This window comes from Lepisma saccharinum, chromosome 10, assembly GCF_977018435.1.
Source record: "Lepisma saccharinum chromosome 10, izLepSacc3.1, whole genome shotgun sequence".
In the NCBI taxonomy this organism is placed as follows: domain Eukaryota; kingdom Metazoa; phylum Arthropoda; class Insecta; order Zygentoma; family Lepismatidae; genus Lepisma; species Lepisma saccharinum.
Genome location: NC_139238.1, coordinates 10,152,776 through 10,425,594, shown reverse-complemented (window position 1 = coordinate 10,425,594; position 272,819 = coordinate 10,152,776). Strand labels below are relative to the sequence as shown.

The 272,819-nt window shown below is 38.5% G+C and overlaps 2 protein-coding genes across 3 annotated transcripts; one reads left to right on the top strand and one right to left on the bottom strand.

The window, feature by feature from the left end:
- Positions 1-31,191: 31,191 nt before the first annotated feature.
- Positions 31,192-129,869, top strand: LOC145993758 (nose resistant to fluoxetine protein 6-like). Of its 2 annotated transcripts, none has more exons than XM_083129522.1 (13): positions 31,192-31,746; positions 81,793-82,043; positions 88,564-88,772; positions 101,107-101,192; positions 105,127-105,320; positions 106,223-106,380; positions 108,883-109,051; positions 112,136-112,329; positions 119,209-119,341; positions 121,715-121,904; positions 123,603-123,745; positions 126,061-126,169; positions 128,516-129,869. In XM_083129522.1, exons 1-13 carry the CDS (start codon positions 31,308-31,310, stop codon positions 128,650-128,652), a joined length of 2,412 nt encoding a protein of 803 aa, XP_082985648.1. In that variant the 5' UTR covers positions 31,192-31,307; the 3' UTR covers positions 128,653-129,869. The 2 variants fall into 2 exon arrangements, with proteins under 2 accessions (XP_082985648.1, XP_082985649.1); XM_083129523.1 differs by lacking the exon at positions 31,192-31,746 and adding an exon at positions 77,534-77,576.
- A 2,877-nt stretch (positions 129,870-132,746) lies between these two features.
- On the bottom strand, positions 132,747-182,642 carry LOC145993759 (nose resistant to fluoxetine protein 6-like). The gene is made up of 13 exons (XM_083129524.1): positions 182,168-182,642; positions 167,886-168,127; positions 161,336-161,550; positions 156,587-156,672; positions 152,638-152,831; positions 151,295-151,455; positions 150,799-150,967; positions 147,494-147,687; positions 143,555-143,696; positions 141,825-142,014; positions 136,387-136,529; positions 134,967-135,075; positions 132,747-133,380 (listed from the first exon to the last, which is right to left on the bottom strand). The coding sequence occupies exons 1-13, from the start codon at positions 182,424-182,426 to the stop codon at positions 133,178-133,180; spliced, it is 2,307 nt and encodes a 768-aa protein (XP_082985650.1). The 5' UTR covers positions 182,427-182,642; the 3' UTR covers positions 132,747-133,177.
- Positions 182,643-272,819: the final 90,177 nt, after the last annotated feature.

Below are 272,819 nucleotides of genomic sequence, written 5' to 3'. Positions count from 1 at the left end.
AATGTTGTGTTATTATATGTAATATTGCACCCTGTTTGTAATGTATATCTTTTGTTTAATGTTTATTGTATTTTATGCTCGATTATGAGTAGTTTAATGTATCTTCATGGTTGCGAGAGTGCACTATGTGAATTTGTATTTCTAAACATGTGTAGATGTCAGTTTTGTTGATAGTATCCTTTTGTAGATAGTGAGTGATTCATCTGTACTTGAATCTGTGTTCTCGAAAATAGTATAAAAGCGAGGATATCACAGAGGATATCGCGTAAGAAAGAACACACTTTCGCCACGGATCGACGAAGCTTTTAAAACTTAAAAGGAACTCCTCGGTGTTGTGCATACATCTTGGTATGGTAGTTCGGGGCGCAAGCTAGGCCTATGTGATCATAGGCATGCCGATAGCCACGCATTGAGTTTATGCGTTTTAGTTGAGTCAATTCATCGACAAAGCGAATTCCTCGCCTTCGTCTCAAGTATATTTGCATTATAATTGCAATAAATAAAGAATAAAATCTTTCAGTTTATCTGCTGCAGTAATGTGGTTTTATTTTTCTGTGCTGTGAATATTGTCTTTGCCGAACACTATCCCTGTACCTGAGAGGAGTCTGTGTACTTCACCGAGTCTCATCGTTCACCGCTGAGTATTTTTAAGTTATTATTAATAAATATAATAATACGTTTAATAGATAAATAATACTTGAAATTAGTGTTGCCCACGAGACGAGACGGGACAGGCTTTTTAAAATTCGAGACGAGACGAGATTGACCATGTGTCATGAGACAAACGAATATTTTCGAGACGAGACAGCATTTCCACGAGACGAGACAGGCCAAAGTCTCGTCTCGTGGGCAACACTACTTGAAATACAGGCTATTGAACGTATCAACGTGTCTTGTTCTTATAACGACCGACTGAATTTATATTATTACTTTTTGAACACCCCTTGCACATTGTCCTTTCATCAATTTCATGTTATCACCTTCCATCTTCTTCCTCACGATTAGCTAAAAGTGGCAGAAAGGCGAAGTGAAATAAAACAGATTAATTAATTAAAACAGATGATACAGCCTATTATTTGGTATTCTTTATTTTACCTCACATTTCGATGTATCGAAATACAGATATGAACAAAGAAAGCTAAAATTTAATGTTTTTTGTTAGTACTATATTCTCTCAAGTCTGTATTTTGGGAGTACTTCTCTAGACACAAAGCATACATGATAGTGTACATATTGTACGGTGGCAAGTTAAGCTGTAATTATTTACTTTAAATATTTATATGTAGCGAGTAAGCAATTTCCTTCTTACCTTGTACAGAACAATATTAATTCTATTGAACAGATAGAAATGTCCATATTTATTTCTTTACATAACTGGTGACATCTCAATGTAAAATTTGAATTGCAGCGAAATATGTTTTCCTGTAGTCATGATACTGCATTTGCGTCTGCCGTGTGGGTGAGGGATGGCTCTAGCCCCCCTTCGGATATTATTAGACTGCCCGCTTATGTGTCCAAATAGATAACAAGTTAGATTTTTCAGATGCACATAAAGATAAAGAGAAATTGAAAACATTAAGACTTGAGAGCAGAAATTATGAAAGCTTGTAATGTAAGCGGAGGAAGGAATTAAGCGAGAATGACAAAGCAAGAAAGAAGGATAGATTTTCTTGTATGTACGCATTGGTTGCATTGTAGAATTATTTTCCTGTAGTTTACGGTTATTAATGAATTCAAAATGAGAAACTCTCTACCAGATGTGGAAACCACAGAAATATATAATATAAGTTGTTTATGTTCAAAGGATTATGTAGGACAAACAGCAAGGAAAATGGCAATAAGAAACATGAAAGAGAAATATGAAAGAAATATGAAAGAGAAAGGCAATCCAGAAGAAAAAGTGGAGAGAGAAAAATCGAAAAGTAGGAACAGAAGAGAATGAAAAATTGAGAAAGAGGAAGAAAATGAGGTATACAAGCAAGAAGAAAGAGAGGCAGATCCCTGCATTGGGGGAAATGCCACTCGATGGACAATTTCTGATTTCATTTCGGGGGTATGCAAATTTGTATATGCTACCAGTGAGAGAATAATCTATGGGGCAGGGATGAAAATATATCCATGGCAGCATAGGCGTAACTAGAACTATATATTTGGGTGTGCACAAAGAAAAAAAATTAGGTATCTGCCTTTTTAATAGCATATTTTGCAACACAATCACTTGGCTGTTTAACTGCACTGATGTTTGTAAAGGAATATAAATTCACTAAATGAAAGTGTTGAAAATTTCTGAATATATGTAGTAGAAAAAAATCAAATTGCATAGAAATTACACACACACAAAATGTTCATAAATGTTCCAAACAAATACATCAAAATACACGTTATCTATAACAAGAGACGTCTGTCAAAAGGTACAATGTTCTTAAACTCATCAATAACTTCATTTACATCAATAGACTAAGCTTTTTCCTGTTCCACAAATATCAAGAGCAGGGCTTCCAATCTATCCTGCTTCTGAGTTGCTCTTAATTTAGTTTTAACTTGGGTAAGTTTGGAGAAAGCTCTCTCTCACAGGTGCAGCTTGTGACAGGTATAGAAAAAGCGCTGCAGTACAAAGTAGAATGCAGTAAATATCTTCTTTCTCCAATGACATAAAAAAACCGAAAATCTATAGACACTCGTTTCATCAGCGATAATGCACACGTTTGTACCAAGTAATCACATTTTCAACTTCTTACAAACTGCCGCTTATTTTCTCTCTCATTGAAATATCTGTCTTTAATTCTCTTTGATAAAGCAGCCCATTAGGGCGTGCCTAGGCACACCCGGCACACCCCGTAGCTACGCCTATGCATGGCAGGGATGAAAATAATTTTCTTTTGCCGGGGATAAAATTCTTTGCGAGAAGGAAATCCCCGGTATCCGTTAATTCGCACACTGGGACGGAGAGAAAATCGAAAAGCAGCAGCTGATGAGAATGAAGAATTGAGAGAAAGACGAAGAGAATGATATGAAAGCAAGTTGAAAGACAGTCAGAGTTTAACTCGAGAAACAGGAATAGGAAAGAAAGAGAAGACGTGGGAATTGCAAGGTAAAGGGGAGCCAATGATCAAGAAAAAGGAACAGAAGAAAGTAATGAATGAAAGATTGAGAGGAAATTCGAGATAGGCAAGCCAGTAGATAAAAGGGGCAGAGAGATAGATTGAGAAAGAAGGTAAGAGTGAAAATCGAGAAACTGGAACAGGAGAAGGAAAGATTGAAAGAGAAATAATTTACGTACGTAGTTGATGACGTGGCCGCTATGTGGCGCATTGTAGCATTTTACTATAGAGACATCTAGTGGTTGTACAGTGAACTTTTATGAAGATTGGCAGTCAGTGGTGTCGGAACAAAAATAAAAGTCTCAAAGTTACAGGCTTGCAGCGCGCTAATTCGCTATGGTTCCCGAATTTCCTGTTTTTAAAGTGGGAATTGTGGACCAAGAGGGTTTGACCACCAAACTAACTCATGCAATAAGTACCTACTTTGAAAGTCATAAGTTCCTAAGCAAAGAAAGCTGAAACTAATTTGATTTTGTTCTGCCTTCTGCAAGTGACGAACAAAATGTCATAAATTCTTTCAAGTTTTGTCCAGGGATACGCGGGTCACGAAAATTTCGGACCAAGGACTGGAAAAAAATGTCCATATTAAGATTTTTTCGGAAAATTTATAATGACCTTTTATTAAAAATGCTTAATTCTCGACTTTTTTTTTGCATTACGATTAAAAAAAGTCTTTGAAATGTAAATTTCATTACAGAATTAATTCTTTAAGAAAGGAATACGATGTAGAATTCTATTATGTATTTTCATACATGCACACACGTGCGCACGCGCGACTATTACACATACATATATGCGTGCGCGTGAAAATTATTGCCTTGTCACCCCTTCCCCCCTCGGAAGGTTTTTGTGAATACGTCCTGGCAGTGGCCTAGCCTTCGTACCTAGACCCACCACATAAGGGGGGGGGGGGGGTCAGTAAAAGAGGCTCCCCGAATATTTTCTTCATTTTATAATTTTACTTCGTATCGTAATAAAGAAACCATTCCCCCACCTTTTTTATAATTAAGACAGGTTAGCACAGCGCGCTACGACACCAGGGGTTCCGGATTCGAATCCCAGCATGGGTGTTCTTTGTGAACTCCTCTCATGCCATCAATCACTCGTTTCTATCTTCGCGATTAGCCAGAAGTGGCAGAAAAACGAAGAAAATTGAAACAAATTAATCAATAATTAAAATATGTTTTTCAACTAATGGGGTTGGAGTTACGAAACCATAATGTATATTATAATTTAGGGATGTGACGAAGCTGAAAATTTACCGATGCCGATGTATTCACCGATAATTTTTGGAACCGATACCGATGCCGATATTTCACCGATTCCGATACATAAGATTATTAAACAAAAATGGGATGTTATTTTCAGCATGACAAAAATAAATTTGCTATGTACATTTCTATTGCATATGATATGTATACCGTGTGAGGCACCTAAAAGTACCACCTGAAATAGCGAAGAAACCAGAAACAGTAGCGATGTGAGGTTTGCGGGAAACAATAATATCAAATGGGGCTCGTAAATCGGAGGTATGGGGTGGGTCGAAAAATATCGACAAATGGGGCATCTGGAGCAAAGTCATATTTTTGTAAGTGGAACGATATACAATAACATGCATAATATAAAAGAGCACACGCAGAGAAACACAACGCCGTTGGTCTCGTGCATCTACTGCACATAGGAACGAAGATATGGCCATGTGAAAATATGTAAACAAACTAACAAGTGGCCCACTTGACCGTCAGTACCACAGCATGTAAGACTTCTCAGGTGCCTGACAGAACTGCCTTTACGCAGAGCAAGTGTTGATAGCAGGTCCACGAGATCGTGTTAGTTCATAGCAAGCAGTCGTAGTGGTAAGAGCGAAGATTATGGTGTTCACAAACATAGAAAAAGCGGACATGATCCTGATTTATGGGGAATGCCGAAAGAATGCCTCAGAAGCCTACCGTGTGTACGCAGAGAGATATCCGGACAGACGACAGCCATCTCGACGTCTGTTTGGTAAGTTACCGGAAGTGTAACACCACGAGCACGTGTGCGGAACAAGCCAACTACAGGTGAGGCAGGTGCAACAAATGTTCTCGCCGCTGTTGCTGTGAATCCGCACGTTAGCTCCCGTGAAATTGCCAGGGATGCTGGGATGAGTCAGCGAAGTGTATTGCGCATTCTGCACACACACAAGTTTCACCCATATCATATCTCCCTCCATCAGGAACTTCACGGGAATGATTTTGTGGACCGTGTTCGGTTTTGCACATGGATGTTACGACACGACACACCCGATTTGTCACGTATCCTCTTCACTGACGAAGCAACTTTTACCAATCATGGAAATGTCAACATAAGGAACATGCACTATTGGTCGGTGACAAATCCACATTGGCTTCGCCAAGTGGAACGCCAGCGCCCATGGACTGTGAACATGTTGTGTGGTATAGTGGGTGAACATCTCATTGGCCCTTTTTTTTATACAAGGGACACTGAATGCTGACCGATACATACAGTTTTTACAACATGAACTGCCTGTACTATTGGAGGACATACCACTTCAGACAAGGAGGGAAATGTGGTACCAACCTGACGGGTGCCCAACTCACAGTGCAAGACGCGCTACAGCATGTGTGGAAAATACATTTCCAAATCGTTGGATTGGACGTGGAGGGCCTGTCAAATGGCCGGCTCGTTCCCCAGATTTGTCATGGTCATTTTCATTATGCTGTAACACTGTCAAATACATGGTGCTGACGATGTCTACTGTATTTTTTTCTTCCTTTAACACGTTCTGTCTTCATCTTGTCCAATGGCTTCCGACATCTCATACTTGTACATGCCGTGGTACTGACGGTCAAGTGGGCCACTTGTTAGTTTGTTTACATATTTTCTCGTGGCCATATCTTCGTTCCTATGTGCAGTAGATGCATGAGACCAACGGCGTTGTGTTTCTCTGCGTGTGCTCTTTTATATTATGCATGTTATTGTATATCGTTCCATTTAAAAAAATATGACTTTGCTCCAGATGCCCCATTTGTCGATATTTTTCGACCCACCCCATACCTCCGATTTACGAGCCCAATTTGATATTATTGTTTCCCGCAAACCTCACATCGCTACTGTTTCTGGTTTCTTCGCTATTTCAGATGGTACTTTTAGGTGCCTCACGCGGTATACATATATATTCTCAAGAGATGCGAATGTACATTTGCATCTACGAATGGTAGTTATGTTAACCTTTAAGAACATGGATTCTCAAGAGATGATTTAACATTAGTACATAAGCAGTTCTTTGAAATGCAAAATTAATTCCTGTTCTTAATGTTGGCAATTTACTGCTGCCAGATTCAACTTCAGAAATACGAGATTTGGGAGCACTTCAGGAAGTAACCTACTTCTTCTCTTATCGTAAATCTGTTCAGCAACACTGAACGCTCAATCACTGAATGCTGATGTAGCAGGTATGTTCAAGTATTTTCTCAGCACTTGCTTCAGGTTTGAATATTCATTTTTGAATTTCCAATACAACAGCAGATTCTGGTTCAGCAACGTAAAGTTTTATTTCCGATTTTGAGTTAGGTTGATCCTCTGAATGAGAGTTTGCAATAATTTTATTACAAAAACTCTACAATAATGATGGATCATAACCTAATTTTCAATAAATCTTACAAAACTAAAATGTACAACTTATTAGAAGGTAAAACTCTAGTATAATCTGTAAGAGTTTAAATATCGGATTTTTGCCGATGCCGATTTGTCCATTTCTGCCGATTTTCATATCTCTGTACTCGGCTTCGGCACATCCCTAATTATAATGTGAAGGTCTACTAGCCTCCATAGCGTATTACCCATTCTGATTTGGAAAATCTATATATAAGGCCAGGGGCGGCTTCAGGGGCGCGTCAAACATTAGCACTTGAAGTATTTAAGAAACAACATACTGTATAGGGCTGGTCACAGAACTTACAGATGTGGCAACTACAGCTACGAATGCAATCACCGACGCTACTGACATCTAGTGAAAAGGGCACGTAATGAAGCAAAGCCTGCTACGAGCGGCTAGGGACAGCATTAGCACCTTGGGAAATACATGCTAACAGCACCAAACCTGATCTGCCTAACCTATCCACGTATGCATATATCTTAAATAAACAAAATATAACTTGCCAAAACTATTTACATGCTTATTTATGCAATTATATGCCTCGTAAGACTGCTGCTATTGACAACTGAAATACCGGAAAACACAGATAAGACAGGGCAAGGGTTAGGGAAACAGAACTGTTTCCGGGTGGCGGTTTCCACTTTGAAGTGCTCTACCGGTCAAATGCTGGGCCACGTGATTCCATCGGAGTCGAGTATCGTTTCCTTGGCAGGCAGTGAATTGAAGAGAACAAAAACAAACACCTGTCAGCTGCTCACACTTTCACTTTCTCCGCAATTTCGTGAACGCCCCCTCCCTCTTCCATTTGTTTCGATTCGGGCTGAGTATAATGTGAGCAGAAGTTAGTGTCCCTAAAGATTTGTTTTTTTGCTTCAACTGGAATTAAAGGAGTTCTGCAAACTCGTAAAAGCCGATCACATGAGGAAAGTACAGTGGAGCAACTTTCGATGTTTTATACTGTTGACCTTGTACTGTACTAAGATTTTATGTATCAATCCACTCGAGACCGACACTCAGCATCCCCGTGCCAGTCTCGCCCTAACCGCTGAGCTGTTCATATCAGAGACAGCGAGAAAATCTGCAGTATTGTAGCGGAACTATATTCTGCGCGTACGTTTGGGTCTATGTGTGCGAAAAGTTGCTGCAAAGTTAACCTGTCGCGGGGCTTAGTTAGATCTGAATCAAGATTGAAATGTGTTTTTCTTTTAAAATGTTTGGCTGGGGTGTAACCAAAAAGGGAGCAAAATTCACAGCAGTCCTCAGACAGAACTGGGGAGGGGAACTCGGGCACCCGCTCGGTTTATGTTTATAATGAGGTATAGGGCGCTAATGCTTCGAATTAAGCGACTAATTTGATATTCCTTGAATTCACGAAATGCTGACATACCTAGAAATATCCTAATGTACTGAGATCATATTCTAAACCAGAAATCTCCAACTTCCCGATAGATGGAGCAACTTTCTAAATTTGAAAATACATGACGAGCTACCAAGGTTAAATTGGATTTTTATAATAATTTATGACAGTTTCTTTTAATTATTTTTAACTTTTCAATAGAAAGACTATATGGGAACTTGAAATCATTTGTTCCGTGTTAAACTTCTATTTGTAAGATCTTAGCTTTAGAAACGTCTCGTATTTACATTTATTAGTTTATATTGTTCTTTCCAGTTTAACAATTATGTTAAATGTTGCGGTGACTGCGAGCTACTATTCTGTACAGTAAGTCCATTATTCCACAAAAATGTGTCTAGCTCTGGTAGTCACCGATACAGGGACGGCGACAGGGGTGGGCACGGGTGGGCAAGTGCCCACCCCAAAATTCCTGTGCCCACCCAATCAAATTCAACAAATACATATACTTGGGGATATATGAATGATTCAATAAATAAGTGTTTTCTGGTATTCATAACATGTATATTTTACTTCTGAATATTATCTATGCTAGAAATGTTCACATATTATCAACCAATTTTGTCATTAGAGAGTGAAAGTAATTACTAGAGCTATTGAAACAAAACTTGTGATCAAATGAATTATTCCATGATTAAAAGCAGCTTATGAGGTTCAAAATTATGCAGGGTTTGAACTTGAGGACTGCAGCTCCGGGCCTCCACATATGTATATAAATCCCGACTTGAGTATGGTTAAAATAATCTCCAAATAAAAAAAAATAAAAACCTCATCTTAGCGTTACTTCCTTCAGCAACACAATAAATTATTTCGACTTTTTAATTATTATTATAATAATTTAATCAAGAAGACTTATGGCCGTGTGCAAGAACGAAGAATAAATTTTAAACTCAGATCGGAAAAGGATCACCGGAAAATTCCATTGCACGAAAACGGTTAAACACTTGATCGCGATCTAGGAACATCAAAACGAGTTTATCTTCTGATCGGCCATTCGCGACCGTTTTGGTGTCTGATCCTGGTTCACGATACTGACGCTTCGACTGCAGGCAGTTGTTTTTGAATATAAAAAGAGCGGAAAGTGATATCGAGGGCGTGCAAACGCTAGAGATGTTGGATGTACAATGCTGATAATTCGAGAACTATGTAAACTAAAAAATACCAAAATAATAATAATTTGTAGTTCTGCGGTGCAAAGTCGTAATGTTTATAAATACTGTAATTTCTATCCCAGAACACAAAACATATATAAATGTCATATATTACGTGCAACGTAAATTAGAACAGAGCAATGTTTACGATATTGCTACATTGTGTTGGAGAAATATGATTGTATATATTTACGAAAATACATGTTACTGGCTATTTACACGACACGACAATATAAATATATAAGAATTAAGAAATGAAAAATTCAAATACTTACCACAGTACAGTAATAATAGAAATAATAATATATCTTTATTGAGCGGGCGAGGTTCAGCGTACGCTGTTCTCTCAAAATCGAATGTATTTCGTAAGGCATTAAAGTCCCGTAGAAGAAGGTTCCATGCTTTCTCCTCCTTTTGTGTTGTGCCGTCAGTTCTTTTTTAATATCATTATTTTTTTACACTCCACTGCATCCTTGTACATATTGACAAGGTTGATTAGTACATCTCTCAAATTCAGAGAAGTTTGCAGCCCGAATTATTTTCTTCTCCTACATGTTGATACTTTAACACATCACATTACAGAAGTGTCCCTTTTTATATTTCATTACAATTTTTATATAGCTACCTGTCATCTTCAATTATCAATATGGTATGCGAAATATCAACTTTATATTTGTTCTACTAATAAGAAGGTATCACAGTATTTGAATATGAATTTAAAATTTTGGGTGTGTCAGCACTTAGGCTATTTTGCACCCGTCACTTTATACGGAGCCCAATAATCACTACAATACCGAAGTGAAATTTTTTTAATAAACCACTTATGTATGAAAAAAGCTACAGAATAATTCAATTGCTAATGAGTGGTTTATCCTATTTAGAAATCCTCGTTCCACACATAAATTTTGCCACATGAATCAGCAGAAAATTTCAACAGAATCTGCAGATGCAGGTGAAGTAACAAAAGACAAGATCTGTCACGAAGTATCCAGAAGACGATTTTGTTAGTTCTTTTTTATTCCCACTTTTATACTCAGATAGGATAATCAGGACTAAACCTACAGTTTAACGTGTAGTCCGAACCAGTGTGCATTGTGCTTCCACCAGAGGAGGGGGGAGTCGAACACAGGACCTCATAATTATAATGCGACAGCGTTATGTCATTGAGGAAAAAATATACAGAAAGAACTCACACCAAACGTGTCATTTTATCACCACAGAAGATCCGTCCATTTTAAGAGGGTGATTGCCTGAGACAAAAATTTGAGACTTTCAGAAAACAACACCATTGTTCACTGAATTAGCTGCCTTGATCCACTAATGAAATGCTGTGCTATTGAAACTAACATCTCAACTTTCTAAGAGGTATGAACTAATGAAACTCCAATTTTGGAAGAGTAAGTTGTGGTTGATTTCTTTTATTTTAAGTCATGTTTCTGCTAATTTTGATAATGACCACGATAAGTTTCAATGGTGATTAGATGAATGTAACAAAGGGGCGAAAACAAACCCATGCTGACACTCAAAATACAAACTCGCATAAGTTATTACTTTGACAGTGGTTCCAGGCGCCAGGGACTCGTTGCCTGAAAGAATAAAGTTTCCAGGGTATGCTGCTCAGGATAGAGGTTGACATTCTAGTGTGTTGGAAATGGTCACGCCATACAACCCAAGTCATCTATGAAAAAGAGATGAATTATTACTGGTACGGTGATCAACTTCGATGAATTCCTTGTGTTGTGAGTCATTTCGTTACCTCATAAAATATGTTCGTGTAACCATACGTGTATTACTTTTCCCACATTAGTAACATAACAGTTCAGAAAACGAATAGCAACTTAGCTAATAATCTCTTCAATTCTGAACAAATTTTTCAATCTGACTTGTTTATTACTTATGAGGATATTTTGTAAAAATTGCCTTTCATTAGGCTAGGAATACGTCATGGACAATGAACAAAGAATTGGTTTTCCGTGTGTGTTTTAAATCATTCCTAATTAGACGTTCATTTTAATCCAAACATTCATGGCGGCGATTAGGAGGAGCGGGAAGTGGGGAATGCAGTTCTACCCCGTCACATTTTGCCAGTTTTTGCCCCTTCACTATGGTCTCTTTATGCTAAGCCTTTTCTACCAAGAAAAAATATAATGTCCTTGCCCCTCAAATGTTAACACCCAATCGTCGCTACTACAAACATTCAGATAGATTTGTCAGTTCTATAAACCTCGTAAATTAAGAAAAGTGACCCCCAAGGAGTAAGAAAACTCTTTCAGTCAAGAACTCATACGGCCTCCCCGATGGCGCAGTGGTAGCGTTCGATACCCGGTGGAGGCACAAGTGGTTCGGATCCCACTTTAAACTGTAGGTCCAGTCCCAATTATCTTTACTGTGCATAAAGTGGACTTAAAACAACAAATCAACCAACCAACCAATCAAAAACTCATACTCGAGAACATGCATTTAAATTACGAGAAACTTCACGATTAACTTCACGATTGTCTACCATCGCACTTTCTATCACTGTCGCACGATACATAGAATCAAGTATGTGCATTGTATTTGCAAACAAGCTTAAACCTAATTCACATTTATTTCACTGTATTAACATGCATGAAAGAATGCTGATTAGAATGGGTAAACACTTCCTTGAAATAATTGTGTCCATCAGAGACAAAGTGAAAGGAAATGGAACAAGATGCGAGAATAGATTAGAAAGGAAAAAAGAGGAAAACAAGGGAAGGAAAGGGAAAAGAAGTAAGAGGAAAATCGGGAGTGTACGTCTTACATACACATATATGGTCTTATATTTATACTGCCCACCCTAATCTCTCAATATGGAGCTTCTGCCCAACCGCTCGAAAATTTCTGGCGCCGCCCCTGCCGATATACCGATACTTGGCAAAAGTCTGACAAACATGGCTGATTCATAACGGGTACTTTGCTAATTACCTGTGGGGCCTCCCCCTTGGCAGTCATTGCCTTGTAATCAAGGGGTCCCGGGTTCGATACCCGGTGGAGGCACAAGTGGTTCGGATCCCACTTTAAACTGTAGGTCCAGTCCCGATTAGCCTTACTGTGCATAAAGTGGACTTAAAACACCAACTCAAACCAAACCAAGCTAATTACCTGTGTAGTTCTCGGCCCGAGTCCAGAAACGAATCAGTTTATTTTACTCCTCAATTACAGGGTGGCGCACGAAATGATCCACCAATTTGTTGTTGAATAAAAACTATATTATAAAGAATCTCTCAATGAAACATAAATGACACATAGGTTACACTTTGGAAAAACGTACTACTGCAATACATGCTCAATATGGCCATCGTTTTGACTTTTAACCTCAGTCAAGCGAACACTAATATTTCCAATTACCCTACGGCACATGGGTTCCGTAATTTCACTACAAGCCTGAACAATACGTCTTCGCAGTTCCATTAAATCTTGAGGATTTTTTTCGAAAATCTTGTCCTTCAAAAAACGCCAAAGAAAATAATCACAGGGGTTGAGATCTGGGCTATATGCGGGCCAGGATTGTCCACCAACGAAACGATCAGGAAATCTGTTTGAAATTACACGAAGATTGAAAATGTCGTGCAAAAAATCCAGCACAATATTTGCTGTGTGTGGCCTTGCACCGTCTTACATAAACCACTGCGTACTGAACAGTAAAGCTGTGGCAAGAAGCTGTGGAATAAAACAATTGCGGAGAATGGTCAAGTAACGTTCACTGTTTACTGTCTCCTCAAAGAAAAAGGGTCCGATCAGACCATGACTGGAGATAGCGGCCCAGACCGTAACCTTTGGTGCATGGCAAACTTTTTCATGAAGCACTCGTGGATTCTCAGCTGGCCAAAAGCGCACATTTTGTTTGTTAACCACACCATGCAAATGGAAGTGCGCCTCGTCAGAAAACCACACGTCGTACAGTGTTGCATTGTTACCCTCGGCCCAATTAGCGAAGGTCAATCTCTTCTGTTTCTGTTCATTTGTGAGTTTTTGCACCACGGTAATCTTGTACGGATACATGTGGAGATCACTTTTAAAAATCCTTTGAACAGAACGTCTTGATAGCCCAAGTTGTGTTGCTGCTTTTCTGGTCGATTTGCCAGGACTTCTCTGCACAGCGACGCGGACGGCTTCAATATTCCCAGGCGAACGCACGGATTTACGACGATCACGCTTTGATTCCAGTACTGTTCCTTCCACTAGAAACTTTTCATGCAGTTTGTGTATCGTTTTACTCGAGGGGGCCCACCGAGTTTGGAAATGTGCACGAAAGCGCCTCTGAGTCCCCACAATGCTCTTTGTTTCGGCGAAATAGCACAGTTGCTGATCGTAAGTCTTCCTTTGTCCGCCATGTTGTATACTCTAACCCCCTGGGGACAGGTGGATGCACTACGCTTCAGTTTTCATCACACGATATTTCCAATGACTACTGCAAATGCTGTTGGCACACATGACGTCATTCCTCATCTCAGATCTGAAAAAACAAAAAAACAAATGGTGGATCATATCGTGCGCCACCCTGTACATTAGAAACAAATATAAACAGTGTATAAATAACCATGCTGTCATTCTTAAGTCTGGGTAAGCGGTAAGATGCAAAGTACTTTTAATTTAGGGGGGATATAAATAACTTTTCTACTAAAGTTTCAAACGAGATATCTATCTCGAAGGCTCAATTTTAAAGTTGGTTTAGGTCTCTCCTTCAAATAAACCGAGATTTTGTCTGTTCTCAACTCAGCCTTATGTAATAAATTTTTAGTATAGTAAATATTGCTGTTTTGAAATAACTGTAGTACTGTTGGATATTCTGCGTAAATTTGGTTACAACATATTACACTAGTCATCGTCTGTGTTATGATTTGTGAAAATAATTCTGTAATATTTAATTTTAATTACTTGCCTATTTTCAGTGCCTAATGAAAGAATATTATCACAAAAGAGAAACATTGCTGACTCATATTTTAATTTTTTTCTGTTCCCATATTGCTGGTAGGCACGCTAAAGTTGGCATGTTTTCGAATCTTGTCATTAGGAGGGCTGAAACGAATAAACAGGTTTTATTATATTATGTGATTCCGTTAAAAGAAGGTAAAAATGGGCAGTGAGATATGTAATTTTGTATTGCTTATGTAAGCAAACTGAAGTTTAACCTAGTTGCAGGTCAACTGACACTGACAAGAAATGACGTCATGGCGAAGCATGTTGCCGATTGCCAGTTATGAATCCCCAGAGAAAAAGAAAATTTGCAAATTTCCTTGATAAACAAAAGGAGCAAAACAAACTAGATTTAAATCATGAATTCATGAAATAATTGTAAACAAAGAAGCAGTCAGTTTAATGGAAATATTTATCTTACTTTCGATCACACTGTTACAAGGTAATTGTCGCATTTAATGACTTGTGAATTACGTAAATCGGTTATGAAATAGCTACTATAGAGTTGCAGACACAGAATCTAATATTATCCGATACATGATTCAACACAACGGATGAACTTTTTCGTATACCCTAAATTTAAGCAATGTGATCATTGAAATAAATATTTTTATGCAACTTAATTACATACAAATATGGGGAGGGTATATTCAGAATCTTTTTTTTCTCAAATTTTTAGTAGCGTACTGAATTTTATATTAAAGCTTTAATATTCTACATGTTTCTTAAAGTAATAGAAAGTAATTTTGAAGCAAGTTTTTACTAAATTCTACAATAAACTTGCGACGAAAATCATGCAATTATAACATGGGGTAGGAAATCGCGAATTATTAGACTTCAGACTTAATATTAAATTTTCCTGATCATTTGGCTATATTATACATACGGATACTTGCTTATCCACTGAGACCCAGGAAGTTTGCCATTTGGTGGGGCAACTGTTTTTTTTAGTTTGTCATATATTTTTTATTTTTTTATATTTTTTGTACCCTACTTTTATTACAAAAAATATTATTTTTCGGAAGTTTTAATGGTATGTTATGTACTGCCCATACTTTACAATTACTATACCTTTCTTACTTCCAGAATGCTATTACGAAGATTTTCTGTTAAATCGTAATTATCTAATATTTGGTAAAATTTTTATTGAAACATGATTACGAATTTCTGGTCAATAGTTGTCATGTGCCTTACTTTTACTAAATTTCACGGCAATTTATTTTAACTATCGCGATAGTTAAATAATGCACAATAGTATTCTCTTATTTTTATTATTTTCCAGTTCAAGTAATCTCAAAGTATTATCATGGAGTGGTTTTCAGGGTGCACATGCTTCTTTGTTCTATGGGCCAGTACACATAAATTGCAAAACTGAGTTGGTGCCGATTTCTTACAATGTGTAATGTCTTAGTTTAGGAAAAGCTAACTTTCGTGGAGTTTCAATCCGCCCACCAGGGGCGCCACCGTCTCTATCTCCCCCTTTTGATTTTTTTCCTCTTTCGTACCTCGCCAGTCACCACAGGGCACGTCAAATCACATTCTGTAGATGAAGAGAAATTGTTTGTTCAAGACAAGAACCGCGGTAGTGCGTTGTGAAAATGGTTGTGTTTGCAAACTTGGAGTCCTGTGTATGTTTTGTCCTTTGCCTAAGGGGAAGGAAGGCTTTTGTTTATTGCATAACCCTTCAGGAAGTAAACAGTCCGGAGAAAAGAATGGAACCAGTCGGGGGACATGTTGTGTGTGTGTTTAACGACAACCCAGATTCTGACGGGTAATTCCTCACTTTTACCATCAAGACAAGTGTCTTATCAAGTGTTTTCAGGAATTACTTCCCTACGTTGAAATTTATTTCAAGGGGTGAAAGTGTTTAATGTATTAATTTGTTATTATTGTTGTTTATCATTCTGCTTGCTGTTTTCGTGGTTGAAAACTATCTGCGACATATAAAATCCACTAATTTGTACTGTAAAGGTAAAAAAAAAGGTAAAGTGCTCCCCTGTGCTTAGCACCACGTCATGAAGGCGTATAGGGGGTGTGGGGGTAACGCCCCATACTTTCTTGATCCGGTCATGACTGGGGGTGACGTGATCAGCATTACGCCCCTGTCCGCCTTTGCCCCCCAGGGTTTCCCCCAGGTACCCATGTTATTCGACGCTGGGCCCGCTTCCAACGTTAGAAAAGTTCCCGGATTTGAACCGGCCGGGGATCGAACCCGGGACCTTGAGCATGGTAGTCAGACGCGTTACCGACTTTTTTTTTTTTTATTCCTCAGATACATTTACAAGAAAAATCACTACAAAAATTGCATTGCTTTACACCATGCAATACAAATTATACATTGCTAGTATCACAAAGAACATCTTTATACAACAAATGCAATCACTCGCTCATATGCACATTTGTAAATACACTTCTATAAATTTTAATAGTAGACGTTACTATTGAATTGTGATGACTTTTGACACAAACTTTTCTCAAAATTACATTCTTATGCAACACAGTAATTTACCATTTTTTTTCATACAGTAATTTTACAGGTTTTGGATAACAATAGTTTTTTTTTGTTTTTTTTTAACATTCCATCAGCACCTTTAAAAAATGTGCAAATAATATTGTTCTTTTATCTTGCGACACTTTATGATATTCCTGTTTAACATATATTAAAAATTGATCATGGAAATCTATACCTTTATATATGCAGACAAACAATATATAATGTCCAACTAACCATTGTACACTACGCAATTTAGTACATGGAAAATACGAAAACGTAGGTAACATTATGTTATGCACAGTAAACGCATTGGGATGGGTGCGACAAATTTTTCCTAATAACACACATACATATTTCCATGTTTCACGTGTCCGTATGCATTCACTTAGCCAGTGTGAAATCGAACCATTTTGTTTACACCTACCACATAGTGGGTCTTGTAACAGTTTTAATTTATGTAATTTCTCTTCCGTCACCACTATATCCTGCACCACACAGTACCACGCAGATTTGACCAAGGGCGATAAATGTGGTGCGTGAACATTATTCCATATTTTGTGCCAGGGATGGGTTGGTCGATTAATCATTATCTTGCAGCTAGGCAATGTTGCCAAACAACGTGACTGGTAAAATTGAGATACTTTTGGTATTTCAAGAGGTTTCGCTGAAAGTAGTAGATACCAAATTTCTAGCACTGATTCTTGTAAGTATTTATACTGCGGTGGCACCGTTGTTATAGCGATCGGAGACTGCAATGGTATGGTGTCCAAAATCTGCTTAAGTATCACGCCCGTTAAACTGTCTGGGAAGTTTACTAACATTGACATATCTGCTTGTACTCGGAGAGCCCGGCTTTTTAAATCCACGTGAATCAAGCCAAGCCCTCCGCACCGTACCGGCAGACATACATTCTCGTGACTCACCCGCAACATTTGGTGTGCCCAAATAAACCAGTTTATCGCACTCCTTATCTGTACAAAATCCAATTTCCTCATCGGAAGCACTCGTGCCACAAACCAGAGCTTTGAACTCGCATAAATATTTACAAAAGCTACCCTGGCAACCAAGCTAAGGGCACGAAGTTTGTTTTGTTGAAGCACACTTTTCAGGCCAGCAATACATATTGAATAATTTTGAGCAATCATTTCTTGTAAAGAGTGGGTAAAAATTATTCCAAGTATTTTCAGTGCATTTACTTTTTGAATTTTATCATTTTGATACGAGTGGTTTGTAGCATCTAAGGGCATCCAATGAGTTTTATTATAGTTAATCTTTAGTCCAGCCACCGAGCTGTACTTTTCTATCCCATTTTCAAGTATTTCCGTATCTGTCGGCAAATTCACGAACACAGTGACATCATCAGCATAACCTAATAATTTTATCGTTGTTGAGTGAATATTTAACCCCTGCAATTGCATTTCAAGTACCTTTAAAAATGGCATTAACGCTACACAAAAACTTATCATAGACATGGGATCACCTTGTCTGACACCCCTTTGTATAGGAAATGTCTTAGTTAAAAAAACATTGATTTTTACACAGGATTTGGCATCAGTATATAAACTCTTAATCGCATTTACAAATTTTGGACTACAACCCATCCTTAAAAATACAGCATATACAAATTCGTGCTGTACAGTATCAAAAGCATTTTGAAAATCCAATGCCACTATACCATGGTGACCTTGTATGTTCGTATGTCTATAACTAGTTATGACATCACGAATTGTCTGTAAAACAGTAAAGATCGATCTATTATTACCATAACAGTATTGATGGACACCGATCATTCTTTCCATATAGGGAAAAAGACGACGAAGTAAACATCGTGCAAAAATTTTATAATCCGTGCACAACAAAGATATAGGTCTATAGTGCTTTACTATCGTAGGGTTAGGAACTTTGGGAACCAGGACGATTACACCTGTGTTGCTCGTCCTTCCCAAGCAGTGTTGATTAAATACTGCATTTATCCAGTCTGTCACAATATTACCTACCAGTGACCAAAATCTTTTATAAAATTCTATGGGAATACCATCTATTCCTGGCGATGAGTTATTCTTCATTCCCAGAATCGCTTCGTACACCTCAGCAGCTGTAAAGGTCTTTTCAATCCGCAAGTTGTCATTAACAGAAAGAATTTCCGGAACTTGTTGTAAAAATATTTGTTCCTGAGCTGGAACATAACTTGTTCCTTGAAATCTAGAGTGATAAGCGCGGTAAAAGATTTTCTTTATGTCAGTCACATTACTATGTTCAGAATTATCTTCGTCTATTATCTTATGAATCGTTTGGCGTTTTCCACGATTACGTTCATGTAGAACATGACTAATATTGGCCATTTCAAGAGGGTCAAAAGGTAAAAGTTTACTACGTATTTTGCACCCACTTCTTTTTTGCGCGTGTAATTGCAACAATATTGCCTGTACTTGTTTAATGTTCTGTTGCACTTTTCCCCCTCTTACCCCTTCATCAGTTAGCTCTCTCAACACTTTATAATAAAAATTGTATTTATTATTCCAATCCTGGTTCCTTTCCCTACTATATTGTCTACAAAATCGTGTGATAGCTGGCTTTAGATATTCATCCCACCACTTAATTATATTTATTTGTTTCGCCCTTAATCTTTCCCAATACTTCCATTTCCCTTGGAATTTGTCAGCAAAAAGTGGATCATCAAATAAAGATACATTCATTTTCCAATATCCATACCCATATTGTATATTTGGCAGTTGCATATTTACCGCCATTATAATTGCACTATGATCTGAGAAGCAAGTTGGCACCATATTAACATTAGTGATATTAGGGATAATTGATGGTGAAACATAAAATCTATCTAACCGTGAAGCACCCCCATCCTTTACATATGTGAAGCCTGCACTTGTTGGGTTCAAAGTGTCCCATGCATCTTTCCATTGAAACCCAGTTACCAACTGTTGCAGCGCATTGGATGTATTAAATCCAGGGCGCTGGTCTTTTGGCAACAAAACACAATTAAAGTCGCCTCCACAAATAATATGTTGCTTATTACCTTGAAGTTCCGTCGCTACTTCAGTTGAGAAAAATTCATTGCGTTGCTGCCTTTGATTACTACCAGAAGGCGCATACAGATTACATATCCACAGGTTTTCCACTTGTACAGTTGTAATTCTACCACTCGGATGGTATTCTACATTTGATACAGGTATATTGTCTCGAACTAATACAGCTGTTCCTTGCGCTGAATATGTGGAATTATTATAGACAATATAACTAGCGGGTAACTCATAATTAGTTATTGCTACTTCTTGAATGAGAGCAATATCTATAGCGGACTGAATTAGAAAGTCCCCCAATGCACTTTGTTTTGTTTTGTTTTGTAGTTTGTTTATGTTTATACTAGCAAGTCTAATGGTGGTAAGCATCACTATGGATATGTAAACACTTGCTTTTACAATACTGTTAAATATATACATTGTTTTACTGTTGTTAGGTCTACCTTACACACAAAGATTCTTAAAATATAACAACAAAAAAATAGCTATACTTTATACTCTGGCTATGTATGGAATATTTCACACCAATCACCTGATCAAACATCATATACTGAACTTTATTCATATTAATCGTGGCTAAATAAAATATTGTCTCTTGCGCCATATCGTTTATGGTATTCCAATCTAGGTTATTCGTGACAAGTAATATAAATACCCACCAAAAAGTACCCGTTACTAACATTTCTGTTAAATATATCTCTTAACTCAACCCGTAAACAAAACCTTCTCTTACACTCAATACCAACAAAAGGGGGCGAGAGAAGGGAACATGAACACTTCTAGTTAATAACACATCTTTTATGTCAAATGTTGGATAACAAAAGTACTTACAGACTTTCTGTAGAGCCATTCTTCATATGTTTATCATCAAGAGCAAGGGTTGTTTCCAGATTGTTGGGTACACTTTGGGACAGGTTATCCCTCACTTGCGAAGGGGAACGTTGTTCACTTGGTTTCTTTGCTGGAGGGCCATTGATCGATTCGACGCGACGATTCCTCCTCCGTCTCTGCCTCCCCACTGTAGGTGATGATGCGAGAGACTGGTCCCTGGTAGTCATCTGCAAGGTATTTTCATCTGTTGTCGGTGCATCTTCAAGTGTCTCCCTTGGTTCTCTTTCCTTAAAAGTGTTGGTGATCGGCAAACTGGGATCCTCGTCTTTGGTTGACACTGAACTCTCCATAAATTCTTCAGTACTTTCCTCATTTGACGCGATTTGTTCTTTTCTGGTCGACATTTGTGGAACACCCTGTATTGTCTCATCACTGACACATGCAGGTGGTTCGTTTTGTTTCTTGGTCGTTACACCCGAGAGTATTGTAGGCTCACTGGTGATCACTTCTTCTGTGCTGTTCAGGTTATACGGGATGGGTCGGACTTTTCCTGCATACGAATTGTCACCCACTCTTGCTGATGATCGCTGTCGATTGGGGCATTGATTGAAGAAGTGTTCCTGGGAATCGCACGCTGCACAAGTCTTAGCTTGACCATTATGTGTGACCCAATACCTCCCTCCACTTATAGACACGTAAGAAGGTGTTGAACGGGTCAAGGTCATCTTTACAATTTTTCTGCCCGTACGTACAGGATATATATGATCATCATTATACTTCTCATCTACTAATGTATGTATGGTTCCATATTGGTTCAACACTACTCGTATCGGGTCATCGTCTAATTCACTTGGGATCACATGAAGTCGAACTATTACTGTTGCACTGTCCGCCCATGTCATTAAAACCTCATGGGCACCTTCCGAATCATTATACACATAAGATCCATTCGATTGATTCAACAACCGTTCACACACAAGCTTCGAAACTAGCTTCAGATACAAACATTTTCTAAAGTGATCTAACTCGATACTCACGACCTGATCCGGTGTTAGTTTCAATGTGTCGTTTATCCATTGGTGTAATCCCGTCGACGTGGGTTTGTCTCTGATGTTGCTGAAATTAATTTTCAGTGTGTTGACCCTTTTAATCGCCATTTGACTCCTATGTATTAAACTTCCACAAGACACTTACGTAAAGCACTGGCTACGCGTACGCGTGATCGGGAGTTGTACAAGGGAGCGTTCGCACAACTTCCTTGTATCGCAGCTCTCGCCAGACTATATGTCTGAGCCACCGCGGCCACTAATTTGTAATGTGTGACTTATAATCATCTAGAAATAAATAAAAGATGACCTGTGATGATGTACCCGTTTCAATCTTCTCATGTACTTTCTGGAGTACTATAAGAGTAGATTCCATCTTAGATTGTCTTTTGTTCGATCTTCGTCTTTCAATCTATAGTATACATTGTGAAAGACAATTTTTATCTCCAAAACTGACCTTAAAAGCGAGATCCGAACTGGTGAAAGTGACTTAGCTAACAATTCATTCCGGGTGCTTTTCACGGTCGAATTGCCTGTGGAGCGGCGGCTGGCAGGCCGGGAAGTGAGAGCGCGTCTGCCGGCAAACTGGATGCAACATCCGCCTAACTGGAACCGCTATCTATGTAATGAATAAGAGCCCGGATTTATAAGCGAAATGCATATTCTTTTCCAGACTTCTAATGGTAAGACGAAAGGTTATACTTCGTATTACATACCTTCATGAACTATTTAACTAAGGTTGAAAGTGCGTATAAATGCTTATTTCTGCAGGAAACAGTTATGCTTGCTTATTTTATGATTTTGGTTTAAAATAGCATATTTTATCCAAATCTGTCATATTTCAATCCTATTTCAATCACACGACGGCATCGGGATGACGAGATCAATGCTTCTAAATAGCCGTACGAGAGAAACGGCATCCAAAGAAAGATACAGTACACCCATAATCATTTTTCTAAATTACTTGATATTATAACACAGTTGAAAGCTCGAACTAATACATTGCAACATTCGCTTTCTCTTATTGATGAAATTTTAGTAACGTTGTCTTCAAAAAGTCACGGTGTTGGTAAAATTCTGTCCGACAAGCTCAGTCAGGAATTACTTAAAATTCCCGGTTACAAAACACTGTCAAATTTATAAAAAAGATTTCTGGTGAAGAAACAGACATTGAAGAGGAATTCACCGAAGAAGAACTGTGGTGTTTTTCACATGCGCCTGTGATGTCATGCTACGTGCAAAGAACATTTTCACTGTACAAATCATTCTTCACTGACAGACGCATTAGCTTAACACAAGAAAATCACAGGATGACCTTCCTTACATACTGTAACAGCTTTGACTAAGGTAAGAGATCTAATAAACAAATATTTTTTCAGATTTTCCTGTATTTGTTTATGCTTATTTTGGTGCTTATTTTTTTATTTTTTTTGTGCTTATTAACTTGCTTATTTTACTGTTTGATTGTGCTTATAAATCCGGGCTCTAGTAATGAATAATATATAAAACACACAAATGATCTCGTACAAATACATCGACAGTTACAATTACAATTGGCACGTATCTTATTACAAGACGTGTTGGAAATGTTGTCCTCCTGCATCCACACATTTACAGCATATTTTTAGGAAATTTTCAATAACACGTATCATTCCTCTTCCGAAATTTCTTCAGTTTTTTTTCCCCTGATATTTTCATTCAGTCCTTATAATGTATGGCTTCAGTTTTAAAAGCTTGGTATTTCGCCGCGCAGCCGCCATGGAAATGTCCGTTTCTTGTACAATGCGCCGGAGAGATTTTTGAGGAGTTTGTTCCAATCGTGCTCCAACGTCGTCTAGGTTCTCCTCAGTAAGTACACGCCGTTTCGCCCTTCGCTTCTTAACAACTGACCCAGTTTCTCTAAATTTGTTCAAGTTTTGGAACATTATCTTTGTGTGGAACAGGAACATCTGGGATTTCTGCTGCAAGACTTCTAACTTCCCTACAAGAATTCGTAATGACGGAAGAGTTGTTCATAAAATTCGTTGTTTTAAATTGTACGGATAGCGTGGCATTATTAGACTGCAAAAAGGCACCAATAATGTGTAAACTAAAACAGAAAGGTAAAACTTTCGTTAAAAACTTAACACTTCACAAACACGTGCAAACTGGACACCACCTATCTGCATACTGAAGCACTGATGCGTCCTGTGCTAAGGTCAGCGTACAGCTGTGGGTCTAAATGCTGGCAGATGCGTTCATACTTCCCGGCACGCTAGCCACCGTTCCACGGGCGACTCGATCGTGAGACGCAGTGTATATTTCGTTAATCCACAACCTTGCGAGTGAAAGAACATACTCAGCTTTTGTGTTGGCCTCAGTTACACCCGCTAATAAATAGCTCTCAATCAATTGTCTAAACATTTTGTTATGGTTCGGAACGAGACTGTTTTTTGGTTCACTATTTTGTATTTGCAGATTTTAAGCAACTGGTGACCGATTTGAATCTTTTCACTACTACTACTGCGCTGGAGCTACCACAATAGTGAAAATTGTAGCGGAAAGCCGTGAAGCCATATAGAAAGTGACATTCGCGCATGCGCAGTGTGTTTTGTCACAAGCTGCTCCACGCGAGACCAAATTCCACGGACCTACGTTGTATTGTCGCAAACCGTCGCAAGGTGACTCGAGTCGAGTGTTTCATCCGGTGTGCGGCGGCCCACAAGAGCATATGTAAAAAAGCTTCCCTGAGATGGTTTGCGACAAGAATGACTCGTCGCGTCTTGTCGTGTCAGATCCGGTGTGCGGCTGGCCTAAGAGGTAGAGAGGAAATTAAAGAAATAAGTGAATGCGAGAAAAACAGAGTGAGGTAGAAACGAGGAAAAAGTAAAAGAGGTAGGAACGAGTATTTTATTAAAAACCGATACATTTACTTACCTAATAATTATTTTAGGATTCCAGGACAGAAAATTCTATTCTGGATCTAGCGACTTATACTCTGTCCCGTCTATCTGTGGAGCAAGGTCGCGCATAGCGGCAGAGAAGGAGTGGAGGGGGGATCGAGTAGACTAAGCAAAGCAGTACACGCTTCTGGGAAGGCTGGTAACTGCAGTCGCTTTCTCCCCTCCACGCATCCCGTTCCCTCTTACGTGTTCATTGGTGGAGCCGTCTCGCGTCACTACTTGCGCAGAGACTTGTTTTCCTTTGCTTGCTTCAGAGATAGTTGAGACAGGGTATAGTTTCGGAGGCGGGGAATATTAAGTGAAGAAATCATTGCAAAATGTACATGAACTTCTCGATCAGACTGCTGATGATACTGACTTTATTTATAATTTCGTTTCTAATTTCACGTCCTTTTTCTATTTATTTCAATACAAATATGATAATAAATTATGCATTTGATAAAGGGGTAAAAAAAATGACACACTGGCATATGCTGGGGCTTGAATCCTGGTCCTCAGTCTAACGTCAATATGTGTTGAGTATCAACATACTCGTTAAACGTTGTTTAGGTTGAATTATCGCGAATGGTAAAAAAACATATTTCAATTTTCGAACATCACCGAAGTTAATTGATTATATATATATATATATATGTATATATATATATATATATATATATATATATATATATATATACTTGGATATTTTGACACTTAGTATAAATTGCAAACGTAATATATGCAAACACACACACACGAACGTGCATCCCCAAGATATGTTCACATTATCATTCAAACTACTTGTGCCTTTTAAAAGCATGAGGAAGCATGAATTGCATAATTAGTGCATCATAATGCATAAATTCACAGAAAAGGAGACAAATGAAAGAATATTTAACGAACACAAAAGCATTTCATTTACCGACACACAGCCTTTGTTTCTCATGCATATATCACCTGATGTTAGCATAGTTTTGAAAAGCCGCATTCTAAAAAAAATCTCACTTTCCCTTTCACAAGTTTTTCACACAACAGTCTCGTTTACATCATAAGAAAATGCATGCGAATTCCATTTGTAACGAGATGCTTCAGTGGTTAACCCAGTGCTGCCAACTCGGATAATACAAAAACACCTATAGAAAAATCACGTGAAATGTTAAAAAGAAACTTAAAATATTTTACAAATGTGTGTTGCCCTTCAAATATTTATTCTGCCATTACTTCTGCGCCTTTTGAATATGATTTTCTATATTACGTACGTTGAAGCGTACACGCCTCCACATCTTGATGTACAGTTACCGGCAAGAAAATAGGACACCTAGATCCTGAAATGCTCGTTTCCCTGCCAGGCGTTTTGTGTGTTGCCTAACTCTACGGCAATGGTAGAAGTTCCAATAGAAAATTTGCTATTAAAATAAACTTATCGCCTTATACAGGGTGTTCAAAAAGTTACGCAACCTTATGGGGAAACCTTTCTTATTACATTTTTTACATTAAGTGCTGGAAGTGACACGACGGACCATGTTCTTGAAAACCATTTTCAATGTTATCTGTGAGATGTTACCAACGCAGCTACGAATATTGTCTTTTAAATCCGGAATCCTGTGCGGATGAGTAACGTGACGGAGTCCTTAAGATAACCCCACAAGAAGAAGTCTGGAGGCGATAAATCTGGAGATCGCGGTGGCCATAACCCCACTGACATCAGTCGTCCTGGGAAACACTCTTCCAAGTAACGCATCGTGTTCCCAGCTGTGTGGGCTGTGGCATTGTCCTGTTGAAACCATGTGCGTTCCAACTTCTCAGCTGACAACGTGTAACAAATTCTCTAACCATTGTCACATACCGTTCAGAGGGAACTGTCTGTTCAAAGAATGTAATGAACACGCGACTACGTGATATGGCACACCAAACGCCAATTTTATGTGAATTCAGAGGCAACTCCTTCATCATATGCGGGTTGTCACTGGCCCATACCCGAGAATTTTGGGCATTAATGTATCCATCCATGCCTCATCAGTACAGTACCAATCATAGAGTTCCTTTGCTTCTGGCGTTACAGAATCCATGAACCAACGACAATAGTCTTTTCGGGTATTCAGGTCTTCAGGCAGCAGTTGCTGGACCGCTCTAACTTTATAGGGGTACAATGTCAAAACACTTGCGCAACGCCGTGTGTTCACTGCCAATGGAGAGCCCGGACTGGCTTGAACGGCGTCGCATTGATTTATTTGGACTCGCAACATATGCAGCTCGCACATCGGTCAACTTTTTTTCTGTTAACAACCTTGATCGAGAGCTTCTCGGTGAGTCCACTACACCTCCCTTCACCTGGAACTTGTCGTGCAGCCGCTTGACGGAGGATTTGTTTCGAGCATCTGTTCCGTACTTCTCTGCGTAGGCCCTCTGGGTCAAAGCATAACTGCTGGTGCGGATGTACTCTGTCACAATGAACATACGCTGTTGCAATGTATAGCCCATGGCTGCTCAGTTATTCATCACCTATAACGAAACAAGAACAATTCATGAGATTTCCCACAAGGTTGCGTCAATTTTTGAACACGCTGTAGTTAGGCAACACGTATAATATCTTTCAGGGAGGCAAGTATTTCAGGATCTAGGTGTCCTAGTTTTATTGCTGTTGACTGTACATATTTTTCTCCGTTCAACGTTAGAACAAAAGAACGTGCCATTTGGTCAAATATTCAGCTTTTGCATAGATACGCAATAGTCATAAATTTATAAAATTAAGTTCAGCAACTACACTTTAGTAGTTTAGTTAAGCATCATTGTTTTCTTAAATGCACTATATTATTACAACCTGGAACAGCTGCTATAGGATTCAACTATTAAAATTTCTAGCAAATCACTAACTACGTTCTTGCAGTGCAAGAAGAATCTTTGATTGACACTTTGTTTTAGTTTATAATTGAGACAATATGTATAAACACACTTAAATAATTCTAATATTGTATGTTCGAGAACATAACTGCATTTAGAAGCTAGTTAAAAATAAATATATTGATATTTCTAATAAATTAAGTAAGGTATTTTTTATAATTTTTAGTAATAATATTTAAAATCGTTACTGAATTTGGGTAGTGCACTGTTCTGATCATTTATTTAATCTACTGACCTTCCATCTATGTAAACGTTTCCAAAGCAGATCTTTGTTCATTTAGATCCACAAGTATTGCTCAGTAAATTGAAGGTTGCCGTGTTTATTAGGAAAAGTTTTTTTTTTACGTGTGATGGTGTAGAGATTGTCAGTAGCTTGTTTGAAGTTTTGTTTCAATGCTTGAACCTCTCATTGCGTAAAACAAAGCGAATAAATATGGTGATGGACAATTTGCTTGGTAATACTTCTGCATTCCACTGGCACACAAGTTTTCCATTTTGATTTCTTTTTAAAAAAGAGAACAACATTTATTTTACTTCACAACGGAACAAGCGCAGTAACCAAATGAAGTTTTTCTTTCACCACTTGTTTTCCAGGATAGCAAAATGCCCCCCCCCCCTCCTACTTTTATGTTAACATTTTTACTAAAAAAGAGTTTCAAAAGAAGATGTGCATGAACTAGGAGAGTGGATGGGACGTTCGGGCTACAAATGACTCTTACATGACATTCAGAACGAGATCATTGATATATTAGGGAGATCTGTTTTGCGCTCCGTGGTAGCAGATATTAAAAGTCGGGAATATTTTGCTATTATGGTTGACGAAATGTGTGACATATCCATCCGTGAACAATTAACATTTTGCATTCGAACTGTAAATGAAAATGTTAATATTTTTGAGGAATTCATGGGCTTTTACGAGATTCCGATCACTGGGGCCAAAATTTAAAAAGGGAGGGAGTGAGTCATTCATTAATTTATTTCAGTGAACAGAGCCCCCCCCAATAATTTTGACAAGTCGGCGCCCCTGAGTGGGATCCATGAGTATTACCCTGCAAATTGTCCATCACCATGTTCGTGCACTTTATTTTACCCAAAAGAAAACTCAAAACAAACTATTGACAACTTCTGCACCAGCATACATAAAATTCCATCGGTTAAAAACACACAGGATGTAAGAGAAATTTTAATGACAATAGTCATGGACAATTTGCACGGTAATACTCATGGATCCCACTGTACTACATTTTATGCGGTGATTGAACTTTAATGAATCTGATCTGGGAAAATTTAGTGCATGATTGTTCTGGTAATAATGATAATTTGGAGTTTAGTTTGAACTCTTCCAAATGAGCAACTTCTCCACAGATTCATAAAAAAAGTTCCAAAAATAATTTTGCAGTAAATCTCCCTGGGTTTGCAAAGTGTTCACGAGTATGACCAATCGAATCGAACGTTACTCAAGGCACCTTAAAGGTAAAGTGCTCCCCTGTGCTTAGCACCACGCCATGAAGGCGTATAGGTGGTGTGGGGGTAACGCCCCACACTTTCTTCACACTTTCTTGATCCGGTCATGAGTGGGGAGATGTGATCAGCATCACGCCCCTGACCGCCTTTATCCCCCAGGGTTTCCCCCAGGTACCCATGTCATTCCACGCTGGGTGGGCGCCGGGGCCGCTTCCATTTGAACCGGCCGGGGATCGAACCCGGGACCTTGAGCATGGTAGTCAGACGCGTTACCGACTGAGCCACCGCGGCCACTCAAGGCACCTTAGTAATGAAAATCCACCTCCATAATGGTGTCCCCAGACTCGGGCTACCCAAATAGTGTGCATGTGAAATGTTTAGAGCAATTTATAGATCACACACTTGTCTCTTTAAAGAGCAGGGACTGCACTACATGGGGGCTGAAGCCCCCAAAACTGAGCTCAGCCTCCCCTTGTAGACCACCAGATTTTTTAATAGTACGGAAGATGCATTTCGACCGAAAATAAGAAAAATTAGAAGTTTCTTAACATAAAAAGGTAAAGTGCTCCCCTGTGCTTAGCACAACGCCATGAAGGCATATAGGGGGTGTGGGGATAACGCCCCACACTTTCTTGATCCGGTCGTGAGTGGGGGTGATGTGATCAGCATCACGCCCCTGACCGCCTTTACCCCCCAGGGTTTCCCCCAGGTACCCATGTTATTCGACGCTGGGTGGGCGCCGGGGCCGCTTCCATCGTTAGAAAAGTTCCCGGATTTGAACCTTCCGGGGATCGAACCCGGGACCTTAACATAATATTTTCCATTATAAAATTTCCATTGGAGCGAGGTCATTATAATGTTCAAGTGCATCTCTTAGTTTATTCAAATCACAGGGTTAGTTTATTACGATATGTTCTAAAGTCGTTAGTTGGGCAGCTGCAGATCTGTCTGGATCAACAAGGCCCACTGGTCATTTGATACTTTAATTGGCCAATCATATGTCGCCACACTTGCTACGAAGGCATGATACTCTGCTGTCTGAATGGTAGATGGATGTATTCAGTGGCTGCGAGATTGTTTCTTTGTTGGAGGTTCAAGTGGTGTCAAAGAATATATGCATACAAGGCTAAACGTGTACAATTATTATTAGTTTCTAAATCGTATCACTATTTTTAGGAATAGGTCTAACAGGTGTGAAAAATGAATTTTTATAAGTAGGAGGACGTTCGGTTCAACATCTAAAGAGCAGACAAATTTATTTTCTGTTTGTTAGTTCCTTATTCCAGTAGCGAGTGTTGATGATGTCTCGTCAGTTTCATCGTTATGTCTGTCCTTATATCTGCAAATATCCGAGAGCGAGAGAGAAATACGACGTTAAGGAATCAAAGAGTACATAAACTACCTAATTCTTAAATATTAAGAATTAGAAAGATCAAAATTGGGTCTCCCGTCTCCGTGGTCGAGTGGTAAGCGTAAGACTACTGCTTTGAACCATTAAGTCCTGGGTTCCATAGGCGTGCGCACGGGTGGGGGCAAGGGGCAGTTGCCCCCCCATAATACTGCCGATTAGAAATTTAGTGTAGAGGAATCTGTTAGAAATACAGAAAAGAGGGGCAGAAAAGAATGGATGACAGAAGTAGGGAAATTGAGAAAAGAGATGGAGAATTAGAAGGAAGGAAGAAAGGAAGAGGAGAGATAGAAGAGGATAAAGGGAGATTTCGAATGAATGAGAAATAGAGAGACACAGAAAGGAAGTGAGGGGAAAAAAGGATAAACACAGTTAAAGAAAGGCAAATGAAGAGGTAAGAGGGTAAAGAGATTGACAGCGTGTTTCACCCACCCTTGAGTCCACCCGAAATTCCCTGGTGACGTCACTGACTAGAGGGGAAACTTAAAAAAAGATGCCTTCATGCAGGAAGTGATCCGAACAAGATATCCATTTAGCAGATCCTATCTGACAATCTCTTCCTCCACACTCTCCTTACCTACAATTCTACTGTAAGAGAAAGAAAAAGAAACAAATGGGTCACAATGTGATGTAACAACATTACGTGTTCTTAGAGAAAAAATGGTCTTTAACGTGTGGGAAATTAATGCTGTTATGCGTGCACGGGTACGAAGCTGGCAGCCGGTTATTTCGGCAACTTTCTCGTCCCCCTTTCCCCCCATGAAACTCTGGTACTGTTCTCTGAAGGCAAAACCAACCAGCTCGGAAATCACTTTCACCTTCTTCGCCTCTGCCGTGTGGATCGCGAGCGTCGCTCCAGTCTATTCATAGCCACGGCATAGGATCTCTCTGGTGCAACGGGCGAGCCGGCCAAAGACATTACAGTTAGACTCGAAAACGATGCTTCTGCTGATTAGCGAGAAGGTGCTGCCGCGTCTAGCATGCATCGTATTCCTCTTTGGGCTCTTGGCCGTCGTGGGTGAAGAGGCATCGACGGACAATGCAGATCTGTGGAAGAGTTCTGCGACTTCGCAAACCCAGGAGTATATTTTGTTACCCCCGCCGGTAGCCTCGACGGGTGCCACGGAAGTAATGTCTTCGGAAGTGCGTGGGGATTTGTTTCCGCCGCCTAAGATTTCGGCAAGGACCGAACCGGCTCGTCCGATCGCACCTGCCGGTAGTTCAACGAACTTCTTCACTCCCGACCTGACTTCGAAGTTCTTGGAGTTTGTGACCTTGTTCGTTCCGGCGTCAGAGAAGATACAGAATGAAGTGTGCAGGAAGCACAGTCAGCTGTTCCTTCAAGAACTACAGAACTTCACCTTCTGGGCTGTTGAAAGTAAGTCTTTGTTACTCTTTTCTTTGCTTTTGCTACATGTCGTAAGAAATTAGGGAAGCATTTGTTTAGGGAAACACTAGCTAGGGAAGGTTCTTGCTTTAGGGATTATCTTCAGATTAAGTAGCTGCTTGATATGTGCTAAAAATATCAAAACATTATCTTAAAATGTAAAAATCCCGATAAAAGACAATTATGTGCACTAACCCTAAAATATGTCCTCCTCCGTGGCCGTGCGGTCTAAGGCGCTGTGCTTTGGACTTCGACTGCGGGACGGCATGGGTTCGAGTCCGCCTGGGTTCAGTCTCTGGGTTTTCGGCTTGTGTATAGGACCGGTGGCAACCCACCCATCGTGAGGCAGTTGGGGAGCTACGAGTAAGTAGCGTAATCCGGTCTCGGAAATCTTCTATAACGGCTGGGGGTTTGACGTGCTGACACACACGTCACCCCATTACCGGTTGAAGAACCCCACGTAGAATTGTGGGAGAGAGACTGGCAATCGGGAGATAGGCGAAGGCCCTTCCAGGGCTGTCCAGCCACGGGTTACTATTATTAATAGCTAACCCTAAAATATTCATTCACATTCGCTACAAAATTTCGGCACACTGAAATGAAATTATATTATTAGAGCTTATTAATTTTAACTGAAAAAGCATTTTTAAAAAATCTGCCCGATAAAGTTTAGAAAATTTTACTGCGCTTATAATTTGAATATTGGAGTTTTCAAGATGTACAGCGGGATGCATAAGTATTACCAAGCAAATTGTCCACCACCACGTTTATTCCATTTGTTTTACGCAACGATAACTTCAAAAATTGAAACTAAACTCAAAACAAGCAGTTGACAACCTCTGCACTAGCACACTCAAAACTCCATTCCTTAAAAACATGTAGGATGCAAGAGAAAAAACAATAGAAATAGTCGTGGACAATTTGCGGAGCAATACTTGTGCATCCCACTGTACTACCGATATATTACAATCGGCCACAGTCAGAAGTCACGGAACTGTTAACAATAGGAACAAGATGGAAATATGTTCACCTGCAGATGTCTGTACTCGGGATCCTTCAGCAACTGTGTCTTATGCATGCAATTGTACTTCATTGTGTGAACAGTAATACTGGTATCAAGATGAAGAGCAGTGTATCCATATCCAGTGAAAAGTTAATCACATTATGCATATTAACTATACGGCATCCACTCAAGCAAGGCAGAAAACCTGTTAGGTGAGTGGATAGGACAACAGAAGGTATTGGGTTCAAATCCAATCGCAGTCTACCCTCACTGAAGTTTCTATACTAACCGATAGGCCACATAAGTCGGCAGCTAAATTTGGTTAATAGTTTTGTGTGATTCTGGAGTGGAACAATTTCTTACGAGTGCCCGAAAACATAGCTATAATATGGCATTGTAGAACTGTCAACTGAGGTACTTTGGGGGTAAGAGTGATGGAGACTTGGTTGCATCGGAAAATTGTTTTGACGAGTTCAGGAAACTGCACGAACTTTGAAAATAATTTTTAAGAATTTAGTAAAAATGGCAGATATTTCAAATATAACATCTTGTCGTAAGTCAATTTACAAGTGCTACAGTTTTTGGCCCAAGTTTCTTCTGTTTTATTGCGATTTCATCATGCTACGAATGCAATTTTTACATGATTCGATTTCGATTTACGTCTGCTAACACACACTGCATAGTTTTAGCGATTACTTAAGATTTTGTTCAATATATGCTTTTGCGGTTAGGTTAGGCAGGTCAGGTTTGGTTCTCTTAGGATTAAAACAAGTCCCTAAATGCATTCTACTAAGGTTCCGATTTGCTTCTACATTCATTACCATCTACAATTCTTACTGTCGCGTGTCAACGGAGAATACCTTGTCCATGAGTAGTGTATATTAGGGGTTTCAAAATAGTACTTAGTAGGTATGGTCTTTTTTTACCAATTGAATATCACTTTTTGACATATTTTGACAATTTTTTGTCGATGTTTTAGCGTTTAGCGATGTTTTAGTACAAATTTTCACTATACTCATTTTTCCCCCACTCGTACTTGGTAGGTATATCATGATGTTACGTGATACAACTTAACCTATCATTTTTTTACGATTATTTAATTTTTTTATGATCCTAAGTGATATAACTTAACCTATCATTTTTTTTATTTAGGTACTGTTTGAACGTTATTATTTGAGGATCATATTTTGTTGGTATTTTTTTTATCAATCGAATATAAGTTTTTGACATATTTTGACAATTTTTTGTCGATGTTATAGCGTTTAGCGATGTTTTAGTACAAATTTTCACTGCACTTATTTTTTTTTCTATTTGTAGTTGGTAGGTATATCACGATGTTACGTGATATAACTTAACCTATCTTTTTTTTTACGATTTTTTAATTTCTTTTACGATCCTAAGTGATATAACTTAACCTATCATTTTTTTTATTTACGCACCGAACTAACCTACAAGGGGGACTCCGTTTGTTTTAATATTTCAGTATTATAAGGTTTTCACAAATTTTATATAACCTAAAATGTGTTGGATGTTGATTTTTAGTATGTGGCAATTTTTTATGAATTTAAAACTGCTCTGTGACCCTCTCGTTCTTCACGTCGTAGGCGAAGGACTTCTCTGCAATCAGGATGACACTGCATAGGGTATCCTCGGGCAAGGCATCGTGGAACTCGCAAACACCCACTCTACAAAAATTCTACTATATGATCTTTCACTGGCTAAGCTAACCTACAAATAGGAATTGGTAGCACTGACTTATAAACCCACTGGGTCTTCTTGGCATGTTTTTTCATGATGTGTTGCCAGGCTATTGCGCATCTTGGCGTATACAATGTATATATTTTGAGAGGGGGGTTATAGTTTTTTATGCTGTACGAATACTAAAAACTTGACAGTGACAACCAACAGAGTAAATAAACCTACATGCAGAAACTAAGAACACTAGTTTCTGACAGTGAATTTGAAATAAAATATTAAACAAAAATACATGAGTAAGCACTGTGATTACAAATAATACCAGTGTTATTACATATTCATTCTTATTTTTCGAAGTTGAATGGAAGCACGTGTTTTTTATGCTCTCGTAACACTGACCTTGCCCCAGTGATTTTAAATTGCTTCCATCCGGTCTTTTTTGTGTGCTATTTCCGCGCGCACGCAACATTCGCTTTCAATAGTTTAATGAAACACAGAAGGAGTATTAGTTTAGCAAGTTCCGAGTTTACAATTTATTAAATTAAACAATAATTTATTAAATTAAACAATAATTTATGTAAGAATATACTTGTACTTACCGAACACAAAATAATAAAAGCACATGTGAATATTTGCGTGCGTTCATGTTATATGACGACTGAGTAAAAAATAATGTTGACTCCCCGAAAGATAAAAGTTCCCGGTTCGACATCAGATGCATGCAAATTTTATGTTTTGCTCTCCAAAATCTTGATTTTTATGTTTGCGCTATTTGTCATACAGCAGAGGAGAAGAGGGGGGAGGGGGTACTATTAGCGCCATCTATTAGCAAACAATAGAAATAAAAAAGTAGCGTCAAACTTTTTCAACACCCAAAAATTTTAAACGTCCTCGTTTAGTAATACGATCAGCAGAAGACGTTTGAAAGAGTACTCTTAGTCGAGAAAGCTAATTGCTAGGGCCCATATATTGCTAAAATGTTCTTTAATTTACATATTTCTCATACCGCCATATGTTGTTCTAGTTGACTTCTTCCAAAAAAATGCTAATTAGCGAGAGTTAATTAAGCAAGGCAAGTAAAAGAAGCAAATAGGACAATATGTGGCGGCGTGGAAATATGTAAAAATTCGACTCGATTCGAATTAAAATTGGAGGATATTTTGCATTTTTTCCCTATAATGTACAAAATATTTACCGTACATAATCTTTTCTATTTACAACAGTATAAAATAAGAGAAATGTGTGACAATATCCATATTAATTAGGAAGGTGTGTTGTATGCTAGGTTAGCTAATTGCGTCTTCTACAGCTTCACTGTATAGAGGAAAAATGGAAAAAGAGAGCTCTACAAAAACTAACGCTCTTGACAATATTGTACGCCCCGTGAAAATTATATATAAATAAGGCATAAACGTATTATCTGCTTTCATGCCAGATTTTCCCGACCTGTGAGCTGTAGTGTTTAGGTAACAAGCGACGCGGTCAAATATGATACCGTTGACAATATTGTACGCCCCGTGAAAATTATATATAAATAAGGCATAAACGTATTATCTGCTTTCATGCCAGATTTTCCCGACCTGTGAGCTGTAGTGTTTAGGTGACAAGCGACGCGGTCAAATATGATACCGTTGACAATATTGTACGCCCCGTGAAAATTATATATAAATAAGGCATAAACGTATTGTCTACTTTCATGTCAGATTTTCCCGACCTGTGAGCTGTAGTGTTTAGGTGACAAGCGACGCGGTCAAATATGATACCGTTGACAATATTGTACGCCCCGTAAAAATTATATATAAATAAGACATAAACGTATTGTCTACTTTCATGTCAGATTTTCCCGACCTGTGAGCTGTAGTGTTTAGGTGACAAGCGACGCGGTCAAATATGATACCGTTGACAATATTGAACGCCCCGTGAAAATTATATATAAATAAGGCATAAACGTATTGTCTACTTTCATGTCAGATTTTCCCGACCTGTGAGCTGTAGTGTTTAGGTGACAAGCGACGCGCTCTAATATGATACCGTTGACAATATTGTACGCCCCCGTGAAAATTATATATAAATAAGGCATAAACGTATTGTCTACTTTCATGTCAGATTTTCCCGACCTGTGAGCTGTAGTGTTTAGGTGACAAGCGACGCGGTCAAATATGATACCGTTGACAATATTGTACGCCCCGTAAAAATTATATATAAATAAGGCATAAACGTATTGTCTACTTTCATGTCAGATTTTCCCGACCTGTGAGCTGTAGTGTTTAGGTGACAAGCGACGCGGTCAAATATGATACCGTTGACAATATTGAACGCCCCGTGAAAATTATATATAAATAAGGCATAAACGTATTGTCTACTTTCATGTCAGATTTTCCCGACCTGTGAGCTGTAGTGTTTAGGTGACAAGCGACGCGCTCTAATATGATACCGTTGACAATATTGTACGCCCCGTGAAAATTATATATAAATAAGGCATAAACGTATTATCTGCTTTCATGTCAGATTTTCCCGACCTGTGAGCTGTAGTGTTTAGGTGACAAGCGACGCGGTCAAATATGATACCGTTGACAATATTGTACGCCCCGTGAAAATTATATATAAATAAGGCATAAACGTATTGTCTACTTTCATGTCAGATTTTCCCGACCTGTGAGCTGTAGTGTTTAGGTGACAAGCGACGCGCTCTAATATGATACCGTTGACAATATTGAACGCCCCGTGAAAATTATATATAAATAAGGCATAAACGTATTGTCTACTTTCATGTCAGATTTTCCCGACCTGTGAGCTGTAGTGTTTAGGTGACAAGCGACGCGGTCAAATATGATACCGTTGACAATATTGAACGCCCCGTGAAAATTATATATAAATAAGGCATAAACGTATTGTCTGCTTTCATGTCAGATTTTCCCAACCTGTGAGCTGTAGTGTTTAGGTGACAAGCGACGCGGTCAAATATGATACCGTTGACAATATTGTACGCCCCGTGAAAATTATATATAAATAAGGCATAAACCTATTGTCTACTTTCATGTCAGATTTTCCCGACCTGTGAGCTGTAGTGTTTAGGTGACAAGCGACTCGCTCAAATATGATACCGTTGACAATATTGTACGCCCCGTAAAAATTATATATAAATAAGGCATAAACGTATTGTCTACTTTCATGTCAGATTTTCCCGACCTGTGAGCTGTAGTGTTTAGGTGACAAGCGACTCGCTCAAATATGATACCGTTGACAATATTGTACGCCCCGTGAAAATTATATATAAATAAGGCATAAACGTATTGTCTACTTTCATGTCAGATTTTCCCGACCTGTGAGCTGTAGTGTTTAGGTGACAAGCGACTCGCTCAAATATGATACCGTTGACAATATTGAACGCCCCGTGAAAATTATATATAAATAAGGCATAAACGTATTATCTGCTTTCATGTCAGATTTTCCCGACCTGTGAGCTGTAGTGTTTAGGTGACAAGCGACGCGGTCAAATATGATACCGTTGACAATATTGTACGCCCCGTGAAAATTATATATAAATAAGGCATAAACGTATTGTCTACTTTCATGTCAGATTTTCCCGACCTGTGAGCTGTAGTGTTTAGGTGACAAGTAACGCGGTCAAATATGATACCGTTGACAATATTGAACGCCCCGTGAAAATTATATATAAATAAGGCATAAACGTATTATCTGCTTTCATGTTAGATTTTCCCGACCTGTGAGCTGCAGTGTTTAGGTGACAAGCGACTCGCTCAAATATAATACTGTTGACAATATTGAACGCCCCGAGAAAATTCTATATAAAATAACATACCTGAAAATTATATTCACAGTAGATTTATTTTTTGAGTTTTGTAATTACCCCAAGAAATTCTATATAAAATAACATACCTGAAAATTGTATTTACAGTAGATTGAATTCTTGAGTTTTTGTATTCGCACACAAGAAATAACATACCTGAAATTCTATTTACAGTAGATTGAATTTTTGAGTTTTGTAATCACTCCAAGAAATTCTATATAAAATAACATACCTGAAAATTGTGTCGCTATATACTAGACTTTTTGATTTCTGTGATTTTGGAGAAAGCAATGGCATCCACCACCAGTTTCAATCGTAAAAATGATAAAACTGAATGTGTTACTTGTGGGAAGCTAATCTCAAGGAACAATTTATCGGTACACAGGGCAAGATGTAGCGAAACAGGTTCGAGAATTAATCGTTCCTTGCCTTCTAAGCCTTGTGCTCGATGCGGAAAGATGATTAGCATTACAAATTTAAGTAAACATCTCAAAATTTGCAAACCATCGACCGGACAAGCAACATCGAAAAGGAAAATCGATAATTCAGAAACGGAAGCTTCCACTTCCAAGCAAATTAAATTATCTAATGAATGCAAACCAATTAGATCTGCATTTAACGACCAACTACAGGATTTTTCAATTAAGTCAGAACCAGGTCGTGACATTCTTAGTTTCTTGGATGAAACGAAAACATCTGTAGTAAATATTTTAAAAGATAAACTTGAAAACAACTCTATAAAAGTATACGTTGTTCTGTTTTCTGAATACAAGAAAGTTGATGGCACAACGAGTATTTTTTATCATCGTACAAAAAACCAGACTCTTTATTTGGCGGACGTCGAAAATTTGGACAACTTCTATTATAAAGTTTCCAACGAGCTGGTTAAGAAACATGACGATTTCGAGGCTAAAGGGTCGGGATGGTCTCTATGTGGAAGTCCTCACACGTTAACTGTTTACGTGAACCAATTCTCGCCTCTTCGCGCTTCCAGCTACGTTCCTCTTCCACCGAACATTCAACACAAGAGGGCTGTGCTAAATATACAGAACAGCGATAAAAAGTGTTTTCTCTGGTGTGTGTTGGCTGCACTGCATCCTGTTCATTGGTCAAATAATCCAGAACAGGTTTCTCATTACAAACAATACGAGACCGACTTTCAAAGTGTAATGTCTGACATTGAATACCCGGTGACATTGTCGGATATAACAAAGTTCGAAAATCGTACAGGAAAACGCATCGCTATTAATGTGTATTCCTTCACGTCAGATAAATATCTCGTGCACCCTATCAGGATAAGCGATATCGACGATGACGATGCTCGTGTAATAAATCTCCTTCTAATTTCAAACGAGGATGTTCATCACTATACGCTAATTCGTTCACTATCACGTTTGGTCAGAAGTCAATCAACCAAGCATAAAAATTGCATCGAAGTTTGCCCGAGATGCCTAACCACGTTCGACGATCGTGACCGACGTGATCATCAAAATCTTCATAGTCGTCAAATTGCTCTGGAGAAACTTGCCGAACATAAAATTTACTGCGGTGACAACAGACCAACTTGCATGTTGATGCCGAAATCAAAAGAGGTCGAAGAATTTAGGATGCATAAGGCATTGTTCGAACATCCTGCAATCATCATTGCTGATTTTGAGTCTTTTCTCAAACCGTTGTCGTACTGCGAACCAGACCCCGAACTTTCATCCACAACACCGTATCAGTTGCACGAAGCCTCGAGTTTCGGATATGTTGTCGTGCGACAGGATAGGATAGATGAACCGTATGTTTACCGAGGACCAGACGTAATCAAACATTTTTTTGAAAAGATGGTTGAAGAGGTTGAGACCATTGGCAGCCTCTTACGCGAATCGAAACCAATGCTTCCATTATCCAGCGATGAACTTCAATCTCACAATAACATTGAAACGTGTCCGGTGTGCGATCAACGTTTCACCGACGAGAACCGGAAAGTATTTCACCACAATCACTTCACCGGAAACTACATCGGTGGAATCTGTAACACGTGTAATCTAAAAATCCAAAAACCTACGTTTGTCCCCATATACCTTCATAATGGCAGCGGTTACGACTTCCATATCTTAATTCGGAATCTTGGATATGATAGACAAAAGATAAATATTCTAGCAGAGAATGAAGAAAGGTACATCAGTATCAGCAAGCGAGTATTGATTCCGGGAACAAACGAAACTGTGGAGATGAGATTTTTAGATTCTTACAGATTTTTATCTGCGAGCTTGGACGCTCTTGCAAGCAAACTTTCGGCTGAACAATTTAGAATAACGAGAGCTAATTTTCCCACCGTAGACATAGAAATGATTAGACGTAAAGGGATTTATCCTTACGAATATGTTAGCGATAATTCTAAATTTAACGACGACACTCTTCCACCTCAAAAAGAATTTTACAGTCGACTCAAAGAGAAAGGAATCACGGATGATGAATACGAACACGCGCAACGGATGTGGGACAAATTAGGATGTAGGACACTCGGCGATTATCACGATGCCTACTTGAAACTGGACGTGACAATACTCGCGGATGTTTTTCAAGCATTCAGGAAAACGTCGGCGAATATTTACAAATTAGATCCTGCATATTTTTATGGTCTCTCGGGCTTAGCGTGGTCTGCCATGTTATTACAGACAAAAATAAAACTCGAATTGATACCGGACGTGGACATGTTATATTTTATCGAGAGGGGGATACGAGGTGGAATGGTGCAATGCGTACAGAGACATGCAAAAGCAAATAACGTTCACATGACAGAAGAATACGATCCTAACGAACAATCGAAATACATATTTTATGTGGATGCAAATAATTTATACGGACATGCTATGATACAAAAACTTCCTTACGGCGGGTTCGAATGGGTGGATACCACTTCCATTAACATTAATAATTTCAACGACTGTGAATTTGGCTTGTTTATAGAGGCAGACCTCGGATTCCCCGACCATCTACACGATTACTTCAAAGATCTACCTCCTGCACCCGAACTAAAATGTTCGCCTGATTCAAATCAACGTAAGCTTCTGTTAACATTGGATAGGAAAGAGAGATACGTTCTCCATTACAAAAATCTTCAATTCTTAATTGAGAAGGGAGTTCAAGTAATAAATGTGAGAAGAATAATGAAATTCAAACATTCCGAGTGGTTAAAACCTTACATTGAAAAAAATACGTATCATAGAACACGCGCCACGTCAGATTTAGATAAAGATTTTTTTAAACTCATGAATAATGCTGTTTACGGAAAAACAATGGAGAATGTCAGGAAGCACGTGGACGTGAGATTAGTTCCCGATTCAAATAAATGTAGAAAATTGATAGCATCGCCGACATTCAAATCACGAAATATATATGATGAAAACCTGGCCCTGTTTGTGATGGATAAAAAAATAATCAAGTTCAACAAACCAATCTACGTGGGGGCGACGGTTTTGGATTTATCTAAACTGCATATGTTTGAATTTCATTATAATGTCATGAAACCCTTCTATAACGAAAATATAACACTTTTGTACACGGACACGGACAGTTTTATTTATTCCGTACAGACATCTGACCTCTACAACAATTTGAAACAACCGAAAATGATTGATCATTTCGACACATCTTCCTTCCCTCAACCAAACAGATTTGATCTCCCTTCTCGCAATAAAAAAGTGCTTGGTAAAATGAAGGATGAATGCAACGGAGAAATCATTCTGGAGTTCGCCGGCTTACGTTCCAAAATGTATGTGGTGAAAACAGAAACCAGCATCACCAAAAAAGCCAAAGGTGTTGGTAAAAATACCGTGAAAAACAAGCTTGTGTTCGAGGATTACATCAATTGCCTCTATTCACAGTCGAGGATTCTACGTTTGGAGACAAGGATACAAAGCGTAGACCACGTGCTTACCACAAACAAAGTTAAGAAAATTGCGCTGGATCCGCATGACGATAAAAGATGTATTTTGTCTTGCGGAATCCACACGTTGCCTTGGGGGCACTGTCGTTTAGAAATTAGTAAAAATTGTAGGCAATGCAATTGAAAAAAAAAAAATAAACTTTAGCTGTCTCACATACACGATAAATAACTAGCAAAGGACAATGAATCTTTTTGGTTTCCGAAAGCAAACAATGGAGGCTGTACACCGCACGACGACAGATCATGAATTTCTACCTTCCGTGTTACCTAAACTCAACGGTCTGTTGATCATTCACCTCAACAGCATTTGGACGAAATTGGATGACGATGTGGGCAAGATGTTTTACGTCTTCAATAACAATTTACATTTCTACGAAATTCCGATCGACGGGAAACTTCAAATCACCGTGAATCCGGAAAACGCAGGCGAAATCAAAATTTCTACCGGCAAGAACATTTTTCGAATCAAGCACGACAAGATGCTTTCTAACATTACGTACGATGTGTCTGCAGGAGATTATCTTTACGTGGAACTCCTCGGAGACTACGACAAACTTATTCCTCTCTTCGTAGAATTACGAATCGTCTATCCTATTATAAATAACCATTAACAAAATGCCTAACGACATTTTCGGCAACACCAAGCGTGTAGACCACGCAGAAGAGATTCTCATGTTGGACATTCGAGTTAAGAAGTTGAGGACCGATTTGATCGCTTTGCAGGAGACCTTAAACAAAAGTTTAGAGTCGGAAATCGCTACGCTCCAAACGCAATGTCTCGACCCCATTCTGAAAATCGATTCCGAACTGAAAACGCTCATAAAAAATTATGTCGACGTACCTTCTTACGACAACGTTCAAAATATACAGTTGAGCGTGGATTCGCTTCAAAATGATTTGGCCAAATTACAGCAATTTCAATCGAAAAATGAAGATTTGGAAAAATTGAAACTCGAAATCGAAGAACGAACTTCCGCAATAGAAAAGAATTTCTCTGAACTTCAAACCGTCGTGAACGATATTGATGTAGAACGCTTGCATGTCGTCGTTTCCAAATTACAAGAAGAATTCACCAGCACGTTGGAAGAAATTAAATCCAAGTTGCAGACTTTGGAAGATACAATGACGAACCTACCATCGTCGGACGAACTGCAGGTCATCGGTAAAAGCGTCGCGAACATAAAAATTCAATTGGAGGCCTATCGAGATTTCGAACACATTCAAACCACCATCGCTACGCTTCAGGCGTCCTTGGAATTGATCAACGAAGAAATTAAAAATATTCACGCTGAAGCGAGAGCGTTGACGAGCATTCAAGACACGTTGAGCGCGGTTCAGCAGAAGATCGAATATTTAGAAAATTTGAACGTCGAAACGAATCTCGCTCATTTTCATCACGTACTCGACAACATACAGGGTGACTTGGAATCGTTACGGACGAGCGTGCCTTCGAGCGAAGATTTGGAAAAATTGAAAACGGCGGTGACGGCACTATCCGATTCGAGCGACATCAAAAGTTCATTGAGCGATCTCGAGAGTAAAGTGGCCAATCTCCCCACCTCCAAAGAATTGCACGCTTTGAAAAGAAACATATCTCGAATGCTGAAACGACTAGAAACGGAAACGGCGAACGTGGAACAGATTCGAGACGAAATTAGTTCGCTGGTGTCGACGCTGCCCACTTCGCAGAGCGTCGCCGACCTTCACATGCAGTTTACAGAGATGCGAAGCATCGTGAACGATCTTACCGAGAAGAGCTCGAAATTGAATCAAGTCGAGAACCTTCAGAACATCGTCGTCAACATCAGAGATCAAGTTGGAGTGCTGGAATCCACGCAGGAATCGACGCTGGCTTCTTTCGGTGCCAAGTTGCAAGAACTCAACGAAAACTACAAGCAGTTGAACGTGGAAGTGAAAATCAAACCGTCGTTTTCTGCCGTAACGGATACCATAGTCGAGCATTTGCTGCCCATCGAAAATAAACTCGGACAAGTTCACAGTAATCTGCTCGGCGTCGACACTAAATTCGCTAAACTGCATTCTCTGCAAGCCATCGAAATCAACAGCGTACCCAATCAACAAAGAATCTCCACGTTCGTCGAAGGTAACAAACTGTACATGTTACATCCTTATCATCCGTACTACAAGTTTCTCCTCGATGGCACGATTCAGATAAACGAATTTTCGTACTGGTCTCACGGTAGAAAAGCTAGCGTTCCCACCATGACTTTGATATCGAATCGTGGTGTCCAGAAAGCAGGAAACATTCCTCTGGCACGTTGGAACGAAACGCGCAACATATATGAAATACACGAAGACGAAGATCTCACCGTTTTCGACGTGAGCGCCGGCGATAAGCTGATTATTCAAAACACGAGCGAGGTGCCACCTTCTTTGAATCCCATCACGCTGGTGCTTCTCTTGAAACGTAATCTCTAAACAAAAAAATGTCTAGGCAAGCCATCGTCGAAGAATTGCATAAACCTGCACGCCGCAACTACGAACGTTTGGCTGTGGTAACCAAGGGCATCGACGACCTCTGGCAAAGCGACCTCGTGGAGATGAGTAGCGGCAATTTGAAAAACGTACATAAATTGAACAAGGGCAACAAGTACCTCCTCACCGTCATAGACACATTTTCGAAATTCGCATGGGCTCTACCTTTGAAGGCGAAAACGGGAACGTGCGTCAAGGAAGCATTCAAATTAATTTTTCGCGAAAGCGGCGGCAGACGACCACGGTTTCTGCAAACGGACAACGGTAAAGAATTTTACAACGCCGTATTCCAAAAGTTTATTCAAAAACACAAGATTCGACATTATTCGAGCTTCAGTCACGTCAAAGCCAGCATCGTGGAAAGATTCAATCGAACCTTGAAAACACACATGTGGAAACGATTCACGCTTCGGGGAAATTACAAATGGGTCGACATCCTGCCGGAACTCGTCGACACCTATAATGAAACGGTACACAGAACGATAGGCATGAAGCCAGCCGACGTTACCAAGTCCGACGAGCAGCGTTTAATTTCTACCGTTTACTGTCCAAAGTACACACCCACGACAAAAAAAGCTAAATACAAAATTGGAGACCAGGTGAGGATCAGCAAATTCAAACGCACCTTCGAGAAGGGCTTCACAAAAAATTGGAGCACGGAACTCTTTACGGTGGTTCGAGTTCTACCTGGAAACCGACACACGTATATAATAAAAGATAGTAGCGGCGAGATTTTGAAAGGAAGATTTTACGAAGAGGAACTCTCTAAAACAAAACACCCCGACACGTACCTCATCGAGAAAGTATTGCGTAGGAAAGGTGACAAACTTTTGGTCAAATGGCTGGGACTTCCGGAAAAGAGTTGGATCGACGCGAACGAAGTGATCTTGTGAGTACGTGGAACGTGGTGAAGCGTCTACCGGATCCGGAAAGTCAAACGAAGAAAAAGAACGGCGAGTTGCTTCCCGACAGCATCCGCTGTCTGATCGTAGGTCCTTCGGGGTGTGGGAAAACGACACTGCTCGTGGACAATTTTCTCCTCGCACCGAATTGGTTAGATTGGAAGAACAGGCACCTGTACGTGTTCTCGAAAAGTTTGGAGCAATCCAAATACCAGCAACTGATGAAACTGTACGATGGTCTGGACATTGCAACGTTTGCCTCGGAAATAAAACCACTCGACGATTGTCGTGAAAATTCAGTCGTTGTGTTCGACGACGCCATCCTGGAAAATCAAAATGAAATTCGCAACTTTTTCACGCAAGGTCGTCACAAAGGAATGGATTGTTTTTACCTAGCTCAAACGTTTTCCAAAATTCCAAAACAGTTAGTGCGCGACAACGCCAATTTCATATGTTTGTTTCGTCAAGATCACACCAACCTCAAGCACGCGTACGATGACTACGTAGGCGGAGACATGAACTACAATCAATTTTCGGAACGCTGCTGCTCTACTTGCTGGAACGGTGACGATTTCGGATTTGTGACGATCGACATGACGAGGAAACCCAACGACGGAAAATACAGAAACAAAATCAACGACTTTCTAAACGTTGCAACGTTGTGAGAAACGACGTATATAAATAACGTCATGACGAAACGAAAAATCGAAGACGAAAATCTCAAGTTGCGAAAATACCTCGCGAAACGCTTCAAAGGTTGGAAATCCGAGAATCGCGGATTCTACGAAGAGAAGAAACGTCAGGATCAACCCGTGATCGATGCCATCAGCAGTCTAGGTAAAGAAATTAAAAGTGTCACGGAACAAAATAAAAATTTGATCAACGAACTCGTACCGCTCGCAGCTAAAAGTTACGCCGTACCCACGCCTATTTCGAGCATTCCTTCGACGCCGTTCGAACTGAAGGATGCACCGGCACGACGTCGAGCTATTGGTAGCACGTCGTCGTCTTCGGATAAGATCGAGTTGGGACCTTTGGCACGAGACTACCTGAGCACGGGGAAATTCGACAAGGATGAAGTGTTCGGATTGTATCCCAGCATGGAAACCAGCGAAGGCGGCGGTGTGGTGTGGAAGATTGGGAAATCGAAGGTGACCTTCGAAGGCAACGACATTAAAGTCAATTTAGGCGACAAGGATAGTTGGAACAGGTATCCGGGTACGGTGGGACTGTGGGAACTCGTCGCCAAAAAGCAGCCGAAAGATTACACCGACGAAGATTACCAAAGTTACAAGGAAATTCTGATCATGACGGATGCCTTGTACCAGAACAACGACGCCTCGCAGAATAGGGTGAAATCGAGCAGCGGCGAGAAGTACAGGAATCTCATCAAACCGATTTGGAACCAGGTCAAAACGGGCAGCGGCGTCAAACGCTACAACACGTTACCCAAAGAATTCGTTTGGGTGGACGACGTTAGGAAGCTCGTGGACCGATTGTTGGTGATAGCCGGCGAAGAGAATGCAGGCAACCGTAATTTCTACAACGAGAAGGTTGGCATCGTGGACATGATCAGCACGAAACTTTCCAACTTCATCGTGAACGACGACAAGGGCATAGGTTACCTGATCAAAATCATCAACACGCTGCCTCCGAAATTTTGGAACGTGGCCGAAGGAAAGGGGCTCGTGAACGACATCATCAACAAGTTACCTTTCGAGATGCATCTACCTGGCTACCAGTACTGCGGACCGGGTACCAAACTCGAGAAAAGATTGGAGAGAGGAGACAAGGGTGTGAATCCGTTGGACGCCGCATGCAAAGATCACGACATCGCCTACAACACCACGCAGACGGATCTGGACGCACGTCACGAAGCAGACAGAAAGTTAGAGCACGCAGCTTTCGAAAGGTTCGTGAGCAGAGACGCATCGCTGGGTGAACGGGTCGCCGCACTGGGTACCACCATCGCCATGAACACGAAACAAAAATTGGGGTGGGGTATATAAATAACATACCGTAAAAAAAAACTTGATATATAAATAACACACATCGTAAAAAAATAATTTTCGGTATATATAAATAACACACATAGTGAAAAAAAGCAATTAAATTTCTCTCTAACACTTTGAAATTTTTCTTTGATATGACGACTGAAAAAATAAGTGATCTCCAAGCATTAAAACAAATGCTAAATTTGTCAGTCGAGTATGTAAAAATTCAGGAATTGGAAGTCGACAAACCTTACACGATAACTTCCGGTTCAATCGTTTCTACGCAGTATGGTCCCAAGGTACGCCTGTTGCTCAACGCACAATACAGTCTATTTTTACCAGATCGATACGCTAACATGTTATCCGACGAGAAGCTATCTATTTTAATCGAGAACAAAACTCGAATCGTATACAAGGGGACAAAGGAACTTCTTGGCAAGAAAACAAAGCACGTAATAGAATTTGTGTAACGACTGCGAGGCCTTGAAAATATATAAATAACATACCGTAAAAAATTACACAAAAAAAATCTCAGAATATATATATAAATAACATACCGTGAAAATAACACATAGAGCATCAACATGAAGCCCAAGGGTGTCGTGTACCAGATACCATACTCCAATCTTAAAAATCTAGGTGCCCTCGATGGGTTACTCACCAAGAAACAACGTGAGAAGAAACGTTCTTGCTTGTCGAAAGGACATGGAATGAAATTGCTGCTCAGCACACCTCAATTGAAAAGATTGCAGCGTTCGCGGAAACAGCAAAAAATCGGAGGTTTCATATTCAGCATCCCGGCCATCCTGGCAGCATTGGGGGCCGTTGGAAGTTTGGCCGGCGGAAGTGCCGCCATCGCGAAAACCGTCATCGACTCGAAGAAGAACAAGGCGGAATTGGAAGAACAGAAACGTCACAACCTGGCCATGGAGAAGAAGGGGAAGGGCATGATGAAGAAGTTTAAAAAAAAGAAACAGAAGCACTCACCAACCGAGACATTGAATCTCTGATCGAACCGTTACAAATCAAACACTTCAGAGGAGTTTTCATGTCCGACTCGTTACCTTCAAGCGTTAAAAAAAGAGAATGCGGTGTAGTCAACTTGGACGGTCAAGAAAATCCAGGCACGCATTGGATATGTTACCACAAAAATGATGATAAAGCATTCGTTTTCGATTCTTTCGGAGGTGTTCCACCTACAAATTTAATTCATTATCTGAAAACGAACAAAACCTCCATATACTACAACGACGAACGCATTCAAGATTTCGGAGACGTGAACTGCGGTCATCTCTGCCTCTCCGTGCTCGCGTTTCTCTCTAAAATAAATAACCCTACGATCGAGGATTTCCAGAAAGCATTGTGGAACCTCAAACAGCATCACTAGGATGGGCGTGTTCCATCTCACGAGCGAATCTTCAATCTTGAAACTCACGCTGCACGACGACATCGTCTATCCTAAATCCGTGGCTTTGCGTGCATTCTACAGCATGTACCTCATACCTAACGTCACGCAGCACAACAACAAAATTAGCGTCGGAAGCGAACACATCGTCGTCACGCCAGGACAATACAATCTTTCCACTTTGCAAGCTCAGTTACCCAAAGGCACATACCTTTCTCAAAATTCGGTGACGCACAGAGTGGAAATCCTATCCGCGACGGAGACCGTGGACCTGGGCACCATGGGAGAACTTTTAGGTTTCGAGAACGACACCAAACTCGAAGCTGGCATCAAGCACGTAGCAACCAACATTCCTAAATTCTTGGCCATAGAGACTCTGAACGTACACTGCAACGTGGCCGAAGGTATGATCACGAAATCTTCGGACGGATTGTTAGGAAGTCACAAGCAGACGGGAATCATAGCCACTTTCAAACCAAGTTCCGAGTTCATGGAACCGATCATCTACACGCCCTCTTCGCCGATCTATTTTCCAGTATGTCGCAACCGCATAGACGACATAGAGTTGGTGGTGACGAACGAGAAAGGAGACGTGGTGGATTTCGCAGGTGCCACTACGACGGCCATCGTGGAGATCAACGTATAATAAATAACCATACATGTAAAATGGAGCAAATCGAAAGTTACGAATTGCAATCTTTCCCTCCCAACCGTCGCACGTTCGCCAATCTGAACGAGGCGAACAGGGAGATCGAATACGACGTGGACGTAGGCGACGGGTTCATTCATCCTCACAGAGCGGACCTCTACCTTCAATTCGACGTGGTGAAGAAAGAAAGCGGAGACGCGTTTCCCGCAGCAGCAAACTTGATACTCGTGGACAACTTCGTGCCTCACCTGTTCTCGCAGGTGGAGGTGAGGAAACACAACACCGTCATCGACAGAATAGATTATCCAGGCATCACGTCGACGGCAGTGGGAACGTTGAAATTATCCAAAACGGACGCAGCGTACTACCAGGCCGGGGGATTCGAAGCCGGGACCAAAATATCGACGAAAAATCACACGGTGCTCTTTCCCATGCGTCTGCTGCCTGGTTTCTTCTCGGATTACAAGGAGATCATGTGGAAGGGAGGACTGAGGATCACGTTTCGAAGAGCGGCCAACGACAACGACGCACTGATGCGATACGCTACTTTGGGTCCGGACGGCACCACGCCGATAGCCAACACTTTACCCGAAGCGGCCAAGTGCGTCATCCAAAGCATGGAATTGAGAATGCCGGTGGTGGAATACGAAACGAACTACGCCCTCAAGTACAAAGCGGAGATCTTGAAAAGTCCGCAGGTGTCGATTCACTTTCACGGTTACCAGTGCGTGCAGAAGATGGCGTCGGGAAGTCACATGGAATTCGACGTGACGACGCAGTTCAACAACATACAGTTCGACATGCCAGATTTCGTCGTGGTGCTCTTTCAGACCGGGAGGGACAAGAATCAGGAGAAAGATTCCAGCAAGTTCGACGACTGCAAGATCAAGAACGTTTATCTGAAGAACGGCAGGAACGAAGTGTTCCCGCGCGAGAATTACAACCTCGACGTGACCAAAAACGATTATCTCAAACTTTACGAAGCGTTCTCGGCTTACAAACGCGTGACCGAGGGAAGCGTGGACATGTACTACACGCCCAGCGAATTCAAAGCCCGGAGACCCATGACCGTCATCAACACATCTAAGAGAAGGCAGGTGGTGGTCAACGATCGAACCAACATCAAGGTTGTCTGCGAGTTCCACGATGCCTTGCCCGAGGATACCCTATGCAGTGTCATCCTGATTGCAGAGAAGTCCTTCGTCCACGACGTGAAGAACGAGAGGGTGACGGAACAGTTTTAAATTCATAAAAAATTGCCACATACTAAAAATCAACATCCAACACATTTTAGGTTATATAAAATTTGTGAAAACCTTATAATACTGAAATATTAAAACAAACGGACTCCCCCTTGTAGGTTAGTTCGGTGCGTAAATAAAAAAAATGATAGGTTAAGTTATATCACTTAGGATCGTAAAAGAAATTAAAAAATCGTAAAAAAAAAGATAGGTTAAGTTATATCACGTAACATCGTGATATACCTACCAACTACAAATAGAAAAAAAAATAAGTGCAGTGAAAATTTGTACTAAAACATCGCTAAACGCTATAACATCGACAAAAAATTGTCAAAATATGTCAAAAACTTATATTCGATTGATAAAAAAAATACCAACAAAATATGATCCTCAAATAATAACGTTCAAACAGTACCTAAATAAAAAAAATAATAGGTTAAGTTATATCACTTAGGGTCGTAAAAAAATTAAATAATCGTAAAAAAATGATAGGTTAAGTTGTATCACGTAACATCATGATATACCTACCAAGTACGAGTGGGGGAAAAATGAGTATAGTGAAAATTTGTACTAAAACATCGCTAAACGCTAAAACATCGACAAAAAATTGTCAAAATATGTCAAAAAGTGATATTCAATTGGTAAAAAAAGACCATACCTACTAAGTACTATTTTGAAACCCCTAATATACACTACTTCCATGGGAAGCGCGCATGCTTGCATAAGGTAATTTTTAAGTTGTTTTTTCAACATAAATAACTTTTTCCGAATCCGAACAGTGCTCATTTCTTTAAAGAAAATTCAAATTTCGTGTGACACTGATTTCCAAATTATAAGATAATTAGTCTTTCTGCTAGGAGAATTTGAAAAATAATCGTAAAACAATCTGAACCATTACCCAGTTTTTAATCAGTACCTCGTGAAGTAATGCACATAAATATTAATGTCATATTATCGTGATAAAATAAAATTTATTACATAATTTTAGAACAACATCCAAAACCTAGCTTTCCAATGTGTTATTGAAATCTCTTAAATATGGTATTTTATAATATGTCATTGAAACTTAATTTAATAGTCATAAATTTGTATGGAAGAATGGCTTAATTTTTTTATTTCGAGGTTTAAAATTTGTGTAGTTAACAGTGATAAGAAATTACTGTATTATTGATGTAAATCTATTATTTTTAATTAAATTTTCTACAGTGGTTTGCATGAACTATTGGCGTTGACGTTTTTTACGGGGAGGGTGATAGAGATAAGCACATCTCACATAAATAATTTAGACTTCAAATGTTGAAGCAAATGTACATTTTGGAACTGGTTGAATATTTTAAATACAAAATACACTTTCTATGTATTTTGGATATAGTGATCAAAGAGGAAACAATACAATTTTAAAGGCCAAGATTTGAAAACCCTATTAGAAGCACGAACAGTGAATATTCGTAATTGCATACAAACTTATACACTAGCAAAACTCGAAATTTGACATTTTAAAGGTTTGATTTCTGTTTGTGAGAAAATAAAAACATTACTGTAAATTTTCAGCCTAATGTAGATATAGAAACATTTTCAGTGAATAGAGCTCATTCCTAAAGCACACTATGGACTTTCGTAATCTAATTATTATTATTTGTTTTACTCTTATCACAGATTTTTAAAATTTGCCACGTCTTATTTGGAGAAAGGGAGCCCCGCCCCGATTTCGCGACGAGACACATTTTAGCAATGACCTCTCAGTTTTGTGAATGAGGAAAGTACAACACTCCAGAAAGTACAACTTTCTTTCGGTCAGACAGGTCAAGCGACCCAACTTGACCTTTCCCTTCCCCTAACATTCTGCGAATGTGCGTACATGCATAGAATAATTTATCTTTTTCTGCACAACCGTTCTGTGAACACATTTTCGAAATTTCCCTTTCTGGACATGTGCTTTTTTTTGTGCATGAACAATGCAACTAGAAGAACGATTCTTTTGAACTGGACTCATTTAATGAACTAATTGGGCTCTTAAGGCAAATATCGTTTTTCTGCCACTTTTGACTAATCGCGACGATGAGGATGAGTGATATGAAATTGGTGAAGGGACACTCACAAAGAACATTCATGCCCAGGTCGGATTCGAGCCCGAGGCCCCTGGTGTTAAGGCAATGCTAGTAACAGATTTAAAGTGTTTACTTAAAATGGTGATTTATTAATATTAAGTATTTACAAAAATGAAGATATTAATCATTCACTGAATTTGGCAAGATTGGCATACTTTATCATTCTAAGTAACTTTGAATATACAACCTTTGTCATAAAAGTTCCAGGACTGAGCTCGTAAAAAATAATTTATTCAACTTAGGAACTAATGGTCCTAGGTTTTGTCAAAATAGTCCCCTCGGCTATCTATACACAGCTGCAACCGTTTCTGGAGGTCATGGAAGCAAGCAGGGAAAGCTTCATCTAGGATGCTTCTCAGCACATCAGTCACAGAACCGTTTTGATTGCTACCAATATCTTCATGACGCTTCCCTTTCAGCGGTGTTTGCACACGGGGAGACAAAAAATAATCACACGGTAACTGGTCGGGTAAATATGGGGGATGTGGTAGAGCAGAGATACGATGCTTGGCCAGATATTCCTGGACTGATAAAGTAGTATGTGGCCTTGCATTGTCGTGCAATAAGAACCACTGCCCAGATGCCCACAAATCAGGACGGCGCCGCAGAATTGCTTGACGCAAATGTTTCAGGACGTCAATATAAAGGATTTTGTTTATCGTTTGTCCTTCAGGCAGATATTCATGGTGCACCAAACCTTTAGCATGAAAAAATGAGATCAATATTGTCTTTGGATCATCTTGCACTGAATCTCTGCCCTTCCGAAACCTTTTGTGCCATTCAAAGATACGGCTCCTCGATAATGGCTTGTCAGCAAATGCTTGCTGTATCATATTCCATGTTTCAATAGGGGTTTCCCAGCTTAACCCAAAACTTAATGTTAACTCTCTGCTCGGAATTCACGTCCATCACGACACTTGTGTAACTTCCAACTAAAGCGCCAACAAGCCAAACGGTGGGCTGCTAAGCACAACCCTGCCACCTAGTGTGTTTACATGGAAACACTTCCAAGGCCATTTCTATTCAAACACATATCAGGTGACTAAATAACACCCATTTCTTGTGTTTCAATATCCCAGGTAAAGAATAAAGAAATCAGTCATAGAACTTTTCTGACAAAGGTTGTATATCAGAACTTTAGCGAAACACATTTAGCACAATACACTAAATAAATGGAAAATGCAATGATGTAGAGTAATTTTTAAATTAATTTGTATTAGTGTTGTTTTTTACTTCGTAAACTTGTTTACCTAGCCAAATTCGTTAGATATCCTCAGAAAAGATAAAAAATAACTTGTAAAAATTATTATTACGTAATTTGCAATAATTAATAATAATAATAGTGTTGATGCTGTAACCCTTATGGTTTTGACTTGATAACAAATCAAATTTGAGTTAGAAGACCTGTTCCCCGATGGTAGAAAGAAGAGTCGACCTCCGTGGTGGAATGGTTAGCACAGCGCTCTAGGATCCTGGGTTCGATTCCCGGCCTCGCTGTTATTTGTGAGTGTCCCTTCGTTAGTTTCATCATTTCATCACTCATTATCGTCGTCACCATTAGTCGAAAGTGGCTAAAGAGCGACGTTAAATTACAATAATGCAGATGGAAAGAGGATATCTCCAATTGGCACCCTTACAGTTAGGCAACCCAGGGTACACTGAAAATATAGCGGGTTGTATACCAATTAAGGATGGAAGATTGATATTGAATTTGAACGTAACTGGTTAGCATGGCGGAAGAATATGATGTAATTCTCTGAATGCTAGTGTCATTGGGCTTAACGCACCGATTTGTAGTAGAATCACAGGTATATCGTAGGTTCGATTCCCACCAGAGAAAGAAATTTGTTCACATGTAGACGAGAGAAGACACGCTCTCTCGAAACATAGTTTTAGAATATGCATAAGTAAAAGCACTAGAGCTAGACAATGGATAATGTACAATTAACATTGCATGCGAATTTCAGTGTCACTTTTCGTAACGGAAATGAGGTAGACCGCCTCGTTCTCTGTTCCGGAAAGTCACGGTTTGATCTCAAGTCACAAATTAGTGGGTACATAACAGGTATGTTTTTGTATATTGAATAGCATTTAACCTATATGCCCCCTCACCGCACTGGGTATGTCTGAATTAGTTGCACACTACACCACAGTTTATTTAGCTTGCTAAAATTTCTGATACAAGGCTCTCTGAGAAGTCAACTCTAGTCTCGATCGATTGATTGTTTGATTTGCTTTATTTTACTTCGCTTTTTCTGCCACTTTTGGCTAATTTGCGAAGATGGGGATGAGTGATGACATGATGAAATTGATTAATGGACACTCACAAACATCCATGCCTAGGCCAGGATTCGAACTCTGTACCCCTGGCGTCGTATCGCGATGTGCTAACCACTTCGCCACGGGGTGCGGCAACTCTCGTCTCGAGTCCTGGTGGTTCGGATCTCCCTTTAAACTCTAGGTCCAGTCCCGATTAGCATTTCTGTGCATCAAATGGACTTAAAACAACAAATCAAACAAACAAAAGAAAGAGTTCTGGTCTGGGCATTGGTGTTGCTTTGAGTTGCCAGTGCCCTCTTCAACAAATTCCATCCAGTCATAATTCATCCTCATCGTCGCGATTGCCCTATGTTGAAGAAAAGCGGCGTAAAATGAGACTACTACAAAATCAAATCGACATGTTTCGAAACGAAATTGGAGCTCATCACTTCAGTACCAGCTCTACTGGATCTCTGAATAGAGACTGAATCTCTTGTATAAAAAATCCATTCCCTTTGTGCTGTGCGGGCGAGACGAATTCTTAATATCACTTTTACTTTCATTTCCGTTGTTGCGATTAGCCTTGTGATACACACGTACGACTTTTTTTTCCTTCTCAGGAAGTAACGAAAGGAAAGAAAATCTACTTGCATTAAAGTTATGTGGAACGTTGTTTCCGCTTGGTTGCACATTCGTAATTACGACGTAACGATTTCGAATCCCTTCATCAATATACATTACATCATCTTCACAAAACCTCGCGTGCATTGAACCTATTGTAAAAGGTTCGTAACGAACAATAGAGCCTACAGAGAAGTGCAAGTATTTATATATGTATTCTATTCACTTTAAATTAAACAATTGATACAATTGTAGGTGTTGGGAATATATAGACGACGGTAGAATGCATCAACAGAGTGCCTTGAATATTGTAATACCTGAATAAAGTCAGATCAGAGTTGAAATGGGTTAGTAAGTGAAACATAGATTTGTTCCATTCATATAAAAGTAGATTTCAATACGATTAACATAATTGTATTTATCACTAGTATTCGTACAATATAGGGTAGAGTGGGGCACGTGAGACCCCTTAAGAAAAGAAAGGCCATACTGTGCACATTATTTATTTGAGAAGAAACAAACTTTTACCAGGCTACACGTAGAACAGTTATGAACATTTTTATCTAGTTCAAATACAAAAAAAGAATTATCTTCTCTGTGAAAAAATTGAAATAAATAAAGTCTCCATGTGGACGCACTTGCCCCGCCAGAAATTGAACAATAAAAACTTGTTGGCAAATAACTTTCACCAGACAAACGTTCTAAATCACTTAAATCATGTGTCCAGATTTATGGAATGTGCTGGGAAGTCCTTCAGATAGCAAAATTAACTGTCGAAAGGAATGAGTGGACATTCCCAAGAACGAAAAATTTAGCATGCACACTGCTCAATACACATGGGGGCATTGTTGTTAAAATTCAACTAATGGTAGTAACGCAACGAAAAATAACCTGCCAGTGAATCAATCAAACTTGGAACAAGTGCGACTGTCTTAAAATTCTAGGTGGACGCTCTTACCCCACCCCACATATTTTATTTACTTGACGCCTGTATGCGAGTCTAATAATGCTACATTCACCGGATGTCAGTATGAGGTTCATAAAGAGATATATTATGCAATAAATATATTACAAGTGTTAAAATGTATTGACGAAATGGAATGTAGACTTCTGTATACACCATAATCCTTATAAAATAACACCGTAAGTAAATATATAACTATAAAATCGTCAATTTCCAAGTGAGCGTACAACTTCTTCGCACACAGTCTCTCCAGCTTCCATGACACCAACTAGCTTCTCACGTTCCTATCATGATCTACAATTTAGCTAGGGTGGATGCACTTGCCCCACCCTTCCATAATATATACTTTTAGATTCTCAAATGTTTTTGATAGGTGCGTTCATAAATCCACATCAGAAAGTCAAGAGCTACAACCCGGGCCAACATTTCTATGAAGGGGACACTTCAAACATTCGTGAAAATGATTCGTAAAATAAGATCATATGGCACAACTCATCTTAACTAATTTGTTTACTTCCATTTCGTCTTTTATTAGTGGGTTAATATGTATAGATATCTCCTTATTCTCTCTCTCTACCCAAGCATTATTTAACATTTTCCTAATTTTCGCATTTGCTCAATATCTAAGTATTTTTCATATGTGCGAATGTTTTTCATAGCTTTCCCTCTGCATATAGATATTTTTCTCCTTCCTCTGCATGCAACTGTGTAAACTATTTTAAATGTCTTTCCCTCCGCATAGAAAAAAAATTTAAAATACTTCTGTATTCAAGCAGTTTTCAACAATATTTTCTCTGTACTCAATTATTTGTTCATCTCTATTTTTTTCTCCTTGAACACTCTTTTTCCTCGATGCAAAAGCATTCTTCAGTTTTTCCTTTACAATATAAGCATTTCAAAATTCCCTTTTCCTGTCTGTAGGTCCACAATCATTTGATTTACCTTATCCTTTCTTGTAATCCCTCCTCTCTTCTCCTTTTAACCGTGTACATCTTGTAGTTTTCACTTTCTCTGTGTACAACCACGTTTCTGCATCTTCATAAGTAAAGAATCAGTGGTGTCGGTCACTGGCGTATGCATGGAGGAGCTGATGGGGGTACAGCCCTTCCTGAAATTTCGAAAAAATATTTTTTTAAAATAGAAGCAGTAAAGAACTCGGGAAAAGGCAAAGTGGTAAATTCAGTCCTCCTTAAAATTACACAAGATTAACGTTTTAGTCTTTGAGTACAATTTTTATGGAGTGAAAAGCTCCAAATACACAAATTGTTGATAGAGAATCCATTCCATCCGCTCATCTTGAACGCAGATGTGCACTTGTCCACCTTTACAATTCCACCCCCCACCCCCAATGCGTACACCAGTAGGGTATCCATGAATCTGCTTTTTATATTTTTCTTACTCTATACAATCATTTTCACGGTGACCAAATTGCTCAAGAGAGGGAAGGAGATTTAGAGATTGCCCGCCCATGCACGTGAATTTCAAGTAAAAGAAAGACCACGTGTTCTCATACAGTCACGTGGGATATTGCCTTCCTCAGGCATCCGAGCTTTCTCCCCCCCCCCCCCGTACATTTTTCCTCCCCGGGAATGCCTCTGATTCAATGTCATGATTCAGGTTTTGCGAATTTCTCTGGCGAATGTGGACACGTGCGTTTCTGCGGGCAAGAGGAGTTGCAACCCTCGTCACAAAATACACCTCTACAATGAAGAAAAATCGAACCGAACCACCTGGCCCAATAGTGAAGACTGCAATTATGTTGACTTCCGAACTATAGTTTCCTAGGGGAAATGATGATTGTTAAAAACAAATTAAATAGGAAAAAAGATCACGTGTTTGGTGACTGTGGGTTCAGCCCCAGTACAAGAACTTTCAACGAGAAGAAAGTTTTTGTTTTTTTCCGCAACTTCCGCATTTGACTTTAGTCTAACAAAAAATCAACTAATGAAACTAGACGAGACTCAAGCATTTCTTTCGACAAGTGATTACTACGTACTATATATTTGCTTCTTCGTGTTGTCCAAGGACGTATTTAGGGGGGGGGTCCGGACCCCCCCGAAAGACCGACCAAGTATCAAAATTAAATAATCAAAATATAATTGCTCAGCATTGTATAATCATGGACGTCCGCAGGATTTTTTCCAGGGAGGGGCATAGAAGGTATTTTTTTCCGAGGGGGGCAAACGAAGGCAAAATTTCCTCCAAAATAGTGTTGTTTCCTAAAAAAACATTGCTTAAATTTGAATTTATGGTGTTCATGCAATAATTAACACATATTATTGTGGATAAAATGAAATTATATGTGTGAAATACATATTTTTTGGTTGAAATGTATTTCCGGACGCCCATGTGTATAATGTAATTATAGCATTATATAAATTATATATTATCATATATAATCGATGGTTATTTTCATCTGAACTTATTGGAAGGTAAGGAATTTCCCTAATACGGCTTTGAAGGACATTTCCAAAGATTTATGCACGCTATTACTTATGGTAATATGCATAAAGTATTATTTAGCAACTTCACTTTTCGTCAATTGGATCGCACTCCTTTTTCGTTGTTCAATAAATATTCAATTCTTTATCCATTTGATATTAATTTCTTAACTACATTTAAGCTAGATAATGAATACGTGCTGTTATATATCTATTCTTTTACCGTATTTTTAACAACTCGTGAAATAATACAATACCTTATTAATTAACTTACATATTTCATTAATATTATTTTAATTTCATTAAATATAATTTTTATAATTTTATTATTATTATTGAAACACTTCGTCGGACCCCCCCCCCCGAAATGTATTTCTATATACATGCCTGGTGTTGTCCTATCTCAATCGCGACGATGAGAATGACTTGCACGAGAGAACAAACACAAAGAAGTCTTGATTCTAACCTGCGCAGCACCAGTCTACTACCAAAAAACAAATAAAAAAAATCTTGACCTTTATAATTTCTTAACTTTTATTTATACGACCCCTACTTAGGTAAAATTGGAAATTAGGAATTAAGAAAATACAAATTTATTTACTGATAAACCCCTACCAAAAGGACAGTTAAGGTGAAAACGTAAGTTGTATTTAACAAGAGACTTAGACTTGCTTTATCTAGTCTATTAATGAATCCTGGACTGCATTTGGCAGGCTAGCGAGGCTCTAGCTTCTGGACTCGCACAGTCCATATAATCGTGTGTGTTGTCCTTATATGATTGTCCCTTCATCAATCATATCTTACCACCATTCATCATCTTCGCGATTAGCCAAAGGAGCAGAAAAGTAAAGTACAATAGACTAAATCAGTCATTGTTAGAGCAGAAATTCTTGACCAAAAGTATAATTTCTTGACTTCTTGACCTACTTGTTGATTTCTTTCCTTTTTCATGACTTCCTTGAATGGTAGACGCCCTGGTATATCAACAGGGCTTGCAGTGGGGGGAGGGGGGGTACGTGTACTTTTTCTTAGTAGTCAGTCCTCATTTTGTCGTCTTTTCGTGCCTTTGATGTTCTTTTTTTTATATAGGAATACGGGACCAAAGGGGAAATTATGACTAGTTTCCCTGGCTTTCGACGGAAAAATATTAAAAAAATAGAATTTTGAAGTTTATTCTTTCGCCTAACGGCCTTTTGTCGTTTGACTAATTTGAGTCGAACATCAGTCAATTACATTTTCCACTAATTTCAGTCGAAACCGAAGACGTCTCATTCCGATTTATGACAGCCCTCCTTTTGGCACTCCACTTACAGTGTCAAATAAGCAAAACTACACACACACACACACACAGTTTTATCTTCTAGCACAAAGTTCTTTGGCCCTTGCACATTGTCCCGAGGCAATTAGTAAAATGGCAATGCACCTTCAACCCGAATGCAACCTCAGCACTCATTTCGGATGATATAAATGTTGAAGTTGATTACCTGAATCATATTGTGTGGCTGGCTGTAAAGGATATTTATTGCACTAAGGTTCACTAGCTCTTGCACGTTACCGCCGACTGGTTCGTTGTGTTACATAATGGAAATAACTGGTTTCTCGGAGAAAGCTAAGCGTTACTGGTATTACAGTGTCTTTTGCGGTGTTCCCTGCGTCTGGCTTCCACAAAAACCTGTCTGCCGCTTCCGCGGAACTGCCCGAGGGCTCGGAAGTAACTTACGGTAGAAAGTTTTTGAGCTCTTCATTGCTGCAATCAATTTCTTCTTGGTAGGCTTATTTCCAGTGTTGTCAGTTCGTGAACGAAAAACAATCAGGATTATTGTGAATACAGATGGCGTGGGTGTGTTGCACGTGGAATTTCAACAGAATCTTACACTGGAGTAGATCAATGTTAAAACAATAATTGACAATATTTTAAGCATTTATACCTGATTTAAAAGGTGTACGTACTTTAATATTTATGGATTTATTCATTATTTACAATCTCTGGATTAAAGACTGTTGCAAAAATTGCTGAAGGAATTAATCACAAGTTTGCCTCGTCTCAAATGTCGAATAAGGTAGATCTATCGTAGATCTTTCGTACGGGACTGTTTGAAAAGTGTTACCGGCCATCAGTACAACAATTATTCTGCTAGACGTTATCATCTAACCCCCCCGCCCAGAAAACATGCCTTCGACCTAAATTTTTGTTCCTTTTTTCCCACTCAGTGATTTAGCCACAAACACTTCTAGCAAGAACTACCTACTCACGAAAGAGTTACTACGAAATCCCAATGAATAGTGGTCGAGCCTTGTCAATTTTTCACTTGTTTCTTTGCAAATGAGGTGGAAAAGGAAAGAAGAACGACACATTTCTCCTGCCAGATTGACGTTTGTGCGGTGAGCAGACGAGAGAATTCCGCTCCTCCAGCCAGTCAAATTGTGGAAGAGAACAACTTAGTATTTTGGAGCAAGGTTTGTCTAAATCAAGAATCGCACCAAGGAACTATATTTTCGTCTAGTACCTAACCGGTCTCACTTGTAGTTCAAGCCAGCCTTGGCTTTGCAGTCTAGCTCTAGTTGCTTCAGAGAAATAGTATCCCCATTTTAGGCGGGATTTAGCTCTTTTCTGCCTATCCTATGTGCCTACACTCGCATATGCCTGGGCCCCTGGACAGGCATATGAATAGCCCCGTAGCACCCTGTCCTAAGTCTTCCTTGGCATTGGCGTCCTCTCTCCTTACAAAAATGTACTCTGAAATATCTACTCGACGGCAACGCTCTTGGTTAATGTATTTAAATATTTTGTTATTTTTATTCAAAACAACTTTTTAATTCTTCACATTTTTCTGTTACCTGCGGCAATACCGGTTACATGCACGTCACGGCTCTGAGTGGTACGCATACTAAACTGCTATGTTGATGTACTGTTTTATTTTGAACGAGACAATTGTAATTTTAGGATTTGATATCTCATATAAGTTATTCTTTTTTATGTCATCTGTAATTTGATATATGCCATTTGTGTAAAGGTGGATTTTTACCGATTAGCCAAAACTGGCACACAAGGAAAGTAAAGATAAGTCAATCCATCAATGTGGATTTTGCCAGCAGCACGCATTGCACTTAATGACTTATTCTATTTATCATATCAACCAGAATCTAATTTCGAGAAAGGGGATGACTCTTATACAGTGGCGTGCCCAAGTGGGGTTTGGTGGCGGTCATATCTCCCCCCCCCCTCCTCTGGACCAGTATTCCTAAGAAAGGAACGTCAAAGGAAGAAAAAGATGATACAATGAGGACTGACTACTAAAAAAAAGTATACGTAACCCTCCTTTCGAAAATCCTGGGCACGTCACTGCTTTCATACGTTCTAATATTGAGACAACTCTCTTGAAATACATGCTTCTGTCCTGTATCTGGTAGACATAGGAAAGAGTGCCACCTAATTCAAAATAAAATTGACACTTTTGCAGTAACTTTTGGATAATGATCCCTCATGGAAAAGATAAAATTCCATAATGGCATATAAAAAAATATATCTTAACATGAATTTCTTCAATGTTGCCATATCAATATATCATTTACACATGGAAAGTTTTTTTTCCGTAATGGAGTGCGGAGCAAAGTGACAGTTTGTAGGTGAAATTCTGGGGATAAATGTGAAATTACCTGCGCTTTGAATTTTCCAGAAACTAGCGTTTGGAACGTGGGAACCCTTGAGCGTGAAATATGCTGTTCGACTTGTATGACCAGTCCCACGCTTTTGGTTATTTTGTCGCAGGTGGGAAGGAAGCCAAGACATGTGCAACAGTGACAGTGTATTGTGGCGATGAAAGATAATTGTGTGAAATAGGAAAAATTGAACAATAGAACACACTGCAACGAGGTAAAAGCAATTGTAGTAAGCAGTGCAATCTCTTTTACCGAAGCAATTCCTACAGAAGTTAAAGATCCATATTCTCGAAAGATAAGAACAGCAGCAGTATAAACGCCAGATAAACGATCGAGGAAACGGACTATTTGCTGGGGGAACATTCATATTTAATTTACCACAAAATGTTATACAAAAATTCATATTTTATCTGAAAGATCATTTGTTTATCTGCTTCCTAGGAGCGGATTGGTCGATTGGGAGTGCTTCAGCGCATGCAGCTAAGCTAAATAGGCCTACCCGTAAGGCTGTCGCCTTTGAGGAGCGAAGCAGTGCTGGTAGCTGCAGCCGCATTGCCCCCTCAATTCAATCCCTTTCCTCACTAGTCACCACGTACGCTGCGGACTTGTTTTCTTTCGCTTGCTCCACAGTCTTCTGGGACAGAGTATAAATCACCCGCCATAGCTGTGGAACATTATATGACATTCATGGGAATTTATATTTGGAAATAACTATTTAAAAATATATAGTGAAAATGATTGATTGATTTGGTGTTTCAAGTCCACTTTATGCACAGTAAGGCTAATCCGGACTGGACCTACAGTTTAAAGTGGAATCCGAACCACTATGTGCCTCCACCGGGAATAGTGAAGATGAGGTTTTGTTTTTTTAACGTATGTGTAATCAAGGGATTCCGGTTTCGATACCCGTTGAGGGGGGGGGGGTTACCAGATCCCACTTTAAACTGTAGGTCCACAGCCAATTTTCAGCCTCATCCTCCCCTGGTTCGACCCAGATTTTCGTGTCAATTAAACCTTCCAACCAACTCCCTCTTGGAAAAGTACTAATAGTTATAATTGTAAACAAGATTAAGACATGGCGTGGTGGTAACGTCGTCGCCTTGTAATCAAGGGGTCTCGGGTTCGATACCCGATGGAGGCACATGCACTTTAAACTGTAGGCCCAATCCCAATTAGCCTTTCTGTGCATAAGGTGGACAACAATTCAAAGATTAAGAGAATCGATTGTATATGTTGTTTCTAACTTTTTGTGATTTAAGTGGTAGTGAAAGTGGCAATAGTAAGTTTTTATGTAGACTTAAAAGCGCTTAAGGTTAAATATATGGGAAAATATGTACAAAGGCACATAGTGTTGAAGGGAAGGTAGGACTTCATACATTTTCTATTAACGCCATTCTACATCCCAGATATACACTGATGAGAGGCTGGGTGGTCCCAAGAGCTGCTTATGCATGGGGCGTTAAAGGAAAAAAAGTAAAGTTTTCCCTTGACTTTTCAACACGTAATAATTACGTATTTAAAAGAACTTGCAATATGCCTTCTGAATTTTACAATGAGATAACCTTCACACTTTATACCTCAATTCCAGTAGAGCTCTTTTTAGAATAAAAATTAAATTGCACACAATTTGCATCTTCATTAACATCGGAAGTGCAGTCAAAAAGAATCAAGCAGGATTCCACTAAACTCTGGTCTCCGCCGCGACGGTTTGTTTACCTTGTGCAAACAGTTATGATGGCAATGTTTGGCGAGCGCTGTCCATTTCGCCCGTGAAAGCGAAGTTTCGCACGCGATGCCTAATTGAGGTAAAGAAACCAGGAAACGGAACAAACAGAGGGTTTGCGGTTCTCTCAGTTAGCAACATTTAGAGCAAAGACATTTGTATAGAGAGGGAAGCGGTATAGAGGGGGACAGGAAGGATATAAGGGGTAAGAGAGAGGGAAACAGAGTAAGAGAACAATCTTAAAATACAAGGTAGAAAAAGCAGTGAGAGAGAGAGAGAGAGAGAGAGAGAGAGAGAGAGAGAGAGAGAGAGAGAGACAGACAGACAGACAAACTGGGTTGTGACAAGAATTTGAGAGTAAGTGTAAGGTGTGTTCTCATAGGCTTTCTTTTCTTCCTGGTCATTGTCTTGGAGAAGAATTTGCCTTCACCTAAACTTGAACTCCTTGGTAAACCAATAAGTATGAGATTTCAGTGATGTAGTTGAAAGTTAGGCAATACAGTGGTTTCCAAACCTTTTGTAACCATCTCACTATTGTTGCCATTCACGCAAAATCCTACACTTCATTTTCGAACCACAAGAAATACATAATAATAATAATAATAATAATAATAGACATTTTATCCGCTGGAAATAACTTTTTGCAATCTTATAAGTTTCACATTTTACATTTATTTTAAATTAATTTAAAAAATCATGCGGCAGCCTTGGTCCTAACTAAAGCCTGACCGGCCAAAGAATGGACTTGGAAATTTTATTTTTGCCTTTTCCGTCGAAAGCCAGGGTCACATGAACCGCTGAACCAATTGGCTTTGTCCAGTTGCCGTGGTGAGGTGAAGGGAAATTCTCGTGGTATTCTACGTTGCCAAATTTTTCGTGTCGACTCGTTTTCGAAACCAGTGGGACACCCAACAAGGTCAAGCACGGCGAAGTCTAATGGTTGCCGCCTCGTAGCAAGCGAATGGGTCTCCGATTTCCTGCCTCTCCCTGAAATGCGAGCGTAGGGGGCTTCTTCACAGGAAGAGGTGTCGCGTACGACTGGACAAAAAGCAGGCGTGTAACAACCGGTAGCAACACCGCTGTCCCCCCCTTGAACTGGAGGCGGAAAGTCTGGGTTTCCTCAAGTTCATTCTCCGGCCGGTCGGGCTTTAGATGTGTGATATGATCAACAGGACCTACCCACCGACTGCCGGCTTCACTCCTACCTGCCGAAGTGGGAGATCATTCAACCAGTTACGGGATGACGTGTGGTCAGCACGACGAACCACTACAGTTCCGCCGGGCCGGAAACCGGTGCGGATACCGCCTTTATGGCAGTGACCCTGTGTTGCCGCGTTTACTTGCGAAGGAACTCGCGGTCAAACAAGCCCACCGCTTTTGCAAGAGCCGACAACGTTAAAATTTCCAAGTAGGGAAAAAGCCAGTAGGGAAAAAGGATTTTGTCAAAATGTTCTGCGCTGTGATGTTGTTGTACGTTTCCATTACGCTACTCATTCGTAGCTCCCCAATTTCCTCACGATGGTAGAGGAAAAGGTCTAAATATGGGCCCCCCTTTTTATTCTCGGAGGAAAAAAAAATAATATATCAAGCACCTGCCTTTAAAATGCATATCTATGAAATATATACTTAAATGTAATAGCATGCTAAAGTATAGAAGGTCTCCATTTTTTTTTAAAGAAAAGCAATTTCCAAAAAATGGTAAAATGATGTATTTCAAAATTGTGGTCTAAATATGGGCTACTAGTGGCAATATCACAAAAAGCAATTAAAATTTAAAAAATAGTCATATATCGCTAAAACATTATAAAATTCATATTTATGAATAATCTGTTTTGAAAATCACGCTGAATGGGAAAAATCGAAAAACATCCAAATATTTGTTGAAAATGTGATCTCAACATTAGACCTCATGTCATAGCCCATATTTAGACCATCACGCTATTTTTCTTTTTCAATTTATTTTCGCTCTCTGTGGTACATATTTCACAAACAATTCATGGCATTATAAAAGCCCATATTTGTTTTATGTACCGCTAATATCATAACCTATACAAAGCAGATGAGAATTCTGAAAACGCTGAGTTAAAACATACCTGCAACAAGTTTTCGGAGGTCGCAAGGACGAAACTAACCACCACTTTCTCTTGCGAATTGGCGCCGCAACCTTTGACCTTGACAGATAACCAGTTCCCATACCCTCTGCCAGGCTGCAGCACTCGGTAGCGCTGATAACTCCAAAACCCATATTTAAACCTTCGCCCATATTTAGACCTCCTCTTCTAGTGGTCACCGGTCCCCCACACAGGCCGAAATCTCAGGGGAAAGATGTCACACTTTGCCCAGCAGACTCGAACCTGCGCGCGCCCCTCATCCGAGATCAAAGCACGACGCCTTACACCGCAAGACCACAGCGCATATCAGGCATAATAGGAGGGCGGGCGTGAAAATATGCTGTCTATCTCGTATAGTTGCAACTGGTTGTAAAATATGTATTTATTAAAATGGTACGGGACTATATGTGCAGCCTCTACTACTGATTATGCTTTTCAACATCTTAATTTCAAACTAGGTCGTCAATAACTATGTTCGTTCCCCCTTGCATAGATGGCATTGCGCCATTTCCGTTTAGAATTCGTGAGAGCTTTCCAAACACTAGAATTATGCAGTCGACAGCCGCTTGTTTCCTTGTTTACCTTTTCCTCGAGGAAATTGTTTATGGATGACATGAGTGTTCAGGGCATTCGGAACGATAAACAATAGTTAGTTTCAACTGATTTACATTGCAGTGGTTTTCTATGATGCTCCATTCACAAATGATATTCTCAATGTGCAAGTCACAAAGCACTTCTTTATACCAAGAGAGATCTGTTACGTAATTGGGTTAAATCGTCGAAAAAATTATTGTGACTGTCACAACCGTGAAGAAAATCTCGCGTATTCTCTCTCTCTCTCTCTCTATTTCTCTCTCTTCCTTCTGTTTTAGCTTCCATTCCTTTCTCTGCTTTTCACCTCTCCTTATCTCTTCACTTTCGTGTATATACAGAGCATTCCGTGACATTCGCTACGAGACTCGACGGCAAGCGGCCCGGCGCTGACCGCCACGCCGGGCCGCTTGCAGCCGAGTCTCGTAGCGAATGTCACGGAATGCTCTGTAGATTGTGTACTTCCTTTCTTGCTTGTTTAGTTTTACTAGCTAGATCTTTTCTTTTCATCGTTTCCTTCTCACCATGTGTGTGGCGAGGGGAAGAGGCTGAGTGTTTCCATTCTATTCAGCTATAGTTTTACACTTCTCGCACTTATTGTTCCACATGATTCCTGTCGCGTTCCGATTTCTTTTCATTCCTTTGCATTGGTGTTCTTCGTACTTACTCCGGCGTTATATTCGCTCCTTTTTTCTTGTGCAATATTCCTGTATTCGATCTTTAGCGATTATTTTAACATTTTTCATTTGGCAGTATTTTCGAATGTTGTGTTGTTGCCTTTGGATTTTTTATAATAGTTGCGCATTGAATGTTTAAGAAAAATTATTAGCCTAACCCATATTTTTTGTAAGTTGGAATGCCAACCACTGGCGTACTCAATTTCCTTTTCGGAGAGGGCTGAATTCTAGGGGTATAGCGGAGCCTCCCTGATGGCGTAGTGGTAACGTCGTCATCTTGTAATTAAGGGGTCCCGGGTTCGATACCTGGTGGATGCCCAGTGGTTCGGATCTCACTTTAAACTGTAGGCCCAGTCCTGATTAGCCTATCTGTGCATAAAGTGGACTTAAAACATCAATTCAAACAATTCTAGGGCTAGCGGGATACACAATAAATATTGTGTCGTAATTCCTATTTTTAACCTTCGATTTGCAATTGTTCAATAACAGAAATGATAATCAGGGGTCATTTTATGCAGTTAACACTTTGGTTTTTCCCCCAAGTTCTTCACTGCTTTTATTTGAAAATTTTGATTTCTCAAAATTTCGGCGGAGGCTGTAGTCCCATCAGCTCCCCCATTGCGTACGCCAATGATACTCTGTAACTTAGAAAATGCGACTCCAGCGCCACTAAACAAAAGTCATGAGCAGTGGCGGCGATTTTGTTCTAAAACTAGAGGGGCAAACTGCAAAAAGTTGAGGGGGGGGGGCAACTGCTCTCACTCGCGCCCCCCCTTTCCTAATCTCCGCCTCTGGTCACCAGGAAAGAATTAGATCTATGGCATAATCTTCCCTTGCAAGACAATAGTCTCGACTGTTGCTTTGCTTTCTATTTACATTAGCTTCTTTCTATCTTATTTGTGCAAGGGCAAAAAGAGAGGACATTGGTTGTGAATAAGTGCAAAACTAATATTAGTTTTTGGATGCACGAGTCTATCTGTCACGTGTTCACTCGCCACGATACAACCACGAACTCTGTGCTAATACATGCAAGTTCATTAACCGATGCTGTTGATATTTCTTGTCACAATCGCTTCAGTCTTAAAGTAACACAGCGTTATATGAGAGTGAAAGTGTTTGGCTTGACTGCATTATGTAAGTGTACCAAATACTAACGAAAAAAGTGGGTAAAAATCTGAAGAGCTTGTTACATAAAGAAAAGTGATTATATTGCATAATGTAAGACACGTTCATGAAGCTTCTAATCTTTACTTTTCTTTCTTTAGTGGACGTAACTTTCTACGAAACTTATGCATTCGTTCAGTTGCTACATGGGAAATGCAACCGCGTCTTGCACATTTTTTATCTTGCTTTTAAGCCTTCTTTCCGAAATTTTTAATGGATGATATTAAACTTGACGTCATCATGCCGTGTACTACTCTGGGAAGAAATGGAGCAAACAGATTCGCGTGTTATAGATTTCACACCGAAGCGACAGGCGGCAAGCTGAAAGCTACGCGTGACGCTTGGAAACGAACCCATTAAACCTTTCGAACCGAAGTGACATGACAAGCTGCACGTGTCGCTCTTACTGGGCTGTTTTCTCAATAATCAATACAATGCATTGTGTCGCCTCAGTTTGTTGTTCGCGTATGTGCAATGAATGCTTCGCCCCAACGAAACAATTTATATTTAAACTCTAGAAGAGAGCCCAACCGTAGACCTTGCGACATGTTTGAATCTCTAATTTGTTGCCATAATAAAGTATCGATATGTGCAATCTTTTAAGATTTAAACACAACGTTTTTTGGCTTTATCAAGTTTGTTAGTGCAGTTATCGGCTTTAATTTCCTTCAATATCATGTAAAGAGCCTGTGTTTTGGCCATTTAGGATGTGACTGCTTTTGTTTGAATTGGCCAGCGCATGGAGGCACGTTAGTCCAAAATATGAAAGTGGTAACGTATTCTGTTGTGCAGTGTTTCTCAATGGCCTGGCCGCAACCCGGTACCGGGCCTTCCTATCAACTAATACTGGGTGCAGAGGTTCTGTTGAATGTGGCTGACAAATAACATAATCCTAATTTCATATTTGAGTTGAGTTTTGTTCTATAAGTCCATTTTATGCACAAATAAGCTAATCAAGACTGGGCCTACAGTTTAAAACGGGATCCACACCACTATGTGCCTCCATCGGGTATCGAACCAGGGATGACTTAATTACAAGGAGACGACGTCACCTCTTCGTCATCCATATTTTTATATATTTGTCAACAAGCCTACACGTAATCGAACAATTTTTACTCGTTATGATTATGCCAGCATTTCTTTATCAATATTTAATTTCAAGGGTAGGCCTATATGTTAATTCATGTGTAAAATTTCAAATACTGGAAAGGTATTTACGAGAAAATTTCTTGGGATCCGGACATTGACTTTTAAATAAAGAATTAACGGGGCTACAATTTCACGAAGGTTGAAAGCCACTGCTCTGGTGTTTATGTCTTTGCTTTATCCAGGCTGGAAAGTCTAGCGTATAGAGTTCGAGGTCAGTGCATATGATTTCTCAGATTTCTCATGGACAACATTCCTGTCTCGAATTTCAATAACGTACATAAATTGTACATGATTTACATGTAACAGCTGGGCTGAAAAGTTCGTAGGCTAACATATTAAAAAATATTTTTTTTGATAAAATTCGATTTTATTATTCAATATAGTTGCCTTCGAGGGCGATACAACGATTATAGCGGTCATACAATTTTTCGATGATATTTTTATAGTACGATTTCTCTTTAGCCTCAAAATAGGCCTCAGTTTCGGCGATTACCTCTTCATCAGTGCTAAATTTCTTTCCAGCGAGCATTCTTTTAAGGTCTGCAAACAGCAAAAAGTCACTGGGGGCCAGATCTGGAGAATATGGTGGATGGGGAAGCAATTCGTAGTCTAATTCATATAATTTTGCCATCGTTTTCATTGATTTGTGACACGGTGCATTGTCTTGATGAAACAGCAATTTTTTCTTCTTCAAATGGGGCCGTTTTTTCGTGATTTCATCCTTTAAACGCTCCAACAACGCTATGTAATAATCGCTGTTGATGGTCTGGCCCTTTTTGATTTTATTATTTTGTGGACTTTTTTGATGTTTTCGTCGGTAACAGCCTCTTTGGGGCGTCCACTGCGTGCATCGTCTTCGATGCTCATTTCGCCTCGTTTAAATTTAGCAAACCACTTCTCAACGGTTGATTTTCCTGGTGCAGAGTCCGAATAATGTTTATCAAGCCAAGCCTTGGCTTCAACAGTATTTTTTTTCGCCAAAAAGCAATGCTTTATTAACACACGAAATTCTTTTTATCAATTTTTTCACAATAACAAAAGCTGCTTCACTCACAATGCTATATCTCACGAACTAATTATCCGGCAGCTGTGAAATTTATACACGTATCTTTTGAAGGTTAGTACTAAGTAAAAATCACATGGATTTAATTCTAGTAACGCCATCTATGAGTCAGCCTACGAACTTTTCAGCCCAACTGTTATCAATGTCTCTTCTTACGTATTTTTCGGATGACTAATAAACACATTAGTTCAATTATATTTGTATCATCATGCGAACTGAGCAGAGAAACAAGTGTCGCTTGCAGCGCGTCACTTCGGTGTGAAAGTCTTTGTAGCGCTTGTCGCTTCGGTACAGCCACGTAGCCAAGGGCAGGGCTCGGGGGACTAAAGCCCCCTCCGAAGTCCTACAGGTATCTTGGTAATTAATTGCAGTTCTTTAGCAATTAGTTCAGGCACGTATCTATAAATACATTTCGGGGGGAGGTCCGAGCAAGTGTCTAAATAATAATAGAAATAATAGAATAATTATATTAAATTAAATTAATAATAAATATGTAAATTAATTAATACTGTATTATTACATGAATGGGTAAAAAGATGGTAAAAGAATAAAACAGAATGTATTCATTATCGAGCTTACGTGTAGTTAAGATGGCCAAAATTTGTACAAAAACAACTGCTCTGGCAAGGAAATTAATGTCAAATAGATAAAGAATTGAATATTTATTGAATAACAAAAAGAAGTTAGATCCAATTGTAATAGGCAAAATAATTGTACGGTGAACACTTGTAATTGCCTATTACAATTGACGGAAGTAGAGTTGCTGACTAATATTTTAAGCATAAGTAGTAGTGTGCATAAATCTTGGGAACTGTCCTTCAAAGCCGCATGAGCCCAATTCCTTGCCTTCCAATAAGTTCAACGGAAATAAATAACCACCGATTACATACGAAATGCTAAAAAAATATATATTTTGATTATATAATTTTAGTACTTGGTAAGTCTTTCATGGGACCGGGCCCCCCCAAAATACGGCCTTGTTTCTAATATACTGAGGAATTCATCTTCAGGGCTAATACCCCGCCCCCTTTTTCGCCTTTAAATGGTGACTGCTGATTAGGGATGAGCCCCTCCCGAAATAAAATTCTGGCTACGGGTCTGCTTCGGTGTGAAATCTCCCTAAAGGGGAGATGTCAAATCAACCAATAGTCTGAAACTTGATATCTCAGAAATTGATAATTATTGGTACAGTGGTAGTACAGTGGCGACTCGTGGCTTTTTGAAGTGTAGGAAGAAGTTATGGTAAACTGAGGAAGGTTTGAAAAATGCGTTCAATTACAGTCGCACAAATCGCTCGTGCTATCCATTGCATTTAGAATGTTACCTGCAGGCCCACGCACAAGGTAGGGCAAGGGGCCCCTGCCCCCTTGAACTATGACCTTTTTAAAGTGAACCTATAAAAAGCAACGAAAATACATGACGATATTTCAGATTTTGCAAAAAATTTGATTTTGTCCCTCCCTGTCGTGTGGATTGAGGATTAAAAAGTGCTGCTTAAACTCTGAAATTATGATAAATGCTTCTAAATTGTGCTAGGATTTATTATTAATTACTTTTTTCTGATAACTACAGTTTTAGTTTTAAGTTCAATTATGCATATTCTTCGAGTTTTGAACTTGCGTTACTTATTATTCACTACACCAAATTGTGTAGAATGGCGCAAGAAACGAGATGGGTTCAGCATAGAACTTGAAACGGTTTGAGAAAATGGTTTGTTTACCGATAACCATCTATCGATTTACTGCCGTAAAATCTTCTCAGGAACAAAATCGATAGGATAGAGAAAAGACGATGATGGATCGTCGCATGGTTGTAAAAAAAAGCGTGTCGTTGTGTGTGCATACACCCTTTTATTTGAAACAAGTACGCTGGTGAAGTATAAATAAGATTTGAACGTAATTTTATTTCAATTTCCTGAAAACCTATTCCTTTGAATTCGATTTCCCTCTCCCAGGGACTCGCATTTGCAGATTATACTAGATTTGACCATTATGCCAAAAGCAGGATGATAGGGACCAACGAAGATCAAACTGTGCTACGTTTAGAACCATTTTGATGGGGTTGGCACCACTGATGTAGGATTTCCTCGATGCTTCCTCGCTGGATGCTTTAAAACTGGAACCTCCCCCCCTGGCCCTTTTCCACTCCTCACCCATCTGTTTGTAGTTGGCTGCGGCAGGAAGGAGCGCCACCAGTCAACTCTTGACAGTAGCTAACCTAGTCAATTGTAGAGGTAAAGGTGGTATTATGAGCCATTCATATATTATGAGCCCCCCAATATCTGTTCATGGAGTGGCCTCAGCCTGGTGGCGATGATTTGAACTGCTAATTTAGTAACGCCTTTTGCCGCCAGAGAGTTCTCGTTCAGTTGCAGCTGGTAGTTTATGAGTGAACGTGTTCTTTTTGTTTTCTCGATCTGAAAAACTTTGAAAGGTAAGTGTTTTGCTTTTAATTGCAGTACTTATTCATTTAAACTCATCCTAGTGCATTATTGCATTGGATAAAGCATGTTTAAAAGATTGTTTTTGTGTAGATACTATGTAATTTTGCAAGTAACAAAGATTCGTTATGCGTTTTTCAATTCCAATATGGCGAGGGTTGTAAAATGAGCCCCCATCGTGCTTGGTATATGAGCCCCCAAATTTTAAGGGGCTCATACTATATACGCTACAGGAGTGTTTTCAACTTTGTCTTTTCAGATGCCACGAAAAGTGCTAGGTCCAAAAAACAAGACCAAAAGGAAAAACTGGAATACTGAAGATATGGTTAAGGCGATCAAGGCTGTAAGAAACAAAGATATGGGATTGAAAAAGGCATCAAAAATGTTTCTTGTTCCAAGACCTACTCTTCAAAGACTTGTTCGAGTTGACAAACCACCGGAAGAAGCCGCTTTAACAAAATTAGGGAGAAAACCTATAATGGGCGAGGAGCTGGAAAGTGAATTAGTCGAGTATTTACTTATCATGGAAAGTAAATTCTATGGTCTTACCAGACAAGATGTTCGCAGAGTAGCTTACCAACTGTGTGAAAGAAATGGAATTAATCATCCATTCACAGAAGAGGGGTTAGCTGGTAGAGCTTGGTTCGACCACTTCATGAATCGTCATAACAATGTTTTATCTCTTTTGAAACCTGCTGCGACATCGTTCTCAAGAGCAAATGGCTTTAACAAAGAGGCAGTCGACAATTTCTTTCATATCCCGGAAGCCGAGTACGCCAAACACAACTACCCGGCAGATAGAGTATTTAATGTCGACGAGACAGGAATATCAGTCGTTCAAAGCAGAATCCCTCGAATCATTGGGTTGAGAGGAAAAAGACAAGTGGGAGCTCTAAGTTCTGCTGAACGGGGCTCTCTCGTGACAGTAGTCTGCTGCATGAGTGCAGGAGGAACTTTTGTACCTCCTATCTTCATTTTTCCCAGGAAAAATATGTCTGAGCTTCTCATGAAAGGCGCTCCACCGGGGGCAATTGGTAGATGTCATCCGTCGGGTTGGATACAAGCAAATATTTTCACAGACTGGCTAACGCACTTTATTGACAAAACTAAACCCTCAAAAAATGACCCTGTGCTCCTTATTCTAGATGGCCACAACTCCCACACCAAAAACATTGACATTGTGAATCTTGCTCGAGAAAATAGCATATCCATTGTAAGTTTACCCCCACACACATCGCATAAACTGCAGCCTCTTGACAAAACATTTCTTGGCGCTTTGAAACATCACTACAGTGAAAACATACGCAAGTGGATGCTTCACAGTGAGAGACCTGTTGGACCCTATGATATTGCCGAACTATTGGGAAAGGCTTATTTGACTTGCCAGACCGGATCCATTGCTGTGAATGGGTTTCAGGTTACAGGATTATATCCGTGTAACCGGAATGTTTTTTCTGCTATGGAATTTGCACCTTCCTCTCAAGAGGTACTGGATTTGGAAACCCTGCGAAAAGGCAAAGCGAAAATACCTAAATCCTCCAACAATGCAGCAAGAGCACAAAACACAGGTACCGAAACTCCACAAGAAGATAATCAAAATGCATCTGCGACGAAAAGTATAGAATCAAACGGCGCTGGAACTGCAAGTTCACCAGTTTTGGAGAATGTGCAAGTAACAAGATTCCAACCAGCTGCTGAAGATTTGGCATGGGCAGGGCCTTCCGGTCTGTGTAAAGATAAGGAGAAAAAGATTCCCGGACACACTGTGTCTCCAAAAGATATCTGGCCTGTTCCCGAACCAAAGAGGAAAGTGACTAACAAAGGTCCTAAACCCTCCAAGACAGCTTTGATTACATCGTCTCCGTACAAAGATGCTCTGTTGGCTACTGGAGAAAAAAGAAAGAAGTCAGACTCAGCTGAAGGGAAGAGACAACTGAAGGATAAAAAGAAAAGAGATGATCAACAGCCTACTGAAGAAACAGAACCTAAAACAAAGCATGCAGTGAAACCGAAGCTTCATCAAGATTCAGATAAGGAATACTGTGAATCAGATATCGATTCTGGGGAATCTGTCTTAGAAACATCAATCGGAATGGAATATCCCGGTGATGAAGAAGCAGTTTGTCTGTTCTGCGAGGGTCTATTTTCGGATGATAACCGAGGAGAACTGTGGGTGCAATGTCTCATCTGTGAAATGTGGGCACACAGCGATTGCGCTGGATGCGAGAAGGATATTTACATTTGCGAATTTTGTAAATAGACATTACAAAAAAACAAAATAAAACTTTTTAAATGGTTTCTTAATGGCCCTTTCCATTGGTTTTGTAATGATTTTTTCAATGATTTTGTTAAGAACTCTTTTATGATATTTCACATCATAATATTTTTTTAAGATTTTGTAATTAATAAAATGTTGTTTGTATGATTTAATTTGTCATATACTTTTCTAAACCAGTTATTCTATTATTTTTTCCTAGGGGCTCATATTACCAGCACAAAACTTTTTTTTTCCACAAAATGACTTGTTTTGTATTTTATTTTTTTTCATATCCTTAAAGTTTCTCAAATTGGTTTATATTTTAACAATAGTTGTATGAAATGTTGTAGTTAAAGTTATCATAAGAATCTGAACAAAAAAGTTAAAAATCAAATTTTAAAAAATACAAAACAAAATGGGGGCTCATAATACCACCTTTACCTCTACGTACATTTAGCTCATAATTTTATAACGCGCATTATTATTAAACTCCTAAAAAGTAGAGCAATGGAAGCAAGTATAAATGAACTGTAGGAAGTTCCTCACTTCCTACATGGAGGAATCGCCCCTGTGGTAGTACCAGTAAAGTTGACGGAAAGTGCCAAATTTCAGATTTTTTGGGCTCTTGGTTTTTCAATTATTGACTTTTCAAGAAAGCAAAAATCCCAAAATTGACGACATAGACGTCTTTAAACAGCTATAGATCGAAACCTATTTGACCTAGAGAGCTCAAGTTGGTGTCAAATTGGTTTTAACATGGATGTCAACAAATTTAGCAAATTTCACAGTACAATACAAAAAAAATCCATAGGAACCCATTGCCGTCCCATTATGAAATTTGCACACAAATAGTCAATTGATGTCTTCAAAACATATTTTTTTCAAAAAAATTAAAATGTGTTTTTGAGATTTTCAAATTTTCTTTTTTCGAGATTTTGAAAAATTACAAAATTCAAATAGCAATCATCTTGCATTTCAAAATAAAGCTCATTAAAAGTAGAAGAGAATGACACAAATTTGGGCTCTCTAGGTCAAATAGATTTTGATGTACAGTTGTTTAAAGATTTCAACCTAGAGGTAGAATAGAAAAGATTTCAAAATATCGTCAAATTTTGGGATTTTTACTTTTTCGAAAATCAGTAACTCAAAAACTGAACCAAAAAAATCTGAAATTTGCCAGTTTTTGTCCTCTTGATAGGTACTATGAATAAACAAAGTATCTTAAAAATCTAGATCCTAAAGGTTCAAAAATATTATTTTATTGGTTTATTCGACATGGAATGACACTTACGGGAAAATCTAGCAGCAGTTACATTCCGTTCGGTTTGTATTGGCATAGTGAACGTAATTCGTGATTTTGCCGCAGATGTCTCTCCCAAGGGCGCTCGATAGTGCCCTCGTACGAGATTTCGAGGAACTAGATTAGATTGACGCGAGCCACATTTGAAGAAGCGTAAAAGGTATTTTATGTCAGTGACATAATGTCACAAAGAATTCAATAGGCTGTGTGTATTTTGTTAATCATGCTCCTTCAAAATATTTTCATTATAAGAAGACGCCTTTGCTTAGGTTTTATTGGTACAGTCTAGTAGCAAGGTAGGTTGGGTGGAGAGGAAAGTGAAATTTGTTTGTCCCGGGCAAAGCAGAAGTCAGGGGCGTATATTCTAGGCTAGCTGAGCAAAGCCCAGAGATGACAGCACAGGAAATGTACTTTAAATAAGTGCTCGAAGTGAGGGGATATCTGATATCCCCCCAGTTGTCTCATTGTCAACATGTTAAACCATAGGTGCATCCCCCCAACTAATCCCAAGGCTCAACCAAACTTCCCCCAATCAAAATTTTCGAGTTAAAGCACTGCTTAACATTATTTATTTCAATAGAGAGAATGCTGTTTCACAGTTCACACATAATGATCGCTGCATCTTCGTAACCTGTTTTATGTGGTCTTCTACAAGACCCAAAAATGTCTTCCTACAGCATGAAGCATGGGGTTACTATGGAAACAGGGTTTGGTGGTGGTACATAAACATTTTATGCAAGGGTGTCTTCGGCCCAAGTCCCGATTGTTGAATTCCGAATTTATCATGGTGCACAGGCATTTTTTACATGGTTCGATTTCAAATTGTTTTTGAACACATACTTCAGTGTCTTTGTGATTACTTACTGCACGTTTTCTGGAGAACGGTTTTTCCCTTCCATATACGCCTTCACGATTCTTTGTTTGCGAGCAGCCATTTGTTTACTGCCATCTGGATATGGACTGCTGCTGCCATCTACTTCATGCATGTGGTGTGAAGGGGTATTTTGTCATTAAATACTTTCGAGCCTTTAGAAAATATCCCTAAATCTTGTCAAGTAATTTAAAACACTTCTTATTGCTCCTATGTAACTTGCATAAATCATTAAACATTTGGAACCGCTACTGTGTCTTCTCTTCAGAAAGTGCAATTTCATTACTAATTCAATTAAAGAGGGTTCAGCATGGCCCCTACCAAACAATGTGTCAAATTCTCATAGATTGTCGACAGATTAAGAACTGACGTTGAAACACTCATTCACAGCCTTGATTATAAGGTTTATACAGTTTGAGGGAAATTTTAGACCGATGCACCAAGCAACACATAGATTTCGCACCAAAGGAAGTGACATGGGCCCCTTCAGTCAAAAGCAGAACATTCACCCTGCATAAGTGTGCTATTTAAGAAATTTCCAGAGGGGGGAAATTCTACCCACTGTCTAGAGACAGCATGAGATAATGCTTATATATTGTTGCGTGACCCTATATAATATATATGATATAATATATGTACATAATATGCATATTACACATGTATGTACTGTATATATATAATGTGAATGGTTGATTTGGTGTTTTAAGTCCATCTTTATGCACAGTAAGACTAATCGGGACTGGACCTACAATTTTAAAGTGGGAACTGAACCACTCTGTGCCTCCACCGGGTATCGAACCCGGGACCCCTTTATTACAAGGTGACAATTTTAATTGGTAAATGGGGTCACTTCACACTTCGTTTTATGTCACTAAACTATTTTTAAAAAGCTTTGAACAAAACATATTTTTAATAATTGATGAAAAATTGCCGATGTAAATTAGTATCTTGACAGAAAGAAATGGCCAAATCCACTTTATGATCAGAACAGCTAATCGGGACTTTGCCTACAGTTTTTAAAGAGCGATTTTGGCACCCACTGCCAGAAATCTAGTCTGGGACCTAACTTTTGGGGATCTGAATCAAACTTGGGCATAACTTTTGGGGGGGGGGAGGCAGAATCAAAAAGTTATCTACCACATAAAAATAGCACCCAAGACTACTTTGTTAAATTACTGTTACATTTGCGAAATGATAAAAATTACTCATTAACTTGCTTCTCAGGACCCAGGAGCTTAACACAAGTTCTATTAGCTTGTTAATTCTGAAAATTTGTTAGGTGGGCAATGAAAGGTAATGTAACTACATCACTAGATACATCAAGCCATCCATGGCCACGTAATTTTACATTTGTTAAATCTTTCATGGGCAACAAACAAAGAAACTCAACACTTTACTACTACCTCCTTCTTGTGTAGATACACTTATACATTTTCTCAACCGATCCTTTGATCAACACTGCCTTCATTGCCACCAACTTTATCAGCTTTTGTTCATTTTGAAGGCAGATTCCTGATATAGCAGAGTCTGAAACTTGTAATGCTCACTTTTTCCACTAACATTCTAGCTTCACAAAGAAATCTAGCTCATTATTAAAAAAAGAAAAGCACACTGTTCTTTAAAAAATGAATTCGTAAAGTGCTATTGCGCTTGCATCAAAAAGTCCATGTAGGCTATCTTCGTGCACTATTGTTCTATTCAGTGGCTGCAATCCCCCCAGTTTTCGCCACTTTTGCCCCTACAAAGGGAAATGTACTCTCAAATTATGTGTGGATTTTCTTCAGTAGCAGTGTCCATTCCGACAATATTTAAATAAATGCATGCCTGATGCGAAATTGTCACACCTCACCTTAATGTTAAATGTTTGATTGATTGATTGATTTAGTTTATTTTACTTCGCGTTTTGTGCCTCTTGGCTAATTTGCGAAGTTGGGGATGAGTGATGAAATGATGAAATGGACATTCACAAACAACCATACCCGACCGGGATTCGAACCCGGGACCCTTGGCATCGCAGCGTGATGTGCTGACCACTCGGCCACAGGGTCGGGCTGTTAAATGTTATCTGCATCACACACTAACATTACCATAAGGTAAATACAGGGTGATCTGTTTGGGTATGGATACATATTATGTTCACATCAATATTTTTAGCAAATGGATACATGTCATTTATGTACTCAGTATTTGTTTCTGCCAATATTTTTATTTTATAATACAGGACTACTATAAATGATTCATCGGATTTGAAAATGCTGTATTTTCAAAAGTATTACACATACAATAATGAATGATTCATAAAAAGCACTGGAAACTCGGAAAGTTTTCCTGAGACACTACAAATGTTCTGTGTGTGCTCCATTGGTCACACGACGCATGTTCAAACAGTAGTCTAGTTCTGTCCATATCTTTTGTAGCATTCCACATACTTATTGCATCATGTTTGTAATGAATTTCTTTCACTCATTTCTGCATATCAGAGTTGGGTAAGTTACCCAAATGAAAGTAACATGTTGAGTGCTCAAGGTGAGGAGGGTGGATGGAGATGGTATCCCCCAGCTACGAAAATTTACAGAAAGCGCCCCCTCACCCCTGGTCTCCCTCCTGCATTAACTGTTTACACAAGTACAGCTGTTCTCTGGAGTGTGTTTTTATTCCAGTGTAAGTTTACATGTACAAGTTCAAAACAAAATCTTAAATTAGTTACAGCAGAGTAATCTTCCAGTTATCAAAGTAATGCAAATAATGAAGTACTGTTACTGAAAAAGTAATGAATTATTAAGTTTCATGGAGTAGCTACAACTGTAAATTCACCATCATATGGGCTTGAATAGGAATAATTACTATTATGTTCTCCATAAGTATCTGTGAGTCATCTTCTAAATTGTGGTTAGAATTCTTTTCAACATTGCAGTGTTTGTGTGCTCTCGATTATTTTATTATAAAATTAATGCAAAATGTTTACTGAACCAATGGGAGGATTTTGGACCTGGTAACTCCCTCCCCATTTAGATCACCCACCACAGGAAGTAAACCTGGTCTTCCACGTGAAAGTCGGACACCATACTGACTAGATCACTACGGCTGTTAGGCTTGTCTCTGCATAAAGCAGCTCAGAGATTCACTCAGCCTCAATTAAATGGCTATCTGGGACAAACTTCAGGGGTAAAGGTGGCTGGAGCATGGTGCCGATCACATCACATCCAAAATGGCCTCGCTCAAGAATGTGTGTAGCCATAACCCCCCACCCCCACATCCCCTAAATGTGCCTTAATGGCATGGTGCTATATGCACATATAGCCCCTCTGGTAATTTCCCAATGCATGTGAATTTAGCCACTATTTTCAGTTTTACTGATGGAATTTAAAATAAGCTAAAGTAGTTCCCTTCATGAACAGATTTCTGTGAAATTTTGAAAACAAACTTTGCCAGATTTTACTAGTAACATGAACATTTAGTTTGGTTTGTGAGAAGCACTTTATATCATTGTAATTTCACCTTTCAGTGTTTGACTCATCAGCCAAAATTCCCGATGGAATGCTCCAAGGCAACATCCGCCATCTTGGCAACTTTGATGGCTGCGTGGACATGTCAGTCAACATGGAAAACAGGCAGTTGCCTAGTTTTCAGGGGCAGTATTGTATGGCAAGCGCAATACTGCAGACAACACCTTCCACCAGGAAGGAAAACTTTGACCTGATATTGAATGCCATGACATCGAAAAGAAGACATTTAGAAGTACCCAGAAATCTAACAGTAAGTTACATATTTGTTATTTAAAAGATGATCATTTTGACATGAAATGTGTATTTGTAACAATGAAACATGTTTTAGTAGGAATATTATGTTTCAAATTGACATTTTGGTGCATTTATGCTTTGAGATTTTTGTTTCACTGTATTAAAAGTTGTCTATAATTTAATCTAAAATTATATTTCTTTACCAATGCAAGATAAAATCCTTCACTCACATATAAGTGCTGTGGTCAGGGGATGTAAGATTCTGATCTTCAGATGCCCCGTTCTGTCACGTATACAGAATGATCATCCTATTGACATTGACATATGCTGCACCAACCTTGCAACATGCCGCCCACACCCACATAAGATGACTCAAACATGTGCAAGCAAGAGTAGCACAAGCAACATGGGTGGGCAAGTGCCCCCCAAAAAAATCCTGTGCCCACCCGATTGCCCACCCAATCAATTTCACTAAGTACACACACTTGGGGATATGTGAATGTTTCAATAAAAACATGTTCATTACGTGTACTCCCTCTGTTCCATAATTATAGTCCGGTATGCCAAAATGGTAGTACAGGAATGACAGACGAAGAGGCAGATGGAAAGCACAATTTGTACTGATCCTTGAGTAATAAAGTTGTATGACTCATTCCCGTGTTTCATGTTCTTCTTCTGTATACACCAATGTCACAGTTTGAATATCGGGCAATTATTATGAGACAACAAACAAAGGTGTACCGGACAATAATTATGGGACAGAGGGAGTATATTTTACTCATGAATATTATCTATACTAGAAATGTTCACATATCATCATCCCATAAAAAGCTGTTTTAACTTTGTCATTAGAAAGCAAAAAGAATTACTAGAGAACTTGAAACAAAATAAACTATCATCAATACTTCTATGATGTATGATAATAGGCTTAGGAGGTGCAAAATTATGCAGGGTATGGTCAAGATGAGATCAGGTTTTAGGTTGACCTTGAGGGCTGCAGCTCTGGGCCATCACTGGGGAAAACTGCTTGGATAAGTACTGCATAAGGAAAAAAAGGAGGTACTTCGGATGTGATGATAAAATACCTATAACTGGGTGGGGTCTTTGTGTTGTAAGCTCCGGGTCTTCACATATATAAATCCTGGCCTGTGCATGATTAAAATAATCTATAAATCTTAGCGTTGCTTCCTCCAGCAACACAATAAATTATTTCGACTATTTAATTAGGTCTACATTGAAATTCCAGAAGTGTCTCTTTATTTCATTACAATTTTTACATACATGTAAATCTTCAAATATCTACGTGGTATACAAACAACAACTTTGTATTCGTTCTAGTAAATACTAATAAGAAGTAATCACAATAAACACTACAATACCAAGGTGTATAAATTTTGATGTAACAGTTATGTGGGTTTGGAAAAAGCTACAGAATTATTGAATTGATAATAGCCTATCAGTTACGTAATGATGCAATTTTTCTTGTGATTAACTTACGTAGAATTAATAGAAGAAAGGGGTTGGTAGGAAAGCTTTGTTTTGAGGGTGTCAGAGAACTAATCAATCACGATGAGAATGGTTTAAACTTTAGAATCATCAGAGGTTCAGCCGAAAAGGTCAACAGAATCTGTAGATGCAGATGAAGTAAAGAAAAAAAGGTGTCCTGAACAGTTGCGTGCCCAAGGGGGTGTTGGTGGAGGTTATACCCCCCCTTTAAACCCAGTATTCCTAAAAAAAAAAAGAATGTCAAAGGTAGGAAAATAAGTCAAAATGAGGGCTGACTACCAAGAAAAAGTATATGTAACCCCTCCCTTTTGAAAATCATAGGCACACCACTCGTCACGAAGTATCCGTTAGAAAATTTTGTTTGTTTGTTTCTAAATCCACTTTTATGCTCAGATAGGCTAATCGGGACTGAACCTACAGTTGAAGTCCAAACCAGTGTGCATTGTGCTTCCACCAGGGGAGGGCGTAGTAGAAGCCAGAACCTCTTCATTATAAGGCGACAACGTTATGCCATTGGAGAAAAAAATATACAGAAAGAACTCGCAGGAAACGTGTCATTTTATCACCACAGAAGATGCGTTCATTTATGAGGGTGTATTGCGAGAGACAAATATTTGAGACTTTCGGAAAGCAACGTTATTGTTCACGGAGTTAGCTGCCTTGATGCAAGAATGAAACAATGTGAAATTGAGACTACCACCTCAACTTTGGAAGGGTATGAACTAATGAAATTCCACTTTTGAAAGAGTAAGTTGTTGCTGATTCGACTGATTTGTTCTATGTGAAGTCACTTTTCTGCTAATTTGGCTAATGGCGACGATGAGGTTCAATGGTGATTAGGTGAAAGTGACGAAGGACGAAAACAAATACACGCAGACACTGAAAATACAATCCACCACAAATTATTATTTTGACTGTGGTTCCAGGCGCCAGAGATTCGTTCACCTGAAAGATTAAAGTTTCCAGGGCATGCTGGGCAGAATAGAGGTTGACATTTGAGCACTTTCGAAAAGGTCGCGCCATACAACCCAAGTCATCTGTGAAAAAGAGATGAATTACCAGTATGGTTATCAATTTCGATGAATTCCTTCTGTCCAAAATGACATTCTACAAAATGTAAACTATTTGTTACCTCAGTGCATGTGTTCATCTAACCATACATGTGTTACTTCTCCCGCATGAGTAACGAAGACTAACTTCAGAAAACAAATAGCAACTTAGCATATAATCTCTTCAGTTGTTAACAGATTTTTCAATGTTACTTAATTATTACTTTTGGGCGATGTCTTGTCAAAATTGCCTTTCATAAGCCTTGGGATACTTTATGCAGAATGAGGAAAGAATTGTTTTTGTTTTTTTCTGCGTGCGCGCATGTGTGTGTACATTCCCAATAAGGCATTAATTTTAATCCAAATATCCAGTGGCGGCGATTAGGAGAAACAAGGGGAGGAAGTTCCCTCCAACCACATTTTGCCATCCGCACTATGGTCTCTAATGCTAAGACTTTTCTACCAAAAAAAGTAAACTGTCCTTGGCCCCAAGTTTTGGCACCCGATCGCCGTTATTGCAAACATACATTCAGATACATTTGTCAGTTGCAATAACCTTGTAAGCCAAGAAAAGTGATCATTAACTCCCAAGTTTCAGTCAAAAACTCATATGATGAAAATAAATTAATCAGGAACATGCATTTAAATTATGAGAAAGTAATTTAACTCTTTACCATTGTCTACTATCACACTTTCTATCACTGTCGCCAGATAGCTATATAAAATTGAGTATGTGCCTTGTATTTTTTGCACTTGAAGGACAAAATGTGATAAAACCGATTCACATTTATTTCACTACATTGACATGAATGAAAGAATGTGATTAGAATGTATGGCTGCGCACACACAAACACTTCCTTGAAATAATTGTGTCCATCGGAGACAAAGAAGTCGAACAAGATGTGAGAATAGATTAGAAAAGAAAGAGGAAAGACACCAAACACACACACATACATATATACATACATATATACATTTATACCTGCCCACCCTATTCTATCAATATACAGCTTCTGCCCACCCGGTGAAAAATTTCTGGCGCCACCCCTGACGAGCAATATCAGGACACGATATGTGCACCAGAAACACCCAGGTCCTTGCGGATCTTGCTTTAGACATGGTCACGGATGTAATAAAATGCATGCACCATAAATATTGGCAGAATCTGCCTCGTCATATCAACCCAGTCATTGCAGAAATAGGCATGGCAAACCCGCACAGTCATGTCCATAAAATGTCCCGACCATAGCATGCCCAGCCAATTCTAAGACCAAATTATCACATATATTTCCACTTGTGGCAGCTGCAAGTAGGAATCATGGGCACAAAGCTCAAAACAAAGTGCACTAAGCATTCAGAAAGTTTCATACACAAATGACATAATTCAGCAATACAGAAATTAGTAGAGGCAACAGTAGCCTGATTATCATGATCACAAATTCAAAATGTCAGAGTTTGAGGGATGTAACAGTCCACCAGCTTTGGTCACATTCTTATAGAATGCGCCCATTTCATTATTGACTGAATCTACCCACAATTATTTTTTCAATGTTGGCTAATATTCACCGGTTTTATATTTTTTTTTCAGTTTTTAAACCAGAAATGTTCCTGGTAAATAGCTTGAGTGAATCAAGCCTTGAATTATGCACACAACTGAGAATTTGACCCTTTGTGTGACATCTTCCATGCATGCATCCCCAAATATTTGTGGAAATTAATTATAGGAATATATTTTGTAATCAAAGATATACAGGGTGACAAGAAATAACCCGTACAAAGTTTGGCGTATCCTGCCAAGAATGTAGTGTACCGTAGCCAAATAATTGTTGTGTTATTGGATTCTCCATAGTCTTTTGTAACTGTACCTGTTGTTTCGGCTTCATAACGATTATAGTTTTTGTGTTTCAGACTGTCAACCAAACGCAGTGCAATTTTGGAACTGTGGCGTCAAAGAAAGCATCAATGTGAAATTGTTCGTTTCCAGGGTGTTCCAAAAATGACAGTCTCAGACGCAGTTCGGCGATTCAAGGAGCTCGGCCATGAAGGCGACCGTCCCGGAAGAGAAAGAAAGCCTATTGTCAACACGTCCTAGAACCGTAAGATCAACAAAAAGCGAGTTCAGCGAAATCCGAGGGTCTCCATGAGAAAAGTCGCCCGTGAGATCGGGATCAACCGCGAATCGGTGCGGCAAATGGCGAAAAAGAACCTCAACCTCAAGGCGTACAAGCTCCAAAAAGTTCAGCTTCTCACGGACGAAAGCAAGCGCCTGGGACTCAAAAGATGCCGCCCTCTGAAGCGCCGGGCCGCAGGTCAGCAATGGGAGCGCATTCTCTTCACAGACGAGAAGCTGTTCACCGTGAAGCAGGCACACAACCACCAAAACAACAGGACCTGGTCTGCAGAGGCTCCCGGTACCTCAGCCATCGTCGAACACCGCCAAAATCTGCAGTCGGTCATGGTGTGGAGCGGAATTTGCACAGGCGGCAAGATGCCCCTGGTTTTCGTGGATCAAGGGGTCAAAATCAACCAAGAAGTGTACCACCGCAACATTCTCGAGAACGTCGTCCTTCCGTGGGCCCAGCAGCACTTCGGCGATACGCAATGGACATTCCAGCAAGACTCTGCTCCAGCCCACAGGGCGAAAATGACGCAAGCATGGTGCAGAACCCATTTTCCGGACTTCATCGCATCGACGGAATGGCCGCCCTACTCGTTGGACCTCAACCCAATGGACTACAGTGTCTGGTCGATTTAGGAGGCCAGGGTATGTGCTAAACGCCACCACAGTTTGGAGTCGCTGAAGCAACCGCTGGGTCATGAGTGGAACCGATTGTCGCCCGAGGACCTGCGGCCCATCGACCAAAATTTCAAAGCCCGTTTGGACCTCTGTATCGCCGCCCAGGGAGGCCACTTCGAAACCGGCTGAACATCTTGTTCCTAAGGTCCCATGTCATTGTTCTGCAGTATTGTTTTGCTCAATTGTTTCGGTTTAATAACTTTATGATCACAAACATTAGTACGGGTTATTTCTTGTCACCCTTTATAATTAATTTAACAATAGAAGACTTCCTGTTGTTATAAAGTAATGATATTTCATGATTCATTGATTGATTGAATTAACTTTTTTGGGGTGTGTCGGCACATTAGGCCATTTTGCACCCTTCAATGTATGTGGGGAAGATCCCCATATCTAAGAATTCATGATTCATATTAGCAAACTTTCGGAGACACAAGTTTTTCCAATAATAACTTTATTACTTTGAAGACTTTATATTGCATTGGGACAATTTATAATTCACCATGTCAGAGAAGTCAGTACAGTTGAAAGGAGAAACCAGTACTATGAAATGCGAATCCTGTAATTACATTATTATGCTTATGACTATTTGGTGCTCACCAGTGCTCAAAGTGGGGGAAGAATGCTAACCCCGAGTTAAGAAAATTCTCATGAAGTACCTCCCTCCCCCCAGCTAGAATCATTTGCATAGGTACCTACTGCATTATCTCCATTTAGTCTACTTTATGTACAGATAGGTTAATCGGGACTGGACCTACAGTTTAAAGTGGGATCTGAACCACTGTGTTCTTCCACTGCGTATCGAACCTGGAACCCTCTTCATATTTATGTATACAAGCATCCCCACACCTGTACCCAAATTCAACCAAGCATCCCCCAGCTAAGAATTTCCACTTTGAGTTCTGATGCAGACATTAAACTTGTGAAATGTCACCACTGGTAACAAGATGGAAACTGTGGTTTACGATCTAATATGAAATAAAATGGATATTTCAACACAAGATATAAACCAGTGTCTTGACACCTTCTGTTACATGAAAATGCATCAATATTTGGCACGTACAGGAGATGAAAATTCATGATTTATTGCTACGCCTTTGATATTTTCTAACTTGTTGATTGCTATGATAAATTCTACTTATTTGTGTCATTTCTATGATATATATGTTTTAATATATTTACAGAACCCAGGTCTTCTTCCCGTGTTTTCTCTGTTTGAATGGGCCTTTTGCATCCCGTCATCTTGCACGGCGGAAGACCTCAAGGTGACCTTGGACGATGCTATCTCAAGAACCTTACTTCCCCTTGGAATCAAGGCAGATATTGAAGTGAAACAAGAGCAGTGTTATGTCAAAGCTCCAAGAAAGTACACAGAGAAGGAGTATATTATGCTGTAAGTGTTATGTGCTGTGTATTGGGCAAGTTATCTACTGTTGTGGTCAATAATTGCGTAGGGCTTCGTCTTAGGAGACAAGCGGAATAAGAATCTACTAGCAAGACTACTAACAAACAACTGATCATATCCAATCACCATGTATTGAGCTGTAATTGAAAAACCACCATATTTGTAGCCAATTGGTGAGAGACACACACAGTCAAGTAGTGCAATCCAGAATCTCTGCCCCACGGTGAAATTTTCATGATCACACATTTCACACCATGTGAAACGTGGTTTCATCTTACGTTTGAAACAATGTGTATCGTCGTCATCTATATAACTAGTTACACACAGTTAATGTAGAGGAGGAACCTAAAAGTCAATCTCACTTCCCTGTAGTACACCACGGTTACTGCTTCCTGTAGGCCAATGAGGCTCTGGTTGCCTGGATCCAGTGCAGGATAAATCCTCTGTGGAGTTGTGTTGTCCTTGTGTGTGCCGAATGCCCATTTACAGCCTCTGCTTTTAATAGCTAAGGCAGGGGTTCCCAAAGTTTTTCATTTCACTGCACCCTTAGACTTTCAAACTTTTTCCATGGCATCCAAGTCAGAATGTAGGCAACACTCATTTAGTGTGGCTATGTTGCTTGCCTTAAGTTAAAAAAATTAACACACATTTCAAATTCAGAAACATTTTACTTGAAAAAATGTATTAAATAAGCACATATTTGGAACAACAATGTCATTTCAGTTAAAATATTGGAACATTCGCGGTGTCCCCTGTAAACCAGCCATGGTGCCATGGCACACATTTTTAGAACCACTGAGCTAAGGAGATTTTATCCTCCGAAACAATATAGTTTTAAGAAGACATAGCTGAGTTACTAAATTATATCTGCGAAACTTACTTGTAAATGTTTGATTAATTTCAGTGGCCTCAGCCACCATCCACTTGGGAACTTGTTGCTTCACTGCTGGGTTGACTTTCGGTTAAGTGGTGTTGTATACGTTCGTTGGTGGACAGTGGCGTACCCAGGATTTTCGATACGAGGGGGTTAGGTATACATTTTTTTAATAGTCAGCCCTCATTTTGCCATCTTTTCTCGCATTTGATGTTCTTTTTTTTAGGAACACTGTGTCAAAGGGGGGGTTATAACCCACACCAACCCCACCTTGCGCACGCCACTGTTGGTAGATCTGATGGAACCCAGGAGTATATGATGCCCAGTGTGAGTGCAACTCTCGTTACATTGGCAGATCCATCAACGAATGTATACAACAGCACTTAACTGATGATGAAAAAAAAAAATCCAACCCACTACCGGACTAGCAAAGCTCCTCAAGTTTAACAAACACAGGATCCAAAAAGTTTGTCAGGCATACAGCGCACACACTGATTGACACCAAAATCAAAGAGACACGCGCAATTATGCACTTTCCACACGATCTGAATATTGACAGTGGTCAGGTACATCATGTTTGCCTCCCCCTGTTGCAACAACTTAAACCTATCACACACACAGCAGACAAACTAGCTACACCAGCGCTCCTAGCGGTAAGTGAGGAAACAATAGGAACCGGAAGAACATAGCAGTGAAGCAACAAGCACAGATTCCCAAGTGGATGGTGGCAGAGGCCACCCCAACAAAATTAATCAAACATTTACAAGTCGTAACGATCCGTAGTATCTTTTAATTATTATGTACAACAAACTCCAACTCCCAGTCATTCAACCATCGTTTTCCAATCAGGAAATATTCAGAAACATCACAGGAAAGCAGTGTCAAACAGCACTGAAGCTCTTCCTGGTCATCAGCGGTATAAACATGCTAATGGACGAAATCCAGGAAGAGGCTACAGGCCTGACTGTGCATCTGTTTAGTAAATTGAATTGCAATAAATGTCTGGAAGGCAGGGAGATCGAGGGCAGTTCGAATTCAGTTATTGAGAAGCAATACACGATTGAATAGAGAGAGAGAGGAGGAGGTTCTAGGAAGAGCATGTTAACGCAAGTTGCAAGTCAGACTCTACATACAGTCACAAGCATAACCTCTCCCAGCAGATCTTCAGTTGGAGTACAGAGACAGATCCTTACATTAGCCATGCTGATCCAGTCTTTAGGGGTGTGAAACTCAAGTGTCATGTGTTGCCATTCAAGTGTGTAAATTTAGTACCTCTAGCACCTTACCACCAAGCTCACCACAAGCAGAGAGTGCTTTACCATCAAGGATGAATGATGATTAGTGAGCTACATTCCCAAAAGATCCCCCACACCTAAGGGTATGAGACGTGGTGGACATGCTGAGACGAAGTAACTTTCACGGAAATAATTCAGTAATTCAACTAGGTCGTCTTATTATCAACTGCGTTTTTTATTCCCCCTAACATGAAATATAGTTTTAGTTCTTGTTAAGTAGTGAATGAATGAATTTGTTTTAAAAATTGAGTGAAGAAGTTTTTAAGACACACTTTATTTTCTTGTTGGGGTCCTGTGCTCAATTTGTTTTAGTGAAGGGACTTATCCCCATATTGTGTGATGGGCAAAAATAGCCTATGTGCTGATATGCCCATAATACCCAATCAAATCAAACAGTTAACGTGTAACACTGACTAATCGATGACTCAGCTGATTATAAATCTCTAGGAAGATGAAATTTAAGAAAACTTTTTGAATCACTAATAATAAAAATAATAAATAAAGAAAAACTTGAACTTCCCCCTCCTTCTATTCATCTTGTGTTACCTTTTTGTGATCTAGTGTCCTCAGCCAAGCAGTGATGCAGCAACAATGACTTTACGTACCATATGTTTCTTTATTAGTTTCTGCTGTGTCGGCAAGCAGGTGGCAGTGTGGTAGTATAGTCTCAAGTGTGTCCCAATAAAATAATTAATATCTTCTTGTTATACATGGAAGGAGTCATTGTGCTATGATAGACACATAACGAATTAATGTTAATTAAAGCAATTTAAAAACTATAGAGTGACCACAAGGAAAAGAACTTTCGGCCAAAAGTCTCCATGTACCTTCCCCTCCATTGGTTCAATTGCATGCTCCACTCGGCTCCTCCCCTCCACGTGGGATTACGATGCAAAGGAGTCGTAGATATGCACTGTCTGTGGTTTCACTATAAATGTTTACTATGTTTTGTGAGGCAGGATGCAAGCTGGTTAATGTAAAAAGTACTGGAGTGGCACTCTGGCACAACTGCCTGGAGGGAAGATCATCTTCCTCTTTTGTTTGTATAAGACAGAAGAAAATTAATGTAAAAAGTTTCAATGTGCAATGATATATCCTGCATAGTAGGGTGTATCGAAAAACACTTTTTTTGAAATGTTAAGGTGGCTAGTGCGGAAAAGTGGCCATTTGTGACCAAAAACACACGTCTGATTTTTTTCAAATTTTTTGGAGGTCGTCCTTGAAGTTTTGATAGTGATTTGGTTATGCAACACACACAACAATTTCACAAAAATGTAATTATTTGGCTATTTCATGTCTTTTTTTCTGCATTATGGTCATTTATTGTTTTGTTTATGGCAAATATGTTACATTCGTGCCTTAGGGGTGGTTTCCTATGCTGTTTACGTATGCTTTTGGTCAAAAATTGTCAATGTGAGGCTAAAAAATCCATTTTTTCTATTGATGGTTTCCAATTGGTTTCGACTGTGTTTTATTCGAAAGTTTTCCGATATAAAGGACTAAATAAAATATTTTGGCTTTCTAATTGCTAACAGTTCCTCAATTACTGTCCAGCGCTTCGCTTATTTTCATAGCTTATTATGCTTTGAAAATAACCCAGAGCTCACCACGAGTAGGTGGCTGGACTGTGAGCTCCACCCACCCAAATTATGTTGGCAAACATAATTTTACTAAGGGGCAGGCCAAGATTTTCTTCTAGTTTTCTCCTTGAACTTTATAGTCACTTTTTGTTCGAAATGTCGGCATATGTTCTCTAGATTCCAATTTCGCTTTGATGTAGCCATCACGTGCGCTGGCGCCGAAAACGGAAGCAGCAGCCTCTGTGATAATTTTCACAAGTTGCTCCACTCCTTGTGTGTGGCAGGGAAAGTCTTGAATTTCAGCTATTTTTTTGTTTTTAATGTAGTCATCTACTTCTTAATTTGTAATATTATTGGTCAACGGAGGCTCGTGGAGGGAGCATGAAGCCCAACTGACGGAGCCCGACACCTCTGGAATTTGATCAACTTGTCCCGATTTCTCCCACACCACTTGAGAGATTTGATTAATAGAGTCATTCAACAAAATGCATTCTTCGCCCATTCTGAAAATCTCCTGCTGGCTTTAATAACCGAACAAAACCCAGAAATAAGAAGTCTTGGTTGGCAAAGAATTAAGAAAGCAAGAGGATTGAAAAAGGCAAAAGAATTCACACTTTTGTTTTACCAACCATCAATTTTAATGCAGACCAATGCTATGACATGGTTGATTGGGCTTCATGCTCCCTCCACGAGCCTCCATTGACCATTAATATTACAAATGAAGAAGTAGATGACTACATTAAAAATAGCTGAAATTCAAAACTTCCCCGGCCACACACAAGGAGTGGAGCGACTTGTGAAAATTATCACAGAGGCTGCTGCCTCCGTTTTCGGCGCCAGTGCACGTGATGGCTACATCAAAGCGAAATTGGAATCTAGAGAACATATGCCGACATTTCATTATCAAAACTTCAAGGTCGATGCGCGCCACCTAAACGACCTCCAAAAAATTTGAAAAAAATCAGACGTGTTTTTGGTCACAAATGGCCACTTTTTTGCACTAGCCACCTTAACATTTCGAAAAAAAGTTTTTTTTCAATACACCCTACTGCATAGTCCTAAGAAAAAAAAATATGGGTGTTTAGAATATCCTGAGGAGTTGAACTGTTTCTCTAAGCTACTAAAGCTTTTGAATGTTGTATTTAAATGTGGTAACCAATTCTGAGCCATATGTAATTAAACTATTTGTTGTTCAGTGGTGTATCCTGAAAATCTGATCCGGTTTCCAACATTTCTTTTGTCTTCTCTCTTACACAAAGTGACAACGCTGAGCAAAACTGGAATTGTTACTTTTCCTCAATGTAATTTCTGGCAATCACATGAAACCTATAGCCCCTTGCCGTTCAGTAATCTCGTGCCAATGTATCGGTATGGGCAGATACCAGTAGTATCGGTATCAGAAAGTATCGGTTGGAATTTATTTAACGATACTTTTTCAGCATTTTGGTCTTTCACAGACTCCGAAAAATGCCATGCGACACTTTTGCTGAGTCAAATTATTCTGGAAACTGCAAAATTAGAACTTTTTAAAAATTTTGCACCAGTTTTGCATGAAAAGATGGATTTTGTGATAACATACAATGTACGAGGCGTATTCGGAAAGTAAGTACTGAAAGGGTGTAAAAAATAAAGTAAAATAGTTTTGTACCTTTTTTATTTGCATTGCATTCTACAGACCTCAAACTACTTTCCTACATAGTTTCCACCATTGTTCAAGCATTTGTCGTAGTGTGGCACTAGTTTTTGTATCCCATTATCATAGAATGTTCCCGCTTGTGATGAAAGCCATCCATGCACTGCTGCTTCGACGTCGTCATCCTCTTCGAAACGCTGACCAGCAAGAAACTTCTTCAGATGAAGAAAGAGATCGTAGTCACTTGGTGCCAAGTCAAGACTGTAGGGTGGGTGATCAAATTGTTCCCAGCCGAATGACGTGATCAGATTTTGAGTTTGTTGAGCCGTATGCAGACGAGCATTGTTGTGAAGCAACACAATGTCTTCGCTAAGCATTCTGCATCATTTGTTTTGATTTGCATGATGCAGCCGAATTAATGTGTTGCAGTAGGCATCTTTGTTGATGGTCTGTCATCTTGGCAAGAATTCAACCAGCAAAACCCCCTTTCTGTCCCAGAACATGGTGTTCATGATCTTGCAGGTTGAAATTGACTGCTTGAATTTCTTCTTGACTGGCGATGCTGTATGCCTCCATTCCATGGACTGCTGCTTTGATTCAGGAATCATGTGGGACACCCTTGTCTCATCAGTGACATAATGACTCAAAAACCTGTCACCTTCCTCTGCATATCGCGACAAAAATGTTAGCGCACTGGCAGACCTTTTGTTTTTGTGTTCCTCTGTCAGGTTCTTCGGCACCCAGCTTGAGCACAATTTTCGATATTCCAGGCGATCTGTCACAATTACGTAGAGGACTGTTCTTGAAATTTGTGGAAATTCCATTGAAAGCGACAATATTGTGAAGCATCTGTTTTCACAAATTTCTACGTCGACTGCACGCACCAATTCCTTGGTCACAACAGATGGCCAACTGCTCCTTGGTTCATCGTGAACTGTTTCACAACCTTCTTTAAATATCCGGACCCATTTCCTCACCATCTTTTCACTCATTGCACCCTCTCCATAGACCTCACACAGTTGACGGTGGATGTCTACTGGTTTCAAGTTTCTTGCATTGAGAAAATGAATCGCAGACTGGACTTTACAGTCGGTGGGTCGATTGACTTTCTTGAACATTTCAAACCTTCATAAAACTACGAAGAAAAAGCATGACCTGCTGCCACGAGTGCCTGTGGCTTACTAACGAATGAAGTACGTCAGTGAGAACTCTCGCGGTCGTGACTGCAGTGCTACAGTGGCAATATTGGCAAACAGTACTTACTTTACGAATACGCCTCGTATTTTAATATTCTGATGCAATTCTTGAATATTTTACAGCAAAATTGTTGGTAAATTTATGCATATAACTAGATTAGAACAATTGCACACAAACATTGATCAATGTTTTGAACATCTTTTAATTATTACATTTTTCAAGTTTCGATATCTGTGGGAATCTGTAAGAGTATCGGCAGTGCTATCAGTGCAAAGCGTTATTGGCAATATATCTCTCTCTCTCTCTCTCTCTCTCTCTCTCTCTCTCTCTCTCTCTCTCTCTCTCTCTCTCTCTCTCTCTCTCTCTCTCTCTCTCTCTCTCTCTCCTGTTCCCCTCACCCACAGCAAGCAATGAACTGTCTCATAGCCTGGCTGCAATAACTCAAAGTCAGTGAAGTAGGCATATACATCTTGATTTTTTAACCTCATAAATTCAGATTTTTTTTCTTTTTAATTTATAATACAGGACTACTATAATTGAATCATTTGATTTCAAAGCACTGTATTTTCCAAAGTATTGCACATACAGATACTCCCTCTGTCTCATAATTATAGTCCGGTATGCCAAAATGGTAGTACAGAAATGACAGACGAAGAGGCAGATGGAAAGCACAATTTGTACTGATTCTTGAGTAGTAAAGTTGTATGACTCATTCCCTTGTTTCATGTTCTTCTGTATACACCAATGCCACAGTTTGAATATCGAGCAATTATTATGAGACAACAAAGGTGTACCGGACAATAATTATGGGACAGATGGAGTATGAATGATACATGAAAATAACTGTAAACTTACCAAGTTTGCATTGAGACGCACCAGTTGGCAGCACGAATGCAGTGCCTGTACAAAATGGCGACAAACCTAGAAAAGAGTTTTTGTGTGTTGAAATATGCGAGATGTTCATCTGTTATTGCAGTGCAGCATGTATTCAGAAGAGAGTACAGAAAGAAACACCATGTAAACAGAGAATTTTGCAGTGGTTTCAGCAGTTTGACACTGGATTGCTACAAAATATATGGGTGGAACTCTACTACCGCTTGAATGTGTGTCGTGTGGCCAATCGGCCAGACACAGAACATTTGTAGAATGTGAGGAAATCTTGGTGAATTTAGTTATTTTCATGTATCATTCATATCTGTATGTGGAATACTTTGGAAAATACAGTGTTTTGAAATCGAATGAATCATTTACAGTATCCCTGTATATAAGGCACAATTGGACATATGGCTAAATCTTTAAAACATTTTTTTGTAAGAGAAGTTCGTTGAATAAACATTCTTCAACAAATCTGTAGTTGGTGAATTCTGTTGTAATACTATTGATCCTAACTAACTAACTCTCTAGCCTTCTTAAACCCGAAGGTTCATGGCTGCAGCAACACAGGCCTTCCATCTTTCCCTATCTTCAGCAAGTTCTATATACTCTTTTCTATCCCTACCGATTTCCCTTAGGTCCATCTCAACGTTGTCCCTCCATCTTTGTCTTGGCCTTCCTACAGGTCTCTTACCTTCTGGTTTCCCAACAAGAATCCTGTAAACTCCTCTTTCCTCTCCCATTCGTGCCACATGGCCTGCCCACCTAAGTCTTCTTGATTTAATTATTCTAACAATATCTGGACATGAATACAAATTATGTAGTTCTAAATTATGTAACCTTCTCCACTCACCTGTCTCCTCATCTCTTTTAGGTCCAAATATTTTCTTAAGGATCTTATTTTCAAATACTCTCAATTTATGTTCCTCTTTCAATGTAAGGGACCAAGTTTCACACGCATATAATATAAGTACTACAGGCAAAATTACGGTTTTGTATATTTTAACTTTTAGTTTCATAGATATTAAACGAGAAGACAAAAGTTTATGAAGAGAGAAGTAACATGCATTTCCTGAATTAAGCCTACTTTTTATTTCCTCTTTAATATAATTTTCATTTGTTAATATTACTCCTAAGTATTTGAATTTAGAAACTGGTTCAAACGAGTTGTTACCAATAATTAGATTTTGATTATTACCTAACACTTGGTTTCGGCCTGTAAGCATATATTTAGTTTTCTCTTTGTTAACTTCGAAACCTATCTCTTTAGCAGTTTTAAAAAATATTTTAGCATTATTCTTAATTGTATTCACATCATCCCCCAGTAAGTCTACACCATCTGCATATGCTAACAACGGAGTCACACCATTTAATTTTAGTCCTTCTTTAGTTTCTTTTACCTTCCTAACAGCATATTCTAAGGCAAAATTAAAGAGCAATGGAGATAATGCATCTCCTTGTTTTAACCCATCATGAATTGTAAATTTGTCAGACACACGAATTTTACTTTCTATTTCACTGGTGCATATTTTTGTCATACTAACAAGCTTCTTAGGTATTCCAAACTCTACTAATATATTATATAATTTATCTCTTTTGACCGAATCATATGCTTTTATGAAATCAATGAATAGCTGATGGACATTTTGATTATATTCCCACTTTTTTTCAAGTGTCTGTCTGATGTGAAAAATTTGATCTGTAGTTGATCGGTTACGTTTAAATCCACATTGATAATCACCTATAATTTCATTAGCATATGGGGTTAGTCTTGTTAAAATAATGTTAGACAATATTTTGTAAGTTGTTGAGAGTTGAGAAATTCCACGGTACTGCAGTTCATTTTATCACCTTTTTTAAACACAAGAACAATTATGGATTCTTTCCACTGTTGAGGGATTTCTTCTTTATTCCATATTAAACAAATTAATTTATGAATTTGACATATTAATGAATTTCCACCATATTTAATTAACTCAGCTGGTATTAAATCAATGCCAGGTGCTTTGTTATTCTTTAGCCTTTTAATAGCATCTTTAACTTCAGTCAAGTTAGGTTCTGGAACTAAAGGTTCTGCTGTGTGGACTTCATTTACTTCTGATTTATCTCCTACATGGACATTTAAAAGGTCATTAAAGTAGTTCTTCCATCTATTTAGAATATCGCTTGGGTCAGCTAGAAAATCACCGTCTTTATCTTTTATCAAGTTTACTTTAGGTTGCCACCCCTTTCTAAATTCATTTAAACCTTTATATAAATCTCTGATATTTTTATTTTTGCTGTTTGTTTCAATTTCGTTAATTTTGCTTTTCAAGTAATCTCTTTTTTTACTTCTAAACGTGCGGTTAACTTCTCGCTTTATTCTATTATAATTGTTTAGATTTGTATCATCAGAGTTATTTAACCACCTAAGTCTAGCCTGATTTCTTATTTTTATTAGATTATGACATTCATTATCAAACCATGGCTTACTTTTTCTTGGTTTATGGTATCCTATACTTTCTTTAGCTGCTGATTCTATTGCATTACGTATGTGCTCCCAATTCTTATTTACGTCTGCTTCATTTATATTTTCATCATCATTTAAATCCTGCAAAACATCAAATCTATTTGACAGTTTAATTTGGTAATCTTTCTTAATTCTTTCATCAGCAAATTTTCCTGTATCAAATTTTATAACTTTTAGATTTTGTTGCTTATGATTTATCACTGAGAGTCTTTCTCTTAATTTAGCAATTACTAAATAATGGTCACTGGCACAGTCAGCACCTCTATGTGTACGAACGTCAATTATACTAGTATGCCTTCTCTTATCAATGAGAATATGATCTATCTGATTATGAGTTTTACCATCTGGAGAAGACCAGGTATATTTATGGATATTTTCTTTACCAATCGTGGGTTTAAATGTCTCTTCTTTGCCAATCTGTGCATTACAGTCACCTAATAGAATTTTCATATCATACTGAGAAAATTTATCAAAGACCTGTTCTAACTCTGCATAAAAATCATCTTTAGTATTATCATCTTTATCTTCCGTTGGTGCATGTATGTTTATTAAAATAATTATACACCACCTACCCTGTAAAACTGCATATGATATCTTAGCATTAATAAATTCTACTGTTTTAAGAGCTGAGATAATTCTATTATTTATGAAAAAGCCTGTTCCAAAATTATGATTTTCAGTACCACCATAGAAAAAAGTATAATTTTTAGTTTTACAATTCCCTTCTCCTGGCCACCTAACTTCCTGGACAGCTACTACATCTAATTTATACTTCACTATCTCATTAACTGTACACTGAAATGCCCCAGGCCGGTAAAGGCTCAGAACATTCCAGGTGCCTAATTTAATACTATTGATCGTGAGTTGAAATATTGAGTAAAGGTACAGATGATTTGTCTTAAATACCTTTACTGAATTTGAAAAAGTCATCAATTTTTAAAAATAATTTTCACAAAAATAGCATGCTAAAAGAACTTTGATTTCACTGCCATTCTAAAATCAAAATAACTACATGCACAGAGAGAATACTGGGAAATTTAATTACAAAAAAGCCCAAATCTAAGTAATCATTCAGACATACAGGGGATGGACAAAAATATGAAACATCCTGCAGAAATGCACATTACCTTTATTAATATCGAGTAGGACCACCTTTGGCACGCAGAACAGCCTGCAGTCAATGTGGAATGTACAAATACATGTCGCGTATGGTTGTCAAAGGGATGTTGTACCATTCTTCCTCCAAAGCAGCTGCAAGTTGTTGTAGAGACGATTATGGTGGGTAGCGGGCTCGCACCTTGGTCTCCAAAACCGACCACAGGGCTCAATAATATTGAGGTTTGGCGATTGTGGAGGCCATGGCAGATGTGACACTTCATCTTCGTGCTCATCAAACCAGTCCTGGACGATGTGAGCTGTATAAACATCTTGAAACACGGCATCAACATCTGGGAACAAAGTTTGCACCATGGGATGCAGCTGGTCACTCAAAATGGTTACGTAGTCCATGGAAGTGGCGTGTCCATGCAGGGTGATAATGGGTCCGGCAGAATACCAGAAGATGGCTGCCGAAATCATCACTGAACCACCGCCATGCTTCACTCTCAGTAACAGACAGTCTGTATCATACGCTTGTGCTGGCGTTCTCCACACATACACTCGGCCAGCAGTTGGAAACAATGTAAAGTATGACTCATCCGTCCAGATTACAGTCTTCCACTGCTCCATTCTGACTGTTTTGATGATAACAGGGTTTATAAGTACTGTATTCAGCTCAACAGTGACTTTTGGAGCCGTGGTGATCTTCTGCTTGGTCACAATCCTACCCAATGTGCGTCTGTCTCTGTCACGCAACACACACTTGCGTCCACGCTGGTGCTTCACTGATACGGTTTTTCCGAAAGTCTCGTAGGCAGTCATGATCTTCGAGACTGTGTCTCTTGATACACCAAACATTTCCGCTACTTTCGTCACAGAAGCTCCCACCATACGCGCACCCACAATTTGCCCTCTTTGAAACTCTGTCAGCTCAGACATGATTCACGATAACCTGCACGGACCGGTCGCTGAACTGTAACTGACCCATCTGTCAGGTTGGCCAGGGTGTATACCTCGCAGGAAGTGCCAGTGATCACAGCGCCACCTACCATTCAGATGCAAATCGTGTTTGAAATGGCTCGCTGTTTTATACCAGGTGTTTCCATATTTTTGTCCATCCCCTGTATATGATCAATGTTTTCAGATTAGAGTGTCAACAACTATGCTACAGATTAACAATGCCATTGTATCAGATTAATAGTCTCATACATACTGAGTAAGTTTATGTATTAATAATTACAATTTTTATCAATTTTTTTTCAGAGGCTTTACTGCTTTCATGTTGGTGCTTATTGTTGCAAGTACCACATATGATGTTGTGTTATCGTCGAGAGTGAATCAAAATCACGGTAAGTTGTTACTTTTCCTTCTCATTATAAATTATTGACTTACAACATGGTTACAATAAGTTTTGCCACACTACAGACTCATACTCATTAAAAAAATCACACTAAATGCCTACTAACCAGTTTCATTCCTGTTTGACTCTGCATTTCATTCATTTTCTGCAATGCTTTTTTATTTTATATACATGCTTAATGTATTTTATATTTCAGTGTCACACCAGTAAAATTTCAGGTTTCAATCTTCTTAATTTTCCATTTGCCTCAAGTCTTGTTCTCTGATAGGTTACAAATTAGGGTTGCACAGATAGCAAAGTATCGGTTGGATTGTATTTGCTGATACTGGCGTATACTTTTCCAAGTTTTTGGTTTTTCACAAGGTCCACAAAAATGCCACTCAACACTTTCGCAGTGTCTAATTATCCTCGGAAGTTATGCAAAATTTAAACCTTCAATTTATATTGCACCACGATTGTGTGAAAAAGTGATTGTATAACTGGTAGTTTATTGTGATGTATTTTTTTATATTTTAAAGCAGAGCTCTGGTAAACTGATGCTTATAATTGGAGTGGAATATTTGCATGCAAATATTAATCAGTATTTTGAACAGATTTTAATTGTTACAAATTTCAATTATCTGTATTGGTGGGAATCAGTAAGAGCTTTGCCATCGGTATCAGGGTGCGAAATCACTGCAGATTGGGGGGGGAAGGGAAGGAGCAGACAACCCCACCACCCACACACATACATACATACATGCATATACATATACATACATATACACTATATAATGTCATTAAATGTGTGTCAATTATTAAATAATTAAATTATATTATAAAATATACAATAGATTAAATCAACTGCCCTTCATTCAAAATTCGATTACAAATTAAGATTCTAATAATGCTATGAACAATGATTTGCATGACTAAGGGGGGAGAGGCAAAAATTAAGAGACATTAAGAAGATAATAGTTTCCTACATAAAATTTACATCTAAATGTTAATACGTGCTTTGTTCTGTTAATATATTCATATACTTTGCGGTAACTCACAAAAGCTGATGAGAAATGGGGGAGGAATAACAAGTCGGACTAATTTCTGTGTTCTGAGGATTGCTGGTTTCAGTGTCCTTGGAGATGAGGCTCTTTGTTGTTCATTCTTTGTGTGTTTTCGATATTATTCCAGTAAAGTATATTTGACTTCAAAACTAATTGTTTATCTCATGTTGTTAGAACAAAAACTCTCCTCCCCAGAAAAGTTTGGTGGGGGGGGGGGGGATTTTAGGACTAGATCGTTGGTGGGGGAAATTCCCCCCTGTCCCCCCTGGGATTTTGCACCCTGATCGGTATGGGTATCAGTTCACTGTGGTATCGACTCAGCCCCATTACAAATACTAAAGTCTGAAAAATGTTAAGGCACTGGGCAACACATTTAAAATGAAATGCATGCACATATTTGTATGATAGCATTTTAAAGAGTTGTGTAGTCATAGGCCAAAGATCCTGTTCAGCTGAATAAGTAGTGCTATTGCCATTCATGCTAATAGTCCTTTATTTATTTATCAGTGTAAAACATGGTAAGTGACATTTTGGTCAATTTTGAGTTACAAAGTAAAATGTGCCATCCTTGAATTTTAGAGTAAAATTGCCATGTCATACAATTTGCATTGGACTCAGTGAAGCCTTCTGAAATTGGTCAACACAACAAGATAACAATTTATCTACAGTATAGCTTCTAATAACCTTTTTCCTTAATGAACTCGGAAATGACCAAAATGTCACTTAACCATGTTAAGGCCGAGCCCTTCATTTAGTTTTGACAAAAACTCGAAATGTGAAATCACACATTGTAATCATATAATTCATAATTATAATTATAACACAGGTAATTTTTCTTGGGTTTGAAAGGTGCGAGGTGCATTTTGCTACCATGTTTTGTCACAAAATGATGCGAAATGAACTGCAAAGTGCGAAATAGACTTTAAAACTCAAAATTTAGAGTTTACTTACAGACATGACACTTTCTGAAGTGTGAATTATCCTGTGAGTTACACAATTCATGGAAAATTGATTAATTTTGCTGCAAATATTTGAGAAGCAAAACTGGATCCCTTTATACAGGAATAAACTTAATACTACTCTGGGAACTACATAAAATGTGGTACTAGAAGGGATATGTTGTGTAATAAGTGCAGTTTTCAAATTTAATTTAGGTTTATAGTCACAATTTTAAAACGAAAATGTGATTTTTATATACTGCTTTTGAACTCGAAATTCTCTTTTTGTACCGAAATTTTGCTTTTTTATTTACCACAGATGTGTGCCTCTATTTATCACCTGTCACAGAGCTCTGGCTCAAATTACAATAGTCGTCCTTAATTTGATCCTTGGTGGAGACCTCAAAATTTTGGTATTTACCCAGCATTGTTAGGACAGTTGGGGATAGTTACAGACCAGTCTAGAATACAGAGTTTAGTTATAGTATTAAACCATGATCAACTTGTTTCAACATCGTCATGATATAATATAGTGGATCTGAGACCAGTGCCAGATCCACAGGGACAAATTTCAGTCTTGTATCTCACCTCACAGAGAATCAATTCTCAGCTATATTGTAAACAGGAATGAAGCTGACTTCCATGTTTTAGAGATTAGAGTATTATTTCGCAAAAATAGGGCCCAGGGTGGAAATAGTTGTAGCTGTGTCGTTATCATAATTCCTCCCATTACCACAGCAAAGTAAATTTTATTTATTTTTTATTTATTTGAAAAGTCCTGAATACAGAAAAATCCATTTTACATCAGGATATCAACCGGAAAAGAAATAAACAAAATAATAAGATGGGACACATACACACACATATACATATATAACAAGAATAACAACTAGGGCAAAAAGAATATTATTTACTCTTCAGCTGCTTTATGCACGCCGTTCTGTAAGTCTGCTTTGATAAATGGAAGCCCGGAGCGTCTTTTAATGAGTTATAAATGGTTTGTAGCCTGTAGAGAAGTGATCTTTGTTCTAAGGATAGCCCTGAAGATTTAATGTAAAAGAAGTTGTTGCATTTACTGTTGGGACGTGGGATTCTGATATTAAGAAGTGGCAAGAGTTCGCTGGTGAAAAGTTGTCCATTAATGATTCTGAAGAGTAGTGTTAAATCTGAGAGTTGACGGCGAAGGGAAAGGTCATGAATTTGTAGAGTGGATAGAATTTCTTGTTTGGAGAAGTTTGCAAGGGTTGGGCATCTGTGTTTGACTATTCTGACGAAGAAACTTACTACTTTATTTGCTTTCTTTAAATTGCTTTCACATGCTATTGGCCAAATATGAGGATAAAGTGAATAAACAGAGAAAACCTATTCTCTCAAGTGGTCTCTGGTTCAATCTCCCTTTGAGGCATATTGCACAGTGGTTCGAAACCAAATTTAAACTGTAGGCCCAGTTTTAATTAGCTTATCATGAAAATAAAGTGAGAAGATATTCTCCAGCCTCTTAAACTTAGTGATCAGACAGAAGATTTGAGTTTTCAAAAATATTAGGCATAATAATACACTAAAGAAAGTAGCAGTTGGGATTGGTGGTCACACTTATTGCCCTCCTCGTGGATCTACACATGTCTCCATGGTGCAAACAGCCTGTTGATGGCAAGGCCTGCCAGCTTTACAATGGGTAACACATGGTCATCAGATCAAGTCCTATCACCACTGTTTTGCAGCTTTCAAGATTGGATTTTACTGCTATTGCTGTCAAATAGTTCCCCAGTTTTCCTCACGATGCTGGGTGAAAGGCAGAATTTCAGATCTCCCACTGGAACCACTACACCAAAGGCTTGAGTGCCAATCATTTCAACATGTTGGAACTCTGTGACAGATATGGTAATGTAGAATTCTTTATCATGTTCTTCTAAGTGTTGATTGTTCACTAATAACATTTCAGGAACTGCTACGAAAGCAATCCTGGCATTCTCGCTGCCAGCCAATTGGAAGCGTCTTGGAACATCCAATGGAGGATCCGGAACGCTTGACTGCATCGATGGAATTCGTGCTCTTAGCACATTGTGGGTCATCATGACTCACAAGGTGCTCTCACTGTCTCAGGAGCCATGGATTAATAAAGTTTATTTGGCACAAGTAAGTCCATTGCAACCTATTTAACATTTTAAAAGGGCGACATATATAATGCAATAATTTATGTTTGAAACATTCATATTTGAAAATTTATGGAAATATAAAAATGAGAGAGGAAAAGATTAAATCATCTGAGTAAGTTATCTCATTGTATGCAATGATATGTTACCATGACCAACACATTAATATTACTAAGTAATGAAGTCCAGTTTTGGCATGTACATACTGTTTTCTTCTAGCTGTCACCACATCGTGTGGCTTCATCAGGAGATAAGACAAAAATAGTCAAAGTTTAAAGTGCGAAAGTTAGGTTAAAAATGTTAAAGTGGTAAAAGATAATGCAGTGTGTGACCTGTCACTCCTTCCTACTCCAACTCTAGCTGGCAACTGACTCTCATATTCAATGTGGCTGTCTGGCTGACAGGAAGTAGGCATTTGTTTATTGTGTTGTGACTCTCGTTTGTTTTTCAGATTCCTCACAGAAACACTGCACTTTTTGTTGGTGTTTTTTTTTTTAATAATAATTGCCATCCTTTATCTAACGGTCCTGCATGTTTAAGTTTTCTGATCTTTTAAGATGGCAAATGACACTCTTACATTGAGTTCAATTGGTCATTTTGCACTTTCGATAAATTCGGTTTCTTTCAATTTGTGATTTGTTTTGTATTGAAATATATATATTTTTTGATAAACCTGATTTTTGTTTGTTTCCTTTAATATCCAGTTTGTGTTCATGAATTCTTGTGCAGATGTTCCTCTTGGTTTGTCCTATGTGTTGTTTGCCACAGCTGCAGGTACAAGAGTATATTCCAGAGTTATCTAGTGGATCAATTCCTTCCTTGTTAAAATTTAACTTTATCTGTTAGTAAATTTCCTGGGCATTACACTCCATTTTGTACTTGTAGGCGGCAAGGGACTTCTTAAAAATGCCCCTTCAAAACAGTATGCTGAACGTGGACTCCTTTTTCCTGATCAGTGGTCTCTTGAAGGCCTACCACTTTGTGAAGGAAGTCGACCAGAACAAGCAGGGATTCTTCACTATGTATGCTCAACGTTATCTCAGGTATGTTCAATGAATTTCCAATGTTGACTATGTAATTACTTTAATTAATGAAAATGATCCACATATTCAATTGGGCACAGTTTGCAACGTGTTTGTTCATTGCATCCTGATACATCCTGCAGAAATGATTTCAATCCTCATTTAATTTCTTTAATTTTAAGGTTTAATGTCGTATCTTAATGAGAGGTTCAAGAGACAGATAAGCTCATAGTATATTGGGATGTCTACTTTACTCTTGTGATATCGGAGACAAATTTTCCATTATGCCATAAAATATACTACCTCACTATTGCAAATCCTGAAAAAATTCAAAATTGAGACAAATATATAGAATTTATGTACGTTTTGTAACATTTTATAATAATAAAGTGAGAAACTATCTCTGATGGTTACAAGAAGGATATGCCCATATGTAACAATGTACAGCTCTGGGCTTCTACTGGGTAACATTGATTTTGAAAATTCACAAAATGAAAAGACAAGATGTTCGAAATGTGGTAAAAATATGAGATATATAAGTAATAACCAGATGACATGACATAGTCTAAAAGTTACAAGTGAAATTGTGGAAGGAAAGGAGGGAGGGCTACATGTTAGCACTAGGTTAATAGACATTATCGATGTCCAGAGTGGTATTTGTAGGGGGGATGGGGGAATTTCCCCCCTCTGGATACTTGTCCCCCCCTTTGCTTGATAAATTTTATCCATGGGGGGAATGTTATATGGTACAAGATAATTATCTCATGCTGTCCCTAGGCGGTCAGTAGAATCCCCCCCGCCACTGGAAATTTCTTAAATACCACCTGTCTATGTTTATCATTGTCCACTTTAACAATTTTAACATTGCTCTGATCTTCTGGTGATTAGATAAAGGTAAACTACACAACTAATGTCCAATGAAGATTACATTCTAAGATACAGCCATTTTTACTAACATTTAGACACAGTAACAAGGAACAGAGTAACGGTTCTCATAACGTGGATAGGTTTTCTTAGCTAGGTCACTCACTAGAAATGGTATTCAGAAGTGATAGCCAAATTTAAATCTCAAAGGGATAGAATCTCCACTACAGCTAATTGACTTTTATCATCAGATTTTGAGAGTAGGAAGCAGACATTAACCATATATCATTTAATTTACATTATAGAATTTCGAGCATGTGTCCCTCTCCAAATAACTTCAATAACAATGCTTATGCATCTGAGATGGTTTTACTGAGTGTGCAAAATGTTCCTCACTGTGGCCATGTGGTCTAACGCATCAGCTTGGGCTACAGGACGTATGCTGGTTTGAATCTCCTGGGGGAAGCGTGACAACTTTCCTCCTGAGATTCCAACAGTGTATGAGACCAGTGGCTATCCACCATCGAGAGGAAATTGAGGAGCTACGAATGAGTAGAATAACCCAGTCATGGAAAATCTAAGACAATAACTGGGATTTCGTTGTGATGATCACACGTCACCCTGTAACTGGTTGCACGATCGCCAACCTCTGCCAAAGCATGTGTGAGAGAGACCAGCAGTAAGTAGGTAGACCCTGAGCCTCATGGGCTGTTGTGCCATGGGTTATTTTATTATTACAGTGGAACCCCAATTTTACATTCCCAGGTTTTACATTTTCCCACAGTATACATGCAATCTGGATGGTCCCTACGTAGCAAAATGTTATAAAATTTTCCTCGATTTTACACTTTCCCCGCATTTTAAGTTTTTTCACTAGTCCAAGGATGTATTTAGGGGGATAGGGTCCAGGGGGTCCAGCCCCCCCCCCCCCGAAAGACTTACTAAGTACTCAAATTAAAAAATGAAATAATAAAATAGCTAAAATTTAAATAATGAAAATATACTTGTTTGGTAGAGGGTTACTTATTTCTGCCAGACTTATGGAAGGCAAGGATTATATTGGTATCACACGAGTTTGAATTACAGTTCCAAAGAAGATTTATGCAAGATTTATTACTACTTACAATAATATGGATAAAATATTACCAGGAAATTTACATTTTGTCATCTGGATCTACTACCCTTTTTTGATATTCAATAAATATTCAAGCCTTTATCTATTTTATATTAATTTCCTTGCCAGGAAAGGGTTTTTTTTTTTTTACAAATTTTGCCAACCTTAACTACACGTAAGCTAGATAATGAATACATGCTGTTATCTCATTATCCTTAAGTGTCTTTACTTATTCATGTAACAAAAATATAACATTAATTAATTTGAACATTTTAATTAATTTAATGTAATTATAATTATTTTAATTTAAACATTATTATTATTATTATTTTGAGACATTTCATTCGGATATATGTCTGCTCTAGTCCCCTGGAAAACATAAAATCGAGGTTCCACCGTATTATGCAAAATGTTGTATATTGTACCACATATCCTTCAGGGCAATATTTTTTCTTAATTTTTACTCTGCATTTATTTTCTGTGTCCGAATATGTTGGATATATAATAAAGTTTTTAGATTCAAATATATTTTTTTCCAAATATAGGTTGACACCTGCCTACGGAATCATGATATTCTTCTACACAACCTTCTTTGTGTACATGGGATCGGGTCCAGCATGGAGTCGAACTGTGCAGAACAATGCGGACAGATGTGTGGATAACTGGTTTTTGAACATACTGTATATTAACAATTACATAAACTATGATAGAATGGCAAGTTCTTAAAGTGTATACAATAGGAACATAATTTAGTCCTAATTTTAAGGTTAAAAACTAAATTTCTCTCTGCTTGTCATAAGTTCTTACAGTGAACGCTGGTTTGACTTTCTATCAGAGCCTAGAGATTTGAGTCTGGGCTGAGATTAGAATTTTGTGCTCCTTGCACCAAATTCCCCCACCACCTCTGTTTGTTTGAGACAAATGTTGTTCTCATAATTTGCAATTTTTATTATTTGCATGCAAATTGCACTGAGTGTCCCTTACGTTATAAGCAATATGTAGCAAAAATTACCTTATTTTCTAATGTATAATACACACTTTTTTCCAAAATTTTTGCCCCCAAACACTGTGGTGCGTATTAATGCATGGAATAATTCAGACACCCAACATTAAAATGAGGCACGTCTTCACTTTGTCACTGCTTATAACACGTACATGTCAACAGGTGCAAATACAAATTACATGATTGGATTTATTTAGTAACATTATTTTTTTTTTAAAAAAACACCATGAAAGTGAAATGGCCATTTCCCATGATATTTCACTTTGTAACAAAACGTTTTGCTACACCGTGCCGTTGTAGCAGAATTTGTGCATGCACCTCCCATCACATGGGATGTGTATCAGCGGTATTTGTCAGGCAATAGAAAATAACTTCTTGCGCACTGCAAATCCATAACATAATTTTGATCTTGCTTTCTTCAACTAACAGAATAAACAAGGTGGTTACAGAAGTCAAAGCTTTGGGATACTAAACACACAGAGTGGGGGGAGAGGGGAGGTGGGTGGCATCGGTTGGTGACTCATTGTGTATACGATATTTTCCTTTTGGTCCACATGGCTACATTGGATAAGTATGTCATTCATTCTTGATCGGCATAGGAACAGCTTTATGAACTGCAACTACAAAAGCCATTTCTTGAACCTGAATTATACTTCACATTATGTATGAGATATAATTGTTTGTTGCTGCACGTTATACATGCACGGGCATTGTACACAGTATATCAATTTTGTCTCCATGTAAATGCTTGCAAGACAAATAATTTGAGTTTAAAGAGTAAGCACTTTCTTTGTTGTGCTGAATATGCAATACAATTAATTTGCATCAATACTTTACAATACCAATACCAGCGGTTATGCAGATACTGATAGTGTTTGGAAGTAACTAATTACTTGTAATGCAGTTAAAAGTAACAGTTGCTTTATTTGAGGAATTCTAACTGTAACTAGTTACTTTACAATACTTAAATTGTAAACTTGAAAATTTGTAACATGAAGTAGAGATAAATTTGGCAACTATGTTTCCAACTGTGCATCTTCCCTGGATGCCAAGGTGAAAGGATTTTCATGGAATCGCCTAAGGTAAGGAAGCTAGGCTTCGTTGCCGGCTAAATTTAGAACATCCACCATTTTATGCAATTTGTCAATTCTAATTGCACGTGAAGAGTTCAGTGTTTTGGGTGGATTGCTACTATAATTTGGAACATGGTAGTCAAGTAAAATAAAGTGATTGTTTCAGCAGTGCTCGCCCTGTTCCATCATTTTATTTGCTGTAATAATATAACTATATGAAGACTTAAAATACGTACCAAAAATATAAACAAAACACATGTAAGTCTTTATATATTTATTTTATTACAATTCATTATGACTGATTGTGTGTAATTTATTTGCAAGAGAATGTCAGGCAGAAAGTAACTGTCAAAGTAATGTCTTTTCCAAGCACCAGTAAATGTGACAGAGTTATTTTTCATAACTGTAGCTACAACTCATAAAAAGTAATTTTCCAAATACTGGATACCAACACATTGCTATCAGTATTCAACTCGGTGCTTGTGATTATAGCATTTAAATGTCTGGAGTAAGCTTCTAAGATCATTATTACACTCCTGTGTGGTCAAATGGTTAGTACTCTTGCCATTTGTGTCAATGGTCCCTGGTTCAATTCTCAGTGGAAGTCCCCAAAAAATTCTGTATTTACCCAGCATCACAAGGACAATTGGAGAGCTCTGGTCTTCAAAGCTAGAAACCAGCGGCAGTGGGAGTTGATGCACTGATGTACATCAGCCAATAAGAAGCCGCTTGGCAAGCAACGGCCCCCAAAAGGTTGTTGCAACATGGAGTTTAGTTTTGCAACTTCCTTATTAATTTCATACGTTGATCTGAAATTATATTTAGTTTAAAACATTGGTACATATAATGCGTAGTAAAATAATATTTGAATCAATATCAAACTGTTGGGGTGAGCAAAAATTGATATTTTTAAATTTACTTGACACATCAGAGAAAAACAGGTAAGCATTTCTTGTTTTTTAATGAGATGCTTGTGCAAATGTGCAAACATTTTCTATTCTATTCTGAAAACTAACTTCGTTCTTTCTCAGTATGGGTTGAGGAAAAAGTGTATTACTTTTGGTATTGTTAAAACTCTATTAGTGAATTGTAAACTGTATTTTGTAGGGTGCTCCACTTTAAACCGATACTGATGCCAATACTCTCACCGATGCTGATACTTGAAACTTCTAAATGAAAAGTTATTCATTAACAATAGTGTGTAAATATTCCACTCTAATTATATGCATCAATTTACCAAGATTTTTGCTTTAAAATATACAAAAATTACATTAGAATATAAAATTACATGTTATGCCATCTCAAACTTAAGTTTATCACACAAGACTGGTGCAAAATAAAGAGCAACTTCTAATTTTGCATAATTGTGCACTTTTGTGCAGCCAGTGAAAGCCCAAAATGCTGGAAAAGTATCGATCTGTATCGGTAGATAAATTCCAACCGATACTTTGATACTAATACCAGCGGCTGATGCATCAGTATCAGATCAGCTCTAGTATTTTGTTTCGATAATTTTTGACTGGTCTATTTTTACTCCTTTAACTGGGTGATATACACTTACACAGATAAGACGTTGTTAATTTTGTTTATGATAAAGTTTCTTCCGAACATTTTGTACTATGTACACCTTCCGATTGGTATCAAGCATAACACAGATAAATCATCTGTTGATTCTTGTAGACTGTATTTTAAAGTGTTCAGTATTTCCTTCCTTCATTTCAGTGCATGCTACAATCATGGTATCTGGCAGCAGACATGCAGTTGTGTATTTTGGCCCCCTTCATTCTATACCCTCTTTGGAAATGGAGAAAGCTAGGAATTATTCTGTTATCAACTCTTGTAATGTCATCCATCATTTCTCCTTTCATCATGACATATGTCTACAAATATCCAGCAGCATATCATTTTGGAACACAGTAAGTGCTACATACTTGTTATCAAAGAAAGTCAGTGGTAGTGGAATTGTATAAATACTGTACAATATGTTAAGGCTATGATACACCTTTGACACTAGTGGTTTCATTTTCGAAATTTCCTCTCCTTTCGAAGAACAGTTATGATATTCCAAAATCTGAAAAATTGCATATGCTTAGTAGTTTTATGAGCTTATGTAGGGACGAAACTATTGCAAATATCTAGATAACAGCAAAAGCAAACCACAGCTTTTTAATAGCATAGCAGTTTTTTGAAGGAAGAGTAAATTTTGAAAATGCAGTCATTAGTATTGGTCAGAGGTCCAGCTGAGTCTCAAGGGTGCACTGGACATTTGGCTAGTGCATCTCCTCCATACTGGGCATTTGTTCTACCTAGTTTTGCCTGATTTTTTGTTGTAGCTGTTTTACCTGTTTGCAATTTTTTGCTGAAATTCCTATGTATTGCCTCTTCTGTGTGTGCTATATTGTAAGGTCATATACAGGGTTTTCCAAAAGTCCTTCCCACATTTAAATTCACTATAACTTTATAACAAACAGAGATATTTCAGTGATATAAAGTTTGTACTTCATAACAGTCTAAAGTTTTACATGCCAACACTGCATGTTTGTCGTCCTCATCGCACATCCCCAACTGTGCACCATTCACATTCCTGCAATCTTGTCCTTGTCCTGAATCCGAAATTCCCGGGATGGCTGGAGATATCTTTACTTTGAGGTCATCCAGATCTCTTGGATTTCCCGCATATGCTTCTGTCTGGACATATCCCCACAGCCAAAAGTCACATGAAACCAGCTCTGGCGACCTTGCGGGCCATAATGTGAGTTTTCTGTGGCCAATCAACCTGCCTCCTGAATCGACGCCATCTTGGAATCACCTGATCGCTCACAAGCTAGTGATTCTCTCTGCGCAGCGTTGTCAGGTAAAACTTTAAAGACTGCTGTGCATTACAAACTTTATTTCACTGAAATATCTGTGTTCGTTAACAAAGTTATGGTGAATTTAAATCTGGGAGGGACTTTTGAAAAACCCTGTATGTACGTAGTTTTCAATTTGAATACCGTATTTACTCATGTATAATGCACACTTTTTTTCCAAAATATTTGTCCCCAAAAAACTGTGGTGCGTATTATGCACTGTATAATTCAGACAACCAACATGAAACCGTACAAGGTTATTCTATGATTTTGTAACACTTGCATTGATTGTTAATGTTTACGGAACCCTATCATGTTATATATCGTTGTAAAGCTTAAATTCTGCATATTCTGAATATAGCAACAGTATTACCATTCAAGATGGCGACGCTAATGTGCAATGCGATTGAAATAAGCTCATCACAAAATGAAGGAGCATTCTGATTTTTGGTAATTTGGATGAAAGAAATGATAAGGAAAAAGAAAATAATAATTAAAATGTATTACTGGCCAAATAATGTGACATATATGGAGTGTGTAAATGCCTTAATGGAAAAATCTTGTGCTGCTAACTGCTAGTTTGAGGATCCTGAATGTACCTCTTTTAAATGTTACATTAGTCATGGAGTCATATATTTGAAGTTCTTTTAAGAAAAAGTAAAGAGGAAATGAGCAAAACCAAGTATTAAAGTTTAAAGACCATTTCCCATGATTTTTCACTTTGTAATGTAATGTTCTGTGGCACCAAGAAAAGCATGTCGTTGCCTTTTATTCAAGGGGTCCCAGGTTCGATACCCGGTGGAGGCACATAGTGGTTCGGATCCCACTTTAAACTGTAGGTCCAGTCTCGATTAGCCTTACTGTGCATAAAGTGGACTTAAAACACCAAATCAATCAATCAAACCAAGAAAAGCAGTGCCGTTCTGGCAGAATTCAAGCATGCACCTTTCGTCACATGGGTTGCGTATCAGTGGTATTTGTTGGGCAAGAAATAATAGAAAACAACTTCCTGAGCACTGCAAATCAATAACATAATTTTGATCTCGCTTTCTACTATTACAGAATAAATAAGGTGGTTAAAGAGTGAAAGCTTTGAGATACTAAACACAGTGGAGGTAGAAAGGGGAGGTGGCATGGGTTGGCAACTTCTTGTTTACACACGAGGATAGGTAGGATGTCATTCACTTTGATTGGCATAGGAACAACTTTGCGACCTACAACTAAGAAAGCCATTTCTTTAACCTGGATTATGCTGCGCATTATATATGAAATATTATTGTTTGTCACTTTTCCCAATCAAAAACCAGGATGCGCATTATACACATATAAATACGGTATATACCTATGAGTTAATTCATAAATTACACACAAGACATTCATAAATACGGAGAAACTAGTACTCACTTTTATCCGCGAAGCTGTTTTTTCTTCTTTTTCGATTAATTTCAGTGGCCACTGCCACCATCCTCGTTGGAACTTGCTGCGTTGTTGCTTGGCGTGCGTCTTTTGTTCGTAGTTCTCTGGCTGCCGTTAGGTGCGCTGCTAGGTGTGCTGTGTGTCTTGGTGCGTCGTCTGCTATTTCCGGGCGATAACTGCTGCAGTAGTGGAATCCAAGTGTGGTGCGCTTGCCCGCTATCGATGTTTAGTTCGTGCGGGAAGTGCATTATGGCATGCGTTTCCTTGATTTTGGTGTCTATGAGCGTGTGGGCAGTGTGTTTGACTCGAACCTTTTGAATTTTATGGCTATTGTATTTGATATGTCTAGCAAGACCAGTAGTGGGTTGGGCTTTTTTCGCATCTGCTAGGTGCTGTTGGATCTTTCATTGACTGATCTGATGGACCTGCCGATGTAATGAGCCTTGCATTCACACTCTGCATCATATACACCTGGGTTGTCAAGGGGGGAGAGGAAGTACCGTTTGTGCTTGTTCAGTTTATCAGTTATTTTGGAGTTGGGTTTGTGCGCTACTTTGATGCCAAATGGGAGAAGGGCTTTGGCTATGCGGTTGGAAGTGGTGGGATGGTAGGGGAAGGCTAACCATTTATATTGGTCGCTGGGGGTTGGTTGTGGCTGGGTTGCTTGTGGATGGGTTGATTGTGGTAGGTTAGGGTGTCTGACCTGTATTTCCGCCTTACTGCACCAAGTGGAAAGTTGTGATTCAGTGTAGCCATGTTTCAGGGCTATTTCTGTGATGGTGGCTATCTCCTCTCGTAGATCCTCTTCTTTGCCACAGTAGGAGAAGGCTCTTCGATAAAAGTTTAGCCACACATTGGCTTTTTGCTTAGGGGGATGGCTAGAGAGAGCATGTATGTACTGGTTGCCTGCATCCGGTTTTCTGTAGATGGTGGTTGTGAATTTGTTAAGTGCACGGCTGATGGTGATGTCCAGGAAGTTGATTTTACCAAGTTTTTCATGCTCTACGGTGAAGTTGAGCCTGGGGTGGATGCTATTTAGTTTGTTCACTAGGAGGTTGAGTTCTTCTGCCTTTTTGTATGCAACTATTGTGTCGTCCGCGTACCTTCCATATCGGATGTGTTGTAGTTCTGGAGTGTGGAGTATCTCTTTTTCAGCCAGGTGCATGACGATGTTGGCTAAAGGAGCTGATAGCGGGTTGCCCATCGCAAGGCCCTCGGATTGGTTGTAGAATTTATCTTCAAACTGAAAGTAGTTGTGTTTTAGACAAACTTCCAATAGCCTGGTTATCTCTTGTACCTCTAGGGCCGGGATTCTGTTAGTTGTCAGCCATCTTTCCACCGAACGCAGTGCTAGGTCTATGGGGATTGAACTGTACATATCTACTATATCAATGCTGGCTAATTTTGCACTGTCAGCTTGCACTATTGAAGTTACCAGATTTTTAGCATCGGCACTGTTGCAGAACACGTATGTAAGTTTGTGGTTGAAATGAGATATTTTGTTTTTTAGCCAGTTTGTTAGGTGAACTGTGGGGTAATTGAAACCAGCTATTATAAGTCGCATGGGGATTCCAGGTTTATGAGTTTTAGGAATGCCATAGGCAATGGCAGGTGAAGGGTGGGGATTGAGGAGGAATTTGTGGTCTTGTTCACTAAGTATGGCACTAGATTTCACTGCATTTTTCACAATTCTATTGTACCTGTCTGTGGGGTCTTTTTTGATGACACTGTACGAGTCACTGTTTAGTTTGTCTATCACTTTCGTGGAGTAATCACCTTTGTGCATGATTATGAACTGGTTTGTTTTGTCAGACTTTAGACACCAAACATCATTGGTGTTCAGCCATTTGCCAAAATCGGAGAGGACAGAAGAGATTTCTTGGTGCACTGGATTAGGTTTCCTGGTTTCACTGTTGGTCATCACTTTTTGAAAAATTCCGGCTGCTGAATCCAACAGCACCTAGCAGATGCGAAAAAAGCCCAACCCACTACTGGTCTTGCTAGACATATCAAATACAATAGCCATAAAATTCAAAAGGTTCGAGTCAAACACACGGCCCACACGCTCATAGACACCAAAATCAAGGAAACGCACGCCATAATGCACTTCCCGCACGAACTAAACATCGATAGCGGGCAAGCGCACCACACTTGGATTCCACTACTGCAGCAGTTATCGCCCGGAAATAGCAGACGACGCACCAAGACACACAGCACACCTAGCAGCGCACCTAACGGCAGCCAGAGAACTACGAACAAAAGACGCACGCCAAGCAACAACGCAGCAAGTTCCAACGAGGATGGTTGCAGTGGCCACTGAAATTAATCAAAAAAGAAGAAAAAACAGCTTCGCGGATAAAAGTGAGTACTAGTTTCTCCGTATTTATATACTACCGCATCTCTCCTTTCCCAATCATGAATGAAAGACATTCATATTTCTAAAAAGAATTGCCAGCATCACATCTTTTGCAGTTTGGGTTCAATTAACTCATTTGCTGCGGTCGTCACTTTTATGCACAGCACTCCAGGTGCCTTGCTCCGCGGAAGTCGCATTATTGCGAGTTCATACTTCCACTCGCTACGGGTGTCGCATTTCCGAAGTACATCACTTTTAGTAGCCTTCTGACATCTGTTGATAGTATTTTGAACTATTTCAACTTGTAGTTTTGTTTTTATCCGTATGATGTCGCTAATTATGCCTCCGTTTAGAATTCTTTTGACATACGAGCGTTGAGTGCTCTGACATGTCAGTTTCAAATGCATGTTCGAATGTAAACAACATGGCTTCGTCAAATCGTCAACACTTGTCTGATAATGATGTTACTCAACTGTTATTTGCCGACTCAGAATCAGAAGGTGAATTAAGTTGTGACGATAATAGCGACAGTTTTTATGAGACTTCAAGTGGTGACAGTGATTGTGTAGTATCTGATGAAGAATTTGTACCGCCGTCCGTAACATCATGGAGCAGAGTGCAAAACAGCATTGATCTAGGTGCGGGAATTTCAAAATTTTTCAAAATATCATACCACCAGGGACTACAGAATGGTTTGCCAGTGCAAGGAATGACTTTTGCAAGCTCTTTATAACATATTTTGCAATGTAATTTTGTAAAATTATTATTTCTAAAAAAATGTTTTGTTTTTTTCAAAATTTCAAAATTTTTCAAAATCATACCACCAGGGACTACAGAATGGTTTTCAAGTACAAGGAATGACTTTTGTAAGTTCTCTATAACATATTTTGCAATTTAATTGTGTAAAATTATTGTTTCTAAAAAAATGTTTTGTTTTTTTTCAAAATTTCAAAATTTTTCAAAATATCATACCACCAGGGACTACAGAATGGTTTTCCAGTGCAAGGAACGACTTTTGTAAGTTCTCTATCATATATAATGCAATGTAATTGTGAAAACTATTTTTTTATAAAAAAAATATATTTTCAAATGTAATTACGCAGCCAAGGGATATTGTGTGCCAGCGAAAGAGTTAAACAACATTAAGACTTATTTTCACAACACTGTGGTAACAAATGCATAATAGCAAGAACTTTGAGTTTGTGAGAGTTGGGCAGGACGAGGGGGGTGATCGCCGCTCCCAAGTCCCTAGACTAGGTTTTTGCATACGTTGAATTATATTTGTAAGCTATCCTTTATTTCATTGGTGTAAAAACTTTATGGATGAATATTTTGTAACTATTGTAATTCTGAATGTCAATTATTATAATTATTATTTGTTTCTAATTCTATATTGAGGTCTTGTGGTAATAATCAAGACATCAAATCAAAATTAAATAAATAACAACTCTAATATAATTTATGTAATGCATTTTCCCCACTCCACAAAGGCTACATGATTCTAGACGAAAGGTCCATGTTTCTTGGTTTCTACACAATTCGCCATATCTTTATAACATTAAGTTTATTATGGCAGTAAGTGGCGGGCCCAGGATTTTCAAAAAGGTGGGGGGGAGGCTATCTATACTTTCTTTTAGAAGTCAACCCTAATTTTGCCATCTTTTCGTGCCTTTGACATTCTTTTATTTTTAAGTAATACCGGGCCAAATGGGTGAGGTTTATGATCCCACCAACACCCTTCTTCCCTTCCAGGTATGCCATAATAAACAATAAACACATCAGGGATGGGAATCCAGTATTACTATGTTGAACCCGGTATGCTATTCCATATAGACCATGTAGTAGGGCTGTGTATTGTTTGTATTAGAACTGTGTAAATATTGGTGAGAATGGATTTCCACTGGAAAATTGAACGTCCCAACTACCATTCCTGTATCCACCTCTGGAGTTGGGGGTAGTGCACGTCCATATTATTGGTTATTCACTATCAGACAACATTATTCAAGAATTGCCACGCAGAGAAAGAATAATGTTCAGTTTTGCTCAGTTTCACTTCAGTTTTCAACAATTCATTCCATATTCTGTTAATTATATTCATTTTCACTTGTAAAATAAACCTTCTAATTTAATACATGTATTACTGTAAGAACTGACAAAAGGTTTTCTATTTTCAGTGACAATCTATTGAATGATTACATGAAGACAATTTACATGGCAACTCACAACAGGGCAGCACCTTATTTTGTTGGGATTGGCTTTGGTTATTATCTTCACACCATCAGAAATAAGAAAATCACCTTATCAAGGGTAAGATCATTTTAAGCATTACAGTACAACTGAAAACAATATATAAATATTTATGTGGAATGTATTAAAATGCACAGCACTACCATGCAGGGGTGCCTAAACCCCCAAGGCTGAGGATGCATCCCCCCAAAGTTATTCATGAAATCCCCCCAAAGAAATGTTCATCACAACCCCCACTCACTTACCACACACATACACACACAAATATAGTTTGGATAAACACGCAGTAATTGATTCTTGTTTGAATGTCGATAATTTGATTTCATTTTCTAAAAAAATAATTTTCGGAGATTTTCTTAAGCTTTAGACATTGAAAACTGACAGTAGTTTACAATTATCCAGTCAGTCGTAGCACAGGAACACACAAAAGCGAAGCAATTCGTGCCTGAAATCATCCAACACTAAAACTGAAGTCCGCAAGTCGGAAGTTCTGAGCAGACTCTGAACTACCACATAGGAAACACCAGACATTGTTTACCACTGGCCAAGATGCCAATAATTGAAAGATGCATGACATTTGAAACCTTTCGTTGCAGTTGAAATTAAAAGACTAAAGAAAGTAAAAGCACAGCTCACGTTCATGTTTGCTAACATAAAATTTACAAAACTGCTCAGGTGCACTAAACCTTATTCTTAACAGTTTGTCTGCTTGACTAACCCTGTAACCTACCCTTTCCAAACCGATACTAAAGGCATAAGAGGTGGTGTTTCATTTCAACCCCATCGCTGCGATCACCCACAGGTAGGTAGAAAAACTGTACATAATAATAAAAACCGAAACTAAATTTGAATAACAAGTCAATCAAATGAAATGATCCCCTCCTATTTTTGTGTGAAGATATATAGAATTGGTAGCTAAACTATAAAATTTTGGCCCCCTCAAAAATTCTCATGATACACGGTGGGCACCCCTGCTGCCATGTGGCCATATGAGCTCATCATTTTTATTAATTTGAGTCACAATATTTAAGGAAAAATTAGACAAAGTTGCTGTTAGTAATGAACTTGTTTGCTTTTTATGATGGGAAATCACGTTTTTAGCTCAAATTAATGCTACAGTATATCAATATTGGTACATACATGGTTACTGCACATTGTTGTTAATATTAGAACCATTCTGGTACACACTTGTCAGTGTTATAATTATTGGTGGTGTTTGTACTGAGAAGTATTAGTTCAAATGGTTAGGGACGTATTTGTAGAGTCAAATTTTTGGGAATGAAAAAAAATTCAATAAATTCTGCATGAAAATGCCATGACAAAACTTAATTTCATGATTAAGTGGCACATCCCTTTTTTGATGATAATCTCATTAGTAAATTATGAATATTGAAAGAATGATTTTGATTGGTTGATATCGCACAATTGGACTGTAATTCTAATATCTCCCCGATGACATAGTGGTAACATCACCACCTTGTAATCAATGCCTGTTAGAGGCACATAGTGGTTTGGATCCCACTATATACTACAAGTCAAGTCCTGATTAGCGTGTCTATGCTAAGTGGACTTAAAATCTAAACAAACAAGCATTTTAATTCTTATATATGCAGTACAGTTAATAAGTTCGTGGACAGGCTGCATAGTCGCTGTGGTGCACTATGGGATGGTGCCATGTCAGTTGTTCTCTCATCCCAGCAACAGGCAGTTGTAAGCAGAACTACAGTCTCTGTTGTGAAGGTTAGTTACAAGAGAAGCCACGCAGGATCTTCCTGCCAATTTCTTCCAGCAGTGTTTCCAACAGTTATACCAACATTAGCAGACGTTCATCTGGAATTTTTTGATAATTCCGGTGAAAGTTACACAGCATTAGATGTTGCTGAAGCAAGCAAGAACAAGAAAGTTATAGATTTGTTACTTCTTCATGGGGCGCAATGACAAGTGTTAAACTTATGACTGAAACTGTTGTAGCAGAAACAGACAAAATTGCTTTAGCTGCACCCTATTTATATACGGCCACTATTTTGAGGAACGATGTGGATCTGTGTAAGGGTACGCAGTGTTGCATGGCTGCCTACATTCGAGGTGCTAGTTCACAAACTTATTGACTGTGATAGTATATATTAACACTTACTCTGAGTTGTTACGATGTTCAAGTATCTGCACTACCATATTGATGAGAGAGAGGGCCTCCCCGATGGCGCAGTGGTAGCGTTGTTGCCTTGTAATCAAGGGGTCCCGGGTTCGATACCTGGTGGAGGCACATGGCACAGTGGTTTGGATCCCACTTTAAACTGTAGGTCCAGTCCCGATTAGCCTTACTGTGCATAAAGTGGACTTAAACAACAATTAAATCAATCAATATTGATGAGAGAATCAATCATATGCTGAGCCTAATTAATATTTTTATCTAACAATTTTTTTCTCTTTCAGCCTGTCGTTGCTCTTGGCTGGGCAGCATGTATGGCTGTCCTCTATGCAGTCATGTACGGGCCTTACGAACTGTTCCAGTACAATTACAAGTACAACGTTCTTGAAGCTAGCACATACAGCTCTCTACACAGCTTTGCCTGGGCAATCGCTTTGTCGTGGTTAATATTTGCTTGTAGCAAAGGCTATGGAGGTAGGTGTGGCAAATTGTACTATATAGCATTCAGGAACTTTTTATTACAATTAAATATCAGTTAAGTAACATGTATATTGTATAAAAAAAAGAGAGTTGTTGTTTCTGGGTAAATATTACCTTTGTTGAACTAGGTGTATGAAACATGAGCAATTTGGACATGGTACAGTTACTTGGATTTGACTTGTAATGATTGGTGTATTTGTTCATAAACTAAACTTTAAACATGCTTTTTAAATATTTCTGCAATTGTAAAATATGAAAACTTACTCTCTAACACCATTTTTTGCCTTTTTAGTATTAAAATTAAATTATGCTATTTGTAAGTGTGAATTTAAAATATCTTCTACATATGTAATATGGTGAGAGTTTCAAATATATCAAACAAAAAAAAAATCTGTGGTGCAGCATTTCTTCGAGGGCAATACATACAAAGTAGCTTTCCTGTGCATGATATGTGGTCCTATCGCTGTTGTTAACCTAGCTTTGTGAGTATGTATGCTGTACGAGGATGTTCTGAAAAGTTGTCAGCCTAACAATTAAAGAACAATTTTTAATTTCAAAATTATTTTTATTTTTCAGCATAATCTCCCTTAAGATCAGGGATGCTCCAATGCCATTATGCAATCAGTCTTGAAGTGATTTGTTTGTGCATTACTTAGTTAACACAGGGCACTTAATTTTTATTTAATTTCTTGTACATATTTTGTATGTAATTTATATATAGTCTCTGCTGTCTTTATGCTATTCTGTACGTGAAAGTGGTTTTGTTTGTGTAGTCCTTGATCTCTTCTGCTAGGTTATTTAAAAAACTCACCGGTCATATTAGCTGTAATCATGCCTTGCCACTTCTTATCTCGAATTGTGTACATTTCCTTGCGTTTTAAATCTTAATAATTTTACTAATTTTGTTTCAAGTGCATGCACATATAATTATAAAGGGCACTCAATTTCTTTTCATGTATCTTGCATGTCATTTATACATAATATTTGCTGTATTTTTGCTATTCTATATGTAAAAGTGATTTTGTGTGTGTATGATTTGATTCAGCTTACATACTTGGTCTGCTCTGTTGTGTTACATCAAAAATGCACAGATCATATAACTGTAATTACACCTTGCCACTTGTATCGAATTTGTGCAATTCATTTTGTTGTGCTTTAAGTCTAATAATATTATTTATTTGGTTTCAAGTATATCTATAATGCTGACCAGTGAGGAAGATTTTGATTTTTGGAAGAGAGAGAAGTCTGAGGGAGCCAAAAGTGGAAAATGGGGTGGATGTTAAAAAAATTCATTGTTTAAATCCCTTGATTTTCTCATTGCCAAAATACTTTTGTGGGCAGGTGCATTGTCTTGATGAAATTTCTTTTTTCTGCAAACTGTGTATTTTCTTATGATTTTTTTTCATTTAGTCTGTTTAAAAGATTGGAATAGTTTTTCTGGTTATTTTTTATCCTTTTGAAGATAACAGATAAATAAAATCCCCTAAGCATCGCAAAAGACAGATGCCATATTTTTTTCTCCTGAAGGAACAGACTTTCTTTTTTTAGGGCTGAACAACTGGCTTCCATCCACATGTACAAGTGTATTTTTGAATAAATATATAAGTATTATTAATCATAGATTTGAAGGGGAAAATACTCTTATATTTATCTTATATTAAAGCTAATTGCAAATTTCCTTGTATTTTACAGGACCAATAAACAGTATTTTGTCCTGGAGCTTGTTCCAACCCCTGAGTAAACTCTCTTACTGCATGTTCTTAACTCACTATGCAGTTTTACTTGTGGGAAGTTCCCGTATAAGGTCTCCAATTTACATGGACGAATATTTACTGGTAAGAGTAATTGAAACTTCTGGATTGGGTTATTTTCTTCTCATATTTTTTTCTGTTCATCTTGTTTTCAGGATGCAGTAATGATGCTTTTGTTGTTGGATTTAAGTAAAAGGTCTTTAACTTTTAGTGTTAAGTATATCTATTTTATTGTGTATGAAGGCAATGTTTAGCATTACCTTATTATTATCTATTGGAATGTAGAACTAGTGAAATGCATTTTCTGATTTTCCTTATTCTGTCGTTATCTATGGTAAAGATCATGTAAGAATGTAACATCTGTTTGCACATACATCTTCTGGATGAAATAAACTACCACTGCCAAGGATGTGTTTATGGGGGGTTAGAGGGCCTGGCCCCCATCTCTCCTGATAGACTTGACAATTTTAAAATTAAGTAATCAAATACGTGTTTATTACAGTTGTATAATATAAGGTTTATTTTCTCATAACGTTTAGAGGTAAGTAGTAGATATTGTGATTGACAGTGCCTGCAAAAATGTATGCATACCACTGCTACTAATAATATGAATAAAAATAATATAATCAGGGATTTTGTTTTTCATCAACTGAACTTAACAACGTTTTTGGTATTCAGTTAAAAATCCACTTAAAAATTTTTTCAACATATTTTTATGTTAGGACAGGTGTTTTTACACAAATATTAGTGATCTTTACTAGATGCAAACTAGATAATGAATATGTGCTGTTATATCTATTCTTATATCATCTTTTTACCTGCTCATGAAAAAAACAGTAACAATAATTAATTGGCCTATTTTAATAATAATATTCAGGTGCATTAATCTTATTTATCTATTAATTATAATTTTTTATTATCATCATCATTACACATGAGAAATCCTGGCTCTGATCACTCCTGAAATATGGCTCTAGATACATAGCTGATTATATCTATTATAATGCAGGACTAGTGAAATGTTTCTCTCCCCCCATTTCACCACAATTCCAAACTTTATTCAAACTGTGCAGCATGCCTCTCTGGGGAGGCACCAAACTTTTGCAGGAGAGGCGCAAGATCCAAAAAATATTTCTTATTTTCTGATAGTTTAAAATGTGTTAATAAAAATAACAATATCTTCTGTGTTATTGAAATTTACATTGGTTGTCCTTCAGCATTGTCTATCTCCCATACTTTTGTACTCAGATAGGAACTGCATTCATACTTGTAGAAAAAAAACAATGCCAATGCTGATAACTTCATTGACAGTTCCTTTGTACTCAAATTGGCACACCTTTCTGATATTTTCCACAAACTGAATGTTTTCAATGCATCTGTTTAAGGTGCAAGGGAATCCTGCACCTATCAGCCAAGGTGTCAGCCTTCAAAAGGAAGTTGTTGTGTTTGTAAGAGAAAGATTAAATGATGAAAGCATTGGTGATTGCTTCCGTACATTGAGCATGTTGTTAGAAGACACAGACACACAATTAAGTGAATAAATCCAAACATTTCTGTATGCCTGTTTTTAACATCTATTATCCATAAGAAGATGTAAGTGAGTTACTAAATTATTTCTGCAAAACTTGCTTGTAAATGTTCTATTAATTTCGATTGCCTTTGCCACCTTCCACTTGGGAACTCGATACTTCACTGTTGGGTTGACTTCCAGCAGGAAACAACAGGAACTGGAAGTCAACCCAACAGTGAAGCACCAAGTCCGCAAGTGGATGGTGGCAGAAGCGACCAAAATTAATAGAACGTTTACAAGTAAGTTTCGCGGAAATAATTTAGTAACTCACTTACGTCTTCTTATTATCAACCGCGTTTTTTATTCCCCCTAACATGAAATCTATTGAAGTAAGTCTTGAAGCTTTCCTGGTGACGAATGATGAAAAGATTCTCTCGGGCTTTAGACCAGGGGAGTTGTGGAAAAGATTCCAAGCTTTCGAGAGCTAACGTCACTCTCATCTTTTCCAGAACCCACCTGATCGATAGCCCGAGAGAATCTTTTCATGAAATCTATTATCCAGCTTTTCTTACTGTCTGTATTTATCCTTTTTATCTCATGAATATTATATCACTGAATTGACACCAACTTATGAACATTATTAAATTATAAAGTTGTCACCACCAGTACTAAACACACATTAGAATTTGATTACTTGTATGGGTTCCAAAGTAAATAAACACACGAATGAAGATAATCTGAGTCAAGTCAGTACACACTGATGCAATGTGCCTTCTTATTTACTCTTTACTCTAACTTCAAGATCAAATCAGGTTTTCTAATGGTAATTGGATACATTCAATGTGTTAAGGTTTTTCTGAGGGATTCAATCTATGATTTCTATCTTCAGATGAATCACTTTACTGGTGATGCCTTTGTGACATTCTTGGCATCGATATTACTATACTTGGTCTTTGAAGCACCATTCTTTGTACTGACGAGGTTGCTGTTTGGAAAAGGCAAGTAGTATATTCACGTTAATATAATTATTATTATTTTTATATTGCATGTGTTGTATTTTTAATTTTATTTGATTGATATATTCATCTTCAGGGATTACAGTTAATCCATGGTTTCATGATTTTGCATTGGAATCTGATCTATACAGTGCTTGAAGTGGAGATATGTAGAGGGGATCATATTTCCCAAGTTAATAAAATCATTATAATTTACGGCCTACCTGGTGGCATAGCGGTAATGTCTTCACCCTGTGATCAAGGAGTCCCAGATTCAATACCCAGTGGAGGCACATGGTTGTTCAGATCTCACTTTAAACTGTAGGTCCAGTTCCAATTAGCCTTACTGTGCATAAAGTGGACTTAAAAAAACTCAAACTTTGCTCCCACCTATTCCCAAATTACCAACCCCCCACCCCCCCACAGCTAGGAATTTCTCCTTTGAGCACTGGATCTATAAGAACTTTTATATTTTCTCATGTGTTCTTATAAAAAAGAACCTATAATCTGTAAAATATGCAATCAAGACAGTAAGATCTAGTAATAAATTACAAAAAGTTGGCATGAAAAATGAGTCCTGGCAACTGTGACATTACATGTTTTATCAACAACAATTCACCATCTTGGTGTGGCTGTTTAAAGGATGACTAGGTTCAATTCCCCTGAAACTTTTGACACGTTGGATTAATTCAGTTTCAGAAATCAAAATTGGAAACTCATTTCCAAAAATGTAATTGTAGGAAGACTGTACTGATAGAACACTTTCTTGGGGTAATCAAGCTACAATTTCCAAACATTTGGAGTTCTTGAAGCTTGTGCAGAACTGGTTTTATTCTTGGAATCACATTCCCTAGGACCCCTCCACTTTCACTTCTGGTTGCCCTTAGGATTGCCACAAAATTCCCTTTGTGTGTTGTTTGATAAGGTGTAATCCAATTGACAAGAGTTGAAACCTGGAAAGTTTGGCATCATAGCTAGCCCACTAGCTTAGCTTGTCTGTCTTATTTGTATTTTGGTGTATGATACACTATGGGGGTTGATACTGTTGGGGAAAGTTTAATTCTTTCAGATGGAAAACAATAAGAATATGTTTCATTTTCATACATGTTGTACCCTATCACGGTAACTCTTTTTCAGGCATCTTATTCATTTGTACATAATAATAGTGGTCTCGTATATTATTTATTAAGTAAGTTATGGCTCATAATTAGGGTGATGACTCACCAGGTATTCTGAATTATTGGTTCCGGGAATTATGCATGAATCTTTCTCCGTAGACATGAAAAACTTTTATTAATCCAAATCCCATTGAGTTTATAAATATAAATACTCTGAGACAAGTTTTTCACATATTATAGCTTTTATTTTTATAGAGAAAGCAGAATTCTCTCAATCCCTTTACTTTGTTAGTTTCCTTTGCAGAACATTATTGCAAGATAAAATAACTTGAAGTTGTTTAGGTAAATTTGAGTTTGAAATTCTCATACAATTAACAGTTTTTTGTAGATTAGTATATCCTGTAACTATCATGATCCGAGAGTGGCCATCCTGAAATAGAATAACTAAAGTAAAAACTTCTTTAAACCAAAAGGAAAAAATAGTGTAAAATACAGGAACCTAGTTATTTTTTCATGTTCTACCATTGAAATCAAGGAATTAATGGTTTGGTAGTTTTAAAAATTGGAAAAAATATAATTTTATGAGAGAGATGACACAAACTTCATGAGTAAAATTTTCCATTAACTTTTGAAACATGTTATTGTCCGAGGTGTGTAAAAGTTAATAACAAAGTAGAATAACTATGGATTTCAGTGGTCTATTATTTGATTTTTTTCAATGTGGCAAAAAATTGACTCTTTCATTCTTATCATTGTAATATATGAATGCTTTGACCAACAATCACCAAACTAGTCATCGGGATCAACACACACTAGTACTTGGATGAGGATGAGTGATATGATGAAATTGATGAAGGGACATTTACATAGAACACCCATGCCCAGGCTGGGATTCGAATTAGGACTCTTGGCATTGTAACATGGTGTGTATTAAGTTACAATTCTGGGTGAACCCCTCCCGCCATCCACGAAAGTATTTTTTCTGTCCACAACCATGGATCTTGGAAATAATAAAATAAACTGTGCAATATACAAGTCATTTTCTTCCTACTCCATTGGGTCTGATGTGCATGAGAAGTTTGTAGAACGTTACCAGTTATAATATAATAAATATACATTTATAAATATATAGTGAATAACAATTGCTTTTGTTCAGCAATTTCACCTTACAAAGAAATTGTAAAGTTAAATTTGAAAAGCAAGAAGAAATTCAATGGCGATTTCCTTTCAGACGTAATCAAAACCGATGGAGTAAAGGCTATTCCTGTAAATGGCACAAACGAGAGTGTAACGCAAGTGAAGACTGACCTGAATGAAAACATCTCATTGCAAGAGAAGATGAAAGCTGCGTCCATGCCTGAAAAGTGATGGAATTTCATTCCTTTTCAATGAACAATACTCATTTTTAAGACTTGGAGCAACAAATCATCATGATAACCATACATTTTTTTGCAGTACAATAGTGTTTCCATGAATATTGTCATGGTCAATTAAGGTTTTCATTATTAGTCCAAGAATGAAACAAATCAGGATTACTTAAAAGAAAACATTAAATACACTTGTGTTGGTATCTTTTTACAAATACTCAGCATCCAATAGTAAATTTTGTGCATAATCTTTCCCAGGATTACAATACTTTTTTACATATATAAAACATATTTTGCAATAATATAATATGTACATAAACCGGTGGATTATATATGAAAGTGATTAAATTCTTAAAATAATTACTTCTAGTAGTAATTGTTCTTATTACTTACATATGTTTATATTATTGCAATGAAGTTAGTTTGAAAACATATATTAAAATATGGATATTATATGATCTCAATGACAGCTGTCAATATTCTTTTATGTACGAATTGATGTTTAAAAGGATCTTTTTTTATTTTGTTTATTTTCATATCAATCAAAAACAAAATTATATTAACTACGTATATTTGGCTGTTGTTTAGTAACAGATGTGGTCTCGTGAATAAAAAATGTATTCATGAACCTACATAAAACTTTTTTTGCTCATGTTACTCTAAGCATTCTTTGTTTTCTAAGAATACTGGTGAGTGATCATATTGCAACATTTCTTCATGAAATGTCTTGCCTTATATTTTTGTATACTCAAAAATATTACATGTTTACATACTTGCTAAGATTTATAATATTAGTATAAAAGAGGGAATTGGGAGTGAAAATAACATACATAATGAAAAGAATATAACTTTTTAAATGCACATACTCTGCAAAGTCAGTGTAAATGGGATAATACATAAAAGTTAAATCTTGTAAATGTTATAGTGAAACTTCATACATAAATTATTGTAATGGGGCATGCTTGAAAATAAATAAGCTATCATTAAATTCTATCTAAAGTTGTAAATATGTATATACAGTGTTAATTACTGTTCAGAAGGAATTTTAAAGATATACTTCTACCAGTACTTAATTTTTTCTATAATTTTTGAAAGAATGTTTATAATATATAACTCAAGGTTGTGCAATGGCATTTGCCAATAAATGCTAAATGTAAACTTTCTAGAGTATTGTGATTTTGTTATTTGTACATAGGAGAATAAATGAATTGATATGTATGAATGTTTTTTATTTCTACTTCATACCGAGAAACTAAGCAATATTTAATAGTCCTGACAGTAACACAATATTTCTTAAAATGCTTCAAATCATTAATTTTTCAATCTTATATTACATATCTTACCCAATAATATAAAGTGTAATATTTCAGATAATTATCATTCATACCTTCTTTCCTAGGAAATTATCAAAGTTTTCTTTAGGTAAATATCCTGGGGTATAAATTTAACCAAATGATAAATAATTGAAAATTTAATAATCTTAGTGCACGATGATACATAAAGTGATTCTTCATTTCATTAAGGGGCTTCCTTGATGGTATATCATCGCCTTATAACCAGGGGTCTCAGATTCGATACCCAGTGGAGGCACATTGCACAGTGGTTTGGATCTCAATTATACTGTAGATCCAGTCCAGATTAGCCTATCTGTGCATAAAGTAGACTTAACAAATCAAATCAAATCCATTTCATTAAATCTGAATTTACTTTAAAAGTTGGTAACCATATTAATATCTTCTACCATATGCTTTTATAATTAAGGCAGAAATTGCATGACAAGCAATATTTATTATTATTTTCTGCAATCCATACACATTTAAAATAGAAATATTAATCATATTGTAATACTGAGAATATTGTGTAAGGTATCAATCAATCAATATTCATTCTCAAACATTTTTTTTTCTCATTTACCTACCTTTTTTGTTTTACAGATATTTAGAAGCACAGAAAAAGGAACAAATACACTATGTTCTATTGATACAAAAATTTCAGTGTAATGAACCACTCCATAGTACTGTTAACATTAGTAACATATTCTGTCGGTTTTGTTATTTCTCATGTGGGGATTATAAATATCCCTTGGTATCATAGACTAGAGAAGGGTTTGGTTAGGCACATTTCAGAATCCATGTAGTTAATCTACAATCTGAAAAATTACTTGTTGCTAATATATTAGGGCAATATTTTCATATGGAGTGATTTCACTGTCATTTAGACATTTGTATTGCAAAGTAGACTCAATGGGTACTTTTACGAGACTATCAGAGTTTTTTTCTAGATGACTGAATCACTTTTTACGAAGTTATGAATGTTCTAGGATAGTGGACTTTAACATGTGGTCCATTTATCAAACCATAGAATGATGAAAGTATTTTTTGTCCAGCAGTTGAAGAAAATACCACAAGGACTCATCTCATTCTCCAGCAAATGTGAGATTCATAGAGGCATGCGTATTTCGTTTTTGATGAAAACTTGAAATATGAAATAACACATTGTAATGTTTGTCACGAAATGATGCAAAATGAATGGCAAAATGTGAAATAAACTCTTAATAATGAAATTTACAGTTTATTTACAGACGTGACACTTTCTGAAGTTTGAATTATGCTGCAAGTTATGTAATTTATGGAAAATTGATTAATTTTGTTGTCAATATTTGAAAAGCAAAAATGGATCCTTTATACAGGAATAAACTTAATACTCTGTTAACTATGTAAATGTACCATTAGAAGGGATATGTTTATTTTGTGTAATAAGTGCAGTTTTTAAATCAAATTTAGGATTAACCAAAATCTCATTTTTACATACAGCTTTTGATCCGATTTTTCACTGCTATAAACACCAAAAATTTTATTTACCACTTTTGAACCCGAAATTGTCTGTTTTTGTACCAAAATTTTGCTTTCTTATTTACCAAAATTATGTGCCTCTAGAGATTCATAACAAAGTTGGAAGCATTACAGGGTTGTGGTTCATCCCAAATGACCTCTATTCTCTTATAATGTGTGTCCCAGTTGAGACAGTTGATTTCTGAGCACAAGAAGTACCTTTACTGTCATTTCCTCATTTAAAAAAAAAATAATAATAAGAAACATGATATATACCTTTCTTGTGTTAACAACATATATTTTTACTCATTGCATTCTTCTTTCATTACTTATATCACTACAATATCAACTAATTGACAATATTTTGTGTACAATATGATCTAACCATCTTTCCCACACTATTTGTCAATAATAATAGTGCTTGCTGAAAAATCAAACTTCAAAAAATGTGTATAAAATGTTACAGTTTATCTACTGAGATTATATTTCCATCTACTTGTGAAGTGACACTGTGCAATTTGTTAAGTTTGAATACTTGGTGTAACAAAAAATGTTCATAAATATTTGAAGAAAGTGATAGTCCATCTTGTTCCGTTACCTGATGACTACCATTTAATAGAATACAAATACAAAAATATGTTCTAAAGGTGCAAATAAATCACTCAACACTACATAAATAACATCAATCAAAACTACAATATCTACATGACAGTGAAAAATCATATCCCAAGCATGTGACATTTGCTACTGATATTCTGGCTAAAAGTATTAACATAAAAGTGGAAATGGGGGAAAATGTACAAATTTATGGGGGGTGGATGTTGCATTTCTGCTGTTTGTACTGTTCTGTAGTTTGTTTTTCTACAGGAGAACATATGTAGCAATCTAAACACATGTGTGAAACACTGAAATCTTCTAACAACCAGTGTTTCACTGTTGGAAAACATTCCAGTATATTTTTTCTGCTTCTAAAATAGTCTTCTACTTTTCCATATAACTGCACACGTACTGGTGATAAGCGTTTTAAAAGAGAAATCAATTTTTCACTGCTAGAAAAGGCATTTCCCTCTCCAAATTAAATAGTAAATATGCCACTATTAGTGATATTGGTCGCAATATGGGTTTTAAAATGGAATGTCCAAATGTTGCTTCATTACATGTATGCATTATGAGACGTGGTAGAATGCATGAAAAGCATGTGAAGTACATTTCATTTTAAAATACCCACATACCATGCTGGATATAAAAGTTACATTTTTTGCCCCAAAACTCATTCTGGTAGTTGAAAGTTCTAGAGTTATAGGGGTTTGGTGGTTATTAATAACTCAGTGAAAATTGTGATTCACCCAGGGTGTGAACCAGAGACCCTGGAAGTTTGATAGCTGAGTTGGTAGTGTTCTGGTGCAGAATCCAAAGGTACCATCCTCTAACCTTGATGAACCAGAATTTTCTGCATGTAGGAGATCTTTACAGTATCACAAAATTACAAGTACAAAACTGTTACAATATAAAACTTAAACATCTGACCATCAAACTGCTTGCTAGACTTGCAGGCAAGTCAAACCATACTTTAAATAGAAGCAGACGCACAAACCATGTGCAATACTCGCAGACAGTTTGAAACCTTGGATGTTTCAAATAAGATATCTTACATATCATTCTCATTCTCACTCATCGCTTACTCTAAGTAATTACTTATTTTTCTTTCTCTCTCAACATGATATTTTGTACTTCAGAACCACGCAAGAAAATATTTGATGTATGATGTTCCTTATTTTGCTCTGCAGATAGAAATCTCTTAAGAACAGAACAGTCACCATTTTGATACTTGTGATCCACCAAATTATTGTTTGTAACTTCAGAATAATCCCCTGTACTTATCTTCTTCTTTCGTCTCCCTGCAATAATAATAATGATAGCATGACAGAATTTATAAAACAAGACTGTTAATTCATACAAGGCTAATATTACTAACTTACATAAACTTTTAACAGGTAAAAGTAGAAATGCGGAAGCAAGAATATGCTCAATTTATGTGCAATTCAGTGTTAGAAATTAGTTGTCATGGGTCACATCAATTTTGACACCTAATGTTTGCATACGAACATGAAAAGTTGGCACATGTATTTGATCCATAATAGGTCATGTAATTTATGTAGAGCATGTATGCCATGAAAGATAGAGTTTCACTGTGGGACATAGATGTGTTCTAGTATTTTTTAAGCATCTGCATAGGTAAATAGTTATCACTTCTGCCTTTGGTGCAAGTGGTCCCAGGTTAGAATCCCAGTGCAAGCTCAAAATTTTTGATAATGTCCCAGTATTGTGAGGACAATTTGCGAGCATCCATGGTCTTAAAATCCAGCAAGCAGCAGCAATGGGGATTGATAATTCTGATCACTCGTCAGGGCCCGGTGCTAGAAGGGCTGTTGCACCACAAAGTTTAGTTTTGTTTATATCAGAATTTCTTTTAAAACTATGTGTTGACTCAAAATGATCATCTCTCTCAAGATACACAAGATGGCAAAATAACAATTTTTAATGATTGTAATGTTATGTTAATGTTGTTCTCCTTTTTCCTATCGTAAAATATGCAGAATAATATAAATATTCAACATGTTTGTAGAGCTTCACACTTGATGCATATTGGTAACAATCTTTTCAGATTCATCTTTATGCATATCTTACTTCCAAAGATATCAATATTTCACATGAAAGAACTGGTTTCATATTATGATTATATTATATATATAATATATATTATATTATGATTATAATCGGATTAATGGAATAATGCTTTGATAAAGCATGTGAAGTGAGAAAATTTTTTCTTAGATGAATTGTGAGGGTACAGAGACTGGCAATTTCTAGAATTTTGAACAATCACGTGGATACATCACTTTAATAAGATTAGTGTTTTGGAAGAGGAACGCAAAAATAAATGAGGGTCATTCCATGTCAAATCAGGCAGGAGTTGACTCTCATAGTCACAGATTTTGATGATATTTGGTACACAGCTTTGCTTTGCACCAAAACCGACAGCTGTGAAAGGATTTTGCTGAAATATGATTATTACATAATATATGAGGGTCGATCAAAAAGTCATTTTTCACAAACATTCAATTTTCAATTGCGTATATCTCGGGAACCAATGAACATACAGAAGCGTTCTTGAGTTCGTTGTAAAGAGGAAGAACATTAGAATATTACGAGATGATCAATAGTTGAAACTTGGTTCAATTTGAACACTCCATTCAAATGTTCAAATTTCAAGTTTGAACAACTCAAAACAATCCCCAATCGATTTTTCTAATTTTGAATATGAATGAATATACTTCAGCACAGTCCAATGTTAGAAAATATTTGGATTTATTTTAAACTAAGCAATATATGCTACAAGAAGAGAGAGACAATCGAATTATATTCTTAACCTGAGATAGCATGCATAAATGTTAGTAGTGTAGTTTCTTAAAATACAAATTACCTCCATTCTGTAGCAGTTTTCCAATCTTGATGAATGGTGATTCAAATGTTAAGGAAAGCACTAATGCCAGTATGTAAGCTATGAAAATATCTGCAGCTGTCATCCAAAACTGTAAAAGATAGTACCATATTCTTTTAAACTAATAGTATGCAAGCTTTATAATATATGTTCATCAAAAAAAGAATGTCAGAATTACAAAAATGCATCACTTGAAAATTTTTACATATATAAAAGTGTTTCACGTATGAAAAAGTTATGAAATGCCAGTAGGTTTTGATATATGCTGTTTCATGCACAGCAAACATCAAAATATTATTAAAAACAGTTACAAGTGAAAGTTACTTTAACGATGGTAAATGTAATGAAGTAATGAGTTACTTTTGAAATGAGAACTGAAACTCTGTTACTTTTTCAGATAGGGGTGTAAGGGGTGACCTTCCATGTAGTACACCCAAATGTCAACCTCACTTCCACATTAGTACACCCTGGACTGAAGACTAACGAGGCTCTGGCGACTGGCCCCATGGCCAGTATAATTTTGTTTGTATTGTCCTGATCTTTTGTCCTTATGTGTGCTGAGTGCCCCTTTACAGCCTCAGCTTTTAACAGAAGTCAGAACATTTTAAGATTTTTAATTATGCAACATTAGAGTTGTTCTTTGTAATGATAAGGGGCTGGCCCCCGTATAATGTGATGGGAGCAAAATAGCCTAAGTGCTGACGCTTCCACAATTTTAAAATCAAATTCAACAATTCAAATTCAAACTTTTTCAGATAATGATAATGAGTAATGTAACGTTTCAACCTTGTATTAGGGTCTTACTCAGACAAAGAACTAAACTAAAATTTAGTAAGATTTTAGTTTAGTTCTTCATCTGAGGAAGACCCTGATACAGGGTTGAAAAGTTATTTGTTAAGTGTTTTTAGATCTTAATAAACTGCCTTGGTCAGCATCTTAGTGTTTTTTAAATATGGAAACAAGGCTTAATTATATTACAACAAAATAGAAATAAAAATGTTACATCATCTTCATGTATACATAGTTGAGATCAAATATTTTGTGTGAGTAGTTTTTTCAAGTGTAAGATTTTACTTTAAATTTTCTATTTAAATGAATGAGATTTACTGGAAGGAAAATTAATGTTAATTTAGATGGTTGTCAGTAAGAAAGAAGAGCTATTCTTTGCTTTTTTAAAGTAATCGTAATTATAAGAGTTACACTCAAGATGACTAACTGTAACTGAGTTATTATTTGATGGAAGTGACTGTAACTGTTAGTCAGTTACTTTGAAAAACTAACTTTTCAAAGACCAGCAAATAATATACTGTACCTAGAATGCAATGCACGCCTCCTTAGCTTTATAGATTATCAAGAACATCCAAAATATTTTTTTAGTCAAAAATAAAATTTGTCAACTTACCATTCTTCCAAAAGACTGATATTCAGGGGCTCTAATGGTTCCAACATAATGTGTATGAATGAGGCCATGGCACAGGAAAGCACAATATGTCAGACGGGCCAAAGGCTGAAGAGGTCCCCATGAAAGGATGCTGTTTACCAGGGCTAAAATATCACGAGAAAGAATTAGATATAATCTGAAAGGTTTATTCTAAATTATAATTTCTATCACTAAAGCATGTTGCTCACAGGATTAACCATTACTGGTCAAATACAGTGCTTTTTTCTGTCCCTTGTATGCCTGACAGCGGCCCGCTTGGTGGCCAGCCAGACGGAAACTCCCGACATATCGCATGTGATATCTCCGCTATGGAAACTGCTAGCTTCTAAATGACTTCAAGTTCTCAGAATTACAGGTATGATTATATTCAAAATGAGCACATACATTGACACAAAGGATGTTGGAAATGTCATTCTCGTGCATCCACATATTTCTGGCATCTTTTCAGGAAATCTCCATTTACATGCAACAGTTCAGCTTCTAAAATTGCTTCAGTTTCCCTCCCGATATTCTTCTTCAGTTCTTCTAATGTGTGTGGGTTTGTTGCATAGACTTTATTTTTCAATTTCCCCCATAGATAAACACTTTTCTAACACTAACCGATAAGCCAGGGTGACAAAAGAGGAATGGGACGAGAAACCACGGCAGTTTAGAGATTGAGATGTCGCGGGTTTGAGCACGAAACGGGCACCAAACACTTATGCATATGTAGCCATGCAAACTGAATCGGTTGATTACCGCTAAATTTGGCAGGAAATGGCACAACATGCGATCAAAATGTGAGAAAAACATTGCAGAAATGTGAGATTGTTAAAAAATGTTAAATCCAAACTAGCAAGTACAACAATTGAACAAAGGCTCCCATTGTTGCTGAAAAAGGACAGATGTAATCTAAACATTGCAGAATATTGAGATTTTAGAAAGAAAATTAACTTGAAAAGTCTAGATATCCTTTCTCAACAGGAGTTCAACAATGGAAGAAAGGTTCCATTGTTGCTGGGAAAGGAGAGATAAAGTATCTGAGAGTGATGAAAATGTGATAAAAATATTGCAGGATAGTGAGTTTTTCAAAGAAAATTAAATTTAGAAAAGGCTAGATATCCTTTTTCAAAACTATTTCAACAACGGAAGAAAGGTCCCATTGTTCTCTGTAAATGGAACCATGATTCGTCAGAGAAGAATATTGAATCTGGATCAATTACCCCACCATTAACATTCCCCAAAATCCAGTTACAGAAATGTAACAGACTCTTGTTCTCAATTTGTTCACAAGGTTTCACATGGTATTTCTGTGTGAAACAGGCACACCAGAGAATTCTGTTGAAAATTGTCTAGGAACATCCCTGCAAGAATTTGTGATTGCATACAAATCGTACATAAGAACTTTTTGTTGTAATGTGTATGTACGAGGGGGTATCAAAAAGTTCATGCAATCACCTGGAAGGAAACAACTTTGGACAAGTATGAAATCATGGTGCTATTAGTCCTTCTCCACATAGTCGCCATACTTGGTGACACATTTCTGCCAGTGGTCTTTCACCTTGCGTAAGCCGTTTTTTAAAACACTGCATTTTGGGCATGAATCCACTGTCCCACCTCAGAAATGACATCATCCTCATGTCGAAGTGGCGTCCTCTGAGTGGACGCTTCATTTGTGGAAAGAGGAAGAAGTCACTCGGTGCCAGGTCTGGGGAATATGGAGGGTGGGTCAAAATTTCGTATCCTAAGTGAACTGTTTTCGAAATGGATGCATGGGCAGAAATGGGCTGGTGCATTGTCTGCCGATACCAGCACTCCTTTTGTGATTTTTCCTTGCATTTTCACCTTCAATTCTTCACGTAAGCAAGCTAGGAGATCACAATAAGTCACTTGTTATTGTGTGACCCTGTGGCAGGTAGTCCATCAGGATGACTCCCTCACAGTCCCAGAAAACGGACAGCATCACCTTAGCAGCTGACCTTTGCACTCTTGCCTTTTTGGGGGGCGGTGAGGAGCTGTGTTTCCATTGCTTGCTCATCTCCTTTGTTTCTGGGTCATAAAGTTAGATCCAGCTTTCATCCATTGTAGCCAGTCAGCTGAAAAATTCCTCTTCATCCAGCTCACAGCAGCTTAACATCTCTAATGCTGCTTCCTCTCTAGTCCTCTTTTGGAAAGGGGTGAGCAATCGTGGCACCCACCGTGTTGACACTTTATGAAGGTGCAGCTGGTGATGGATGATATTCCAGATGGACCAATAACTAACACCGATTACAGCCATCACACTTTCAATGGTGATCCTCCTGTCTTCCATTATCATCATCTGCACTTTCTCTATCAATGTGGCATCATTTGTGAAGGACGGTCGCCCTGTCCTAGGGGCATCAGAAATTACAATGTGACCGGTTTGGAACTGCCGTTTTCACTTGAAAACCATCTCATAGGATGGGCTTTCCTCCCTGTACACATCGTGAATTTGCTTCACTGCTTTCCCCTGGAGATGCAGGAATTTGATGACGCTCCATGCCTCAATTTTGTCAATCATGACACCTTCATTTATTCACCTGTTAAAAAACGATAGCAATAAACATCCAAAACAGACAAAATTTGTGTGCTTAACCTAGAAGGGTCATTGTACAATACAGATATCAGAGTGGGTTTCTAATTTGTATCCTTCCAAGAGATTGCACAAACTCTTTGATACCCCCTCGTATGTGCCATTATTAAAACTGCAGCAAAACACAAATAACACTTGGAACACTGAACACTTAATAAACACTTTTTAAAACAATAGTAAATCACAAGTACATTTGTAACACGTAACCACTTTAAAAATGTGACTGAACTGAAATAGTGATGTTACTGAAATGGAATGGGATTAAGAAATTCACAAGTCATGTGCAAAACCATGCATTTCAATTGCCGCTCTGGTGCTGCAAGCTGTTAGGAAACTAGTGACCTTTTAGCGTGTCTTGTTAACAAAGCTACGCAAAATTTCCTAAAAACATGCCAGAAATGTGTGGATGAACAAGAACAACATTAACAACATCCGCTGTGACAGTTAATGTGCTCATTTTGAATATAATTGTAACTGTAATTCTGAGAACTTGAAGACATTTCGAAGCTAGCGGGTTCCATAGTGGAGATATCACATGTGACATGCCAGGAGTTGCCATGTGGCCGGCTACCAAGCAAGCCGCCGACAAGCACACAAGGGACAGAAAAATGTACTGTAGTTGTCAGAGAAAAGTTCAAATTGTCCATTACTATATTCATTTAGTTTGTTTAGTTTTTGCTTTGTTAATATAAATCTATTGAGTTCCATACTTATATTTGTCTTGCATTCTTGTTTTATTTTCATCGTGCATACATAATGTTTAATCACGATTAGCCAAAAGTGGTAGAAAAGTGATGTTAAATAACCTAATACAATCAATCAAAGCCTTTATAATGTTATTCGTTTAAATCTGCTAATGATAATTGCAGACAGAGTGCAATCAAGACTCACAAACACACAGAGAGACAGACATTATCCTTTGTTCTGTGTGTGTGTTTGTTTTCTATATTATCCACATTAAGGTATATTTGATGTCAAAACTATACTAATGTCCAAAATTAAAGCAACAAACGGAAATTCTTTCCCGTGTGTCCATTCGACCACATAATACGATGAGGTGATAGTAATATTTATGATGTCATAGACAACTGGTTTAAGATAGAAAATAAACTAACCTTAATGTGCCAAGATTCAGGGGTGCCCATCCCCCCCAAAATCATGCCATGCGTTTCCCCCAAATCATATCATTCGCGTCCTTAAACCATATCGTAATCCTCACAAAATATTTAATTACGACAGCGTGTCTACCGAAAGTAACTTTTTTCTTAGCTTTACTGAGCATTATAATTGATCTGCCTCTCCTACCTAAACAGGGGTGCCATCACTCAAGATCACCCCTAAAATTGTTCATCATAATCGAGAATATCGCGTGGATCCCACTTTAAGCTATAGGTTCAGTCCCGATTAGCCTTAGAGTGCATAAAGTGGACTTAAAACACCAAATCAATCAATCAATAATATCGCTTGTCTTGTAATGCAGCTTTAGTACAAAAACTTCATATCCATCTCATTAAAGCACCAAACACACATCGTAGCAACAAATTATTGCGAGCGAAGCGAACAAGAAAATTTTTATATCAATTTCTTTGCAGGCTTTGAAGAATATTAATTTAATGGGGTGTCAATACTTTCTTAAGATCTCGAGATATTTAGTCTTGTCCTTTTCCAGCTTTTCCTTTGGCACATTCGGGGTCGAAAACGTGTGGATGCCTTATCGCTAAATACAGTCTCCAAAATGTAATGTTCGAACTCTCTCTCCACTACAGAAATCCCTTAACAACCTTAAGATTTAACACTTTATCAAGAGCTTTCTATCTCCCCCTTTATATTTCATACTCAATCCTACCACCAAAATGTCCATGTCAATTTTAGACTTACTGTTAATATTGAAGAGTAGATATTACCTCCTCCAAAAAATTAATTCTCAGTCTCCACACCAAAATTTCCGCAGCAGTCTAAGACAATAATAATACACAAGAATTGGATATCGCCTTCAATTTAATGCTCAATCTCCCTCTAACTAAAGTACTCGCCATAATGTAAGACCTAGAGTTGGATACTGCCCCCCCCCCCCAAAGTTTAATTCAGAATCCCCCTCAGAACCCACGTGTTAATTAAGGTCTAATATATAGGCATTCGATAACACCCCCCGACCTTCGATAATGCCCTAAACACTTTCATTTCTTCATCTAATGGATTAAATATGGTGCATTTAAGGTGTAAAATTTTTACATATATTTTGGAAAAGATATAAATGTTGATTTTTTTATTATTTGAAGGGAAAAACCCCCCCAAAAATCTCGATGGAGCAACCTGCTCCAGGATTTATCAACAAAAAAATTACGATAGCAACAGGTTAAACTTGGCAAATTTATCAACAAAAAAATCACACTAGGAAAGGATTTCTGTTTGTTGCTTTAATTTTGGACACTAGTGTACATAATTGCCTGTCTTTATTGTTCAAACAAGAGCTCTCCCCCAATTGGAAAATTTTTGTGGTTGGAATTTTTAGGACTGAATTGTTGGATGTGGAAATCCCCTTGTCTGGTACAATTTTACCTTTTATGGCCTCCCCAATTGCACAGTAGTAGCGTCATCACCTTGTAATCAAAAGGTCCCGGGTTCGATACCTGCTGGAGGCACATAGTGATTTGGATCAAACTTGAAACTGTAGGTCCAGTCCCGATTAGCCTTACTATACATAAAGTGGACTTGAAATACCAACTCAAACCAAACAATTTTGCCTTTGACCCCTGTAGACTTGTAGCAACAAAATTTCATTTTACTGGTATAAAACAATACTCACTGTTACTACCAATAGCACAAGATGTTATAAGTAGTGCAATTGGTACAGAAAACAATGTTCTATGCAAGCCAGCATATAGTCCTGCTTCTAAAGCATTGTATGGTCTTGCAGGGTCAAAAAATAAGAATCCAGTAAATATTATTCCTAAGCAAAGTGGAAGGCCAACAAGCCATAGTCCCCACACAAGAATCTGAAACAAATAATATATATCAGACATAAAATGAAAAGTTGAAACTGAAATTATATCATAAAATCATGTTTTGCACATGTACATATGCATACAAATACATATGGAAGTTAAAACATCGAATACTAATATTTATATTTTTACTAAGCCCCGCGACAGGTTAAGTTTGCAGCAGATTTTATGTATTAAACCACGTGAGAATGGTGCTCAGCATCTCCCATGCAAGTCTTGCCTCAACTGCCGAGTTGTTCATATCACAGACAGTGAGAAAATTGGCAGTATTGCAGCAGGACTACATTCTGTGTGTACGTTTGGGTCTATTATATGCGAAAAGTTGCTGCAAACTTAACCTGTCGCGAGGCTTAGTAACTATTTTCATAAATTAGTGATCACAGGAAAAGGGGAAACACTTTTATCCCTTCTTTAAATTCAATAATAGTAGGTTGTTTTTTTTTTATTATTTTTTTTTTTAACCCCGTGATGCAACAGCCCATGAGGGCCAAGGCCTACGTCACTCCCACCTGTCGAGATACGAGACCAGTTACGGAGTAACATGTGGTCAGTATGACTAACTTTCAGTCTTTATAATACATTTCCGTGACTTGGTTACACTACTCATTTGTAGCTCTCAAATTTCCTCAGGATGGTGGGTGCCACCAGTCCTATACAAAGGTCAAAATCTCGGGAGAAAGGTTGTTAAGCTTCCCCCAGGAGACTCGAACCTGTGCACCTACCATAACCCGAGCCCAAAGCATGACGTCTTAGGTGCACGGCCCACAATAATAATAGTAATAATGCTAAATAAGAATGTGCTGGATAATAGAACTGAGCATAAGAAATAAATACATATTATTATATGTTTAACAATTAAGGTACTCACATTTTCCGCGAAGCTGTTTTACATTATTTTCTATTAATTTCGGTAGCCACTTCCACCATCCTCGTTGGAATTCATTGTGTTGTTGCTTGGTGCATTGTTGCAAGCAACAACACAACAAATTCCAACGAGGATGGTGGCAGTGGCTAACGTAATTAATAGAAAATAATGTAAAACAGTTTCACGGAAAACTTGAGTACCTTAATTATCTATTACCGCGTCTCTCATTCCCATAGTATGAATATATGTTTAAGTGGAGCTGTGGTGGTCTAGTCAGTATGGTATCTGACAGCCAAGCAGGATACCCAGGTTTGATTCCTGGGGTGGGTGATGTAAGGGAATTTTTCAGGCCTTATCCCTGCATAAAGTGGCTCTGCAGTTCACCCAGCCTCAAATAAATGGGTACATGGGCACAAACACAGGGGTAAAGGCTGCCGGAGAGTGGTGCTGATCACATCACCCCCAAAATGGCAGAGATTGAGAATGTGTGGGGTTCTACCCACCACATCTCCTAAATGTGTCTTCACAGCATAGTGCAATGTACTCAGGAAACTTTACCTTTTTCACCTTTATATGTTTAAGTAAAGTGAACACTCTCAGCAATAATTCATTAAATTAAATAAAGCAACATTAAAACATATTACGAAAAATACAAAAATTAATTACCTGTGGAAATTTTGCCGCTGATTGTTGAAGTTGATATAAATAGAAAGCAAAAGCTATTCCAACTAAATATGGCCCAGATCTACAATATGCTGTTATGTAAACAGCTGTATACTGTTCCTTTGCAGCTGTGTTACCCAGGCTTCTGCAAATATGAGAAGAAATTAAAAGATAAAACGGCAGTAGAAAGTAACAGCACACATGAATACAAAATGTACACGCATACTTTTTAAGTTCTGAGAGAAAGTATAATTGCTAACAATGTTTTATCACTTTCTGACACTCAACTAGGTCATATTCTGACAATATGAAGCCTCCAATACTCTCAAGAATCTGCATTCAGGTATAGGATAAGTTCAAGTTACTGGTTAAACCCTTACATTTAAAGATTGTATTGGCTATTTTGTCTCTATATTATGTTCCTGTCACAAATGTAAGAAGGAAATTATTTTCTCCATGTCAAAGACAGCACTTCACTATCATTTCTTTTTACATTTTTCGTACTTTTTTGACATGAAAATGAAACATTTCTCTTTACTATCTGTAGAACTTTACCACACATTGCTATTGAGAGGAAAGTATATATAAAGCAAGTAAATATAAATTAGAACACTTAAGGCCTGGCTGGAATTTTGCCCAATGTCAGGGCAGCTACTTTCGAAAACCTACTATGATATTCCAAAATCTGAAAAATTACATGTGTTTAGAATTCCTTCTAGAGCATTCACGCAAATCGTGTGGTTTGCTTTCGCTGTTGTTGTTGTTATTATTATTTATTTGTTCAGCACAGGATACATTTCCCAATTATGTTGAACATAATACACTGTGAATAAATAACAAGATAGAAGAGAGAAAAAAAAGAATACATGAAAGTATGAGCGTCTATGTACACAATATTTACATCAATTTGTGAACTTATTGTTGTGATTATCTTTTTTTTGCAGCACACTACGTGAGTCTGTGAACATATCAAAGTCTACAGTTTTTAATAGTTCATTCACCGTGTCCTGCATGCGCACTGCAGGTGAAAACCTATGCGTGTTGACCCTTGACCTCTCCGTGTAGAATAATTTTCGGTTTCTTGCACTGTGTCGGCCTACATTAAAGTTTATACTTTCTAACAGTGCAGAACACTCACAGCCATGATTAATCAGTTTCTGTAAAAAAAAATGACATCACTGACAACTCTTCTGTTGAACAAAGTTTCCAGACCGAAATGCTTGCATAGAGATGTATAGTTCTTTTTGTGATATTCAATGTTCACCTTGAAGCACAGCCATTTCACAAACTGCCTTTGGACGCTCTCCACTTCCTCTTGCCATGTTTTGTAATGCGGATTCCATATGGGACTGCAGTATTCCAGTACTGGACGAACGAGTGTGACGTATATTTTTACAACCGTAGGCACAGAAAAATTAAACAGAAAATTTATTCTAATGAAACCAACTAGCTTATACACCTTTTCACTAAGGCTTGATAATGGGTGTTGAACGACAGGTCAGATGTGAAGTGGACACCGAGGTCAATGCCAACTCTCATCTAGATATTCTTAATACAGGGTGACAAGAAATAACCCGTACAAAGTTTGGAGTAGCCTGCCAAGAATGTAGTGTACCGTAGCCAAATAATTGTTGTGTTATTGGATTCTCCATATTCTTTTGTAACTGTACCTGTTGTTTCGGCTTCATAACGATTACTTTCTTTGTGTTTGAGAATGTCAAACAAACGCAGTGCAATTTTGGAACTGTGGCGTCAAGGAAAGCGTCAATGTGAAATTGTTCGTTTCCTGGGTGTTCCAAAAATGACAGTCTCAAGCGCAGTTCGGCGATTCAAGGAGCTCGGCCATGAAGGCGACCATCCCGGAAGGGGAAGAACGCCTACCATCAATACGTCCCAGAACCGCAAGATCATCAAAAAACGAGATCAGCGAAATCCGAGGGTCTCCATGAGAAAAGTCGCCCGTGAGATCGGGATCAACCGCGAATCGGTGCGGCAAATGGCGAAAAAGGACCTCAACCTCAAGGCGTACAAGCTCCAAAACGTTCAGCTTCTCACGGACGAAAACAAGCGCCTGTGACTCAAAAGATGCCACCCTCTGAAGCGCCTGGCCGCAGGTCAGCGATGGGAGCGCATTCTCTTCACAGACGAGAAGCTGTTCACTGTGGAGCAGGCGCACAACCACCAAAACGACAGGACCTGGTCTGTAGAGGCTCCCGGTACCCCAGACATCGTCGAACACCGCCAAAATCCGCAGTCGGTCATGGTGTGGGGCGGAATTTGCGCAAGCGGCAAGACGCCCCTAGTTTTCGTGGATCAAGGGGTCAAAATCAACCGAGAAGTGTACCGCCACGACATTCTCGAGAACGTTGTCCTTCCGTGGACCCAGCAGCACTTCGGCGACATGCAATGGACATTCCAGCAAGACTTCGCTCCGGCCCACAGGTCGTAAATGACGCAAGTGTGGTGCAGAACCCATTTTTCGGACTTCATCGCATCGACGGAATGGCCACCCTACTCGCCGGATCTCAACCCAATGGACTACAGTGTCTGGTCGATTTAGGAGGCCAAGCTATGTGCTAAACGCCACCACAGTTTGGAGTCGCTGAATGAATCGCTGTGTCATGAGTGGAACCAATTGTCGCTCGAGGACCTGCGGCCCATCGCCCAAAATTTCAAAGCCCGTTTGGACCTCTGTATCGCCGCCCAGGGAGGCCACTTCGAAACCGGCTGAACATCTTGTTCCTAAGGTCCCATGTCATTGTTCTTCAGTGTTGTTTTGCTCAATTGTTTCGGTTTAATAAATTTATGATCACAAACATTAGTACGGGTTATTTCTTGTCACCCTGTAGTTTGAGAGACTTATGTAACCACGAAACAATTGATAATATCTAGACAAAAGTGAAAGCAAACCACACCAGGATTCACGTGAATGCTGAAGAACAGTGGTTCTGACACTTTTTTTTCTCATTGTACCCTTTAGTCGTAACTAAACGTCCATAGGTTTTCTCCAAATAGTGGCTTTTGGGATTTTTTTTTTGTCTGCTTGATTGGTGGAGCATTTTTTTATATGTTGTATGTATGTAAGAGAGCAAAATAGCATTCGGGCAGTATGTGGAAAGATGGTAAACAAATAAGCATCAGAATCATATGTTTATTATTTTATTGCATGTTCCTATGTGTACAAACTTTATGATTAGTTACAAGAATAGAAATGTGAAACACGTACATGCTAAGAAATATATATTAAAAAAAAAATCAAATATTTTTTTCAGAGGTTGAAAGAAAAGTAAAGAACAAAAATAAACTTGTAAACAAACTGTCGAGCACAATTTTGTAAATCCTCAGACTTTGAAGTGAGAAGGATTTGCCTGCATAGCCAGTAGTATCTTGATGTCTGGTTGTACACTTGAAACTTTCAAGCATATTTAGTCTACTATGGATTTCGAACAAATGTTTTATTTCAAAATATATGAATAAAGGTCAGACTGTCAGTGATAAAAATCAGCCTTATTTTCCTGGTGAGTGTTAAAGCTATGAAGTCCGAAACAATGAAGTCTGCTCTACACACCTACTGCTGCAAAAATGTTGTCGTGTGGGTATTCTCGACATTTCCCTCGGAGCTGATCACGTACCCCTTTCAAGTCGTTCATGTACCCCTGGGGGTATGCATACCACAGTTTGAAAACCACTGCTCTTGAAGGAATTCTAAACATATGTAATTTTTCAGATTTTGGAATATCATACCAGTTTTTTCGAAGGAGAAGAAAATTCGGAGACAACTGCTCTGGCATCGGGCAGAGGTCCAGCCCAGAAGTTTCAATATTTTAAAATTCTAAATGCATACCAGGGTTATCTTATTGTTATAATAATTCAAGAAACAAATTTCAATATTTTTTAACCTTCTTAAAAATAAACAAACAAAAAAAGTCTTCAAACACTTACGATGGTTCAGGTACAACTGTAGCATCCAGATTTCCTGCATATGTAATGCCAAATGGTATCAGGAAAGACAATAGAAAAGCAAAACCCAATATGTGCTTTGCATGCTTTCTCCATTTCCAAAGTGAATACACAAGGAAGGGTGCCACCAGAAACATTTGCGTGTCACAAGCCAAGTACCATGCTGGATCAATGCACTGAAATGAATATTCAAAATTTTAAAATTTTTGTCTATGGTTTTATGTTGATCATTGTAACATGCACAAGTCGTTACAAGGACTATAAGTGTTTGAAATCGAATCTTTAAATCTTTTGACCATTTTTTTGTTTCAATTCAAGTCCTGCGTGGCTTGTGAATGTTGTATTTATAATGTTCATGTGTTACAACAACGTGTTAATTAGTATGAAGCCCTGTGAGGCTTATTTATTTCATTGTAAACATGTAATAATTGTATATTACTTTGGTTAGCACACATTAATATTCAGTTAAGTTTTTATGTGCATAGCAACATGTCAAGTGCACGTAGTTCCCCGGTCGGCTGTCTGAGGTCATGCTGCATTCTCTACGCTCGTGCACCTTCCTGCGTGCACTCCTCCATGCAGTTCCGCACGCCACAGCTTCAATTCGCCTATATGAGCGAGGACGGGAGCATTCTGGCTCAGTTCTCATTCGGCCAGCGACCGGCAAGCACCTCTGGGGATCCAGGCCCAGAAGTAGTGGGAAAAGAAAAGAAAGAAAAAAAAAGTTCCTGATGATAAAATAGTTCCAGCAGATACCCATCTAGTCTGCCCGTACCGACTTCGGTTCATACCTTCAAACCATCAGTCTGATCTCGGCTTTGGCCAGAGCGTATCCTTGGGCTCCTTACACCATCCGTCCCAGCTTCGGCTGTGAGGTGGTACCTTCGGGCATTAAGTCTAATACTGAGCTACGGCTTGGGTGTACCCTCGGATGCCTCATTCCTCCTACGAGTACGGTACCGACCCTCAACGAGCAAGGCCTATGTGGTTCCCATGTGGACAATGACCTAAAAAAATAAAATTAGGTTCCTTTCCTCCCCAGGCACCTTGCTGCGAGGAATAAATGAATGGTTCCTGCCCTCTTTTTGTCGAGACCAGGAGCTGAGGCATCGTCAAGTGAACTTTGCATATTGACTGAAGGTATTATGAGAGTCCAGTATAGTGTACAATAGGTTACAGTGTGTGTTGCTATCTGTGAACATTGGTATAGTGAACAGTGTATCTCAAAGACTGTGTTGAAAGTGTAATAAAATTTTATACCCAGCAAGCCTTGAGATTTTTATGGAGTTTCAGTGCTACCGACTGGAGAAGTTAGCATAAGGGCAAACTTTCGCAGTAAGATTAAGTACAGTTGTTGCTGCAGTGTTGTGGTAAGACCCAAGAACGTTGCATCATGCACAATTTTCCATTTCAGTCCATCATGTTTTGCCATTAACTGGCCAATAATTGGATGTTCAACTGTGATATTGTTGTTGACATATCAAAGAAATGCAAGAATATACTGATAGTAGTGTTGACCAATTTCAATATCATCCCATAAAAGTGGTATCAATATTTTAATAGAACAGTTGGAATTTTAATTGCTTGTACATTGCTGGAATTCGATTGCAAGATATTGTACCATGTGCAGAATTTTCATTAATTATGCATCAAAATTGGTGCATGATTAAATGACATATAGAGGGTGCACGCAAATGAATATCGGAGTTTTAAACTTGTATATTTTCTATGCTATACACATTACAAATGTGAACCATATATGAAATGAAAGAGTAACTCACAAAGTGTTCATAACCTACATTACAAGTGTTCAATGTGGGCACCATTCGTGATATGGCACACATCCGGCCTGTAGTCCATTTCTTGCCACACTAAACTTAGCAAGTCTGGTGTAATCGACTCTACTGCTGCAACAATTCTGCATGTCAACTCAGGTAGGCTGGCAGGTAACGGTGGTACACAAACACAATCTTTTACATAGCCCCACAGGGGGTGAGGTCAGGGGACCTTGGAGGCCACTGGAGAAGATGCAAGTTGTCTGCACCATGACGACCGATCCAACGATGGGGGAAAACTTCATTTAACCATTCCCGCACTACGTTATGAAAGTGCCAAATGATGTGTTGTTTATCCTCCAGTTGCAGAAAGAGCCAATTTTGTAGCATGTCTAGATATAAAATTCCAGTAACAGTTTCTTCCATAAAAAAAAAAGACCGGCCCATAAACTTGTTGTTTCGATACTGCACAAAAGACATTAACTTTGAGTGAATCCCGTATGTGCTGCAGAATTTCCCGTGGATTCTGTGACCCCCAGATACGAACATTATGTGTGTTCAGTTTTCCACTTAGATGAAATGTGGATTCATCGCTGAAAATCACACGACTAAGAAAATCGTCATCTTCTTGATTAAGAATTTGTGTGCAGAATTCCTACAAGTCAAATGATCTGAAGGCTTTAGCACAAAAAAAGGACTTACGCTCGGGAGTCGCCTTCTTTACGAATTGCTCCACCAAGCGGCAGAGTTAGGAAATTAATTTTGCGCATGCGTAGACTCAAAAATTTGTGAGTTACTCTTTCATTTCATATATGGTTCATATTTGTAATGTGTATAGCATAGAAGATATACAAGTTTAAAACTCCGATATTCATTTGTGTACACCCGGTATAATTCTGATTAGTGATGCTATAAGCAGAAAATTTACTGATTCTGATGCACTAGCTGATGAATTTTGAACTGATTCGTTTACCAATTTAACCAATTCCAATATCACATGTGATTAATGTCCCTGGAAGGGCCTTGGCCAATCTCCTGACTGCCAGTCTACCTCTCACAATCGTACCTAGATGTTTGGAGATCTTCAACCGGTATTGGGCTGATGTGGAGTCAGCATGTCAAACCCTCAGCCATTATAGGAGATTTCTGAGACTGGGTTATGCTACTCACTCCTAGTTCCCCAATTTTCTCAAGATGGTAGGTTGCCGCCAGTCCTATACACAGGCTGAAAACCCAGAGACTGAACCCAGGCAGACTTGAACCCATGCCATCCTGCAGTTGGAGTCCAAAGCACAGTGCCTTAGAGCACATGGTCATAGAGAAGGACTCGCATGGAATTAAAGAGCCAGAATGTTCAAGTATCCATATTGGTAGGAATTGTTGAAAATACCAGAAAGAAAATCAATATTGGTAAACAGTGTCACATTAACCCTTGAAAAGTATTTTGAAAAAAGAAAAGAGAACAAAGACAAAATGGTCAGATGAATATGAAAGACTTGATCATTTTCTTACCGGATTTTTAGGATCAACATGATTGTTAACATAAAGAACATTGGTCCACCAATTGTTGATGCAGTTTTCTCTTTCCTTGCCGACTATCTTCTGCCATAAAGGGCCATCGTCCAGATTGTAGAGCCATGCAATCTTAATTGCAATGATTGTAAGATATGCTGGTGTCAATCTGAAAATATATATACATATTTATGCGAAATTATCATTTATGTGTTTGTGACAAATTTCAATTGTCTGTCACTAAGCAAATTATAAATGAATGTATAACATGCATGTCATCAAGGTGCACAAATATCTCAGGACATTGATATTTAAAACACACCAAACTTATGAAGTTATGAAGCTTATTTTATGCAAATGAGACTGCTATGCATATTTCCATAGAAGCTGGTCACTTTATAAATTAACCTATTTACATAAAAATCTATTTTTATAAATACAAAATCATCTGAAACTGATAAATCAATGGCTTAAACTGAAATTTAGTTCCACTTACCTTACATAGCGATACAAGTAGAGTGATAGAATGTGAAGTGATTTTTTTGTATCTAGATCCTTCAGTAGTATGTGACATACTAGGTATCCACCTATTGTGAAGAATGTGTCTACCACCAATGATCCATTCAGAACAAGAATACCAGACAGTTCTTGAAATGACTGAAAGTAAGATGGAAAACTATTGAAGACAAATGTATGAAACATTTTAAGCATGAATTAGTAACAGTAATAATAACCCATGGTGCAACAGTCCTTGTAGGCTAGGACAGGGGTTCCCAAACTTTTTCGTTTCACGGCGCCCCTAGTGTTCCAAGATTTTTCCATGGTGCCCAAGTCAGAACGTAAGCCTATCTAACACTTGCAACGCTGAGTGTGGTTAGGTTGCTTTCCTTAAGTTAAAAAATAAACATATTTCAAATTCAGAAACATTTTATATGTAAAAAGTACTAAATAAGCACATATTTGGAACAATCATATCATTTCAGTGAAAATTTTGCGGCACCCTGGGATGCACCAGTGCATACTTTAGGAACCAATGGGCAAGAGCCTACCTACCAACTGCTGGCTTCACTCCCACATGCCTCAGCAGAGGTAGACGATCACCCAACCAGTTACAGGGTGATGTGTGGTCAGCATGATAAACCCCCAGTTGTAGGTTTCCATGACCGAGTTATTCTACTCATTTGTAGCTCCTCAATTTCCTCATGATCGTGGGTGGCCACCAGCCCCATACATTGGCCAAAATCAGGTAAGAAGTTGTTACGTCCCCCCCCCCACCCAGGAGACTCGAACCAGCACATGTACCATAACTCGAGCCCAAAGCCTGACACCTTAGATCGCAACGCCACAGTATGGGACTTCAAGTATAAATTGCTATATTTGAATACACATAGTAAGAAAGCAATATGATTTTGTATGTAAGTAATACATAGTTTTGTGACCTGTGGGTTCTTTCTCTTTAGAGTTGTTTTGGACCACTTTCCCCAATTTTGGAAATATTCAAACTTCACTTAATTTACAATTTGTAAGAGAAGATTTGATCAATTCCATGTTTGTACCCCTTATATTAGATAAGATTATCTATTACTACTTTTAGCCATACATGCTTGTATTATGAGGAGATTTAAGTATGCAGCCATGGGCTCAATCAGCATTAATTCAAATTATACATATTATCTTTGTCATTGTCACTTGTTGTTGATTTTTATAAGTTAGGAAGTTAAAATTTAGAAAATGAACAAACCCAAGTGTTTGATTTGAAATTATGCAAATTCTGCCAGTAAACAAAATAGTAAAAAGAAGAACAAGTTACATGCCAGTTCCAGTTACTTCAGAACTTACATCTTCTATGAAATTTCCATTGAGAAAAGGTCCAGAAGATGATGCTTCACCCCTGTGAGCCATGATGATGAGGAACATTGTATAAACTCGAAGTCCATTCATGCATTTTATGCTATTTTCCACTGGTTCCATCGAAGTAGTAGACTGAAAATTTTTTTGCACTGAAAAGGCACCAATGTACCTTTGCATTACACCTGAAAATAGTACAACAATGTTAATGTGAAAGAAAGAAATGTGTTAATGGTGCATTCTCCATGTTACCGCTTTTACTACTGGTATATCAACTTTTATTACATGTTTTATGCATATAGCTTTAATGGTAACAGTTTCATAGATCGGAGACACATTAAGATCAGATATTTTGTGTTTCGCATGGTTCGTACTTACCAATTGTGTATTGCGGAACATAGTTCAAGGTGCCATTATGCTTTTTTATATGAAAACACACAATTTTTCATATTCTGAGTGTTTTTTTTATTCCTTTCTTCGCTTCCGGAGCACACAATATGGTGGGCACATCTTGACTCACGTTGTGGGTATGCAGTGTTTCAACCTTCTGCACCGAAAAATACCTACTATCGTGTTCGTCACCAGTGGAAATTATACATTATGCTCGGTAGCTGACGTATAGCCTGGGTAGCTTACGGATAGCCCCACAAACCATTCACGGATAACCCCACGAACCATTCACGGATAGCCCCACGAACCATTTCCGATAAGGTTAGGTTTGGTTACGTTAGGCAAGCATATTAAAAAAAAGGAGGGGTTGAAACACTGACAGGTGTTTACGTCATCAAACGTATGCAGCATCCGGTTGTCGTAGGGCAAGCAAATGAAAGCAATGGCAATTTTGCATCGGTGAGTTATTTCTCTTGAAAAATACATGATTTCCCGGTCAAATATATTCTACGATGAAAGAAAATACCTCGACGAACATTGTAAACCTTGGAGAAACTCATATCCGTAAGTAGTTTCTTGCGTAAAATTGAAGAAATCTGTCTCAGATGTATGAAACTGTTACCGCTTTAATATATTGGAAATCGCTCATTATATATTATGCAAAATATTATAACAAGCTTTAAAGTGCAAATTTGAATAAATTATTAAAGAACTTAGTCTGATTTATGTATGTCCCTGATCGTTCTCCAACACAAGCTATTGATGACTGGGTTTCACCTTGCTCGTATGCAGGGTGGGCCAAGTGTCTATTAAAAAACATGCACCCTATGTGCTCAGCTTGATTCCAAACAATGTTGCCAATCTCCATGGCCGTGCGGTTGGTTCAGATTTCTTCAATTCCACAGGTCCTGGGTTCAGTTCCCAGCATGGGTGTTCTTTGTGATCAGTTTCATCATATCATCATCACTCATCCTCATCTTCGCAATTATCCAAAAATGGCAGTGGCGAAGTAAAATAAATCAATCAAAGGGAAACAAAGTTGACTGGTAAAAGCTGCTTGTTCCTTCCTGTTTCTGTGCTGCACTTGCCAGAGGCAGTGTTGCTACATGAAGGGAAATTTCCCTCAGTGAAAGGATATTCAGTCCAATTTTCCATGAAAAGGGGAATTTTATGAAAACTTTTGAAATTATCAGAAAATTTGAAGTTGTCGGACATGTGTTTTTGTTTTCCTTGCATGCCTGCTTTGTGTTTTATTTTTATTATATCCAATTTTAGTTACGGGTGTGTATATTAAAAATATACACAATAAATAAGAATTGTTGGGGTAAACAGTCACATTTTCAGGATATGCTACTAAAATGTGTGTATGAAATTGAACATGGGTGATTGTGAATAAAATATTATTTGTAGAATCTTAGTACTAACTGACAAATGTAAATGCCTTTTAGTCATTGTTTCACTCTTAAATGACCAGAGTAAGATTATAAAACTTCCGCCTCTTAAACCACGTTGGACTCCCTCAATCGCTGTACACAGTGTGTAGCCAACTTGTAATCTTGACACCGAATGTTCTGGTTTTAAGTCCTTGTCCATTCATCTTATCATCACCATTCATCCTCATCATCATGATAACCTAAACAAATATAAAAGCAACATTTTGTAAAAAAAAAAAAAATGCAGCACCATTTGTTAGCAACACTGAATAGATATCGGAAAAGTATTTCTTTGATTTAAATTTCTATACATCTATATTATATTTTACTACAGCAGTGTCTCAATCATATAAAATGTATTTAATATGCCTAAAAAGACCCCACATTGCAATTTCCAGTAAGCAAATAAGCAACACCAGTAAGGGAGTTTTCACACTGAAGCAACACACGCCACGAGACAAGCAACATGTGTTGCTTGAAAGCGAACGCTCAGTAATGAGTGCAGCCTTTCGAACCGAAAAGATATGACAGGCTGCACATGTTGCTTGTCACTTCAGTGTGAAATCCCTGTGTTGCTTGCATGTCACATGTCATTTGCCTGTCACTTGTCACCTGCCGTTTGTCGCTTCGATCTGAAATCTCCCTAAGTCAAGGCTCGGCTGGACCTTTGGCCAACACCAGGGTACCTACTTTCGAATATTCATCTCCTATCAAAAAACTGCTATGATATTCAAAATTCTGAGAAATAACATGTGCTTAGAATTCAATCTACCATTCACTTGAATTTTCATATTTGCTTTCTAGATAATTTCAATGGTTTAATAGACTTAAGTATCCACTAAACTATTGAGAATATCTAGGCAACAGTGAAAGAAAAGCGAATGAAGATTGACATGAATATTCAAGAAGTTATTCCAAGCATATGTAATTTTTCAGATTTTAGAATATCATAGTGGTTTTTCGAAAGAAAAGGAAAATTCGAAAACAGCTGCCCTGGCATTGGCCAAAGGTCCAACCAAGCCTTAAATTTCAATATCGAAATAATTTAGTTGATAGCTGTAACTTACAACCTTTGAAGTGGAAATAGATCGGGAGAAGTTAATAAAAGTAACAACAATAATTATTAAATATTTTTTGAAACTTATTTATGAATGTACTATACTTGTATTTGAACACTAATAATAACAAAGTTATGACATACATATTGTATATAATATACAGGAAACTTTTATTGTACAGATACAAAATAATACGTGGCTCAACTAAAGGACAGATATAATTATATTCAATAGAAACAAGCTCACTGTAATTTGGCTGACAAAAGCCAGTAACATTGTACTCAGGTCTAGGAAAGTTCAATAAACGTCCCCCTTAATAATCCATAAATGAATGCAGGTTGTCTACAAATGATAGGAGCACTTTCGTGATGTTACTGTATGTGTATTATTTGAACGTATTATGAGGTAACTTTACAGTCTTGTAGAGAAATTCAACAAGTTTTATGACACATTATAAGTATTCGATATATCTCCCACCCTTTTCGTGATTCTTCAAACATAAACTATATAATCAAGTTCTTCCCAGCATGTTTCTATCGATTCAATCAAAAGCAATGATGATGCGAGCCTACGATTCTGCTAGATCACTCGGTACTGAAGACACAAACACTAAATCCTTCACATAACCCCACACAAAAAAGTCACTTGGAGTTAAGTCAGAGGAGCATGGAGGCCATGACAGCAGAATTGTTGATTATCATTTCCACAACAGCTGATCTATCGGTTTGAGAGTCTGGTGTTTAAGAATTCACAGACAAAACTTTGTGCGATACTTGTCCTCTAACATCGCATTCGAACAAATTGCATCTTCTACTATAGCTACAAATAATATTTGAAACTGATTCAATCATTTGTAGATGCCCTGTGATGTTGGTGTATCCTACAGTATGCCCCAAAGAATTCAAAGAAAACTTTTATTTATTTTTCCAATTTAATTGGCCAATTATAGGTCTTTTCTACTTACACTGTGCTTTAAAGTAGTAGGAACAATAATGTATATATTTAGTATTATGCTTTGATAACTTAAATAAAAGCTATCCCAATATTATACTTACTTACCTGCCTCTTTATTTTCACTCTGGTTCATGTAAGAATCAAAAATTGAGCAAATCAGGATGAAGAGAAGGTAGATCAAGATGATATAACTACAATAAAATGAATAATCATTAATAATTTAGCTACATTGCAATAATACAAACTTGACGATTATGAATGGAAAGTACACTCTCACAGACACACAATAGTTTCTTATCAATTTTCTAATTTTGTGTATTGAGAAATGTTTTTTCACGTGATTTCGTGAAGATTATACTGTATTTTGCTTCAGTTCATTTTAATTTCAATTATCTTTGAACTAAACACACTTATGTGAATCTGATGTATAGTTGTACAGATATCCAGTACAACAGTAAAACAAATATCCATATGTGTGTTTTATGGATATCCTGTGGATCATTTTTATATATATACAGTATGTAACATTGTTATTCGTACACATAGAATTTCTGAGGAAAAAATTTCATACCTACTAGTGAATATAATCATTTTCATATGTACCTGGAAATTAATGTTAATGAAGGTTTCACCAACAAATGTCAATAAAAATGTATGTTCAAAGTGTATAAACAGAGCATATAATGTGTGTGAAAAGAGAAAAACACGCTGTTTCATGCAACTTTGTTATTCGTACAGGCAAGAGTTTCAATCTTCCTCGCATATAGCGCCACTGCTTGCTATTCGGGCAACGTGCAATTTGCAACTTTGTAACAAGTTTGAACATGCAGGTGTTCTCCCTGTCAAGCGAAATGCTGGCATAGGTATATTGCAGGCCTATCGTCTATCTATCAGCGTGTTCGAAATGGGCAAGGTGAAGGAACTTAGTTCCGCTCTGAAGGATGTTATTATAAATTTGGCTCTTAGAGGTTATTCGTTAAGAAAAATTGGACAAACAGTCAATAAATCACTCCACAGTTCAATACATAGCAAACAAATTTAGAGAGGAAGGTTCAACACAGAATGTGCTGAGAAAAACAAGAGAGAGAAAGTTGAATAAACGTGATGAACACTTTATTTTAAAAAGAGTGAGAGAAAACCTTTGCCTAAGTGTTCCTCAGTTACGACCGTTAGTAGAAAATGTTGCTGGCAAGATGATGTCCGATCAAACTGTCCGACATGTCTTGTGGAAGCATGGGTATCATGGCAGAATATCACGAAAGAGCCGTATGTAAATAAGGTGAATCGTAGGAATAGACTTTCATTCGAGAAAGAACACATCCACAAGGACCAGGAATTTTGGGATAGTGTCATATGGTCAGACGAGTCCAAGATTAATATACAGGGTGGCTCAATAAGTCACTTAACACCCCCAGCACAACGCCACTGCGGCATGGAACGTGAAAATGGCGATGACCAATCGTTATCAGGCCAAGGGGGAACCACATTGACGTCATCTGCATGGTCAGCAGCCATCTTGATGTCCGCCATCTTGAATTCAACTTCAGAAATTTAAATGGGAAGGGGGTCGTGCGACATATCAAAATGGGCTAGAATTTCACCAGGAAAACAACTGTGACATTTGTTTTCACCTAACTTTAATTGTTGCAGAGTTAACAATACCATAAAGTTATAACACATGCTCAATATGAAATTCTAGCCCATTTTGATATGTTGCACGACCCCCTTCCCATTTAAATTTCTGAAGTTGAATTCAAGATGGCGGACATCAAGATGGCTGCCGACCATGCGGGTGACGTCAATGTGGTTCCCCCTTGGCCTGATAACGATTGGTCATCGCCATTTTCACGTCCCATGCCGCAGTGGCCTTGTACTGGGGGTGTTAAGTGACTTATTGAGCCATAACTTTGTGGTATTGTTAACTCTGCAACAATTAAAGTTAGGTGAAAACAAATGTCACATTTGTTTTCCTGGTGAAATTCTAGCCCATTTTGATATGTCGTACGACACCCTTCCCATTTAAATTTCTGAAGTTGAATTCAAGATGGCGGACATCAAGATGGCTGCCGACCATGCGGGTGACGTCAATGTGGTTCCCCCTTGGCCTGATAACGATTGGTCATCGCCATTTTCACGTCCCATGCCGCAGTGGCCTTGTACTGGGGGTGTTAAGTGACTTATTGAGCCACCCTGTATATTGGTCAGATGGGATAGATAGGGTCTATAGGGTCTGGAGAAAATTAAATAAAGACAATTATTACATTAACACAGTTCCAACAGTTAACACGGTGGTGGCTCATTAATGATTTGGGGCTGTATGTCATCTAAAGGTGTTGGTAACATCCAGTTTATTGATGGTATCATGGATGCATATGTCTATTTGGACATATTGAAAAACAATGTAAAGCAGTCCCAAAAAAATGGACATGCCGCCTATCTACAGATTCCAACAATACAGTGACAGTAAACATAAGGCGCGAGTTAACATGAATTGGCTAATATGGAATGTGCCCAAACTACAACAAACACCGGCTCAAAGTCCAGACTTAAGTCCCATTGAGCATTTATGGTCAATTTTGAAGAGGCAAGTCCATAAAGCAGGCGTTAAGTCCATACAAGAGTTGAAAACTATTTTGCAAGCCGAGTGGAATAAAATAAGCTCTGAAACATGTCGGAAACTGGTTAATTCTATGAAGAACAGATGCCAAGCAGTAAGTAAAGCCAAAGGATACGCATCAAAGTATTAGAACTGTCAGTCAATTTGCTCTGAATATACTTTTTTCTTTTATATTATTAAGTGTAGGAATAGAAAACTTGTACAATTGGATATACAGAATTTGGGTAAGATTTTATGTTCCTAATGATATTAGTTATTGAATTGTAAAGAAACAATTTCAAGAGAGAGTATTTCCTTTCAGATATTAAAGCATTTTATTTGAAAATCCGTGTCTACGAATAAGAATGTTACATACAGTATACTCCCTCTGTCCCATAATTATAGTCCGGTATGCCAAAATGGTAGTACAGGAATTACAGACGAAGAGGCAGATGGAAAGCACATGGATGAGGAGAGGCACAGTACATCAATCTTCAAGATTGTGAAGAGGAACAACGCGACCTTATCGCAACGAGCAAGAAATACCGCCCAGACGATTACCAAAAGGAGGCGTTAGGTTGCAACACACCGGTGTGGCACTGTATGGCAACCGGTCTAACAAGGCACGCTGGAAATCATTAGTAGAGCACTCCTTCAGTGAGTATGTGTGAGAAGAACAGCCATGAACACACAACCCATGATAGGAAGCGACAGGGGTAGCAAGAACCTCACGGACAGTAAACGACAAGCAGTGTACGATTTTTTCTTTGAAAACAGTACGGCTGGGGTAGTGAAGAATGGTCACCAAACCATTAACTGTTACCAAAGATGTTTACCGGGACATGCTCATCAACAAGTTAATCCCAGCAATAGATGCACAATGGTCTCGTGGACTGCGCGCAGGGAGAATCCAGGTGTCCGTTCAGCAGGACAATGCGCGTCCGCATATCCTTTCCAATGACCGCGCCTGGATGGATGCTGCAGCGACCAGTGGAATCACTTTGGATCTCCTATGCCAACCGCCAAACAGTCCGGACATGAATGTTTTAGATCTGGGGTACTTCCGGGCAGTTCAGTCTCTCCAGCATCAGGCAGCTCCACAAACTATTGATGAGTTGATCGCCGCAGTTGAAAAATCTTTCTATGATCTGACACGCGACAAGCTCAACAACATCTTTTTCACTTTGCAGTCCTGTCTCATTGAAATTATGCGCCTCCAAAGGTGGGGACAACTACAGGATTCCCCATATGCAAAAAGCACACTTGAACCGCCGAATCGTCCTGCCATCTCGCTTGGAGTGTCCTCGAAACATTTACGACGTGACTAGAGCAGCACTGCAGCACTAGATCTAGCTCGTTGAGGGGATGACAACCTTCCTGGACCAACAATATCTTTCGTCTTGATGTTTTATTTTGTCGAACTTCTTGGTCACTTTGTATGGATTGATTACTTTTTATTTAGGTTCTTTTGGATACTTGATCGGCCAATTTGTACTGATCCTTGAGTTATAAAGTTGTATGACTCATTCCCGTGTTTCATTTTCTTCTTCTGTATACACCAATGTCACAGTTTGAATATCGGACAATTATTATGGGACAACAAACAAAGGTGTACCGGACAATAATTATGGGACAGAGGGAGTATATTTTAGACATCAGTGCTGTTCAACACAGAAACGTCATTTGCCAACCTCTGTGGCAGAGTGGTTAATATGCTGCGATGCCAGAGGTACTGGGTTCAAATCGCAGCCTGAGCATGGGTGTTCTTTGTGAGTGTCCCTTATCACTTTGATCATATCATCACTCATCCTCATCTTCACAATTCCTCAAAAGTGACAGAAAAGGGAAGTAAAATAAACAAAACCCATCCATCAATCAATAAACGTCATCTGGATGTTTTTTGATTCAAATATGTTTTGGACAAGAAAAATATATATTCTGAACCAGAACTGGATCTAATCTGGATGTTTATTAACATCATATGGACACAAAAAATTATTTACAGGTTAAGATTGGGAATTCAACTGCATTACATTAGGCTCTTATCAAGATATTTTTCAAACATGCTTTGGAAACAAATTGAACATTCCTGAAAACTAGATTTTGGCATTTCAATTATCTTGTGTCTACTCTTCTGAAATGTTGAGAAAGCAATTGTCTTGTTAAGAATTACAACAATCAGTACACATTACTCGACATTTATCAAATTTCATTCCTTACTGGATCTTACAGCTTATGCTTACCTAAATTCATTTTACCTGATATTTAGAGATCTGTCATCCAAATTTCTTTCCTCCTCCACTTGACATAGGTTACTTTCCACATGAGCTTTTATCTCAAGGTTTAGCACTTCACTTACGGAATTAAAAGCATCGTTGAGGGATACTTCCAAATCTTTTGGACCGCATGATGCTGGGATACAAAGTGCCCAGTGTATAACATCTTTCCTAATCTTAAGTCGATTCTGGGTGTCCTGCAAAAATCAAATTTGCCTTTTGAGTATAACAAAACAATATATTTCTCTCTCTCTCGCTGTGTGCGTGTGTACCATTGAACTATGTGTGAACATATTAAAGGCACATAGTGGTTCGGTTCCCACTTCAAACTGTAGGTCCAGTCCTGATTAGCCTTACTGTGCATGAAGTGGACTTAAAACACTAACTCAATCAATTAATCATGTGTGTACGTACATACATATATATAATGGCACATCAAACCTTTGAGAACAAAGCCTGCCAAGCATCTTTTCCTGGGCAATGTTTAATCAGAACATTGAGTCTCATGCACTGTTGTTATCTGCCTTTCTGGGCAAGAGACTGCTATTTCTTCTTTTATCAAACAAATTACTCCCTCAGTTTGTCCTCAAGATGCTGGGTCAACACTGAAATGTTTGGGGCTTCCAACAGGGATTAAACGTGGGACCATTTCCATCAGAGGTCAGGGTGCTAACCATTTTGTTTTCAATAATGTAAATCTATTATGTCCTCCTCCATAGTCGAGCGGGTTAAGGCGTTCACTCGTCTTGAGATCGTTCGCTGCGGGAAGCCTTAGGTTCGAATCCGGCTCTGGTCGGAATTTATTCGGCCTACGTATAGGGCCGGTGGCAACCCACCATCGTGAGGAAATTGGGAAGCTCCGAGTGAGTGAGCGTAACCCGGTCAAGAAGACCTACAACAACGGCTGGGGGTTCGTCGGGCTGATCACCCATCACCCCAATACTGGTCTAAGACCTCCACGCTACAACAGGTGACGGAGGAACAGTGTAGGAGGGAGACCAGCAGTCGGTAGGTAAGCCAAGGCCCGCCAAGGTGCTGTAGAGCTGTAGGGTTATGTTTATGGTTAAATCTATTATGAAGTATGAAGTTGTAGACTCGGTATATGATCAAGAAACTGGCAACACTTACTCAAACTTTTCAAATAGTTTCACTTTTGACCGTCTGCCTATTTTGGAGTAGGGATGGCCAAACGGATCCGGATCCGGATCCAGATCCAGATCCGGGTCCGAGATCCGAAAATCCGGATCCGAGAGTTTCATATCTCAATCCCATTATAATATTACCACACCTTAAAAGGTATTATGATCTTCGATTACAAAGAAATTTTTCATTAGTTAGTCCTTCAAGATTTTTTTTCAAGTGTTGTTCCTAAAATACTTTGCTACGCATCGGCTAACACACTCGTGCACAAAAGTAATCTTAATTACTTGTTTAACATAAAATGGCAGAGGTGATTTTATAAATGCCACTGAAACGAATATGTATTCATTCGAATGTATTGGAAATGGAAACACACCTAAATGTGAGACATTCATTCGATTCCAGAATGGAACTTTTAACACATTTAACAAGATAGAAATATTATACAAAAATTATACAATTGTTCTTCAGTTGCAGTTTTACAAATTAAAATAAAACATTATAATATATGCAGTGTTATACGAGGGCTATTTTTTTTTTATCAAGGTCCGATCGGTCGCGAAATAAAAAACCACATTGAAAATCCGATGAAGCTGTGCGCGGATGTGTTGCGCAGTGTCTCTAGTATGCCCGTTGATCTCGTCAGATCGCACGTGTCAGTTCGGAGCGCGCAGTGAGCACGGAAACATGCCTAGAACATTAGAGTCGCACGCCAAGTGTGAAGTGCGTGCAGTCATTCGATTTCTTTATGCTGAGGGGTGCAACGCAGCCAAAATTCATCGACGAATGAGTGCAGTATTCGGTGAAACTTTCATGAGTGACAGCAAAGTGCGGCAATGGTGCAGGAACTTTGAAGCAGGATATACAGACGTTCATGATGCAGGCGGTCAGGGAAGGAAGCGAGTGTCAACCGATGATCTTGTTCAGCGAGTGGATCAGGCGCTTCGAGAAAATCGTCGGTTCACAATTTCTGTATTGAGTGAGTAGTTTCCCGAAATTTCAAGGTCAGCTCTCTATACCATCGTGAGAAAGAGACTTCAGTACCGCAAACTCTGTGCGAGATGGATTCCCAAGATGCTGTCCGACCAGCAGAAAAGACAACGAATGGGCGCCGCCTTAACGTTTCTTCAGCACTACCATGGTGGAGAGGATATTTTGAACAAAATTGTCACAGGGGACGAGACATGGATACATTTCGAAAATGAAGAAACAAAAGAGCAATCCAAACAGTGGATGCATTCCCATTCCCCGAGTAAACCAAAGAAGTGTAAGCGAACGTTCTTCATCAGAAAGTGTATGGCTACTGTGTTCTGGGACAGAAAAGGAGTGTTGATGGCGGAATTCATGGAACGTGGCACGACCATCACTGCAGCCTCATACAGCGTGATGCTTCAACATCTACGAAGGGCAATTCAGAACAAGCGAAGAGGAATGTTGTCATCAGGTATTGTCCTTCTTCATGACAATGCTCGGCCGCACACTGTAGCTGCAACACAGACGCTCCTGCAGCGTTTTCGATGGGAGGTGTTTGATCACCCACCTTACAGCCCGGACTTGGCTCCCTCAGATTTTCATCTCTTTACGCACATGAAACGCTGCCTAGGAGGACAGCATTTTGGCACAGACAACGAGCTGCAGACCAGCGTAGAGAATTGGCTGAAAGCACAGGCGGTTGGCTGCCTTCTATGACGAGGGTATTGGAAAGTTGGTACCACGCTACGACAAATGTCTAAATCTGGACGGCGACTATGTAGAGAAGTAGCTGGAAGATGTAGCTAAATGTTGCATATAAAAACATTTTTGATTTCACTGTGATTTTTATTTCGCGACCCATCGGACCTTGAAAAAAATTAGCCTTCCTATAATTACAAAGTGTAAGACTAACAAGGGAGGTTATCTAAGTGTCCCCTTCCGATTTCCATGAAACTTGGCAGGTGTATAGAGGACCCCAAGGAAGAAATACGTGTTTGTTTGTTTCGACTAAAAAACTGTTTTAGGGGGCAAAACCCGCCTCAAATGTCAAAATGAAGACAAATTGACTTGGGGATCTGACCCCTGTGTCCCCCTCTGATTTCCATGAAATTTGGCAGGTGTATAGAGATGCCCTATGCCCCTGTTTCTTCCTATGCCATATTTACGTGGTTTCGGGGTCAGATCCCCACTTCAATTTCTCCTCATCTTGACATTTGAGGGGGGGGGGGTTGCCCCCTAAAACAGTTTTTTTAGCTGAAACACAAAAACACGTACTTCTTCGTTTGGGCCCCACCGTACACCTGCCAAATTTCATGGACATCGGAGGGGGACACGGGGTCAATTCCCACTTCAATTTGTCCTCATCTTGACATTTGAGGGGGGTTGCCCCCTAAAACAGTTTTTTAGCCGAAACAAAAAAAAACACGTATTTCTTCCTTTGGGCCCCTCCGTACACCTGCCAAGTTTCATGGAAATCGGAGGGGGAGACTTAGACCTCCATTCTAAGTGCATTAATTACAAATCGCGCACACTATATATATATGTATATTAGCAGGTAACAATATGTTATAAACACATTCTTACTTTCCAAAGAAGCGCTCATGTGGGATGGCAAAACGGATCCGGATCTGGCCATCCCTATTTTGGAGGCGCCACTTGCAAAACTTTAAAGAAGTTGCCACATCCTTTTCAACTCTGAACATCACATCACTACCGTCCTAATCGTAAAGTTTCGTTTCTTGACGGATATTTATGTTCGATTGAAACCAAGATTAACGCATTCCCGTCGTTACGTGAAACAACAAAAATAAGTTTATGTTGCAGGAACCCGGTTCAAATAAAGATGGGTACAAATAATGCCTTGCTTTCCTGTTGCCTGTTCTTTATTTATGTACAGAACGTGTGCAATTTGAAGGAAGTGGTACTTGTCAAGGGAAGCTCGGCTCAAACTGCGTTCTTGACCTTGTAACTTTCTGAACGCTTGTTTATCTGCCATTTCATGTTTTTAACCATTTGTGGTTTGCTTAGCCTATATGTGGTAAGATTACAGTTGTGGATAGTCGTAAATCGCTATAGTTGGTTTAGTTGAGTGATCAGGCACCAAGCAAAGAAATAAGCGTAACCTTGACCTCGCACAAATGTGTACTTAATTCCTATTTTTAGCGGAATCTAATGTACCGATGACGAACTGAGACTGCAGTTTTGGTTGATTTCAGACTAACCTGCGGATAACGTGAAATATCAACTTAAGAACTCCCAGGGACGTCGTTAAGGGGGTGAGCCAGGTGGTACTGGCCCCTCCGAAACTTTCTAGTGTCCCCCCCCCAAATTTCCCATGGCTTAGAGGAAAAATTTGTTCAATATTATAGAATAAAAAAAAATCCTAATTATTTATTTCAAAACTTTGCAACCGATTTAATCTTTTTATCTGTTGCGCTATATGTAACACATATGTAATGAATATAATTAATAGACCTAGGTACATTGAAACGAGTATGTAATTTATAATATGCATATCTTTTCACATGTGTACCATATACGTGTGTGTGTGTGTGTAGAAATTTTCACCTCCTCCAAACACATCAGCTCAGCTGCCTGAGAACTGCTGAAATAAATTTATTTCACGCCTAGGGTATCACAGATTTGTTAACGATAATTTTCAACTATGCGTGCGTACTTTTCGTCATGTAATTAGATTTGCTTTATTTTGGATATTTTTTTTTATGTAGAGAGAGAGAATGGCTAGGGGAGGGGGAGTGACGTTTTCCAGAACTTTCAGTAAATTGTCTATGAACGCTAGAGAAATGTCGACCAAATAACGGCAAACAATAATGAATGGAAGACTGCAGGGTAAAAAACACACAAGAAATGGGCGCTATCAGAGTTAAACAATATCCGTGTAGATTGGTATGACACAAATAGCTGAGGATCGTGAGTCAGGTGGTAACCAACTTGCGAAAATTCTGAGAAATCCTTCAATGACTGGGGCTTACAGGGAGGGTGAAGGGGTCACCCCATTCTGGAAGGAGGAAATATTGCCTCCTTTTTCATTAATTATCGGATTTCTTATATCCCCCCCTCTCTCTCTCTCTCTCTCTGTGTATGTGCCGATTCCAGTCCCGTAGCTAGATAATTCGGCTAGATATTAAATTTCTCCGTCGCATAAGCTTCAGCCCCCTTCGATACGGACCTGCCGGATTCCTTGATCAATGCCACCATCCTCATCGTTGCGATTATCCAAAAGTAGAAGAATGCGACGCTAAATGACATAAATGCAAATCTGTCTATGCCGCCCTGTAAAGTTCTCTATTAATGACACGTAAATACGACGCCAACACATCATATTGGAATTTTCTTTCGAATGCCCATTTCTACAAAGAAGAATCAACGATCCTGATCCCACGGTATAAAATAAGTTTTCCAGAAATGTCAAACTTGTCTTGTGTAAACTTCACGTATGGCTTGCAATGAAAGATTCGGGGATAATCAAAAGTAGCTTCTTCGGTGGTTGAAGACGAACTATTTATCACAAATCTGTCACACTGAAAAGTGTAAACCGGTTTATCTTCCTTGAATTTAATGGTGCTGATTGATAACATTAAGAAGCCTCCGTAGAATATGTAAATATTTTTTTTAAAAAAATTGACCCTCCCCCCTTCTTTAAGGCATGGGCGTCGGGAGGGGGTCGAGCAGGTCCGTCAACCCCCTTCGAAATTGGCATCGTTCATCTCAAGTTACAATCAGAAGGCTTGTCGTTTTTATTGTGAATAACGCATTGAAGTTCAGTTAATTATTATTCGAGCAGAATAACGAAGGAAATAGACGTTAAATCGAAAACAATGGAGTGTAAAATACATACTCTACCATTTTAAACTAAATAATAAATGGTTTCAAAATTTCAAAAAATTGAGTTTTATGTGAAAGGTCACATCATAAACATTATGGCTAAAATTTCCCCCTAACTTTTCAAGTATTTTTTTTTTTGAACGAGGTGTGTAAAAGTTGTTAACAAAATAGAGTAACTATACATTTCAATACACTAACTGTATGAAGTTTATAATAATAAAAACAGTTGTATTTGTGATATTCACTCATATGGTGGAAAGAGTAGAAAATTCTCCCCGAGGAGATAATAATAATTTGGAATAAATTGTATTTTTATTAGTTTATAATTATTTTGTAATAATCGTAAGCATGATAATAATAATTATTGTTTGCACTATTAAAGTTTTCTCAATGGCTTGACACCCCCTAAAAAAAATTCTGGCTACGCCCATGCTTCTAAGATCTAAAGCAGGAACCCTTGTTTATAAATCTGGGCAGTTCTTGGTTTAATCTTGAAATGGAAATTGGTACACATTATCTAAGTAGTGTCCTTTTGCCAACAATCTGGTTACAAAACATTTACGAAACTTCTTACCGTTAATAATTTCCACACGTGCCCTTGGGACTCGATCTGAGCAGCAAGATCCACAATTCCTTTCGCCGATGGAGAACCTGTTTTCTGACGGATGCGATAACGAACCCTGCTGATGCAGTACTGGCCACTCAAGGTGCTTCCTCGAAGCGGAACCTTGATTCGGAGGCATTGGTCGAAATTCCCCAGCTGGTAAGTGGACCCCGACAGCACGCCGACTGGGAACTTGGCGGAAGCGTCGAACACTGGAAGCACAATAACAATAAAAATGTTAAAAACATGTTGGATCTATCACCGAGCAACAGTTTACCTTGTAGTCAAGGTAAGTGCGGGGTTCAAGAGCGTTCATTTATCCTTGCTTGGACAGAGTAAAGCATTACCTGGAAGTCCAGCATTCGTAGGAATGGAATCGTGACGAAACTTGGTAGTGTTGTTATTGACTTGTAAATTCCTGTCTCGTTCTTGGTTGCGTCTAGACAGCACCCACCTCGGTCTCGAAATAGAATAGGTGGGTTTCATGTGACGTCAGGATTCGCACCGCCGCCATGTTTGCGGCGAAGTTGCTTGTCGTCTGCAAGGAAATACCCACCACGTAGCGTTCGTTTCACCTGCGCCAACTGTACGTTTGTTAGTACTCTGTAAAATGTCGGTAACATTGCATAAAATTAATGACAATGTCGTGTCATCTGGGAATAGTGGTAATTTTTCATATGTTCGAACTCTTTGCGCACTCGACAGAAAAAGATATGGAGAAAAAGCAAAGTTTTGCGGTGTAGGTCCATATGAACTGGACCTTTACCCAACTGTAGTTCACGTGTGTTTGACCCAGCTACATGGAATCAATTTGTTTTCGTATTTATTATTGGTTAGGATTCTGCTTGAAACATTTACAGCCTTGATGAACTGTAAATTCCAAGGTTCCGCCATTGTCGTCTTTGTTTCCTTTTAAGATTTGTTGAAGCGGTGTAATGTAAAATGTTGAGTTGTTCGAAAACGGTAATTTCACTCCTTGCTTTAACATTTTCGGATATACCGGCCTCCGTGGCAGAGTGGTTAACACAGCGCGCTACGATGCCAGGTGTCCCGGGTTCGAATCCCAGCCTGAGCATTGGTGTTCTTTGCTAGTTTCGCTCTATCAGTTTCAACATATCATCACTGAGCCTCGTCTTCACGATTAGCCAAAACTAGCATAAAAATTAGGTAAAATAAACCAAACCAATCAATCGATTTGGGATACTTTGATAGCAGTGTTTCTTTTTTCTGACAGTACGCAAAGCCTACTAGCGGCACCTTTTCTCATGGACCGAATATCAAGAACAGTTCGTCTTAACGAACAAAATATAATACATAACCAAGTACAAACGTACAATTATCAAGATGAATTAAACTTTGAAGATTATCATTTTTATCGTCAAACTTGTCGGAAGTATCAGCACCTTTCTACCAAAAACAAAGAAACACTATTGCAACACACCAGTTCGATCCATTTGTACTAAAAGTCACAGACAAAGGTGGCATATGAACTTAACACGAGAGGAAATGTTCACTGCATACTATGTAATGTTCGCTTTGTTCATTAATGTTGGCACAATTTACTTTCGCCAACCAGACGACGCGGTAACTTCTGATCAACAATTATGGAGTCCCGTGCCGTCAAGCGCACCTTCTGTTCTTTCTCGGAAAATTCGAGGATAAACGTGAGTTTCTGTTAAACAAACGAAAAGTACACAGTACCATCGTAAACAAGGTTGAAATCTCCCGCCCGCCCGCTTGACTTCCGTATGTTTACAAGAACCGGCCTCAATCATGGCTACTCGATCCCACAATGCAACAGTTTGTGACGTAGGTGAAACACACACCTATATAAAGTGCATCCACTGCGGAGAGAGTTTTCAAACGAACGTATTTCGCTCGAGCGCCAAATAGTTCGCACGGACGATGTTAGAAAGCTTACGGAATTGAGGGCTTCTTCGCTCGAGCGAATATCGCTCGGACAGGCAAAACGAGAGGTATACACTCAAAGGCCAGTAGTACACGTATAACCGTAATTTGTAATAGTGGACTCTCATATATGGATCGTTAAGTGAAAGACGCGGTGAAATTGATACTTGGGTGAACATAGTCATTATCTCCATGTTAAAATGCAGTTTAGTCCATCTTACCAATACAGTGTGACGTGAAAATTAAATAGATGATTGTGGGCTGAAAATACCAAGGCGAATATTTTACATGTATGTGTCGACGATTATTTCCACATTAAAATGATTTGATTGATTTGATTTGGTGTTTTTTAAGTCCATTTTATGCACAGTAAGGCTAGTCGGGACTAGACCTACAGTTTAAAGTGCGATCTGAGCCACTATGTGCCTCCACTGGGAATCGAACCCGGGACCTCTTGACTATAAGGCGACGATACTACCACTGCGCGATATACGCTCGAGGGTGGGAGATTCGAACGAGTACAAGCGAGCGAAAGCGGTCCCATGCAGGATTCTAGCGTGTGTGTGTGTGTGTGTGTGTGTGTGTGTGTAACATATATAACGAGTGTGCCTCACAAACTTACACAACGTATAGAAGTCATTAAGGCAAAGATCTTTTGTGAATAACGTTTTTCAGTTTGATACCTCGATACTTTTACTACGAGCCCTCTAAAGCGGTGTTTCTGAGCCGGGCCGCGAGAAATTCTCCTGAAATTGGCGACATTTAGCCCGAGCTGGCAACCACCTGGAAAGATAGTCTTTCCTTTGGGGTACGGAGGAAATTGTTTCTCGCCGATGAGGAATCGAAGCCGCTGAGAGGGGACTGTCGCCCGTGCAGCCTCCAAATTTGAAATACAAGTGTGGGGCCATTTTCGAGTCAGGGCCAGAAGGGTGAAGCGACTTGCAGCCCAGGCTGGCAACCACCTGTAAAACCGGTCTTTCTTTCTTTAGCGGTGAGCGATCAAATGAGCTAACCTCATGCGATGCTACCAGTCTCCAAATTTATAGGTTGACGTACCAGCACCACGGCGAATTTAGTTTGCGCAGCAATTTTGATTAACAAAATATATTGAAGTAGAATTGTTCTGATAATTTTTTCCGTTGTCCGAAGTGAAACGTACCAATGAAAATCAGCACTTACGGAATTAATTTCTTGATATTGGCCAGAGGAAACTAAAAGATTCTAAGATCTTATTAGATCCAGTCATTGTTAACTAATTTAAATCAACAAATTTTATGCATATTTGCTAGGCAAAATCGAACTAATACTCTCTATGATTATTAATATTAAATTTCAAGGGTATATAGTAATTAATATATAGGCTAAAGTTTAAAAAATTGAAAGTCATTAGTAAAATTATTGGGATCGGGGCATCGACTTTTAAACAACTAATTTACCGGGCCGCGGGACCCACGAAGGTTGAGAACCAGTGGCAGCCGGCGGCTATTATGATGGGTAGTGCCAACGTGATCAAGAAAAGAAAAACTCCCTGTTTTTGCAAAACAATACTCCAATCTCTAGAACATGGAAATCAGCTTGGTTCCTGTTTACAGTATGATATATTGTTTACATAAAACAGTGCAAGTGTAGGTTAGAATTGATTCTCGGTTAGGTAAACCCAACTGAAATTCGCCCCTCCCAGCTGTAGCTTCTGGATCCGCCACTGCTATAGATCCACACCCTAGTCAGATCTATTCGTTAAACCTTCCCGAATTGACTCGTGAGTTTGAGATCTTCGTAAAGCTGTGCGTGACGAACTTAAAACGTCACGTAGGGTAACAAGAAATGGATATCTTAATTCTGTTTTAGAAAGGTTTCTGTAAGAGCTTCTACAGGCTTGCTCTAGAAAGTGTGAAGCTGTATATAATGTCAGTAGACTCAGTATATATCACTAATTATACATGTGAATTTGTGACAAATGAGAGAGACGCGGGGAGCAGTCATGCCATTTTGTCATGGTCAATAACCGTTGAAGGTCGACGAGTCTGTGGTTCCTTGACCCGAATTGCGCCATAACCGGTTGACCAGAATTCTCACTTTCGTTTCGGTTTGCATAATATCCTGGGAACTACTTCGTTTCCGTGTTTCAGCGACGGAACAAAGATGATAATATGCGATGTTTTCGTTATCATGCGTTTGGTTTACGTTTTATACAGTCTGAAGACAAGCGTTCCGGATTGCTCCGTTGTTCCGGGTAATGAAAATGACATATTATGCTCATGGACGTCTGCAGGATTTTTTCCAGGGAGGGGCAAGGAAGGTATTTTTTTCCAGGGGGGCCAACATGGCATATTTTCCCTAATAATAGTGTTCATCCCTCAAAAAACATTGCTTAAATTTGAATTTATCATGTTTGTGTAATAATTAACACACATTGTTGTGTCTGAAATTAAATTATTTGTGTGAAATATGTAATTTTTGGTTGACTTTCGTTTTACAGGGGGGCCACGGCCCCCCCCTTGTCCCCCCTTCCGGACGCCCATGATTATGCTTTTGTTTTTTGTCATTTTCAGCAAAACAATTTGAACACGTACGTACATACTACATCAACGTGTTTCTTTATGCTTTATCACAACTTTGGAATAGAGAATAGAGGCTAACTTTACACTATCGTGTGCCAGTTTAATGAAACTTCTCACCAAAAGATCTTAAAACACAATTTAAGACTGTCCAATCAATCAGATTTTTGTTCAAAATATTTCGAAAACAACTGTACTTGTTTTTAAGTTTCGGCATTTCTATTTTTTCTAACGTAACTATAAAAGCAACAAGAGGAAAGCACGCTGAGCTTCCCCGATGGCGTAATGGTAACGTTGTCGCTATATAATCAAGGTATCCCGCGTTTGATTCGATATCCGGTGGAGGCATATAGTGGTTCGTATCCCACTTTAAACTGTAGGTCCAGTCCCATTTAACCTTATTGTGCATAAGGAAGACTTAAAACAGAAACTCAATCAACAAAGCACGCTAAATCAGCAGGAAAAGCTACACGATACTACGTTCAAATGAATGTGTCCCCGAATGACGCAAAACGCGTTATGGTTTGTGTATATTTCTGATATTGACCTATTGGTGGCTATCGACGGTGTTTGAATTGCTATAGCTGTCGCTAGCCGTTCATAGCCTTTTGTACTTTAATATCAGTTCTTCCCAGCAGATGATGCAGCTAAATTTGCAAGAGTCGATGTGAATAACCTGAAGCAATCTCTCATGTGAAGGATATCCAAGCGTATCTTTCATAAACTCGCCGATTTTAAAATTATGTGATCCAGTCCGGAATATTTTAAGTAGCTGCGTTAAGGGTAATTTTCAAGAACGTACACTTTTGAAGCAAAATTGACTTCTAACTGCGCACTTCCTGAATCGGTGATGGACATATTTCTGATTACAAGATTTTGATTTTGAATTTAAAATTTTGGGAGCGTCAGCACTTAGGCTATTTTGCTCCCGTCACATTATACGGGGGCCAGCCCCTTATCATTACAAATAACAACTCTAGCGTTGCATAACTAAAAATGTTAAAATGTTCTGACTTCTGTTAAAAGCTGAGGCCGTAAACGGGCACTCAGCACACACAAGGACAACAAACAGGACAACACACACAAAATTATACTGGCCATAGTGCCAGTCGCCAGAGCCTCGTTAGTCTTTAGTCCAGGGTACACTACGTGGAAGTGAGGTTGACTTTTGGGCGCCTACGTGGAAGGTCACCCCTTGCACCCCTTCTGATTACAAGTTCAAGTTCATTGTGTTTCGAAGGTAGAAAGAGTAATGGTCTTATTCGACAGTTTTTTTTTCTTTCAGACAAAGAGTTTCGAAAAAAGAAGAAAACAAGGATTCAAATACTCATCTACAATATTACGAGAATCTATCACTATATGTCCAAAGATTATTACCAACTTCCTGGCAATTCAAGAGATGAAAAGATAATCATGTATACTTTTTCGTCCGGCCGATCAAGTTGATTGTTTGTGCGCTGAAGCTTGTCCAGTAAGTGAAACCAAAGATTATATAAGTAGGCCTTATGGTGAAATGAGAATGGACAAGTCGCGAAACCAAAGATTATATAAGTAGGTCTTATGGTGAAATGAGAATGGACAAGTCGTTCTGTAATCAAGGGGTCTCGGGTTCGATACCCGGTTGAGGCACATGGTGTTTCGGATCCCACTTTAAACTGTAGGTCCAGTCCCAAAGGGTAGCCGCGGTATTCTAGTCAGTAAGTTGTCTGTCTGCTACGTGGGTGGCCCAGGTTCGATTTCCGGGTGGCTGATCTAAGGTCGGATTTCCCGGGCTTGTCCCCGCATAAAGCGGCTCTGGAGCTCACCCAGCCTCAACTAAATGGGTCACAGGTGGGGGGGCGGGTAAAGGCGGCCTGAGCGTGGTGCTAATTACATCACTTCCAACATGACAGAGATTGAAAGAATGTGTGGTGCCCTACTCCCACATCCCCCTATGTCTCAAGGCATGGTGCAAAGTGCACGGGGAGCTTTTATCTACGTACCTACCTTGCAGTCCTAACGCTTTTCTCTCGGAAACAAACATTCAGGTATAAATGCAACATTTCGTACTCAAGCGACAAGCAAGCTACACATTTCGCTTGTCGCTCGTTTGTCAGTCTGACCAGACCTTTCCTCAATAGCGTACATCATGTTGCCCCGCAGTGAATGTCTTATCCAAAAGACCGAAACCATTTTGGGTCGACGCACGCATGGAATTCTTGGAGATTTAAGGTATCTCGTCACCAATTTTTCACTTTCCACTATTTTCTGCAAGTTTAAAACCTACAATTACTGGTCTATTAGCTAAGTTGAAAGAAATTCGAAAAATCAGTAATTTTTTGCAACAATATTGTTTGATACGGCCCGCCGCCGGCAAAATTGTAAAATTTTGTTTCTAACTCGGACACCCTTAAAACACACTAAGGAAATACATATTTGTATATATTGCACGACTTTCAATTATATTTCTGGGCACATATGATTATTGTTGAAAATATACACCATTTTATAAAATGGCGGTCCCTGGCGTAAATTCAGAAATCCATGAATTGCAACAAAACATTTCGTCACCTCTAAGGGTCCATAAAACGAAATATGTATGTTGGTTAGCACTCTCTAACATGCTGTTCCTCCTCATTCCATGAACGTCGCCAGAAATTTTTAAAGGAGGAGGGTCAGGCCATTGTTAAAACTTGAATAGGATAATAATCACCATTGTGAAATTTTGAAACCCGTGAAATAATTTATTGTTTGGATTAAATATGAAAACGTAACCTGGCCCCTATAAAAATAACACGTTTTCTGTTGTTTTTTTAAAACTTGAACGACGCCAATTCCCAGGAGGGGGCGGGTTGACGAAGCGTTCCACCCCCTACCAACATCCATGCTCCGATTCAATTTCTAGGTCTCCTTCAGAAATTGTCTCTAGACTATTAAGCCATTTGCTGCAATGGCGTATTCTGAAAATTTGACCTGGTTTACCATCTCTTATTTATTGTGTATATATTAGATTAATTAGTTATAAAAGAAATAAAATACCAATGCAGGCAGCAACTTCAAAGTTTCCGGCAATTTTAATATTTTTCATAAGATTTATATTTTTATCTGAAATTGCATCTTGATTCCCCTTCACCAAGGGAATTTTCCTTCATGTAGCAACGCTGCCTCTTTCAAGCGCGGCGCAGACAGCAGGAAGGAACAAGCAGCGTTCTCCCGCCAACGCTGTCTCGAGCGGTGAAACTGACCACGCAGGCGTTTTATTATTAATAATAATAATAATAATAATTAAAAGAAGCCAATCGCTACGTCTCTCTCGCCCTCCCCGCTCCCAATCGGGGAGGAAACACGGTCGTCAGAAGGGTGCGATGGAGAACACTCAGTTTCGTACATGAACCTGTCTTTACGTTCTGTTAATAATAATATAATTAAATTTTGGTTTAGAAGTTTGTTTTGATAGTTTGCATCAGCGGCGGCTCAAGGGAGAGGGCCGCCGTGCCATGGCACTACCCTCAGAAGAAATGCATACATAGCCCAAGTATTGTTAAATTAATACATTGATAGTTTACAGACAAGGAGATTCGAATCTTGCAATCGGTCAAGCTGACGTGACGACCGCCCCAATCACAGACTAGATATGAACAGCCCCAACCTCCTCACTACATCGCCAGCTGTTTCGTACCCTCGGCGAGGCAGCGGTCCGCGCCACCCAAGAGCTGACCTAACCAAGTTGAAACACGTGCGAAGTCTCAGCGAGTAACATTTCCACCATGAGCCAGGAAGAAGGTGGCAGGGGGTGGTGTTAGCCAATGGGGTTAGCCCATAAGACACCACCCGTGCCCGTTTTCGCTTTGGCACAGCGAGGGAACTTTCGCAGTGTTGACACAGTTGCCATCTTCAGAGATAAGTCGCTAAATACGACGGATTTGTAAGACCCGTTGGGGAAGTAATTCTTGAAAAAGGTACTATCTACTTTTCTGCCAACTTTTGGAGAAACGAACCTAGTATTTTTCCAAAGTTAAATGAACATTTTTATAATACGTAGATAGATGCGCCTAGAGGGCCATCCAGACTTTTTAAAAATATAAAAGTAAAAAATCCTATGGTGATGCAGGTTTTCTTTGGCATTTCGACAATTTATTTTTACATCAAATGTCTAGAATATTTTCAACATCCAGTTGGAATACGTGTGCATGGGGGAGGAGAAGGTGAGAAGATTTGTTTTCTCTTCCTCTTGTAATTGTGTTTTTAGTGAAGTGTCCTGTAGTGTATAAAGATAGGTTAGTGAGTGAAGATGAATCGTACTAGTGTGTTATTACTTAAACCCACACTGTTTTCCACGTTACCAAGCGAGGATAAACATCTTGGCCAGTGGGGCAACCTCAAGGCGGGAGCGGGGGCATTGCAGAGTTTTTTTTTTTTTTTTTCGATTTCTTGATCACGTTGGCACTACCCATCATACTTGCCGCCGGCCGCCACTGGTTTGCATAATAATGAGTAATTACCCATATGTTAAAGCTAAATGTATAAAAATACAAGGAAAAGGACTGTTTACCGGCGGTAAATGCGGTCCAGTGGAACCACAAGCAAAAGAACCTGCGCAGGGCAGCATGTCGTGTGCATCGTACTCGCGCGGGGGGAGGGGTAGAATTGAGCAGGTTCCACCGTGTGGCGAGCTGAAGGGATGGAGGGGAAGATGCATTTGACGCATACCACTTCGGTGTGAAACCTCCCTTAACCCTAGCTTACCCAAGGAGATAAGGGGTCGTGTCAGGCCCACCTCTTGTTTTTCGATTTTTGAACTGTGAATGTTTTTACAAAAAAATGAAAATAAAAAACATTGTTCGCAATGTTTCTGTAGTACTTTTGTTCATAAAAACATAAAAGTAATGTACATAGAAGGCAAAATTCACTTGGTGGGCCTATTTGCCCCCCCCCCCCTTTTTCACGACAATCCAGCCAGTGACTGTACAACTGATGACAGTAATTTTTGTTATTATTATAGTTAATAACTGTACTTGTATAAACAAAAATACATTGATGAAAAATTAATATTGTATTTTTTTTAATATTAAGTGAATGACAAAATATGTGTGCCACTCATGCAATGATTATTATTTTTTTATCAATGATGTTAATTCTTCTAATTATATTAATTCATACATAACTACACCTATGTAAATAACAAACGAAGCAGTGATTCGATAACAAAATCTTTTTCTCGAATTGAATTTTAGTAAAAAAGAAAAAAGTGTGGGTCTACGATCCCCCCCCCTTTCCATTCTCAGGCAGTTCCATGAAGTGTATCCACACACATAACCTTGAGAGGCCAAACCGGAATGTGTGCAGACTTTCGTTCCTGCTAAAATCTATTACCTTCATATTTTTGGGAGTCATGCCAGACACTTACCACTGTTGTGTATATCTGGGCTGTGTTAGCACACTTTTCCTTTTTAATTGAAACCCGATCGGCCAGCAAAATCTTGTCGTTGAAGGTCAAAGATTTTGTCAAATAGCAACTTTTCCTAGTGTTCATAGTGTACCTTAACCTGCGCAAGAGATGTGAAAAAAATGACTGTGTTTTGAAATACCTCTTCCTTGGCCCTCTGCTTAGATTGAAATTGCCCAGCTGTCCATCCCAACCCAACTTACGAAGAATGAAGGTCTCACGTATTCAATTACATTTTACGACTTTTTATAAAAAGGGTCAAGAACGGGCATAAAATAATTTTGGATCCAGAAACTAGAAACATTGTGCTAACAAAAGATGGTTTAATCTTAACTTGAGCTTGTTTGAGTCGTTTTGTAGCTCAATTACAGGGTGTCCCACGAACGGCGCAACTGGGAATTAAGAGTGGCGTTACTTTGTAACCGAAACCTGTACATACATAAGTCATACACCAAATGTTAGCCCTGTCCAAGTAGATATTTTTAAACATAGAAACAACAAACGGGGTGCAGTGTTGTTCATGCAGTGTTGCCAAACGTAAGTGAAAGTGTAAATTTATTTTTCCACAAAGCATGGAAAATTGCATGTCAAACATTCGTACGAAAATTTGGACGTCAATTTCCACCTGGGGTAGGTGGACTATTTCGCCATCTATAGTTCAGAGAAGAAAACCGATCGTTTTCGCGTATAACCAATCCTGAAATGCCTCGTAAAGGCGTACCGGTCCAAATGGGTGTTTTAATAAAAATATGAGGTACAGTGGCAACACTGTTGATGTTTGAAGGCAACAAAAGGTGTGTTTAGTGATGGTCTATGACATGGAAATACTGGAAACAGGAAAAAAAGAAAATGAAAATTATGGTGAAAAAAGTGTTACTTACCTACTCCTGGCAACCATGCAATGCGATAAGAGCGCCCACCGAACGAGAACAAAAGAATCAGTTAGTTGTGTACTCAGAACTGTTTGAGCCGTGCATTTCGCATTGTTCGTAGGGGAAGATTAGAATTGTTCTGTGAAATGAAGTACTCTTTGGAAGAGAGGGTGTTCATTGTGGAACATTATTTTTGTTCAAAATCGTACCCTAGTGTAAAAACTGTGTTTCGCGAGAAATATCCGAATAACAGTGTTCCAGAAAATTCGACGATATATCGACTTGTTTCCAGATTTCGTGAAACAGGATCAGTTAATGACAAACCCTACCACAGACAACCACCAGTTTTGACACAAGGTGTGCTGCAGGATGTGGAGCAGAGAATATCACAATCTCCCAGGAAATCTGTTCGTAAACTTGCTGCACAGTCAGGTGTATCAAAAACAACAACTCACCGAGCGTTAAAACAATTGCACCTACGTGCATATAAGGTACAGGCTGTGCAAGAACTGAAGGAAGCAGACAAAGGTGCACGTGTAAGATACTGCCAAAAAAGGTAAAAAAAAAATGTAAAGTGTTCCCCTGTGCATAGCACCACGCCATGAAGGCGTATAGGGGGTGTGGGGGTAACTCCCCACACTTTCTTGATCCGGTCGTGAGTGGGGGTGATGTGATCAGCATCACGCCCCTGACCGCCTTTACCCCCCAGAGTTTCCCCCAGGTACCCATGTTATTCGACGCTGGGTAGGCGTCGGGGCCGCTTCCACTGCCAGTGGTTTAGAAATTTTATTAGAGACAATGGTGTGAATATTTTGGATAAGGTTTTTTTCACGGATGAAGCATGGTTCCACTTAAATGGATATGTCAACAGTCAAAATTCTCGACACTGGTCAAGTAACAATCCCCATTTGTTACATGAACAATCACTTCATCCACAAAAGATCGGTGTGTGGTGCGCGATTTCGCGGAGAAAAATAATCGGTCCATTCTTTTTCAACACAACAGTTGACGGAATAGTTTATCGTGACCTTATCACACAGTTTATTTCTCTGTTGGAACGTGATGAACGTGATTGTTGGTTTCAACAAGACTCCGCAACATGTCACACGTCTAATGAAACTTTAGACATGTTGGCAGAGTTTTTGGGCGATCACATTATAAGCAAAAACTTATGGCCCAGTCGCTCCCCGGATCTGACGTCTCCAGATTTTTTTCTGTGGGGTTATTTGAAACAAACAGTTTACATTAATAACCCAAGAACACTTGATGATCTAAAAATAAACATTTGCACAGCCATTAACAATATAAACCAATCAACCTTGCATAAAGTTGCTTCCAACATGATAAATGAATGATGATGAATGCCTCAGGGAAAATGGTTGTCATTTTCAACATCTTTTGTAAAGCTACACTGCCTGTTACGCGCATTGCATGGTTGCCAGGAGTAGGTAAGTAACACTTTTTTCACCATAATTTTCATTTTCTTTTTTTCCTGTTTCCAGTATTTCCATGTCATAGACCATCACTAAACACACCTTTTGTTGCCTTCAAACATCAACAGTGTTGCCACTGTACCTCATAATTTTTTTAAAACACCCATTTGGACCGGTACGCCTTTACGAGGCATTTCAGGATTGGTTATACGCGAAAACGATCGGTTTTCTTCTCTGAACTATAGATGGCGAAATAGTCCACCTACCCCAGGTGGAAATTGACGTCCAAATTTTCGTACGAATGTTTGACATGCAATTTTCCATGCTTTGTGGAAAAATAAATTTACACTTTCACTTACGTTTGGCAACACTGCATGAACAACACTGCACCCCGTTTGTTGTTTCTATGTTTAAAAATATCTACTTGGACAGGGCTAACATTTAATGTATGACTTATGTATGTACAGGTTTCGGTTACAAAGTAACGCCACTCTTAATTCCCATTTGCGCCGTTCGTGGGACACCCTGTAGAAGTATTGAAACAGAAGAAATCTGTGGCTTTTAGCACTAACTTGAGTTCCGGCTCATTAACAATTCAAGACGTGGTTAAACCAGATGACAAAAGTATCTCCTTATAGTTAAAGCTTAAAAGTAACAAAAAAATAGTTTCAAACCGCAATTGGCATCCGATAAATGTTTATAAAGACTCAAAACTAACTACGTGGAAAAGCCCTTACTATAACAAACTAACAAAGATCTCATCATGTCCACACTTCAAAGGGTGCTAGCCAACTGAGGACGACATTTCTTGTGTAACATCGGGTAGTTTTCAATAGAATGGACCCTTTACTCTCGAATTATAAGGGTACCAAATCTACTTTCACAATTTAAATTTTGGGATTTTGACCAGGTTTTGCATTCACTTGGACCACTGTGGCATTGTAGAAACATAACAATGCAGAAAATAATCCATTGTCACCAAGTGAGATCAAGGCAAAGGTTGGGCTTCAGAATTTTCCCCCGGCTCGTGTTCGAGGCCACTCACTGGCAGGGTGAAATGTTCGCACAAGTAGAGCATTTCTGAACGTCGTAATCACTTAAATCACCACTAATTTTGCATTTACATTACTAGTTTCTCTGGGGAATGTAAACAAAAGAAAATAATCCCAACATACGTTCTGCATGGAGCCCTTTCCCACATGACACTTCAATGTCACCAGGAAGAAAAGTTTAAGTGACTTTTCTTGATAAGAAACTAGAAGAGAAACAAAGAAACTAGAGGTAGGGAAAGAAAGAGAAACAAGTGCAAAAAACACACACACATACCGAGAGAGGGGGGAGAAATATTTAGAAGCGAGGTAGAGAGGGGGAAGAGTGAAGAGAGAGAGAGAAAGATAAAAACACAAGGTGAGAGAGATAACAAGAGGAAAACATGGAAAGGAAACGATCAAGTAGATATGTTAAAACTGGGAAAAGATAGAGAAAGAGTTATAAATTAAGTGGAGAAGGCCAATTTGGAATAAAATTCGAATTGTAGTCTTTCTCACGAATTTCAACACATGTGCTTTGGAAGACGAAAAATACAGTGAAAATTCAACGCTTCTTGTTTCCAAAATTTTATGAAACAGACCGTAACAAATACCGTAACATTGGTATTTGCCGCGCGAAAAATTAACAACATCCTGAAATATATTTTCCAACGTTTGAATCGTGAACAGTCATAGGCCACGTGACTTACGATATCCGGATCGTTAGTCAATCACTCAGCGTGCTCGGTCGCCAAGCTGGCATGTGTTTGTATTAGGAAGCTCTCAGACCGAAGCGACACGTGTCTATTGGAAACCAACCTTCAGAAATACATGAACCTTCCAAACGGAAGCGACACGACAAGCTGTACGGTCGCTCGGACTGGGCCGTTTTCTCAAAACAGTGCATCGTGTCGCCTCGGTCTGTGAATGTTTGGTTAAAACGAAAGGGGCGTGTCGCTTCGGTCTGTACGATTAAGCAATTGTTAGTTAAAGGGAATAGTAAATCATAAAGAAATAATGCTACTTACTTTGTACTGCCCACACTGTGTGATTTCTCAGTTCTCGTAAATATAGCTCGCTATGTTCCTTACACAACGGGTTGGTTACCCTATCAGATAATGGAATAAAGATGGACATGAACGATGAAAAATACTGATCGTTCCACAAATCGTTCGGCTTGTCAGCGCACATTCCATTTCCGGTACCAATTCCATCAGTTGCAACTTCGATTGTTTCATACGCAAGCACAAGGCAGATCAGCAATATCGTTCCTCTGGTTGGTGCCATAATGAATTAAAATTTAACACTCGCAGCGCTTTCGGTTGCTGCGTTTTAAAATTCACTTGCAGCTGTTCACAGGGAACCAGGTCGGTGCTGAGCGCGACAGCAACTGTAGCGATGCGATGGGATCATCAAACGCTTCGCGTTAGGAACGAGAGTTTTCGACCTTCGCAAAAACTTGCTTGACCCTTCTCGGAGTAAGTTTCCCAGCAACCTTCACGATGATCGTGGCAATGTCGACAGGAAGTAAATGTCTCGAGGGAGAAAGGAAAAATGTATATGCATTTTGTTTTTGTCAGTTACATCATAAGTTGCAATCACTATTATTGGTTTACCTTGGTCTGAAATTGATGACTTTTTGCGCAGTTGTGTATGTATTTGTATAATAGACCGCAAGGTATAACCCTCGGTATAACCATATACAATGTGAAATAACGTCAGTGGTCATTTTTAGACCTGTTAATTCGCAAGTCTTTAGCCTACCGTCTTTCATTCACTCCACCAAGGGCGTACCCAGGTGGGCTGTTGGGGCTGCAGCTCCCAAATTCATGGGCAAAAATAAGTGAGGGAAGTTACATGCAAAAACCATTATACCATAGGATAATGCGCATCTTGAAAAGTACGAAATTAATAACACATTTTTTTCTGAGGTATTTTTTTTTCGAATGCTGTATACATAATAAATCATGTAAAATACGTTTTGCTAATCAAAATATATAACATGTTACAGTATACTCGTGAGCGAGAAAATACGCCAACCCTTGAAAATTTCAAAGTCTAAATCTGTATGATGTGACGACAAAGCAGGGCAGTAAACCAAACCTCACGTACGAAAAAGTAACATTACCAGTACGTCGAAGTCTTCATGATGCCATAACAGATATGTAATTGGCGTATTTACTTTTTTTTTGCGAATAATCACAGATAATTAAACAACTTTCCATTGATACATTTTACTACACATTCTTTACCCCTATGCTTAATTTGTCATTATCAACATTGGTATTTGCTGCAGATAACTTGAAGAAAGTTCTTCACAGTTTGTAACACTGCCTAACATCGGGAATGAAATCGTGGCAGTCTTCCGGAACCAGCTTTTGGCTTGGAGGTCTTGAAAGCAGCTGCTTATTTTCCTAAAAATAATCATACACAAATGATATAAACATTTTCATGGACATTTACTATAGTTTGAAATTCCCTCATCATTGGGGAAAAATTGGCAGTGCATTGGCTCTCCTCTGCGACCTAGTTGATCTCTTAACAAGTTTTGATAAATTTAAGCTTCGAAAAGCTTCCCTTATCAGCAAAATTCTGAATGCAATTTACGTGTGTAGAAAGGAGTTTGGAAGATGCAGATTCGGCAGTTAGTGCTTCTGCTGTTTCGTGGGAACGGCTGAAAAATAATGAAATAAATGTTAAGTAGAGTTTTAAGTCCATTTTATGCACCCTCCACCGGGTATCGAACCCGGGACCCCTTGGTTACAAGGCGGCAATGCCATCGGGGAGGCCCTAATAATGAAATGAAATTAATAAGTAATATGAAATCATATGGTTAACATAAAATTGTGTTTAAAAAACTTATGAAGTTATTTTCCAAAATCACATATAACGTTTAGCAAATTATGATATTTTGGATATTTTGGAAAGTAAATTACACTGGTAAACTTAAATCTATCCATAGTTTCGAGCACAATTATAAGAAAATGAGACAAATAAATGAAGTCATAAAATAATGCTATTCGTATATTACTGCTAATAGTCACTAAGAACCACGGAAGAAAATTCACATGTGAAAGAGCAAATTTTCCTGCCTGTAAAATTAACAAATAATAGTAAATATTAAAGAACGACACTTCATGTTGGCAGAATAACTATTTTAAAAAATGGGTTGTCTCACTAAAAAAAATGGAATGTTTTGGTGAAGATCATAGCAAATTTTGTAATTAAATCTGATAAGTAATAACTCATGGGGATAATTCGAAGCAAAAGTGAGAAAGGGAGGGAACTTATTTTCTTGTTCAAATAAGACATTTTTTCCTCACTTCATGAAATTGACGTCTTTTGTTCAAACCATGTATTTTGTCATCCTTTCAATTGATGGGTATTATGTACATACACAAAGAAAATTCCCACTCATAGTAACTTTTGAATTACATACGCATACAGGGACAAAATACATTTTGCCTTGTTTTTAAGTATAAATGAATTTGAATATGCAGCCCAAGAATTTCGAGTTTACTGTCAAATAAACTTTGCCGACAACTAAGAACCTCTCTCCAATGTTTATTTTTTTCTTTATAAGCAAAATAACATAATTCTTAAGATGCGATCACCGTTAAAGGCCAAGATGCTGCAAATATTTATAAGTAAATACTAACGTATTTTTTCAGGATATCAGTTAATCCGAACCGTCGGCTTTCAATAATGGATTTAAAAAGCCAATAACAGGTTAACGATGAACAAACGATCAACTTATAAATGGCTGACTTCTGCACTTCAAAGAACAAACATCGAAATTGCATAAATCGTTGCTTGAAGCCAAGAACGTCGTTAGGGTAGGGGGCAGAGGGGCCCTGGCCCCACCAGTTTCAACTGTGCCCCCCAACAAAATTTTGATGGATTAAAAAATCATAAATACTTATACAATTTTCAGGGAAATTTACACCAGAACTGTAGCACTGCGCGGGAAACAAACTTGCTATTCTGAAGAAAATATTCAAAAGTAAATGTACGGCGTGGGGGGGGGGGGCAGGACCCACCCAAAAATAGTTTATTGGGGTCCAATGTATAACTTTCATTATTTTCAAACAAAATATTGAATGTGTCACGAAAATTTAATAAAGTAATTAAGAACAATTTAGATCCTTATTTCCTCAGATTTCTAGTTCCATTATTTATTTTATTTACGATTTCAAAAAGTTTTGCACACAAAGAGAAGTTAAATTACGCTGGATTATTTTCTGAAATGACCATATCAACTCAGTGTGGAGGATTGACCAGTTGAGGCAGGGGCCCCGGATACGAATCCCGGCCTGTGGATAGGTGTTCTTTGTGAGTGTCCCTTCATCAATTTAATCATTTAATCACTCATCCTCGTCGTCGCGATTAGGCAAAAGTGGCAGGAATAAAGAACAAAAATCAAAATGAAATTAAATGCCAATAAATGATAGATGGGAAGATGGGAATAAGTGATATAAACAGAACGTGATAATCAAATTCTCAATGAAAAGTTACATGTAAAGTATTATGTTATGTAATTATATAATCAAAACATAGTGATTTTTTTTCAGCTAATAAAGTTCGATGTAATCTGATATATATGTTTGCGTTTTCAGGGCTAACTAATTGTAATTACAAGTTTTCAAATGTTTTTCTCAAGTGTTTCTTCTTATAACCGCATTACCGGGAACATTTTCAATGTTTTTATGTATGCATAAATATACTTATGGAAATATACTTAGTTGTTTTTTTTATTTATTTATTTATTCAAAGTTTCAGATACATCATTTATAATAGCCATTTTACACTGAAACTAATAGATAGGCAAAAATAAGTCAAGATGGTTTTAGGTAAAAAGAAAAGAAAGAAAGAATGTTAAATGTAAACATGACAGGATATAAACAATATATAAACAAACAATATAAACAATCAAAAGATCTGCAGATGAATTGTAAGTGACGATCGGCTACTCTCCGGGTAGAAAACGTCAATATTTGCGGGCTCGAAAAGAAAGGTCAGTCGTATACTCTTCCAATCAACTACTTCTTTAGAAAACTGTTTTCGGAATAAAGAGAGACGCGGTACGATACAATTGATTGTTTTCGTAGTGATTCGATGTAGATCACCGATGAACAAGGTGCCAAGGTACTGTTATGTCTTAATGTTTGACACTAGGTGGAACGTTACGTTTAGATGTAAGCTGTTGGAAAAGCAATAGGAATAACCATCATAACAATGAAGTTAGAGAAATATGTAAATTCAATTGTGTTTATAATCGATCTCAGTGTAAGAGGCCATATTATCATGGCTTCATGCCATCTATCATTGTACTTCAGTATGTGCACATCTATATCCAAGAATATATGTAGTTTTGTAGAATCCCGTCGTTGAGATGGACCTGAAGGAAATTGGTAAGGATGGAAAGGATTGGATTGATCTTGCCCAGGATAGGGACAGATGGAAGGCTTGTGTTGCTGCAGCCATACACCTTCGGATTTATGAAGGCTACATGAATGAATCAGATAAAATAATTAACAAAGTTGAGGTAGTAGTGTGTTGTGTGTTATAGGAGTGTTACTTTTAGAGAGTATTAGAAGTCTGAGTTAGTAGTAGCCTAATAGTGTTGCCCCAAATACCCAACTGGTGGACAACTCTAAACGCAAAGAGAAAAGTTCTGTGTATAGTCGCTGAAAGTCAAAGCAAATCGCAGAAAAGAAATATAGAGAAGAGATCGTTTTATCCACGGACAAAACTGTTCGGTGCGAGTTTGCCAATTGCAATTCATTGGTAGGGCGATTGTATAAAGCTGGAACGAGCATAGTGAAACCCGGAGTGCTTCGGCGAAATGATATAGGCTACCACGAAGACCTGTTGGCGATAGATCTTCTGTTTCTGACATCAGCTAGGATTAATCTAACGTTGTGATACATGAATACAGCTAGGAATTCAACCAAGATTTGGGGTTCACCTATTGCTACGATAAAGGAATGCTGCTAGGGTTTACCTAGTGCTGTGATAAAGGATTGAAAGTACGATTTACTTAATGAAGCGATAAAGGGAAGCAGTTATGGTTTACATATTGTAATGATACATGAAAGCAGAAAGGGTTTATCTACTTCTGTGATACAGGAATGCAGCTATGGTTAATCTATTGCTGTGATACGTGCATACGGCTCGAGTTTAAACCAGACTTGCGGTTAACCTATTCCTGTGAAAAGATAATTATGCTAGTATTTACCTATTGCTGTGATACGTGAATGCAGCTTCGGTTAATATATAGCTTTAATACATGAATGCAACAAGAGTTCAAGTAAGACTTGGTGTTTACTTATTGCTGCGATAAATGAGTGAAGCTAGGTTTTGCCTATTGCTGTGATACATAAAATCATCTAGTTTACCTATTGCTGTGGTCAGTACACACAGCTGAAGTTCGCCTATTTCTGTGATAAAGAAATAAAGAACCAATGTTATTATAACAAAGTTGTTATTTTGCATTGATTGTAGGTGGTTTATATATATGGAAAGGAATATTTAAGATTTCGTACATTTCGCCATCCAAGACAATCGGTTTGGTAGTATTTATTTACTATATCATAGCAGCAGTGGCGTGGCGTGACTTTTTCAAAAGTGTTACCGGCTATCAGTACGACAATTATGCCTGCTAGACGTTATCACTAGATCACTATAATATTGATTGAACCCGCCTGCCCACCCAAAATATTTTTTGTTAATACTTAAATGTCAAGCATTTCAAGAGCATGCTCTAGTTGATGTAAAGCAGACATAACCACCGAAGCATACATAACTTAATATTTCCTTCATTCTTTCGCCACACCATCGAAAGACTTCGGCAATGATACTGCTAAGGGTCAAAATTAGATTTAAACAAATGTTAAATTGCCATGTAGTTCCTTGTGGAAATGAACAACCCGTTCACCACCAGCTGTGGTGTCCCATCTTTCCCACCCCTTTCCTGCCTGCCCACCCTCCCAAATTTATTACCCTGTTCACCTGTTGATGTTCCTAACGCCAACACAGGGTGATTATTATGTCCCGCCCAGCCCTCCACTTCCCTCCCAGCCCTCCACTTAGCGCCCACCCACCCACCCAGTATGCATCAAGTTCAAAAACTTGTATGACGGTTTACATGTCCGTACCACTATAGCATCAGGGCCCACCCCCCCTCCCCAACCCACCCACGCCACTCAAGTTGTTCTATGGCAATATGATAGTACTTTTTAAGGGCCCCTTTTGAAGGAACCCTCAGCATACTATCCTCCCACCCACCATTCCAGCAACCCACCGAATGCCACCCGCCCGGAATAATGCGCACACGGGACCGACAGATATGAGGAGATTGAGGGGACACTCACACAGAACTCTGATGGACATTCTGCGATTCTGACACGGAACCCATTGAGTTATAGCGCGGTGTGCTGACCATTCTGCCACTAAGGTCGGCAGTAGGACAATGACACGACACGGTATGTCAGAGATCCATTTTCGAGTCTTGGTCGACCATCCGTTATTTCCTAAAATTAATACAACATAAACTTGTATTCATGGCTTGGTTCTCCTGTGTTTACGTATAGATATCAAACCCGTGTATCATTGAAATTAATCAATTATTTGCTTTATAAATCAATGCTGCAACAGTTCAACCGGAAGCTAACGTGATGTACAAGTTATCTTAATTCTAATCTCTATGAAAGAGCAGAACCCTGTATCTCACATACTCATGTGCTCTACAGATGACGAAAATTTAATAAATATTCATAAAAATCAAATTGCAATCCATTACTGCTCTAAAAATGTTTCACTAATACAAGAGATTTATTACAGGAGGAAGCGAAAAAAATTAGAAAATACAATAACATGCAAATCCATCCAATCAAGTAGCATTTTTAAAACTGCATATTACCATGTACAGTGGGATCCATGAGTATTACAGTGCAAATTGTCCATGACTATTTTCATTAATTTTTCTCTTACATCCCATGCGTTTTTAAGCGATGGATTTTTATGTATGCTGGTGAAGAAGTTGTCGACACCTTGTTTTGAGTTTTCTTTTAGTTCTTGAAGTTGTTATTGGGTCAAATAAAGTGCACGAACATGGTGATGGACAATTTGCAAGGTAATACTCATGGATCCCACTGTACCGTATAAACGAAACGGAAGAGTCAAGTTACTCTAGAAAATTGTTAGCACGCAATGTTAATTGGATATTGTCCATTCTCTAGTGCTATAAACTAATGTTATCCTTACACTGCTTTTCGTGAGAGCCCCCTCGTCTCTTCAGGTGAGCAATTTTCATTTTTGGTGGTGGGAATCGAACCTACGGCAGACCTGTAGACCAAACCTTACTAAGAATCCACTGCTCTAACCAACTACTCATCGCCGCCCCCCAGAATTCTGTTCTAATTTTTTGCTCCATTTATGCTACTACTTCTAATTTTCGAGGAGAGTGGACCATTATTTGTTTGAATTCTACACTGAGATAATTGAAATGAATTGTTTCTTGAAGTCCACTTTATGCACAGATAGGCTAATCGGGAGTGGACCTACATTTAATGTGTGTAATGTGCCGCCACCGGGTATCGAAAACGGGACCCGTTGGTTATAAGGCGACGACGCTAAACACTGTGACAATGGATAATGTCGAGTTATAATTGCATGCTAATGTAGAACCATTGCCGTTAACATTCAGAAAATTACTAGAAAATTATTACCTTGAATTTTGTGAATAGAATGATCATTCACTAACAACTTGTACCATGGAACTGCTACAATGAAAAGTAGAAGTGCCGTGAGCAAATGAAGTATTTGATTTAAGGGGTGCTAGTTATAATATAAATACCCTGTAAGGTTATTTGTTTTTTTCTTTTTTTGTTTTCAAGATATGGTTTCTAAGTATATAGAGAATGGAACAACAATAAACAAACAAATGTGGAATTACAGATACACAGGCGCGTAAATAACATCCCCACGGCGCGGAGCGTGGGCGCACGAGCTTCGGGGGCGCAGTGAGATTGGTAAATTAAAAAAAAGTTAAGAACATATTTTGTTTTGGCGTTAAAATATATCTTGTACTAAACATAATATATTTTAAGCCCCTACAACTGCAAACAGATAATGTTAAATGTCAAAATCATCGTAACGTTAAAGAAAAATGCAGAGTTAGCCGAAGCATCTGCATTACGAAAGAAATCTCTTCATTCCACTTCGTCTTAATGCTTGTATTCTAAAGTGAAGTCTTAACATGTAAATGTTTCCAAAATTACAACATATTCCTTGATGAGGCATGCAGCCTTCTAGAAAAGTCTCTACGTGGCCTTAATGAGCTTCAGAGTAATTTTTGGGAGTTAGAAAATTAAGCTAAAGAAATGGCCGGTAAGATGGCAAATATAAACGTTAGTTTCTACCAAACGGAAACGAAAAGTAAAAAACTTCTTGGACGAACTGACAGAAGATGTTGGCTTTCTAGACCCACTGGATTGTTTTAAAGTAAAGGTTATACCGTGTTTTAGACATCCTAATAACTCTAGTAAACAATAGATTTCAGAGCATAAATCAAATCAAAGAAAGCTTCATCTTTTTTATGCCCCACCGCCCTAACGGAACACACCGACAGACAGTGGAATTCGTCTTGGTAGAAAACGAAATTCTGACTAGTTCTTGACGTATGCACTACTTATATGATGTATTTGACCCTACCTGTGTCGTTTTCATCAGCTTTGAGATAGTTTCCCAAAAACTTTGATCAAAAATTACTTGAGAAGGACAAGCACAAGAGTGAAATGGTGCTAAGTATCGAAAGCGATTGGGCTTGAAAAATGGACTTAATCAAACTTGCACAAAAATTTACTTCCATCAAAAAACGCCGGGGACTTGTAACGGGCATTTAACAATATCTTAATTTTTGTGGTAACATTGTGTTTTTACATGCAATTATAATATATATATATATATATATATATATATATATATTATATATATATATTTATTTATTTATTTATTTACAGTTTGTCTGTTGTCTTAAACTTTCGTACCAGTTTTCACGAGAAATGCAGTTGCCCCCACTTTTCGCCTCTTTTGCTCCCACACTATGCTAAAACTTATATACAAAGTTTAGCCCGACCCTGTGGCCGAGTGGTTAGCACATCGCGCTGCGACGCCAAGGGTCCCGGGTTCGAATCCCGGTCGGGCTTGGTTGTTTGTGAATGTCCGTTCATCAATTTCATCACTCATCCCCATCTTTGCAAATTAGCCAAGAGGCACAAAACGCGAAGTAAAATAAACTAAATCAATAAATCTATCAATATACAAAGTTTATACTGTCTTTGGAAGATGGAAAGGAAGATTTAAGATTTCGTACATTTTCCCATGCAAGACAATCGGTTCGCCTGGAGCCGGCGCGGAGACCACCTTTTTGGCAGTGACCATGTGTTGCCGCATCTACGTGCGAAGAACTCGCAGTCAAACGGCCAATTAGGCCGATCGCTTTTGCAAGAGCGGACAACTTTAAAATTCCCCCTCCCCAATGCAGCCATTAGGGAAACAGTAATTTTGTCAAAATAACCATTCCGCGTTGTGATTGCACACCGGTTAACACCGCGGCCCGACTATAGGAGTGTCGTTACCACGTGGCGATGGTGTACATTAGACCACTATGAAATTGATTGAACCCGCCTGCCCACCCAAATAATTTTTGTTAAACGTTTAAGTGACAAGCATTTGAAAAGCTTGCTCTAGTTGATTGTAAAGCAGACATAACCACCGAAGAATATCTAACTTAATATTTGGTTTATCTTTTCGCCCACACCATCGAAAGTCTTCGGCAATGATGCTGCTAAGGGTCGAAATTAGATTTAAACAATTGTTAAATTGCCATGTAGTTCCTTGTGGAATTGAACAACCTGTCCACCACCAGCTGTGGTGTCCCATCTTTCCCCCCCGTTCCCTGCCTGCCCACCCTCCCAAATGTATTACCCTGTTCAGCTGTTGATGTACATAACACCAACTTGAATACAGGGTGAGTATTAAGTCCCGCCCATACAGCCCTCCACTTCCCACACCACCCACCCGGTACACATCAAGTTCAAAAACTTGTATTACGGTTTACTTGTCCGTACCACATGCATCAGGGCCCACCCCCCCTCCCCAACCCATCCCGCACCACTCAAGTTGTTCCATGGCAATAGGATAGTACCTTTTAAGGGCCCCTTTTGAAGGAACCCTATACTCTCATCTCTAGAGAGCATACTATCCTCCCACCCACCATTCCAGCAACCCACCGATGCCACCCACCCGTAATAATGCGCACACGGGACGGACCGATATGATGAAAATGAAGGGACACTAACACAGAACGCTGATGGACATTCTGGGATTCGGACACGGGACCCATTGAGTTGTAGAGCTCTGTGCTAACCATTCTGCCAGTGAGGTCGGCAGTAGGACAATGACACGACACGGTATGTCAGAGATCCATTTTCGAGTCTTGGTCGATCATCCGTTATTCCATAAAATTATTCCATACTCGCTCTACAGAAGAAGAAAAGGTAACAGTTAGATATACTGAAAACACATTTCTTCAAATTTACAGGAGAAAAGACGGGAAAGTACTTACCGAATTGAGTTCCTGTGGACTTTTAGAAGCTGGAAATAGTGTTTTTTTCATTTGTGCAACATATTCGGCCGGTAAATAATGTAATTTTTTACATTCATGAATCTCTGTTGCACGATAGCTCGTGCCACCATTACCGTCGACTACGTGAAACAAATGTTCCGTGCGTTCGATTATGTAACCCCCTGTCAGTGTAGCAACCACGAGGTAGTTTTACAAGATGACGTGTGAGCGGATTTTTTTTTTCAATTTAATTTTCTGTTTGCCTAACCTAATTGAACCTAACCTAACCTTCCGTGAATGGTTTGTGGATCAATTTTCGCTTAAAAACCTTTTGTGAATAGTTTGTGCGGCATTTATCGGTTCATAAGTTTGGAAACACTGCATATCAGCTGATGATAGACAACGTGAGTCAAGATTTGCCCGCCGACCAATAAATACTTGTAATGTTAAAAATTACTCCTTTTTCAGTGAAGAAAAACAATCCCAAGTTGAAAATTGTTCCGCTATGCATATAAGGTAAGTACAAATGTAAATAATTCGGAAATAAACGAGTTAAATGTGTTTTCACTATATCTAACTAGTACCGAAGACAATATAATTAATATTCATAAAAATCAAATTGTAATCCATTACTGCTCCAAAAAATGTTTCACTAATACAAGAGAATTATTACAGGAGGAAGCGAAGAAATAGAGAACATTTAAATCCTTCCAATCAAGTGGAATTTTCAATACTGCAAATTACTATGAACCGTATAAACGAAAAACTAAGAGTAAAGTTATTCCAGAAAATTGTTAGCACGCAATGTTAATTGCATATTGTCCATTGTCTAGTGCTTTAAACTAATGTTATCCTTACACTGCTTTCGTGAGAGCACCTCCCCCTCGTCTTCAGGTGAACAAATTTCATTTTCGGTGGTGGGAATCGAACCTATGGCAGACCTGTAGACCAAACATTACTAAGAATCCACTGCTCTAACCAACTACTCATCCCCCAGAAATCTGTTCTAATATTTTGCTCCATTTATGCTACTACCTCTAATTTTCGAGGAGAGGGGACCATTATTTGCTTGAATTCTACACTGGGACAATTGAAATGAATTGTTTCTTTAAGTCCACTTTATGCACAGATAGGCTAATGGGGTCTGGGTTTACAGTTTAAAGTGTGTAATGTGCCGCCTACGGGTATCGAACAAGGGATCCGTTGGTTATAAGGCGACGACGCTAAACACTAGGACAATAGATAATGTCCAGATATAATTGCATACTAATGTAGAACTATTGCCACTAACATTCAGAAGATTGCTAGAAAATTATTACCTTGAATTTTCTGTGAATAGAATGATCATCCACTAACAACTTGTACCATGGAACTGCTACAAATTTGTTTCCCAACATCAGGAATATAAGGAAGACTAAAATGAATGTTCGAAGTGCCGTGAGCAAATGAATTATTTGCTTATAATATAAATACCCCGTAATTTTTTTTTGTTTCAAAGATATGGTTTCTAAGTAGAGACAAAAAACAACAATAAATCTGGAATTGTTACTTTAGATTCGCATATGTAAACATTGTATAACAGCAATAATTCCCATGCCAAATCAGTATTTGTTACAGATACAAACATTGTATAACAACAACAATAACTCCCATGACAAATCAGTGTTCGTTATACAAACATTGTATTTCAACAACAATAAACAACTTCTATTACAACTACGTTTGTGCTACAATTTTGTGTACCTGATGTACGCTTTGCCACCGTGATTGTAATCAATAATGAAGACAAGTACTCTGTACTATGATTTCATAGCTATTTGAGGCAAATATTAGGTTTTTAAAAATATTTTAATTGTTATAGCTCTCTTTGATATATGAGAACGTTAAATATGGAGAGATATATGAATAAAGCTAGGGGTTTTCTATTGCTGTGATACATGAATACAGTTATGGTTTACTCTAGACTAGGGGTAAGTATATCTATCTATTCCTGCGATAAAGGAATCATGCTAGGTTTTACCTAATGCTGGGATAGGAGGATGCAACTATGGTTTACCTAGTGATGTAATACAGGAATGCACTTAGGGTTTACCCATTTACCCATTTACTGTACCTACAGTTTAAAGTGGAATGTGAATCACTGTGCAATGTGCCGCCACCGGGTATTGAACACGGGACCCGTTGATTATAAGGCGACGACGCTAACACTAGGGCAATGGATAATGTCCAGTTATAATTGCATACTAATGTTGAACCATTGGCACTAACACTCAGAAAATTACTAGAAAATTATTACCTTTAATTGTCTGTGAAGAGAATGATCATCCACTAACAACTTGTACCATGGAACTGCTACAAATTTGTTTCCAAACATGAGAAATATAAGGAAGAGCTACATTGAAGGGTCGAAGTGCCGTGATCAAATGAATTATTTATTTATGGGGTGCTGCTTATAAATACCCTGTAAGGTTATTTTTCTTTGTTTCCAAGATATGGTTTCTAAGTAAAAACAAAAATACCACCTCAACAAATGTGGAATTGTTGCGTTAGATTCACATATGTAAACAATGTATTACAACAATAACTCCCATGACAAATCGATGTTTGTTACAGATACAAACATTGTATTTCGACAACAATAAATAACTCCTATGACAACTAAGTCTGTGCTACAATTATGTGTATCTGATATCTTGTGCACAGAAAGGCTAATCGGGACTGGGCCTACAGTTTAAAGTGTGTAATGAAAGTGAAGAACAGAGAAATCATGCGAAATACATAAATATAGAAGGGGATAGTGAAATACAAGAAAGAGAAAGGAAACAGGAGAAAAAAGAAAGAAAGAAGATACAGTATATGAGAGAGACATAAAAAGACACTGAAAAAGTGAATAAAACGATGTATAGACACGGATGAAAGAAAGAGATTGAGTAACAAAGGAAGTAATGAAAAGGAGAAAATAGAAGAGCTGAGACATGAAATAAAGATAGACATGCGCAGAAAGAAAGAAAAGTTAGAAGAACAAAAATATAGACTGGAAAGAGAAATAAAGGAAAGAAAGTATCAAAGAAAGAGAAGGAAGACAGAAAGAAGATACACAAACAGTATAATAAAGGGAACGAAGATAGGAAGGAGAGGAAATCTCAGCATTCATGAGAATATTTCATCCACCCCTCAGCTCACCGAAACTTCCGACACCACTGAACAAATAGAACATAATTTCGAAGATTTTAAAATAATTGTATATAAAATATATAATTTACAATCTTTGCTACTGTTCTTAACCACATTTTTTCCAAGGAATGAAATATGTCATTTTACTTAAGGAAATTCGATCATGTCAAACAAGCCTGGAACAACAGTGCCAGCCAATAAACAAGTTTTGTGAAGGCATTGCTGCATAACACATTCTACGATGGAAAACGTAGGAATATTGATGTTTGATTTTAACAGAGACGGATATGAAGCAACATGCACAAGATGAGTATGCCTTCACCGTTCTTAAAATGTGATTTAAATGAGTGACAGTGTCCACAGTAGAGGTTTTTTTTTGTCATAAGGACATTCCTTCCGCTGACGCCATGTGGAAACTTTCTCTAAAGAAATGATGAAATTGATGAATGGACATCCACAAACAACCAAGCCCGAGCGGGATTCGAACGCGGGACCCAGCGTCGCAGCGCGATGTGAAAGAGAGAGAAGACGAAGACACTGCTAGTAGAAAATAACATTTACTTATCTTGGTACACATGTAAGCGAGTATGGATAAATATCTATTATATTTTTATTGAAAATAAATTATAATTGTTATAAACTCCTACAGGTAAACTTTAAAACAATAATTTTAAGTATCGCAAATTGCAATTCACATCATGTAATTACAAATAGCTATTGAAATTGAAAATAATAATAATAATAATAAATGGTTAGTGGAATTGGTGGCGGGGTTAATTCTTAGGAATATGTAAAATACTTTCCAACATTAAATAAGGAGAGAAGGCATTTCAATAATTCAAACTGTTTACCTTAGTAATTTTTCCTTGTTTATGAGGGTATTGACGGGCAGGGGTGTTAAGCGGAAACGATAAATCGAAAGAGTGGCGGCTAGCGCAACACAAGGTCTCAGGCTCGTATTCTCATAAAACATGCATTATTATATTCATATTTCTTGTTTTACTTTATTTATTATTTTTTCCTTGTACTCTACAATTTGTTAACCTTTTTGTATGCTCAATTCAGCAGCGGCACTCACATTTAGCGTTTTCTTCTCTTTGATTGTAATCAACGATTGATTTTCTTGATTTTCTATGTGTTTGTAGCCCATCTCGGTCTGGGGGGGGGGGATTTTGTCTTAATTTAGGTTGGGTGTAAACACCCAACGATTTACTTCACGCGACGCCACTGCATGATTAAATTTACCAATTGCTCCTGTTGACGTTCAAAATTTTATTTTTTAACATACTAAACGCTGATAGTGATCATCATTTGCTGTGTCATCACTAATGTACCTTATCATAGATAGCCTATAAGATGAAGCCATTTCTCCAGAGTACATCCAGAAGTCATCCATAAGTGGCAAGAAGATCCAACACCGAATTAATATTGTTACTGAACTTTCCTTGTCTTCAATCAACTTTCCAAAATTTGAGGCCTAAGCCAAGCGTCAGGTTAACCTTGCAGCAGGTTTTCGCATATGTAGATCCAAACGTGCGCGCAGAATATAGTTCCACTGAGACGGGTTCTATTCCGACACAACTGCATACTTGCAAGAAAACAGTTATTTAATTTGTAAAATACAGACAAAATAATACATCCATTAGCAGGTGTGGACTTGATCGGATGCAATCACTGTGCAGACGAACTTGGATCCGCAGATTCGCCAACTGGAGTTTGTATTGCGTTGAGGAATCGCTGAAGCCCAAGTGCGAGTCGAGCAAGACTGAATACGTTGCAGAGCGCGTGGAATCCGTGATATCAGTGTTGCACATCCCATTATTTTAACCCTATGTTTATTGTGATTAATAATCGTGTTATACAGCGGCGAGAATCAAGGTCTCCTGTTCAGCGAGTGTTATTGTGGGCTTCATCCGAAGGGAAAAGCTCTTCAAATCAAGCAAGTGGTTTAAAATGCATAATCCTCCTTACGGAAACAAGAGCAAAGTAAAACAGGGCGTGAGGTGATTTGCCGTCAATGTGCGCACGAACTGTATCCCGGGTGTTGAATGATTTGCGGTTTGAGTTTAGGAAGAGGAAACGATTGTTTGTTGTTTGACGACAAAAGAATGTCCCCGGTATTAAAAGATATCCCCGTGAGAAGAAACATGTTTATTATTTGGACCAGACGTGCTTTAACTCGGTGAGGGGAGGGGCGGAGCGGGGGCGTACATTGATTTCTTTTTTATATATAACACCGTGCAAAACCACCGCCAGGGCTGAAGAAACCGACGAGATAGGGAGAGGGGAAGGGGGAGGCTTATTGTTTCACCCACTGGCGGCAATCACGTCTTTGTTGAAGGCGCATATTTACTGTTCCATGCAAAGAAAGGGATGGATGATTAGCAAGAAATGGACAGACCAAGATTTGAATCCTGGTTTAGTGAAGTGATTCATAAATTGAAACCAGAGTAATAGCAGCAGACAATGCACCTGATTGTATATATCCCAAATAACAAATCATGCTTTTTTTTTCTGGTATAACTTGAAGTGCGTGTGTCTTACAGTAACAAAAGTTTTCATAAATGTATTTTTTTATAAACCAAAAACAATAATTTGTCATTAAATTCAAGAGGGCCTGTCGTTGTTTACTTATATCTTTGTTTATTTTTATTTTTGCGTGCTCGAAATATACACACATGCTCATGGGCGTCCGGAAGGGGGGCAAGGGGGCCGTGCCCCCCTGGAAAATGAAAGTCAACCAAAAATTATGTATTTCACACATATAATTTCATTTTAGCCACAATAATATGTTAATTATTGCATTAACACCATAAATTCAAATTTAAGCAATGTTTTTAGGGAACTACACTCTTTTGGTGGGAAATGTGACTTGTTTGCCCCCCTGGGAAAAAATACCTTCCTTACCCCTCCCTGGAAAAATCCTGCGGACGTCCATGCACATGCTCTCATGTTTCGAAGATATTTCGCATTTATATTAAGTAATGACACATTTTTTAAATAATTTATGCGCCCAAAGTACTTCTAAAATGTTATGTTTCAGGAGACAAAAAGAAACACAAATATATTGCGCTTGACATGCATGCGGGTTTTGATGTGTTGTGCGGTTGGCAATACTGTGGATTTTCTTAGTGTCTGCGATGTAAGCAGCTCGGCGGCAAGACTGGCACGGAAGATTCTGTGCTCAGTTCTCGCGCGGATTGATACATAAAACCTGCTGCAAACTTAGCCTGACGCGCGGCTTAGTAACTTAACAGTTGGGCTGAAAAGTTCATAGGCTGACTCATAGATGGCGTCACTAGAATTAAATCCATGTGATTTTTACTTAGTACTAACCTTCAAAAGATACGTGTATAAATTTCACAGCTGCCGGATAATTAGTTCGTGAGATATAGCATTGTGAGTGAAGCAGCTTTTGTTATTGTGAAAAAATGGATAAAAAAGAATTTCGTGTGTTAATAAAGCATTGCTTTTTGGCGAAAAAAAAATACTGTTGAAGCCAAGACTTGGCTTGATAAACATTATTCGGACTCTGCACCAGGAAAATCAACCGTTGAGAAGTGGTTTGCTAAATTTAAACGAGGCGAAATGAGCATCGAAGACGATGCACGCAGTGGACGCCCCAAAGAGGCTGTTACCGAAGAAAACATCAAAAAAGTCCACAAAATAATTTTAAATGATCGTAAAGTGAAGTTGATCGAGATAGCTGAGACTTTAAAAATATCAAAGGAACGTGTTGGACATATTGTGCATGAATATTTGAACATGCGAAAGCTGTGTGCAAAATGGGTGCCGCGTGTGCTCACAATCGATCAAAAGCAACAAATCACAAATCAATGAAAACGATGGCAAAATTATATGAATTAGACTACGAATTGCTTCCCCATCCACCATATTCTCCAGATCTGGCCCCCAGTGACTTTTTCCTGTTTGCAGACCTTAAAAGAATGCTCGCTGGAAAGAAATTTAGCACTGATGAAGAGGTAATCGCCGAAACTGAGGCCTATTTTGAGGCTAAAGAGAAATCGTACTATAAAAATGGCATCGAAAAATTGTATGACCGCTATAATCGTTGTATTGGCCTCAAAGGCAACTATATTGAATAATAAAATCGAATTTTGTCAAAAAAATATTTTTTACTATGTTAGCCTACGAACTTTTCAGCCCAACTGTGCCAACGGATCCAGTGTTAACAGTGATTTTCTTTTTTAATTGTTTTCAGTGTCACATACATGTACGTACGTCAAAAGATGAGATGCCGCCGAGACTAATCATAATTGCCAATTGTTGTTACACTCGCTTCGATATACACGACAGAAGAGTTCTACAGTGTTACACTTGAATTCGTGTATTATTATTATTATTTGGGTAAATTTCTCGTATCGGACAAACGGCTGAAATTTGCTAGTTCATTTAATTTGAATATTCGTACTTACGTATTCTGCATTGAGAAACATTGCTGAAGGTGGCATTTCGCTTATTTCACGGAAATAAGCTCTATTTGCGACATATCGAGTAAGTTTTCTTCGTTTCTTTTTGCCTTCGGTAACACGCAAAATGGCGGTCACAGTTTCACTACCGTACTCGGCACGCAGTGTTTCCACCCCACTGCACCCAAAAATACCTACGTAGCCCCACAAACCAATGACGCATAGCCCCACGAACCATTCATACATAGCCCCACAAACCATTTCCGGTAAGGTTAGGTTAGGTAGGGTCACTATAGGTTACAATAGTGAAAAATTAGTCTCGAAAAAATATGCGTAGCCCCACGAACCATTGACGCATAGTCCCAAGAACCATTGACGCATAGCTCCACGAACCATTGACACATAGTCCCACGAACCATTGACACATAGCCCCACAAACCATTTGCGGAAACGTACCTTCTTCAGTTACAAAAAACACGTGTTTGGAAACACTGACCGGGATTACGTCATCAGACACAGGCTACATCCACCTGGAAGTGAATGGATGCAAGAGCTTTCGTGCATCGGTCACACATTTATATCGAAAAATAGATGATTTACCGGCACAATTCAATGAACGATGCAAGAAAACACTTCCCCGATCTTCCACAAGTCTAAAGAAACTGCATTCGGTAAGTAATTTCTCCTGTAAATTTGAAGAAATCCGTTTGTCCGATACGAGAAATTTACCATTATTTGTAACGTTCTACGGTGCATGTTAATAGGACACTACATACAAGCCTACTGCCCTACGACGAATTGTGTTATATGCGGGGTGGGTGCAATAGTTTATTCAGGGACTGGTCATTCTACATATTTAATCCTTTTTTTTTTAAATAAAGAAATGGGTTTGTCCCCTGGTTAACCCCATTTCTTTTCAGGGGGAGGTGGCATGTCAGGATCCGGAATAAAATGCTGTGTAACAGGGCGCGAAATCATTTTAGACTGGTGCGGTGGAGAAATATATTAATTTACAAACCCCCTCCACTCATATACGATAGGTATACATATTTATAATGTTATTAAAGTATTTTGATTTGTTGATTGATTTGTTATTTTAAGTCCACTTTATGCACAGAAAGGCTAATCGGGACTGGACCTACAGTTTGTAGTGCGATCCGAACCACAATGTACCTCCACCGGGTATCGAACCCAGGACCCCTTGATTTCAAGGCGACGACGCTACCACTGCGCATCGAGGAGGCCCTTATTAAAAGTAAATAAATAAATTACTAAATTAAATTACTAAATTAAAAATATATCATTATTATTATTAATTGCACAAAAAATTGTTACTTATATACTTATACAGGGTGTCAATTCAATGGCGCCCACGGACCACGGAAACGTGTAGAGGACATCAAAATAAACAACTTTTCTCAGTAACATTTCTCTCGTTGGTGCGTCGTTTCGACTCTACAGTCGTTCAAAAAAGCCCGTTTTGCCGCCTGAATGATGGCAACCACACACAACATTTGATTGCATTTGTGACGTCATATCCCGTTGTAAAGCTATGCGTTCCAGGGTTGCCAGGAACACACATATTTTATGAAAAATGACATAGCTACAATCAGCCACATTATGTACCGTAAAACAAAACGAGAAAACACGTTCTTCAACCCAACAGGAAGTAAACAAACGATAAGAAAAATGGTAGAAAGAAAATAGAATTCAAGAGGAAGTGGTCATATCGAATTTTGTCTCTGCTTACATGTCAAATATTTGCAAATCTAGTTACCAAGTTGGCATCTACAATTTAGTCTATTCACTTCGTCCTTCTGATACTAGTTGTCCGTGACACACTGAACAGATGGCAAAATACAAATGAAATAACTCAAAATTCCAAAGGTAAGCAACACATATGTTAATATAATGTATATTCAGGGCATTATGAGGCAAGTGGCAAAAATGGTTGAAAATACAGGGATATAAGTAATAGTAATACAAGCTATCTGACAACTGGGCTTATCTATGCACCGGACAAATGAAATAGTTTGCAACTGTGAACAGGACAGTATACTCGCTACTGATTCATCATTAGATTGTTACTGTGGTTGTACGTGTTTTAGCCGTAATGTAACAACGTGAATCTCGGATACTTCCCTTATCAGCACAAAAGTACCACATGGCATCTGGACACAAACCTGTAGATATCAACCTTGCAACGAGATTTGCAAATATTTGACATGTAGCTGGGCGTAAACAGCCACATGTAAGCTGTAAGTCCAATAAAATTTGCTGTTGTTGATATTTGATATGTAGGCTGAGACAAATCCGATATTGACACTTCATTTTGAATACGTTTTTTTTTACCATTCTCATATCGTTGGTTCACTTCCCCCTATCCCGGAGATGACTGCTGATCTTCTGACTGGTAGACTTCGATGTTCGGTCTACTGGACGAGTTTCTCGCTTCGTTTTGCAGCTAATAATGTGGTTGGTAGTTAGTCATTTTTCACAAAATTTGCGTGTTACTTGCAACCCTGCCGTGTGCTGTTTCGCCGCAGGAAACGACGTCACAGATACGATCAAATGTTGTGTTGGGTTGCCAGCATTCAGGCGGCAAAACGGTCTTCTTTGAACGGCTGTAGCGTCGAATCGATGCACCAACGAGAAAAATGTTACTGAAAAAAGTTGTTTGTTTTGATGTCCTCTATACGTTTCCGTCGTTCGTGGGCGCCATTAAAATGACACCCTATATATATATATATATATATATATATATATATATATATATATATATATATATATATATATATATATATATAGACACACACACACACATACTTTTATATATCAGATATTATAAAGTAGCAAACTACTTCCTTTACTAACTGGTTAAAGATGTTAATAAATTATGAAGTTTTTATTTAGTTTTTGCTTTATGTTAATATAAATCATTTGGATTTCATAGTTATTATTGTTTTGCACTCTTGTTTTACTTTTATTGTGCATGTTTTTGTAGATTTGTTAAATGAATGAAAAAGCATTGAACCCTCACAAGTACTACACTAATTTGTGTATGTTTTCGATATTTTTCTTAGTACAGTTAAAAGTAATTGCTTATCTTTTGTTGTAACAGAAACTCTCCCCACCGGAAATTTTTGATGGGGGGGATTTTGAGGCCTATATTGTTGGTGTGGGAGGAAATCCCCCGTCTCCCCCAGGATTTCGCATCCTGCTGTGTAATCAAAAACTCCAGCAGTCCCCGGGTGACAAGAGGTGTTGGGAGTGACAGTATTAAGTCGGTTCGGTTCGTCTGAAAGGTTTGGGCGAACCCACTGAGGACACCTTGGATGGACTGATACAGTGCCACGTCGTGACTCAGCCGAGGAACATCTGAAGGAAACCAGGTAAAGGGCAATGAGCATAATTTATTCCATTCCTCATACACACATCCTCTTGCAGCCAAGCAATAATCAATAATGAAGAAGTACTCCGTACTATGCTTCCTGCTTATTTCCTGACATACCACAATAACACTCATTTCTAAAACGTTTTCAAACTCTATTTTCCTTGCAACTAACAGTGGCAAGTGACAGCAAGATTAGAAAAAAAATATGAAGTTAATGCTAAGAAGTTAAACGTTATATAATGCGTTAACATTGTTGTGGAGTAGAGATTTTTTATGCATCCGACACAAGCGAAGAGGTAGGCCGTTTGGTTGACCCTGAAGAGATGACAAGAGGAGAGAGCTTTGAGAGTACAATGCAAGGGAATTTTTTAGGTGGTTTTAGGACAAAGAGTGTTACGGGGTTATTCGCGCCGGCCATGTTGGCTCAGGTCTGGCGGAACAGGCCAGTGTTGTCACATTGGATTGGCAGAAAAGAGTTAATCGCGCCTAAAATTTGGGATTCTATTCTCTCAAGAAACTACTTTATTATAACCTGTTTATATGTTATATAGTAACCTGTCGTGTTACCATCATAGTAGGATCCCAAACAGGGACCTCGGAACCGGGAAACGGGGACGTCGGACTCATCATCGAGAGGGGGCAAATATAATCTTTTTGTCCCCCCCCCCCCCCGGTCGCATGCTAAAATGAGACTATATTTTTTCGAAGTTATCTCTGGTTTTGAAAAAAAAATGGAAAAAAAATATTTTTGCGCTAGTTGGATCAACGTAGCCTCAAATTTTCGCTACCAGAAAGAAGTACGTGACACAAAGATTGACGTGCAGATTAGAATTGCAGCCACGTCTCCACAAGTCAAGTGTAACGTGGAATTATCCCGAATTCGCTGTTTCCGTATCCATGTTTCCATTGAATCTACCAGGTTTTCTACGCACAGGCGAGGTCGGCGTGAAACAATAAACCCAGTGTACCCCGGTGGGAAAGGAGTGGGAGACGAGGGGTCAGAGGACAGCTTAATTTTAAATCTCTTCTTTTCCATCTACGATAAGACGAGACTAGATCCTCCAAGACTTTTCGAAACGAGACCAAGAACGAGACAGACCTCTGTAAAAATCTATAGATCGACCACAAGGCAAAAAATCTTGGGACGAAAAGTCCCCGCGCAGCTTTCCCTTCTTCCCTCCACCTCGGGCCATAAGGAAGAATGGTCCACTCTCCCCCTCCCCTCCTCGCGGGGGTACGGTGCACAGGAGTCGTGGGTCTGCGCAAGTTGTTTTGCTCGTGGTTCCACACGGGTATTTACACTTCAAGATGAGACCCACCCAGTACAAGATAGGCATTTACAAGTGGACACAAGACCGAGAACGAGGCAAACCTCTGCTTCCAGAGAAGACGAGAGACTGAAAAGTACCGTTTCGATCATATCCGTGCTGTTTCCTCAATGACGGAATAACAACTTTACGGCGCGCTTCCCAACATAACAGAAAAAATATATTTCTCCTGTCCTCAATTATCTCTACCATTTGCCTAAAGTTCTTTCCAGTGTTTAGATCTTTCGGTAACAGTTGTATAAGTCGGAGACGGATTTCTTCAAATTTACAGGAGAAAAGACGAGAAAGTACTTACGGAATTGCGTTCTTGAGGACTTTCTGAAGCCGGGGAAATTGTTTTTTTTTTCGAATCGTGCAACGTATTTGGCCTGTAAGTAAGGTATTTTTCGTCATTCATGCATCTCCGTTGTACGATAGCTCATGCCGCCATTACCGTCGACTACGTGTATCAAATGTTCCGTGCGTTCGATCGTGTAACCCCCTGTCAGTGTAGCAACCACGCGGTAGTTTTACAAGATGACGTGTGAGCGGTTTTTTTTTTTTCCAATTTAAGGTAAGACTCTAGTTTAAGTCCTTTTCCTAAGGAATACGTGTCATATATCGTTGGAAAGCTTATTTTATAAGGAATTCAACAACGTAAATCCCAAAGCGAATAAAAATTTCCTGAAGGAGTAAATCGAGAAAAACCGATGTTGTCCGGATATGCGCAATTGAACGTACTGAGGAATATTTTAGATGACGAAGCACATATTTAGGGGTGAAATGAGTGCTAATGGAACCTAACCTAACAGGCCTAACCTAACCTCGTAGGCATACCTCGACCCGTGAATGGATAGTGGAGTTATCGTGAACAGAAAGTGTAAAAAGAAAAAGGTATTTACCCGAAGAGATGCCGGGTGCCGCACCACGATCGCGCACCGCGAACGCAAAGAAGCAATCACCATGCAGATAAGGACGTAAAGTAGAGTCTAGCCTCAATTTTCGCAAACCTTTTGTGAATAGTTTGTGCGGCATTTATCGGTTCATAAGTTTGGAAACACTGCACATCAGCTGACGATAGACAACGTGAGTCAAGAAATAAAAGTTATAAAAATAACGCTTTTTTCATGGGAAAAAAGTGATCCCCAGCTTGAAAAATGTTCTGCTATGCATATGAGGTAAGTAGCAATGATTTTTATTTGAAAATAAACGAGTTTAATGTGTATCCGGCTTATACAACTGATACCGATCTTTCGTCCTCCAATCGCTATTCACAAAATTCAGCACCTATGCCCCTTAGCTACAGACCTACCATGCGTGTCGTAAAATGATTCAATCTAGCTGTGCAAATTATTTATCAATAGCTATCAGATAAATTTGAATTAGCCGCCCCCTGTGAATGAAATCCACGCAAACACACACACATACACAATATCCTCAGATGAAAGTTGACACTACACAGCCTGCCCCAATCTGCGGTCTTGCAGCAATTTTGGCAACAACTTCTCTTCAAATTACGTATCTTTCAGCGCCCGGGGCCATAGTCGTAGTCAAGCCAGGGTTCCCTGGACCAGCGATTTTCCGAAAATTTTGAAAGTTATCTGGAAATTGTGATCGATGGATTGAGAATATTTTAATGCGTCCTTGTATGTGTCTTAAAAGGTTATAACGTTGCATTTCATTCCCGTGCTTATGGCACGTGCCATATAGGCACATTTAGGGGATCTCTGCCATTTTGGAGGTGCTCTAATCAGCTCCACATTCCGGTCGGCTTTACCCCCGCAGGGTTGTCCTTAGGTACCAATTGAGGTAACATTATACAGTGGTGGCCAAAGGTCTGGAAAATCATCAAAATTTTCAATTATTCATACTTTTTAATTCTCTCACATTTAGTACAATTGATGAAATTTTACATTTTGTTTTTAAAATGCATACTATAAGATTACTTGAACAAATATAGATGCAATTTATCATAACTTCCATACTCTAGTATTTTGTAGCATGTCCTTTGTTTTTTAACACTTCCAATATCAGTTTGGGCATAGAGTGTACCAAGCGTTGACAGTAATCTGGCGTAATTTCAGTGGTCCATACTTACTTGATTTTTGTACCAGGTCATTGTATGACGTTGGGGACTTCTCCGAGACCTTCATCTTCATGATGGACCATGAATTTTCTATGATGTTTAGATCAGGTAGTCGCGAGAGGTTAGCCAGGATTTAACTTTCTTAGTACCGTGGCAAATAACTCATCTTATTTAAAATAAGTACACTGATGAATGTCCATAACAGCTGCAAGCTTCTGTTGAAGGTTCTGTAGATACACCTCTCCATTTATGGTAGTGTTCCTTGGCATTATCCATAGTGATCCACGTCCTTTTGCGGAAATACAACCCCAGACCATTACTTTTCTGCATCTCCCGTGCGAGTCTTGCCTCAACCGTCGAGCCGTTCATATCACAAACATTGAGGAAATCGGCAGTATAGCAGCGGAACTATAGTCTGCGCGCACGTTTGGGTCTACATGGGCGAAAAGTTGCTGCAAACTTAACTTGTCGCGGGGCTTACGTCTAATGGTTCGGCACTTCGGTTTGTTTATGTCTTCTGGAAGGTTTGATCTCATTTTAGCAGAAGTAGTTTTGGGAGATTGTTTGGATAATCTAAGGATTGCTGTGTCTGTTCGATCAGACGTAACACGTGGCCTGCCATTTCGTGTGCGAGACTTGAATGAACCGATTTCTTGAATTCGATTCAATGTTTTTGTGACAGTACTTGGAGCTATCTTCAATTGGGCTGCAAATTCGGATTTTGACTTACCCTCTTGATGCAATATGCTGATCTGGGCCCTGGTCTCTGGGCTCAGTTCAGATCCCTTTTTGCTTCTTGCCAACATTATTCGCGGAAACACAGGTGCAGGTGTTGAAAATACACACTAGCTAACACACTAGCACTAGTTTATATTTGTATAATAAACGAGAAGAGTTCAAAAGACACAGACAAACAAAAAACTAAAAGGAAGTCTCTCCTTCCACTTTCAAATTTCAAATCCCACTAACAAGTGTTCAGAATACAGCTGCACTGTACCTTCTAAATTCACAGATATCCACATATTCGCAACAACAATCACTGGTATTTATCAAGCAACAATGTGCTCACAGTAACAACAAATAAAGCCAAAAATGTTGCAACAAAATACCCTTATAATATTGTTCGCTACATCAGAATAAGCTTTGAAGTCATTGATAAATTTATATATAGTTCAAATGAGAAAGCAACCTTTCCATAAGAAGAAGAAGAAAAATATAATATAACTTACAGAAACCATTGATATAATATCCTGCCACTTGTATGAATGTGTAGGCTAATAGAAAACAAAAGAATAGAAGAACATAAAATTTATTTGTATGCGAAAGCCTAAAAAAGAGATTTCTTAAAGCATTTTCCAGACTTTTGGCCACCACTGTAGTATGGGGGTGACGGATTCCTTCAAATTTACAGGAGAAAGTACTTACGGAAATCGTTTTCTGTAGCGTTGTGGAAGTTCGTGAATGTAGTTTTGATCCATTTTAATGCAAATACATGTTGTTTTCTGCGAAAATCTCTGTCCGACACACTGTTGCTGCTGCCGCCATTTGCTTTCTGCACGAGAGCACAAGGTTCCTTGTCCTAGATGACGTAAACCCCGTAGCGAGTGTTTCAAACCACGCCTTGTTATCGCTACAAGATGACGTGTAGAGGATGCGCGGTCAAATTGTTGCCAGGTGTTGATGATGTCGTTGAATTTTTAATTCTACACGGAATCTTGAAGGAAGAAGTGGAATGTGGGAAATGTGGAAGTGCATGCAAACCACACATTGGGCAAGATGGAAAGTGGAAATACATCTGCTCGAAGAGAGTCCAGGGACGTGGGAAGTTGAAATTCAAAAGAATTCCGTGTGGATTTAGACAATATGCCAGAAACGGTACATTTATAGGAGGAAGTAAACTTTCTGCAGTGTTTTTATTTATTTTTAAACTAAGCTTGCTTAAGCTTGCTTAACCTAACCTAACCTAACCTAACCTTACGTGAATGGTTTGCGAGGTATTAGCACAACTTGCAATGTATCAGCAGAATGTTTTTTTTTTCGGAAAACGAGATTGCAACACTGCATAAATCAACAAAACACTCGCGCAACGTGACCTGAAGCAGGTGAACCAGTACGCTATCGCCCGCCATAATGTGTTGCAGAATGGAAATAACAAGTAACAGTAAGTACTCTTAAATGTAAGAAATATACATTATCTTAGTTAGAAATGCATTATTTCACCTTTGGAAATGTTCCACATTCGAAAATAGTACTTCAGCAATTTTAAAAAGTGCGAAATATGTGATTTTTAGGTATCACCCCCATACTATAATAGTACCCCAATTGATTTGAGGTTGGGCGAATCCCTGAGCCGCTTTATGCGGAAACAAAGCCGGAAAAATTCCCAACCTAGGAATCGAACTCTGTCTTTTGCGTGGCAGTCAGACAAGACCACCGCGGCTCCGGGAAGTTGGCGTTTCATTCCAACTGTGCAAATTATTTTTCAAAATATGAGAAAGATAAAATTACGCTCTCGGCGGGAGATACTCACGACGCCTCCTCAACTAGCTTCAGAGGATAGGGGTTAGTCTATTTTGAAACATAGAGCAATGAGAAAGTGAATATCCCAAACGGTATAAATATGCGATATCATAGAATGCTGCAGAACAAGAAATAATCACTTTTTATGTAAGGAACTTGCATTTTCTGTAAAGCGACAACATTATGCCGTTGTTTCCATTATGTACAGTGTCTCTCAATAGTTTTAGGACAACGACATTTTAAACTAGGCAACCCAACTTACACAAGGCGTTGGTGGGTTGCGTGTAGAGTAGGCTAAATTTCAGGGTTGCCACATGCACATTAGATATTTATAAAATACCCGAAAGAAAGAAATCCACGTATTATTGCACAAAACTAGAAAAAAATCAGTATTGCATTTGTTGCAAATGGGAAACACTTTCTGGAAGAAAGAAAGTCGATGTTCTAGTATTTCATTGTTCATGAGTCTACACAAAGGAAAAGAGGAGAGAGGAAACGAAAGGAGACAAAGGAGAGTAGAAAAGAGAAAACGAAAGGAGAAGAAGAAATGTAAAGGAGGGAAGAAAATAGAGGACAGAAGTGGATAGGAGAAGTAATTAGGAGAATGGAAAAAGATGCGAGGAGAGATGAGGAAAGTGGAGCATAGAGGAGAGAAGAGAGGAAGGAAACCGAGGTGATAGAAGAGGAGCATAGGAGTTTGGAGAGGAGAGAAGACGAGAAGAGGGGAGTGGAGAGTAGAGTAAAAGAGAGAAATGGAGAAGAACGAACAGAAGAGGAGAAGAGTGCAGTGGAGTCGGAAATCTAAGACAGGAGAGGAGATAAGAGAAGTGGAGAAGAGTGGGTTGGAGACAAGATGCGATAAGTAGGGATAAAGGCAGAGGAGTAGGAGGGGAGAGAAGAAGGAGAAGAGAAGAACAGTAGGGACTGGAGACGAGAGGGAAGAAGAGGTAGTTGCAGAAAATATCGTCTCTGCGTCAAGAACTAACTGATGCATTGATCAAATTATCGACGTGAAACATTCAATAACATTTTATAATGTATTGGATAATGTATTAGATCTGTGCGAAATTCCTTTTGGCCGAGTTCAGAGCAAGATAAAATCTTCCACGTAAGATCTTTGATTTTACCTACGATTATACCACTAAAACATGAATGTAATTTTAATATTTATAAGAATTATCCAATTCTTCCCCACTTCTCGGTTCGTTGAAATGGAGATTTTGTTATTTAATATTTCCCCTCGCCCCATCGTTAATTTCAAACTGAATCATTCCGTTTCACACGGCGTGGACAATGAACACAATGGGATATGTCTAAAACTCACGAAAAGTTTCTGCCACCGGTGAGGTTTGAACCTACGACCATCAGATTGACAAGCCTTAACGGTAGCCACTTTTTTTTTTTTTTTTTTTTTTTTTTAAATTTTCTTTATTGAAATTAGCTACTTCTTACACAGATTTTACATTTGGACGTCAATTTCAAAGGATCACATGTAGGAAATTTGCATACAAGGCTTTACAGGTTATCTGATCATTGTGATAATATTGTTCATTGGCATAGAATTTGAATGACAGTTTTTGTACATGAGGTTGGTTGCCAAGCACATAATAGACATAATGTCCTATGAGAAATTGCACTGCACGTGTTCTTGTGAGAGGAAAATACTGAAACTCTGGAGTTAATATATGGTTCACCGTGAAGTCATTCGGAGAGCGGCGGCATATGATTCCAAGTAACTTCTTAAGGTGTTTCCAATGTTCCACGACTGTCACACATGTCGTCAGTCGATGCACTAAGGTGTCGTCCTGTGCACATTTGGTACAATGGGAGTTGTCTGCCATAAGGTATCTCTGCAATCGTACTCTAGTGACGATAGCATCGTGTACAGTTAAGTACCATATGGAGCGCACTCGAGTGGGGAGGTGGGTCGCCGATATGTTTCTCCACACGATGTTCCAGCGCACACTGGGGAATAATGGGACAATACGCGGAATATGTTTCGTCCGCTTTTGCAGCATTTTTGATAGAGATTTGACTGTTATATCAGAAGGATCCACACTTGGAAGGAACATCAACATGTAACAAATTTCCACTATGGTTGTTCGTAAATAGAGAAATTTAGTGGGTATAACACCTAGGTAAATTGGGGCACATAGTTCCACTTCATCCAGCATGGAGCGTAGCACACGAGCCGTAATGCTATCTTGATTCTGGACTATCATGGTGATATGGCGGTGCAAAAATAAGGCTTGCGCTTGTCGGTCGATACTCAGTAGGTTTAGTCCTCCAAGGCGAGTTGGTAGGCATAGTGTGTTATGAGCTACATGGAACAGGTGACCGTGCCAGAGAAAGCGTGTGATCATTCTCCGGATTCTCGCAGCCGTTTGGGTAGGCACGGGTAGTATTTGCGCCACATACCATAGTTTCGAGAGTGCATAAGTGTTGACATATTTGATTCTAGCGCTTAGTGACAGTTGGCGGAGTCGGTTGAAATGTAATACTGCTTGTATTTTGGGCACTATGGTTTGAAATGTGTGGTTGGAAGTCTCGACCAGATTTCTCGAGAAATAGATCCCGAGTACTTTCAATACGTCCGTCACGTTCATTGGGACAGATTCTGTCCAGTTCCTTGCCATTCTCCCCAAGGGTAGTATTTTTTATTTTCTCAGGTTGAGACACAAACCTGTATTTACTCGTAATTGTTCCAAGATTTCCATTAGGTTAACATAATCCTGATGATCACGCACCGCCACTGTGACATCGTCGGCGTATGCAAAAACTCGGTAGGTCATGCCATACGCTTGTATTCCTTGTAGTCGTTGATTTATTTGGTGTAGGAAGGGATTAAGAGCTGTACAGAAGGCGAGGAGTGAAAAGGGGCAACCTTGCCTAACAGAGCGCTGAAGAACAAACGGCGAGGATAATGTTCCATTTACACACAAATGTACCCGAGCCTGGGTGTATAGGCTCTTTATCGCTTCTACGAAGGATTCTCCGCATCCAACCTGAGTTAAATGCCGAAATAGATAATGATGATACAATGAGTCAAATGCTCCTTTGAAGTCCAGGGCTACTAGAGCTGCTTCCGAGTCAGGGGCTTCATTCATTACAGTAACGATGTCTCGTATGCTAGTGAGAACGGTTGTTATATTACCATTAGTTCCGTGCACAAATTGATGAGGGCCTAGTAGAGTAGCTGCATAGTGTTGTAGTCGGCGCGTTAATATTCGTGCCAATATTTTATAATCGGCACATAACAAAGTGAGGGGGCGATAATGTTCAGGTGTTAAGGGATGTATCACTTTCGGGATTAAGACCATGACCCCTGTCGAGCTTGTACGACCTAACTTCTTCTGCGCAAAACAGGCTTTGAGCCACCGCATAAGCAGGTCTGCCATGGTAGGCCAAAATGTTTGAAATAATTCAATCGGTAGTCCGTCTATGCCCGGGGTTTTTCCTTTTTGAGCTTGTTGGATGGCCGCTTCCACTTCTTTGTTAGTGAACGGTTGGTTTAAGATGGCTTCATCTTCCCCTGAGAGCGTGGGGATATCGGGGTATGTCACGTGTTCTTCTTCCGCCTGGGGTGCCTTAAATTGTGCTGCATAGTGTTCATATAGGCATGCACGAATGTCTGAGGGTTGTGTGAGGCATTCGTTCCCTTGTTGCAATCTCGTTATGAGTTTCCTTTTCCCACTTCGCTGTTCTGCGCTTACATGGGCAATACTGGCTTGTTCTTGAGGGTCAATTGTTGGGAGACGACTTCTCACCACGAAACCTGCCATTCGCTCGTGGTGCATCCTCAGTAGGACCGATTGTATACGTTTCAGTTCCTGCAGGACTGGGTCGCCCCGTATGAGTTGTTTCGTCAACTCGTGGAGTACGCGATAATAGAAGTTGTATTTCTTATGGAAATCCGTATGCATCATACGTGTGTATGCTATACAAAAATGCTTGATTGACGGCTTCAGGAATGTGTCCCACCATGTGATGATATCAGTTTGGCGCCTGCTCATATTTTCCCATTCGTTCCACTTTTGTTTGAAGGCTGTTCTAAATTGTTCATCTTGGAGAACCCGACTATTAAGTTTCCAGTATCCCCGTCCCCGAATTGCAGTTTTGGCGTCGATTGCCATGTCTAGTTGCACACTGAGGTGGTCGGTGAAGCAAGTGGGAAAAATCTTTATAGATGACACTTTGGGTAATAAGTTCGCACTTACATAGAAACGGTCTAATCGACTGGCCGAGTCTGGACGTATGAAGGTGAATCCTTCCAGTTGTGGGTGCTTGGTTTCCCAGACATCTTTTAGGTGAAAGGCCTCGACCAGGGTAGAGAGACTAAGGGATGAGTTAAACCCTGGATATTGATCTTGTCGTCGTAACACACAGTTAAAATCCCCAGCAAGGACAATATGTTGGTGGTTGCCCCCTAAAGCTGTCGCCACTTCTGTTGCATAGAAAGTGTTTCGTGCCTCGCGGGCCACTGAACCTGAAGGCGCATAGATATTACAAAACCAGATTTTACCTATTTCGACGCACGTAATTCGCCCAGAGGGATGCAGGAAAGTTTTGTTAACAGGTATACCTTGTCGTACCAAAATGGCAGTACCTGTGGCGTTGTATGTGAAATTATTATATATAGTGTAGTCGTGGCCACATGTAAAATCGTCTGTACCGACCTCTTGAAGGAAAAGAAGATCGAGAGCACTTTGCTTTATATAATCGGTCAAGGCATGGTGTTTGACTGTAGATGATAGTTTGTTCAGATTTAGTGTGGCAAAATGATACACGGGAGCCGTCATATAACACACTAATGATATAAACAACCAAAACATTGCATGTACTTACAGGTTTCCTGAAGAATCGGTATTTACAGTGGTCGTCATCGTGGGGTTGGGGGGTGTTTCCAAAGGGTTGGGCACAATTGGGGTCAGGGTATACTTCACTGGCGATGGTGAACGCTGTTCGTTCGTTTTCTTCGCCGGGTGGGTGTGATTCTGGTCTGTGCTACGTTGCTTCTTCCTCTTCTTCTTTCCCAGTATGGGTGAAGCTGGGGTCGGCAATGATGGGAGTTCTAGAGTCAGGTCCATGTTTGTCGTCTGCGAAGAATCTGCATCTACTGGTGGTGAGTTCTCGATGGTTTCCTCAGGAGTCATCTGCGTAGTATGGATACTTAGCGGCATGATTGTAGTCTCGTCATTGGCAGATACTGGAACCTCCATGGAATCGACACTAGACAGGGTGCTGTTTTCTTCGGTCGGCGTTAAAGGGACACCCTGTATTATATCGGAACTGGCATCTACAGTTGATTCAGTTTGCGTCTTGGTTGTTGGAGCTGGAAGTACTGTCCGATCATTGTGTATCACTTCTTCAGCGCTGTTGAGGTTGAATGGGGCGGGTCGCACTCTCCCTGCGTACGAGTTATCACTTGTGCGTGCTGTTGGCCTCTGGCGACTAGGGCATTGGTTAAAGAAATGATCGACCGCGTCACAGTAGGAACACGTACGCTCTTGACCATTGTACGTGACCCAATATCGGCCGCCACTGATCTTAACATATGAAGGTATCGCACGGGACAAGTTCATCTTTACTAATTTTCTTCCGGTTCTCACTGGGTATATGTGGTCTTTCGAATACGTTTCGTCATCAAGGAATATCACCTGTCCATAGTTAGTTAGTACAGAATAAATTGCTTCATCTGACATTTCACTCGGCACGACGTGCAGCCGCACTATCACATGATTTTCATCTGCCCACGTCATTATCACTTCATGTTCGCCGTCATCGTCATTATACATATACACTCCTTTCGATTCGCGTAATAACTGTTCACCCGTTACTTTAGACAATAATTTCACAAAAACACATTTTCTATAATAGTCTACTTCTATACTTACAACCTGTTCTGGTTTCAGTTTCAATTTCGTACTTATCCAGCGATGTAGTTCATTTGACGTTGGCTTATATCTCACTTCTCTAAAGTTCAATTTCAACGTGTTCACTCGCTTAATGGCCATTTTCAAGACTTCAGTTTTGTTCGACTGGACGATTACGTAATACACGCACGCTGTCTCAACTACACGCTACGGGAGAGAGCACCGATCCAACTTCCTCCTTCCGCGGTTCGCGCGAGACTTGCCACTAGCCTACAAGCTTTCGCTCCTGAACGCAGGTAGAATGAGCTGACGAATGTGAAATGTAGATCCAACTCTCCTCCTACATGTCATGTGCAAAGAACACTTGTTTGTAACAAAGAAAACGAAGGTAGTACGTATCGGCGAAAACATTTAATGGAGAATTGCACATGAACTCGAGTGGAAAAAGGGGTAAAATTAGTATGTCCTGAATTTTCACAAATATAAATAGTTCTTTCATAAATATTTGGGAATGTCTTTGAAGCAGAACACAATTATCGTTATAATTCAAGATCTGATACGTGAAAATATCCTTTTGAACTTGTGTCAATTCATTTATTTGTTTATTTTTTTTTTAGTAAATTCCAGTTGCAGAACAATGTAACCACTTACACTACTATATTACAAATAATGTCACCATGATCCTGTTTAATAGAAGGAGAAATATTTTTAAAACAAAAAGAAGGAACCCCTCGTATGGAGGATCGAACCTCGGACTGCTTACAATGCTATCAAGAACTCTAACCGATACACTACGCTCTTGGTTTCCCTTGGAGCAACAATTCTTAATTATTCTGTTGCCTTAATATTGTAAACGTTATCCTGCAAAAAAAAGTACCAGGAAACAAGGTGTAATGGTTTGTAAGATAAAGCATGCGGTCCTGAAACATACTCGGCAATCTGTTAAAAACGAGGTTAACCAATTATAAAACTGTAAAACGTTGAAGAAAGGGAATGTAGAGGAAAGATGGGTAAAGATGTTAAACAAAATGGAAGAAGATAAAAACAAATAGGCTTTAATGTAACGAAAGAAATTACACGAGCGTTCATGATGATAGAGGAGTTCCAAGGCGGAGGGATGACGTAATAATTCAGGAGTAGCGGGGGAAAGGAGGGGAGGGAGGAAGCAAGTGGGCGGGTCCAGTACCTGCCATCGGCAGCATATCAGCAGCGAATCAGCAGCACAACATTAGCTGTGAAGACGACTAACTCGACGATTCATTCCGCGGAAGTGAGATTGTTTATTTTCACATGGTAAAAGGTTTTTACGGAGCTTTGAAATCTTCAACGTTTTACAGTTTTATAAGTGGTTAACAACGTTTTGAACAGATTGCCGAGCATGTTTGAAGACCGCATGTTTTCTCCTAAAGACCATTTGACCTTGTTTCCTAGTCAAACAGACACGGCATAATCTGCCACGAAGCCTGAAGAAGAGGACGGAAGTAGCGTTTTTCTTCCTTGACTCCATTTTTGGTTATAATTCAAGCTATAACGGTGCAAGAGAAAATTGAAATGGTGTACATTTATGAAGAAAGTGGCAGGAATATCAACGATGCTGTGATTCTTTATGCTCAACGTTTTCCAGACTGGGTGCGATCGCACGCTTCTTTTCGCAGAGTTGTTCAACAGTTCTCCACCGAGGGAACTATACAACCAAAAAAAAAAGGAATCGCCGAAGAACAATTGCTGGAGAAAATGATGAAATTGCTGTGTTAGCTGCAGTAGCCCATAACCCCCACGTTAGTACTCGACAAATAAGTCGTGAATCGGGAATTTCGCAGACTACTGTGTGCCAAATACTGAAGCGTAGATAATATCATCCATTTCATGTTTCGTTGCATCAAGTACTTCATGGCGATGATTTTCAGAACCGAGTGACATTCTGTCAATGGGCGCTTCAGCAAATACAAGGAGACCCCAATATCTTTACTCGAGTTTTGTTCTCTGACGAGTCGACTTTCACAAATCACGGTACGATTAATCGACACAACATGCATTATTGGAGTGTCGAAAACCCGCATTGGTTACACCAAGTTGAACATCAGCGCCCTTGGAATGTAAATGTTTAGTGTGGAATAATTGGCGATAAACTAATTGGTCCCTATTTTATCGATGGGAACTTAAATGGTGAGAAATATCGAAACTTCTTGCAGAACGAACTTCCAATATTGCTTGCAGACCTTCCCTTAGACGTGCGACAAACAATGTGGTTGCAACATGACGGTTGTCCAGCACATTATTCCGTTGCAGCACGGGAAGTATTAGATCGCGTGTACAACCGTCGGTGGATCGGAAGAGGTGGTCCAGTGTCTTGGCCTGCAAGATCGCCAGATGTTACTTCGCCTGACTTTTGTTTGTGGGGCTACGTGAAGAGTGAAGTTTATCATGAACTGCCAACAACGCGTAAGAACATGATTGAGCGAATCACCAATGCATGTCGAAAGATTACACCGGGCACGCTTCTCAGTTGTGTCCAATCATTCGAATTGCGGATAAATCAGTGTATCGAAGTGGGTGGTGACATTTTCGAGCACTTGTTGTAAAATGATTAGCCTATTACCAACATGCACCCCGATGGTGAGAGGCGACGGGACTCACCTTACAAAAGCACCCCAATGTGAACAAAATACTGCTACGTCCACGTCGTTTTCCTGGGTTATGCTAAATGCAGTTTCTTATAAAAATTCAACATGCCTCACGTCATTTTGTGATTAAAAGTGCATTTTTTTTACCATTTCCGCAATATTTCATTTTTGTGATTACAGCGCCATCTATCACAAATCCAACAAAAAGTTTCAGACAAAACCTATGTATATTTGTCTGGAGAATCCGAATCTGCACTAAAAAATTTGGGTTCCCATTTGAGATTTGAAAGTTGCCCCTTGCCCCACCCCCAGGAGGTGGGGTGGGGGTTGGAGTTTGGCATCATTGGATGAGCCTCTTCGAGACGAACAAATTTTATTCAGAACTTTTTTTGATCAGATGCGTCCTTTTCGAGATATTTCGTTGTGTCAAGCTAAAAAAAACTCACCCGGTATAAAGGTTTATTATTCTATAATGGGAAAAACAGTCACCACTAAGATTAGTAATTCCGAAAAAATTACGGGAGGAAGTATTACAGGTAGAGCATGATAATTCCGGACATTTTTGTTATAACAAAACTTATTAAAAGATCAAAGCAAGATATTTTTGGGAAAAAATGAAAGGGGACATAGCTCTATATATTCAAGAATGTTTAACCTGGTAAAGTGGAAATACACCGAGAATAATTAACCACTACAACCCGGAATCCTCATGAACTCCTTTCAATGGATATTATAGGAAAGCTTCCCAAATCTGCTACATTTTATCATTTGTTAACAATGGTGGATGTTGGCACTCGTTTTGTTATGACATACCCAATGAGAACATCCAACACTCAAGAAATTATCCGAAAATTAGAAGAAGTATTTTTATTGCACTATCCAAAACCAAAATACATTATTGCCGATAGAGGAACCCAGTTCACATCAAAGAAATGGTATGAGTTTCTGGAGCCACATGATATAACAGCCATTCATACTACGCCTTACCATCCCTCAAATGATTTGGTAGAAAGATCCAACCAGGAAATAATAAGGTTACTTAGAACCTTTGGTCATGGCCAACAAAATTCTTGGCATAAATGGATAAACAGAATTTGTTGGTTATTAAATTGTTCCATCTGTAATGAAACAGGCGTAACAGGTTCCCCTGATTAGAGAAAAGTAGCAAGCCAAAAGCAGTAACCTCCTTCGTCGGCCGTTACTCTCTCAAGCATTCAAAGAATGCTAAGTCAGTATCAAATCAATCTTCCTGGTTGATTGAAAGTAAGTTGCTGATCAACTGGTATTAGGGAGCAATAACTAGGTGGTGGAAGAAAGGATAAGTGAGAGTGTAACGGGCGACGTGGGGTCTTTTGCTTTGGATCGAGGAACGAGAAAGATCGGGGAGTTTGAGCGAGCCTGCATAGCGCACTTCTAGGAGTCTTCTCCGAGGAATTCTTCATCATCGAATAGATCGGTAATATTCTTCTCTAACCATGTTGATCTAAACTAGAAGATATAAACCCAAATTCTTAGTGTCGTGCCATTTCATGTGTGAAAAGTAACCTCTCGCCCATTACCACCAAGTTATCTGCCAAGGGCGAGTGCTCACTAGTGAGGATGAATGAATGACAAAGCTACATCACCCAAGCATAATGGTTAGGATTCTTGGTAAGATCCCAACGAGCAACAGTTCGTTACGCAGGTTACACACTTATCGAGCTATTTTATAATAAACCAGTACCTACTAACATCTTAAAACTATTAGACTGGCCAAAAGATGAACAAACCGAGCAAACCCCTTTGGAAAATAAACTATTTTTTAGCGGAAAAGAGAAAACTTCACAATAAGAAAAAACGGGGATTCAAATTAAACCCCCGGGTCAAGGAACAACATTGGGGACTGGGTATTGATTAAAACTCATAAGTTAAACTCGGCCGAGAAGAACACCATTTCTAAATTTTTTTAATGTTATACTGGATCTTATGAAGTAAAAGAAGTAAGAGAAAACACTGCAAACTTAACCAAGCTTGGATCTTACCATTTAATTAAGAAGGAAAAAGTGGCAAATTTTAAATTTCTGAATATTCTACCAAGTAGAAAAGAAGAATTACTAAGAAAGTGGAGCCAGTTCCCTCTAACAATAAGCAGCTGAAATAAGGAACAAATTACTAACTAGGCAGCTTGTCACTATGACTACCACATCAATAACTGCTCAAATATGACCGAGGACGAATGGATGGAGGAATTATCTACCTCTTACCAAACCTGGGTTTCCCAAGAAGGAGGGTGAGTTGAAAATCCGGAGGAAATGAATGATAGTAACCAAGAGCTGAGAAATGTGATAATCAAGGATCACCGAAGTCAAGAGAAACTCACTAGGAATGTTCTTTCTGACATATCCTTTTGCCAGGATCTTCTGAAAGAAAAAGGATAAAACTCAAGAAACCTCTCTTCTTCAAACGGAAATCCCTCAGGAGCCATCTCTGGAGAAGATATTTAAGGAGACCCAGGTACCAGAAGTTATCCTGCCCGTTGAGAATCCAAGTCAAAGGTCTGAAGAGGAAAGAATTCAATTACAATGGAACAAAGGTTCTATTTTAAATCCTAAAGATGATATCCTGATGGTGAGTTGCATTTCAAATGGAATCCGTCACGGGAAAAAATATCAGATATCCAGAAAATCTTGAGTGAAAACTTTAAGAAAGATCCCGAGTTGTTTCGAGTGATTTTTACCAAATTCACTTTCCAAGACAAGAACCAACGTCTGAAAATAAAAAAAAAGAGATTTGATCACCTGATTCTGAAATATGACGAGTAATAAGGAGCTATAAAAAAGGTAAAGTGCTCCCCTGTGCATAGCACCACGCCATGAAGGCATATAGGGGGTGCGGGGGTAACGCCCCACACTTTCTTGATCCGGTCGTGAGTGGGGGTGATGTGATCAGCATCACGCCCCTGACCGCCTTTACCCCCCAGGGTTTCCCCCAGGTACCCATGTTATTCGACGCTGGGTGGGCGCCGGGGCCGCTTCCATCGTTAGAAAAGTTCCCGGATTTGAACCGGCCGGGGATCGAACCCGGGACCTTTAGCATGGTAGTCAGACGCGTTACCGACTGAGCCACCGCGGCCACCTAAGGAGCTATAATGATATTAAATAGTCACATATTAACTACAAGTTTATCAAATTATGACTTTGTTATTCATACCAAGCACTTTAAAATTTGATAAATGGTTAACCCGTTATTATGGAAATTTTAACCTGTATTTAAAGTTTATGAAAAATATTAAACGTTGTCATGTTATTGTTGGCAATTATTAATTGACGAATTTGTTAAAAATTCAAGACTTTAATAGTTTGATCTATGCCAAGAGAATTGATATTGTGTTGTGTTAGCCCATATTCAAGTTTTATACTGAAAACGTTGATAATTTATTGTGAACTACACGAATCACGACTACTTATATTCCTTTTCTCATGACAATGCTAAGACCATAACTATTAATTGAATTTATTTAATGAAAAAAATGAAAAATTGTAAAACCCTAAATATGTTGCTATTGTTGCAAATAGCTTGTTACTTTAAAAAAAATCCATTTTTATTTTTTTCTATTGAATGAGCACCATGTGTCGCCCCTGTCGAATCTGATGCTGTTTCCAATTATAGAGCACGAGCTCAACATCTGCGCGTGCATAAATTATCTGTGACTTGCACGAGATTCGAATGTTCAGGAATTAATCTGCATTTCTTAAAGATAACAAAATTACTTATTATGTAAACGTTTTAGACATTGGAAAACTATTTTAGAAAGGTATGTTATTTACAACTTTGATTATTTTATGTAAATATTGTAAGAGTCTAAATTGCATGATATAATTATGGAAATACATGGATACGTGTAAATATCGGCTAAGTTACCTTGGTATTTTGTAAACAACCTTTTAGTATAAAAGAGAACCAGGATTCTGTATATTTCGGCTTTCTTACCCGATTGCTGGTATCACAAGTCTACATCGTAGGGAGAACTGCCCGATCCCTTGCTGGACGCTGTAATTTGCTTGGATTGGATTGATTTGTTGTTTTAAGTCCACTTTAGGTACAGTTAGGCTAATCGGGACTGGACCTACAGTTTAAAGTGGGATCCGAACCACTATGTGCCTTCACCGGGAATCGAACCCGGGGGTAATTTGCTTGGGTTAGTTTCTCATAAACCTGCTGCTCACGCTCTGAGTTCTTGCGATACTATGCAACTGTGAATAATCTTGGAAGGGTTACCCGTTACAGATTTGTACTCAGATCTACATCAGTTAACTCGAATCCAAGATTGCCAGTGGATAAGTGTTATTGTAGACTGTCATAAACGATAATAAACATACTTTATTGGAAGAAATTTCCATAACCTTTCATTTCTAACTTAAGAAAGGTATAAAATCCGACACCAGTGACCAGTCAGGGCCTACAATTTGTTTATCTTAATAGCTAACTGAGAAGTCCGATCAGGGCAATTTAGTAACCAGTCCAAGGCCCTAGAGGACCAGTGTAGGTGCGTGTCAAAATAGAGAATCATATTTTCTAGCCATGAGGAACAAGTATGGTATCACGTAAGAAAAGGAGTCAGTTATTCATAAGAACTATAAAAATAAAAGTATAGTCGCGTGGAATTATTGTGTATTATTCTCTGCCAGATACACAAGAATAAAGCACTTAAATTGTGAAAGTTGCAAGTGACGTAAACAAGTGCTGTGCAAATTTTAAGGCCTTTTTGATTTCCGATATCTTTTCTATTGTTGACGATCGTCTCATTAAAATTCTTAGTTTCACAGCACTGATTATTCGTCTATGATAATCCGACCTAGTTCTGAGGTTAAGATCGAAACAAACTTGCAGTTTAATGTAATAGCAGCCCCTTCAGCATCAAATTCCCCATGTATTTAAATGGGAGAACAGTTGCCCATCATAAACGTGGGGACACAACAGGGGTGCTGCCACCTACAATAGTTTGCTCTGACCAGGCCCATTTGGAGATTGTAAAGAGAGTAACATTCATGTCTACTTTTGTAACTGATAAGGTAATTCCAGGTGAGATATTCGACCTCGGTGGCGAACCGGTTAGCACATAGTGGTAGAACAAGACATCAGCTACACAAAATTGTAGCACAGATTTAGTTGTCATTGTTTTGAAATACGATGTTTGTATCTGTAACAAACACTGATTTGTCATAGGAGTTATTGTTGTTGTACTACAATGTTTACATATGTGAATCTGACGTAACAATTCCACATTTGTTTGTTTGTTTTGTACTAGGAAACCATATCTTCAAAACAAAAAAAATTAACCTTACAGGGTATTTATAAGCAGCACCTCATTAGTAAATAATTCAATAGGTCACGGCACTTCGACCCTTCAATGTAGCTCTTCTTATATATTTCTCATGTTTGGAAACAATTTTGCACCAGTTCCATGGTACATGTTGGTGGATGATCATTCTCTTCACAGAAAATTCAAGGTAATAATTTTCTAGTAATTTTCTGAGTGTTAGTGGCAATGGTTCTACATTAGCATACATTGACATTATCCAATGTCCCAGTGTAAAATTCAAGCAAATATGGGCCCCTCTCCTCACAAATTAGTAGTAGTAGCATAAATGGAGCAAAAATTAGAACAGAATTCTGGGGAGCGCCGATGAGTAGTTGGTTAGAGCAGTGGATTTTAAATAATGTCTGAACTATAGGTCTGCCGTAGGTTCGATTCCCACCTTTGAAAATGAAATTTGGGTAACATTATCGTATGGGTAAAACGGATTCCTTCAAATTTCCTTCAAATTTACAGGAGAAAGTACTTACGGAAATCATTTTCTTGAGCGTTTTGGAAGTTCCTGAATGTAGATTTGATCCATTTTAATGTGAATGCGTTTTGTTTTCTGCGAAAATCTCTGTCCGACATGCTGTTTCTGCTCCCGCCATTTGCTTTTTGCATGAGAGTGCAATGTTCCGTGTGTTAAGACAATGCAACCCCGTAGCCAGTGTTTCAGCCTCGCCGTGTTTTCACTAGAACCACCTGTCGAGTTCGGAACAAGCCATTTTTCCCGAATGGGTGTCACTTATGGCACAACATTGTAGCAACATTGTGTTCGGATGTCACAGGAGAGAGCTGTTTTTACAATTTTTCTTTGTATTTATGCTAATGGAACCTAACCTAACAGGCCTAACCTAACCACGTAGGCATTCCTCGTCTGACGTCAATATTCAAGGTTGCAAGATGGTTGTGCGTAAAGGAAGAGCATTAACAAAATTCGAAAGAAAGATGGTTCCGACCCGAATGGGTGTCACTTATCGCACAACACTCTAGCAACATTGTGTTCCGACGTCACAGGAGAGACCTTTTTCATGTTAGGCATTACAAAGGTAACGCGTCACTTAGCGAAAATATTATTTTTTCTTTGTATTTATGCTAATGGAACCTAACCTAACCACGTAGGCATTCCTCGTCTGACGTCAATATTCAAGGTTGCAAGAGTGTTGTGCGTAAAGGAAGAGCATTAACGAATTGCGAAAGAAAGATGGTTCCGAATTGCTGTTTATGGACAATGAACGTGGTAAATCGCAAGGTTATTTTACAAGTTCTACACTTAAATGCGACGTATTAGCATAATTTCAAATAGGGGCACGAAAGTAGATATTTTCCGGTGAACGAGGTTGCACCACTGCATAAATCGACAAAACACTCTCAGAACGCCCCCTAAACCAGTATGCTATCACGGCCATAATGTGTTACAGATTCGAAACAACAAGTAACAGTAAGTACTCGTAAATAGAGAAAATAAACATTATCTTAGTTAGAAATGCATTATTTCGCCTTAAGAAATGTTCCGCAACACGTTAGCAATGTAAAGAAGTCCGAAATATATGATTCGTAGGTGTTTCACCCATACGATAATAGTACCTGAAATTTGTTCACTTGAAGACTAAGGGTTAATTTCGCTCGCGAAAAGTAGTTTTAGGATAACATTAGTTTAAAGCACCAGACAATGGACAATATCCAATTAACATTGCGTGCTAGCGATTTCCTAGAATAACTTTATTCTTCCGTTCCGTTCATATGGTTCATGCTACTTTGCAGTTTTAAAAATACCACAAATACCACTTGATTGGAAGAATTCGCATTTTTTTCTTTTTCTATTTATTCGCTTCCTCCTGTACATAATTCTCTCTCTCAGGAGAACCATACCAGAAACAAAGCATTAATTTTAGGGAATAGCGAATGATCGACCATCACAGCAATGGGTAAACCCTAGCTGTATTCATGTACCTTTGCAATAGGAAAACCATAACTGCGTTCCTATAACGCAGCAACAGCTAAACCCTAATGAGCTTCATTTTCACATGAATGGGTAAACCCTAACTGCTTTCCTTTATCACATCAATAGGTAAAACCCAGTGTTATTTCTTTCTCACACCCGCATCTGCATTCATGTATCAAGGCAATGTGTTTGTTTTCCACATGAATGGGTCCTAACTGCATTCCTATATCATATCACTAGGTAAACCATAGTTGCATTCTTATATCACAGCAATAGAGAAGCACTGGCTTTATTTATGTATCTAACAAGATCTAACGTTCTCGTTATTTATTAAAGAAAGCCATAACAATTTAAATATTTTTATAAACCTAATATTTGCCACAAGAAGCTATGAAACCATAGTACAGAGTGCTTTTTCATTATTGATTGCAATCACGGTGGCACCAGTTACACAAAGTTGTAGCACAAGACTTAGCTGTCATAGGAGTGATTTATTGTTTTGAAATACAATGTTTGCATCTGCAACAAACACTGATTTGTCATAGGAGTAATTGTTGTTGTAATACAATGTTTACATATGTGAATCTAACGTAACAATTCCACATTTATTTGATTTTTTTTATACTTAGAAATCATATCTTGGAAACAAAAAGATGTAACCTTACAGGTATTTACGTATAAGCAGCACCCCATAAATAAATAATTCATTTGGTCACGGCACTTCGACTCTTCCTTATATTCCTCATGTTTGGAAACAATTTTGAACCAGTTCCATGGTATATACACGTTGTTAGTGAATAATCATTCTCTTCAAAGAAAATTCAAGGTAACAATTTTCCAGTAATTTTATGAAAGTTAGTGGCAATGGTTCTACATTAGCATGCAATAATAATAGCTGAACATTGTTATTTAGGTGGGTAGGCGGGTTCAATAAATTTTATAATGATGGAACGAATATCATCGCCCAATTGTGGCGACACTTCTGATTTAACTGCATTCTTTAACTGCATGATATAAATGGAAGCTAGCAGACCAATTGACTTGCATGGCGAAATATGAAATCCCAAACTTTCCTTTCCTTCACAGCAATAAGGTAAACTGAAGATAATTTCATGGATCACAGCAATTGGTAAACCCGAGCTTCATCCCTTTACCTATCACAGCAATCAATAGATCGTGTATGCATTTATGTATCACAGTAATATATAAACTTTCTTCCGTTCCTTTTTCACATGAATGGGAAAACCCTAACTGTTTTCCATTATCACGTCAATAGGTAAACCGAAGTTGCATTCGTTTGTCACATCAATAGGTAAATACTAGCCTAATTTCTTTATCTCATGCATAGGTAATCCTCAAATCTCAGCTAACCTCTAACTGTATTCACGCGGTTGAACTGTTGCAGCATTGATTTATGATGTAAATTATCATTTTTTTATTTATATCAATGATACACGGGTGTGCTAGCTATACGTAAACACAGGAAAACCAAGCCATGAAAACAAGGTAATATTCTATTAATTTTAGGTAATAACGGATGATCGACCAAGGCGCGAAAATGGATCTCTGACAAACCGTGTCATTGTTCTACTGCCGACCTACGTGAGAGTGGTTTACACTGTGACCTACGACTCAATGGGTCCAGTGTTCGAATCCTAGAATGTTCTTTGTTCCATAAGTGTGCCCCTTTATCAATTTCATCATATTGGTCGGTCCCGTGTGCGCATTATTACGGGCGGGTGATATAGGTGGGTGAGGTATGGCGGGTGGGAGGATAGTATGCTCTTTGGTAGATGAGAGTGTAGGGATCCTTGAAAAGGGTCCCTTAAATAGTACTATCCTATTGCCATAGAACAACTTGAGTGGGGGGGTGGGTTTGGGCGGGCAGGGTGGGTCCCTGATGCTAGTGGTACGGACATGTAAACCGTCATACAAGTTATTGAACTTGATGTGTACTGGGTGGGGGTGTGGGAAGTGGAGGGTATAGGCGGGATATAATAATCACCCTGCACTTAAGTTGGCGTTACAAACATCAACAGGTGAACAGGGTAAAAAAATTGGGATGGGAGGGCGGCAGGGAAGGGGTGGGAAAGACGGGATACCACAGCTGGTGGTGATCTGGTTGTTCAATTCCACAAGGAACTAACTACATGGCAATTTCACGTTCCTTTATATCTAAATTCGACGCTTAGCAGTATCATTGCCGAAGCTTTTCGATGGTGTGGGCGAAAGGATGAACGAAATATTAAGTTATGTATGCTTCGGTGGTTATGTCTGCTTTACAATTAACTAGAGCAAGCTCTTGAAAGTTTTGCAATTTTTAACAAGAAATATTTGGGTGGGTAGGCGGGTTCAATCAATATTATAGTGGTCTAAGGAACATCGTCGTCCCATTGTGGCGACACTCCTGATTTAACTGCATTCTTCGTTAACTGCTATGATATAAATGGAAGTTAGCAGACCGATTGACTTTCTTAGCGAAATGCATGAAATCTTAGTGCATGTTACGGCTCTAAAGGTGTCCATTTTGGCACACCTTCCTTTCCGTATGAACCGCCTACAATCAATGCAAGAGAACAACTACCTTTATTCTAACAATATTAGTTCTTCATTTCTTTATCACAGAAGTAGGTAAACTTTAGCTGTGTTTGATTATAACAGCAATAGATAAACTCGAGATGATTTCATGTATCACAATGATAAATGAAACAGGAATGAAGAATGTGTAATAAAATTGATCAATGGAAAGTTGTTTAATTATTTGTAATAATTTCGTAAAAGATAAGTAAATACGCCAATGACATGCCATGGCATCACTAAGACTTCGACTTACTGGTGGTTACTTTTTCGTACGTGAGGCTTGCTATACTGCCTTCTTTGTTACCACTGTAGTGCTGCCTCCTAGAGGAAGAAACAATTTACTGTTCCTAGACAAGACTCTGTGCAAACAGAACCTGGAATGGAGAATGTAGTTTCGATAAAATGTAAAGTGTTACGTTGTTTGTGATTTTCTTAATAAATTCAGTTAATTGTTAATATGTGTTTTCCATCGCACAACATTATGGCGCAGTAGGTATGAAAGTTCTTTTCACTTCAACAAACTGTTGCAACAATCATAAACATGTAGGTTTGACGCAATTTGGCATAACACGGTAAGCATAAACCGTCTCAGTCCTATAAAAATAGTGTGATGTAAATATATATATGTATATATCAAGATGCCTTCAAACGTGGAAGCAAGTTATAATCATGAAACGTACAAGGGCTTTGTCGCGTTCATAAATACATTGTGATCCGATGCAGATCTCTCACTTTTCATAGTTATTAGGTTCCACGTTTTGGATTTACGTTCATAAATATGCATACAAATATGATATTTAACGCTTTCGACGAAGATTCAAAGGACATTGAAGATTATCTCAGTAGAGATTTGACACCAGCCACTCAAAGAAAGAGAAGAGAAGAGAGAGAGAGAGAGAGAAAGAGAAAAATGAGAAAGAGGAAGAGAGAGAGAGAAATAGACGGAGATAGAGATGGGAAGAGAGAGAGAGAGAGAGAGAAAAAGAGGATATGAGAAAGAGAGAACACACACACAGAGAGAAAGAGAGAGAAAGAGGATATGAAAAAGAGAGAACACACATACACAGAGAGAGAGAGAGAGAGAGAGAGAGAAAGAGGAAGAGGGAGAGATAGAGAGAGAGAGAGAGGAAGAGGGAGAGAGCGAGAGCGAGAGCGAGTTGAATAAATGGTAGTTGATAGAAGAATATTCACACGACACAGAGAGAGAGAGGAAATAAGAAAGAGGGAGAGAGAGAAAGAAAGAGAAAATGAGAAAGAGGGAGAGGGAGGGAGAGTTGAGTAAATGGTAATTGATGGAAGAATACTCACACAAATCATGCTTTGTTCGGGAGTCGAGCCCTGTGGTCAGTTTGAAGGCGAGAACGAAAACAAAGATGATTATTGAGAATATAGGAAGAATCAGCAAGAAAGCATAGATGATGAACAGGAGAAAAAGGGAAGTGGATATAGAGACAGAAAGAGAGAGAGAGAGAGAGAGAGAGAGAGAGAGAGAAAACCGAGATACAGAGAGAGATGGATAGAAAAAGAGTTGGAAAAAGGGGTAGAAATGTGTTTTTAGGCGTTTTTCAGATTTAACACTGAAAGAATAAAAGGGACGATAGAAAGTGCATAAAGAGAGAAAGAGGGAATAAAGAGACGGGAGATTATAAAAACAGGAGAAAGAGAGTGAGCTAAAAATGATGGAGAACGATGTTTTTTGGAAAGACTTTACACACCTACCACTCAAAGAAAGCGGATAAAGACAGACAGACAGAGAGAGAGAGAGGGGGTGAAGAGAGCGAGTCGAATAAGTGGTAATTGATGGAAGAATATTCACACAAGAGAGAGAGAGAGAGAAAGAAGAAATAAGAAGGAGGGAGAGAGAGAATGAAAAGAGAGAGAATGAAAAGAGAGAGAGAGAGAGAGAGAATTGAATAAACGGTAATTGATTGATGGAAGAATATTCACACAAAACAGCCATGCTTTGTTGAGAATAGGAAGACAAATACAGACATTAAAAAAGGGGATATAGAGAAATAGAGAGGGAAAAAGAGAGTGACAGATTATAGATGATGAACAGGAGAAAGAGAGAGAGCTAAGAAAAATGGCGGAGAACAATGTTCTTTTTGGACATGTTTTTGTAACCTTCCACTCAAAGCACAAAAAGAGACGATAAAAGTTGTTTGGGAGTCGAACCCTGTATTCAGTTTGAAGGCGAGAACAAAACCTGAGCTCATTGAGAATATAGTTGGGAGTGAATGGAAATAAAAAATGGGTGTGTGTTGGATTTGATCCGAGAACAAACTTTTTTTACAACATTGAGCATGAATTATTATCCGAAAATGTTCCAGGACGTATTAATCTTTTGGAACTTAAACAGTTTTCTACATGTCATTTGACATATTATTACAAATGGGATGATTTGTAATTGAAAAATGTGTGAAGACAGATTTGTTATCACCTAAGTAATATTTGGTGCAAAATGGAGTATTGGCATGCCAAACTGGGAAAGAAATTGCAAAAGGACGCATATGAAGTTTCAGATAAGGTAAATTTTGTGATGTCATGTGATCTATGTTTTACCATTTTAGGATAATTGCGATGGTAAAGAAATGGTGGTAAATATTGATTGCGCTGGTGTTTTAAGTCTATTTTATGCACAGTAAGACTAATCGAGACTGGACCTACAGTTTAAAGTGGGATCCGAACCACTATTGGGAGAAAGGGAGAGAGAGAGAGAGAGAGAGAGAGAGAGAGAGAGAGATATGGAGAGTGAAAGATTTGAAAGAAGGCTAGAAATGTGTTTTTAGTCGTCTATTTTGATATTTAACACTCAAAGAATAAAAAATACGATAGAAAGTGGACAAAGAGAGAAAGAGGTAATAAAGAGGCGAGAGAATGGGAGAGAGTTAAAAAAGGGGTGTAGAAAAGTTTTTTTTTTGTATTTATTCTGAGGGAGACACAGACACAGAGAGAGAGAGAGAGAGAGAAAGAAAGAAACTGAGATACCGAGAGAGATCGAAAAGGGAGACACACTGAGACACAGCCAGAGATGGAGACACAGAGAGAGATGGAGAGAGAAAGGAAGACATAGAAAGGCAGAGATAGAGAGAGAAATATGAACACGAGAAAGAGAGAGAGCTAGGAAAAGTGGAGAACAATGTTTTTTGGACATGCTTTTCACAATTACCACTCAAAAAAAGAGGATAAAGAAAGAAAGAGAGAGAGATAGAGAGAAAGGGGAAATGAGAAAGATGGTGAAGAGAGCGAGTTGAATAAGTGGTAATCGATGGGAGAATATTCACACAAAACAGAGAGAGAGAGGGGGGATTAACAAAGAGGGAGAGAGAGAGAAAAAGAATAAGAGGGAGAGAGAGAAAATGAAAATGAGAGAGAGAGAGAGAGAGAGAAAGGAAAATTGAATAAAGTAGTAATTGATGGAAGAATACTCACACAAAACAGCCATGCTTTGTTTGGGAGTCGAACCCGCTTGCCAGTTTGAAGGCGGGAACGAAATCTGAGCTGATTGAGAAAATGGTAAGAATGACATTGTTGATCATCCGTGGAACTGTTGTGTTGTGCTGGATATTTGAAAGTAAGGAGGAAACTTCCGATGTTGTTTTGAAAATACTACAAGAATGGAACCGTGACACCTTTTCTCCAGCACATTAACTGTTTTCCAACGGGAAGATGTTTGAAATGTAGCGTAATGGCACACTTTGTTGGATCTATGACCGTTCATCGACAGGAAGTGTATTTCATATTTTGATGCCGATTGTCTGTTAATACCCTGAAGTGTTAACGGTAGACGCACTATTTCGGAAGATTGACTTCCCTTAATTTGGTGTCATGGGATTAAAATTGGAGACAAACGTGCACAATGTGTTTGCGGAAAATTTTGTACACCGATGACGTTGAAGTAGTTACTGTATCGACAACAGTATAAAATTATATGATTGTCACCAGCTGTCACATTTCCGAAAGAAGCTCAAGAAGACGCAAGCTGTATTTGCCGACTTGTATCTGTAAATTAATACCAGGTAAGACTGAAGTAAGTTGTTATAATTTTACTGATTAACATTGCATTGTGTATTTGCGATGAAAATTTAATGCGAATTTTGTGCATTTTGTTCATGTTTTATTAGACTAATTGCGATGATGATGATGATGACAAAATGAAAAAATGGCTTCTAGAGTGTATTTTATGCTCGGATAGGTTAATCAGGAGTGAGTTTACATTTTAATTTAAGATCCGAACCAGTGCTTGGTGTTTCTAGGCCGATATTTTAATACATCAATCGCAGTGAAGCTTCACGAGTAGGAAACGCCACAAAGATGCGAACTTAGAATTTTTTGGCACTGTATGATGTTAACCAACTGCTACTATTCTTAACTTTTGTCTTTGTAGCTACTGTCTCGGAGAATGGTAGCAAAACATCTGAATGTCTTTCAAAAATAAAATTTGTTGTGATTTTAGTTTAGAGCAAAAATGAATTGAAAAATTTACGGAAAACACTAATATTATTATTATTATTTTTTTCAGATTAACACTGCAGAGTCGCCCTTCTACTTTGCGTGAAGCATATTTGAAAATAAAATATCGGTAAGTAAATTTTAAAAGAACACTTTTTTAATTAACGATTCAGTGAACATTGCAGTGAATATATTTATATCATTTCTATGCATTGGTTATTGCTAACTTGAAAAAAAAAACGAGTCAGTGTGCAATATCTTTCTGGACCGACATTTCCTTGAATACATCTCGACGATGTATGAAAACGAGTGATGTTGCTTCGGAGTTTACTACTGAGCGTATTGAGGGGGCGGTGGAAGATGAAATGTGTTAATTACAGTCACAGTCACAATCGAACAGTTTGTATTACAGTGAGGATTTTTCTTAACTACCCAAGAAGCTAGCGTTATTTGAAAACAAAAAATAGATACTTGTATTTACCAAAACAGAGAAATTTGAAGAAAATGGCACATTTACGATTCGAACCTAAGATTATTTTTATTTTGATGTGCACCAAGATTTTTTAAAAAAATTTATGTTATTTCTTATTTTATGTAATATTTTTCTGCTATTTTTGGCTAAACGCTACGATGAGTGATGATGTGATTAAGGGATACTTACATATAATATGTTTGTCTAAGTCGAGATTCGAACAAGGAACCACTTTGGCCGCCAGAATTCTTAAAATATAACTTTTGTAATTTAATGTCGCTTTTTCTACCGTTGGGTAACCGCGACGGTGAGGATAAATGATGATATGATACAATTGATGAAAGAACACCAATGCAGAAAGCAGGAATCGAACCAAGGATCTTTGGCGCTGTCCTAACCACTTCACCAAGCGGTAGGATATTTGGGAATCTGATCTTTTGGCATAAAGTTATGTGCATTGGAATATTATATTGTGTCAACAATGTAAATGTATGTACCTTCACGGAAATTTCGAAGAGGGGCCCCCACTGCGGAAACTTTCGTGAGTCTTTTAAGCGTGTGTGGCGCTGTGGTTTCAATTTGCATGCAAATTGAAACCAAATCGCCACACACGCATTATATTTGTGTGTGTCTGTCCACAAGTGTTAGAAGTTTGATTAGTGATTGTTACTTTGTATCGTTAAACAGGAACTTATTATTCTATGTTTGTAGGAGTTGAAGAAGAAGAAATTTACAACATCCACTGCGTTCTATTGGGATATACTTTATATTCTAGCTGCAGAAACGGTCATAATAGAGAAAAAAAATGGATCTGCCTATAGAAATGTATGTAAAAATTTTCTCGCAGGTTATTGAAACTGAACCCCTGGAGTCAATTTTTACTCTAAAAACACTTAGTCCAGCATCAGAGATAGCTGTAGAGATGGTATTCTTCGACTACTGCTTTACCAATTTGGGATATTGTATACAAAATATCCAAGACTTTTACAAAGTGGGGAAAGCCCTGGATGATGAACTAGATGTTATAGAGAGGGATCCCTCCCTTTTTTGACCCGATGGACTGAATCATGGTTTATGCGGAATGCTCAAATAGCTGGTTTAGTGACAAAAATCCTGCGTTTGTGTGAGTTGAGAAAATTATGTCAGAAATGGCGAGTGTTTGTGAAGTAGAAAAGTAGTGTGTTTTGACTTCTCAATTATGTCAGAAATTGTGAGTGTTGTAAAAAATATGAAGTAGCATGTTTCTGATTTCCTGCAATTTGGTTTTCTAACTATTTTGTTTATGCATGTGGTATATAATTTGGTGATTCATCTATATTAACCTCACCCAAATATTCAATAAAATATTAAAATATCGGTCTAGAAACACCAAGCACCAGTTCGAATCTTAATTTAAAATGTAGACCCAGTCCTGATTAATCTATCCGAACATAAAATAAAATAAAAAGACAAAACATTTTTTTAATTTTGCCATCATCATCACCACGATTAGTCTAATAAAAAAATTAACAAAATACACCAAATTCACAATAAACTTTTTATCTCAAATACACAATGCAATATTAATCAGTAAAAAATTGTAACAACTTACTGCAGTTTTATCTGGTATTAATTTACAGATACAAGTCGACAAATACAACTTGCGTCTTTTTTAGCTTCTTTCGGAAATATGACAGATGGTGAGAATCATCTAATTTTATACTGTTGTCGATACAGTGGCTACTTCAACGTCATTGGTGAACAAAATTTTCCGCAACCACATTGTGCATGTTTGTCTCTATTTTTAATCCGACAACAGCAAATTGGGGGAACTGTTATGGAAGAATTCCAGCGTCGGCTAAAATGTAACGCCTATGTGATGTACAAACTTTGGTAGAGTATTTTGTATATATATATGTATATATACATAATTCTGTTATAATCTATATTTGTATAATAAATAAAAATAAACTTTTTTAAAAATACACCAACTCTTTCATTTGCTGTGTTGACCTATTCTCTGTAAGGTTTGTATTATTCTGTGATTAATCAATAACAAGCCTAAGCAACGCGCGCGCGCGCGCGTGTGTTTGTGTCTGTTCACAAGTGTTTAGAAGTTTGATTAGTGATTATTACTTTGTATTGTTAAACAGGAATTTATTATTCTCTGTTTGTTGGAGTTGAAGAAGAAGAAATTTACAACATCCACTGTGTTCTATTGGTATATATTTTATATTATAGCTGCAGAAACGGAGATAATAGAGAAGTTATTTGAACCAAATAGATACTTGTATTTAGCAAAACAGAGAAATTTGAAGAAAATGGCACATTTACGATTCGAACCTTAAATGTTTTTATTTTTTTTATTTTTATTTTGATGTGCACTAAGATTTTTTATTTTATGTTATGTTTTTCTGCCATTTTTTGGCTAAACGCGACGATGAGTGATGATGTGATTAAAGGATACTTACATATAACATTTTTGTCTAAGTCCAACACCAATCATTTGTCGAGCAGATAACTGAACAGTAAACTGACTCTCGAAGACAAATTTGACAAAGTCAAATTGTCCCTGGTTCGAGACTCGATGGAGCATTCGCCTACGAACATCTCAATTTCACCTCATATACCTATTTCATATTTTGATAAGAAAAACCGTTGGAACAATTTGTGGGTGTTTTTTAAGTATGGTAGGGGAAAAATGTTGAGAATGGTAGAGAGTAAAGAAGTGGGTGATGGTTGAAAATGTACATTGAACAAACGTTTCACAAGGTTGAGAATTAAATAGTATCCAAGAATGTTCCAGAGTGTATTAGAATTTTGGAAATCTCTTTGATTATACCCTTCACTGCACTGTTCTTTTTTTCCCAGTAGATCCACACAGATCTGCTATAAAGCAAATATACACAACACAACACAAAACCTTTGACTAGCAGAAAACTGAACAGTAAACTGACTTTTGACGACAAGTTTGAAAAGATTAAAGGGGGTTCCTGGTTCGATACTCGATGACATTCGCCTACGGACATTTTATATTCCTCTTATATGCTTTTTCTTGTACCTTGATAACAAAAACCGTTGGACCAATCTGAAGGATTTAATGGTGATAAGGGAAAACAGTAGGGAGTGACGTGGAAGTAAAAAATGGGCGTGCGTTGGATTTGATCAGAGAACAAACTTTTTTACAACACTGAGCTTGAATTATTATCCGAAAATGTTCCAGGACGTATTAATTTTTTTGGAAATTGAACAGTTTCTACACCTTATGTGATGTATTACTACAAATGGGATGATTTGTAATTGAAAAATGTGTCAAGACGGATTTGTTATCACCTGAGTAATATTTGGTGCAAAATGGAGTATTGGCATGCCAAACTGGGAAAGAAATTGCAAAAGGACGCATATCAAGTTTTAGATAAGGTTTATTTTGTGATGTCATGTCATCTATGTTTTACCACTTTTGGATAATGGTGAAGGTAAAGGAATAGTGGTAAAGATTGATTGAGTTGGTGTTAAAAAAAATAATTTTGTGCATTTTGTTAACTTTTTATTAGACTAATCGCGATGATGATGATGATGATGATGACAATTTTAAAAATGGTTAACATAATACAGTGCCAAAAAGTTCCAAATTCGCATCTTTGTGGCGTTTCCCACTCGTGGACCCTCACTGCGACTGATGTCTTATATTAAAATATCGGTCTAGAAACAGCACTGATTATAACAATTTTAAAAATCGCTTATCGAGTTTACTTTATGTTCGGATAGGTTAATCAGGACTGTGTCTATATTTTAAATTAAGATCCGAACCAGTGCTGTTTCTAGACCGATATTTTAATATAAGACATCGGTCGCAGTGAGGGTCCACGAGTTTGTTCTCTGATCAAATCCAACGCACGCCCATTTTTTACTTCCACGTCACTCCCTACTGTTTTCCCTTATCACCATTAAATCCTTCAGATTGTTCCAACGGTTTTTGTTATCAAGGTACAAGAAAAACATATAAGAGGAATATAAAATGTCCGTAGGCGAATGTCATCGAGTATCGAACCAGGAACCCCCTTTAATATTTTCAAACTTGTCGTCAAAAGTCAGTTTACTGTTCAGTTTTCTGCTAGTCAAAGGTTTTGTGTTGTGTTGTGTATATTTGCTTTATAGCAGATCTGTGTGGATCTACTGGGAAAAAAAGAACAGTGCAGTGAAGGGTATAATCAAAGAGATTTCCAAAATTCTAATACACTCTGGAACATTCTTGGATACTATTTAATTCTCAACCTTGTGAAACGTTTGTTCAATGTACATTTTCAACCATCACCCACTTCTTTACTCTCTACCATTCTCAACATTTTTCCCCTACCATACTTAAAAAACACCCACAAATTGTTCCAACGGTTTTTCTTATCAAAATATGAAATAGGTATATGAGGTGAAATTGAGATGTTCGTAGGCGAATGCTCCATCGAGTCTCGAACCAGGGACAATTTGACTTTGTCAAATTTGTCTTCGAGAGTCAGTTTACTGTTCAGTTATCTGCTCGACAAATGATTGGTGTTGGACTTAGACAAAAATGTTATATGTAAGTATCCTTTAATCACATCATCACTCATCGTCGCGTTTAGCCAAAAAATGGCAGAAAAACATAACATAAAATAAAAAATCTTAGTGCACATCAAAATAAAAATAAAAAAAATAAAAACATTTAAGGTTCGAATCGTAAATGTGCCATTTTCTTCAAATTTCTCTGTTTTGCTAAATACAAGTATCTATTTGGTTCAAATAACTTCTCTATTATCTCCGTTTCTGCAGCTATAATATAAAATATATACCAATAGAACACAGTGGATGTTGTAAATTTCTTCTTCTTCAACTCCAACAAACAGAGAATAATAAATTCCTGTTTAACAATACAAAGTAATAATCACTAATCAAACTTCTAAACACTTGTGAACAGACACAAACACACGCGCGCGCGCGCGCGTTGCTTAGGCTTGTTATTGATTAATCACAGAATAATACAAACCTTACAGAGAATAGGTCAACACAGCAAATGAAAGAGTTGGTGTATTTTTAAAAAAGTTTATTTTTATTTATTATACAAATATAGATTATAACAGAATTATGTATATATACATATATATATACAAAATACTCTACCAAAGTTTGTACATCACATAGGCGTTACATTTTAGCCGACGCTGGAATTCTTCCATAACAGTTCCCCCAATTTGCTGTTGTCGGATTAAAAATAGAGACAAACATGCACAATGTGGTTGCGGAAAATTTTGTTCACCAATGACGTTGAAGTAGCCACTGTATCGACAACAGTATAAAATTAGATGATTCTCACCATCTGTCATATTTCCGAAAGAAGCTAAAAAAGACGCAAGTTGTATTTGTCGACTTGTATCTGTAAATTAATACCAGATAAAACTGCAGTAAGTTGTTACAATTTTTTACTGATTAATATTGCATTGTGTATTTGAGATAAAAAGTTTATTGTGAATTTGGTGTATTTTGTTAATTTTTTTATTAGACTAATCGTGGTGATGATGATGGCAAAATTAAAAAAATGTTTTGTCTTTTTATTTTATTTTATGTTCGGATAGATTAATCAGGACTGGGTCTACATTTTAAATTAAGATTCGAACTGGTGCTTGGTGTTTCTAGACCGATATTTTAATATTTTATTGAATATTTGGGTGAGGTTAATATAGATGAATCACCAAATTATATACCACATGCATAAACAAAATAGTTAGAAAACCAAATTGCAGGAAATCAGAAACATGCTACTTCATATTTTTTACAACACTCACAATTTCTGACATAATTGAGAAGTCAAAACACACTACTTTTCTACTTCACAAACACTCGCCATTTCTGACATAATTTTCTCAACTCACACAAACGCAGGATTTTTGTCACTAAACCAGCTATTTGAGCATTCCGCATAAACCATGATTCAGTCCATCGGGTCAAAAAAGGGAGGGATCCCTCTCTATAACATCTAGTTCATCATCCAGGGCTTTCCCCACTTTGTAAAAGTCTTGGATATTTTGTATACAATATCCCAAATTGGTAAAGCAGTAGTCGAAGAATACCATCTCTACAGCTATCTCTGATGCTGGACTAAGTGTTTTTAGAGTAAAAATTGACTCCAGGGGTTCAGTTTCAATAACCTGCGAGAAAATTTTTACATACATTTCTATAGGCAGATCCATTTTTTTTCTCTATTATGACCGTTTCTGCAGCTAGAATATAAAGTATATCCCAATAGAACGCAGTGGATGTTGTAAATTTCTTCTTCTTCTTCAACTCCTACAAACATAGAATAATAAGTTCCTGTTTAACGATACAAAGTAACAATCACTAATCAAACTTCTAACACTTGTGGACAGACACACACAAATATAATGCGTGTGTGGCGATTTGGTTTCAATTTGCATGCAAATTGAAACCACAGCGCCACACACGCTTAAAAGACTCACGAAAGTTTCCGCAGGGGGGGCTCCTCTTCGAAATTTCCGTGAAGGTACATACATTTACATTGTTGACACAATATAATATTCCAATGCACATAACTTTATGCCAAAAGATCAGATTCCCAAATATCCTACCGCTTGGTGAAGTGGTTAGGACAGCGCCAAAGATCCTTGGTTCGATTCCTGCTTTCTGCATTGGTGTTCTTTCATCAATTGTATCATATCATCATTTATCCTCACCGTCGCGGTTACCCAACGGTAGAAAAAGCGACATTAAATTACAAAAGTTATATTTTAAGAATTCTGGCGGCCAAAGTGGTTTCTTGTTTGAATCTCGACTTAGACAAACATATTATATGTAAGTATCCCTTAATCACATCATCACTCATCGTCGCGTTTAGCCAAAAATAGCAGAAAAATATACATAAAATAAGAAATAACATAAAATTTTTAAAAAAATCTTGGTGCACATCAAAATAAAAATAATCTTAGGTTCGAATCGTAAATGTGCCATTTTCTTCAAATTTCTCTGTTTTGCTAAATACAAGTATCTATTTTTTGTTTTCAAATAACGCTAGCTTCTTGGTTAGTTAAGAAAAATCCTCACTGTAATACAAACTGTTCGATTGTGACTGTGACTGTAATTAACACATTTCATCTTCCACCGCCCCCTCAATACGCTCAGTAGTAAACTCCGAAGCAACATCACTCGTTTTCATAGTAATAAAAATAATTATATGCACTACTCTGTAACTGAATCTATTAAAAAATAAAACAAAAATATATAGTTCTTGTTTAAAAATTACTTACCTCTTCGTATTATCAAATACACTTCAAACAAAATAGAAAAGTTGAACCGCACAAATAATCTGAAAATAAATAAATGATATTAGTGTTTTCGGTAGATTGTTCAATTAATTAAAACTCTAATAAATTTAAACAGATTATTGTATGCTACAAATTTTATTTGAAAATTATTTGCATGCATTGCTACCGTTCTTCCAGGCGGGTAAGTTAGCTACAAAGCATAGCATTCAAGATCGTTAAAATATCGGACACCGTGGCCGAGTGGTTAGCACATCGCGCTCCGACGCTAGGAGTCCCGCTTGGGCATAAATGTTTGTGAGTGTTCATTCATCAATTTTCATCCCATCATCACTCGTCCACATCATCGCAAATTATTCAAAAAGCACAAAGTGAAATAAAGTAAATCAATCAATTAATGAAAATCAAACTCGTTAAAAATAGTTTGCATGCTATAATGCCAAAAAAAATCTAAGTTCGAATCCTATTTTATGTTTGACTTTTGATACTCGATGATACAGTAATAGTCGTGATGTATCTGGGGGTAGAAACATTGCACAGTAGTTACAATCTACATTTAATATATATAGATCCAGTCACAATTAACCTATGCGAGCATAAAATAACCTTAATAAAGCAGTTTCCATCTTGTCAAAGACAGCCTCATCGTCGAGATGTATTCAAGGAAATGTCGGTCCAGAAAGATATTGCACACTGACTCGTTTTTTTTTTCAAGTTAGCAATAACCAATGCATAGAAATAATATAAATATATTCACTGCAATGTTCACTGAATCGTTAATTAAAAAAGTGTTCTTTTAAAATTTACTTACCGATATTTTATTTTCAAATATGCTTCACGCAAAGTAGAAGGGCGATTCTGCAGTGTTAATCTGAAAAAAAATAATAATAATAATATTAGTGTTTTCCGTAAATTTTTCAATTCATTTTTGCTCTAAACTAAAATCACAACAAATTTTATTTTTGAAAGACATTCAGATGTTTTGCTACCATTCTCCGAGACAGTAGCTACAAAGACAAAAGTTAAGAATAGTAGCAGTTGGTTAACATCATACAGTGAGTAGTGTAAAATACAATATTACCAGCTCAAGAAAGTATGAACCCCCCTCAAGCAGATTTGGCTACACTTAAAACAAGCTCAACATGCCCATATGAGCTTTTTGCTCAAGTGTAGCACCCCATCTAATCCAAGATTTTTGTAAAAAAGCCCTCATGGACTCCATGAGAAAGTATGACCCCCCTCAGATTGATGTGCCTATACTTACAAAAGGCACTTCTGTGAGATTGTTGTCCATAAACTTGTCAAAAATATGCCCCTCTTGATGGCCACACTTAAAACTAGGCCACACACACCCACACCCACCCACACACTCATATATACTTCCGGTTTAAGTTCAATTGGATACCAGGTTCAAATTGTATATTAAAACAATGCAATATGCAGAGACCCTCTAGAATTGCTCCGTGACTCTCTCATTTCTTACATCATAAACATATGATTTTTCCCCTATGAGAATAACACTACATATGGTGTCATCAGGTAATGCCTCATGGAATTCACAGATAATTTTAATGTTTGTTCTGTCATTCACCACAACTTGTTTTCTTTTTGAAGTGTTGATGACAAACATGGGTCTCTGTGTTTTGAATTCATCTGGTGTGTAATACATTTCAATATTGCCTGTAGTGACCCTTTTGAAAGCCGAAAATGCCTCATATAATTTGAAGAAATCATCCTTGGACATGTCTAAATTATAATTTTCTCTAGGAAATACCTCATTTCTGCCATTTTTAAGATAAATGTTCTTGATGTTGCAGTTATCAAATTTACTTGAATTTTTTTCCTGATTGTTGTGTCTTCCAGTCTGAAACAGTACCACTACAAAATCAGGCATGTCATATTGTATGCTTGAGAATGAATTTGTGGCATCAAATTCATAATAAGAACCAGATGCGGGCTTCTGTACACATTGATATGTATAAAATTGCAGAGGAATTTGTGGATTTTTTATTATATCAGCTTTGTATTTAAGAGCATAACTGGCCTCATACTCAACAACAGGGATTCTTAACTCCATAGTCTGAATAATGCATTTACCCTCATCAGGTAGGGTATTAGGCAGAGCTTCTCCTGTAGGGTTTATTGCACTGTACCTCATCAAAGCATTGTTATCATTTGCAGCTCTTCTAAATGTGATTCTTAAACCACCCTTCCACATAATATCTTTGTAATCTGAGAAGAATCCTGGCAATAGGCGCATGGGGAACAGTACAGTGTGGTTTTTAGATAATATCTTATCACCAGCCTCAAATCCACCTATTTTGTAGTATGAAGCCTCGGTTTTGGATAATTTTAATGTGGCCAAAGCTGTGGAGGTAATGCCGGGATAATCCACTCTGTTTATAACAACGCCATGCTTTCTGATCTCAATTTCAGAGAATAGATGCGGCACAAAATTATCAACCAATCTTATATTTGAATTTGCAGGATAATCTGTACCATCGAGCTTTACAACATCAAATTTGATGTATAGATCTGCTCTGTGGGGGTGTATAAATCCATCCCCTACATCAAGATCAACCTCAATTTCTGTGTTGGGTTGATTTAAATTTGCAAATGTCCTCCTGTTTGGGGGGAATGATTGTAGCTCATAACTCTCAATATTTTCCATTTTCTTCTTGTATGTATTTTTATTTAAATATTAATCTCTATGATTGCAGTTGTTGTGGCTCCAGCAAAATCAACTAATTCTTCTTTTTCATTAGTGACCATCAATTCAATATAATCTATTCTATTATGACACACAGGAAAATATAATGTTGGGGATGGATTATAGATGATGGGCTCCATAAATTCAGAATTAGGTTTGAATGTTGCAATAATGCCTGTTTGTTTGTGAGTGCCTATGCCATTTGATTTGGTGATCATACCCTCAGCCACATTACAGTGAATATTTAGAGTCTCTATGGCTAAGAATTTAGGTATGTTCATAGCAGTGTGTTTGATGCCTGGTTCAAGTTTTGTGTTGTTCTCAAAGCCTAACAGCTCTCCTATGGTACCCAGATCCACTGTTTCTGTGGCAGATACAATTTCTACTCTGTGAGTGACAGAATTTTGACTTAACACTATACCTCTGGGTAATTGAGCATTTAGAGTGGACAGATTATATTGCCCTGGAGTGATGACAATTTTTTCATCCCCTACTGCAATTGTATTGTTGTGGTGTGTAATATTTGGGATCAGGTACATGCCATAAAATGCTCTGAGAGCTATTGTTTTGGGATACACAATGTCATCATGTAATCTAAGTTTCAATATTGAATTTTGGCTGGTGAGATGGAATACCCCCATGATGTTTCAGATACCACAAGGCTTTTTGAAAATCTTCAATTGATGGTTTATTTATTTGAGACATATATCTAAGAACAGATAAACACAAATGTCCGCAATTAACATCTTTGAAGTTTTGAACACGGGCATTATTGTAATAAAGATTAGCTGAATTTAAATATTTTATTAAATTTTCAGGTGGAACACCTCCAAATGAATCAAACACAAATGCCTCATTTTTTAAATAATTAAGATAGCAAATCCAGTGAGTGCCCTGATTTTTGTACTCATCCAAATTAACAATGCCACACTCTTTGTTGAGTGGTTGTTCCGGTAAAGAATCAGACATGTACACACCTCTAAAATGTTTGATGCCCAGTGGCTTGATTAAAGCTTCAATATCTTGGTTTGTAAGCGGCTCTTGTTTTTTTTAAACTTATTCATGGCTCTCTTAACACCTTTGCCTTGTTTCTCCATGGCCAGGTTATGGCGCCTCTGCTCATCTAATTCTGCCCTATTTTTCTTGGCATCTATTACTGTGTTTGCTATGGCGGCTGATCCCCCAGCCAAGCTCCCAACAGCCCCAAGAGCAGCTAAGATGGCAGGGATGGTAAATATAAATCCCCCCACATGTGATTTTTTTCTTGATTGCTGTAATTTTTTTAATTGGGGGGTACTAAGCAACAATTTCATACCATGGCCCTTTGCAAGACAAGAATTTTTTTTCTTGCGCTGCTTTTTGGTCAAAAGGCTGTCAATAGTTTTAAGAGATTTGAGACCTGCATAAGGTGAGACCTGCATGGTTCCCAATGCTGCTATTTTTTCACTCAAAGATGCATCTTTGCTTACAAATCTGCCAAATGCAGCCTCTTCTAATTTCTTGTCTGCAACATGTCTCTTGTCAAGATCAGAATGTGTGTTGTATGCAATATCATGGTCTCTACAAGCAGCATCTAAGGGATTAACACCAGGATCAACTCTGTTTAATCTATGGTCCAGTTTTGTGCCTGGACCACAATACTGATAGCCTGGAATGTGTAGTTCAAATGGCAGTTTGTTTATAATGTCATTAACAAGGCCCCGACCCTCAGAAATATTCCAAAATTTAGGTGGTAGAGTATTAATAATTTTTATGAGATATCCAATCCCCTTAGTGTCATTCACTATAAAATTAGACAATTTTGTGCTTATCATGTCCATAATTCCAACTTTTTCATTGTAAAAATTGTGGTTCCCAGCATTTTCCTCCCCAGCTATCACCAATAACCTATCTACAAGTTTCCTGACATCATCAACCCAGACAAATTCTTTAGGCAGGGTGTTGTATTGTTTGATTCCACTGCCAGTCTTGATTTGTGACCATATGGGCTTGATTAAATTATTGTATTTTGCCCCACTGCTCGACTTGACTCTTTTTTGTGTGGGATCATTGTTCTGGTATAGAGCATCTGATTTTATTAATATTTCTTTGTAATCCTCATAATCTTGATCTGTATAGCTGCCAGGTCTCTTCCTAGTCATCAGTTCCCACAATCCAGGTGTTCCGGAGTACTTAACAAAAGCACCTTTTTCTCCAAGTCGAGATTCTGAATATACAATTATATCATCTCCCATAAATGTTACTCTGAAATTGCCAATTCTATGTATGATGCTGCCATCAAGCTCTGTGTCAGCATATAAGCCAAACACCTCATCTTTGTTGTCTTTAGGTGTGGTTAAATATTTTTGAGCAAGAAGCCCCAATTCAATAGGATCCTGACTAGCCTCAATTCTTCTAGGAGGACTAGGTGTATGAATACTAGAAAGTGGGGTGAATGGATAATCTAATATGTTCCTTGCAGCTACAGGTACAAGCTCTGTGAGCAAATTTTGATTTTGCTCTGTAACAGTTTTGATATTTTTACCTAAATTATTAATAGCATCAATTACAGGCTGTTCTGTTTGTTTGTGTTTTTCATAAATTCCACGGTTCTCTGATTTCCATCCCTTAAATCTTTTTACAAGATAATCTCTTAACTTAAGATCATCAATTATTGGCCTTTTCATGTTTATTTATATAGGTCTCTACGTCTAGAAAATTGTTGATTTTATTTCTGTATTTACCACTATTAGGTGTTCTTGTCATATCAATTGTGACAAACCCATAACTGTCCTGGTTCCAGCACTTGCTGCAAATCTTGGAAAAATCATTGTAGCTCAGGTCCCCACCTACATATTCATCATGTATGTGTTTGAGGTTGGTATGGTCTTGATGAAACACACATATAAAGTTGCTGTTGTCTCGGATCAGCTGCTTGGGTATTTTTGAAAAAGTCTGTGCCAGGTAGAAGCAATCAATGTTTTTGTGCCGGCCCTGTGTAAAGAAATTTCTAACCTTGTTTTGATTGTCCAATATAATGTCATCAAAAACAACAACAGAATTATCGAGACATTCATGAAGTGGCTTAAGATCTGGTTCAAAAGTGGCAATATCCAATCCATCATATAGCTTCATCAGCTGCTGATATTTTAATTGTTCCAAGCTCTTAGAGAAGATATACAAGTGCCTGTTTTTCCAGTCTAACCAGTTGGGTGCCAATAAAAAATTATCAACCATTAGTGTAGTTTTACCACAAGCAGATGGCCCAACAATAAGACACCTAATATTATCAGGTAGCAAGTTGCCATTTCTTTTATTCTGTTGTTCAGGTTCTGGCAGCCTCTTTATAACATCCCAGGTGCTCATATTATTATTTTGTTTGCATCGATCCAGCTGTTTTCCGGATGACCTAGCCATTTGACAAATAACTTGTTGCCTTTTCTGCGGATAATTTTTTCTATGAGATAAGTGTCAGGCTGTTTAGTTTTGCTGAGCTCTTGTTCATAGAACCTGCCTTTGAGAATTTCTCCTCGGTGATCCTTTATTATATATGTGTTAAGAGTCCCGGGTTTAACTTGAACCACTGTAAATAATTCAGTGCTCCAGTTTCTTGTAAAACCTCTCTTGAATAAGTGCTTATATTTGCTAATTCTTACTTGATCACCAATCTTGTATTTGGCCTTTCTTGTTGTTGGCTGATATCTAGGATAATAAACAGTGCTGATCAATTTTTGCTCATCAGATGAAGTTACTTCAGAGGGTTTCATGTTGATTGTGGAATGGACAGAATTGTTATATTTATGTAAAAGTTCTGGAAGAATATTAATCCATTTATAATTACCTTGAAGTGTAAATTGTTTATACATAAGATTTTTTAAGGTTCTGTTGAATCTCTCTACAATTGAGGCTTTGAGATCACTGTAACTCGAATAATGTTTTATTACCTGGCTTTTAATAAATTGTTGGAACACTGAATTATAAAATTCTTTGCCATTATCTGTTTGCAAATAGCGCGGGGATCTTCCACTCTGATTGATAATTGTCCTGAGGGCTTCTGTGACACATGCCCCAGTCTTCGATTTGAGTGGCACAGCCCAGGCAAATTTTGAAAATGTGTCTATTACAGTGAGTAGATACTTGTGGCCCTTGTTGATTTTGTCTAAGTTTTTCAACTGCCCACTTGCCATTTCAATCAAGTCACTTTGCCATAAATCATCTATGCCCTTTGTGACTACTGGGAGTCTCTTAAAATTATGTCTGGCCTGTCTGTGTAATTCATCAACAATAATTTGTCTAGACATAATATGTAAACAAGAATATTGCAACTATGGGGTGTTCAGCAGCTGAGACTGCAGGATTTTCTAAATATAATTTGTCCCCTATTTGTATTTTAAATTCCAGAGTGCCATCATCTTCAGTATAGGCTGTTTCCAATGTATTGGGATCTATAAAATCCTCTAATTCTACACTGCTGATTTTCACTTTGTTATCAGCATTTGTTATTGATAAGGTAGGGTAGTGGTGTGCCTGTGGCTGAAGCCAATATTTGATCTTGATTGGTCTCAATGTGCCCCCAACAAAAAATTGGTAATAAAATTGTGCAGGGGACAGCATATATATTTTGCCACCTGGTGTAAATGGAGAATCATATTCTTTGTTGGGGATGCTGTACAATTCAAGAATTACTGTATGTTTTGGATTCTCGATTATGCCTGTTATTTCTTTTTCTGCTGTGAGCAATCTGCTTGTTACAGATTCAAGGTGCTCATTGATGGTTCTAACAACATCATCATGCCCCGGCTTGATCTTTATGTCCACAGCAAGTCTCTTGTATTGCTGCACAATTTCTTGTAGCTGGGTGGTAAAAACAGACAGAGCATTTGCTTGATTGGATTCCATGGTCCCTAGCTGTTGCTTGATATTAGCTACAATTTGTTGCAAATTTTCAACAACTGCCAATTTTGAATTTTGAGCTGTAAGATCATGGACCTGTCTTCTGATATCCTCAAACAGGGCATGCAGTTCATTAATATGTTGATTTGTTGGAAGTGTGGCCACTGTCTGAGTGAGATCTTTGATCTCTGCCTGGATATTTTTGATATCTTCTGATTTCAATATCCTATTCACTGCTCTCTTAATATTTTTAAGTTCCTGTGATGTGGGCAGATTTGACACTGTATTTTGCAAAAATTCAAGTGCCAATTTTACATTGTGTAATTCAGAAGCATCAGCCACATTTTGCATAGCATTTTGGAGCAGGGCTATATCTGCCTGAGAGGGTGTTGATTGTTGTAAAATTTCAAGTTTTGTTTGGATATCATCTATCAAGTGATGAAAATGAGATAGTTCAGATTCAGTGTTGAGGTTTTCAAGCTTTGTGATTTGTTGCTGGACACTGACAAGGGTATCTACAATCCCAGGCAATCTGGATTCTAGGACATTTGCCAAATCACTTTGCACTGCTGCTATTGTACCTTCAAGATGGGTTATGGAACTTTGAATTTTTCCAAAATCTTCATATGTTTCAAGTTGCAGCTTAATATTTGCAACACTCCGAGTTATTGCATTCAAAGCATCAGAAGATGGCAAATTGTTCATAAAATTTTCAAGTGTCTCAATTTTTTCTTTAACCTCGGCTATGGCATTGTTCAAGGGGTCCAGATTAGGTATTTGGAGTGATTGAATCTGTTCTTTTAGAGTGTAAATCACTAGATCAAAATCTTCTTGTGATTTTATGCTTTTGACAATTGTTTGGAGCTGTGCCTGGACATTATTTATTTGCTCTTCTAATTGCTGTTTCAATTGCTCAGAATTGGTGGCCTGGGTCTTAAATTTGGCTTGAAGAGCTGCAACAGCTTCTTCTAAACTTTGAAAATTATCCAATGTGGCCAGGTCAGTATATTTCTGAAGCAATAATTTGAGTTCAGAATCAATTTTAAGAAGAGGGTCCATGCATTGTGATTGCAAATTTGTAATTTCTAATTGAAGACTGGCATTGAGTGTAGTTTGTAAAGCTTGTAAATCACTTCTTAATTTCTTGACTCTGACATCAAGCATCAGAATCTCATCACTGTGATCTTCATGTCTTGTATGGCCAAATATATCATTAGGCATTTTGTTTAGTAGTTATTTATTATTGAATATCTGATTCTTAATTCTATAAAAAAGGGTATAAGCTTATCATAAGATCCAGGGACCTCAATATATAAGCAGTCACCAGCAGAGACAGTATAAACAGTGCCAGAAACCATGTTTGAGTGTTTAATTCTATAAATATTTCTCCCTACTGAAATTTTAACATCACCCTCAGGGGTTGTAATAAATTGTAATTGACCACCTACAGGTAATTGGTAATAATTTAAATTATTGTTAAATATGTACAATATTTTGCCTGTTTCATCATCAACATCTGTAAATATGCTGTTCAGATGAATAATTAACAAGCCACTCAGTTTAGATATCATATCAGAAGAGGGTTGCGGTGTTGGCAGGTCCATAATACCTTGTTTTTTGAACCCAAATAAGTTCATAGGCATGTTTATTTATTTCAAATCATGCTCTGTGCTTGTGCATTGATCCCCATTTTTCAAATCACAATGCCCCCATGGTAAAGTATGTATGCCACATGATAAAATGCATCTCTTATCATCATGTGGGTCCAGAGCCACTTTTCTTACAATATTTGAAGTCAATAAGTGATCCACACTCTGAATTCTGGATTCTGATGTTTTGATTAAGCTCTGGGATTTGAGACAATTTTTATAATCTTCAAATTTAAGCTCTTTTTCCACAGCTACTTTGCCAATGCCCTTGGCTTTTTTGACAATAGCATTACAGGTTTTAAAACTGTACATCTTGGCACTTAACCCAGCAAATTCCACAATAACATCACCAAGTGTCTCATCTTTTAACTTGCCGGGCACTTTTTTGTTGTGGTGGTGTTGAATCTTTTTATGTTCACTGGTATCAAAGTATTGAAACAATTCAGGCTGGGTCATATCTTTATAAACATCTTCTGTTTTAATATCAATAATAAAACTATCCGTGTCCATGTACATCAATTTTACATTATCACCATAAAAAGGTTTCAGCACATCATAATACAATGTTAACATATGTAATTTGGACAATTCCAATATTGCAGCCCCTACATAAATAGGTTTATCAAACTTAATCCTTGTTTTTTTCATGTTGAAAAGTGCCATATGCTCATCATAAATTCTTCTGTAATTGAAATTAGGCTTTGCAACCAATTTTTTGCTCAGGCTGGGGTCTGTAATTATTTTAACATCGGTATGTTTTCTGACATTTTCAATTGTTTTGCCATATACAGAATTCACCATCAATTTAAACAAGGTCTTATCAAATTCGCTTTTTGCAGATGTTCGAAGCTCTGTATTTGTATTAATGTATGGTTTCAACCATTCTGAGTGCCTGAACCTCAAAACTTTGCCATGTTTGGTCACTTGAACACCATGTTTCATCAGGAACTGGAGGTTTTTATAATATATGACATAGCCCTCTTTTGGCTCCATTGTCATCATCAATTTCCTCTGTTTAGAGCCAGGTGAGCACTAAACCTCAGGAATTGGGGGCAGATCAGAAAATTTGTTGTGTAATATATCTGGAATTGTCAGATCAACCTCTAAGAAGAGGCCACAGTCTCTGTCATCAAAATCCTTAAGATCTTCAATATTGAAATCTTCAACCCACTCAAGCCCTGCATATGGCAATTTTTGCATCATTGCGTGACCATAGAGGCTGTTGGCATCTACATACACTATATAATTTGATGGCCGCGCTGGATCATGATCAGGCATATATTTGTTATTTGCTCTGGCATATCTCTGAGAACATTGCACCATACCTCCTCTTATACCTTGCTCCATAAACAGATACATATCTTGATCTTGGATCAGATCCAATTGCTTTTTGGTATTTAAAAACATTGCATCCCATGCTAGGCCCGGGGCACTGAAAAAATACACTGGGTCCAGTCCATAATTTTGCATAGAAGATTTTCTGAATGTCTGCATTATATCTGCTAAGATGGTCACATCAAGTTTCAAATATGCCATGTGATAATCACCAAATGTCCGGCATTTTAAATTGTTCCACACCAATTGGGCATGGTGATAATCTTCATCTGTGATTCCAGATCCTCTGATTTTGCTGTAAAACTCTTGTTGTGGTGGCAGGGAACACTCATCAAATTTAGAAAAATCTGTAACATAATCATATGGATATACACCCTTCCGCCTAATTAATTCCAGGTCCTGATTTGGAAACAATGCACGTGTGATTTTGAATTGATCATCAGATAATTGAGTAGCCAGTGTATCCAGGCTAGCCGATAAAAATCTGTAAGAATCAAGAAATCTTATGTGAATAGGAACACCATTAACTTTAATTGTTTTGCTAATGGATATATATTTTTCATCATTTTCAGCTAAAATATTTAAATTCTGCTTCTCAAACCCCTCATATCTGATCAGATGATGGAAATCATAATTGGATGCTCCATGGCAAAATATGGGGATAAATTTTGGTCTCTGGATCTTAATATTACAGCTATTACACAGGGCCATTAAGAATTTACCATCTGTATGAGAATGGTGTTTCACTTTGATATTTGTATCTGAAAATTCAGAATCACATACCGGGCATTTTTCTGCATTGTTGAAATCTTCAATCTGTTTCTCTGTTAAAGGCAACATGGGTTTTGATTTTAATAAGATGTTAGATGCTATGTCACGGCACTCATTTTCTATTCTATGTGCAAATATTTTGATGGCATCTGGCCCCATGTATGAATATTCTTTAGTAACAACACCATCCTGTACAACCACATAACAAAAGCTGGAAGGTTCATGTAGCTGGTATGGTGTAATAGAAGATTCTTCAGGATCTGGATTGCAGGATGCAAGAGATTTGAGGATTGATTCAAGATCACAGACAATATATGCTGGGTGTTCCAACAAGGCTTCAAACTTTTTGAATTTGCAATTTTCACTTGGATTGGGCATCACCATATGAACAGGTTTATGATTGCCACAGTATTTCAGATGCTCAATTAATTTGTTTTTTGCAATTTTTGCATTCACTTCCCGAACCCTCTTCACCATTTTTTGACCATCAAATACACTTAAACATCTTCTGCACAACTTGAATATTGTATTGGATTTGTCTAGTTGTGTTCTCACTAAAGCTTGAAGATTATGTATCAGAGTGTAATGATATGTGTCATCCCTTTCAATTAAGAGCAAATCAATCGGAATAGCAGAATCATCATCAAATGTACTGATTCTGAGAGGTGCTATCGAGCAATTGCCAGTGGAGCAAATAAATACATTAATAGATAATTGTTTGCCATTGATATCCCGGGCCTTTTTTTCAAATTTATCAATATTCTGAACAGACATTGGATATTCCAAACCCTTCATTGCATCGTCAAAAAAGTGTTCATGTTGTTTGTAATAAGTTATTCTCTGAGAATTTCTTGAAACTGGAAACAAAGCAGCTAAAATACACCACAAAAAGCATTTCTCATCATTATTTTCAATATTAACCACGGCTTGTTTGTTTTTAATATTGTCAGGTAATGGCAGATATGTAGATCCTTGTAATGGGCTGAATTCAGAAATATTAACATATAACTTGTGTGGAGAGCCGCATAGGCTCCATCCAGACTCTTTTGCTGCAAATTCAGAGTGTTTAATGTTCAATTGATCCATCAACCTGCTTATTATTGTGTCTGAATTTGCATTTGAATATACCGGTACAGTTTCTGTTATGTGGGGCTGTGTAAATTTTATGCCATTTGGTTTCTTATATTGAGTATACAATTTGAGGGATAGCTTATAAGAGCCATTTTGTGCATTTAGAATTGCCTGCAGATCAGGATTTATATTGTTCAAAAAATTCTCAATACCACATCTTGGCTCTGATACAAGCCGATAATCCCTAAGTTGGGCATTAAAACTGCTATGTATGGGTGCATAGCGTGGCTGCTTTGCAGGTCCAGCATTAACAGGTGCTTCATGCTTCCTTTTCAGACCAGATGTAGATGGTTGTGGGGGCAATGTTGATGACTGTACAGAACAAGTATCTTTATGTGTATATGTGAAGTATTGCATGTTATATTTTCTATGGCATTTGGGGCAAATTTTTGTGGGAGCTCTGAATTTTTCTGGGTTATAAATCTTTTGGTGCTTGGCCCAATTGGGGCTGGATATATTCTTATTGCATTGATTACAATATTTTTGATTCGGCATTTCTGTTGTTGTTTATTATATACAATTTCTTGGGATTCAATTCAAAACTCTATACTGGATCAGTTGGGTTCAACACTGTGCTGTGTATACCTAGTGTGTATACCTAGTGCATGTGTGTGTGTGTATGGCTATGGAATTTCTGTTGTTGTTTATTATATACAATTTCTTGGGATTCAATTCAAAACTCTATACTGGATCAGTTGGGTTCAGCACTGTGCTTTGTGTGTGTGTGTGTGTGTGTGTGTGTGTGTGTGTGTGTGTGTGTGCTAATATTTTTGGCTTTGGTATTTATATAAAATTTCTTGGGGGTCAAATCAAAACTCTGTACTGGATAATAATTTGTTGCACAGCATGATTCAATATAAATAAACCAGAAATAGGTCACAACTTGGCCACAAGTGGACCGGAAGTAGGCAAACCGGAAGTGGACCGGAAGTGGACCGGAAGTGGACCGGAAGTATACCGGAAGTGGACCGGAAGTGGACCGGAAGTGGACCGGAAGTAAATATGTGTGTGTGGGTGGGTGTGGGTGGGTGTGGGTGGGTGATATACAAGCTGAGCCTGGTATCTAATTGAACTTAAACCGGAAGTAAATATGTGTGTGTGTGTCTTGGCCTACTTTTATGTGTAGTCAAAAAAAATATCAAGAGGGGCATATTTTTAACAGGATTATGGACAACAATCTCACAGAAGTGCCTTTTGTAAGTATAGGCACATCAATCTGAGGGGGGTCATACTTTCTCATGGAGTCCATGAGGGCTTTTTTACAAAAATCTTGGATTAGAGGGGGTGCTACACTTGAGCAAAAAGCTCATATGGGCATGTTGAGCTTGTTTTAAGTGTAGCCAAATCTGCTTGAGGGGGGTTCATACTTTCTTGAGCTGGTAATATTGTATTTTACACTACTACAGTGCCAAAAAATTCTAAGTTCGCATCTTTGTGGCGTTTCCTACTCGTGAAGCTTCACTGCGATTGATGTATTAAAATATCGGCCTAGAAACACCAAGCACTGGTTCGGATCTTAAATTAAAATGTAAACTCACTCCTGATTAACCTATCCGAGCATAAAATACACTCTAGAAGCCATTTTTTCATTTTGTCATCATCATCATCATCGCAATTAGTCTAATAAAACATGAACAAAATGCACAAAATTCGCATTAAATTTTCATCGCAAATACACAATGCAATGTTAATCAGTAAAATTATAACAACTTACTTCAGTCTTACCTGGTATTAATTTACAGATACAAGTCGGCAAATACAGCTTGCGTCTTCTTGAGCTTCTTTCGGAAATGTGACAGCTGGTGACAATCATATAATTTTATACTGTTGTCGATACAGTAACTACTTCAACGTCATCGGTGTACAAAATTTTCCGCAAACACATTGTGCACGTTTGTCTCCAATTTTAATCCCATGACACCAAATTAAGGGAAGTCAATCTTCCGAAATAGTGCGTCTACCGTTAACACTTCAGGGTATTAACAGACAATCGGCATCAAAATATGAAATACACTTCCTGTCGATGAACGGTCATAGATCCAACAAAGTGTGCCATTACGCTACATTTCAAACATCTTCCCGTTGGAAAACAGTTAATGTGCTGGAGAAAAGGTGTCACGGTTCCATTCTTGTAGTATTTTCAAAACAACATCGGAAGTTTCCTCCTTACTTTCAAATATCCAGCACAACACAACAGTTCCACGGATGATCAACAATGTCATTCTTACCATTTTCTCAATCAGCTCAGATTTCGTTCCCGCCTTCAAACTGGCAAGCGGGTTCGACTCCCAAACAAAGCATGGCTGTTTTGTGTGAGTATTCTTCCATCAATTACTACTTTATTCAATTTTCCTTTCTCTCTCTCTCTCTCTCTCTCATTTTCATTTTCTCTCTCTCCCTCTTATTCTTTTTCTCTCTCTCTCCCTCTTTGTTAATCCCCCCTCTCTCTCTCTGTTTTGTGTGAATATTCTCCCATCGATTACCACTTATTCAACTCGCTCTCTTCACCATCTTTCTCATTTCCCCTTTCTCTCTATCTCTCTCTCTTTCTTTCTTTATCCTCTTTTTTTGAGTGGTAATTGTGAAAAGCATGTCCAAAAAACATTGTTCTCCACTTTTCCTAGCTCTCTCTCTTTCTCGTGTTCATATTTCTCTCTCTATCTCTGCCTTTCTATGTCTTCCTTTCTCTCTCCATCTCTCTCTGTGTCTCCATCTCTGGCTGTGTCTCAGTGTGTCTCCCTTTTCGATCTCTCTCGGTATCTCAGTTTCTTTCTTTCTCTCTCTCTCTCTCTCTCTGTGTCTGTGTCTCCCTCAGAATAAATACAAAAAAAAACTTTTCTACACCCCTTTTTTAACTCTCTCCCATTCTCTCGCCTCTTTATTACCTCTTTCTCTCTTTGTCCACTTTCTATCGTATTTTTTATTCTTTGAGTGTTAAATATCAAAATAGACGACTAAAAACACATTTCTAGCCTTCTTTCAAATCTTTCACTCTCCATATCTCTCTCTCTCTCTCTCTCTCTCTCTCTCTCTCTCTCTCTCTTTCTCCCAATAGTGGTTCGGATCCCACTTTAAACTGTAGGTCCAGTCTCGATTAGTCTTACTGTGCATAAAATAGACTTAAAACACCAGCGCAATCAATATTTACCACCATTTCTTTACCATCGCAATTATCCTAAAATGGTAAAACATAGATCACATGACATCACAGAATTTACCTTATCTGAAACTTCATATGCGTCCTTTTGCAATTTCTTTCCCAGTTTGGCATGCCAATACTCCATTTTGCACCAAATATTACTTAGGTGATAACAAATCTGTCTTCACACATTTTTCAATTACAAATCATCCCATTTTTAATAATATGTCAAATGACATGTAGAAAACTGTTCAAGTTCCAAAAGATTAATACATCCTGGAACATTTTCGGATAATAATTCATGCTCAATGTTGTAAAAAAAGTTTGTTCTCGGATCAAATCCAACACACACCCATTTTTTACTTCCATTCACTCCCAACTATATTCTCAATGAGCTCAGGTTTTGTTCTCGCCTTCAAACTGAATACAGGGTTCGACTCCCAAACAACTTTTATCGTCTCTTTTTGTGCTTTGAGTGGAAGGTTACAAAAACATGTCCAAAAAGAACATTGTTCTCCGCCATTTTTCTTAGCTCTCTCTCTTTCTCCTGTTCATCATCTATAATCTGTCACTCTCTTTTTCCCTCTCTATCTCTCTATATCCCCTTTTTTAATGTCTGTATTTGTCTTCCTATTCTCAACAAAGCATGGCTGTTTTGTGTGAATATTCTTCCATCAATCAATTACCGTTTATTCAATTCTCTCTCTCTCTCTCTCTTTTCATTCTCTCTCTCCCTCCTTCTTATTTCTTCTTTCTCTCTCTCTCTCTCTCTCTCTTGTGTGAATATTCTTCCATCAATTACCACTTATTCGACTCGCTCTCTTCACCCTCTCTCTCTCTCTCTGTCTGTCTTTATCCGCTTTCTTTGAGTGGTAGGTGTGTAAAGCCTTTCCAAAAAACATCGTTCTCCATCATTTTTAGCCCACTCTCTCTCTCCTGTTCCTATAATCTCCCGTCTCTTTATCTTTATGCACTTTCTATCGTCCCTTTTATTCTTTCAGTGTTAAATCTGAAAAACGCCTAAAAACACATTTCTACCCCTTTTTCCAACTCTTTTTCTATCCATCTCTCTCTGTATCTCGGTTTTCTCCCTCTCTCTCTCTGTCTGTGTGTGTGTGTGTGTGTGTGGGTGTGTGTGTGTGCGGGCGCTCTTTCTGTCTCTATATCCACTTCCCTTTTTCTCCTGTTCATCATCTATGCTTTCTTGCTGATTCTTCCTATATTCTCAATAATCATCATTCATCTTCCTATATTCTCGTCTAAAGGATAGTCTTTTGTCACACTATAAACCTGTAACTAACAAGTTTGTTGAACGATTTAAGTTTCGACGTTGTGTTCAAGAGGAAGGCGAAACAGTTTTTGATTATGCCATTAGACTAAAGCAACAAGCCATAAAATGTAACTACGGCAATTATCTGGACGAAGCTTTGGTTGAACAGATTATATTAGGCATTCGATCTGATGTTACTAGAAGAAAGTTGCTTTCAGTACAGTCACTAACCTTTCAGCGATGTCAATAACTGACATTACAAAATGAAATGTTAGAGAGAGAAACACGAGAAATACGATCAGAAAATGTAAAGCCAGAGTCAACAGTTTCACGCACCTCGACCCAATTTCCAAGAAGAACAGTACAGTACAAGGGGACAAACATACAAAACAAAATAATTATGGTACATATGCTCTAACGATTCAAGGAATGAAATATACTGATTACAGCTGTCCTAACTGTACATACAGACATGATTCTGACAACTGTCTAGCCAAGGATTCTGTTTGTTCATTCTGTAGGAAACGTGGTCACTCGCTGAAACGGTGTAGGAAGAGAGGAGTTTAAACAGAAATCCAGTAGTAATAATAACGTAGGAACTAGGTAACCATGTTGTTTGCTCATCAAGTGAACTTTGAGATGTTGACATCTGTAAATTTGTGTGTTCAGTAGTTTGTCAGTTTTTCCCAACAAGAAACAAAATTTAACAAGTCCTTTTGCTCCTTGTGGTCCGCCATCTCAACAATCACTCAAAAATCGCCAGACTCTTGCCGCAACACCATGAACAATGCAACTCTACGAACGAACCACTGAGCACAGAATAATGCCAACTTGCTGATTGATGCAAGATATCCCATACTATACCGCGTTTGTTACAACCTGTCCCCTTTCTTTATAACAATAATTAAAATTTAAAGAAGGGGGCGTTTATGGGTTCGATCCAAGTCTTGGGTTATTTATAAGGCATGGATGTTCAATCACGTAAAGAGAAATTAAAATGTACGAACACAATTTGAATTAGATATGATTAGAATTGTACATTGCGTGAACGGTCACTGGTTCGGCCGATGGAAAAGGACGATGAAGTTCCTTGTTCATCGGTCTTCGTTTACAAGCCAAATGTTGTTTTACATGTAGGAATCAAAAATTGAAAAATCAGAAATCAGAACACTGAAACATGTTACGATATAATGTTTAATACATCACTGTAAAAATACTTACAAACTCTGGTCGCTCACCTACGCAAGACAAAACACTCGCCGACCCATGATGCACCGGGTCAGAACAAGTTAGCAGCGCAGACCGCTGATGGTTGACGCTACCCGTAAAACGTTATACTCGAGCACCATTACCTAATCAGTTAAGTTAAAGAATTTTGAAATCGCAAAGCTGAGAGTCTAAACATGGTCCAGAGTAGAGAAAACAACTTCTCTCTGACCTATAGAGGTGCTGAAAGTTTTAACTGTGAATGTTCTAAAACTGTCTCTCTAAAATGTGAATGTCGAACTGCTAAAATCGAAGTGTATCTATCGAACTGTCTATTTCAACTTGCGTATGTCGAACTGTCAAATCGAACTGTCTTTTCTAAGTCCTTAGGCTGTGTCCAAAAGGTACAAAGTACATACTTGAAGTACAGTCTTGACGGAAGTGACGTCACCTAGTGCAGTTCGAAAGCGCCAAGCAAACGAGTGTACAAGACCATAGCACGCAGCACACGAGCGGTGCACACTTGCGATCTGTGCTTGCTTTTCATTTGTTAAAAAAATGGACGTCTGAAGTCAATCAGCTGGTAGTTGTAGTTCTTCCACTGTGTGGAATTGTAAGTAAACAAGTTTTTAAAATACTATGTAATTTTATTTATTGGTTTTATTCATATATGCGTGGTTTCTTTCTTCTATAGTGAGAAGGTGTTTAAAAGTGAGAAAACAATTTCTTTTCCCGCGATCGTAAACCATGTTGCGGAATGTGTGAAAATTAATTTGAAAGAGCAAATTTCTTTCATATTTCTATAATTCATAACGTGCTGTGTTATATAAACTGCACGCCGAGTCATGTGTGTGTTGTTCACGGAAAACAAGAGTGGCACATACAGTCGATGTTTGATAATTTTAGTTTCGAAGCAACTTTTGTTGCATTCCTCACTTGTGTTGGCGCTGCAGTCGAAGTTCAGTTCGAAAGCTTTCCGCTTCCAGGCTTCAAGACCGCACTGCGAGTATGCTCTCGAAGTATGCTCGCTTCAAGTATGGTCTTGCAGCTTTCGGACACAGCCTCACTTCGTCTTTTCTTTTCGTTCTCCAAAGAATTGTCCTTCACTCTATTGGTCGTTGAACTTTTTGCTCCGCCCACACGTGGTCACTTCTGCATGTAGGGGCGAGAATCGTAACACACGGGGGTGATAAGGGTGAGAATCGCTTAACATAAAAACACAATAGCACCTTGTTTGAGAGCTGATCTCGAGGAAGAAAAGTACCATGTTCTAATTAAATTTAATTGCTCACAGCTCAATTTATATCGCTCCCAACTCGGACACTTCGTTAAAGTTATGTCTTCCTTGGCTGCCAAAATCCCACTGAAGCGAAGAGATATGAAGAGAAATGTTCTGGCAGGGTTGAAGTTATGTCTTCCTTGGCTGCCAAAATCCCACTGAAGCGAAGAGATATGAAGAGAAATGTTCTGGCAGGGTTGAAGTTCAAAATCTCATACTATTTACGCTTGTCACTTCGGTGTCAGTGAGCCAGACGGGCTGGCGGCGATCTGGCGGCGATCGTGGAAGTTATGCGTCTCGTGGAGAACACCATGTGTGGAGCAATTGTCTCGATTCTGAGCCTGGCCACCTGCAAAGTCTCACGAGAACAGAGGTTCCTTGTTTAAAACAGGGAAAAAATCTTCTTGGGGTTTTTAAATTTTAAATGCCCGAAGTTCCGTGATAGGCTCCATCTGGGCTTGAAATTATCTTGACGTGAGCCAGAGTTTAGATGAATTTGTACGGGACAGATATGGGAGTTTATTGCCGGACACACTGTTTCCTTCACCTTGAAGTAGGGGCGGTGATATATGGGAGGCTTCGGGGAAAGAACGCTGGTTTCTCGAGGCAGCTGGGTTTCTTCTCAGAGAACAGAAAAATAAGATCTTGGGGGAAAGCGTAGAAAGACCGATGGAGATTTGTAATTGGCACATCTGGGGATTTGTAATTGGCACATCGGTTATAAGTCCTTTTGCTCCTTGTGGTCCGCCATCTCAACAATCACTCAAAAATCGCCAGACTCTTGCCGCAACACCATGAACAATGCAACTCTACGAGCGAACCGCTGAGCACAGAATAATGCCAACTTGCTGATTGATGCAAGATATCCCATACTATACCGCGTTTGTTACAACCTGTCCCCTTTCCCGCGCTAGGGAGCGCTCGACAGTTTCGGTGCCAATGAGAAACGAGGAAAAAATCGTCTGCTGGGCAGCGAGGAGCGAATGGAAGCCAGAAGAGAGGCGCTTACGTAGACGCTGTTGCGACGTTGCGTATTTTAATTGGCTGCCTGGCTTTGACTTTCCCCAGCACCGAGAAAAGCCAGGGAGCAACTAGCGCGGGAACCGGGACAGGTTGTAACAAACGCGGTTTTTTTATAATGACACCTAGCGCCACAAGCCGTAACTACATCGGTAATCCGCGCAACATTATATGATTCCGGTTTTTTTGGGGGGTACTACCTCTTCGTATGTAATTTTTTGCAGAATTTTCCATGTAATGTATATGTATGTGTGTGTGTGTGTATATATATATATATATATATATATATGAAATTGTAATATAATCAATTAATGTAACTACAACATACTTCGTGCCCCTTTGGATGAGTTCTGAGTAGTTTCCATTGTTTGAATCACCTTCCTTTTCAGACTTGGAGTGTCTAAAAAAAACCAAACGGAAAGGATTAGTAATTCCAATCAACACAGTAGTTGCTAAATTAATAGCTATTTTATTAACCTGCATTTTATAACTGCTAATTGATCCTTCTGAAGGACAATTTGGGTTTTCTATGTTATATATATGGACATAACATGTTTTTAACGTATTGAAATATTCTGATATTTTTCTCATACTACGATAAACTTTTGAAATACTTGTACAACACAAGTACATAATGCAACCAAGTTTTAGATGGTTTTGTTTACAAAATGAAACCAGTAAAAATTTCGCTATGTGTATCAAAATTTAATGAAATAAAATTTGATCTATGTTGCACACATATTAGGTGATAGTGTTTTCCAAGAAAGGAAACATTCTCGATACAATTATGAACTTCCTTGATGGGCCCTGCTGACATTATTTTTAAAAAGTCAAGTTTTTTTTGTTCCACTAATTACATGCTCTGTATTAATAACACTTGCACATTTTAAAATATAGATGCATCTGATTGAAATTATTTATTAAACTTTGATAATACAAAGCACTTGTATTTAACAAGAGAACACACCTGAAACTGTATAGTTTAACCACAAGGAGGGTTCAGATAGATTTATTTTAATCGTTTCTTCTGTGTCAAAATGTAAAATTGGAGGACCAACAATGTTTTTCTGAGTTGAGAGCTCTCTTAACATGGAGTGGTTGGAGGAACCTTTAAGTTGAAGCTGATGGGGCTAATGAACAAGGCAGATTTGCTTTACACACACTTTCTGAACAGAGAAATGCATTTAATGTAGGTACTTCATTTACAATTTTTGAAAGATGTTGTTCTTTTTTCATTTATAAGTGTCAATTGCACTGTGCACTTCACCAAAACTGCACATCCACCAAAGGAAAGTAAACCAACACTGTATTACGATAGCTACACTGGCCGCGAATTGAGAAACAAGGATATTGATTTCAACCATCAATATACTTTCACTTGACTTTCAAATTGTTGGCATTCAAAATGTTTACATTGGACATTTCCACTTTGACATGAAAAACGTTTTAAATCCATTCATTTTACAGATAATAACACAAACATGAGACGTGCAAAATATCTCGGCGATATTTGTTTCGGTTCTCGAGAAACACGCCTTCAAACACCGCTGAAATTCACCTACTACGTCACGGATTTGAAAACGTCCTCTCCACAGACAGGAGGTCCTCTGACGTCATCACTTAGAAATGCGTGTTGCCGGGGCTTCTGCTCGTCCCGCCAACTTAGCATGAGTCGCGGAATCGACAGCAAATTCACTTGTTACTGTGTAAAACAAGTATCTTACAACTTCCAGTGAAAAAATCTGTGCTCCATTTCTTGGAGATGAATTATTCTCCAGCAGTATAGTAGTATTTACCATAATTCAGCCACTCGGTAGAGAGTTTTCCCATTAGGGTGACAAAGCAAACCTTATAACAGTCAATGGCTGAACACGTGAACAGCCTTGTTCATTGCGAATACATAGGTTAGTTCTGACTGGCAAGAACTTATTGTTATAGGAATGCCTTTTCTAGAATTACAATTATTTTCGTCATAATATTTTCTTCACAATTTTAAGATAATGCTTTTAGAACACACTGGTTTACACGCCAATTTCTACAATATAAGAGGTGATATTGTATAAAAAGGTACGGTGAGTTTGTAAATTTCCTGCAGTAAATGACAGTTTTCTTCAGTTAATATATACCTAGTCTTACCATAAATACTGTCCCAAAGTTGTAAGTAAATAGACACAAAATGATGAGAGATATTTTAATATCAGAATAACATGAGGTGCATGGATGCATTATGAACCAAAATCACAAATAATTATCCAAAATGGCCACCTTTAGCACTGACACACTTCTGAAGTCTTCGTGGCCACTCATCAATGGAATTACGCAACACATCAAGTGGAAACTCCGCAGCTGCCTTCTGAAGAGACCGCTTTAAACTGTCAATATTGGGATGTCTCTTCTTGCAAGCCATCTCCTGAAGCTTGGACCACAATTTGTAGTCCAAAGGGTTTAAGTCTGGACTGGCAGAGGGCCAACCTGACGTGGAAATGAAGTCAGGAACATTTGCCTCCAACCACTGTTGGGTGGTGCGTGCTTTGTGTGCTGGGGCTGAGTCATGCTGGAAGCTCCAGTTCTCTCCATGGAAGATGGTGTCGGTAAGATTCTTGCATAGTTTCTGAAGCACTGTCTGCTGGTACACTTTGGCTGAAGTTTTGACCTCCTTTTCACAAAAATGGAGATCCGTTGTGCCCTCGTAGCTCACACCCCACCACACCATGACTGATGAAGCATGGTGACCCTTCTGGATCCTGGGGGCCTTGTCAGCAGGTTTCCGAGAGGATGTGGCATACACCCTGTCATTTTGGGCATTGATAGTCTCCTCAACACTGAACATTTTTTCATCAGTGAAAAGGATTCGACGGTGCCCATTTGCCGCGTAACGCTGAAGTAACCGCTTTGATTTCCGGAGCCTCTGTAGCTTCAGTTCACTTGTCAAGAGATGTCCTTTGCGTCGTTTGTAGGCATGGAGTCCCAGGTCACTGTGTAACGTACGATACATCGACATTTTTGAAATCTTTAGCTCACAAGCCATCACTGACTGTTTCCATACAGGATTTCGTCGTACTCGTGCCGCCACTGCTTTCACAAGTTCTGGTGTTCGTACTGTGCGGGGTCTTCCTTGCCGTGGGCGATCTTTAACAGTACCAGTCTCAACAAAGCGCTGGATAGTGCGGTACACAAATTTCTTGGAGATTTTCAGCTTCTGAAGGGTTTTGAAAATCTCCCCTGGTGATTTGCCTACCTTGTGCAACGCTACCACGGCCACACGATTTTCGTACTCACCCCATTCCATCTTCAACACTTACAACAGACACCTTTCCACTTGACCAGCTCAACAAGCAATGACTCACGCTTCACGCTACAGCTCTTGCCGTCTCTCCCTTGTACTGGTGGAAGTACAGCCACCCTCAAACGTTGGGACAGTATTTATGGTAAGACTAGGTATATATATATACACTGCCCTCCAGAAATTAAGCAACAACAAGAAAATGTGAGGCAAAAGAGAAAACAGTTGGAGAAAAGAGAAGAAGAGTGGTGGGCATGCTGAAAGAAAGCAACGAATGTGTTAGGGAAAACAGGTGAGTCATAAAGTGTGATCATTGTGCCCTCGCACGGATTTCTGGCGTACCAGGTATTGGAGTCGAAGACGCGCGTGCACGGAAGAGGTGTGTGTCTCTATCTGGAGAGTGCAGAGGTGAGTCAAGTGTGCGGAAAGGGTCGAATATGGCAACCAGGCATCATTTGGCTGATGAATTACGGTGGCGTGCCATCTGTAGACTAGAAGCAGGGCAGCGTCAGGTCGAAGTGGCCAGGTGGCTCAATGTCGATCGTTCAGTTGTCAGCAGGTTATGGAACAAGTTCCAGAGAACGCAAAATGCATTGCGGAGTTTCAGTGGAGGTCGACTGCGTGTGACATCGGTCAGGGATGACCGATATATCCGTTTGACAAGTCAGCGTAACAGGTCCGCAACAGCTACCCAAGTACGTGCAGTGGCTAATGCTGCCACAGGACGGCCTATGTCAACGAGTACAGCACGCAGACGGCTACACGAGGGTGGGTTGTATGCCAGGAGACCAGTGTTGTGTATACCACTCACCCAGCGTCAGAAGACAGCCCGCTTACGTTGGGCACGAGAACATGTGAACTGGACACTAGACCAGTGGCAGTCTGTTCTCTTCACTGATGAGTCCAGGTTCTCACTGGACAGTGATTCGCGACGCCAATTGGTCTGGAGAGAGGCAGGAACTCGTTACGATCTCTCCAATATTGTTGAAAGGGACAGATATGGTGGTGGAGGTGTGCTTGTATGGGGTGGCATTTCTATTGGTGGACGTACTGACCTCTATATCCTCCCACGTGGCACCATGACAGGTCAGCGCTATAGGGATGAGGTCCTTGCATGTTATGTGGAACCCTTCGCACGAGAACGAGGTCCGGGCTTCATTCTGCAGGACGATAATGCCCGTCCCCATAGGGCAGGACTAGTCGATCGGTTCTTGGACGAACACCATATTCAACGCATGGTTTGGCCATCCCGTTCCTCGGACCTTAACCCCATTGAACACATGTGGGATGCTCTGGGGAGACGTGTCGCTGGCCTTGTGCCCCCTCCACAAACACTCCAAGACCTTCAACTGTCTCTCTCCCAACAATGGACCCTCATACCCAATGAGTTGGTGGACAACCTTATTGGCAACATGCGGCGGCGTTGAGAGGTGTACATTGCTGCGTGCGGTGATCATATCCCTTATTAGTGTCAGACAACGGTCACTTTCCGTCTCCAACGTTTACCACCTGTGATGCTCCATGCATACATTTCATTTCTTTTGCCCACGAGTGTACCTTGTTTTGTGTTTCTTCTGTTCTGTAAGGTGTGGGACACTTGTTTCTTACGTTACTAATAAAATATGTACATCCTCCGGCCTTGTGTTTGATTATATTGGATGATCACCATTTGTTGCTTAATTTATGGAGAGCAGTGTATATATATATATATATATATATATATATATATATATATATATATATATATATAAAAGGTAAAGTGCTCCCCTGTGCATAGCACCACGCCATGAAGGCGTATAGGGGTGTGGGGGTAACGCCCCACACTTTCTTGATCCGGTCGTGAGTGGGGGTGATGTGATCAGCATCACGCCCCTGACCGCCTTTACCCCCCAGGGTTTCCCCCAGGTACCCATGTTATTCGACGCTGGGTGGGCGCCGGGGCCGCTTCCATCGTTAGAAAAGTTCCCGGATTTGAACCGGGAACTTATATATATATATATATATTGCAAATTTTTGTATTTAGCCTACTTTTACGTCGCTTTTCCGTTCACTTTGTTTAACCGCAACGATGAGAACGCATGGTTAATTTATTATGTATCATCTCTAACATCACATTTCTTCCCACTTTTGGCTAATCGCTAGAATGAAAATGAATAACTACAAGCAGTATTCGAAGTCGGGATGCAGGAGTACACCCCCCCCCCCACACACACACAATCTACCACCAACTGCACAATCTAAGTATCACCCAAGCTGATAAGAGACGAAATTTTTCTGTCCCATCTCATTTCGAAAACATTCACTTGTCTCATCTCCTTTTATGAGACGAGACGGAACATGCCTCGTCTCGTGAGCAACACTAACATTAACAAGAGAAGCATCCCCCTAGCTGTCCCCAAAGTCTCGAGCAAACATCCTCCCATGTAACAATTTCCAGTTCAATGAAATGTTACTCACAAGGAAACAGTCATGCCCAGGTCGAGAGTCAAACCTGGAACATGCGACTTCCTCAGATAAATCATGAATTTTGCGTATAATAATTACAACGCCAGTTCATTCCTGGTAATTCTTAATCTGCAGTTTGGTTTGCATATATAAGCAGGATAATATTTAGTTTTCGAGGGCTGTACCGTCGAAACGAGGAGTCAAAATAAAAATAATAAAAAGAAAGTTTTTTTTTGTATTTATAATGATAAGCCTTTGCATACGTGTTAATTCTATATTTTTCTAGACTTGAGACGAGAACGAGAATTGCCTTCCCAAACCGAGACGGATGTTTTTAAATTGAGACGAGACTGTCAATGAGACATTTACAAATAAACACGAGACAGACATTTACAACTCTCAACGAGAACGAGACCAAGGCTGCCATGTCTCGTCTCGATAAGATCCTTAGTGGTGAAGTTGTGAACCAACCAATTAATGAGTTCGGGGTAACGAGATGAGGCGGCTTTTTTCGCAGTACAAAATTCAAAATAATTATATCGTACCATTTCAGTATGGGACATGATGGTATGGGATATTGTTATACACATGGACGTATATATAGTTCACGGGGGGGGGGGGGAGAGGGATGGATCAACTTTTGGTATGATTAGGGTTTTATTTCGTAAGTGAAAATCCAGGACACTGCTGGTCGGGAGCTTGTTGGGCAGCATGTAGGGAGGGGATGTTGGACCCGACAAAGTTGTGTGTTTGTAGTCAGGAAGTCACGCTACTTAGTATTGATACTTTTCTATTCATCTTGTGTCACTACGTTTTTAAGAACCAAATTTCTGTAATATGATTCGAGGGGGAAAAAATAACTGATTTGACAGTCTCAATGCAGTTTCTTATCGCAGAAATTCCGAAACTATCAGGATATTGGTCTGCAGTCCCATCTGGTGTGTGGAATTACGAATCCCGTCCTATACGTCTCTAATTTAAGAGAATGAAATAAGTCCGAAGGAATTTTTTATGAACAAGCGGATAGAACAAGGAAACTGGTAATTTTAGTGAACCAAAAAAAGAGGGTGGTTGGACCCGTTGAATCCCCCTTAAATACGCCCATGGTAATACACATTATTTCCTTGCAATGATTATACATAAACTAAGTATAGATATGTACTGTGCAACTAATGTAATCTTCTCAGTGTATTTTCTCTTATCTGCACAAAAATATTTGATCATAAAATTTACAACAGAAATGGAACACAAACTGAAATTGCTTTATGGAAAAGAAAGTTAAATAGGCTTTATAAATAAAGTAAAGAATGTGAAAATTCTTATTTTGCACTACATAGGTTACGGTAAATATCGATAAATATAAGTTTAGAAAATATTTTTGAGTGTCTGGTCAGCAACCAATTTTATAAGCAATATTTTTCGCATGGCCTGAGAACGCACACGCAGCTGAACCCTTTCATTTATCTTGCACGTGAGCAGTACGGATATTTCATAGAAGAATGATCATTACAAAGCATAGCTTTCCTTTCTCCTATCGCTCCTTCTTCCATTATTTAAATCTGTACAAATTTGTAAAACTGCTGCACGTGTTCGCTCACCGTGGGCTACCCATCCGGAACTGGACGCTCGAAGCAGACGACAAACGAGCTCTCCCTAAGGAGTGACGTAGTAACATGGCGGCAGCGTGTTTTCAGCGCAACGCTAGCCTCACAACTTTGGAAGTCTCGTTTCTGCCTTAAACTGGACGCAGAGAAAGGCGAGAACTTGCAGGGTTCATTTTTCCAAGGTGTAGTTTTTAAAATTGTTGTAAAAAAATTGAGTGGAAATGTCCTTTGTTTCTTCGAGAAACAATTATATATATATATATATATATATATATATATATATATATATATATATATATATTTGATGCAGTCTGCCACACAGACTTGTACTCCACTTAAAATACAGCGTTATGAATTGATGTAAGATGTAAAAACTAGAAGCTATAGCCCAGTGGCAACCCCCCCCCCAATTTCCTGACTAAGACTCCTTACTGTAGGGGGTGCTGATGCTGGTCTCTGCTGGTAATCTACCGAAGGTCTCTGTTGGTAATCAATCGAAGGTCTCTGGTGGTAATCAACCGAAGGTCTCTGTTGATAATCAATCGAAGTCCCTGCTGGTAATCAACCGAAGGTCTGCTGGGAATCAACCGCAGGTCCCTGCTGGTAATCAACCGAAGGCACAGGACCGAAGGTCTCTGCTGGGAATCAACCGAAGTAAGTGGAGGACTCAACCTCAAATAATTCCTCTACTTCAATGTAGTCCTTCTGAAATATATATGAAAAGTGCAAACATATTAATTACTGTTGTAACATTACAAGCTTTTGGACCTTTGTAATTGATACACGTACGCATTCGTACGGAATTAGAACTTATTTGTTTTTTCCAACTAAGTTCTCGTATCCGCTCTTAGACGGCAGCAGCATTGTGCCAGGACATTGTTGCCCTCTAGCGGAACTAATTTAAACTAACTTCCTCCTCCCCCTCCCCTTTTTTTTCTGACCGTCACGATCGGAAGCAATTTGCAGTTCCCAGTTCGTTCGCAGCCGTCGCCAGAACACACAGTTCAGAAGTACCTTCCAGCACAGCAGTCCTCGTACACGCCTCACCAGCCAGTGAAGACGGGAGCTTTCCTCGTCGCCGAGTCCTCTGCTACCATGTGCAACCAGTTAACCGCAGATGTTGGGTACCCGTGTGGTTAAAAAAGAGGAACATTAAAACAGGCGACCAGAAGCTTAAGGTAAATCAGATACTATATACCGTATCCCGCTGTTCGTTCTACGAGAGGATCTGTTACGAACTCGACTTTAATGTCTGAAAATTGGCGAGACTTTGTGCGTGAAATCGACTGGCTGCATTCAACCTTTTCCTTTTTGTGTCGGTGAAATTTGACTTAACCAAACACAGTAAATAAGTATTGGACCTAATTGATTCGTACGAGCGAAAATAAGAACTAAAATTTGATAATTATGCGCTGCACAATTTAATCCATTTTTGGGTTGTCCTTTTCGGAATCACTTGCTCAAGAAAACGTGAGGAGTTTATCCTCGTATATACCTGACTTATCGTACTTCTTGATTTGAATTTTTAGTCCCTTTGCCTTGCTCAAAAGTTCGATAAAAATGGGGAACAAATGACCTTAGTATACCTATACCTGAGTAGCGAAGCGTAGTCTTACGAAGGAGGCAAGCAATGTTTCAGTACAACAAAACATGTAGTACAACGACATGCCGAGGGGAAAGATTCAAGGTTTATAGCCTCATTTACCCAGTCGCTGGATTTGTCAAAATATCGTAATAAAGTGACTGTACTAAAAATAAACCATATGATCCGCAAACGTCACATTTACTTTTTAAAAAAATCCAAGTCACGTTATTTATATGATATTAAACGTTTTGCATATGCGAACTTTCCGCATACGACTAAAGGGAGACGGAATTTCTTACTTACTTATTAGTACCTTTATTTGTTCATTATTATTTAATATGGTGAAACGGTGACCAAACCGATTTAGATAAAAAAATGGGAATCATTTGTTTATTTTAAGCTGCATGATGTAATTTAGTATTTTTGGGCACCCTAAAAACCGCATTGGAGTAACTTAAACACTAAATAAAAAGTTAAACACAAACAATAACAAATTCATTTCAAAGCAAAGAAACACATGCATAGACGATGTACTCACCACAATAAATTTCAAACTCTTGGTGTTGGTCGACCCCTTCCACGATTTTCATTTTAACACTTATCTCTCTCGAGCTAAACGAAGCAATTTTCAATTGCTCAATAATACACCCGCACTTCACATCAACCGTTCCTAAATACGCGTTCATTCCGATAAATTCACAGCACAAAACACGAAGCAACAAACACTCACACTATCCCACGCGCTTTCCACAACTGCAAATGCAAGCATCCACACAAGATAACTTTGAAAATCTCTGAAACAACAGAAAGTGATACCAACCTATTTCCTTAATTTTATCCGTCACAAAGGAAAGATATATCAGTTTGGAGATAAAAATTACGCGGAGGAATCAGAATCATTTCAGCAGAACGAGTATGTACATTAATATTTAAGTAATAAAGTGTCATTCAATGGCGTGCCCGGGGCGAAGGGGGGGGAGTGGATGGTAGACATAACCCCCTTTTGGCCCAGTATATCTAAGAAAAAACGTCAAAGGAAGGAAAAGATGACAAAATGGGGACCGTAAAAAGACCCTGGGAACACCACTTGCGTCATAATAATAGAACTTAAAACATATTCGGGCCTCCCCGATGGCGCAGTGGTAGTGTCGTCGCCTTGTAATCAAGGGGTTCCGGGTTCGATACCCGGTGGAGGCACAAGTGTTTCAGATCCCATTTTAAACTGTAGGTCCAGTCCCGATTAGCCTTACTGTGCATAAAGTGGACTTAAAACAACAAATCAATCAATCAATCATTACAACATATTCTTGTGCTCATAATATGCAGAATGTATACGATTTACTTCTATGCCATGTACAAATGTCAGTAGATAGTTCTTTCTCAGATAGCTTTATTTTCACCCCAAGTTTTATTCAAAAGCAGTCAATTTATTGATTGTAAAATTTGTGAAAGAGCTCACTTGAATTACTGCGTAAATAATTTGGCAGTTGCAAACACTGGTAGCGGTCAACACTTCTGGCGTAATTTGAGCTGGACCGACCAGGAAGCAGGGTGCAGGACCAAGGTCCGTCCAATCTTCCCTCCCTCCCTGAGAAAACTCTTCACGGGGGTGCAGAAATTCCACTGCCCCAACTCCCAATGTCAACTTTTTTTACGCGTTTTACATTTCGCGAAATCTAAAATAATTTGTAATATAATATGATATATATGGAATTTAGAACAGTGATAATAACTTCTTTTAGTTATTTTATGACTAACAATTATTATATTTGCGATCTTGTTTACGTGTTCATGAAGACAAATATTCGTTACTAGTTTTTGCTGGCAACGTACCCATAGATGAATCCTTCTGCTTTCGGTTGAACTCGGCTATTTTCGGGAATCACGCAAGCTCGGAAAGCACAGCTTTTTGTAGAAGCTTTGTGGACGGGTTCCACCAGAATTTCACGCTTCGCCATGTGACTCCTTCGGAGGCCTTATTTTCCCGCAGAACGGCTGCAAGCATTGAGGCTGGTGCTTGCTACAGAGCTGCTGCGGGAGTTTGCGGCCGCATTTTTTCGCGAAATCGAGTGCGATGGAAACTAAATACGGTTAGAACATTAAGTACATTAAAAGTAGTGGTATTTACGATATAACTGGATCGATAAATGAAGAGGTTTTCGACTGAATAGAAATACTTAAAACTAAGGCAAAATGTCTATATAATTTCATTGCTACTGTGTAAAACCTACGATTTTTGTAAAAAAAGCTTCCGAGAAAAGATGACCCCCTCAAATTGATGTGGCTAAACCTGAATTTGCTAAAATTGCTGTTTATAAATTTGTTAAAAATATGGCTTTTCTCAATATTGTTTTGGCATCACTTAAAACTAATCTAAGATGCTCATATAAGCCACCCACACACACCTACCCACACACACCTACCCACCCACACACACCCACACACACCTATACCTATATATATTTACCCACACATACACATACACGTCTACTTCTGGTCTACTTCTATTGCATCATGTTGTGCAACAAATTATTATTCAATATTATGCAACAAATTATTAGACATGTGTTGTTTTCTGATTGGTTGGTTATGATGTAATGAATGGCTCACTGTTTCAGATGCGGTCCGCGCTTAGGCTATTTAAAGAGTTCTTGCACTACAGATCAGTTAATATTGTGAGAATAGTTGAAGTGTATAGAGGTGTTGTTCCAGTGCTCCTCATATTATAGTTCTGTTTGGTTTGATATACTGAATTTTTTATTATTTATATTAAACATATTTCTAGTATACTGAACAAGAATCTTATATTTTGTATAAAAAAGTCTGATATTTCTTATATTTAGCTGTAATTAGTTTATATTTAGAGTTTTGGCCTGCTGCTGTTGTAATTTGTTTCCGTGTGTTTTACAAGATCAATACATAACACACGCTATTGGGTCATTGCCTTTCTATGCATGTTTGCACACGCAATTGAGGCAGGTTAGTCTTTCAGTAGGTCACTGCTTTCCTGTCGATCAATACTTATTCTACCAGCTCAGTACTGAAGAGTGTTAGTGATCGACTTTAGGTCTCACCACTGAAGTTTTCGGGTTCGAATCCCTGCATGGGAGATTTTTATAAGTGTTTTTTATCCAATTTCATCGTCGCGATTAGCCAAAATCCAAAGAAAGGAGACGTAAAATAACAAAATTACAAACAAGAAGATATAATAATAAGAAGAGATGCAATGCGTAACATGTAGTTTTCGAGGATTACTCTTAAGAAAGGGTCT

Coding starts and splice junctions, on each gene's coding strand:
- LOC145993759 (XM_083129524.1), bottom strand. CDS start 182,426: ATGGCACCAACCAGAGGAACGATATTGCTGATCTGCCTTGTGCTTGCG. Junction 143,697..147,493: donor ACAGTTGTACCTGAACCATC/GTAAGTGTTTGA, acceptor TCATATTTGCAG/AAGCCTGGGTAACACAGCTG. Junction 136,530..141,824: donor TTGTGCTATTGGTAGTAACA/GTGAGTATTGTT, acceptor GTGATATTTTAG/CCCTGGTAAACAGCATCCTT.
- LOC145993758 (XM_083129522.1), top strand. CDS start 31,308: ATGCTTCTGCTGATTAGCGAGAAGGTGCTGCCGCGTCTAGCATGCATC. Junction 88,773..101,106: donor GAGAAGGAGTATATTATGCT/GTAAGTGTTATG, acceptor ATTTTTTTTCAG/AGGCTTTACTGCTTTCATGT. Junction 121,905..123,602: donor TTGTAGCAAAGGCTATGGAG/GTAGGTGTGGCA, acceptor TGTATTTTACAG/GACCAATAAACAGTATTTTG.